The sequence below is a fragment of the Salmo salar genome, chromosome 14 (assembly GCF_965601325.2).
Source record: "Salmo salar chromosome 14, fSalSal1, whole genome shotgun sequence".
Taxonomy (NCBI): Eukaryota; Metazoa; Chordata; class Actinopteri; order Salmoniformes; family Salmonidae; genus Salmo; species Salmo salar.
In genome coordinates, this window is record NC_138304.1 from 77,305,681 (window position 1) to 77,594,038 (window position 288,358).

Consider the following 288,358-nt stretch of genomic DNA (forward strand, 5'->3'; position numbering starts at 1 on the left):
TCTGGGAGTTCCTCAGAGACTGGGGACAGGTCTGGCACACACACATCACACACACACACACACACACACACACACGAACAGTTTATCTAGGATGTTTGGGAATGATTTGCATATCCTTGACCAGTGACTGTATACTCTAAAACACACAGGCTTACCATCTGCCTCTTTTGCTTGTCCCGGACATAAACATCCTCAGAAGCCCAGATGGGATATTGCTTGAAGTCCTTTTTTTGCAGCCAGAGCATGGGGGTCTCCTTGTGTGCAGACCCGGATCCAGCCGTAAAGACATCTCTTGTTGTATTTTTACAAGGGCAATTCATTTCATGGAGACGCCCTCCCCGAGGAACTAGTTGTAGTTTTTGAAAATAGCTAAACAATATAAAAGATGACATCATAGGGGGTTTTCTCATGATGTTTTCTTCTTATCTTATTGAATACAGAACATCTTTGTTTTTTCAGTTATACAATTTTAGATTCAGATTTATAGGTTACATTGAAACACTGTCATGGTGCGAAGAAATTATGAATATGATGTCAAAAAGTGGTAAAATGTCCCTTTAGCCGGTCAATTTTAACAGCCTACAGAGGTAAATCCTAACTTCCACTGAGGTCGAATTTTCACTTTGTCATGCACTGATGTCATGTAAATCTAGGATTCTATCAACAGAACGATAGAATCCATACACACAATAATTACAATATTTTACTAGCACTTCAATGTTAAAAAATATATATTTTCAGATAAAACCATACAGAAAAATGTTGGGCTACAAACGTATTTTGAAAGTATCAGAAAACATCAGTTTACCTTGATAATTTCACCTCTTTTTTGGGACATTATGATCAAATCAAACAGTAATAATTATTATACATTATTACATGCCATTATTAATTTGTAAGTATTAATGCAAGTACAGTTTAACAAGTATTGTAATCAATCATTTTTACACTAAGTACACTGCAGGGTTAGGGTTACTGCTGTACAGTGCAATTAGTGTAAGAATGAATATACTTAATTACACAGTAATATGTGCACTGTAATTAACAAATTTTCATTCATAATTATGTGGTCAAATGCCTCAAATAGGCATCAAATACAACAATTGGAACAAGAAAAAAATATTATTGAGTTTGAGTTTTATTTGTGAGTTTTTATCCTTGTTGTGAATGTCCCCCACAATGTGTAATCTTAAAGGCTAAATACCATCCATTGACTAACTAAACAAGTCAGATATATTGCTATTTGTTGGTGCAGAATACATACCTGACGCTATGATCAGAGATTTGTCCATACAGAAGCACATAGAGCAATGCACACACGGCGACCATGAGTGCCAAGGTGAGAACTCCCCGGAATTGGGCTCTCATGTTCAAGATAGAGATTGAGAAAGGATCTGCCTAGGTATAGTTTAGACAGAGACTATAAACATCTTCTTAAGAAGTGTATGGTCATGGTGGGATGTGCTGACTTGTTTTTTTATACCTCTCTCCTGCCCCTTTTGGGCACGTGCCTGGTTGCACAGTTGTGCCAGCCAACACAGAAATAAATAAAGGTTCTTAAATGGTTCTTCCTCGGTGCTTAAGGTCCATGGAGAACTCTTGCCCGACAAAGAACCTTTGAATTAAAGGACAAGTTCCCTTTTTTAATGAACATAATTCTATTTTTAAGGTAAATGCCATGTTAAAGAAGTGTACAGACACTTTTTTTACAATTTCACCTTGATTTGAGAAACTTATCCACCAGCGATAGACTTTTTCATGCTCGTTCTACAGTTGCAGAGGCACAGATAAAACATGAACAAAGGCTCCAAAAACACCCAAATACGTCATTTTCAGTATAGCGATGAAGGTCTATAGATGTTGTAAACATGAAAGTGTGTCATTCAGAACCTTTATCTGGAGCATTATATTCCCTTTTTTAAGGCCAACTCTATTTTTTCATCTGTAAATTTCCTCAACCGTACAATTTTTTTAAAGCGATGGTGATGCTCTTGAAACTACAATTTTTCGCAAACCTCTCAATAGGAACACACTCATAAGGTATGATATGAATCATCCTAAATCTCTAAAATGCACCTACACCTTCTGCACTTGAATGCACTTCCCTTCTCAACACACTAACACAATAAATGCAATTGTATATTTCAAAGGAGAGAAAAAACACCCCAATCTGTGTGGCGCTCTATGCCATGAAATATTCGTCCAGTAACATACCTCTTGTGATCTACGTAGTTTGATTTTCAGAACGTGCTGGTGGACTTCTGGACACTTTCGTGAAAAAGTGTTGAATCAAGTCCAACTACGCTGACGATTTTAATTGCCTGATACAGAATTCTGTTGCCGGATATAATTTTGTGCTCAGCTGGTCATACTTAGCATAGTGGCTAATTGTGCCAGGTCTGCCGGGTCTAAGCAAAAGTACAGCCCCATGTTGTGTACATACAGTGGCAAGAAAAAGTATGTGAACCCTTTGGAAATACCTGGATTTCTACATAAATTGGTTATAAAATTTGATCTGATCTTCATCTAGCTCACAACAATAGACAAACACACAAACATGTTTATGTTCTCATGTGGTGGGGCGGCAGGTAGCCTAGTGGTTAGAGCGTTGGTCTTGTAACTGAAAGATTGCAAAATCAAATCCCTGAGGTGACAAATTAAAAATCTGTTGTTCTACCCCTGAACAAGGCAGTTAAACCACTGTTCCTAGGCTGTCATGGAAAATAAGAATTTGTTCTTAACTGACTTGCCTAGTTAAATAAAGGTAAAAAACCAAGTTTTTATTGAACACACAGTGTAAACATTCACAGTACAGGGTGGAAAAAGTAAGTAACCCTTGGATTTAATAACTGGCTGACCCTCCTTTGGCAGCAATAACCTCAACCAAATCTTTTCTGTAGTTGCAGATCAGACCTGCACAACGGTCAGGAGGAATTTTGGTCCATTCCTCTTTACAAAACTATTTCAGTTCAGCAATATTATTGGGATGTCTGGTGTGTACTGCTCTCTTGAGGTCATGCCACAGCATCTCAATCAGGTTGAGGTCAGGACTGACTGGGCCACTCCAGAAGGCATATTTTCTTCTGTTGCAGCCATTCTGTTGTTGATTTACTTCTGTGTTTTGGGTCGTTGTCCTGTTGCATCAACCAACTTCTGTTGAGCTTCAACTGGTGTCTTGATAAACTTGGGAATTCATTTTTCCGTCGATGATTGCAAGCTGTCCAGGCCCTGAGGCAGCAAAGCAGCTCCAAACCATGATGCTCCCTCCACCATACTTTACAGTTGGGATGAGGTTTAGATGTTGGTGTGCTGTGCCTTTTTTTCTCCACAGATAGTGTTGTGTGTTCATTCCAAACAACTCAACTGTAGTTTCATCTGTCCACAGAATATTTTGCCAGTAGCGCTGTGGAACATCCAGGAGCACTTTTGCAAACTTCAGACATGCAACAATGTTTTTTTTGGACAGCAGTGGCTTCTTCTGTGGTGTCCTCCCATGAACACCATTCTTGTTTAGTGTTTTAAGTATATTAGACTCGTCAACAGATGTTAGCATGTTCCAGAGATTTCTGCAAGTCTTTAGCTGACACTCTAGGATTCTTCTTAACCTCATTGAGCATTCTGCACTGTGCTCTTGCAGTAATCTTTGCAGGACGGCCACTCCCAGCAACAGTGCTGAACTTTCTCCATTTATAGACAATTGGTCTTACCGTGGACTGATGAACATCAAGGCTTTTAGAGATACTTTGTAACCCTTTCCAGCTTTATGCAAGTCAACAATTCTTAATCTTATGAGATCTCTTTTGTTTGAGGCATGGTTCACATCAGGCAATGATTCTTGTGAATAGCAAACTCAAATTGTGTGAGTGTTTTTTATAGACCAAGGCAGCTCTAACCAACATCTCCAATCTTGTCTTATTGACTGGACTCCAGGTTAGCTGACTCCTGACTACAATTAGCTTTTGGAGAAGTCATTAGGCTAGGGGTTCACATAGTTATTCCAACCTACACTGTGAATCTTTAAATGATGCATTCAATATAGACAAGAAAAATGTAATAATTTGTAATTTGTATATTTAAGCACACTGTGTTTGTCAATTGTTGTGATCAGATCAAATGTGATGACCAATTTATGCAGAAATCCAGGTATTTCCAAAGGTTCACATACTTTTTCTTGCCACTATAGTCTACATTGGATAGACATAATGTGTGCTCAAATTAAGAATAGCTGAACACAAAACAGATAAAGGCTTTCAGGATGGACAGCTGTGATGCAGTCAAGCCAAAAGGTTTGAATGAACAGCTCTCTTTCTCTTCTTTTTTGTAAATACGTTTTTCTTTAAGTTTATTTCTCTTTCTTTTGTTATTATTGATGTGGAATGTGTGTAGGAATCTATAATACTTTTCATCACACTCAATTCGTGCAAATCTGTACAAAAAGTATGTCAGCAGATTTTGTGTGTTTTGCATTTTTCTGTGGCTTAATTAGTGTGAAAACACACACATTTGTGTGCGACTTAATTCACAGGAAAATACATTTTTTTGGGGGGGGCAAACTTCGGAACAATCTTTTGAAAGTTATTGGAGCAATGAATTTTGTGCAATGGTGTTCTACACTGCCTTTTTTTGTGTCCCACATACATGCATACATACATGCATGCATACAGTCGTGGCCAAAAGTTTTGAGAATGACACAAATATGAATTTCTACAAAGTTTGCCACTTCAGTGTCTTTAGATATTTTTGTCAGATGTTACTATGGAATACTGAAGTATAATTACAAGCATTACATAAATGTCAATGGCTTTTATTGACAATTACATGAAGTTGATGCAAAGAGTCAATATTTGCATTGTTGACCCTTCTTTTCAAGACCTCTGCAATCCGCCCTGGCATGCTATGCTGTCAATTAACTTCTGGGCCACATCCTGACTGACGGCAGCCCATTCTTGCATAATCAATGCTTGGAGTTTGTCAGAATTTGTGGGTTTTTGTTTGTCCACCTGCCTCTTGAGGATTGACCACAAGTTCTCAATGGGATTCAGATCTGGGGATTTTCCTGGCCATAGACCCAAAATATCAATGTTTTGTTCCCCGAGCCACTTAGTTATCACTTTTGCCTTCTGACAAGGTGCTCCATTATGCTGGAAAAGGCATTGTTCGTCACCAAACTGTTCCTGGATGGTTGGGAGAAGTTGCTCTCGGAGGTTGTGTTGGTACCATTCTTTATTCATGGCTGTGTTCTTAGGCAAAATTGTGAGTGAGCCCAGTCCCTTGGCTGAGAAGCAACCCCACACAAGAATGGTCTCAGGATGCTTTACTGTTGGCATAACACAGGACTGATGGTAGCTCTCACCTTGTCTTCTCCGGACAAGCTTTTTTCCAGATGCCCCAAACAATAGAAAAGGGGATTCATCAGAAAAAATGACTTTACCCCAGTCCTCAGCAGTCCAATCCCTGTACCTTTTGTAGAATATCAGTCTGTCCCTGATGTTTATCCTGGAGAGAAGTGGCTATTTGCTGCCCTTCTTGACACCAGGCCATCCTCAAAGTCTTCACCTCACTGTGCGTGCAGATGCACTCACACCTGCCTGCTGCCATTCCTGAGCAAGCTCTGTACTGGTGGTGCCCCGATCCCACAACTGAATCAACTTTAGGAGATGGTCCTGGCGCTTGCGGGACTTTCTTGGGCGCCCTGAAGCCTTCTTCTCATCAATTGAACCGCTCTCCTTGGTGTTCTTGATGATCCGATAAATGGTTGATTTAGGTGCAATCTTACTGGTGGCAATGTCCTTGCCTGTGAAGCCCTTTTTGTGCAAAGCAATGAGGGCACGTGTTTCCTTGCAGGTAACCATTGTTGACAGAGGAAGAACAATGATTCCAAGCACCACCATCCTTTTGAAGCTTCCAGTCTGTTATTCGAACTCAATCAGCATGACAGAGTGATCTCCAGCCTTGTCCTCGTCAACACTCACGCCTGTGTTAACGAGAGAATCACTGACATGATGTCAGCTGGTCCTTTTGTGGCAGGGCTGAAATGCAGTGGAAATGTTTTTGGGGGATTCAGTTCATTTGCATGGCAAAGAGGGACTTCGCAATTAATTGCAATTCATCTGATCACTCTTCATAACATTCTGGAGTATATGCAAATTGCCATCATACAAACTGAGGCAGCAGACTTTGTGAAAATTAATACTTGTGTCATTCTCAAAACTTTTGGCCATGACATTTTTTACATTTTACATTTTAGTCATTTAGCAGACGCTCTTATCCAGAGCGACTTACAGTAGTGAATGCATACATTTCATAAAACATTTTCTCCGTACGACTGTACATAAAAATAAAGAATTTACATTTACTTTGAATTAAATGTCATTACATCCCAGACATGCTTAGTTTATCCTCAGCCATTTCTTTTCGCAGTTGCTCCATGTGATTTTGTGAAGGTTCTAAAGTTTTGTGCAACTTCCTTGGCCATCTACACCAAAAAATAAAATAGAGTTTTTGACCTAATTGTCACATAACAGCTAACCATTCATTATTGAAAATATAACTATCAAATTTGCATGCTGCATGGTGTGAGTTATTTCCCCTCCTTTCCACTTTATGTCCACCCAGTTGTCTTTTCCATGGCAGGATCTTCTCATTTTGAAGTATTTTCTTTTTTATGTAAACATAATGAAATTCTGATTAGTTATAGGCAAATGAATACACAGGCCAAAACTGTATGTTGTTTTCCTTATCACTATAATCTAGTAGAGGTCATTTCCTTTATGCCCCAATCTACACACAGCCTAAATAATAGGCACTGAACCATTTACAAGAGAATAATAAAAGTAGCATGTAGGACAGACATAAGACATTCCCACATACAGTATATACATACATAGAGGCATTTTTCAGCTATGATTTTACCACTCAGAATCCAGAATGGATATGACAATGGGGCCAGCACAGGACGTGATACACTCTTACAACAATCTACTTTTTGATCTTCTTGACTTCTTATCTGGTAAACTGCTACTTTGTGTCAAGAAAAGAAAAGGGGCTGGTTAAGATTAAAAACTATTGCCCTGTGTCCCCATTCATAGGGGCATGAGAGACTAGTCAGTGGTACAATTGAGTTGGCACTTTATTGGCCCAAACACCCACAGAACCACAAGGTTAAGGTTAATCATGGACAGTAATTAGTAATGTATTTTTTTTGTTGCATTGACGCATTGTGTCTTTTAACTGTCCAAGATTAGGATCCAAAGTGTTGGAGAATATTTTCTCCCATAAATACAGTTGAAGTAGGAAGTTTACATACACTTAGGTTGGAGTCATTAAAACTCATGTTTCAACCACTCCACAAATTTCTTGTTAACAAACTATAGTTTTGGCAAGTCGGTAAGGACATCTATTTTGTGCATGACACAAGTCATTTTTCCAACAACTGTTTACAGACAGATTATTTCACTTATAATTCACTGTATCACAATTCCAATGGGTCAGAGGTTTACATACACTAAGTTGACTGTGCCTTTAAACAGCTTGGGAAATTCCAGAAAATGATGTCATGGCTTTAGAAGCTTCTGATAGGCTAATTGACATAATTTGAGTCAATTGGAGGTGTACATGTGGATGTATTTCAAAGCCTACCTTCAAACTCAGTGCCTCTTTGCTTGACATCAGGGGAAAATCAAAAGAAATCAGCCAAGACCTCAGAAAACAAATTGCAGACCTCCACAAGTCTGGTTCATTCTTGGGAGAATTTTCCTTACGCCTGAAGGTACCACGTTCATCTGTACAAACAATAGTACGCAAGTATAAACACCATGGGACCACGCAGCCGTCATACCTCTCAGGAAGGAAATGCGGTCTGTCTCCTAGAGATGAACGTACTTTGGTGCGAAAAGTGCAAATCAATCCCAGAACAACAGCAAAGGACCTTGTGAAGATGCTGCAGGAAACAGGTACAAATGTATCTATATCCACAGTAAAACGAGTCCTATATCGACATAACCTGAAAGGCCGCACAGCAAGGAAGAAGCCACTGCTCCAAAACCGCCATAAAAAATCCAGACTACGGTTTGCAACTGCACATGGGGACAAAGATCGTACTTTTTGGAGAAATGTCCTCTGGTCTGATGAAACAAAAATGGAACTGTTTAGCCATAATGACCATGGTTATGTTTGGAGGAAAAAGGGGGAGGCTTGCAAGCCGAAGAACACCATACCAACCGTGAAGCATGGGGGTGGCAGCATCATGTTGTGGGTGCTGCTTTGCTGCAGGAGGGACTGGTGCACTTCACAAAACAGATGGCATCCTGAGGAAGGAAAATTGTGGATATATTGAAGCAACATCTCAAGACATCAGTCAAGAAGTTAAAACTTGGGTCTTGGGTCAAATGGGTCTTCCAAATGGACAATGACCTCAAGCATGCTTCCAAAGTTGTGGCAAAATGGCTTAAGAACAAAGTCAATGTATTGGTGTGGCCATCACAAAGCCCTGACCTCAATCCTATAGAAAATGTGTGGGCAGAACTGCAAAAGTGTGTGCGAGCAAGGAGGCCTACAAACCTGATTCAGTTACACCAGCTCTGTCAGGAGGAATGGGCCAAAATTCACCAACTTATTGTGGGAAGCTTGTGGAAGGCTACCTGAAACGTTTGACCCAAGTTAAACAATTTAAAAGCAATGCTACCAAATACTAATTGAGTGTATGTAAACTTCTGACCCACTGGGAATGTGATGAAAGAAATAAAAGCCGAAATAAATCATTCTCTCTACTATTATTCTGACATTTCACATTCTTAAAATAAAGTGGTGATCCTAACTGACCTAAGACAGGGAATTTTTACTAGGATTAAATGTCAGGAATTGTGAAAAACTGAGTTTAAATGTATTTGGCTATGGTGTATGTGAACTTCCGTCTTCAACCGTACAAAGGAGGATGTCTGTCGTCATATCTCTGGCACTTTAATCAGACTGCCAGACTGTAAAAACTTTATGATGGGGCCCGTTCCCATTGACTAAGCACCACGGAGAACAATCAGGAGAGAATACATACAGGTCAAGAGTGCCAATTGAAAGTCAAGGGGCGTGTCTGTGTCTTTTGGATTAGACTCTCTTTACAGAGAACCCCTGTGGTTCAAGTCAAGAGCTACCCTTCCCCTTCCAGTCTGCTCTGCGCATGTCTGAAAGTGACAGAGCCAGCAGCCAAGAGAGGTTTTCATTATTATACTTACGAATTTAAAATGCTAATATGCATTAGATCCAGTACAATGGAATAACTATAGTCAACTGACTATATAAGGGTAGTCAGTGGACATTCTGAACCTTCTTTGAGTCCAGTAGGTGACATGACCAAGGAGCTATTGAAATTAGAAAGTTTACAAATTTAATGTAAAAACGTGTGAGATTAAAATGGACAATCTAAAGGGAGTGCAATATAGAAGGGTAGTCAGTGGACATTCTTCCCCCTCCAAAGATAGACAGTGCAACACAGAAGGCCTAAACAAAGAGAATCATGCCTTTCAAACCTAGCTAATTATCAACTTGGCAGCAGATAGTTGACTATACTTGGCCGATTGACTAGACTGGAGGATGGGGATGGAAGACCATGGTGCTTGCCTACGGAGCTGTGAGGGGAACGGCACCTCCGTACCTTCAGGCTCTGATCAGGCCCTAGACCCAAACAAGGGCACTGCGTTCATCCACCTCTGGCCTGCTCGCCTCCCTACCTCTGAGGAAGCACAGTTCCCGCTCAGCCCAGTCAAAACTGTTCGCTGCTCTGGCACCCCAATGGTGGAACAAGCTCCCTCACGACGCCAGGACAGCGGAGTCAATCACCACCTTCCGGAGACACCTGACACCCCACCTCTTTAAGGAATACCTAGGATAGGATAAAGTAATCCTTCTAACCCCCCCCCCCCCCCTTAAAAGATTTAGATGCACTATTGTAAAGTGGTTGTTCCACTGGATATCATAAGGTGAATCCACCAATTTGGATGAGGATGGGGGCTGGTTGGTGAGGGATTAGGCCTTGGAGGATAAGACCCTTCAGACTTTTATGACTCTTGGAACTCTTCAAAGCGGAAGCTACGCACAACCTTTGATAAACAAACACTTCCTTAGATAGATAAATGTCTGTTCTTTTTGTAACGATGGATCTGTTGAAACAAAAGCTCACGCCTTGCTTTTCTGTGGGTTATACAACGACATTAGGGATTATCTGTTTCAGCAACTGTCCCGCCTTAATGAAAATGTTAACGTTCTAGATTCAAATAATAATTGGTGTGAAATCTTAGCAGATAGCAATAATGTAAATGCCTGTGCCAAAACCTGCCACCTTATCATTCAGCGGAGACGTTTTTTTTTTTATAAGTGCCTAAATGTCATTTTATCTACTGTACTTTATTTTTGATTATGCATACATGTGTACAGATGACGTAATGTATAATAACTTATATAGATTATGCAATGTATTATAGATTACTCGTATAATAACACTAGGGTCTGTCCTGCAGCCAGTCAGAGCCATATGGGGAGCATCATCTAGTTACAATTCTCTGCCTAAACTACTGAAATATCACGCCATATCTTTTTCTGCTTGTTATCCATTCCTAGTACACCACCATACATTCCTCCATGATTGCTGTGTACTGTAAATTGTGCATTTCTCTCTGGCAAAGTAATCGTTCTCAAGCTGATGAAGTGAAAGATGTTGCTTGTACTCCGAGTGATGTGAGAGCTGCAGGTCTTAACTGTGCGTGAGCATTTGTCCAAATCGGATCTCTGTTTTGGAGAAAACCAGCCTATTCTTATAAAGTTTAAGAAACATTTCAATTTGTTTAGCAGCTTTTTGACTCATAACTTGAATCGTGCCATTCCGGACATTTTAACGGCAGAATGAAGCAGCTTTTCACAATGAATGGAAACACTCAGGAAGTGGATACTTTATTACCCAGCGTCCCCATCACGTGTGTATATGGAAACGATATTTGATTATTTGCCACAATTCCACCAAAAACATCAGCATAGGGATCATCTACCTAGTGTTCTTGAGTGGATGGCCGAGTGGCCAGAACATAATTACAACTAATTTGTAGACTGCAAACTGGACAAGTAGCCCAAATATATATATTTGACTAAAACATAATACTTTCAAAACCTTGCTTACATATATCGCTCTATAATATGTGGGAATACTTTGGAACAGATTTACAAAATGAAAATCACTTGGAGCGGATTTGCTGGTGTTTTTACAGTATTTTATGCCCATCAATCTGTTGTTTGTTATAAACATTCAGGAGGATGTACTTTTCTATAAAGAGCTGTAACGCAAATCTGCTGCTGGGTTCTCAACGGTCACCTACGGGTGGTCGTTGACCAACTCCATTATTCAAATAATGAATTGATATAAAATAAAGATGATTGTTTGAAGAACTGACTGTCTCTCTCACTTCGTTAGAATTTCCACGACACATGGTCAAATTGCTGCAAGGAAACCACTACTAAAGGACACCAAAGAAGAGACCTGCTTGGGCTAAGAAACACAAGCAATGGACATTAGATCGGTGGAAATCTATTCTTTGGTCTGATGAGTCCGAATTTCAGATTTTTGGTTCCAACCGCCGTGTCTTTGTGAGACGCAGAGTAGGTGAATGGATGATCTCCACATGTGTGGTTCCCACTGTGAAGCATGGAGGAGGAGGTGTGATGGTGTGGGGGTGCTTTGCTGGTGACACTGTCAGTGATTTATTTAGAATTCAAGGCACACTTAACAAGCATGGCTACCACAGCATTCTGCAGCGATACTCCATCCCATCTGGTTTGGGCTTAGTGAGACTATCATTTGTTTTTCAACAGGACATTGACCTAGCACACCTCCAGTCTGTGTAAGGGCTATTTGATCAAGAAGGAGTGATGGAGTGCTGCATCAGATGACCTGGGCTCCACAATCACCCGACCTCAACCCAGTTGAGATGGTTTGGGATGAGTTGGACCGTAGAGTGAAGGAAAAGCTGCCAACAAGTGCTCAGCATATGTGGGAACAACTTCAAGACTGTTGGAAAAGCATTCCAGGTGCATTCCTCTTGAAGCTGGTTGAGAGAATGCCAAGAGTGTGCAAAGCTGTCATCAAGGCAAAGGGTGGCTACTTTCAAGAATCTCAAATATAAAATATGTTTTGATTTAACACTTTTTGGCTTACTGTAACGCTGGGACATCGTGGGTGTGGAGTCAGGCGCAGGAAACAGAAGCGTTTAGTACAGTGCTTTTTATTACGCACTACCAAAAGAGTATTCGCCCAACACAACAGGGCGTATCAAAATACAAAGTCCCAAAAAACACGATCCACTACACAACACACAGTGTAAATGAATGAAACAAGCCCGCACACAGAACAGGTGGGGAGACGGGCTTAAATAGCTCAAATAATGGCATAACCAACAGAAAAGGAAAAAGGGATCAGTGGCAGCTAGTTGGCCGGTGACGACGACCGCCGAGCGCCACCCGAACAGGGAGAGGAGTCACCCTCGGCAGGAGTCGTGACACTTACAACATGATTCCCTATGTGTTCTTTCATAGTTTTGATGTCTTCACTATTATTCTACAATGTAGAACATAGTAACAATAAAGAAAAACCTTTGAATGAGTAGATGTGTTCAAACTTTTGACTGGTACTGTATATAATTTTTCAAGTCCTCGTTGAAAAGTACTTATGATCTCAGAATAAAATGATGTATCATGCATGGAATTTCAGACTTTGGACACTACATGTAATACGTTGGACACTACATGCAATACGTTGGACACTACATGCAATACGTTGGACACTACATGCAATACGTTGGACACTACATGCAATACGTTGGACACTACATGTAATATGTTGGACACTACATGCAATACGTTGGACAATACATGCAATACGTTGGACACTACATGCAATACGTTGGACACTACATGTAATATGTTGGACACTACATGCAATACGTTGGACACTACATGCAATACGTTGGACACTACATGCAATACGTTGGACACTACATGTAAAACGTTGGACACTGCATGCAATACGTTGGACACTACATGCAATACGTTGGACACTACATGCAATACGTCGGACACTACATGCAATACGTCGGACACTACATGCAATACGTTGTATTGTAGATTTGGAGTTTTATTCATAAACTTTGTCTACCAAATTTGACCAGTAGCCATTGAGCCATTGAGTTGCTGAAAATAATTTCTTGCTATTTGCTGAGCCCACTTCTGTGTTTGTGTGCTGCTTCAGAGCTGTTACTGTCTGTCTTGTTTGGCACACAACGTTTTCATCTCAGTGTATTTTGTTCTGTGAAAGTATAAAAGTTGAGACAGTAATGACATCCCTATTTATTGAGCACGCTGTCTTGCTGCCTTCCTCTAGAGATGTACTGGTGTGTATCCCACCCATGACATTAGAGGGCCGCAGTGTGGCCGTGTGATGAACTGCACTACAGTCCTGATTGATTCCGAGAATCCTGTCTGTTTGCATTCTTATTTTTTATATGATTTACAGTAATGTTCATCATTTGCTAATGTTTTTATTTCCATTGTATTGTCATTTAGTTATAAACAGTAATTGTGGATTACCAATAATAGACTACTGTTCTTACTTACTATCTTATATGAAAGTATGTGGACACCTCTTCAAATAAGTGGATTCAGCTATTTCAGCCACACCGTTGCTGACAGGAGTATAAAATAGAGCGCACAGCCATGCAATCTCCAAAGACAAACATTGGCAGTAGAATGGCCTTACTGAAGAGCTCACTGACTTTCAACGTGGCACCGTCATAGAATGCCACCTATCCAACAAGTCAGTTCATCAAATTTCTGCCCTGCTGGAGCTTCCCCGGTCAACTGTAAATGCTGCTATTGTGAAGTGGAAAATGTCTAGGAGGAGCAGCTGCTCAGCCGCAAAGTGGTAGGCCACGCATGCTAATAGAACGGGACCGCCAAGTGCTGACAATTGTCTGTCCTCGGTTGCAAAACTCACTACCGAATTCCATACTGCCTCTGGAAGCAACATCAGCACAAGAACTGTTCATTGGGAGATTCATGAAATGGGTTTTCATGGCCGAGCAGCCACACAGATAACCATGCTCTATGCCGAATGTCGGCTAGAGTGGTGTAAAGCTCGCCGCCATTGGACTCTGGAGCAGTGAAAACGCTTTCTCTGGGGAGATGAATCACACTTCACAATCTGGCAGTCCGACGGACAAATCTATGTTGGTGTCTGCCAGGAGAACGCAACCTGCCCAAATGCATAGTACCAACTGTAAAGTTTGGTGGAGGAAGAATAATGGTCTGGGGCTGTTTTTCATGGTTTGGGCTAGGCTCCTTTGTTCCAGTGAAGGGAAATTTTAACACTGCAGCATACGTGACATTCTAGACTATTCCGTGCTTCCAACTTTGTGGCAACAGTTTGGGGAAGGCCCTTTCCTCTTTCAGCATGACAATGCCCTGTGCACAAAGCGAGATCCATACAGAAATGGTTTGTCGACATCGATGTGGAAGAACTTGACTGGCCTGCACAGAGCCCTGATCTCAACCCCATCAAAGACCTTTGGGATGAATTGAAACGCTGACTATGAGCCACGCTTAATCGCTCAACATCAGTGCCCGACCTCACTAATGCTCTTGTGGCTGAATGGAAGCAAGCCCCGCAGCAATGTTCCAACATCTGGTGGAAAGCCTTCCCAGAAGAGTGGAGGCTGTTATTGCAGCAAGGGGTGGGACCAACTTCATATTAACGCCCACGATTTTGGAATGAGATGTTCAACGAACAGCTGTCAACATACTTTTGGTCAAATCAAATCAAATCAAATCTAATTGTATTTGTCACATACACATGGTTAGCAGATGTTAATGCGAGTGTAGCGAAATGCTTGTGCTTCTAGTTCCGACCATGCAGTAATATCTAACAAGTAAAGGAATGAATAAGAATATGTACATAAAAATATATGAATGAGTGATGGCCGAACGGCATAGGCAAGATGCAGTAGATGCTATAGAGTACAGTATATACATATGAGATGAGTAATGTAGGGGATGTAAACATTATATAAAGTGGCATTGTTTAAAGTGGCTAGATATGTATTTATTACATCAATTTTTTTCATTATTAAAGTGGCTAGAGATGAGTCAGTATGTTGGCAGCATCCACTCAATGTTAGTGATGGCTGTTTAACAGTCTGATGGCCTTGAGATAGAAGCTGTTTTTCAGTCTCTCGGTCCCTGCTTTGATGCACCTGTACTGACCTCGCCTTCTGGATGATAGCGGGGTGAACAGGTAGTGGCTTGGGTGGTTGTTGTCCTTGATGATCTTTTTGGCCTTCCTGTGACATCGGGTGGTGTAGGTGTCCTGGAGGGCAGGTAGTTTGCCCCTGGTGATGCGTTGTGCAGACCTCACTACCCTCTGGAGAGCCTTACGGTTGTTGCCATACCAGGCGGTGATACAGCCCGACAGGATGCTCTCGATTGTGCATTTGTAAACGTTTGTGAGTGTTTTTGGTGACAAGCCGAATTTCTTCAGCCTCCTGAGGTTGAAGAGGTCCTGCTGCGCCTTCTTCACCACGCTGTCTGTGTGGGTGCACCATTTCAGTTTGTCCGTGATGTGTACGCCGAGGAACTTAAAACTTTCCACCTTCTCCACTACTGTCCCGTCGATGTGGATGGGGGGGTGCTCCCTCTGCTGTTTCCTGAAGTCCACGATCATCTCCTTTGTTTTGTTGACATTGAGTGTGAGGTTATTTTCCTGACACCACACTCCGAGGGCCCTCACCTCCTCCCTGTAGGCCGTCTCGTCATTGTTATTAATCAAGCCTACCACTGTAGTGTCGTCTGCAAACTTGATGATTGAGTTGGAGGCGTGCATGGCCACGCAGTCATGGGTGAACAGGGAGTATAGGAGAGGGCTAAGAATGCACCCTTGTGGGGCCCCAGTGTTGAGGATCAGCGGGGTGGAGATGTTGTTACCTACCCTCACAGCCCGTCAGGAAGTCCAGGACCCAGTTGCACAGGGCGGGGTCGAGACCCAGGGTCTCGAACTTAATGACGAGTTTGGAGGGTACTATGGTGTTAAATGCTGAGCTGTAGTCGATGAACAGCATTCTTACATAGGTATTCCTCTTGTCCAGATGGGTTAGGGCAGTGTGCAGTGTGATTGCGATTACGTCGTCTGTGGACCTATTGGGGCGGTAAGCAAATTGGAGTGGGTCTAGGGTGTCAGGTAGGGAGGAGATGATATGGTCCTTGACTAGTCTCTCAAAGCACTTCATGATGACGGAAGTGAGTGCTACGGGGCGATAGTCATTTAGCTCAGTTACCTTTGCTTTCTTGGGAACAGGAACAATGGTGGCCCTCTTGAAGCATGTGGGAACAGCAGACTGGGATAAGGATTGATTGAATATGTCCGTAAACACACCAGCCAGCTGGTCTGCGCATGCTACCTTTAAAGCATGTATGTCATGCATTGGGGTGCACGGTCGTTAAGTGATGTAAAAATCAATTCTAAAACTCACAGACAACCAATGCAGAGGATTTAATACTGGTGTATTGTGTGCTCTCCATCTGGTCTTGGTCAGTGCCCGTGCTGCTGCATTCTGTATGTTTTGCAGTTGACCAATGGCTTTCTTTGTTAGTGGGGTTAAAATCCTTTAAAGTTGTGTATTGGCTGCATAGCCGTGCTTTCTGCCAAGGGGTAACATATATAAACTGAAAAGAACCGGACCCAATATTGAACTTTGTGAAACACCACACGTGGTATCTATTTTCTCTGAGTTACAAAAATCTCTTGACCAGTTTAATAGGTCCTAAACCAGTTAAGAACTGGACTGGAGAAGTTTGTCCAGAAGGACATCATGGTCAACAGTATCAAATGCTGCACTCAAATCTAAGACAAGGACAGAGAGCTTTTTGACATCTGTGTTGATCCTAAGATATGCCACTTTAACAAAGGCATCTCTGTGCTATGGTGGGCACAAAATCCAGATTAGAATTTCAAAAAAATACAATTGGCACTTAAAGATTATTTAGCTGTTTGAAAACCAATTTCTCCAGAATCGAGAAGGCAGGTAGAAGACTTAAGTTGTGATATTATTATTAAGTATTATTTTTATCCAACCAGTTTGTAGTAACAAGCTTGATGTCGTCATTGCGTGCTAGGAATATGGGACCAAATAGTAAACGTTTGACTACTTTCATAGACTATAAGTGAATTTGTCCAAATACTGACTTCTTCAAATGGAGGGACTAGATACATAAAGTGGAGGAGAACCCGGGGCGTAAGTAACACTTATTTACTCAGAGATTGATAGAGCTAAAGCCGCCATATTTTATTATAAACAACTTATACATGTCCTCTACCATTAGCAACTGTAATTTCATTTCTAGGTTAAAGGACTTCAAATGAAATAGACCGAGAACAGAACTACTGCAACGTTACTTTTGTACCTGTTTTGGGCCAAAGTAACACAGGCTTGGGTTGGAAGTCTGGCGAGAAGTGCACAGTATCTGTTACTTCTGTGCCCTACCAATGTTACTTCCGCCCCACCCCTCTCTCCTGTACCTTCTCCTTGGTTAGCATCCAAGAGTAGCTATCAATATATTTTAAACCTATGCTGTAATTTAGTCACTAGATGGATTAAGAAAATAACATATGTTTAGAACCTTAAAAAAATGAGCACAACTTTTTTTTTAAAGAAAATAACATGTTAAGAACCTTAAAAAAATGAGCACAACTTTTTTTTTAACTTTCCCTCACTCAAAACAACTTTTGTTGATAACTTGTTGAAATGTTGCAGCGAGCAGATTTTTTGCAGGGAGGTCGTCTTTCGCAGTAGACACTTGCGTGTGTCATTAAATCATTCCAGTGTCTGTATTATTTGAGAAAATGGCCGTGTTACTTCTGAATGCGTTACTTTTTGTCATAGATGGTATACAGCTACAGACAGAATTTACTTTTCATAGTAGGAGAGGAGAACTTACGCAGCGGGTTAGGATACTTAATGTAGCAGGTTAGGATAATTAGGTTAAGGTTAAAACAATGGTTAGGTTTAGGGTTAGTTAAAATGCTCAAATGTATGCCTCACTTCCGTCTGTAGCTGTATACCATGTAGCCGCAATCCGGTTCTTCCCTGCTTTTATTTCTTAACGGGAAAACCGATATGTATGAAAATACCCTCAGATAAAAGGTGACATTTTGTGCTGTCGCCTCATATGAAACATTTGATCTCAAATCCAAAGTGCTGGAGCATAGCGCCAAATTTAAACATTTAGCTTCACTGTCCAAATAAATACGGAGGGAAGTGTAGTGATTTCTTTATTGAGAGAATGGGTTGGTAGTGTATGACCTGTGATGTAGTAAAATGGGTTATTATTGAAACTATAATTCCTAAATTAAGAAATGAAGCAGATTTCAATAATCAGACACAAAACAAACATGCTAAGGGATGTATGATTGGAAACTAATTTCTGTCAAAATTAATAGACAACAAATTACAATAGAGACCACAGGACCAGTTTACAAGTTTTAATGATGTTCTAGATTACTACTGTCTGTCTTTGCATGTCAACAACATTGGTCTTGGCACAAATGCAAATGACTTAAACAGAAGGTTTGTCTGGTTCCAATTCTTGGTGAACTGGTTTTGGCTTCTTGTAAGCCTATGGAGCTGTTGATTCGGTCCAAGATGGTCAGGTTGTTGAAAAAGAGATGCTTTATTGGCCGAGTGCCTTGGTCTGGTCCATCACTTTGCGGAAGAGGTCTTCCATCTGAGCCTGGACGTTGTCGACCAGAGGCTTGAGCTGAGCCTGCATGTTCTCAGCCAGGGGCTTCAGCTGGGCCTGCATGTTATCGGCCAGTGGTGCCAGCTTGGCCTGGATCTGCTGCAGCTGGGCCTTCCCATCCTCTAAGAAGGTCCTGTTCGGAAAGGAGTGGGTGATTAGTGGTCTGAACACAATAGGTAGTGCCAAAAATATTATTGAAAAATAGGATCAAAACACATTGCTTATTAATGCTTTTGCAGGCCATTGGCCTTTTTTCATCAAATTTTTGGGTATATAATTTTTGATCCTACATCCATTATTTTGCATTGTTTTTGGCTGCTCCATTCATTGTTTCTTTATTGTAAATTATAAGGCAATAGAATGAGGATGACTTGTGTTTTTTCTTCAAATTTTTATTTAGGACTTGGTTGGAAGGGCTGGTTCTTCAAAAGTGTATCAAATAATGTAATAGTTTTAAAAAAAAGTGTATCAAATATTTTTAATAGTTAAAAAAATGTCACTCACTCTGACTGGATCTTCTGCACCAGTTCCTGAGTGGTGGAGGTCAGCTGAGCTGACAGATCCTGGAAGTACTGTGCCAGTTTCTCAACCTCGGGGGACTGTGCTGCTTGGCTTCCTAGGGGTAGCCAGAGGGTAACGTCATTAACAGAGGCCCACATTGTACACAAACCATTTATGCCCATATAGCATACAACAACACATACAAGACCTTCTACACATACAGCCGTTAAAAATAAATCCACCAACTCTGGAATATAACATTTTCATATCAAGCATATCTCTCACTATTATTATATTATATATTGCACATATGTGAAATGCAGTTATAGAACCACATACAGAATGAAATATTTGTGAAAAATACATGTAATTTTAGCAGCGATTGTGTATTTAATTCCGAATGCTGCCACAGGGGAGAAACTGACGAACAGAGTGCACCTTTCAGATATGAAGAACTTTCTCTTACCATGTGCCAGAGCAAGCACGACAACCAGGGCGGCAAGAGAGAACTTCATGGCTGCTGAGTAGGGCACCTAAGGAGAGAAGAGAGTGGTAGAATTCGCTTGTCCCCATTGGTCTGTGGAGGTGTGGTTTGATCACTGGATGGCAGTGGTGTAAATTAACTAAGTAAAATTACTTTGAAGTACTACTTAAGTCATTTTTTGCTGTATCTGTACTTTACTTTACTATTTATATTTTTGCCTACTTTTGCTTTTACTCCACTACATTCCTAAAGAAAATAGGTATTTTTTAATCCCATACATTTTTCTTGACACACCAAAGTACTTGCTACATTTTGAATGCTCAGGCAGGACAGCAATATGGACCAATTCACGGACCTATCAATTTAACGCGTTGTCATCACTAGTGCCTCTGATCAGGCGGGCTCACTAAAGATGTGCTGCGTTTGTAAATTATGTCTGAGTGTGGGAGTGTGCCCCTGGCTATCCTTAAATTAAAAAAACAATAACATTGTGCAGTCTGGTTTGATTAATATAAGGAATTTTATGTAGGCCTGTAAGCATTTACTTTTTACTTTTACTCAAATATGACAAAATAATATTTTTCCACCACTATACTTAAGTACATTTAAAGCCCGATACTTCTAAACTTTTACTCAAGGTTCTTCTTCTACTGGGTGGCTTTCACTTTTAATTTACTCATTTTCTATTAAGGTTTCTTTCCTTTTACTCAAGTATGACAATTGAGTACTTTTTCCACCACTGCCGGATGGTAGGATGGCCATCTCTAAAGCATTTAGTAGTTTCAAGGTTTTTCTCTTGGGATAACAAATAAGTGCACTTGGTGGCAGGTTTGAGATCAGTTCAATTTAACTCAGTTAATTCAAGAAGATTTCAAATCAGGAAGATTTCAAATCATAATAAATGGTCTGAATGGTAATGTAATGTCCATTACCCCGACTCCCTAGGAAATTGCATGTTCTGCCTGTCTGAGCAAATTTGGAATTGAATTAGACATGGACTCTGTTATGATTTTCATCTTCATTTGCCTTTCTGAATTCCCTGAGAAGAATCATCTTGATTCACATCGACAGTTTACCTCTTGGAAAAACAGCAATGAAACATCTATCAAGCACTCTAAAGATCACTCTCAAACTACTGCTTATAGCAATACTGTTTAAATGTGCAGCTTACAATGTGGTTGGGAAGGAATGTCCCTCTATAATTGAATGCCCATTTTTACAGATACCTGACTCACTACAAAACAACATATTGCACGAAAAACTAAGTTTTTACTGCATCAAGCATAAGAGTTCCTTGGCAGAGAAAGAAAGGGGACCACTCACCTGAGTTGCAGGACAGTTTAAATCGGATGGTATCTTTCGTTGGGCCTCCCAAACGTCTTATAGTCCTTCAGAAATGATACGGCCCACCTCAGACGCAGACCCATTGGCAGCGTAGGTTGAAGTACAGGACTATCATTGGATGTTTGTGCTAGCATGTGACTGCAGGCTGACCCTTGCTGCTCAGCTTGCCACCAAGGCAATCCACTCTAAAGTCCAAGAGTTCCCCTCCTGCGTAGGAGTGCTGATTGCTCAAACGCAGTAGGTGTCTTATCAAAGCATCTGATTAAAGAAAACATACACAGGACATTTCATCACAAGAAACAACAAAACAGAGAGAATGACAACCAAGCTGTTAAAACACAACAAGAATTGCAAAAGTACAGAAACATGGCAGCCACAGTACTGTCCAGGGGTCAGCCTGAAGATGACTCAGTTCAGCTGTTTCTGACTTTCTGTGTGAATCACATGTTAACTGTTTATGTTTGCTGTTCTATTTCGTGTGTGTATTTGTTTAAAACAGGTCATCTATGAATACACAGATTAATTTTCTAAATGTTCCCATGTTGAATAAATCAAAGTTAATCGATCAATATTACTTAGTTCCAAACCATGGAATATATTAGTCAATTTCCATGACATAAGAAATAAAACAAAGTGTATTGAAATGGTGTGCAGCATGAGATGAGATATAGAAAGTTTGTTACCTTCTATCGAATATGAAGGATGACATTTGGGGATGACTGGAGAAAATGTACCCACAATACAGACTTTGCAGGGTAAAATATGACCTATGACCTAACTGCAACATTACTGAATAAAAGGCCCAGAAACTTATGTTCTGTACGGATATACAATATATACTTATACATAATATTGTGTACTCAATATTTGTCTCGTTTTACACTGGGTGAGGATTGTCATAATTGGGTACAAATATTGAGTGTGACACCATCAGGAATTTAAACTGAAACTACATGTAGTTTTTTTTACAATATACATATGTATAACTATACATTTTATATTAGTATACATTGATTATAACAAACATTAGGAACACCTTTCTAATATTGAGTTTCACCTGGATTCACCTGGTCAGCCAATGCCATGGAAAGAGCAGGTGTTCTTAATGTTTGTTATTCATAAATATTGCAGATTGAAAGATTAGGTCAGGATTCTCTAGTTATCAAGGGAGGAATTTCTCCACAAACATTTCTAAGTAACATTTGTAGGGAAATAACTTTTGCAGTGCTATGTTCATTCATATACATTCCATGCACAACATCATCAGAGGCTATCACTGGGAGAAGATTAACATGACAAAGCAACCAGTTAGCTGAGCAATTTACACACAAACACTCCCTGCATCCCTCATCGAAAGGCAGATGAAATCAATGTCTCAAAAGATTAGCTGCGTTTGCATGTAACCTGGGCCCAAATGTGTCCAGCGTCTTACAGTAAGAGTGCTGATTTACCTTGGGTTAATCACAGACGGTGTTAATTCGTACAATGCCCTCAAGCCCATGTCCTTCCCTTTCAGAAAAATGTGTGGAAGCTATGCCTAAAAAACATTTTTTGGGGGGGGATTTCACCTTTGTTTAACCAGGTAGGCCAGTTGAGAACAAGTTCTCATTTACAACTGCGACCTGGCCAAGATAAAGCAAAGCAATGCGACACAAACAACAACACAGAGTTACACATGGAATAAACAAACATACAGTCAGTAACACAATTGAAAAGTCTATATACAGTGTGTGCAAACGAGGTAACATAAGGGAGGTAAGGCAATAAATAGCCCACAGTGGCAAAATAATGACAATTTAGCAATTAAACACTGGAGTGATAGATGTGCAGAAGATGAATGTGAAAGTAGAGATACTGGGGTGAAAAGGAGGAGAGAAAAAAAATAACAGTATGGGGATGAGGTAGTTGGATGGGCTATTTACAGATGGGCTATGTACAGGTGCAGTGATCTGTGAGCTGCTCTGACAGCTGATGCTTAAAGTTAATGCAGTACCCCACAGGATGTTTTTGTGCAGGTCAAGGGCAGTCAGGTCTGGAATGAACCAAGGGCTATATCTGTTCCTGGTTCTACATTTTTTTAATGGGACATGCTTATTTAAGGTGAGGAAAGCACTTTTAAATAATAACCAGGCATCCTCTACTGACGGAATGAGGTCAAAATCCTTCCAGGATACCCGGGCCAGGTCGATTAGAAAGGCCTGCTGTGTTTTAGGTAGTGTTTGACAGTGAGGAGGGGTGGTCGTTTGACCGTTGACCCATTACAGATGCAGGCAATGAGGCAGTGATCGCTGAGATCCTGGTTGAAGACAGCAGAGGTGTATTTGGAAGGCAGGTTGGTTAGGATGATATCTATGAGGGTGCCAGTGTTTACGGATTTGGGGTTGTACCTGGTAGGTTCATTGATAATTTGTGTGAGATTGAGGGCATCTAGTTTAGATTGTAGGACGGCCGGGGTGTTAAGCATGTCCCAGTTTAGGTCACCTAACAGTACGAGCTCTGACGATAGATGGGCACAATCAATTCACATATGGTGTCCAGGGCACAGCTGGGGGCAGAAGGTGGTCTATAGCAAGCGGCAACAGTGAGAGACTTGTTTCTGGAAAGGTGCATTTTTAAAAGTAGAAGCTCATTGTTTGGGCACAGACCTGGATAGTATGATAGAACTCTGCAGGCTATTTCTGCAGTAGATTGCAACTCCGCCCCCTTTGGCAGTTTTATCTTGTCGGAAAATGTTATAGTTAGGGATGGAAATTTCAGGGGTTTTGGTGGCCTTCCTAAGCCAGGATTCAAACACGGCTAGGACATCTTTGTTGGCAGAGTGCGTTAAAGCAGTGAATAAAACAAACTTAGGGAGGAGGCTTCTAATGTTAACATGCATGAAACGAAGGCTTTTACGGTTAAAGAAGTCAACAAATGAGAGCGTCTGGGGAATGGGAGTGGAGCTAGGCACTGCAGGGCCTAGATTAACATCTACATCACCAGAGGAACAGAGGAGGACTAGGATAAGGGTACGGCTAAAGGCTATAAGAACTGGTCGTCTAGTACGTTTGGAACAGAGAATAAAAGGAGCAGGTTTCTGGGCACAGAAGAATAGATTCAAGGCATAATGTACAGACAAGGGTATGGTAGGATGTGAATACAGTGGAGTAAAACCTAGGCATTGAGTGACGATGAGAGAGGTATTGTCTTTAGAGACACAATTTAAACCAGGTGAGGTCACCGCATGTGTGGCAGGTGGAACAAAAGGGTTAGCTAAGGCATATTGAGCAGGCTCTACAGTGAAATAAGACAATAATCACTAACCAAAACAGCAATGGACAAGGCATATTGACATTAGGGAGAGGCATGCGTAGCCGAGTGTTCATGAGTAGCTAGGCGGGCTGGAGACACAGCGATTCAGACAGCTAGCGGACCGGGGCTAGCTGGCTAGCAGAAGGGCCTTAGGGGGACATCGCAATGGAAGAGTCAGTTGTAGCCCTTCGGGCAGTTACGTTGGCAGACCAGTCGTGATGGATCAGCAGGAGCACGTGTAGTAAAAGGGTCCAGGCGAATTGGCAAAATAGGTATTGTAGCCAAAGAAAATTGGCTGATGGACCTCTTCAGCTAACAGTCCGATATGCTCTAGACAGCTAGCGGGCCGCAGCTAGCAGGCTAGCAGATGGGCATTCAGCCGACGTCGTGACGGAGGAGCCTGTTGAAAACCCCCTCGGGCGGATTACGTCGGTAGACCTGTCGTGAAGGATCGGCGGGGCTCCGTGTCGGCAGTAAAAGGGGTCCAGGCCAATTGGCAAAATAGGTATTGTAGCCCAAGGCCGGGAGATGGGCCTAGCATAGACTAGCTCCAGGCTAATTGGTGCTTGCTTCGGGACAGCGATGTTAGCCAGGAGTAGCCAGTTGGATAGCAGCTAGCTAAATGCGATGATCCAGGTGAAAAGGTTCAGTGCTTGCGGTAGAAATCCAGAGATGTGGGGAAAAAAAGAGTCCAGTATGCTCTGGGTTGAATCGCGCTGTGCAGACTGGCAAGAGTTGTCCGGGCTTAAGGTTAGCTGATGACCACTAGCTGACTACTAGCTAGTAGTTAGTTAGCTGGCTAGCTTCTGTTGGGGGTTCCCGTTCTAAAGTAAAGAAAATAGCAGATCCATACCACATTGGGTGAGGCGGGTTGCAGGAGATTATGTTGGAGTTGAGGTTTAAAAAATATATATTTTTTAAATATATGAAATATATGCAAAGAAAAAATATATATACACAGGACACGACAAGCCGAAGACAAAGACACCGGACTGCTACGCCATCTTGGATTTATAGTGTTCACTATTGTGGCATTGTACTGCATAGGACATTCAATCTCCTCTGTCATTTGGTGATGCAATTCCAGCATGACAAACAGAAACAGAAAAAAAAAAAATATATATATATATTCAGTGAAATCAGTGGTGGTTGACAGTGTAGTAAAAGCTTGAAATCTTGGGATCTGTTGTGATACTATGTCAACAGATTTTGGGTGCTGTGGTAGCTTAAAGTTACTGTCTGGGATTTGAAAAAAAACTGTCTGCCCACCACTTTCTGAGGGATGGGGCAGGAGAAATGTAACCACTCTCAGATTCATAGACGGAGCTATGGGTGTAAGGACTGACTATCCATGAGATCAAAATCATATTTTAAGGCCAGGATTCAAATCATATTGCCGTGCCCTGGACAGCCGACAATGTGGCTTTATGTATCAGGTGCGCGGATCTAACGCTGATTGAATTGAATCCTACTCTTAAACATGCTTTGAAGCTATAGTGTTTGTTTACAATTATATTGTTTACAAACAATATAAACAAGCTCATAGTTGGGGTTCTGATGGGGCAGCAGTTGAGCTATGCTCTTGAGTTAGCTTCTTTAAGAATCAAAGGCTATATTTCATGAATTTATAGTAACAAAATGTAAATTGTTTACAGAGCTCAAAAGGTTTTTGAAAGGGCAATGTTGAATAAATCTAAAAAAATATTATGTTACTGTATGTGGAACCCATCCTGACAATGCTATGAAAGCTCTCTTTGGACAAGCTAAGTGTATCATCACCGGAAGAGGGTTACATCATGTAACCTCATTACCTCACTTGATCTGAGCAGGATTCTTGTTATGCCAAAGTGTTTGGTTAAAGGTCAGCCTTCTTCATAACCTAATAGATTACAGAGACAGGTAACTACCAAAATAAAGGAAACACCAACATGAAGTGTCTTAATAAACTTCTACTGCAGTGGGCTAAATCAGGGTCATGCAGAGTGTTTCTTGGGAGTCTTGAACTAATCTACTTTGAAACAAAAGTATACATCTCACACACATGGTTATGGGCTTAAAAAGAGAAGACAGCTATACCATGTCAGATATATTGAAATGTATTACATTTTGAGTTTGCATCCCAATATTACACTTTATATACATCACAGAAGACTGAAATATAAATAAATACATGTTTGACATAGAAACACCAGATTTGTATGTTTCTTTAAATAATGTTTATTAATTATGAAATTATGAAAATATGAATAATATTCCACCAATGAAGCCACAAGAGGGCAATTTGATCATTTGACTGCAGGAAAGGGCTGTAGGGAGTTGGGCCACCACGAGCCAGAAAAGATTCAAGGCACCTTAGCATATATTCTACAAGTATCTGGAACTGTATTGTAGGGATGCAACACTATTCTTCCAAGAGAAATTCCATAATTTGGTGTTTTGTTGATGGTGGTGGAAAATGCTGTCTCAGGCATCGCTCCAGACTCTCACGTGTTCAATTGGGTTTAGATCTGGTGACTGAGACGGCCATGGCCATATGACCATATGGTTTACATAATTTTCATTCTCATCAAACCATTCAGTGACAACTTGTGCCCTGTGGATGGAGGCATTGTCATTCAATGGGGGCATAGAAAAGACAAAATAATAGCCAAAATAATGGCCAGCATTTTTATACATGACCCTAAGAATGAATGGATGTTAATTGCTTAATTAACTCAGGAACCACACTTGTGTGGAAGCACCTGCTTTCAATATACTTTGTATCCCTCATTTACTCAAGTGTTTCCATCATTTTGGCAGCTACCTGTATATCTCCAACATGGAGCTGATATGGGCTGATATTTTAGATACCTAATGTATGTTCTGAACGTGTTTTAAATAGACATGCTTCTGAAATTGTAAAGAATCTTAAGGGAAGTTAAAGGCACAATCTGAGATTTTTCTTGCTCCTCCAATTAATGATATACAGTGCATTCGGAAAGTATTCAGACCCCTTGACTTTTTGAACATTTGTTGAGTTACAGCCTTGTTCAAAAATTGATTAAATTAATTGTTTTCTTCACAAAGCGAAAACAGGTTTTTATATATATATTTTGCACATATATTCTGACCCTTTGCATGTGAGACTCAAATTTGAGCTCAGGTACATCCTGTTTCCATTGATCATCCTTGAGATGTTTCTACAACTTGGAGTCCACTTGTGGTAAATTCAATTGATTGAACATGATTTGGAAAGGCACGCACATGTCTATAGAAGGTCCCACAGTTGACAGTGCATGTCAGAGCAAAAACCAAGCCATGAGGTCAAAGGAATTGTCCGTAGACCTCCGAGACAGGATTGTGTCAAGGCACAGATCTGGGGAAGGGTACCAAAACATTTCTGCAGCATTGTAGGTCCCCAAGAACACAGTGGCCTCCATCATTCTTAAATGGAAGAAGTTTGGAACCACCAAGACTCTTCCTAGAGCTGGCCGCCTGGCCAAACTGAGTAATCGGGGTAGAAGGGCCTTAGTCAGGGAGGTGACCAAGGACCCGATGGTCCCTCTGACAGAGCTCTCGAGTTCCTCTGTGGAGATGGGAAAACCTTCCAGAAGGACAACCATCTCTGCTGCACTCCACTAATCAGGCCTTTATGGTAGATTGGCCAGACGGAAGCCACTCCTCAGTAAAAAGGCACATGACAGCCCGCTTGGAGTTTGCCAAAAGGCACCTGAAACCAAGATTGAACTCTTTGGCCTGAATATCAAGCATTACTTCTGGAGGAAACCTGGCACCATCCCTACGGTGAAGCATGGTGGTGGTAGCATCATGCTGTGGGGATGTTTTTCAGCGGTAGGGACTGGGAGACTAGTCAGGATCGAGGGAAAGATGAACAGAGCAAAGTACAGAGAGATCCTTGATGAAAACCTGCTCCAGAGCACTCAGGACCTCAGACTGGGGGCGAAGGTTCACCTTCCAACAGGACAACGTCCCTAAGCATGCAGCCAAGACAACCCAGGAGTGGCTTTGGGACAAGTCTCTGAATGTCCTTGAATGGCCCAGCCAGAGCCCGGACTTGAACCCGATCGAACATCTCTAGAGATGCCGGAAAATAGCTGTGCAGCAACGCTTCCAATCCAAACTGACAGAGCTTTAGAGGATCTGCAGAAAATAATGGGAGAAACTCCCCAAATATACAGTGCCTTCGTAAAGTATTCAGACCCCCAGATCCCGCTTGTAGAGTCATACCTAAGAAGATTCAAGGCTGTAATTGCTGCCAAATGTGATTCAACAAAGCACTGAGTAAAGGGTCTGAATACCTTCAGTATGTAAATGTGAAGAAAAACAACTATTCAACCCATTTTAGAATAAGGCTATAATGTAACAAAATGTGGAAAAAGTCAAGGGGTCTGAATACTTTCCGAATGCACTGTATACCCACTGATTACAACCATCTTTCCCCCTCTGTAACGGCTGTCATAGAGAGGGGACCAAAGCGCAGCGTATTGATTGCCCATGATGAATATTTATTTTAACTCAGAACACTAAAGAAAAAATAACAACGAGAAAACGAAAGTGCACAGTTCTGTCAGGTACAGAAAACTAAACAGAAGACAACTACCCACAAACACAGGTGGAAAAAACCCCTACTTAAGTATGATCTCCAATTAGAGACAACGAGGACCAGCTGCCTCTAATTGGAGATCATCCCAAAAAACAACAACATAGAAATAGAAAACTAGAACTTAAACATAGAAATACAAAACATAGAAAAACACAAAACACCCCCTTTCACGCCCTGACCTACTCTACCATAGAAAATAACATCTTACTATGGTCAGGACGTGACACCCTCATAAAAAAAATTACGTACATTTTGGGTTATGTAATTTTTTTTGGCCAGTTAAGTTGACTGAGAACACATTCTTATTTACTCAACAACCTGGTGAATAGTTACAGGGAGGAGGAGGAGGTTTGAATAAGCCATTTGGAAGCTGGGGATGATTAGGTGGCTGAATTGTTTGAAAATAACGTTGATGTTAACAAAAATGTCGAGCTTCAAAGTATGTTAAAGATACAATCTAGGGTTGGAACATAACTTTTAAGACTTTTTACATTCATGACATTGATTCTTGAAGAATATAGCTTATAAATACATAATGAGCTTAATACAACTGTCTTACCCCACCAAAACCCCAAATATAAGTTGGTTTTAGTCAATTATAAAAATAAAAGATTAAGATGGGCAAAAGAACACAGACACTGGACAAAGGAACTCTGCCTAGAAGGCCAGCATCCCGGAGTCGCCTCTTCACCGTTGACGTTGAGACTGGTGTTTTGCGGGTACTATTTAATGTAGCTGCCAGTTGAGGACTTGTGAGGCGCCGGTTTCTCAAACTAGACACTCTAATGTACTCAGTTGTGCACCGGGGCCTCCCACTCCTCTTTCTATTCTGGTTAGAGCCAGTTTGTGCTGTTCTGTGAAGGGAGTAGTACACTACGTTGAACAAGATCTTCAGTTTTTTGGCAATTTCTCGCATGGAATAGCCTTCATTTCTCAGAACAAGAGTAGACTGACGAGTTTCAGAAAAAAGTTCTTTGTTTCTGGCCATTTTGAGCCTATAATCGAACCCACAAATGCTGATGCTCCAGATACTCAACTAGTCCAAAGAAGGACAGTTTTATTGCTTCTTTAATCAGGACAACAGTTTTCAGCTGCGCTAACATAATTGCAAAAGGGTTTTCTAATGACCAATTAGCCTTTTAAAATTATAAACTTGGATTAGCTAACACAACGTGCCATTTGAACACAGGAGTGATGGTTGCTGATAATAGGCCTCCATACGACTATGTAGATATTCCATAAAAAAATCAGCCGTTACGAGCTACAATAGTCATTTACAACATTAACAATGTCTACACTGTATTTCTAATCAATTTGATGTTATTTTAATGGACAGAAAATGTGCTTTTCTTTCAAAAACAAGGACATTTCTAAATGACCCCAAACTTTTGAACTGTATTGTATATACTGTATATACTGTATACACTACCGGTCAAAAGTTTTAGAACACCTACTCATTCAAGGGTTTTTCTAAATTTTCACTATTTTCTACATTGTAGAATAATAGTGAAGACATCAAAACTATGAAATAAAACATATGGAATCATGTAGTAACCAAAAAACTGTTAACCTGTTAGGGCAAGGGTGCAGTATTGACACGGCCGGATAAAAAACGTACTCGATTTAATCTGGTTACTACTCCTGCCCAGTAACTAGAATATGCATATAATTATTGGCTTTGGATAGAAAACACCCTCAAGTTTCTAAAACTCTTTGAATGGTGTCTGTGAGTATAACAGAACTCAAATGGCAGGCCAAAACCTGAGAAGATTCCATGCAGGAAGTGGCCTGTCTGAGAAGTTGTGTTTCATCTTGGCTCTTTTTATTGAAGACTGAGGATCTTTGCTCTAACGTGACACTTCCTACGGCTCCCATAGGCTCTCAGAGCCCGGGAAAAAGCTGAACGATATCGAGGCAGCCTCTAGCTGAAACACATTATCGCTTTTGGCATGTGGCCGATCAGAGTACTATGGGCTTAGGCGCGTGCCCGAGTCGACCGAATGCTTTATTTTCTTTCGTCTGTTTACCTAAACGCAGATTCCCGGTCGGAATATTATCGCTTTTTTATGAGAAAAATGGCATAAAAATTGATTTTAAACAGCGGTTGACATGCTTCGAAGTACGGTAATGGAATATTTAGATTTTTTTTGTCACGAATTGCGCCATGCTCGTCACCCTTATTTACCCTTTCGGATAGTGTCTTGAACGCACGAACAAAACGCCGCTGTTTGGATATAACTATGGATTATTTTGAACCAAACCAACATTTGTTATTGAAGTAGAAGTCCTGGGAGTGCATTCTAACGAAGACAGCAAAGGTAATAACATTTTTCTTATAGTAAATCTGACTTTGGTGAGTGATACATTTGCTGGGTGTCTAAATAGCTAGCCCTGTGATGCTGGGCTATCTACTGAGAATATTGCAAAATGTGCTTTCACCGAAAAGCTATTTTAAAATCAGACATATCGAGTGCATAGAGGAGTTCTGTATCTATAATTCTTAAAATAATTGTTATGTTTTTTGTGAACGTTTATCGTGAGTAATTTAGTAAATTCACCGGCAGTGTTCGGTGGCAATGCTAGTCACATGCTAGTCACATGCTAATGTAAAAAGCTGGTTTTTGATATAAATATGAACTTGATTGAACAAAACATGCATGTATTGTATAACATAATGTCCTAGGGTTGTCATCTGATGAAGATCATCAAAGGTTAGTGCTGCATTTAGCTGTGGTTTGGGTTTATGTGACATTATATGCTAGCTTGAAAAATGGGTGTCTGATTATTTCTGGCTGGGTACTCTGCTGACATAATCTAATGTTTTGCTTTCGTTGTAAAGCCTTTTTGAAATCGGACAGTGTGGTTAGATTAACGAGAGTCTTGTCTTTAAAATGGTGTAAAATAGTAATATGTTTGAAAAATTTAAGTTTTTGCATTTTTGAGGTTTTTGAATAACGCGCCACGGGATTACACTGGCTGTTACGTAGTTGGGACGATTTGGTGCCACCTACCCTAGAGAGGTTAAACAAATAAAAATATATTTTATATTTAAAATTCTTCAAAAAGCCACCCTTTGCCTTGATGACAGCTTTGCACACTCTTGGCATTCTCTCAGCCAGCCTCATGAGGTAGTCAACTGGAATGCGGCAGGTGGCCTAGTGGTGGCAGGTAGCCACTTTGATTTTTTAATTCCACTAGGCCAGTGACACAAAATCTCAATGTAATGCATTTTATATTCAAGTTGTAACACAACAAAATGTGGAAAAAGTCAAAGGGTGTGAATACTTTCTGAATGCACTGTATTTCATAACATTCAAAAATGTATGTACCTGTCCCATATTGCCTCTCTTTGTACTGGCCAAGTGTATCCTAACCAGAAGAGAGTCACATCATGTAACATCATTACCTCATTTGATCTGAGCAAGATTCTTGCTATGCCAAAGTGTTTGGTCAAAGGTCAGCCTTCTTCCTAATCTACTAGGTTGTAGATATACAGTGCCTTACAAAAGTATTCAGACCCCTTCGATTTCTTCACTAAGAGTGATTTCAGCTGTGAGCCTTGGGTAAGTCAATACGAGTGATTACAGCTGTGAGTCTTGGGTAAGTCAATAAGAGTGATTACAGCTGTGAGTCTTGGGTAAGTCTCTAAGAGTGATTACAGCTGTGAGTCTCTGTAAGTCTCTAAGAGTGATTACAGCTGTGAGTCTTGGGTAAGTCAATAAGAGTGATTACAGCTGTGAGTCTTGGGTAAGTCTCTAAGAGTGATTACAGCTGTGAGTCTCTGTAAGTCTAAGAGTGATTACAGCTGTGAGTCTGTAAGTCTCTAAGAGTGATTACAGCTGTGAGTCTTGGGTAAGTCAATAAGAGTGATTACAGCTGTGAGTCTTGGGTAAGTCAATAAGAGTGATTACAGCTGTGAGTCTTGGGTAAGTCAATAAGAGCTTTGCACACGTGGATTGTGCAATATTTGCCTACTATTCTTTTCAAAATTCTTCAAGCTCTGTCAAGATGTTGGAGATCGTGGCTAGACAGCAATTTTCAAGTCTTGCCATAGTATTTCAAGTAGATTTAAGTCAACTGTAACTTGGCCACTCAGGAACATTCAATGTCTTCTTGGTAAGCAACTTCAGTGTAGATTTGGCCTTGTGTTGTAGGTTATTGTCCTGCTGAAAGGTGAATTCCTCTCCCAGTCTCTGGTGTAAAACAGACTGAAGCAGGTTTTGCTCTAGGATTCAGCCTGTGCTTAGCCCTATCCTGTTTCTTTTTATCCTGAAAAACTCCCCAGTATCAATCATACCTATGATGCAGCCACCACCATGCTTGAAAATAAGGAAGCAGTTACTCAGTTATGTGTTGTGTTGGATTTGCCCCAACATAGGGCTTTGCATTTAAGCCAAAAAGTGTATTCCTTTGCACTATTACTTTTGTGCCTTGTTGCATACAAGATGCATGTATATTTGTGTCCTTATTTTCTCTCTGTAATTTAGGTCATTATTGTGGAGTCACTACAATGTTGCTGATCCATCCTCAGTTCTCTCCCATCACAGCCATTGAACTCTGCAGCTGTTAAAATGACCAATGGCCTCATCGTAACAGCCATGAGCAGTTTCATTCCTGTCCTGTAGCTTAGTTCAGAAAGAGGACTATATCTTTCAGGTGTCTGGGTGGTTTAATACATAATACACATTATAATTATTAACTAGACCATTCAACGTCTGATTCAACGTCTGATGTGTTATTGTTACCCATCTACCAATCCCTACACTTTTTCATGAGGCTTTCGAAAAGTTCTGTGGTCTTTGTAGTAGAATCTGTGCTTGAAATTCAGTGCTTGACTGAGGGATCTTACAGATGTTGTATGTATGGGGGACAGAGGAAGGGTTAGTCATTAAAAAATCATGTCAACCCCTATTACAGAGTTAGTCCATGTAACTCTTTATGTGATTTGTTAAGCCAAGTTTGACTCCTGAACTAATTTAGGCTTGCCTAAACAAAGGGGCTGAATACTTATGCAATACTTAACTAATACTTAGTTATTACAATTTTTATTAATCGTAAAAATAAAATAAAATGTTCTTCCACTTTAACATTACAGAGTATTTTCTGCAGATTGTTGGCAAAAAAATGACAATTAAATCCATTTTAATCCCACTTTGTAACACAACAAAATGTGAAGAAATCCAAGGGGTCTGAATACTTTTGCAAGGCACTGTATATATTTCTCAATAATCAATGACTATATATCATAACATCAAAAAATAGATGTACCAATCACAGATTTCCCCTTTAAAGATATTTCACTTTCAGTGTATTTTTCGTTCCCATTTATTATTTTTCAGTATACTATATACTATGGTTAAGCAATAAGGCCCAAGGGGGTGAGTTATATGGCCAATATATTTATTTAAATGTATCCTCTTATGTTTGTGTATTGTATTGAATTGTATATTGTATTGTATGGTATTGTATGTTCGAGTGGGCTATGAATACAGGAATATTAGCCCTGATGGATTAATGAATATATTAACAAAATAAACCATAATTTGCTACAAACATTGAATCTTGAGTTTGAGCTGATACACAACACAGAGTATACTGTAAACCCATTCACCAGGTCAATGCAACCCCAGTGTCTTATCACATCAGGTGAGGAGAGTAGCGCCAATCGATATAGGGAGCAATGCATCCTGGGAAATACATTTTTCGAATAGGCTATATGGTAACACTTTACTGTAGCCGCCCTTATGTATGCATTCAACCATACAAGCCTTTATAACAAAAGACATTATAACATCCGTCATAGGAAGTCATACAAATTTAGAACAACGCCATAAGACATTATAAACGCAGTTATAAATGCATTTATAATGGGCATTAGAGATGACAGGCAAATTTGTTGTCATGTGCTCTTATGTCAACACAGGCTACACAATAATGTAATGTGATGTAACAGTTCTAATTTAACATGCTCCTTAGGAGGCTATAATGCCATTCATAAAGCTTTGTGTCACATATCTCAAGGCACACTATAGTGAATGTCATGATGGGAGTCAACTGTGTCATGTGATCTTACTGAGTATACATTGCAGGCTTAAGTAAAGTGACACCAGTTTGGTGTGACATAACAGCCACAAGCACAGATTCAAATGACCTTGAAAAGTCCCTGACTGAGAGCATGTGGCAGGGGGTCGGGCTTTGGTTGGCATCTGCTAGCAGCAGCATAGGAGGAACATTTGGGGGGAACAGTGCCCTCTACTGGTGCAATGCAGGACTGCCTGACAGCAGACTGGCCTCAGAGCCATACTATACGTATTTCTGGGCACCTCCAAGATATAAGGGAAAGGGGGATACCTAGTCAGTTGTTTTTTAATTTAACTAGGCAAGTCAGTTAAGAACAAATTCTTATTTACAATGACAGCCTACCAGGGAACAGTGTGTTAACTGCCTTGTTCAGGGGCAGAACAACAGATTTTTACCTTGTCAGCTCAGGGATTTGATCCAGCAACCGTTTGGTTACTGGCCCAATACACTAACCACTAGGCTACCTGCCGCCCCAGTTGTACAACTGAATGCTTTCAACTGAAATGTGTCTTCCACATTTAACCCAACCCCTCTGAATCAGAGAGATGTGGGGGGCTGCCTTAATCAGCATCCACATCTTTGATGCCTGGGGAACAGTGGGTTAACTGCCTCGCTCAGGTGCAGAATGACAGATTTTTACCTTGTCAGCTCGGGGATTCAATCCAGGAACCTTTCGGTTACTGGCCCAACGCGCTAACCACTAGGCTCTAACCACTAGGCTCTAACCACTAGGCTCTAACCACTAGGCTCTAACCACTAGGCTCTAACCACTAGGCTCTAACCACTAGGCTCTAACCACTAGGCTCTAACCACTAGGCTCTAACCACTAGGCTCTAACCACTAGGCTCTAACCACTAGGCTCTAACCACTAGGCTACCATGATGCCAACTAATGGTCCAGTTAATTTAGACAGAAACGAAAGTAGGGATGTTGGTCGGAGAAGATGGGTGGGCGTAACCCGCAACCATCTAGCAGTTCAAAAGTTGCACGTTCGAGTCATGTCGGGGACAACGGTAGCATTTTACCTAACCCTTCCACTAACCCTTATTCTAAACTTAAGATGTATAATACATACGTCCTCCAATATCTATGATATGGTACATCATCCAATTCGTATATTGTACAAATGCTATTCCATTCACAATGTAACCTAAAGCAATGTATATCATACTATGTTGAGTCCCACAGATTTACGTACAGAATAAAACGAATTGCCCTGAGACCACGTTGCTGACAGAACTTGAAAAACTGAGTCAGGGACTCCTTGTTCACTTTTCTCACTTTTAACTCACTTCAATTCACTTCTGTCCTCGATTGGTTGTGGGACAGCATATGGGGCAGGTGCTGCTGTTGGCAGGTGAGAGTCATTGTAAGGTCAGGTGAATAGGTGGGTAGTATCTCGTGACAGAGAATTAAATAATTAAAACATAGAATTAAAATTCTGGATTCTAGCAGGGCCAGATGAACCTATTGGGCCATATTAAATAATTATGTTCTCCAAGTGCTAAAATTTCAACTACTTGGAAGAAAAATGGTTGTTCCCTTTCGGCTTTAAATTACAGATTGGTAGCCTACAGACTGGAAAATGTGACGGTCCCTGAAGAAACTGTGTGCTTGCTTTAGTTGTTAGTCACCTTAGATCTATAGTCTAGTTAGATGCCTAGTTGGTATAATTGTTTTAGATCTACAATCTAGTTGGTCTAGGTCTATACAGATGTAGGATCTTAATTTAAGCCAGTTTGCTACAGTAGGAAAATAATTCTGCAGGAACAGGAAATGTGAATTATTATGTGGATTATAATTAATGGAAAAAAATGTAAGTGACAATATGTCACTTTTTGGGCGACCTGATGAAATTCACATAGAAATGTGAGTTATAGAGCTATCGTTCTACTTGAAAACAAGGCTAAGAAATTGTAGATATGTTCTATGTGTGCTTTTTCTATACTTCCTGTTCTTAAACATTGTTTTTTGCTTCTTTTACTTTCGGTTTTGTACACCAGCTTGAAACAGCTGAAACAACAATATTTTTGGTTACGGAAAATATATTTCACCGCAGTTTGGATGGTACAATGATTATCTACACTATTCTGGCTCATTTTGTAACATAAACTGAAACTAGGCAAACAATTAGAATTTTAGCAACCAGGAAATTGCGGAGTGATTTTAAGGAGTTTATCAATTTTTTGGTAGAGCAAATCCAGTTTGACATTTCAAAGTGGAAATTAGAGACTTTAAAAGCCTTTTTAAAACTCAAATACACTACAAGTTTGCATTTCCTGCTTTGTATGAACATTTTCAGCAACAAATGATCGAACTAAGATACTACATCTGTAGTCTAGTTAGTAATTGGTCCGTCTAGCTTTAGCTGGTCTGGATCTTTATTTAGGGAGTGGTTAGTTGGTGTAGATCTAAATCCACACTATGAAGTTAGATGTTGTGTTGGTTTAGGGTCTGTGTTTTAGTTAGATGTTGTGTTGGTTTAGGGTCTGTGTTTTAGTTAGATGTCCAGCTGATCTAGACCAGCGATAGTGAAGTTAGATGACTAGTTAGAAAGATGGATGGATGATGGGGTGAATGGATGGAGATGGATGGATGGATGAGTGGGTGGGTGGGTGGGTGTGTGGTTGGGGGTATGGGTGGGTGGATGGATGGATGGATGGAGGGCTAGATAGTGTGCGTTGCTTAAATTGTTAAAAAGTAGTATAATTTAAAGGTATCTATCATTGTGTTGTCAAGGTAATTTACCAAATATCTTTACCCAAAAAACTTTTGAATAATTACTTCAGTTGCTACTATTTTTCCAAAGTATTACAATGTAAATTACACTACCCTAATAATCTCTTGTAGAGCGTGGATCTTCAACAGAATTCCTTCACAGTTTTGGAGGCTACATTGTTTCCTAATATTTCCCCCTCCTGCATTGCTGGTTCAAGAAAATGGCCTATTCACAGCTCCCCTTTTCCACGTCTCTGATTTCTCCGCCCCTAACCCAAGATTGACAGCCAAGCAGCCTAATCCTCACAAAGACTAACGGGATTGGCAGAATACATTTTTCTCCGTGAGGAAAACACATTTTTTTATTTATCACTATCTTTTTAGTTTCGTTTTTTGTCATCTTCCATTACATTATCAGCGAGGAAACCAGTATTTTCATCACGAATTTCCTCTATTGGTATAACCCCTACTGTTGACGTTTACGCTTCAACAATGGAATCTATCCGCCCTCAGCGACTTCAACCAGGGATAAGATTTGGAGCTGGATCGACTGGGACCCTACGCTCCTCTCTCCGGCCCGGGGTTACAGTTCCAACCGCACCTCTGCTGCCTCCCCCGGCCTCCCTATGTGCTTCCTCCGGGCCACCCCCGCCGCTTCAACTCCACAGTCTTCACGGCACTATTGGGAGTGCGGGGCTCGGAACAGGGGTGGCTGGATTCGGTCTATGTAATCCAGGGAACCCGGCGGTCTTGAAGGAGGCGGTGGAGGCTGTTGTTCGGAGCTTTGCAAAGCATACGCAGGGCTATGGCAGAGGTAACCTGGAACAAATTAGTCGCAGAATTTTGGTCCTCCGACTTTCCCTGGTCGTGGTTCAAATGTAACTCACTGTGATTAAACTAACACATGGGATTAAATAGTGTAGTAGTGCATGTGCAACATACAGATTGGGTCACCAAAACTGCCCATCCAGTTGATAACATTAGGCTACATGAACATACCGAGTTTATGATAGCCGATATTTTGTAATATCTAGCCTAATGACTACAAGATGCAGTTCAATACAGGATACTGTTGCGTGCTCATTTTACATAGCACTTGGGCACTCCATTCGAAATTTGGCACTTCAAGTCACCTCCAATGTTTTAGAGTACATTTTACATTTTAGTCATTTAGCAGACGCTCATATCCAGAGCGACTTACAGTGGTGAATGCATACATTTCATACATTTTTTCCCCCCCGTACTTTTTCCCGTAGAGTAGACCTAGCTTATATGTTATACTATCACCCAAAAACCCAATAATTTAAATGTGGGTAGGCCTATTCAATTTTCATTTACAGAAGTATGATGATGTTATGTACTCCTTAATCATTTTGAGTCTATGTGGACTTTTGGGTAGGCCATCATTGTAAGTAAATAAGAATTTGTTCTTAACTGTCTTGCCTGGTTAAATATAAAGGCCTTGAAAGTCAACGCAATTTGGACAGCTTCAGTCAGTTCAGTGTGTCAGTGGGTTGTTCCTTGTTGTTTACATAGCCAAAGACATCCTGTTTATATTATATCTCCAAATATGTGCAAAAGCAGTGTTCCAAGTTTTAATCCTCACTCATACACAATATCCCACTGTGTCACTGTTATTCTTTCTTAAATCCAAACCTGGACCATATTTAAAGGTAGACTCAGCAATTATAACTTGAGCTATTGAGATGAGCGAGATGCAAGACTCACACACAGTATCTGTGCAAGTGCACATGTTCGCTTCACGCTGTTACAGCGTGGTAGCCACGGGACCGAAACAGCAGAGAAGTTGAGCCTCGCGCTTCAATGCTCTTAGTTGTTGCGGAAATTGACCCACTATGCCGTTTACTTTCTGCATCTACGTCATATCGCTGAGTCCACCTTTATGACTCCATGCAGTCTAATGTTAAACTGTGCCATTTTATGTCTCATCCAGTGAACGTGGTGGAAGCCTTGCAAGAGTTCTGGCAGATGAAGCAGTCAAGAGGGGCAGACCTCAGGAATGGGGCTCTGGTAGTGTATGAGATGGTCCCATCAAACAACCCACCCTATGTTTGCTACGTCAGTCTCCCAGGAGGAAGCTGCTTTGGGAGTTTCCAGGTGAGCTAACCTGTGACCGTAGGCTGTCTCAATAAAGTTGTGGGCACTAAAACGCTCCTCAGGTGGAAGGCCCCCTGTATAGGATCTCTGAGTTAGTGAAAGTGCTTGAGAAGTGTACTTATTATTACTACTACAGTATAATGGTTTAAAATTGTGTTGGTGTAGCTGCATGAATGAAATTCCCCTTTGTGGCCATAACCTTAGGGATTTATCCATCTCTACAATCAATTCTGCCAATCTGACCTGATTTTCCTGAGTACATTGGCCCTGGATTTTCAGATCAAATGTCAATCACTGGGAGCCTCTTCTGAACTGTCTTGAGAAATGTCAAGGGAAAGCAAGCGACTAATTAGGCCTGGGTCATGTTTATGGGGGCACCCCGTAGCAAAACGTTGTGCAATTGAAAACAATGTTTATGCAGTGTCTTTGTTTACCAACTGCTGACTGTGCACCCATATTCTGTTGGAATCATATAACACTCAGCAGAAATGTTTATCCAAAGAGACTTAGCGTACAGTGAGTTCATACATTTCTAGTAGTGAGTTTCTTATTGGAGAAGTACAGGTAGTCCCTCCCAGTTTCAGTCCATTTTCTTCTGTTTGTTGCCTAATGAACATGACCCAGATGTTTCTGGAACTTTCTCCTCACACTGTTCTGTTGTTTATTTGAATACTTCAAGAATGTGTTAAAGAGATTCTCCAGTACTTTTGTATACTTTTTAGCCAGTAGTTAAAGGTAGCGCTCATGAGTCAAAAGTGGTCCCCTAAAATTGTGTGCTGTGTCACATATATGCAGATATGTGCACAAGGTCATTGCTTTCGCTCTGCTGTGTGTGCATGATGTGCCACTTGCTAGCTGTCACTCAAATGACGAGGGGCTGAAGTAGAGGTCGACCGATTAATCAGAATGGCCGATTAATTAGGGACGATTTCAAGTTTTCATAACAATCGGTAATCGGCATTTTTGGACACCGATTATGGTCGATTACATTGCACTCCACGAGGAGACTGCGTGGCAGGCTGACTACCTGTTACGCTAGTGCAGCAAGGAGCCAAGGTAAGTTGCTAGCTAGCATTAAACTTATCTTATAAAAAACAATCAATCTTAACAAATCACTAGTTAACTACACATGGTTGATGATATTACTAGTTTATCCAGCTTGTCCTGCGTTGCATATAATCAATGCGGTGCCTGTTAATTTATCATCGAATCACAGATGATTTAACAAGCGCATTCGCAAAAAAAAAAAAGCACTGTCGTTGCACCAATGTGTACCTAACCATAAACATCAATGTCTTTCTTAAAATCAATACACAAGTATATATTTTTAAACCTGCATATTTAGTTAATATTGCCTGCTAACATCTTTTAACTAGGGAAATTGTGTCACTTCTCTTGCGTTCTGTGCAAGCAGAGTCAGGGTATATGCAGCAGTTTGGGCTGCCTAGCTCGTTGCAAACTGTGTGAAGACCATTTCTTCCTAACAAAGACTGTAATTAATTTGCCAGAATTGTACATAATTATGACATAACATTGAAGGTTGTGCAATATAGCAGCAATATTTAGACTTAGGGATGCCACCCGTTAGATAAAATACGGACCGGTTCCGTATTTCACTGAAATAATAAATTTTTTGTTTTCGAAATTATAGTTTCCGGATTTGACCATATTAATGACCTAAGGCTCGTATTTCTGTGTGTTATTATATTATAATTAAGTCTACGATTTGATAGAGCAGTCTGACTGAGCGGTGGTAGGCAGCAGCAGGCTCGTAAGCATTCATTCAAACAGCACTTTCCTGCATTTGCCAGCAGCTCTTCGCTGTGCTTCAAGCACAGCGCTGTTTATGACTTCAAGTCTATCAACTCCCGAGATTAGGCTGGCAATACTATAGTGCCTATAAGAACATCCAATAGTCAAAGGTATATGAAATACAAAAAGTATAGAGAGAAATAGTCCTATAATTCCTATAATAACTACAAGACTCATGTTAAAAGGAACCACAAGCTTTAATATGTTGTCCTGTTCTGAGCGAGGAACTTAAACGTTAGCTTTTTTACATGGCAAATATTGCACTTTTACTTTCTTCTCCAACACTTTGTTTTTGCATTATTTAAACCAAATTGAACATGTTTCATTATTTATTTGAGACTACATTTATTTTATTGATGTATTATATTAAGTTAAAATAAAAGTGTTCATTCAGTATTGTTGTCATTGTCATTATTACAAATATTTATATAAAAATCGGCCGATTAATTGGTATCGGCTTTTTTTGGTCCTCCAATAATCAGTATCGGTATAGGCGTTGAAAAATCATAATCGGTCGACCTCTAGGCTGAAGCTCATTGGTTGAACTCGAATTGTTAGTGGGCTGGCCCACGTGGGGGAAAATGGTGCAGCACAGCTCCCAGAAAAACTGTCGCTTTCATGGCAGAAAAATAGATAAATCGGGGTTTAGAACCCAGTGTACCAATGAGTGTATGCTCGCTCGTAACACGTCAAACCAATTAAATGCCTTGCTTGGGTGGAGCTCCAGTAGTGATCACTAGATTAGTGTCGTAGGTGCAACAGTGGTTGAGGATGGTGGGAAAATCGCAGCTTAAAACCCAATTTTGTGTATAGAGCACACTTCTGGCAAAACCGAATTCAGTTTTTCCCCTAATTTGTCTTCCATTTTCTGCAATGTTCCATATGCTAGTTTGCAACAACTCTCCGCAAAAAGTTTCCTTCCCGGTCTGAAAACCGTTACAAACATAACACGTAGCGCCAACGGGCATGTGAGGGGAGGATTCTTGAAATGTAACATGCAATCAAAATCTTGCCACAGGGAGCCAGCAGACCATTCAAACTGTTTTTGCAATACAAAATTTACCAGACATCCAAGGGAGGCATGACAACGACGTGATTTTGGAGGTATGGCAACGTGAGACTATATCCAGCCCAAAGCGGGAGGTTTAAAAAACCGCCAAAATTCCAGAGGATGTCTTTAAACAAATGTCTTGATAAAGCTGTCTTAAGTATCTAATCAAGTGAAAAGGCATAGTAGCACGTTTTACATAGTTTATAACTTGACCAGAACAGTTGAAGTGTGTGTATATGTTGTTATATACACTGAGTGTACAAAACATTAGGAACACACACATTAGGAGTCCTTATATTGAGTTGCACCCCTTTTTGCCCTCAGAACAACCTCAAATCATCGGGGCATGGACTCTACAAGGTGTCAAGCATTCTACAGGGATGCTGGCCCATGTTGACTCCAATGCTTACCACAGTTGTGTCAAGTTGGCTGGATGTCCTTTGGGTGATGGGCCATTCTTGATACGCACGGGAAACTGTTGAGTGTAAAAAACCCAGCACTGTTGCCGTTCTTGACACACTCAAACCGGTGTGCTGGCACCTACTACCATACCCCGTTCAAAGGCACTTAAATATTTTGTCTTGCCCATTCACCCTCTGAATGGCACACATACACAATCCATGTCTCAATTTTCTCAAGGCTTAAAAATGATTCTTTATCCTGTCTCCTCCCCTTCATCTAAACTGATGGAAGTGGATTTAACAAGTGAAATCAATAAGGGATCATAAGTTTTACCTGGATTCACCTGGTCAGTCTATGTCATGGTAAGAGCAGGTGTTCATAATGTTTTGTACACTCAATGTATATCAAAGTTGTATTATTATTGGTTAAGGTGGCTTGTACACATTCACAGCTAAAAGCTGAATTGTAATATACAGACCAAAAAGTTTAAGTTGTAGAATAAAGAAATGGAAAGCGATAGAACTCTAGCTTCAGCCTGCTCTTGTGAAAATTGTGTAGTTTTGTATAGTATGCTATGGTGGCAGAATTGAGTTTTCCACAACAATGGGTACTGGGAATCCCAAATTAAAGCAGTTGTCTCTTGTCAGCAATACAAGAGATTACAAACCAAGATTAAATTCAATAGCTAGCCATTGGCAAATCTCAAATAATAGTCTGTGGATCTGAACCACTGCTGAGGTGAAATACACCACCACGTCAATAACTCCAGTCTGTTGGGTCCATCAAAAACATGTTTGCAAGGTGTAGGAGTAGGACCTTACTTGTATTCAGGCTTAGCATAAAAAATTCTAAATTCAACTGAATTAAGGATGTAGAAAAACACAGTTGGCTGTTGATCTCATCCATGAGTGTATACATAATTACATACAGTACGAGCCGTATTCCTATCTTTGTTAAATAATCCACCAGTATTATTGAAATGGTAAGGACTGCTTTAATGTACATTCTTTTTTTCAAATGTTATTTTCAATTCTAAATCATACTAGAACTTGAGCATTGAGCCTACCAGAATATTCTATGGGAGGATTAAATGTTTTGCCATTTCTTCCTCTCCTCAAATTGGCTGGCTACAATGCATACTGTGGTTGGAAACTCATATGGTGGCTCATCTGGTTGTAATTAGAGCCAAATATTGAGTTTAGAAGGAGCCGTGACACCCCTCCCCACATTCTCCCCCTCATCCCATTTGCACAGGGCCTCCCTTGACTCTATCCTTCCCAAATCTTTCTTTCTTTCTTTCTTTGAAATAATAGCAATGAAGTGGAAGCATTGATATTACTTAGACATCATTCTGAAACATACATGAAACAAGATTAACATACATTTCAAATGCTTAATCTTTCAAAAAAGATTATTAAATATATATGACTTCCAGAAGACCCATACAGTAACTTGACTTACCCATGTTATGGTATTGCATTTATCACAGGGTCATAACGTTACAATTCATGCCAAAGGCTACATATATTTTGGGGGCACTTGGAAACATTCAGAAAAGTACTAAATATGTTTTATGCTTTACTTTCGGCAGTTTTGTCCAACCAAGGCTGAGGCAAGACGTAGTGCTGCCAAGATCGCGCTGATGAACTCGGTTTTCAATGAACATCCTTCCCGCCGCATCACAGATGACTTCATTGAGAAGAGTGTATGTGAGGCGCTGGCCTCCTTTAATGTGAGTGCCATTGAATGTATTTTTCAATGTACATTAACAGAAGCAGTGCGCACTGGTCTTTAATATAATCCATACTGTAGCTCCTATTAAAAGGTCATGTCCTTATGAGGGTAAGATCTTAATCTGATTGGGCTCTTAAGGAGAAAAAGACTGGATGATTGGACTCTACTTGTATTTTACAGGGAAACAGAGAAGAGGCAGACAACCCCAGCACAGGAATCGGGGCATTTCGCTTCATGCTGGAGTCCAACAAAGGAAAGTCAATGTTGGAGTTTCAGGTAAATAGGATGGAGTAACACAAAGTTTGGTTACTTGTGATGATACAGTGGATGATACGGCAATGAAATGTAAGAAAAGGAAAAGGTTGGACTGTACATGAGGCTAGTTTAGGAATGTTGGTGGCACTATGGTACATTGGTCAGGATGTAGGAAATTAGGAGATCAGTAGCGGTGAGTGGGTAAAATCACTGTGGAAGCCAAGCCATGAAAAAAAAGCCATATTACAACCTATGTGTTGTGATAATTAGGCTGTTTGCTCTATAACCTGTTAGTTCATACGCCTTGACACCGTGATATATAGACCTAAGGCCAAGACAATAAGAAGACTAATAGAGAATAAATTCAACCACCTCTTTGTTTCATTACAAAACCAGAGAGCAACATCTATCTGGTGGAGTCCACAAAGCATATTGCATGTAACAAACAGTTACAAGACCTACAGCATGGTCAAGCAAGTTAATGTTTCTGACATTTCCAGACTACTAAACAACTATTGATTTAGAACACCGGAGACTTACCATAAGTCGCTGCATCCACTATTCCAGCTCCATTTCAACTTCAACATCATCAAATCACCTATGCTTAGCCTAACAGTGACAACTAAAATATACCAAAATCGATTTAGTCCTATCAACATAAGCTAAATATCATGTGGCTGTCCATGGTACTGATTTCTGTGTGCGTAAGTAGAAAAAACATGTTGACTCACCCTACTTGTAGAGAAACGCCAATGCCATCCTCCTTTCTTTCATTTTGATGAAATGGTCTATGAATCTGTCATACAGTACACGCTTTTAGTTTTTGTTGTCCTAGGCTACCTGGCTAAAATGCTTGCTCACGAGTCTAACTTCCTTTCATGGACAACGATGAGCTAGCTAGTTAACATTAACCTACTACATTTAGCTACATATTGAGCTTCCATCCTCTCAGGCCAGGGACACAATGTATGAATTTATGGTTGGATCAGAATCACTGTTATAATCATTGGCCAGTACGGTGAATTAAGCAAAACCACATCTCCAAATCCCTATCACCATCCATGGCTAATTTAGGAACATTTTTGCTAGCTAGCTAGCCACCGGAGGACAACAACACAACGAGATGCAACAATTCAAGTTTTTTTCTGTCAATGACATTTGGCTTTTGATGCAAACTGTCTTCCCTTGAGACTTTTTTTTGGTGCGCCAGGACCATTCACAGTTGAGCTCATTCAGTTTAGCTCAACTCTGATTGGCTATTATTGTATACTTTTTTATTAAGAGAGGCCAATTGCTTGCTGGCTTCCCTTGCATTCAATGTTACTGGAGGCAACAATATCATACTATTTTTGACCAGACGGCATCAGATAGATGGGTTACTCATACAGAGACAGAGGGGTGCTGTTTTGCTCACTCGAATGCTTTCTCCAGTGAGATACTTTCAGCCTCTCAAATCAAATCAAATTGTATTGGTCACATACACATGGTTAGCAGATGTTATAGAAGGAAAATTCCAAAACACAGAGAGACGAAAGATACATTTTATGTTATTTAAAAAAATATTTTTCTTGGTACTTTTTGGGGGGAAACCTTCCCTTGGCATCCGTGAATACACGCCACTGGAGGAGAATGAGATGAGGAATCCAAATACTGGGTATTCTTTGCCCACACAGATACACAGAACACATGGGATTGGTTGGAGAATATGAAATGATATTATGGTTTCTACAGATTTATAAGAGAGGGAGATGCATACATGTTAACATAGACATGGCTAATGGTGCCAAAACTACTGCTAATTACACAAAGCAGATAGATAACTATATTGTAATTTAGCTTTGTAATTCCAGTTCTTTAAAACATATAAACTTTTACTGATCAGCCCTAAACTATAGCTTAATTTCTGATAAAGAAAATCAGGAGTTATCTCTTGAGTGTTTATTAAAGTTGGCTGGTTTCATCACCTCTGCTTTTTGACTTACCACTCTGGTTTCCCAGGTTAAATGAAAAACATAGTATGCAGTTGAACCTGATAAATGCAACGGTTTGAGACTCATTACAGCGTGAACTAAAGCAGAGCATGCCAGTATCGAGAGCAATTGAAATAATGTACATGTACATCAATTAAGTTGGGACTTGACACACTTAAACAGAGTTTTGACTTATTCAAAGTGCACTTATCAGGAATGTCAAGGACTAGAGATGTCTGTAGATGTCAAAGACTAGATAATGAGACCCACTACATGAAGGAGTGTGAGGACCATCATGCGTGCAGAAGAGAATTGGAGCAAAACCATCTATTGGACTGTGGTTCCAGGAATTTCCTAAGAGCATGTTGGTCTGGCAAACAAATCTGGACAGAATTGCTGGCCTCCAGTCTTTCATTGTTTGTCATCCAAATCCACTCAATCTAATGCATGGATTGGTCTTTTCCAAACCACAGCTTATGATTTAGGGCTCTATACATGCAAACAAATGATTGCTACTTATTGACCTTCTCCCTCTTTTTTAAATGTAACCTTTATTTAACTAGGCAAGTCAGTTAAGAACAAATTCTTATTTACAATGATGGCCTCCTAGGGAACAGTCAGTTAACTGCCTTGTTCAGGGGGCAGAACAACAGAGTTTTACCTTGTCAGCTCAGGGATTTGATCCAGCAACCTTTCGGTTTACTAGCCCAACACTCTAACCACTAGGCTACCTGCCGCCCAAGCTACCTCTTAGCTCCCATTACCAGCCTTAAATCATTCAATCTTGTGACTTTGTCATTAAAAACTCACTGCCTTGTGAGAATAATCAAACTTGAAATTGTGCTTAGTGCCAAACAGTGCTTTCCATGTGGCGCAGCCACACACAACAATGCTGCTTGTCTACGCTGAACTGTTTTTTTCTTTCAGGAATTGATGACAGTCTTTCAGCTTCTGCACTGGAATGGAAGCCTGAAGGCCATGAGAGAGAGACAATGCTCCCGTCAAGTAAGATCTAATTTGGATAAGAGTACTGATTATTGGTATCACTTTATCTCATAGGCTTGTTTCATTTGTTATTTGTTATTTGTCCTGGTATTAAATAAGATCTGATTTGGTCTCAATCAGTATTTTTTGGATGTATTTCAAACAATTGGTTTATTTTGTGTAAAAGCAATGACTGTTATGTGTAAAAAGTAAGTATGTACAGTTGAAGTCGGAAGTTTACATACACTTAGGTTGGAGTCATTAAAACTCGTTTTTCAACCACTCCACAAATTTCTTATTAACAAACTATAGTTTTAGCAAGTCGGTTAGGACATCTACTTTGTGCATGGCACAAGTCATTTTTCCAACAATTGTTTACAGACAGATTATTTCACTTATAATTCACTGTATCACAATTCCAGTGGGTCAGAAGTTTACATACACTAAGTTGACTGCGCCTTTAAACAACTTGGACATTTCCAGAAAATTATGTCATGGCTTTAAAAGCTTCTGTTAGGCTAATTGACATCATTTGAGTCAATTGGAGGTGTACCTGTGGATGTATTTCAAGGCCTACCTTCAAACTCAGTGCCTCTTTGCTTGACATAATGGGAAAATCAAAAGAAATCAGCCAAGACCTCAGAAAAAAAATTGTAGACCTCCACAAGTCTGGTTCATCCTTGGGAGCAATTTCCAAACGCCTGAAGGTACCACGTTCATCTGTACAAACAATAGTACGCAAGTGTAAACAGCATGGGAACACGCAGCCGTCATACCGCTCAGGAAGGAGACGCGTTCTGTCTCCTAGAGATGAACGTACTTTGGTGCGAAAAGTGCAAATCAATCCCAGAACAACAGCAAAGGACCTTGTGAAGATGCTGGAGGAAACAGGTACAAAAGTATCTATATCCACAGTAAAACAAGTCCTATAGCGACATAACCTGAAAGGCCGCTCAGCAAGGAAGAAGCTACTGCTCCAAAGCCGTCATAAAAAAGCCAGACTACGGTTTGCAACTGCACATGGGGATAAAGATCGTACTTTTTGGAGAAATGTCCTCTGGTCTGATGAAACAAAAATAGAACTGTTTGGCCATAATGACCAACGTTATGTTTGGAGGAAAAAGGGGGAGGCTTGCAAGTCGAAGAACACCATCCCAACCGTGAAGCACGGGGGTGGCAGCATCATGTTGTGGGGGTGTTTTGTTGCAGGAGGGACTGGTGCACTTCACAAAATAGATGGCATGGAAAATTATGTGCATATATTGAAGCAACATCTCAAGACATCAGTCAGGAAGTTAAAGCTTGGTCGCAAATGGGTCTTCCAAATGGACAATGGCCACAAGCATACTTCCAAAGTTGTGGCAAAATGGCTTAAGGACAAGGTTTTGGAGTGGCCATCACAAAGCCCTGACCTCAACCCTATAGAAAATTTGTGGGCAGAACTGAAAAAGCGTGTGCGAGCAAGGAGGCCTACAAACCTGACTCAGTTACTCCAGCTCTGTCAGGAGGAATGGGCCAAAATTCACCCAACTTATTGTGGGAAGCTTGTGGAAGGCTACCCAAAATGTTTGACACAAGTTAAACTATTTAAAGGCAATGCTACCAAATACTTTTTGAGTGTATGTAAACTTATGACCCACTGGGAATGTGATGAAAGAAATAAAAGCTGAAATAAATCATTCTCTCTATTATTATTCTGACATTTCACATTCTAAAAATAAAGTGGTGATCCTAACTGACCTAAGACAGGGAATTTTTACTTGGATAAAATGTCAGGAATTGTGAAAAACTGAGTTTAAATGTATTTGGCTAAGGTGTATGTAAACTTCCGACATCAGCTGTGTGTGAGCAAATTTGAATATGTTTCCATTTCTGGCACTTCAGAGAAAAATATTTGGACACATCTGGGTCCCGTGTGGCTCAGTTGATAGAGCATGGCACTTGCAACGGCAGAGTTGTGGGTTTGATTCCCACGGGGGGACGAGTTTGAAAAAGTATGAAAAATGTACACACTCACTACTGTAAGTGTCTCTTGATAAGAGCTTCTGCTAAATGTATATGGGTATACTACAAAGCAGGATCAATGAATTCACCAGATAACTTGCCTAAATATTCTGAAAAAACTTTTATTGTTTAGAAAGATTAACTTGAAATGAGTATGGTGTAATTGACTCAACAAACAAAAACATATACTTAAGTTTGTCTTTCTTAATGAATCAGAGAATCTATAGTTAATTCTGTTTATCAAAACTGTCTGGCTAACTCATTGATCCTGCTTTTGTAGTATACCCCTCTGGTGTAAAGGAAGGGAAATATAGCTACATCATAACTAAACTCTGTTTAGTTTCAGCAACAGAATAACTGATCAAATTAAAGAGTTATTTGAGAAAAACATTTGCCGGACAGTTTCCATTAAATCCAGCAAGTTTGGAAAATAAAACATATCCCTCATCCTTACAGACTGCCAGTGATAGTACTTAATTATAATTCAAATGGTACAGCCAATACCACATCTCAGTTCAACTTAAGTACAGAATGGGGCTGAAACTCACTGGAGATAATTGGCTGAGTTACACTCTGGCTTGATTTAAGTTCCTTCAGCATGACATTCCATCCTATCTAAACCACATTGTGTGGGCTGAATGAATACCTATGAAGTGACTCCGTTCCAGGCAGAGTCGGGTGACCTAAATGTTTTTGTTCAGTCCTCATTATCTCATGCATCTTACATACATAAACGACTTTTAAGGCGTCAATTATGACTCTTGATCAGAGTTTGATTCAAGTTTGAAAAAATGTTTTACCAGAGTTTAAAGCATTTTTCTTTGACTTCATCTGATCTCGAACATTAACATTTTCAGGCTCTATGCACACACCTTTAAGATTTCATCCCCCACCCTTCATGTTTGCTCATCTAAAAATTGGAGCTTTCTGACATAGTTTTTGCAGTATGGGGGTCAATTTAGGCAACTTCCAATTCATGAAATGATTATAAATTCACCTGAATAATCAAATTGTGGCTCAAACCTGCCTTTTGCCAATCTACACCATTCAGATCACAAGTCAAAGAGGAGGAAGAGCAACCAGCAACACCACGATTGGGATAGATCCAACTCAGTTGTATTGTATTTTCTAGGGTTACGGAGTGCTTTTGCCCTGTGTGTCTCTTGACTGATTTAAGTATTCTATTTGGTCTGGCCTTATGCCTTTCATCTCAATGGTTAAGGAGAGGGGCTGAGCCACTGGAGTAATTAGCTCACCCAGACGTCTCACATTCCTCATTTGAAATTTTGTTATTGCTGGCCACGCAGCTCACGCATTTGTGGTTCCAGGTCGTCGTTTCAAATCCAGGCATTTCAGGATCATTAAACATAATCTGGAACTCAATCAAACCTGCACTGCTAGGATACCAGTACAGTTGAAAAATATAATGATTTAATGGAGCATTTGTGTTTCCTACCCAGCTAGCCTGAATTTTCTAATGATCATGGCCATGGCGTCAATAAGGTCCATTCCAGCCTAACAACTATTTTATTTTGCTTTCCCCTAACAGGAAGTGCTGGCTCACTACTCCCATAGGGCGCTGGATGATGACATGCGCACCCAAATGGCTGCTGATTGGGTGAACCGAGAGCAAGGCGTGGCTGGCACCATCGCCCAGGAGGTGGCGGCAACAGATCGAGAACTTGAGGAGGCCAGGCTGGCCGGCCGGGAGCTTCGCTTTCACAAGGAAAAGAAGGACATCCTGATGCTGGCTGTTGGCCAACTGGATGCAGCCAACACTGCCACCCTGCCTTCAACCTGCTAGGTATACGCTGGATTCCAACCCCATAACTTGATTCACTTCCATCTGCCCACGTTGACTTCCCCCTCGCGGTTCTCAAAAAGTCTACATAGGTGTGGGAAACATAATAGTAACTCTGCATAGCTTCCACCATATGGCTTTTACCTATTCAGTCCGATCAGATCTGCGAGTTGGGAGTCAAGGGCAGATGGAAGGAAGTTGGTTGTCAGTTTGGAATCTGGCCTTAGAGATGGAATGAGGAAAAGTGGCCAATAACCATTGATTGTATAGAGACTAGCAAGGCAGCCATTTAGGAGCTTTCAATTATAAAACAGTGAGTGTTCTTAGATCTTTCCGCAGTTTTTTCTAGCCCAGTACTAATACGCCTGATTCAGCTTATGAAGGTCTTGACAATAAGTTGATTAGTTGAATCAGATATGTTAGTGCTAGTTTAGAACGAAATCTTTAGGACCAGGATCGAATAATAAGAAGTCATTGAGGTCCTTTTGTGCTGCCATGTTATTGGGTTTGTGAAATTCACATGGAATAATGAACTGTTATCATTCCTTTCATTCCCTTTCTATACTGGTAGACAACGCTACCACATGGGTAAAGTTAAAGCCCATCACTTGCCTTTAATGATCGTACAGGACATAATCACAAGGATATTGTCACAGAATGATCTTTCTCACCAAAATAGACCAATGTCTGTTGCATAAGCATGATCTATCACTTCATTGAGGACTATGAAAGTTATTTGAACATTTATGTATAGCTCTTACATTACAGATGTTATATACAGAGGTAGGATCTTAATTTGATCACTCTTTTGTTGCTGAGAATTTTCCTGCACCACAGGAAATGCAGATGAACTTTTGTAATTGACATAAATTTACTGAAAACCCACACTAACACACGGTTATATAGTATTTCATTTTTCATGTAGCCTACTTTTGGCCAGATAAAAGCCTAACCACCGCTCAAGCAACATTATGGACTAAACGTTCAAATCCTGTTGCTGCAGGATTATTTTGCTGTACCACATAGGTCAAATTAAGATCCTACATCTGTAGAGTCTATCATTAATGATAGCCAGCCTTATTTGCGAAGAAAGAACCACTCCTCCGACTCAAACTGATGTCACTTGTAAAATAACTAATTGCCTAGCTTTGCTTGCTAGAATGGGTTGTTTACACGAATGTCAGTTATCCAACAGTTTTTTTCTGGCCTTGCAGCTTAATGACTAAACTTTCAGTGTTATCATTCTAAGTCAGGATCATTTACTGTCACTAAGCCATTTTAAACTCTATTATTAGGCTAAAACGTACACAAGTAATTTAGCCGATACTGAGATCCGGATTGACAACTGCATTGGTGCTAACTACTGTTTAAATCTGAGTAATGTGTGCAACACAAAAACATAGCAAACACAGTGCACAAATGTAAGAGTTTGTAGTAATATATGGGATTGCAGTTTCCCCCTAACCACAAGTTACTCTCAAGATAAAACATTTAGAACAATTCAAAGGACAAAAAAAAAACATTATCAATGTAGAATCTCCATCATAAATGCTCCATGGAATGTGTTTTTAGTCCAGGACTAGGCTTAATCTTTTAGCCATTATGAAATAACAGTGGATCCTTTGTAAATTCTTTTGAATTTATGTTGTTTGGGGGAATTTCACAAAGGCTTTACCATACCGGTACGAAATGTTGTCTAGTCATGCGAACTGTTACTCAGAAATTCTCTTGAAATAGACCCATTTTAGAAAACACATTTATTCAGGGGTCAGAACACACAGAGAATACACACATGTTCACATTGAATACCAGTAAATGCCTATTTCATATCACAATGGCAATATCACACTGACAGCTACAGTAAAAAATGAATGCGAATAAAATGCACCAAACATCACGCTAATGTTGTATCATAGTCCCAATGTCCTCTTGGGTTTAACATTGTATCCTACTTTTTACATGTCTCTTGATGGAATTGTCTATGGTATTTGTTTTAAGAAAATAAGCAGAGAAAAAGATTTAGCTAACTTGCCCTAACTTTCCTGAATGTAATCATATCCCAATAGCAACAGCAGCGCAAAATAAGTTGACGAGATGCCCATTGGATAGCATTTACATTGCTTCTTCTTTCATTGACAGTATCGGTTAGTGTTTTTAGTTTTCCTACCAAGCCAGGGTAAGGCATTTCCCGTGGTTCTTAATTTCTATAGACCTGGCACCTGTTACTACAAACAAAAGCCATATCAATTGAAGTGCAATCCATTGTATGCTTGTCCTAATTAAATTAAGAAATGTACCTTTTGTTAAAACATACACAGCCAGGTCCATAATTATTGGCACCCTTAAAAAAAGATGAGCAAAAAAGACTGTATCAAATAAATAATACAAATACTAAGCTATATTTCATGGTTAAAAAAAAGGGGAAATTTGATTATTTTATACTAATATAATTGCTCAGAGCAGGAACTTTCGTTTAACCAGTAATAAAAAATAAAAAAATAAAAAAGATAGGGGTAAAACTCCAGCACCCTCCCCTTGCAAGGATAATGACACAGAGCCTCTATCTAAAATGTTTTATAAGATTGGAGAACACATTGGGAGGAAGCTTAGACCATTCCTCCATACAGAATCTTTCCAGATCCTTGATATCCTTCGTCTGCGCTTATGGACTGCCCTCTTCAATTCAAACCACAGGTTTTTAATGGGGTTCAAGTCCGGAGACTGAGATGACCTTTGCAAAATGTAGATTTTGTGGTCAATTAACCATTTCTTTGTGGATGTTGATGTGTGCTTGGGGTTATTGTCTTGCTGGAAGATCCATTTGCAACCAAGTGTCATCCTTCACTTGCGCCCAAGTGTTTTTGGCTAAAACGTCCTGGTACTTTGTAAAGTTGATGATGCCGTTGACCTTAAGGTCCCCAGGACCAGTGGAAGCAAAATAGCCCCATAACATAAAAAATGCACCACCATATTTTACCATAGATATGAGGTACTTTTCTGCTAATGCTTCTGTTTTTCAACGCCAAACCCACAACTGGTGTGCGTGGCCAAAGAGCTCTATTTTCATGTAATCTGACCTGTCCTGGGGCCCTTGTTAAGGTCAATGGCATCATGAACTTGTAATTTTTGCCAAAACCCTGGTTGCCTCTGCCAGGAGGAGGCTGACACTTGGCTGCAAGTAGATACCTGACTGTATTTGTCTTAGCTATTGGAAATCATATTTCATGAAGTGTCTGGTAGGTGTATTCTCCCATCATGCTTATTTGTGTGACTCATATATATTTTTTGTATTTTTCTTTTAAGTGTATGTAATGGTGTGTTACAGATGGTTTTTATGGCAGTTGTCTGCTCACCATTAATCACATACATTGTTAAAAAATGGAGTTTTTTAATGTTTGGGTCCCACTTTTATATAAAGTGTAGCTAAAACAACCAATCTTACATGGTAATTAATTATATTGGCAGGTATATTGTTCACATTGTTTCCAATTTCATTTTTTTTCCAAATCCAATACTTTTATAAATGTAATTTACCAGATTGTTAATGTGTACCTACACTGTAATTACACTAAACCTATCTGTGTAATTACCATGTAAATACATGTTTTAGCGACACTTAATATAACTTGGGACTAATGTTTGCGTGTTATTCCTTTTAACACAGGTTGCAATCTTTTTATAGACTGTTCAGTCATGTTATTACCCTGCCTTCTCGCTTATCAAGTTGTGCATGATTCATAAATCCATTTGTACAAAATGTGATCTATATAAACTTTGTTTTATACAGTCCTTATGTATTTTATATGACCAGTTTTAAATTGTTACTTTTTTACTCAATGTAGGTTTCTATTTAGATTTGTATACATAAAATGCAATAAAGCAGCCAAAAACAACCCTCACTGATTCCAATGTCATCCGTTATGAAAGAATTAAAAGAAAAGCGTAATTTGCTGGAGCACACTTCCTCATGAGAAATCAGTTCTCCTAAAAACCCAGAATCTCTGATTGTCTGTTTTTCCACTAAAACAGACTCCGAAGTGCCTTTCTACTATCTTACTTCAAGTCACAGAGTCCTTTTCTTCCTCTTCCCTGATGACCTGCATTAACAGAGCTACGGTGAGGATGTGGGGGAGGAGGGATCATTGAAGCCCACAGACACAGTGGGGGTGCTATTACTGCGGAGCCGTGGCTCAGGCACTGTGCCTCCCAGCTGACGGATAGAGTTGCACATAGGACAGGGGTAGTCCGAGAGGCCCTCGATGTCCTTGAAAGCCTGGTTAATGATGCGACCCCTGCACTGGTCACAGTAGAAGTGTCCGCAGACCAGGCGCTGCAGCCGAGCCTCGTAGGAGATGCAGCTCTGGCAGTGCGGTGGGTCGAGGTCCAGGGAAAGACTACACGTCTGAGGGCTGCTCTCCTTGGCAACATGTACCACTGTCGCCTCTGCTGGCGAGCTGTTTCAGGGGGAAGAAGGAAACCAATGTTCATTACCTCTTAAGACCTAGCTACCATTCATTTCAGCCTTATAATATACAGTATACACTCCCGTACGTATTTATTTGGACAGTGAAGGTAAAAGTTTTAATTTGGCTCTATACTCCAGCATTTTGGATTTGCGATCAAATGTTTCGTATGAGGTGACAGTACAGAATGTCATCTTTTATTTTAGGGTATTTATCAATTTAACCGTTTAGAAATTAAATCACTTTATGTATCTAGTCCCCACATTTGAAGGTGTCATAAGTATTTGGACAAATTCCCTGTATTAATGTTTCCAAAAGTTTTGTATTTAGTCCCATATTCTTAGCATGCAATGACTACATCAAGCTTGTGACTGGACAAATGTGGATGTATTTTGTTTTGGTTGTGTTTTGGATTATGTTGTGCCCAATAGAAATGAATGTTAAATGATGTATTGTTTCATTTTGGGGTCACTATTTTGTAAATAAGAATATAATATTTACATTTACATTACATTTACATTTAAGTCATTTAGCAGACGCTCTTATCCAGAGCGACTTACAAAGTGGTGCATTCACCTTATGATATCCAGTGGAACAACCACTTTACAATAGTGCATCTAAATATTTTAAGGGGGGGGGGGGTTAGAAGGATTACTTTATCCTATCCTAGGTATTCCTTAAAGAGGTGGGGTTTCAGGTGTCTCCGGAAGGTGGTGATTGACTCCGCTGTCCTGGCGTCGTGAGGGAGCTTGTTCCACCATTGGGGTGCCAGACCAGCGAACAGTTTTGACTGGGCTGAGCGGGAACTGTGCTTCCTCAGAGGTAGGGGGGCCAGCAGGCCAGTGGTGGATGAACGCAGTGCCCTTTTTTGGGTGTAGGGCCTGATCAGAGCCTGAAGGTATGGAGGTGCCGTTCCCTTCACAGCTCCGTAGGCAATCACCATGGTCTTGTAGCGGATGCGAGCTTCAACTGGAAGCCAGTGGAGAGAGCGGAGGAGCGGGGTGACGTGAGAGAATTTGGGAAGGTTGAACACCAGACGGGCTGCGGCGTTCTGGATGAGTTGTAGGGGTTTAATGGCACAGGCAGGGAGCCCAGCCAACAGCGAGTTGCAGTAATCCAGACGGGAGATGACAAGTGCCTGGATTAGGACCTGCGCCGCTTCCTGTGTGAGGCAGGGTCGTACTCTGCGAATGTTGTAGAGCAACATATAATATGTTTCTGAACACTTCTACATTTATGTGGATGCTACCATGATTACGGATAATCATGAATGAATCGTGAATAATGATGAGAGAGAAAGTTACAGGCACTAAGATCATATCTCCAAGACATGCTAACCTCTCACCATTACCAATAACAGGGGAGGTAAAACAGATATGTATGAAAGTACCCTAAAATGAAAGGTGACATTCTATACTGTCGCCTCATATTAAATATATGATCTCAAATCCAAAATGCTGGAGTATAGAGCCTAATTAAAAGTTTTAGCTTCACTGTCCAAATGAATATGCTATAGCTTTTAAACTGAACATGTAAATGTGACAACTTGACAACTCTAGTTCAACAAAGTGTCTGAGTGTGTGAGAAAAAGCATATGGTTAGGTCACCTCCATTCTACAGGCCTCCATTTTGTGCCAGGGAGATTACATTCAGTGTATTTTCGGTTGTGTATCAGCTATAACTCAATGCTTGTTCAAGGATTTTAGTCAGTTAAAGTGTTGGTAACCTAAACTAAAGTTAACTATCAGAAATAGAAGAGTTCATATTCCATGTACTTTGGTCTATAACTCTATTTGTCTGTGGATTATATAGCCTAAATTACGCAAATTGGCAACCACTCACCTTTGAGCAGTAGATTTTGCACGTCGGGAACAATCAAAGCCCATGGCAGCAAGGAGTCCACGCATAAAGTCCATCTGAGACTTTTCATGATACCTCTGGCAAGACAAAGATATCAATTATTTGTTCTGTTTGTTGTCCATTTTCTCACTAAACCAAGGAGCCTGTAGCCACAGGAGCCTGTATCCCATGTACCTATTACTCAAGTTGTTAGTGATTCCTGTAACATTGACTTGAAACAACTATTTAAAAAGTCAGTTAAGTGAACAAACTTGTTCTGAAACCGGCACAGCCAGGTATGTGGCCACTTTATCTTATCCAAGAAGTCACGCTCAAGTGAGATGTAAACTCGAGGAGCCTGTTTTGCAGGTGTTTCCATTAAGATAAAGTCACTGTTAGACAGACAATGACAATTACACAGAAGTGCATAGCCTGAACCCGAAAGTCACACATCATAAGAGATACCATTATAATACATTGTCAAAACAGGCAGAGACAAAGGTATAGGCCTATGAAAATGTTACAATGTATTTGTAATTATGTTCCAGCCCCCCGACCATCTGCTCAAGAAAAAAATTGGCCAGCAGCTGAATCTAGTTGATGATCCCTGCTCAACCCACAATTCAAACAATAACAAAGCAGATCCCCCACTCCCCTATCCCCCGCCTCTGTTTTCGTAAAAAGTTGAGGGATGGGCCTGAAGAAAGGACTGACCATCCATGATATCAATATTATAGTTTTAACCATGTTTTGAGGCAATACAGTGTTTGTTTACATTTACATTGTTTGCAGGCATTGGAGTAAAACAAGCTTATATTTTAGGTTCTGATGTGGTACGACTAAGCTCATGAGGCATTCATTCATACGTTTTATTCTTCAAGAATCAATGGGTATCCAAAAATGGATGTACTAACTGTAGTTTGACCCTATAAAGAATGCACGATTCAGCACGATATTGGCAAAAAATTTAGAAAATAGTGAAATGTGATATTAGCAGAGTGTAGTTTTTATAATATGTGTGTGGTTGGGCAGCTGCATCTTGAATGAGAGCTCACCGGTACAGACAGCCCACCACTAGAGTGCGACTTGATCTAATTGCGTTCTTTGGTTTTGCCGGATATGTTTCCTGCCCATCAGATTAGCAACTTCCGCATAACGCTGCCCTCACGCCGGATTTAACATGGCGGCGGGACCGATTTCGGAGCGTAACCAAGGTAGATATGTCTTTATATTGTACTATGAACTTCATCAAATGTATCCATACGAGTAGTTTCCATTACATCTGAACCCATGGCCTGAAAATTATAGCTATAAATCTAGCTGAATGAAGACGTAGCTAGCCATATGCCTTGTCTGTGTGACTCAATTCCATTGCCAAACAAAGCTCGTTTACAAACCAACGTTTGCCATATGTATTGTAACAAGCTAGATAGCTAACTATGTATTTTTATGTCCTGCCAGACTCGTCCGATTTGTCTCTAATGAATCTGCCGGGCTATGAATGGGTAGCTAGCTAGTTCAAGGCAGGGCCAAATACCTAAATGGCACTGGCTCAAAGAGGGTAACTAGCTAGCTGGACATGTTCCTAGCCTTGGTTGACTTCGCGCGTTGGGCGCACACAATTTTTACATTCAGCAACATTTAAGTAATTCCGCAGATGTTCTTATCCAGAGCGATTTTTTTTTTAAATATATATTTTTGTCACACACCGGATAGGTGCAGTGAAACCGGAGACCTTTCGGTTACTGCCCCCAACGCTCTTAACCGTTAGGCTGCACCCTACTTACGGTCCCTGTCTTTGGCAAAACTGCGCTCGTTTTGCAGGGTTTGTGCTCTTGAACCAAAGACGTGATGTAACTGCAGCGAATGCGTGGAAACTAGATTTAATAGTTTCTTGTACACTGCTCGGTAATGTAAGTAATAGGAACCGATTGTGGGTATAGGATATAGTTTCCATTATAGGATAAGTGTTGCTAAAAACAGGTAACGGTAGTCATTTCCGCACGGCTTGAGAATATCTTGTATGGCATGGGACCATAACAAGGTTTTATGTTTGGTTTTATACCCATCCACTTAATGTTTTGCTGTCTCTGTCACTATAGATGCCACTGTGTATGTGGGTGGTCTGGATGAGAAAGTGGCAGAGCCACTGCTGTGGGAGCTCTTCCTACAGGCTGGGCCTGTGGTCAACACACACATGCCCAAAGACAGAGTCACAGGACAACACCAAGGTAAGTAACACACACACTCATAAACAACGCATTGGTAACAAAACGGACACATACCATCAGTAAGACCAATCAGATATGCCACACTTTGTTGTCTAACCCCAGGGTTTCTTTCAAATGGTGAGGTGGCGCACTCATGTTTGAAAATAAGAACTGTGTAAAACTAGCCTATGCAAAGAAGACAGATCATTGTAGATTAGGTCTATGCTATTAAAGCAAACCCATCACTTGTTGATGTCATGTCATTTTTGGAGACTCCTTTAGAAACAAATAGCCTGTAAAAAAAAAAAAAATGCTGATCAGGAATATAACCGTTAAAGTCTTATTGAATGTTATTCTTTCCTCTGTCCCCACCCCTTCGTAAGGCTATGGCTTTGTTGAGTTCCTCAGTGAAGAGGATGCGGACTACGCCATCAAGATTATGAACATGATTAAACTATACGGCAAGCCCATCCGTGTCAACAAGGCCTCAGCGCACAACAAGAACCTGGATGTTGGCGCCAACATCTTCATCGGTAACCTGGACCCGGAGATTGACGAGAAACTCCTCTACGACACGTTCAGCGCCTTTGGGGTCATACTCCAGACGCCCAAGATCATGCGCGACCCGGACACTGGCAACTCCAAGGGCTACGCCTTCATCAACTATGCCAGTTTCGATGCCTCTGACGCGGCCATTGAGGCCATGAATGGCCAGTACCTGTGCAACCGACCAATTACGGTGTCATATGCCTTCAAGAAGGACTCCAAGGGCGAGCGGCACGGCTCGGCCGCTGAACGCCTCCTAGCTGCTCAGAACCCGCTTTCGCAGGCTGACCGGCCGCATCAGCTGTTCGCAGATGCACCGCCTCCCCCCTCTGCCTCGACGCCTGTCCTCACCACCCTGGGACCCGGGATGCCCATGCCTGGTAAGTGTGTGTGTGCGCGCACGCAAGTGTGTGCACCAGGGTTAAAGAGTTTTATTTCAGCTTCATCAATCAAATCAAATGTATTTATAAAGCCCTTCTTACATCAGCTGATGTCACAAAGTGATGTACAGAAACCCAGCCTAAAATCCCAAACAGCAAGTAATGCAGGCGTAGAAGCACGGTGGCTTGGAAAAACTCCCTAGAAAGGCCGGGACCTAGGAACAGACCGAGAAAGGAACCAGGCTATGAGGGCTGTGCCAGGTGGAGATTAGACAGAACATGGCCAAGATGTTCAAATTTTCATAAATTACCTGCAGGGTCAAATAATAATAATCACAATGGTTGTAAAGGGTGCAGCAGGTCAGCACCTCAGGAGTAAATGTCAGTTGGCTTTTCAGGGCTGATCATTCAGAGTATCTCTACCGCTCCTGCTGTCTAGAGAGTTGAAAACAGCAGGTTTGGGACATGGTAGCATGTTCGGTGAACAGGTCAGGGTTCCATAGCCGCAGGCAGAACAGTTGAAACTGGAGCAGCAGCGAGAGGGAGAGCAAGCGAACATACTTAAATTCATACGGGACACTGGATAAGACAGGAGAAATACTCCAGATATAACAGGCTGACCCTAGACCCCCAACACAAACTATTGCAGCATAAATACTGGAGGCTGAGACTTTGCCAAAGCACAGCCCCCACACCACTAGAGGGATAACTTCAACCACCAACTTACTATCCTGAGACAAGGCCGTGTATTGCCCACATAGATCTCCCCCAAGTATAGCCCACATAGATCTCCCCGCGGCATGAACCCGGGGGGGGGCAACCCGGACAGGAAGATCACGTCAGTAATTCAACCCACTCAAGTGATGCACCCCTCCTAGGAACGGCATGGAAGAGCACCAGTAAGCCAGTGACTTAGCCCCTGTAATAGGGTTAGAGGCAGAGAATCCCAGTGGAGAGAGGGGAACCAGCAAGGCAGAGACAGCAAGGGCGGTTCGTTGCTCCAGTGCCTTTCCGTTCACCTTCACACTCCTGGGCCAGACTACACTCAATCATAGGACCTACTGAAGAGCTGAGTCTTCAATTAAGACTTAAAGGTCAAGACCGAGTCTGCGTCTCTCACATGGACAGGCAGACCATTCCATAAAAATGAAGCTCTATTAGAAAGCCCTGCCTCCCGCTGTTTGCTTAGAAATTCTCGGGACAGTAAGTAGGCCTGCGTTTTGTGACCGTAGCGTACCTGTAGGTATGTACGGCAGGACCAATTCAGAAAAGATATGTAGGAGCAAGCCCATGTAATGCTTTGTAGGTTGCAGTAAAACCTTGAAATCAGCCCTAGCCTTAACAGGAAGCCAGTGTAGAGAGGCTAGAACTGGAGTAATATGATAACATTTTTTGGTTCTAGTCAAGAATCTAGCATCCGTGTTTGGCACTATCTGAAGTTTATTTAGTGCTTTATCTAGGTGCCGGAAAGTAGAGCATTGCAGTCGTCTAACCTAGAAGTGACAAAAGCATGGATTCATTTTTTGGCATAATTTTTGGACAGAAAGTTCCTGATTTCAGCAATGTTACGTAGATGGAAAAAAGCTGTCCTTGAAACAGTCTTGATACGTTCGTCAAAAGAGAGATCAGGGTCCAGAGTAACGCAGATGTCCTTCAGTTTTATTTGTGACGACTGTACAACCATCAAGATTAATTGTCAGATTCAACAGAAGATCTCTTTGTTTCTTGGGACCTAGAACTAGCATTTCTGTTTTGTCTGAGTTTAAAAGTAGAACATTTGCCGCCATCCACTTATGTCTGAAACACATGCAATTTTGGAGCTTCACCATGTTTCATCGAAATGTGTGTCATCCGCATAGCAGTGAAAGTTAACATTATGTTTCCGAATGACATAACTAAGAGGTAAAATATATTGTGAAAACAATAGTGGTCGTAAAACGGAGCCTTGAGGAACAATGGAATTTAGTTGATTTGTCAGAGGACAAACCATCCACAGAGACGAACTGATATCTTTCCGACAGATAAGATCTAAACCAGGTCAGAACTTGTCCGGGTAGACCAATTTGGGTTTCCAATCTCTCCAAAAGAATGTGGTGATCGATGGTATCAAAAGCAGCACTAAGGTCAAGGAGCACGAGGACAGATGCAGAGCCTCGGTCTGACGCCATTAAAAGGTCATTTACCACCTTCACACGTGCAGTCTCAGTGCTATGATGGGGTCGAAAACCAGACTGAAGCGTTTCGTATACATTGTCTTCAGGAAGGCAGAGAGTTGCGCAACAGCTTTTTCTAACATTTTTGAGAGGAATGGGAGATTTGATATAGGCCAATTTAGTTTTTTAAATATTTTCTGGGTCAAGGTTTGGCTTTTTCAAGAGGGGCTTTATTACTGCCACTTTTAGTGAGTTTGGTACACATCCGGTGGATAGAGAGCCATTTATTATGTTCAACATAGGAGGGCCGAGCACAGGAAGCAGCTCTTTCAGTTGTTGGAATAGGGTCCAGTTTCCAACTTCCTAAATCCTTCAGGTATGTTGTGGGGGTACTTAAATAGTAATCATATTGCCTTGTATAGCTTAGTCATAGACTGTGCTCCGTAGAATTGTAAGAGTAAGAATGACAAAAACGTGATTTTCCTCACAATATGAAAATTTGATGTTGGCTTCACAATACCTTGACTATAACTTGTTCAGTAACACCAACACAACATTAAAACATCTACATCAAGATAATTTCAATTCAACTTTACAAAATGTGCAATTTCTCACTCTCTGATCTTATTTTCCAGGCATGCCCCCTCCTGGTGCCTTCCCTCCTGTGCCACCCCCTGGATCCATGCCCCCCGGCATGCCCATGCCCCCAGCCCCAGGGACACCAGGACCCCAGGGAGGGGGCTCAGGCCCCCCACCTGGCCCGCCACCCTTCCACCAGGGCATGCACCCGGGTAAGTCACTCACCCCGACCATATAATTGCATTGAGTACAACAGTCAGGAAAAGCTTGCCCAGATTGTTAAATGTTGGAGTTTAAATTGTAGTGTGTGAAATTTTAAGGTACTGCTATTTCTGGTAAGGATAGAGAACATGTGTGTGATGAGGTGCATTAATACACTACATGGACAAAAGTATGTGGACACCTGCTCGTCAAACATCTCATTCCAAAATGATGGGTGATTATGCCTGGCTCGCAGACAGTGTTCTAATTCATCCCAAAGGTGTTTGATAGGGTTGAGGTCAGGGCTCTGTGCAGGCCAGTCAAGTTCTTCCACACCGATCTCATCAAGCAATTTCTGTATGGGCCTCGCTTTGTGCATGGTGGCATTGTCATGTTGAAACAGGAAAGGGCCTTCCCCAAACTGTTGCCACAAAGTTGGAAGCGCAGAATCGTCTAGAATGTCATTGTATGCTGTAGCGTTAAGATTTCCCTTTCCTGGAACTAAGGGGCCTAGCCTGAACCATGAAAAACAGCCACAGACCATTAATCTTCCTCCACCAAACTTTACAGTTGGCACTATGCATTCATGCAGGTAGCGTTCTCCTGGCATCCGCCAAACCCAGATTAGACCATCAGACTGCCAGATGGTGAAGGGTGATTCATCACTCCAGAGAACGCGTTTCTACTGCTCTAGAGTCCAATGGCGGCGAGCTTTACACCTCTCCACCCAAGGCTTGGCTTTGCCATGGTCATCTTAGGCTTTTGTGCGTCTGCTCGGCCACGGAAACCCATTTCATGAAGCTCCCGACAAACAGTTATTGTGCTGACGTTGCTTCCAGAGGCAGTTTGGAACTCGATAGTGGGTAGACAATTTTTACACGCTTCGGTGGTCCTGTTCTGTAAGCTTGACTGGCCTACCACTTCGCAGCTGAGCCATTGTTGCTCCTAGACATTTCCACTTCACAATAACAGCACTTACAGTTGACCAGGGCAGCTCTAGCATGTCAGAAATTTGACCAACTGGCTTGTTGGAAAGGTGGCATCCTATGATCTTGCCACATTGAAAGTCACTGACCTCTTCAGTACGGGCCATTCTACTGCCAATGTTTCTTTGGAGATTGCATGGCTCTGTGCTCGATTTTATAGACCTGTCAGCAACGGGTGTGGGTGAAATAGCCGTATTCTCTCATTTGAAGAGTTGCCCATATACCTTTGGCCATGTAGTGTATATGCAATTTAGCAGGCTCTTTTATCCAAAGTGACTTAGTCATGCGTGCATGCATTTTATGTATGGGTGGTCCCGGGAATCGAACTCACTATTCTGCCGTTGCAAGCGCCATGCTCTACCAACTAAGCTACCGAGGACCACCAATTATATTGTTCATGTCCAACAGGAATGCCCCAGATGTCTATGCACCCTCATGGCCATCCCCCAGGTATGGTGCCTCCACCGGGCCCCCCAGGATCCAACCAGCACCGGGCGCCTCCACCCCCCGGCATGCCCCCTCATCCACACATGGGCATGCCACCGAGAGGGCCCTATGGGCATCCCATGGGTAAGTGCTGTGCCTTCACAAGGCCAGGGGTCAATTCAACTCAATACAGTTCAGTAGTTGAAATCTCTGTTGGATAATTAATTGCCTGTTAGTTGACGCCTGATTCATGAAACCAAAAGTGGTAAATTGTTTTGCATCACAATTTTTCTTAGTTTAATGCTACAGTCTGCAATTGGTACGTCCATTTTGGACTTTAAAAAAATGTATTGTAAACAAACATTTTTATATATTTGTCTAAAGGGACACAAAGACATTTATACATTTTATGGATATCCAAGAGGTTTGTTTCCTGATATCCTTGTTGAAATGTGCTGCTGTATGTGATGATATATAATTGTGTGAATCCCTTCTCTCTCCCCCCACCCACACAGGTCACCCCATGCATCCAGGCATGAGAGGACCCCCTCCCCCCATGCCCCCACCAGGCTACGGTGGGGGTCCCCCTCGTCCGCCTCCGTTTGGCTTCCAGAGGGGGCCACCAATGCCACCGAGGCCCCCCGGCGGCCCACCTCGAGGCCCCATGAGAGGACCAATGCCCCCGTAGACTATGGAGGACCACAGCAAGGCGCATGACCATGCTTTCATCTAGCTTTTTTTTTTAAACATTTCTATTCCAGAGTACAATTTGGAGACATGGTGTAGCTCCATTAAAAGAAACGTTTTCTTCACTGTACAGATCCCGAACAAAGGTTCGGAATAAAGGTTTTTAATACAACAAATTGGGTCTTTCAATTGATGTCAAGTAATTTCAGTTTTCGTAGATGAGATTTAATTCAGAACATGCATCATGTCAATTAACTTGTGCTTTCCTAGTACAAACATAAGACACAGCATGTAGTTGGTCTCCTGAACAGGTTAGAAACTCCAAATGCGATCAAAAGGCCAGTTGTTTGAGACCATTGGTAGCCAGGAGAGAAGGTGAGGCAAGATGAATGAGAAGGTTATGTTTTGACCAGACAAAGCACAAGTCATTTGACAGGTTCCAGACCAAATAGAAAATAAAACTTCTTCGCCTATATAAACCTTAAGTCTTTTTTTATAAACCCACAAATACAATGTTGCTATAGGCAGTGCTTTGAGTAGATTACAAATATTTATGTTTGTTTCTAGTTTGGAAGCATATATATCTGTGCTGCGTCCATGTTGAATGTGGTTCTCACTCAAGTCTGTTGCCATGGTTATTGCAGATACCACTTGTCTGATGTTGTGGGTTATGGAGGAGGATGTATAGGGCTGCATAATCCTACTCTGATATTTTAAGCTATTTTTTATCATTTAAATGTACAATATTGATTCTTGAAGATTAAAGTTGGTTGATACCACCAAGCCCCAGTTGAAAACGGGGACTGAAATCGGCTGAGAATTTGTCTTTAGAATCATCAGAATTGGACACAAAGTTAATTGTGGCTGGACCCAACCTAGCTTGACCATGGAGACAGGATATTAAGTGTGTCAGTCCAAACCTAGAACAAGAAAACAAGGTTGAGGTAAAATGTTTTCTGGTCGTGAGAATCTTCCAGGGGTTACTTCCGCTTCCAGGGTATCTTGGTTTTTTAGCTGTGTGCTCATTTCATGCCACAAGTGATTTTCATAGCAGGTTAGGAGAGCATTTTCTTTTGCTAACCCTAACTATTTTCCTAACCTTAACCTCAGTCTCCTAACCTGCTGCATTAATTCTCCTAACCTGCTACAAAAAAGAACATTCCAGAGGTAGCTTATCAAAGTGGCGTGAAAAGTGTTTCTCTGTTTTTTTAGGTGGATAATGTTCCCTTACATTATGAATGAGACTTATTGTACTCATCCTGACCTATGATATTTACATTTGAATAATTAAGCAGTTCTTATGAGGTTTAACACGTGCAAACGAAGAGGCTTAAAACCCTATATTAGATTGGTAAATTAAACCCCCCTTAAAAATATGTTAGCTATTTTCATAGCGGTAGAATACCTGATATTTTCTGCCTAACTGAGCTGGGCGGGCAAGTCGTGGGTATTAAATAATTGAAGCTTAATTATTAAGCTTACTAGTTTCCTCAGCATCTTGTCTATGATGTCATTATGTGGAATGGACCAGTGGTTGGCATAGAAACAGGAGCAGGTGTGTGGGGGGGGGAGATTTATGGGGGTGGCACTTTGATATTCAGCTCAGGGAGACATGTCCAGTTACATGGAAAACATTATTTCAGCCTGTTGATTAGGGATAACTATGAGTCATGTTTCAACGATATATATATATTTACAGCTCATATCGAAGCTGTTCTATGCGAACATTGAATTGGAGCAGAGTAATACAAATATTGTTAACTTAAGTGTAGGCTATCACTGAAAGGGAGGCAATTCCTAGTATAGGCTATACATGTTTGCATGCGTGGTAAAGATCATTTTAATTTAGAGTATGTAGACCTAATACAGCTAAAGCCTAGCATACATTAGTCGATTTGAAACAAACATACCATCATGTTATGAATATAAATAGGCTACACGTCATGGTTGCTTGCTTTCACATGTAGGCTACACATGATTTGAATTGTGTTGGGTGTGTGGGATGATGAGAGGGTGTGGTAGGCAACATCTAAACAAAATGGATGTTAATACTTTCAAATTGTTTGAAATACTGGTTAAGATAAATGATTCACCTGAGAACCACTATAGCACCAATAAGATAGACCGTGGCAAGGTGCGTGAATGGTCTATTTATGCCGAGGACCAGAAATGTTCGATGGGGGGGGGAGGGGATCCACGATGCTACGTTTGGTACCCACTGAGGTGGTGCTTCTTGGTTCTCGCTTCACGCTTCCTCTTCAGTCAGTTGGGTTACGGGGAGTCTATCCACGTTTGAGCAGCAGCAGCATCAAACGTCCTGTCATCCCGTGGACACAATTCAAGCTGGGGATATAGTGAAAGCCAAATTCATATTTACGGTGAGATGATGCTGTTACCTTTACTAAAATGAAACTCAGCAAATTAGTTATAATTAGCCTACATAAGCCTAACGTTACCCCGTTGTTATCTGGATGTGCGTACATCCCGAAAGATCTTGCGCACGGGCCACGATTTAGGGTGTGAAAATCATCTTGTGTTTTATTGAAATGTAGCCTATCTATTTATGCGTCGATGCAGACTTAAATTGTGGATATTTATTATTGCCTATTTAACATGACAGTATGCTGTCTAACATTATATCCACATCATCCCGCAGCCCTGCGTAAAAATGCAGTCACGACAATGCCATATCTCTTCAAATAATGAGATTGGAACTGCGTTCGGTTTTAAAGAATTAATTTGACCGAAAATAATATGTTGAATATTGAATTTAGATCAACAATTGAGCTAATTGCTTAAAGTCAGTTGTAAAAGACGCGCTGCTTTTGTTGTACTGCGTTAAATATTGAATTATTGGTTACCCCAAAATAAATGATATTACTAGCATACTATCTTAATTTTCGCAGTCGTATTGCCTTGTGTTTTGACAAATGTGTTATAATTTTGCAATTGTCCTTCACGAAGGCGACTCATCGTGATTGTGTTGGTGGGGGGATGGTAAGGGGGATTCCATGTCGACTGAATGCCAACCGTCCGTAATGCAAGTTATTGGCAGACCATTTCTGACATAATAAACGTACATGTGTGACCTTGCAAAGATCTCAGATGGACCATCATACTGAGGTCGAAGTAAAGCCGCGCTACTTTTGGCCAGCCAAGACATGTGCATGCTTTGCTTCCATCTATGACGACCTTGTCTCAGATGGCGCCATTTGTTGCTAATGTTCAACGGGTTTACTATTTCCCTTATCAAATACATATTTCCTTGACCATTAAAATAATCATGCCTGCACAACATAATTAGCATATATAGTGCCTGTAGATTTAGATTTTTTGGCATGCAGAGGCGTCATGCCCAGTGGCACATGTCCCCACAAGTTTGTGAAAATATTACATTTTTTCTTAACATTTTTACTCTGTAATACTACAAGCCACAGCAATTTTATGAAGTTGGCTTTAGCTAGCCCAGATAGGTTCCCAATCTCTCATAACTAGATACCAAGAAGCCATTGCAGGCTATATATCAAGTTAGAGTAGCTAGCTTGTCTATCTATCTTAGCTGGTATGCCTGGTGGCAAGGTTGGTAGACTTTAGAAAAGCAAGAAGTAACTAAATAAGACTCACATTCCTTTCAATCTTTTACCCAGGCTACCCAATGAACTTGTCAAGGGGACGTTGGACTGTTGGGACTGACAGTCACAGGGCCTCTGGTTCAGGTCGTGGTCGGACTACCCCCTTGAATTTGTCACCTTCATGTGAGAAGTGGGATGGCACCCCAGTGCAGCCATTAGCAGTGTTCTATGGTGTGAGGGAATCGCTAGGGTAAAGTACTGGGACGCCAGTACTTTCATCCTCACTCTTGCTGCTTTTGGCAGGCACCTCTTAGGCTAATGGGTCACCAAGTGGCTCTTTAATCATTTTGTCTGCCACCCTGTTGTAAGGAAGGAATTCCCTGAAGAAGGCTCTCCCTCTCACTCTCTCTCTCTCCTCTCTCTCTCCTCTCTCTCTCAAGTTCTATCGCCCCTTTTCTCAATGTATCTCTTCCCTTCTGTCTGTGCATTGTCTCATGTCCTGTCTCACTTCCTTTGCTTTCTTCCTCCCTCTCACTATCACTCTCTAGATGTTTCTCTCCCCTCCCATCTGCTCACAGTCTCGAACCTCAATCTCTTTCTCAGAACACAGTCTTGATGCAAAAAGTTAATCCTCTCACTCCTGTACTATTGTTTTCCCTTCGTATAATCCCAACACATGACATGAGAGGATTAATAATCCTCATTAGCCATTTGAAGCAATCACCGCTTTAAACACCCCAAAATGGCATTATAGGTAAAGAAGAGCATTAGAGTTTATCTCCAGTCCTTGTCAAATATGAAGTGGACAGCTGTTTCAACAAAATACATATAGTTACTGGGTTTCAGCCTTGTACAATGGGCTTTCGGTACTTTGTTGTCAAGGAAAATGTGTCCACGTCCATAGATTGAGATAATAATGAATTGTAAAAAGCAGAAAGATAAAATAAGGACATACAGCCCATCCCCCTAGGCAGCCAGTTCGAAACATTGCATTTGAAGCTCAGTTACAATTTGACCCACCCATTTGATTCTGTAAAAAATTTAGATTCTTGTATCAACACATCTATTCATCATTGTCTTACAAAATCCAATGCTATACTAATAAATGCTATATTTATTTGTTTCACATTTAGAGAAAGAGACCATTGCACGTTTACCGCAGTGATAGGCAGACATACTGTAGATAAAAGGCTCCCAAATAATATTGTTATCGGTGATGTTGATTGTATCAAAATATTCCCACCTTCTCGAATGGTGGCCACCATTTTAAATTTGACTTTGGGAACAGGAAACTGTCTCTCAGCGTATATACGGTGCATTCACAATGTATTCAGACCCCTTGACTTTTTCCACATTTTGTTACGTTACAGCCATATTCTAAAATGGATTCAATAGTTTTTTTCCCTCATCAATCTACACACAATACCCCATAATGACCAAAAAAAAACACGTTTTTAGAAATGTTTGCAAATGTATTAAAAATACACAACTGAAATATTACATTTACATAAGTATTCAGACTCTGTATTCAGACCCTTTACTCAGTACTTTGTTGAAGCACCTTTGGCAGCGATTACTGCCTTGAGTCTTCTTGGGTATGACACTACAAGCTTGGCACACCTGTATTTAGGGAGTTTCTCCCATTCTTCTCTGCAGATCCTCAAGCTCTGTCAGGTTGGATGGGGAGCATTGCTGCAAAGCTATTTTCAGTTCTCTCCAGAGATGTTCGTTTGGGTTCAAGTCCGAGCCCTGGCTGGGCCACTCAAGGACATTCAGAGACTTGTCCCAAAGCCACTTCTGTGTTGTCTTGGGGATGTTGTCCTGTTGGAAGGTGAACCTTCGCCCCAGTCTGAGGTCCTGATCACAATTGGCTCAGCGTCGTCCAGGGTTGGCTGGTGTAGGCCGTCATTGTAATTAACAATTTGTTCTTAACTGATTTTCCTAGTTAAATAAAGGTTAAATACAAAATCTGTGCCTCAGCACAATCATGTCTCTGAGCTCTACAGACAATTCCTTAGACCTCAAGGCTTGGGTTTTGCTCTGACATGCACTGTCAACTGTGGGACCTTATATAGACAGGTGTGTGCCTTTCCAAATCATGTCCGATCAATTGAATTTACCACAGTTGGACTCCAATCAAGTTGTAGAAACATCTCAAGGATGATCAATGGAAACAGGATGCGCCTGAGCTCAATTTCGAGTCTCATAGTAAAGGGTCTGAATACTTATGTAAATAAGGTATTCATGTTTTTTAATTTGAATACATTTGCAAACATTTATAAAAAAACTATTTTCGCTTTGTCATTATGGAGAATTGTGTGTAGATTGTTGATATATATATACACACTACTATTCAAAAGTTTGGGTTCACTTAGAAATGTTCTTGTTTTTGAAAGAAAAGCACTTTTTCCCCCATTAAAATAACATAAAATTGATCAGAAATACAGTGTAGACATTGTTAATGTTGTAAATGACTACTGTAGCTGGAAACGACGCCAGGACAGCGGAGTCAATCACCGCCTTCCGGAGACACCTGAAACCCCACCTCTTTAAGGAATACCTAGGATAGGATAAAGTAATCATTCTAACCCCCCCCCCCCCCCCCTTAAAAGATTTAGATGCACTATTGTAAAGTGGTTGTTCCACTGGATATCATAAGGTGAATCCACCAATTTGTAAGTCGCTCTGGATAAGAGCGTCTGCTAAATGACTTAAATGTAAATGTAATGTAATGAAACGGGCAATTTTTTATGGAATATATCCATAGGCGTACAGAGGCCCATTATCAGCAACCATCACTCCTGTGTTCCATTGGCACGTTGTGTTAAAAGTCCAAGTTTATCATTTTAAAAGGCTAATTGATCATTAGAAAACCCTTTTGAAATTGTTAGCACAGCTGAAAACAGTGAACAGGTGACTCCGGAATGCTGGCCTTCAAGGCAGAGTTGCAAAGAAAAAGCAATATCTCAGACTGGCCAATAAAAATAAAAGATTAAGATGGGCAAAATAACACAGACACTGGACAGAGGAACTCTGCCTAGAAGGCCAGCATCCTGTAGACACCTCTTCACTAAGTGTTATCCACATTTTACAGGCTTTTTACTTCCAGTATGGTCAATTCTGCATCTTAACATGTGAGAGAGGCCATTTTCAAATAAAGCAGTATAAGTCAAAAGCAACATTATTTGTGCATTGCACTAATACACACTTGGATTCATACTCTTACTTTATATTATTTCAAATGTCCTTTCCATATGTTTGAAAAAATATGCTTTTGACTTATCCATGTCCACTAGGAATTGCTGCTACCTTTCTCAGTATGTCGCTGCTATAGTTTCCCTGGTGTTGAGTTGTTATCAGATGAACACCAGACACAATATGTCAACAGGAGAACAGCAAGCCATTCCTAATCAGTTCAGAGAGTGTAAATTGAGATAAGACGCTGCTTGGCAACTGCTTAGAAATACTCTCCCCCTAGCAACAGTAACAGGCTTACTCATTTATTGAGCATTATAGAGATGGAATGGTACTTAAAGGGGCAATCTGGGATTCGCAAAACAACAAATTGCTACCCCGCCACTTGTTTTGATAAAGAGCTGAAGGATGGAGCTATGGATGTAAGGACTCCATTACATCACAATTATGGTTTCAAACATGTTTTAAACGATACAGTATTTGTTTACAATTATATACTGACCCCAACTCTGATTCTGAAGTATGGTCCATGTGACTGACAATGTGTTTGCGCTTTCCCTCTGTAGAGGAGCTGTCCATCACAGAACGGGCCCTGTGATCCAATTCAGCTCAACTCTCCGCCACCCTGTTGAGGGTAAACTGGAACGCTACCTGACATAAACACTCCCCAGAGATTCCTGAGTTCACAACCTACTTTTCAGGTGATAAACCCCTGCCTTTGAGATTCCTCAACACTTCAATAATGGAGGACGGCTATCAGAACAAGACAGCCTTTATAAAGGGCGCCAAAGACATTGCCAAGGAGGTCAAGCGCCAGGCGGCCAAGAAAGTGGGCCGCGGTGTGGACAAGATGACCGACGAGTACAGCAAACGCTCATACGCCCGCTTTGAGGAAGACGACGACGATGACTACCCTGTAGTGCCTGGGGGACAGGACGGTGGTTACTACCGGGGCGACAGCCAGGCAGCCAATGACGATGAAGGTGGCCACAGCGACTCCACAGAAGGTCATGACGAAGACGACGAGATCTACGAGGGCGAGTACCAGGGAATTCCCCGTGCTGACTCGAGCAAGGCTGCTGACGGCCTAGCAGGGGGAGATGGGCAGCAGTTCAGGGACATGGCACAGTTTGAGGGGGAGCGGCGGAAGGACCAAGAAGAGCTAGCCCAGCAGTACGAGACCATCCTGCAGGAGTGTGGCCATGGGAAGTTCCAGTGGACCCTCTATTTTGTGCTGGGGCTGGCGCTCATGGCAGACGGTGTGGAGATCTTCGTGGTGGGCTTTGTGCTCCCCAGCGCCGAGAAGGATATGTGTCTGTCAGAGGAAAGCAAGGGCATGTTGGGTAAGTGTGACCCTTAAACTGTGTATTTTTAACTGATTTGATTGATTTACGTGCTAGGTAAGTGAACCCTTATATTTTTTGGGAGCGTGTTGAAGACTGTATTTCTCTGATCGAGTGTCAAATGTGGGGGGGTTTATCGGTCCCAATGCAAATTCAATTAAACCCTGTCGTTCTGCGGTAATGCATGCTCTGCAGCTTGCTTTGATCTTGTCTCAGGCACGTCTGTCTGTCTCCTGACACGTTCCTTCCTCTTCCGCTGACACAGAGAGTTCATTCTCACATAAAGGGGAAAACCATCTATAAATAGCCCCCTCCATGCCACACCTACCCCCTTTCACTGCCCTTGAGCTTTGTGTGTGTGTGTGTGTGTGTGGTGTGTGTGTGTGTGTGTGTGTGTGTGTGTGTGTGTGTGTGTGTGTGTGTGTGTGTGTGTGTGTGTGTGTGTGTGTGTGTGTGTGTGTGTGTGTGTGTGTGTGACGGTGTCTGCCCACTCACACACCTAACCGCAGGTTCACACAATGCAATTGGCAGCAAGCACAAATGCAAGTCTTTTTAGGGGGGTACATTGCAAGACAGTCATTTATGTGAGTTTTGATAACCAAGTCTCAAGATGTGAGGGATTTACCGTAGAACTTTGAACCCAAACCGATAAGATTAGCATTCTTGCATCGTTATTTTGTTGAAATATAATTTAATTTCTGAGAAATTAAGCTAATTGATTGCACCCAAATTGGCCATTTCAATATATAGGATTCATATAATATAAACGTTTGACTGTTTATTTTGATTCCTCATGTCTAACTCATTGTTAGAAAAAAGTTAGGTACTATATTTATGCAATATTATATGAATCCTATACATTTCAATGGAAATTTGGGTGCCATCAATTAGCATAACTTCAAAGAGGTCAAATGATATTTCAACAAAATAATGTTGCAGGAATGCTAATCTTATCTGTTTCTAACAACAGAAACGATTACAGAACAATCTGAGATGGGTGGGTGTCGAAATCCTCTTGTGCTTTTTGAGGTGGAACGACCCACGTGTTGTGCCGAAGGATAGCAAATAAAGCAGCCGTATGCACAGGTCTGATTGAAACATGAATATCTCTCATTGTCTCTCTCCGTCCTCTGCAGGTCTGATTGTTTATCTGGGAATGATGGTCGGAGCATTCGTGTGGGGTGGGCTCGCTGACCGGATCGGCCGACGGCAGTCCCTTCTTATCTGTCTCTCCATCAACAGCGTCTTCTCCTTCTTCTCCTCATTTGTTCAGGGCTACAGCACCTTTCTCTTATGCCGACTACTTTCTGGTGTTGGGTAAGATTCTGAAAACTGATGGATGGTGAATGAGTGACACACAGATGCAGGTGGGCTTAATGGGCTTAAGGGCTTTTTAGTATAGTTGCAGTGCCTTTAGAAAGTATTCACACCCCTTGACTTTTTCCACATTTTGCTGTGTTACAGCCTGAATTTAAAATGTATTAAATTGAAATGTTGTGTCATTGGCCTACACAATAGCCAATAATGTCAAAGTGGAATTCTGCTTTTTTATTTTTATTTTTTACAAATGAATAAAAAATTAAAAGCTGAAATGTCTTGAAATGTAAATGTATTCAACCCCTTTGTTATTGCAAGCCTAAATAAGTTCACGAGTAAACATTTTCTTAATAAGTCACATAATAAGTTGCATGGACTCACTCTGTTTGCAATAATAGTGTTTAACATGATTTTTGAATATTGAATTTCTAACACAGATTCAACCACAAAGACCAGAGAGGTTTTCCAATGCCTCGCAAAGAAGGGCACCTATTGGTAGATGGGTAAACAAAATGAGCATACGTTGAGCATGGTGTAGTTATTTATTACACTTTGGATGGTGTATCAATACACCTAGTCACAAAGATACAGCCGTCCTTCCTAACTTAGTTTCCAAAGAGTTAGAAAACCAATCAGGAATTTCACCATGAGACCAATCAATGGTGACTTTAAAACAGTTACAGAGTGTAATGGCAGTGACAGGAGAAAACTGAGGATGGATCAACAACATTGTAGCTACTCCACAATACTAACCTAAATGAAAGAGTGAAAATAAGGAAGCCTGAATAGAATTTTTATTTTTTTTCAAAACATGCATAAGGCGTTCAAGTAAAACTGAAATAAATGTGGCAAAGAAATGAACTTTCTGTCCTGAATACAAAGCGTTATGTTTGGGGCAAATCCAACACAACACATCACTAAGTACCGCTCATATTTTCAAGCATTGTGGTGGCTGCATCATGTTATTGGAATGCTTGTTTTTTAGGATAAAAAGAAACAGAATAGAGCTAAGCACAGGCAAAATCCTAGAGGAAAACCTGCTTCAGTCTGCTTTCCTACAGACACTGTGAGACAAATTCACCATTCAGCAGGACAATAACCTATAACACAAGACCAAATATACAGTGGAGATGCTTACCAAGATGACATTGAATATTCCTGAGTGGCCTAGTTACAATTTAGTTTTGAATATCTATGGCAGTACTTGAAAATGGCTTTCTAGCAGTGATCAACAACCAACTTCACAGAGCATGAAGAATTTTAAAATTAGTAATGTGCAAATATTTTACAATCCAGGTTTGCAAAGCTCTTAGAGACTTACCCAGAAAGACTCTGAGCTGTAATCGCTGCCAAAGGTGATTCTGACATGTATTGACTCAGGGGTGTGAATACTTATGTAAATTAGATATTTTGTATTTAATTTTCCCCAAATTTGCAAAAATGTCTAAAAACATGTTTTCACTTTGTCATTGTGTGTTGATGGTTGAGAAAAAAAATATATTTGAATTCAGGCTGTAACACAACAAAATGTGGAATAATTCAAGGGGTATGAATATATTCTGAAGGCACTGTTTATAATTAGGAGAGTTAGATTTTCTTGGCTTTAATGCTAAGAATGACCTTTCATCCAAATAGCACCATCTCGGAAGCTATGTAGCACTCCTACCACCAAATATTCTCTTCAAGTTTGATTTCAGTTAACCTCCAGTGGTTTGTTTCTCTATGCTAATCCTTGCAGGATCGGTGGTTCCATCCCCATTGTGTTCTCCTACTACTCAGAGTTTCTGGCCCAGGAGAAACGTGGGGAGCACCTCAGTTGGCTCTGCATGTTCTGGATGATTGGTGGCATCTATGCCTCAGCTATGGCATGGGCCATCATCCCACACTATGGTGAGTAGCCTATGGCAGGAATTCAATCATCACGGATATAGCCCCAAAAGTGCTCAAAGTGCCTTACCACAAAGTTGTATCTAGTGATTACGCAGGGATACAGTTTGTGCTTCGTCTTATTTCTCTCTCTCTGCTCCTCTCCTCCCAGGCTGGAGTTTCCAAATGGGGTCAGCGTACCAGTTCCACAGCTGGCGTGTGTTCGTTCTGGTGTGTGCATTTCCCTCTGTTGCGGCTATTGCTTCTCTCACCACCATGCCAGAAAGCCCTCGCTTCTTCTTAGAGGTAAGCAAGGGTCGTCCATATAAAAGCAGTTTACCCAAGTCCAATTCTAACCTCAATAATTTGATGCCTTATATATAATTACCTGAGTTGGCTATTGAACAGCAGTAAATATTGCAGATCATACCTTTAACCTCCCTGGGCTAGGTGGGACGTTTGCATCCCACCCTAGTCAACAGCCAGTGGAATCGCGTGGCGCGAAATACAAATACCTAAAAAAATGCTATAACTTCAGTTTCTCAAACATATGACTATTTTACACTAATTTGACACCCACCAAGTTTGGGGCTCACTAAACTCAGAATTACTATTAGAAAAATTGGATTACCTTTACTGTTCTTCGTCAGAATGCACTCCCAGGACTTCTACTTCAACAACAAATGTTGTTTTGGTTCCAAATAATCCATAGTTGTATTCAAATAGCTCCGTTTTGTTTGTGCGTTCAGGTCACTATCCGAAGGGTGACGCGCGAGCGCATTTTGTGACAAAAAAAATGCAAAATATTCCATTACCGTACTTAGAAGCATGTCAAACGCTGTTTAAAATCAATTTTTATGCTATTTTTCTCGTAAAATAGAGATAATATTCCAACAGGGCAACGTTGTATTCATTCAAAGGCTGAAAGAAAAAAATGGAGTAGTCTCGTGAACGCGCATCTCAGTCTCACTGTCCCCAGGCTGACCACTCACAAACAGAGCTGCTGTTCTTTGCCCAGAGACAGCAGACACCCCATTCCACTTTCTGGTGGCTTTAGAGAGCCAATGGAAGCCTTAGAAAATGTCACGTTACAGCACAGATGCTGTATTTTCGATAGAGATGCAACAGAAGGACAACAAATTGTCAGACAGGGCACTTCCTGTATGGAATCTTCTCAGGTTTTGGCCTGCCATATGAGTTCTATTATACTCACAGACACCATTCAAACAGTTTTAGAAACTTTCGAGTGTTTTCTATCCAAATCTACTAATTATATGCATATTCTCGTTTCTGGGCAAGAGTAGTAACCAGTTTAAATCAGGTACGTTTTTTATCCGGCCGTGCAAATACTGCCCCCTAGCCCAGACAGGTTAAAGGCACAATCTGGGATATTGTTAATTTAGTATTTTCAATTCTTCAGATTTACAGTGCATTCAGGAAGTATTTAGACCCCTTTTCTTTATTTAGACTGTTTCCACATTTTGTTACGTTACAGATTTATTCTAAAATGGATTAAATAAAAATGTTCCTCATCAATCTACACACAATACCCCATAATGACAAAGCAAAAACAGGTTTATAGAAATTTTTGCAAATGTATTAAAATTTTAAAACAGAAATACCTTATTTACATAAGTATTCAGACCCTTTTCTATGACAGTCGAAATTGAGATCAGGTGCATCCTGTTTGCATTGATCATCCTTGAGATGTTTCTACAACTTGATAGGAATCCACCTGTGGTAAATTCAATTGATTGGACATGATTTGGAAAGGGGCACACACCTGTCTATATAAGATCCCACAGTTGGCAGAGCATGTCAAAGCAAACACCAAGCTCTGAGGTTGAAGGAATTGTTCGTAGAGCTCCGAGACAGGATTGTGTCGAGGCACACATACAATAGTCCATAATGTCAAAGTGTAATTATGTTTTTAGAATTTTTTACAAATTAATAAAAAATGAAAAGCTGAAATGTCTTGAGTCAATAAGTATTCAACCCCTTTGTTGTTGCAAGCCTAAATAAGTTCAGAAGTAAATATTTTTTTAACAAGTCACATAATAAGTTGCATGGAATCAGTCTGTGTACAATAATAGTTAAGCATGATTTTTCAATGACTACTTCATCTCTGTACCCCACACATACAATTATCTGTAAGGTCCCTCAGTCGAGCAGCAAATTTCAAACACAGATTCAACAACAAATACCAGGGAGGTTTTCCAATGTCTTGCAAAGAAGGGCACCTATTGGTAGATGGGGGGGGGGGGGGAAGCATACGTTTAATATCTCTTTGAGCATGGTAAAGTTATTAATTACACTTTGGATGGTGTATCAATACACCCTGTCACTACAAAGATACAGGTGTCCTTCCTAACTTAGTTGCCAAATACTTAGAAAACCGCTCAGGAATTTCACCATGAGACCAATCAATGGTGACTTTAAAACAGTTACAGAGTTTAATGGCTGTGATAGGAGAAAACTGAGGATGGATCAACAACATTGTAGCTACTCCACAATACTAACCTAAATGAAAGAGTGAAAATAAGGAAGCCTGAATAGATATTTTTTACTTCTTCAAAACGTTAAAGTATAACTACAATAAATGTGGCAAAGAAATGAACTTTCTGTCCTGAATACAAAGCGTTATGTTTGGGGAAAATCCAACACAACACATCACTAAGTACCGCTCATATTTTCAAGCATTGTGGTGGCTGCATCATGTTATTGGAATGCTTGTTTTTTAGGATAAAAAGAAACAGAATAGAGCTAAGCACAGGCAAAATCCTAGAGGAAAACCTGCTTCAGTCTGCTTTCCTACAGACACTGTGAGACAAATTCACCTTTCAGCAGGATAATAACCTAAAACACAAGGCCAAATATACAGTGGAGATGCTTACCAAGATGACATTGAATATTCCTGAGTGGCCAATTTACAATTTCGGCTAGAAAATCAATGGCAGTACTTGAGATTGAATTAACAGAGGAGCTCCAGAGTTTCTCTGCGGAAATGGGAGAACCTTCCAGAAGGACAACCATCTCTGCAGCACTCCACTAATCAGGCCTTTATGGTAGAGTGGCCAGAAGGAAGCCACTTCTCAGTAAAAGACACGACAGCTCTCTTGGAGTTTGCCAAAAGGCACCTAAAGGACTCTCAGACCATGAGAAACAAGATTCTCTGGTCTGAGGAAGCCAATATTGAACTCTTTGGCCTGAATGCTCTAGAGTGCTCAGGACCTCAGACTGGGGCAAAGGTTCACCTTCCAACAGGACAATGACCCTAAGCACACAGCCAAGACAACGCAGGAGTGGCTTCGGGACAAGTGTCTGAATGTCCTTGAGTGGCCCAGCTAGAGCCCGGACTTGAGCCCAATCGAACATCTCTGGAGAGACCTGAAAATAGCTGTGCAGTGATGCTCCCCATCCAACCTGACAGAGCTTGAAAGGATCTGCAGAGAAAAATGGGAGAAACTCCCCAAATACAGGTGTGCAAAGCTTGTAGCATCATACCCAAGAAGACTCAAGGCTGTAATCGCTGCCAAAGGTACTTCAACAAAGTACTGAGTAAAGGGTCTGAATACTTACGTAAATTTGAATTATTGTACATTTGTTTTGCAAACATTTCTGTAAACCTGTTTTTGCTTAGTCATTATGGGGTATTATTTGTAGATTGATGAGGGGGAAAATGATGGAATCCATTTTAGAATAAGGCTGTAACGTAACAAAATGTGAAAAAGTCAAGCGGTCTGAATACTTTCTGAATGCACTGTACACATTGATTCTTGAGCTTAACACGACTTACTCTAGTAGCGTAACCCAAAATATAAGGTTTTATTGCAAATTAATGGAAGTTATATTAAGGCACATTACAGTACACCCTTAGATACTTCACACAGATATGATGTTTCACAATACTCGTAATGTGTTTCAACTGTAAGTGTTTTTGATGAAATATGCAATCATTTCCCAACAGAACGGCAAACACGACGAAGGCTGGATGATTCTGAAACAAGTTCACGACACCAACATGAGAGCAAAGGGACACCCAGAGAAGGTGTTTTCTGTGAGTATTTCTGAGACAAATATGTAAAGTCTTTTAATTAAAACGTTATTCTGCAAAAAGGGTTTATGAAGTTGTATTGGCCTGTCTAGAGGTCGACCGATTAATCAGAATGGCCGATTAATTAGGGCCGATTTCAAGTTTTCATAACACTCGGTAATCGGTATTTTTGGCCGCCGATTATTTATTATTATTATTATTATTTATTTTTTTACACCTTTGTTTAACTAGGCAAGTCAGATTAAGAACACATTCTTATTTTCAATGACGGCCTAGGAACGGGGGTTAACTGCCTTGTTCAGGGGGGATTCGGGGATTCGTTTTTGCAACCTTCTGGTTACTAGTCCAACGCTCTAACCACCTGCCTTACATTGCACTCCACGAGGAGCCTGCATGGCAGGCTGACTACCTGTTACGCGAGGGCACCAAGAAGCCAAGGTAAGTTGCTAGCTAGCATTAAACTTATCTTATAAAAAAACGATCAATCTTAACATAATCACTAGTTAACTACAAATGGTTGATGATATTACTAGTTTATCTAACGTGTCCTGCGTTGCATATAATCGATGCGGTGCCTGTTAATTTCTCATCGAATCACAGCCTACTTCGACAAACGGGTGATGATTTAACAAGCGCATTTGCGAAAAAAGCACTGTCGTTGCACCAATGTACCTAACCATAAACATCAATGCCTTTCTTTAAAATCAATACACAAGTATATATTTTTTAATCTGCATATTTAGTTAATATTGCCTGCTAACATGAAATTGTATCACTGCTCTTGCGTTCATTGCCTGGCTCGTTGTGAACTAATTTGCCAGAATTCTACGTAATTATGACATATCATTGAAGGTTGTGCAATGTAACAGGAATATTTAGACTTAGGGATGCCACCCGTTAGATAAAATACGGACCGGTTCTGTATTTCACTGAAAGAAAAAAACGTTTTGTTTTCGAGATGATAGTTTCCGGATTCGACCATATTAATGACCTAAGGCTCGTATTTCTGTGTGTTTATTATATTATAATTAAGTCTATGATTTGATAGAGCAGTCTGACTGAGCGGTGGTAGGCACCAGCAGGCTCGTAAGCATTCATTCAAACAGCACTTCCGTGCGTTTTGCCAGCAGCTTTCGCAATGCATTGCGCTGTTTATGACTTCAAGCCTGTCAACTCCCAAGATGAGGCTGGTGTAACCAATGTGAAATGGCTAGCTAGTTAGCGGGTGTGCGCTAATAGCGTTTCAAACGTCACTCGCTCTGAGACTTGGAGTGGTTGTTCCCCTTGCTCTGCATGGGTAACGCTGCTTTGAGGGTGGCTGTTGTCGATGTGTTCCTGGTTTGAGCCCAGGTAGGAGCGAGGAGAGGGACGGAAGCTATACTGTTACACTGGCAATACTAAAGTGCCTATAAGAACATCCAATAGTCAAAGGTATATGAAATACAAATCGTATAAAGAGAAATAGTTCTATAATAACTACAACCTAAAACTTCTTACCTGGGAATATTGAAGACTCATGTTAAAAGGAACCACCAGCTTTCATATGTTCCCATGTTCTGAGCAAGGCACTTAAACGTTAGCTTTCTTAAATGGCACATATTGCACTTTTACTTTCTTCTCCAACACTTTGTTTTTGCATTATTTAAACCAAATTGAACATGTTTCATTATTTATTTGAGGCTAAATTGATTTTATTGATGTATTATATTAAGTTAAAATAAGTGTTCATTCAGTATTGTTGTAATTGTCATGATTACAAATAAATAAAAAAATTGGCAGATTAATCGGTATCGTCTTTTTTTGGCCCTCCAATAATCGGTATCGGCGTGGGAAAATCATAATCGGTCGACCTCTAGTCCTGTCCTAGCTGTTTGTTTTTGTGTAACCTCGTCCGCAGGCTGGAAGTGTCTGATGAGACTATTATTTGTTTAATGCATATGCTAGACCTACTATTTTTGGTTCGTTTTTTTACCACCCCAAATGAGAAGTTCCCTCACAGGAAAATTGAGTTGTTCTGATCTAATCTAATGTATACATGTACTGCATACAGATGAGTTGAAAATGGAAGGTCTTATTTTCCCAGGTCACTACCATTAAGACTGTAAAGCAGATGGATGAGCTGGTGGACATGGGAGGAGACATATCAACTTTGCGACGCTATAAATTGAAGCTGACCAGCCTATTCCACCAGGTAAGCGTCATGTTTAAGATCCTATACAGGTATGAGAATATGATGGTTTTATGTGTATATATATTATATTTCATACAGTATATGTTCATTTACTGTATGAGACTGCATAGATTATGTACGCCACTTAGCACACGTTTTATCCGAAACGACCAAAGCCCAATTTCTGCTAAGTGGGTTTTATAGTGTGTTTTTGTGTTTTTAAACCGAGTCAGCTGTAAAACCTAGGTGCATATCTTAGTAATTTTCTGTGGGTTGCTATAGGTGCGGAGTAACTTCTTGGCCATCTTCAATCCAGAATACAGAAGGACCACCTTCATGATGATGGCTGTCTGGTTTACCATGTCGTTCAGGTAGCAGAACCAGGGCCATGACCTTAGTTGTTATCAGTGGCCTGTGCACAAACTGGTTCTTTTCTGATCAATCAGAAAGCTCAAGAAATGTTTTATCATATCAAATCTAAAAAGGTTTATACAAAATTGTGTCTCCTGCCATCTTAACAGACTGGCCATTGAGGTTCATACTTAACTCAACTGATGTCAACATAGTGAAAAATGAAGAAACATAGTCATGTTTATTTGGTTAAACTACTTTTGTATTTTACTTCTCCCCCAGCTACTATGGGCTGACAGTGTGGTTCCCTGACATGATCAAGTACATCCAGAAGCAGGAATATGCCTCGCGCACCAAGTTCTTCACCAAGGAGCGAGTGGAGCATGTCACTTTTAACTTTACCTTGGAGAACCAGGTGCACCGCCAAGGACAGTACTTCAACGACAAGTCAGTCCTCATGATATTACACAGAACTTTGTGAATTTGCAAAATGCCATTCTGTATCTAATCAGGAATGGTTAACTGTGCTGGCCTTAATTTCACAACTATGCAATGGACACTAATTGGTAGACGACTCTAATACAGCTGGGCCATTAAATGTAAGGTCTTTCTTACTTTACCATTGTCTGCAAGGTTCATCAACCTTAAGATGAAGTCCATGGTGTTTGAGGACTCAGTGTTTGAGGAGTGCTACTTCGAGGACATCACCTCTAGCAGAAGCTTCTTCAGAAACTGCACCTTTATCGCAACTCTCTTTTACAATACAGGTAAAGTCTCTCCCAAAACAAGAAGCATAAAACGATACAGAGTAGAGCTTAGAATATTTAGGAGCCCAGTCCATGCCTAGCATTGACCTGGGCAGTATCCTACCCATGGCCCATTCTTGACACCTCTCTTGCTTTCAATTCCCTTGTCAGACTTGTTCCAGAACAGAATCATCAACAGCAAACTGGTAAACAGCACCTTCCTACACAACAAGGAAGGCTGTCTGCTGGACTTCACTGATGACAACAACGCCTACATGATCTACTTTGTCAGTTTCCTGGGCACATTGGCTGTGTTACCCGGCAACATTGTGTCAGCCCTGCTGATGGACAAAATTGGACGTCTGAGGATGTTGGGTATGTCACGCCTTCATGAATGTGTTATTAATGCTTTATACAACATTCAAAGAAAAGGTTCTTCTTGTGAGATTATACATCTGGTGATACATGAACCATGCAGGCTTTACTATACCACAGTATTTCATGATTAGCCTACTACAGAAAGAGCCCTTATCTTAGATTTTTTTTCTCTCTCTTTCTCTTCGCCCTCAATCTCTTTTCCTACACAGCGGGATCAAGTGTCATATCTTGTGTCAGCTGTTTCTTCTTGTCATTCGGCAGTACCGAGTCGGGAATGATCGCCCTCTTATGTCTCTTTGGCGGCATCAGCATAGCTTCCTGGAATGCCCTGGATGTGTTGACTGTGGAACTGTACCCCTCAGATAAAAGGCAAGCGCACCTACCTCACATTTTTTAAAGTGTTACAGCTCCTTCTTGCACAGTGTATAAAGGGGTATTTTATGCAGTTGGATTTACTGAAAACATATTTAAGTTTTCATGTTAAGTTTTGAGAAGTTACTCTGCCAATTTCCATTATCTTCTCTTTTTTAGGACCACTGCATTTGGCTTCTTAAATGCCCTTTGCAAGCTGGCTGCTGTCCTCGGCATAAGCATCTTTCAGTCCTTCGTAGGCATCACCAAGGCTGTGCCCATCTTGTTCGCTGCGGGCGCACTCGCAGCCGGCAGTTTCCTGGCTCTAAAGCTGCCTGAAACACGGGGCCAGGTGCTGCAGTAGCACAATTCACCACCAGAAGGCAGAAGAGTGTAGCTGCGGTGGCCACATTGCAACCAGGACCCGACCAACCATACAATCTCAGCCCATTAAACACCAAAAAACTGACTATCGTCAACAGTATCACAACAGTCCCAGATTACTGAGAATAAATGAGGATAGCATCATACTTAAAATGCTGATGTAACCCATTTAGCCAGCACAGACTAGCTGACATCTTCACCACAGCATAAAATAGCACATTGGGTTTTCTTCTAAGAGATCCTACAGATTAGACGGAATGAAATCCTGCCAACACAGATACAAGTTTATAAACCACTGCCAAAGGATGCAAAGATACTGCTTGATAGCTACAATGCTGAATGGGGATAAATTGATCACAGATACTTCCCAACAAAAGAGATCAAACATCTATACACCATCAATTCATTCTAGCATCCATAGCTGACCATCATGCCATTCAAATAAGGTTACAGATGCCCTCCAATAGATTTCCACCTGAAAATAGCTTTCACTGTAACTTAGCTTCCTACTGAAAAGGCGGAGCTCAAATTAATACTTGAATATTAAATAGATGTTTTTCAGCTTTGGCTGATTATAATAGTGGTGAATCATACTTCAAAGCTTCTTGTCCTTTGTAATCTGAATGGACTTGATGAGTGAAAGCCGTATGATAGAAGCCCATTTGTTGATCAGGCTATTGCTTGCATCTTATATCCTCTGTCCTTTAGGATCTGGGAGGAAGAAAGGACAGGATCATTGTCATTTAAATCTCTTATTGGCTTCCTCTGAAAGAGAATATTACAAACAATATGTCCCTTACCAGGTGACATGCACCAAGCTCCCTGCTTCAAAATAATGAGATATATTATTTGTCCAAACGTGGCATTGATACTAGTTATGTTATCATATAGAAAACAGACTGTACATGTGTGTTGAAGGTATATTGTAAGAATTGAAATAACGACATGACCAATAACTGGTAAATATTTTAGCTTATTTATTGATGGCAATTTGAAGGGATCGTTTTTTGTTTTATATTCGTATTTATTATGGATCCCCATGCACACTAAACAATTACTGTATTTGTTTTTCTGCATCAGATTTACTTCAAGCAGTGAAATACTGCATATGTCTAAATCATTTTATGTTGTGTGTGAGATGGAGGGAGATGGAGAAAGAGTTACATCATGTGTATCCTTCTGTATGGTTCTTGTAATTGGTTATATGAGACCTCTGGGACACTCATTCATGTACATTGATCTACATTGATAAAGTGCATCATTGGGACCCTGTAAAGTTATTGGAATGCCAGACAAAGACGAGTGAATACGATAACAACCTATTTAACACATCAGTGGAGATATCCTTTCATTTTGAAAATCTACAATATTGTTACTTTGAAATAACGAATACGTCAATGAGTCCAGGATTACAACTCATGCTTCCTGCGTATCACACAGTGGTCTTATGCTCTCTTTGCATCAGCATTCAATTTAGCAGAGGCCAACATGCCCTGCCCTCTGCTGTCTATTAAGGCATATAGAACATTATACCTAGGAGGACCGAAGTCAGCCCGTTCAGTCGCCAAGCAATGCAGTATTAATGAAGCACAAATGAATCCATGTACACTGTTACGAAGCACATTATCCTTCAGTCATACGGCTCATGTGAATATAGCAACTAGTCACTCACAGATTCATTTGAAGGGCTCAATTAAATGCAAACTGTTTTTTTTCCCCCACCGTAGTATAAAACACTATTTTTCCCTGTGATAAGAAATGTAAAATGTATTGCCCCCCCAAAAAATAAAAAAAAAGAATAAAATTCCCTTCAGAGGGAGGGCATGTACGTTGGCAAGGCAGGCTTGGTTGAATCTGGCCCTTTGTTGATTATTATGTGCTTACTTGTCACCATGTCCACGCCATCCCTTTTAATCTTTGTGTCACAAGTGTGGTGACAATCAGTGAGAGAGCTGATCTCTCCATTGCTCAGCTGTAGTGTGAGTGTGATATCTGACTGCAGGGAGATTGGGCTTGTTAAATGTGTGGCCTGTGGGATTTCTCTGTTGCTGTGTGCTTGGTACAAGAGCAGTGTCTTCCAGTGGTACTGGAATTATTTCTTCAAATCGGATCTCTTTAGTGTTGCGTATGTCTGTATGTGACATCTATTGTTATTTGTGTGTGCACATAACTGACAAACTTGTTCTAGACCTAGTGTGTTTGAGTGAGTTTGCGAAAGATAAGTGTAAAACAATGTGTGTAGATTGAATTTGTGATCTCTCTTGTGCTCTCTATGTGTGAGTGCGTGCATGTGTGTGTGCGTGCATGTGTGAGTGAGTGCGTGCATGTGTGAGTGTGAGTGCCAAATATTTTTCTACTTCTGTTGTTCTGGTGTTTTCATCCCTAAGAACGAGCACAGGTCAATAGGGGCCATTATAACATATCTATGAACTAAAAGACTAATGCAATAGATATCTAGATCAATGTGATGTTCTTTATAGTGTCAGCCTTGGGCGCTCTTTTGCTGATTGGGTCTCCGCCAAACAAATGTTTTCCTCTGAAAAGCGATATTTTGTCTCTGTGATTGCCTGACAGGTTGCGTGGTAATCATGAGAAAAGCACATGACATTTGTACAAAGCAAATTCAAATGACATGTGTTACCAATTGCAGAGTGGTTTTGGGGAGTGTCAAAATCCCAGCCATTATCCCGTTCAGATGCGTGTAGTTTCCAGCATAAGAATCTGGACTCTAGTTTTAGACCCATCAACCTTTAAACTTTTCTCTGTTCATATCTCTCTAAGATCAAAGGTCCCTGTGGCAGGCTTGTCAAAGTAGCCTTCACAGTAAGCAGGATGTTAAGCGTGCTTGTAGTGTATGATCTCTCTGGCTGTTCGTATTCCTGGTCTGTTTGTCCAAAGCAGGAGCTGCTTTTGTATTGCTGTCGTATGGTGACACTTTGGGTCTTTATGTACAGTATCAGTTCCACGACCGCTTTTGGTCAGAGTGGGATGACTTGGTGCAAGTTTAGTCTGTGTTTTTTAAAGTATGCTGTTGTTGGTAAGTCTGGTGATCCTGTTAAATGGTTGTACTTCTCTCTGCTTTCAGTGGAGGTTAAAGTTCAAGGAGAAAAGAAATCAAAGCAATAAAAGGGATATCTTTCACCCTTTCCTAGTGAACAGGCACAAGCATAGATGGGTTTCCAAAAGTAAGTATTTCAAAATGGCCGCCATGTTTTCATCAAAAGAGCGCCCTCAGTAAATTAAAGCTCATGTCCACTTAGATGAAACTGCCGTTTTTTTAATGTGACTTAAAAATCAACGTGTAATCATTGTACTGTGTGTAGAAACTGTAGATGTTTGTACGTATGAGTATAAAATATGTGGACAAAAAAAGATCAAGGAAAACACTTTGACAATACTGTCAACATGACAGAACACTATTGTATGTTGTCTTTGTTTTGTAAATGACATTTAAGAAAAAACGTGAATAAATTCTTCAGTAATCACTCCCATGGGATGTTGAGAATATTTTACAGTGATGCTGACCAGGTGCTGTGTGTATTTTATGTGAGAATTGTTACTTATGATGGGATTCAAATTTGTGGGCCATTTGTCTATCCAGTTCTATGAAGAAAATAATAAACTACTATGGACGTAAAAACAAAGTCCTTTCCCTGTTTGTGATAAGGATATTGTGTGTGTGTGTGTGTGTGTGTGTGTGTGTGTCACCGTAGGAATCAACAATGCTGAATGCTGCTCTAAAATTTGTAACAAACACAAGGCCTCTTACACATCACTGTTCCTTCTATCAGTTAGCAGGATGGCCATCCTTAACTGTAAGGCCACAGACTCACTGTTATATGTTTGTCTAGAAGGCCATTTTAGGTTCCGCTGCCAAAATATTGACGCACTTAACGTACCCAACAGAGTCATGGAAATGACCGTCTAAGGTCAATGAACTGTATTTTATATATTGTTCCCAACACAGTGCTTGTAGCTGTGCTGCCCCATTATCTTGGAACACTTTGCAGAAGGGTTTACAACTCGATCATTTTATTCTGATTGATGATTTTAAATCCCAGATTGGAGGGATGTGCTGACCACAGATTGTACATGTTTTTAAACCTGCTCTCTTATGCACTTTGCACTGTTTTAACTTCCATTCATTGTTATTTTTAGGTTGTGTTGTGTCTCATATGTAACTAACTATAAGTGTGCTGCTTGCTTGGGCTCATATGAAAATGAGATCTCAATGTGACTTTTCTGCATAAATAAATGATTATTCGTAATATTATATTTAACACATTCTTGTCATCATGAAATGTTTACATTGCGTAATTTTGAATTTACTCGGACACATTCTCTGCAGCAATAATCACTCACATTTTGAAAACTACTGTGCAACATGCTGAGACAAGGATTACATTCATAGAATTCAGCATAATAGTGAACCTACGATTACAGAATTATTCAACAGAAAAACAAATGTCTCTCTTGTATGCATTGGTAAAAAGCTGTTGATAGTGGTGCAGGATGTTGTAATAGTTGTATAGACTGAGCCAGGCTTTGAGCTATTCTGAGTCATGAGGACTGAGGCCAGTGTTGACGTTATGATGATAGAGGGATATTAGCTGCGCGTTATGAGGGAGGAGAGAAGAAGAGAGGCTGATTATTGGCCGGATGTTCAGCCTTATTGTGACTATGACAACACACATCATATCAGAGGTTCTCTTACTCCTCATCTCTCTCTGTGGCACACACACAAACACACACACACACACACACTATTTGCCTCTCTTCCTCTCCCTGTTCTGAGTGCAGCTCCCCCTCACATGGGCTCCCGAGTGGAGCTGCGGTCTAAGGCACTGCATCTTAGTGCAAGAGGCATCACTACAGTCCCTGGTTTGAATCCAGACTGTATCACATCCATCCGTGATTGGGAGTCCCATAGGGCGGCGCACAATGGCCCTGCGCTGGCCGGGGTAGGCTGTCATTGTAAAGAACAATTTGTTTTTAACTGACTTGCCTAGTTAAATAAAAGTCAAATAATAAAAAAATAAAAAAATATATATATATATGACTGTGGCTAAAGGTTCAATCCCAGCTCCTAGCTGTGTGATTGGTACATTCCCAGCTCCTAGCCGTGTGATTGGTACATTCCCAGCTCCTAGCCGTGTGATTGGTACATTCCCAGCTCCTAGCCATGTGATTGGTACATTCCCTGCTCCTAGCCGTGTGATTGGTACATTCCCAGCTCCTAGCCATGTGATTGGTACATTCCCAGCCCCTAGCCGTTTGATTGGTCCAGCTCCTAGCCGTGCTGAAGCCTCTCTGTCTCCACAGCCAGACCAGTCAGCCTGCAGGCAGCAGCTCTATACTTTCAGACAGCCAGTGTGTGTCGGGGAGAACATTGCTGCTGTGTTTCTGTGTGAGAGAGATTGCGTGTGTGTAATATTATATGTGCGTGTTTGCGTGTGTGAGTGTATGTGTGAGTTAGTGGTTAAAGCAGCCTCTTAGGATGAGAGGCAGAGAGAGACAGACGGTGTTGTGATTGAGAGTTGGCAACATCGCCTCACCCAGTCCTCATCCTGCCCTCCTCTCCTCTCTCTTTCCTCTGGCTCTGATCTACAACACCGCTGGGATGTCTTCTTCTCCAGGATCCATGGACGGCAGCCAGAGGAATAGCTGTAGGTACCCACCATGGATATACATCCAGTATATATGTGTATAATACAGGGCTCTAGTTCTATTTCTATGGTACCAATGCCAGCTTGTCTTGGTTTATTTATTTGTTTAGTTTTTTGTTTGTGTCGTGATGTCTACACGCTAAGGTTTCGGGGACTAGCAGATGTTGATCCATGCTTGATTATTAGATATTTTTGATATTTATGAGTATGTTTCTTCTCCTTCCTGGTATACTTTTTTTTATCTGGCTTTCTTTTCCAGTTTTCATGGTCACAGTTGTCACAAAAATGTATTTTTTGGGTGGCGGTAGATTAATCTCTAAACAGGTTGGATTTAGTTTAAAACATGTATGGAATTAATATCAACATTATTTGATGTCAAACGTTTGGAGTGAAGAGGATAAGATGCAAGCCTACAACCACAACTGAACACATACAGTAATAATCCGACAGATACGTGTATTATTAATGAATAACACAAAGTCTGGGTGTGAAATTATTGGTGCTGTAGCCTCCAGTCATTGATGGGCGATGTCACTCATTGTGACAGCTCAGTGTTGGCGCACACACACACACGCACACACACACACACAGGAGATGACAGAAGCAGAAATGCTCACAGGGATGTAAACAAATTTGTGCACAATATTTGAGAGAAATAAGCTTTTTGTGCGTATGGAACATTTCTTTGATCTTTAATTTCAGCTCATGAAACATGGGACCAACACTTTACATGTTGCGGTTATATTTTTGTTCAGAATATAATCAAACATATTCTCTGCAGCAGTAATCATTACAATTTTGAAAACTATTGTGCAACACGCTGGGACAATAATGACATTCATAGAATGAAATACAACATAAAATGCGAAGTATGTCCTGAGACTTTCATGTCCCATGGTCTATTAACAAATCCACTCATTTTGAGTGCAGAAGAAGAATGGATGGTTTCCGTGGGATGGTTTGACCGTGTTTAGGAAAGAGATGGGACAGAGTTAAGAAAGGACAGGACAACAGGATAGAACAGGACAGAGTTAGGACAGGACAGGACAGAGATAGGACAGGAGAAAGATAGGACAGGACTGAGTTAGGACAGAACAGAGATAGGACAGGAGAAAGATAGGACAGGACAGAGTTAGGACAGAAGAAAGATAGGACAGGACAGAGTTAGGACAGAAGAAAGATAGGACAGGACAGAGATAGGACAGGAGAAAGATAGGACAGGACGGAGTTAGGACAGAACAGAGATAGGACAGGAGAAGATAGGACAGGACAGAGTTAGGACAGAACAGAGATAGGACAGGACAGAGTTAGGACAGAACAGAGATAGGACAGGAGAAAGATAGGACAGGACAGAGTTAGGACAGAACATAGCACAAAACAGAACAGGAACAGTTAGTGCTGGTTGTCCATCGGCCTTGAGAACGCTGCAAGAAGGAGGAGGAGGAAGACATCCATCTTGCACAATCTGTTAATTGTCCATAAATGTGTTTAAAATATGAGTTATTTAAGCAATAAGGCCCGAGGAGGTGTGATATATGGCCAATATACCGCTGCTAAGGGCTGTTCTTATGCATGACGCAACGTGGAGTGCTAGAACACAGTCCTTAGCCGTGGTATGCTGGCCATATATCACAAACCCCCTGAGGTGCCTTATTGCTATTATAAACTGGTTACCAATGTAATTACAGCAGTAAAAATAAATGTTTTGTCATACCCATGGTATACATGGGGCGACAGGTAGCCTAGTGGTTAGAGCATTGGACCAGTACCCGAAAGGTTGCAAGATCAAATCCCTGAGCTGACAAGGTAAAAATCTGTGGTTCTGCCCCTGAACAAGGCAGTTAACTGCAATGTGGATTTGAAAATAAGAATTTGTTCTTAACTAACTTGCCTAGTTAAATAAAGATAAAAAATGTGGTCTGATGTATTCAGGGCTCAAACCACCCAGTTTATAATATGATTTATACAACAGGTGGGTCTAATCCTGAATGCTGATTGGTTAAAAGAGCATTCCAGCTGGTGTCTATTCCACAAGTTGCCACTGGATAAATCTATGATGTTAAAATGGCTATTTACTCTGTTCCATCTGACTGCGCAATCCATTGTCTCATCAGCCCAGGCAGGGAAGTTATAAACTTGATCTCCACTATAAAAAGCATCTAGACATTGTCTCACATTTCTTTTAGACAAAAATTTCCTTTCAACAGTGTAGATTTGTATAAACCTTGCTGTCTGTCTCTCTGGCATTTGCAACATTGTTTCAATATTCAAATTCGATCTCCAGCTGTCCCATAGTAATGAACGTGTTGGGAGTCGGGACGAGACAGACAGGCAGGCAGGCAGGCAGGCAGAATGAACATTAGTTTGTTTAATGGCAGTGAATGTTTAATGCTCTATCAGAGTGTTGTTAATTTGGCTCTGCCAGCTCTCTCTTTAGGATGTTGAGTGAACCTGACAGCAGTAGAGGGACTCAGTTTGCCCCCAGGTTCCCACTCCTACGCTCTCCTTGTCTGCACAAACCAAAGTAAAATGCAGATAGCCTAGACACTGTGTTCCAATGAGTATTGTAGTGGAAACTCCTCTGTGAATCAGTATAGCTTCTGTACGTACGCTGGATGCAAATGAAGCTATTCAACAAAGCAAACAAAGACAGAGTAGTGTTGTCATTCTGGCGCCCCCCTCATAGTCATTTATCGGTTCACTTTGTCATGAGCAGCTCACCATCAGTTCCCTTTGTAATGAGGCGCTCAATAAGTGAATTAAATTAATCCTGGGTGACAGACGAGCACAGATGAGGTTGCTGCTATCCCTAACCCTAACCCTAGCTTCATATCCACATGCTGGTTACCCTAACCCTAACCCTAGTCTCAACCACAACCCTAACCCTAGGTTCATGTCAACATCCCAGTTCAACCCTAAGCCTTGCCTCAACCACAACCCTAACCCGAACACTAGGTTCATGTCCACATCGAATCCCCGAGCTGACAAGGTAAACATCTGTCATTCTGCCCCTGAGCAAGGCAGTTAACCCACTGTTTCCCACAACCGTACCCTAGCTTCATGTCCACATCCTGGTTCTATATTAACCATATCCTCAACCACAACCGTACCTAGCTTCATGTCCACATCCTGGTTCAACATTAACCCTATCCTCAACCACAACCGTACCTAGCTTCATGTCCACATCCTGGTTCTATATTAACCATATCCTCAACCACAACCGTACCTAGCTTCATGTCCACATCCTGGTTCAACATTAACCCTATCCTCAACCACAACCGTACCTAGCTTCATGTCCACATCCTGGTTCTATATTAACCATATCCTCAACCACAACCGTACCTAGCTTCATGTCCACATCCTGGTTCAACATTAACCCTATACTCAACTACAACCGTACCTAGCTTCATGTCCACATCCTGGTTCAACATTAACCCTATCCTCAACTACATCCAAGATGGCGTAGTAGTAGGACATGTGTGTTTGTCCTTGTCTTATCCAGTGTAAATAGCCAGTCTTCTTCATATATCTTAATCTCATTTCTATCTACGAACTAAACACACTTTCCTGCAACCCGCCTCACCCAATGTGGTACAGATCTGCTATTTTTATTCCTTATAACTGGAACTTCCATCAGGAGCTAGCCAGCTAACTAGCTACTAGTCATTGTTAGCTACGGCTAGCAGTCTTCACCTTTTTCTCGGTCACCAGCCAGCCAGCCAGCCTTAGCTCGGACAACACCTGTCTGCTCAGCGCGATATCAACCCAGAGCATATCGGGCTGCTTCTCTCTACCAATCACCGGAATCCTGCTGCTCTGGATCATTGCACCGGATCATCGCAGCTAGCTAGCTGCAAACGAGTGGCTACTGTTAGCTAACGCCTCCGTCCCGAAGCAAGCACCAGATAGCCTTGAGCTAGCCTCAAGCTAGGCCTATATACCAGCTAATTCTAGGGCTATTCTAGGGCCTCCTTTGCCAATTGCCCTGGACCCTCTATTGTCCAGATGGAGCCTCGCCGATCCATCACAACTGGACTGCCGACGTGATGCCCGATGTGGTCTCAATAGGCCATTCTGTTACGATGTCGCCGAAGAACCATCTACAAAAAATGTAGAAAGCAAAGGCTAGCTTTTTCAAACAGAAATTTGCATCCTGTAGCACAAACTCCAAAAAGTTATGGGACACTGTAAAGTCCATGGAGAATAAGAACACCTCCTCCTGCTGCCCACTGCACTGAGGCTAGGAAACACTGTCACCACCAATAAATCTATGATAATTGAGATTTTCAATAAGCATTTTCTACGGCTGGCCATGCTTTCCACCTGGCTACCCCTACCCCGGTCAACAGCTCTGCAACCACCACAGCAACTTACCCAAGCCAACCCCATTTCTCCTTCACCCAAATCCAGATAGCTGATGTTCTGAAAGAGCTGCAAAATCTGGACCCCTACAAATCAGCTGGGCTAGACAATCTGGACCCTCTCTTTCTAAAATGATCCGCCGCAATTGTTGCAACCCCCCTAACACCTGTTCAACCTCTCTTTTGTATCGTCTGAGATCCCTAAAGATTGGAAAGCTGCTGCGATCATCCCCCTCTTCAAAGGGGGAGACACTCTAGACCCAAACTGTTACAGACCTATATCTATCCTACCCTGCCTTTCTAAAGTCTTCGAAAGTCAAGTTAACCTCTCTAGGGTAGGGGGCAGTATTTTCACATCCGGATAAAAAACGGACCCGATTTAATCTGGTTATTACTCCTGCCCAGAAACTAGAATATGCATATAATTGTTTGATTTGGATAGAAAACACCCTAAAGTTTCTAAAACTGTTTGAATGGTGTCTGTGAGTATAACAGAACTCATATGGCAGGCCAAAACCTGAGAAGATTCTGTACAGGAAGTGCCCTCTCTGACCATTTCTTGGCCTTCTGTAGCCTCTTTATCGAAAACAGAGGATCTCTGCTGTAACGTGACATTTTCTAAGGCTCCCATAGGCTCTCAGAAGGCGCCAGAACGGGGAATGATGACTCTGCAGTCCCTGGCTGAAAAACAGTAGCGCATTTGGATAGTGGTCGATCTGAGAACAATGACACGGGTGCGCACGTGCACGTGAAGAGTCCATTTTCTTCTTTCAGTGTTTGAACGAAAACAACGTCTCCCGGTCGGAATATTATCGCTATTTTACGAGAAAAATCGCATAAAAATTGATTTTAAACAGCGTTTGACATGCTTCGAAGTATGGAAATTTAACATTTTGAATTTTTTTGTCACGACATGCGTCCGCGCGTCACCGTTCGGATAGGGACTTGAACGCACGGACAAAACAGAGGATATTTGAACATAACTATGGATTATTTTGAACCAAAACAACATTTGTGGATGAAGTAGAAGTCCTGGGAGTGCATTCTGATGAAGAACAGCAAAGGTAATCCAATTTTTCTTATAGTAATTCTGAGTTTAGTGAACGCCAAACTTGGTGGGTGTCAAATTAGCTAGCCCGTGATGGCGAGCTATCTACTCAGAATATTGCAAAAAGTGCTTTTGCCGATAAGCTATTTTAAAATCTGACACCGCAATTGCATAAAGGAAATCTGTATCTATAATTCTTAAAATAATTGTTATGTTTTTTGTGAACGTTTATCGTGAGTAATTTAGTAAATTCACCGGAAGTTTTCGGTATGTTTGCTAGTTCTGAACGTCACATGCTAATGTAAAAAGCTGTTTTTTGATATAAATATGAACTTGATTGAACAAAACATGCATGTTTTGTATAACATAATGTCCTAGGAGTGTCATCTGATGAAGATCATCAAAGGTTAGTGCTGCATTTTGCTGTGGTTTTGGTTTTTACATTTACATTTAAGTCATTTAGCAGACGCTCTTATCCAGAGCGACTTACAAATTATTTTGTGTCATTATATGCTAGCTTGAAAAATGGGTGTGCGATTATTTCTGGCTGGGTACTCTCCTGACATAATCTAATGTGTTGCTTTCGTTGTAAAGCCTTTTTGAAATCGGACAATGTGGTTAGATTAACGAGAGTCTTGTCTTTAAAATGGTGTAAAATAGTCATATGTTTGAGAAATTGAAGTAATAGCATTTTTAAGATTTTTGAATATCGCGCCACTCGATTCCACTGGCTGTTGACTAGGTGGGACGATTTCGTCCCACATACCCGAGAGAGGTTAACAAACAGATCACTGACCATTTAGAATTCCACCGTACCTTCTCCGCTATGCAATCTGGTTTCCGAGCAGGTCATGGGTGCACCTCAGCAATGCTCAAGGTCCTAAACGATATCATAATTGCCATCGATAAAAGACAATACTGTGCAACCGTCTTCATCAACTTGGCCAGGGCTTTCGACTCTGTCAATCACAGCATTCTTATCGGTAGACTCAACAGCCTTGGTTTCTCAAATGACTGCCTCGCCTGGTTCACCAACTACTTCTCAGATAGAGGTCAGTGTGTCAAAACAGAGGTTCTGTTGTCCAGACCTCTGGCAGTCTCTGGGGGTGCCACAGCGTTCATTTCTCGGGCCGACTCTTTTCTCTGTATACATCAATGATGTCACTCTTGCTGCTGGTGATTCTCTGATCCACCTCTACGCAGACGACACGGTTCTGTATACTTCTGGCCCTTCTTTGGACACTGTGTTAATGTTGAGGACAGACGTTCCGCTAGCGGAACGCCTCGCCAAATATCCAATGGTAGAGCGTGGCGCGAAATACAAAAACCTTAAAAATGCTATAACTTCAATTTCTCAAACATATGACTATTTTACACCATTTGAAAGATAAGATCCACACCATTTGAAAGATCCGACCACATTGTCCGATTTCAAAAAGGCTTTACAGCGAAAGAAAAACATTAGATTATGTCAGGAGAGTACCCAGCCAAAAATAATCACACAGCCATTTTCAAAGCAAGCATATATGTCACAAAAAACAAAACCACAGCTAAATGCAGCACTAACCTTTGATGATTTTCATCAGATGACACTCCTAGGACATTATGTTATACAATGCATGCATGTTTTGTTCAATCAAGTTCATATTTATATCAAAAACCAGCTTTTCACATTAGCATGTGATGTTCAGAACTAGCATACCCACCGAAAACTTCAGGTGAATTTACTAAATTACTCATCATAAACTTTGACAAAATACATAACAATTATTTTAAGAATTATTGATACAGAACTCCTTTATGCAATCGCTATGTCAGATTTTAAAATAGCTTTTCGGCGAAAGCACATTTTGCAATATTCTGAGTACATAGCTCAGCCATCACAGGCTAGCTATTCAGACACCCGCCAACTTCGGGGCTCACTAAACTCAGAATTACTATTACAGAAATTGGATTACCTTTGCTGTTCTTCGTCAGAATGCACTCCCAGGACTTCTACTTCAACAACAAATGTTGTTTTGGTTCCAAATAATCCATGGTTATATCCAAATACCTCCGTTTTGTTCGTGCATTCAGGTCACTGCGAGCGCATTTCGTGGCAAAGAAATTCAAAATGTTCCATTACCGTACTTAGAAGCATGTCAAACGCTGTTTAAAATCAATTTTTATGCTATTTTTCTAGTAAAATAGCGATAATATTCCAACCGGACAACGTTGTATTCATTCAAAGAGGGAAAGAAAACAATGGCGAGGTCTCGTGAACGCGCATCTCCAGTCTCTCTGTCCCCAGGCAGACCACTGACAAACTCTGCTGCTGTCATCTGCCCAGAGACAGGAGACACGTAAATCCGCTTTCTGAAGGCTTTAGAGAGCCAATGGAAGCCTTAGAAAGTGTCACGTAACAGCACAGATGCTGTAATTTCGATAGAGATGCAACAGAAGGACTACAAATTGTCAGACAGGCCACTTCCTGCATGGAATCTTCTCAGGTTTTTGCCTGCCATATGAGTTCTGTTATACTCACAGACACCATTCAAACAGTTTTAGAAACTTTAGAGTGTTTTCTATCCACATCTACTAATTATATGCATATTCTAGTTTCTGGGAAAGAGTAGTAACCAGATTAAATCGGGTACGTTTTTTATCCGGCCGTGAAAATACTGCCCCCTATCCACAACAGGTTTTAACTAACCTCCAGACGCTCTTCAATGCCATACAACACTCCTTCCATGGCCTCTAACTGCTCTTAAATGCAAGGAAAACTAAATGCATGCTCTTCAACCGATCGCTGCCCGCACCCGCCCGCCCATCTAGCATCACTACTCTGGATGGTTCTGACTTAGAATATGTGGACAACTACAAATACCTCAGTGTCTGGTTAGATTGTAAACTCTCCTTCCAGACTCACATTAAGCATCTCCAATCCAAAATTAAATCTAGAATCAGCTTCCTATTTCGCAAAAAAGCATCCTTCATTCATGCTGCTAAACATACCCTCGTAAAATGGACTATCCTACTGATCCTTGACTTCGGCAATGTAATTTACAAAATAGCCTCCAACACTCTACTCAGCAAATTGGATGTAGTCCATCACAGTGCCATCCGTTTGGTCACCAAAGCCCCATATACTACCCACCACTGTGACCTGTATGCTCTCGTTTGCTGGCCCTCACTTCATGTTCGTCGCCAAACCCACTGGCTCCAGGTTGTCTTTAAGTCTTTGCTAGGTAAAGCCCCGCCTTATCTCAATTCACTGGTCACCATAGCAGCACCCGCCCATAGCACATGCTCCAGCAGGTATATTTCACTGGTCGTCCCCAAAGCCAACTCCTCCTTTGGCCGCCTTTCCTTCCAGTTCTCTGCTGACAATGACTGGAACAAATTGCAAAAATCACTGAAGCTGGAGTCTTATATCTCCCTCATTAACTTTAAGCACCAGATGTCAGAGCAGCTTACTGATCATTGCACCTGTACACAGCCCATCTGTAAATAGCCCACCCAACTATCTCATCCCCATATTGTTTTTAGTTTTTTTTTGCTCCTTTGCATCCCAGTATCTCTACTTGCACATTCATCTTCTGCACATCTATCACTCCAGTGTTAATGCTAAATTGTAATTATTTTGCCACTATGGCCTATTTATTGCCTTACCTCCCTAATCTTGCTACATTTGCACACACTGAATATAGACTTTTCTATTGTGTTATTGACTGTACGTTTGTTTATCCCATGCGTAACTGTGTTGTTTGTGTTGCACTGCTTTGATTTATCTTGGCCAGGTCGCAGTTGTAAATGAGAACTTGTTCTCCTTTATTGCTAACTCTCCGCTATTAACAGTGTGTCACGTCCTGACCAGTAAAAGGGGTTGTTTGTTGTTGTAGTTTGGTCAGGGCTTGGCAGGGGGTGTTTGTTTTGTGTATTTCGGGGGTTTTGGTGTATGTTCTATATTTTCTATTTCTATGTGTTTATCTGGTTTTTCTATTTCTATGTTGGGGTTTTGGAACGACCTCCAATTAGAGACAGCTGGTTGTCATTGCCTCTAATTGGAGGCCATATTTAAGTGGGTTAGTTTTCTCTTGTGTTTGTGGGTGGTTGTTTCCTGTTTAGTCTGTGCAGCTTACGGGACTGTTTTTGTCGTTTGTTTTGTGTAAGTGTTTTGTTTTGTTTTTCCTTCAAATAAAGAAGATGTTCAATATACCCGCTGCAGTTTGGTCCACTCCTTGCGACGAACATTACAGAACCACCCACCAAGAAAGGACCAAGCAGCGGAGGAAGGAGCAACAGAGGAGCTATTTGGAGTCGTGGACATGGGAGGAGATATTAGATGGTAAAGGACCATGGCACCAGGCTGGACCATGGCAACAAGCGTCCGAAGGAGGAGCTGGAGGCAGCTTAGGCAGACACACGGAGGTATGAGGCATTATATCCTCCATTTCAGGAGGAGAGGAGGCAGCCCCCCCCAAAAATGGGGGGGGGGGGGGCACACGGGTAGTTTGGCTGGGCCAGGGGTGAGCCCTAAGCCAACTCCCTGTGCTTATTATGGGGAGCCAGTCCAGGAATCACGCGAGGAGCTTGACGCGAGATTCCGGAGAGAGGTACTGGCGGAAAGGGCACGAAGGGGCACCTGTCTTTATTATGGGGAGCGACGGATCAAGCAAGCGCCATGTTATGCAGAGATACGCACGGTATCGCCAGTGTGCAGCTACAGTCCAGTGCGCTTGGTGAAAGCTCCTCACAGGTGTTATGCTAGAGCCAGTATCGAGCCAGGACCGGTGATGCAAGTTGCAAGCATCAGACCGCCGGTGAGGTTTCATGGCCCAGTGTATCCAGTTCCTGCTCCTCGCACTAGCCCTGTGGTGCGTGTTGCTGTTCTGGCGCCTCCAAAGCCAGCCCCACATATCAGGCCTTTAGTGCTCCTGCCCAGTCCAGTACGTCCTGTTCCTGCTCCTCGCACTAGCCCTGAGGTGCGTGTCCATAGTCTGGTGCCTCCAAAGCCAGCCCCACGCACCAGGCCTTTAGTGTGCCTGCCCAGTCCTGTACATCTTGTTCCTGCTCCTCACACTAGCCCTGAGATGCGTGTTAAGAGTCTTCCGCCTCCAAAGCCAGCCCCACGCATCAGGCCTACAGTGCGCAGTCCCCGTCCAGAGCTTCCGGCGACAGTGCCCCGTCCAGAGCTTCCCGCGACATCCCACAGTCCGGAACCGACAGAGACGTCCCACAGTCCGGAACCGACAGAGACGGCCCACAGTCCGGAACCGACAGAGACGGCCCACAGTCCGGAACCGTCAGAGACGGCCCACAGTCCGGAGCCTGCAGAGACGGCCCACAGTCCAAAGCCTGCAGAGACGGCCCACAGTCCAAAGCCTGCAGAGACGGCCCACAGTCCGGAGCCTGCAGAGACGGCCCACAGTCCGGAGCCTGCAGAGACGGCCCACAGTCCGGAGCCTGCAGAGACGGCCCACAGTCCGTAGCCTGCAAGAGACGGCCCACAGTCCGGAGCCTGCAGAGACGGCCCACAGTCCGGAGCCTGCAGAGACGCTCCTCAGCCCTGAGCCTGCAGAGACGCTCCTCAGCCCTGAGCCTGCAGAGACGCTCCTCAGCCCTGAGCCTGCAGAGACGCTCCTCAGCCCTGAGCCTGCAGAGACGCTCCTCAGCGCTGAGTCTCCAGAGACGCTCCTCAGCCCTGAGTCTCCAGAGACGCTCCTCAGCCCGAGGTCTCCAGAGACGCACCTCAGCCCGAGGTCTCCAGCGACGCACCTCAGCCCAAGGTCTCCAGCGACGCACCTCTGCCCGAGGTCTCCAGCAGTGGTCTACAGCCATGAGCCTTCAACGGGGGTGGGCAGGTTAGAAGGGGGACTGAGGCCGGAGCCTGAGCCACCTCCGTAGTTGGAGGATTAGGGAGGGGGGGGTGTAGCACGGGAGCCGTCAGTGATGGTGTTATATTTTGTGGGTTTTTTTGTGTTTCGGTGCATCCAGGGTCTGCACCTTTGGGGGGGGGGGGGGGGGGGGGGGTACTGTCACGTCCTGACCAGTAAAAGGGGTTGTTTGTTATTGTAGTTTGGTCAGGGCGTGGCAGGGGTGTTTGTTTTGTGTGTTTCGGGGTTTTTAGTGTATGTTCTATATTTTCTATTTCTATGTGTTTATCTGGTTTTCTATTTCTATATTGGGGTTTTGGAACGACCTCCAATTAGAGGGAGCTGGTTGTCGTTGCCTCTAATTGGAGGCCATATTTAAGTGGGTTAGTTTTCTCTTGTGTTTGTGGGTGGTTGTTTCCTGTTTAGACTGTGCACCTTACGGGACTGTTTTCGTCATTTGTTTTGTGTAAGTGTTTTGTTTTTCCTTCAAATAAAGAAGATGTTCAATATACCCGCTGCAGTTTGGTCTACTCCTTACGACGAACGTTACACAGTGTAAGTTATTTTCATGTTGGCCACTGCTTTGTTGGAAATCTGAACACTTCAGAGAAAGATGCCTGCAATCTAAAAATAACATTGCATAAATACACTTTATTTAACCTTTATTTAACCAGGAAGGGCTCATTGAGATTTGAAATATCTTTTTCAAGAGCATCCTGGCCAATATAGGCAGCACCAAGTCATTACACAATTACAGACAGACAACATGAAAAACTACAGGTAATCTAGTAAAAAACATATAATTCACTAGAGTATAACAAAATCATAAAACATCAAATTGAAAACATTGACAGGTTAGGGAATCAACCTCAAACTCCTTTATCAATGATTTAAAAACACCAATCAGGACAAGATCTTTCAGTTTGAAAGTGTTTTGTAAGACGTTCCAAGCTGATGGCGCAGAGTACATAAAAGCCCTTTTACCAAATTCAGTTCAGACATTTGGAACAGTTAGCAGGATAAAGTCCTGCGAACGAAGAGAGTACCCACCACATTTCTGAACAATACAAATGCCCAAATAAAATGGTAGTAAACCCAAAATGGCTTTGTAAATAAAAGTATACCAATGTCTGAGGCTATGATTGACTAGATAAGGCCAGCCAACCCTGGTATATAAAATGCAGTGGTGTGTAAGGGTTTTGCATTTTAAAATAAATCTCAATGCTCCATGGTAAAGGGTGTCAATTGATCTCAAACACTGAGCGGAAGCATTCATACGTAAAATATCCCCATAGTCTAATATAGGCATAAATGTAGCTGATACTAGCCTCCTGGCTTCAAAAGAAAACATGCCATATTCCTAAACTTCAATTTTTTTGTAAGTTGTTGAATATGCAATTTAAAAGAGAGGCCGTCATCAATTAACATTCCTAGATATTTATATGAGGTTACAACCTCAATCTCATTGCCCTGACAGGTAGTAATAGGTGAAAGGTTCAGAGGTCTATTTCTTGTTTTAGAAAACACCATTAGTTTAGTTTTGTCAGTATTGAGGATAAGCTTCAATTGACACAAGGTATGTTGAACAGTATAAAAAGCGGTTTGCAAGTTCTGGAAAGCTTGTGAGTGACGAGTCACAACAATAAATAACAGTATCATCAGCATTCATTTTCATTTTCATTTTTAGTCATTTAGCAGACGCTCTTATCCAGAGCGACTTACAGTAGTGAATGCATACATTTCATACATTTTTTTTCTGTGCTGGCCCCCCGTGTGCTGGCCCCCCGTGGGAATCAAACCCACAACCCTGGTGTTGCAAACACCATGCTCTACCAACTGAGCTACAGGGAAGGCTATAAAAGTGAAGTTGCGCATTTTTGCACATTTTTGTTATTTATTTAAATAGTGAATAAGAGGGGAACAAGTACAGAACCCTGGGGCAAACCATTACAGACAAACTATTTAACAGACACGAGCCCATCAAATTGAATGCATTGAGTTCTATCAGACAGATCATTAGCAAACTATGCAACTGCATGCTCTGAAAGACCTATGCTCAACAATCTCTGCCTCAGTATAGCATGATCAACTGTATCAAAAGAAAGTGAGACACAGTGATGTTTTTTTGTCAAGAGCTTCAGTGATATCATTTAAAACCTTCATGGCTGCTGTAATTGTGCTCTGCTTGTAAGTGTAAGTGGTTCAGCTATAAAATCAGCTGCCAGTTTTAGAAAGCAGGGCTCAAGATGATCAGGACCTGCAGGCTTTCTCTGATCTAAGGATTTCAGGGCTTTATGTACCTCCTGCACTGAGAATGGCAAAAAGCAAAACGTTTGATCAGCTCTCACTGGTTCATCCACACAGGGTTGTACAGAGACAGAGGATACTGAATCAAACAGCATACCAGATGATACAAAGCACTCATTGAAACAATTCAGCATTTCAGTTTTGTCATAAACAGCAAGTCCTTCAATACACATGACGGAAATTCATTAACATTACTGTTACCAGACATAAACTTAATAGCCTTCCAAAACTTTCTAGGGTCATTCAGGTTTTCAGTGGTAACAGACATAAAATATTCGGACTTGACCTTCCTGAGAAGAAAATAACACTTGTTTCGTAGTTGCCTAAAAAGAAGCCAATCGGCATCAGAACATGAGTTCCTTGCTTTAGCTCAGGCTAGATTACGTTTGCAGATTACACTGCTACAACTGTCAAGAATGTGTCACGTCCTGACCATAGTACAAAAAAAAAAAAACAATTATAATAATATGCATGAAATGAAATGTATGTATTCAATACTGTAAGTCGCTCTGGATAAGAGCGTCTGCCAAATGACTAAAATGTAAATGTAAATGTACATTTTCTATAGTAGAGTAGGTCAGGGCATGACAGGGGGTGTTTTGTGTTTTTCTATGTTTTCTATTTCTATGTTTTAGTTCTAGTTTTTCTATTTCTATGTTGGGGTTGTTTGGGTTGATCTCCAATTGGAGGCAGCTGGTCCTCGTTACCTCTGATTGGAGATCATATTTAAGTAGGGGTTTTTCTTCCTGGGTTTTTGTGGGTTATTATCTTTTGAGTAGTGTTTGTTTCTCTCTGCGTCACGGTTTGTGGTTTTTGTAAATTCAGTTATTTATGTTTTCCAAAGTTTCAAGGATTTAATAAAATGTGGAACTACAACCACGCTGCACTTTGGTCCGATCCTTTCGACAGCCGTGACAGAATAACCCACCATAAAAGGACCAAGCAGCGTGGAAAAGAATGGACCTGGGAGGAAGTTCTGGACGGCAAGGGATCCTGGACATGGGAGGAGATCCAGGCTGGATGGGATCGCCTTCCATGGGAACAGGTGGAGACAGCGAGTGCAGAGCGGCGACGAGAGGAGGCACGATACCAACGGCGAGGCAAGTGCGAGAGGCAGCCCCCAAATTCTTTTGGGAGGGGCACACGGGGAGATTGGCAGAGTCAGGTTGGAGACCTGTGCCAACTCCCCGTGCTTACTGTGGGGGGCGAGTGACCGAGCAAGCACCATGTTATGCTGAGATACGCACTGTGTCGCCAGTGCGCAACTACAGCCCGGTGCGCTCGGTGAAAACTCCTCACAGGTTCCGTACTAGAGTTGATATTCAGCCAGGAAGATGTATGCCTGCTCAGCGTTCCTGGTCTCCGGTGCGTCTTCTCGGCCCAGGTTATCCTGCGCCAGCTCTACGCACGGTAACCCCAGTTCGCCAACACAAACCTGTGCGACCTGTCACAACGCCTCGCGCTTGTTGGGCTACGGAGGTTATCTAGCCAGGACGGGTTGTGCCAGCCATAAGTTCCAGATCTCCAGTGCGCCTCCACAACCTCCAATGATGATCCATGGCCCGAAGCCTGTAGGGATAATCCATGGCCCGGAGCCTGTAGAGATGACCCATGGCACGAAGCCTCCAGTGATGATCCATGGCACGGAACCTGTAATAATGATCCATGGCACGGAGCCTGCAGTGAAGATCCATGACACGGAGGCTGCAGTGACGGTCCACAGTCCGGAACCTCCTGAGACGGCCTACAGTCCGGAACCTCCTGAGACGGCCTGCAGTCCGAACCTCCTGAGACGGCCTGCAGCCCGGAACCTCCTGAGACGGCCTGCAGCCCGGAACCTCCTGAGACGGCCTGCAGCCCGGAACCTCCAGCGGCGGCCTGCAGCCCAGAACCTCCAGCAATGATTTACAGTCCGGTTTCTCCAACGATGATCCACGGTCCGGTGGTACTAGAGCGGAGGGATCAGCGGGTGGAGCGGGGATTACGCCCCGAACCGGAGCCGCCTCCTCTGCTGGAGGTTATGTGGACTGCATTTCAGTCGCCATAGACAATTATCACCCTCCCTACCCTCCCTTTTGTTTTTGTTTATGTTTTGTTTGGGTAGCATTTGGAGTCTGCACCTTTGGGGGGGGGGGGGGTACTGTCACGTCCTGACCATAGTAAGAGGTTATTTTCTATGGTAGAGTAGGTCAGGGGGTGTTTTGTGTTTTTCTATGTTTTCTATCTCTATGTTCTAGTTTTTCTATTTCTATGTTGGGGTTGTTTGGGTTGATCTCCAATTGGAGGCAGCTGGTCCTCGTTACCTCTGATTGCGTCACGGTTTGTTGTTTTTGTAAATTCAGTTATTTATTTTTTGCAAAGTTTCATGGATTTAATAAAATGTGGAACTACAACCACGCTGCACTTTGGTCCGATCCTTTCGACAGCCATGACAGAATGTGACGTTTGTCAGGCCTGTAGTTTTTTTCTTTGAGTGGAAATCTGCATTTTATATGTATGAGGATGCCTTGGATCATGCTGAATAATTATATATTTTTAATCTAATAATAGACAATCATTTGAGCTGATGCGTTTCAGAAGAATAAAGGAGGGAAACTGTCAGCATTGTCCTGTATTGTAAATTATGTTTATTGCTCTGTTATGGGATGTGCTTGCATTAGCCTTCTTTCCACTAGTGATCTAGACGAGGCAGCTCGACTGTGTAGTCGCAACATTCTAAATGCAGCGCTGCAATCAGATAATGATGTCCAGTTAAATAGGGGCCCAACCAAAACCCTCTCACAGAATGTTAATAGACTTTTACTGCTTCACCGGTGCACCTTGGTCATCCATTCTTATTACAACCCATTAAGAGTTATTATGCAGTAATAGTAGTACATACACATCTCTTTATTGGTTAGGGTGGAATATGTTTGGAGGTAAATACAGATTTTTCCATCAGTCAACATACAAATATCTTATTTGACAGTATATACGGTGACTAACATGATTCGATTATCTTGGCATAGTACATATGACTCATTTCATATTTATAACATGCGTGCAGTTTTATTATGTCAAGATGAGTGGAGACACAATCTACAAGGGCAGAATATCTTTATTTCTCAGGGTTAATTCAGAGCCAACCAACCACAGTAATGAATCACAGTGGAGTCCCTTAGGAAACTCCCTACCTTTAATTAATCCTCAAACATAACAGGACCCACACATGTATGCACTTTATAAAGACACACGCACAAACACACATAAAAAAAATCATAGACACTCAAAAACTGTACGCACGCACGCACACACACACACTTCTGAAAAGAGTGGAAGGAACACAACAGACTCGGCAGCACACATACAACGAGAAAGAGTGGAAAGGCAAGAGAGTGATGGAGAAAAAGAGGGGTAGCTAAAGAAAGAAAGGGGGAGAGACTGGGGATAGCTGCTGATAATGGGGACGTCAACTGCACCCTCTCTCATTCTCCCTCTTTCGTTTCTTATATAACGGTCTTTCCCTGTCTGGGAGAAACAGTCAGCTGAAGTGACACTGTGTCATCTAAACCTCCACGCTCTGTCATCGTCCAGACAGACAGAGATGGTCAGTTGCTGCTCTGTCATCGTCCAGACAGACAGAGATGGTCAGTTGTTGCTCTGTCATCGTCCAGACAGACAGAGATGGTCAGTTTCTGCTCTGTCATCGTCCAGACAGACAGAGATGGTCAGTTGCTGCTCTGTCATCGTCCAGACAGACAGAGATGGTCAGTTGCTGCTCTGTCATCGTCCAGACAGACAGAGATGGTCAGTTGCTGCTCTGTCATCGCCCAGACAGACAGAGATGGTCAGTTGCTGCTCTGTCATCGCCCAGACAGACAGAGATGGTCAGTTGCTGCTCTGTCATCGTCCAGACAGACAGAGATGGTCAGTTGTTGCTCTGTCATCGCCCAGACAGACAGAGATGGTCAGTTTCTGCTCTGTCATCGTCCAGACATACAGAGATGGTCAGTTGCTGCTCTGTCTTCGCCCAGACAGACAGAGATGGTCAGTTGCTGCTCTGTCATCGCCCAGACAGACAGAGATGGTCAGTTGTTGCTCTGTCATCGTCCAGACAGACAGAGATGGTCAGTTGCTGCTCTGTCATCGCCCAGACAGACAGAGATTGTCAGTTGCTGCTCTGTCATCGCCCAGACAGACAGAGATGGTCAGTTGCTGCTCTGTCTTCGCCCAGACAGACAGAGATGGTCAGTTGCTGCTCTGTCATCGCCCAGACAGACAGAGATGGTCAGTTGTTGCTCTGTCATCGTCCAGACATACAGAGATGGTCAGTTGCTGCTCTGTCATCGCCCAGACAGACAGATATGGTCAGTTGTTGCTCTGTCATCGCCCAGACAGACAGAGATGGTCAGTTGCTGCTCTGTCATCGCCCAGACAGACAGATATGGTCAGTTGTTGCTCTGTCATCGCCCAGACAGACAGAGATGGTCAGTTGCTACCCAAAGGCCCAAGCTCTAGGGCAACTGACATCAAATTAGTGTATATGGGATGCTGTACACACACATGTAATCCCCGCTAGTAACCATTCATTGTAATTTGAGTTTAAGTGCAGTCAAAACGTGATTTCCTTTGTTTTATATATATTTCCACGTTATGAGGTTGGAGTAATACTGTGAAATTGTGAAATTTATTTTAGTGTAAGAGCTGTTTGAAAAGACCGCCTAAAATGTCATCCTGTTTTGGTGGGATGGAGTTCTGGCCTGCCTGGTGACTAGACCAATAAGAAAGAGAGTTCCTAACCTTTCTGCCAATAACAGCTAGTTTTCAGTTTTTCTCTTCCCACTCAGACCAGTCCCAGAAAGTCCTAGCAAAATTCTTCCTTTAGAAACTGCTTGTTGCTAAGAAGCTATTTTTGTTTCTTTTTGACCATTTTAATTTAAAACAAATACAGTAAGATACTTAATTTTTACTCAGAAATGATTTACTATTGAAATAAAAACGCCTGCAATGGACCTTTAAATGAAAAATTTAAATATCTCGGCCCTGTGTAGCAGAGAAGGTGCCACCCCAGGTGAAGGAGGCGGAGCCTGCCCAGGAGAAGCCAAAGGAGATGGAGCCTGGCCAGTTTAAGCTAAAGGAGGCAGAGCTTGCCCAGATGAAGATGAAGGAGAGGCAGAAGTTCTTTGAAGAGGCATTCCAGCAAGACATAGATCAGTACCTGTCCACCGGCTACCTGCAGATCAGTGAGAGGAGAGGTGAGAGCCCCACATTGACCCTAACACCTTGTCATCTTCAATGGAGAAGTATGGTCCCAGTGACAGATGGGTTGTGTGTGTGTACTGGCGCATTTCCAATGAGGATTTACCCCAGTGTTTTACACAAAAGGCTCAGACATTATTCTTTAAAAGAAAAATGTATCTAAGCGAGCCGGCACCCGTGTCTTACTGGGCCATGGCTCCAGCGGACCTGCGGACCTGCACCTTCTCACAAAGCAACATATTTCAATGATGCAAAGGTTGTTTATTCTACGTACCAGAAGTCTTTAGTATCACACTCCTGATGGAAACACAATGACAGCTCACATTAGCATAAAACACTGGCAACCCACTGGTGTGGGGGTAAGCCTCATTGGAAAAGCACCCTTTGTGTGTGTATGTGTGCATGGGTGCGTGCATGTGTGTGTGGGGCTGGGTAATAACAGTTCAAATCAAATCAAACTTTATTTGTCACAATACAACAGGTGCCGAATACAACAGTGAAATGCTTACTTACAAGCCCTTAACCAACAGTGCAGTTCAAGAAAGAGTTAAGAAAATATTTACCAAATACATTAAAGTAAAAATTATTAAAAAGTAACACAATAAAATAACAATAACGAAGCTATATACTGGGGCTACCGGTACCGAGTCAATGTGCGAGGGTACAGGTTAGTCAAGGTAATTTGTACATGTGTCAAAAGGTGGGTGTAGCTGGTGCATGAAGTCAGGCGCAGGAGAGCAGAATGAGTGAGCAACGTACTTTACTAAAAATAAAGGCACAAGGTAACAATACACTTGACCAACAAATAAACGGTAATCAATTACGCACGGGTGAAAACAGCACCCGTCGAAAACCAGCCATAACGTACCGAATGAACATAGAAACCATCAAGCACAAAAACATGGGGGAAACAGAGGGTTAAATACATGAACATGTAATTGGGGAATGAAACCAGGTGTGTAGAAAACAAAGACAAAACATGGAAAATGAAAGGTGGATCGGCGATGGCTAGAGGACCGGTGACGTCAACCGCCAAACGCCGCCCGAACAAGGAGAGGGACTGACTTCGGTGGAAGTCGTGACAACATGTACAGTAGGTAGGGCTGAAGTGACTATACATAGATAATAAACAGTGAGTAGCAGCAGTGTAATAATAAATGGAAGGGGGTGTCAATGTAAATAGTCTGGGTGGCCATTTGATTAATTGTTCAGCAGTTTTATGGCTTGGGGGTAGAAGCTGTTAAGGAGCCTTTTGGACCTAGACTTGACGCTCCAGTACCACTTGGCGGAAGCAGAGAGAACAGTATATGACTTGGGTGACAATTTGACAGTTCCCTCTCTCTCTTTACTCTGCACACCCTGCTGCCCTGCCCTGCCCTGCTCTCCTCGTATCCTTGAGGTACGCCGTCTCAGCTGTCAATCATACCTCATAGTGCACTGTGTGTTTGTGACGCATGCAACACGTGATCTTAACACCGGTATTACAACAGATACTGTTCCTGCAAGGTGATGAATCCAGGACATGTATAGAACCAGGATAGAACCCTACAGACACCAGCCTGGAATCATTTCAGACAGGATAGAATCCTATACTCCAGCCTGGAATCAATTTAGACAGGATAGGACCCTGCCAACTAGCTAGCTAGCTAGCATGCAAGATTTTGTTGTGGATTCCAAAATTACCCAGTTTTAGCCAAGAGCAGTTCGATGGTTTTGCCAAGGTTATTTCTTCCTTAGTGTGTTTGAGAGTTTTAAAACATAAAAAGGCTCTTCCTGGACTCAGCCCCTTGCCGTTGCATTCTTGGTTTTGTATGCGTTGGTGACTAACATCTGTGTCTTGCTGCTCAGGGCCAACAGGAAGCTTTTCGTCCATGGAGGTGAACGTGGACATGCTGGAGCAGATGGACCTGTCCGACCATGAGAGTCTTGACGTCTTCCTCCTCTCTGGGGGAGACGACAACAACGCTGCCTCCCCCATGCTAGGTATGACACACAGACCCAGACACACACTCAAACAGACATGCACAGTCGGACCATCAAATAATTCGGATATACATTACTCTTACACAATTCTTACACTCTCACACCTGAAACCCCACCTCTTTAAGGAATACCTAGGATAGGATAAAGTAATCCTTCTAATCCCCCCCCCCCCCTAAAGATTTAGATGCACTATTGTAAAGTGGTTGTTCCACTGGATATCATAAGGTGAATCCACCAATTTGTAAGTCGCTCTGGATAAGAGCGTCTGCTAAATGACTTAAATGTAATGTAAATGTAACAATTTCCACCTGGGCGAGGATATTGTAAATTAAATCAAAACCTATTGGATGACAACTTGTTTATAACTAGGACAGAATGATTTTAAAGATAATTTTTCCGACATAATATAGGTACAGCAGATACCCTTATTGTATGGGACACTTTTAAATGTGCCTTTAGGGGCCATGCAATCCAAATCAAATCAAATGTTATTGGTCACATACACATGGTTAGCAGATGATGCGAGTGTAGCGAAATGCTTGTGCTTCTAGTTCCAACAGTGCAGTAATATCTAACAAGTAATTTAATAATTCCACAACTACCTTATACACACAAATGTAAAGGGATGGAATAATAATATGTACATATAAATATATATATAAAATACAGTATATACATATGAGATGACTAATGTAAGATATATAAACATTATTAAAGTGGCATTAAAGTGACTAGTGATCCATTTATTAAAGTGGCCAATGATTTGAGTCTGTATATAGGCAGCAGCCTCAGTGTTAGGGATGCTTTTTAACAGTCTGATGGTCTTGAGATAGAAGCAGTTTTTCAGTCTCTCGGTCCGAGCTTTGATGCACCTGTACTGACCTCGCCTTCTGGGTGGTAGAGGGGTGAACAGGCAGTGGCTCGGGTGGTTCTTGATATTTTTGGCCTTCCTGTGACATTGGGTGCTGTAGGTGTCCTGGAGGGCAGGTAGTTTGCCCCTGGTGATGCGTTGTGCAGACAACACCACGCTCTGGTGCCTTGCAGTTGATGGCGGTGTAGTTGCCATTCCAGGTGGTAATACAGCCCGACAGGATGCTATCAATTGTGCATCTGTAAAAGTTTGTGAGGATTTTAGGTGACAAGCCAAATTTCGTCAGCCTCCTGAGGTTGAAGAGGCACCATGGTGGATCATTTCAGTTTGTCCGTGATGTGTACGCAGAGGAAGTTAAACCTTTCCACCTTCTCCACTGCTGTCCCGTCGATGTGGATAGGGGGGTGCTCCTTCTGCTGTTTCCTGAAGTCCACGATCATCTCCTTTGTTTTGTTGACGTTGAGTGAAAGGTTGTTTTCCTGACACCACACTCTGAGTGCCCTCACCTCCTCCCAGAAGGCTGTCTCGTCATTGTTGGTAATCAAGCTTTGTGTCGTCTGCAAACTTGATAATTGAGTTGGAGGCGTGCATGGCCATGCAGTCATGGGTGAACAGGGAGTACAGGAGGGGGCTGAGCACGCACCCTTGTGGGGCCCCAGTGTTGAGGATCAGCGAAGTGGAGATGTTGTTTCCTACCTTCACCACCTGGGGGCGGCCTTTCAGAAAGTCCAGGACCCAATTGCACAGGGCGAGTTTGAGACCCAGAGCCTTAATTTTAATGATGAGCTTGGAGGGTACTATGGTGTTGAATGCTGAGCTGTAGTCAATGAACAGCATTCTTACATACGTAGGTATTCCTCTTGTCCAGATGGGATATGGCAGTGTGCAGTGTGATGGTGATTGCATCGTCTGTGGACCTGTTGGGATAGTATGCAAAAGTGGGTCTAGCATGGCAGGTAAGGTGGAGGTGATATGATCCTTGACTAGTCTCTCAAAACACTTTATGATGACAGAAGTGAGTGCTACGGGGCGATAGTCATTTAGTAGTTCAGTTATCTTTGCCTTATTTGGTACAGGAACAATGGTGGCCATCTTAAAGCATGTGGGGACAGCAGACTGGGATACTCATCTTTTAAATTTAGGTCAAAATAATTCATATTTTCCCCCCAACACTGTCCTAGCAGAGAGGCCACCACCCCCCACCTAGAAGCAAGACACTTAAACACTTTGAGGACAGCAGCTCACAGGCCACATAAGGGCCAGAGTAGGATCTAAGACACTGAACGGACCAAAACTCTGAGCGGAATATATGCTATGCACTGGATGCATGGAGGAAGAGATGCATAATTTATGTTTCCTGTATTTTCATCCTTTTCTGTAAGGAAATAACTCCATGTTGAACATTGTGTGGTTACAGTATTATTCCCCCATAATCTTGATTTGGTAATAAATATTTCACCCTGAAATTAGTCACCCATGATTCACCAAACAATATTTTGAAAGAGGAAGCAAATTCTTTAAGCATATGTTTTCATTTCAGTCTTCTCCATCTCCACTAACCAAAGATAATTGTAAGGATTAAAAAAAAATTATAATGTAAAATGAAAAGCTGTACAGAAAGATTAATGTGAATGGCAAATTACAGAAGAGGAACTTCTTGATGCAATTAAAGCCTTTAAGTCCAGGAAAACTCCAGGGCTGGATGGCATACCAGTTGAGGTATACCAAACCTTTTTAGATGTACTCAGAGGACAGTTATTAGCATGTTCTAACCACTCCTATAAAAATGGTAGATTATCAGATACTCATTATTACTGAAACAGGACCCAAGTGATAAATATAAAAATTCAGTCCATTAAAAAAATTGAAAGCTCCTTACACATCAGTGTTGTGATACACATTTTTTTTCAAAATGCATAGCACATAGAATTAAAAAGGTAATGTCAGATATTATTCATCCTAATCAGACAGGGTTTTTACATGGACGATATATTGGAGATAATACCATATAAGACAAGTACTGGAAACAATAAAACACTATGAAAAATCTGGGAAACCAGGCCTGCTATTCATAGCTGACTTTGAAAAGGATTTTAATAAAGTACGACTGGAATTGATATATAAATGCCTGGAATATATACATTTTGGAGAATCTTGTTTACAATAGGTTAAAGTTATTTATTGTAACCCTAGGTGTGAAATAGTAAATAATGGCTACTTCTCAGAAAGTATTAAACTGTCAAGAGGAGTAAAACAAGGTTGTCCACTATCGGAATATCTATTTATTATGGTCATCGAAATGTTAGTTATTAAAATCAGATCCAACAATATTATCAAGGGACTACAAATCCAGGGCTTAAAAACAAAGGTGTCATTGTACACTGATGATTCATGTTTTCTTTTAAATCCACAATTTGGATCCCTCCACAGCCTCATATAAGATCTAGATTACAACCAACGTGTGCTATATTACATATTGTATAACTAAAAAAGACAACTTTTACATTACCGTGTAGTTTATCAATACAATGGTCTGACTTGGAAGTGGACATACTCAGTATTCATATCCCGAAAGAAAGAATGGATCTTACTACAATATATTTTGTATTGAAAGTTAGCAAAAATAGATAAGATCGTGCTACCATGGAAAGGAAAATACCTGTCTATTTGTGGAAAAATCACCCTGATTAACTCTTTAGTCATATCCCAGTTTACCTATTTGCTTAAGGCCTAGCCTACACCTAGCAACTTGTTTTTTTTAATTATATGAGCAAAAAATATTCAATTTTATTTGGAACGGCAAGCCAGACAAAATTAAACGGGCCTATTTATATAATGGATATGAATTTGGAGGACAGAAATTATTAAAAATGAAAGCATTAGACTTCTCACTAAAGGCTTCAGTCATACAAAAGTTACACTTAAATCCAACTGGTTCTCTAGCAGATTAGTAAAAATTGCCTTATTTAAGAATAGCCTTTTTCCCTTTTTTCAGATTACAACCTCTCACTTTTGGTTATTTGAAAATGAAACAATCTCCAAAATATCACTATAAAGTTGGTTCCAATGTCGGTTTAATCCACCGGAGAAGACAGAACAAATATTACAACAAATATTAAAGTTAAACTCAAATATAGTAATTGATACAAAAACAATTTTTGCAGGATTCTTTATAAAAAAACGGTATAATCTTTGTAAGTGATTTAATAAATAGGATATGTCACACATGCAGCTAACAAAAATATATGGAAATGTATTACAACCAACTAATTGCCTCATTACTGCAAAAATGGAAGAGGCAACTGGAAGGGGGAGAAAGTAAGGAATTTGTCTGTCGGCCCTGCATTAAAGACCAAAATTGGTTAAAAAAAACTGTGATAAATAAAAAAGTATACCAGTTTCATTTGAGGACCAACAAATGGACAGCTGTGCCATATAGATAGCAAAATCTTTGGGAAGAGATTTTCGATGTACCGATTCCATGGCACATGGTTTATGAACTGATACACAAAATGATACTGGATTTAAAACTGAGAGATTTTGAATTTAAATTATTATACAAAATTCTTGCAACCAATAGAATGTTATATATATGGGGGATACAACCATCCCAGCTCTGCAGATTTGGCAGGGAAGAGACAGTTGAAAAATATAAGGCAAATATAAATCAAAACTGGATGGTCTTCAGAGAAAGATGGGAGGGGTTGAGGGCAACTGAAGGGTGGGACTAAAAACAAACAAAAGAAAGCTATTGTAAAATATAGTGTCTGTAAAATGTACATAGTATGTATAAGCTGGAAGTAGAAGCCTAAGTGTTGTTCTCCATTAGTTTATTCCAATTAGGGGAAGGGTGGTAATGTTAGGGGAAAATAATAAAGGAAAATATAATTTAAAAATATATATTTTATATACACTACCGGCAAAAAGTTTTAGAACACCTACTCATTCAAGGGGTTGTCTTTATTCTTACTATGTTCTACATTGTAGAATAATAGTGAAGACATCAAAACTATGAAATAACACATATGGAATCATGTAGTAACCAAAACAGTGTTAAACAAATTAAAATATGTTTTAGATTTTAGATTCTTCAAAGTAGCCACCCTTTCTTTGATGACAGCTTTGACCACTCTTGGCATTCTCTCAACCAGCTTCACCTGGAATGCTTTTCCAACAGTCTTGAAGGAGTTCCCACATATGCTGAGCACTTGTTGGCTGCTTTTCCTTCACTCCGCGGTCCGACTCATCCCACACCATCTCAATTTGGTTGAGGTCGGGGGATTGTGGAGGCCAGGTCATCTGATGCAGCACTCCATCACTCTCCTTCTTGGTAAAATAGCCCTTACACAGCCTGGAGTTGTGTTTTGGGTCATTGTCCTGTTGAAAAACAAATGATAGTCCCACTAAACCCAAACCAGATGGGATGGCATATCGCTGCAGAATGCTGTGGTAGCCATGCTGGTTAAGTGTGCCTTGAATTCTAAATAAATCACAGACAATGTCACCAGCAAACCACCATCATACTTCCTACTCCTCCATGCTTCACGGTGGGAACCACATATGCTGAGATAATCCGTTCACCTACTCTGTGTCTCACAAAGACACGGTGGTTGGAACCAAAAATCTCAAATTTGGACTCATCAGAGCAAAGGACAGATTTCCACCGGTCTAATGTCCATTGCTCGTGTTTCTTGGTCCAAGCAAGTCTCTTCTTATTATTGGTGTCCTTTAGTAGCTGTTTCTTTGCAGCAATTTGACCATGAAGGCCTGATTCACACTGTCTCCTCTGAACAGTTTATGTTGAGATGTGTCTATTACTTGAACTAATTTATTTGGGTGCAGTTAATTGCCGATTTTTGAGGCTAGTAACTCTAATAAACTCATCCTCTGCAGCAGAGGTAACTCTGGGTCTTCCTTTCCTGTGGCGGTCCTCATGAGAGCCAGTTTCATCATAGCGCTTGATGGTTTTTGCGACTGCACTTGAAGAAACTTTCAAAGTTCTTCAAATTCTCCGGATTGACTGACCTTTATGTCTTAAAGTAATGATGGACTGCCATTTTTCTTTGCTTATTTTAACTGTTCTTGCCATAATATGGACTTGGTCTTTTACCAAATAAGTCTGTCTTCTGTGTACCAACCCTACCTTGTCACAACACAACTGATTAGCTTGAAAGCATTAAGAATTAAAGAAATTCCACAAATTAACTTTTAACAGGGCACAACTGTTAATTGAAATGCATTCCAGGTGACTACCTCAAATCAAATCAATTTTTATTTGTCACGTGCGCCGAATGAAATGCTGACTTACAGGCTCTAACCAATAGTGCAAAAATGGTATTAGGTGAACAATAGGTAAGTAAAGAAATAAAAACAACAGTAAAAAGACAGTGAAAAACAGTAGCGAGGCTATATACAGACACCGGTTAGTCAGGCTGATTGAGGTAGTATGTACATGTAGATATGGTTAAAGTGACTATGCATATATGATGAACAGAGAGTAGCAGTAGCGTAAAGAGGGGTTGGCGGGTGGTGGGACACAACGCAGATGGCCCAGTTAGCCAATGTGCGGGAGCACTGGTTGGTTGGGCCAATTGAGGTAGTATGTACATGAATGTATAGTTAAAGTGACTGTGCATATATGATGAACAGAGAGTAGCAGCAGCGTAAAAGAGGGTTTGGGTGCGTGGGGGGGGGGGGGGGGGGGGGGGGGCACACAATGCAAATAGTCTAGGTAGCCACCTGTTCAGGGGTCTTATGGCTTGGGGGTAAAAACTGTTGAGAAGACTTTTTGTCCTAGACTTGGCACTCCGGTACCGCTTGCCAAGCGGTAGTAGAGAGAACAGTCTATGATTGGGGTGGCTGGGGTCTTTCACAATTTTTAGGGCCTTCCTCTGACACCGCCTGGTGTAGAGGTCCTGGATGGCAGGCAGCTTAGCCCCAGTGATGTACTGGGCCATACGCACTACCCTCTGTAGTGCCCTGAGGTCGGAGGCTCATGAAGCTGGTTTGAGCGAATGCCAAGCGTGAACAAAGCTGTCATCAAGGCAAAGGGTGGCTACTTTGAAGAATCTCAAATATAAAATATATTTTGATTTGTTTAACACTTTTTTGTTTACATGATTCCATGTGTTATTTCATAGTTTCGATGTCTTCACTACTATTCTACAATGTAGAAAATAGTAAAAATAAAGAAAAACCCTTGAATGAGTAAGTGTCCAAACTTTTGACTGGTACTGTATAATGGGGATTGGAAATGATGCAGACAATTACATTGATGGAAGCCACAACCAATCTGAAATATTAAAGCTGACCCCCCCAAAACATTTTTTTTTTTTACATGTTTTATAACAGACATGCACAGTAAACAGCAACTTCATACTTTGATTTACTGGCACTGCATAAAACGTCTCTCCTCCGTACGTCTCTCAGGTCCAGACGTTGACTCGTTAACCACAGAGATCACCCTGCAGGTTCCCACCCAGGCTGAGCTAGGAAACAAGCTGTCCTCCCTCTCCTCCACATGCACTGACAGCCAGGACACTGAGGCTGGGGACGATGACGAAGAGGATGAAGGGGGCAGGGAGAACAGCAGCCACCGTCCTGTTGGGGTGCAGAGGTCCCGCCCAACACTGTCCTAGCAGAGAGGCCACCACCCCCCACCCAGAAGCAAGACACTTAAACACTTTGAGGACAGCAGCTCACATGCCACATAAGGGCCAGAGTAGGAGCGAAGACAGAGAAAAGACCGAAACCCTGAGAGGATGGGAGCTAAGATAGTAAACAGACCGAAACTCTGAGCGGAATATATCCTATGCACTGGATGCATGGAGGAAGAGATGCGTAATTTATGTTTACTGTATTTTCATCCTTTTTGTAAAGAAATAACTCCATGTTGAACATTGTGGTTACAGTATTATTCCCCCATAATCTTGACTTGGTAATAAATATTTCACCACCCTGTACTACCATTTCTCATACTGATACCTTAATGTTATTTCAGAATGAAATGAAACTGGAATAGAATGACCCCGTTTCAGTTTCCCTCCATGAGTCTGTTTATTTATAACCCCCCAGCAGTGTTGGTGTTCTTGACACAATCCGGTGAGCCTGGCACCTACTACAATACCTCGTTCAAAAGCACTGAAATGTTTTGTCTTGCCTATTCAACCTCAACGGCACACATACACAATTCATGTCTCAAAGCTTCAAAATCCTTCTTTAACCCGTCTCCTCCCCTTCACCTACACTGATTGAAGTGGATTTAACAAGAGACATCAATAAGGGATGATAGCTTTCACCTGGTCAGTCTAATGGAAAGAATAGGTGTTCAGAATGACTTGTAAACTGTAACATGATTATATAGAATCATATCATACAGCAAAAGGCCTGCTAATGGAGTAATAGCTCACAGGTGTGGGTGAATAGCAGGTTATTGCAGAGTGAGAGGTGGACTAAGTAGCCTCTCGGTCTGGTGGGGTCTTACAGCGTTGGTTTTATACCTTTTTGTTATGGCATGCCTTTTAGATTTGACCTTTTTCTATATTATTTGTCACCATTTGAACTTCAATGACCTGGTTGGGCTGGCTTACCAGAGTCGGGACAGAACTCATCCTGGACTCTGGTAAGTATGCAAGGTACATTACAGACAACATCGGTCCGGTTACTCTTTAGTTTTATACTGAACGCACACATTTATATCAAGTTATGGACCAATTAGTCAGGCTTGGACCCCTAGACATGGAGAGTAGACTTATTTGTAGAACGGTTAGTGAGTTGCATGACATGACATGTTCAGAACAACAAAGACAGACATACACACAGGTTCAAAAGAAAAGACAGTGAATTGTCTGTACGTTTTTATTAAACCTTTAGTACAAACTGCAAAAGTAAAAAAAACTGGCAATATAACCAACATGAAATCTTTCCAAGTGGAAGGAAAGCTGGAGACGCATCGCTAATAAATTAACTTGCCAGACCGTGAGCAATAGTTTATACTGTAGAAAAAGAAAATGCAAAAAAAAAAAAAGAAAAAAAAAAGAATTCTGAATAAAATACATTGTAAGGCCATAAAAACTTGACAACCACTTTCTGTGGAAAACACCCAACTTGGTTTTCATTAAATACTCCTAAAACAGTTCAGTCTTCTGTAAAGGACAACAACCAACAAACTGGATAATAGGATCACCTTGTCAGCCACCACTGGCAAGCTCAGTGCAACATGAGCTACTACATTGTTGAATTTTCAGTAATGAAAATTTAAAACAATTTTTTTTGTGAACATATTTTCCCTTTTCTTTAAAAAAGTAAAGCTAAAAAATAAAAATAAAATAGGGGGCCATTGCTACTCCATATCTTTCTCACTGATGTAAGCAGCACTTAAATGTATACATGTAACCAGAGCAACCCTGTAAGCATCAAACTCACACACATGAAGAAACTGAAACATAAGGCTTTTTCTTCATCAAGCACTTCCTCCCTTGCTTCCACTAATACCTTTAGAGGCATCATTCCTTCCTTCACCCCAGAAAAGGCTCAAGTATTTAAAGACATTTACAGGATTATGTACAAAAGTTTGTTTTTGTGTTGGACTTTCTCCTAAAATCATACATAATTCATCTGAAAAAGGGAAAATGCAAAAGCAAAAAAAAAGAACATGGATTTCCATATTTCACATTTTACACCCTTTGACTAGTGGTTCTACGCGCACATCAGAACGCATACACAATAAAAATATAAAATAATAATAATGAATGTTTACTGGTACAGCTGAAACAATAGGACTGGAAGAATGGAATGTTAACATGATTGCACATCTAGAGGAGAGCCTATAACCCTAACCCTGTGGGAGAGGAGAGCCTAGAACCCTACCCCTGTGGGAGAGGAGAGCCTAGAACCCTACCCCTGTGGGAGAGGAGAGCCTAGAACCCTACCCCTGTGGGAGAGGAGAGCCTAGAACCCTACCCCTGTGGGAGAGGAGAGCCCAGAACCCTAACCCTGTGGGAGAGGAGAGCCTAGAACCCTACCCTAACCCTGTGGGAGAGGAGAGCCTAGAACCCTACCCTAACCCTGTGGGAGAGGAGAGCCTAGAACCCTAACCTAACCCGGTATGAGAGCAGAGCCTAGAACCCTACCCTAACCCGGTGTGAGAGGAGAGCCTAGAACCCTACCCTAACCCTGTGGGAGAGGAGAGCCTAGAACCCTAACTTAACCCTGTGGGAGAGGAGAGCCTAGAACCCTAACTTAACCCTGTGGGAGAGGAGAGCCTAGAACCCTAACCTAACCCTGTGGGACATGAAAACCTTGAACCTCATCCCTGTGGGAGAGGAGAGTAGAGGCTACCGCCCTGTGGGAGAGGAGGCTAGTAGTTAGCCAGCACCTCAACTTTCTTTTGTATTGTTATACAGTAATAATAACCAACAGCACCAAAAACTATGGATCTCCTTGCTGAGTATTAGGCACAGTTTTCACTCGCTAGCGAAGGAGGCCTCCCTTCTACTACGGGCACAGAGACCAACGGCACCCAGGTCTGTATTTCTGACGTACAGCCACGGCACCCAGGTCTGTATTTCTGACGTACAGCCACGGCACCCAGGTCTGTATTTCTGACATACAGCCACGGCACCGCTAGTTCCACAGCCACCAAGGAACAAAACGACAAAATAAACACAGAAGACTAAAATCAAAGCTAAAATCCAAAATAAAAACAAGCAAGCCAAAACACATCTGCCTTTCAAGTTTTACCTGGCGTGGGTTAGGGAGCAACAGACCCTGAACAACAGACCCTGAACAACAGACCCTGAACAACAGGAGCTGCTGCAGGTAAAAGAGGAGAATATAAACAACTCATCTTCAAAAACTAAAGACGAGAGCAAACTTTGGGTTCTACTTTCAATAATAATGAAAAAGGAGCACCTTCTCCGTTCGTCCCTTTGTTCACAGTTGAGTGACAGGTGGCGATGGGTGTGACTGCAGTGTGGGTAGGGAAGACCAATCTGACCCTCTCCTCAAAAAGTGTAGAAGGGGGCAGTGCAAGGGGCACAACATTTACCGGTGAACTTTTCAATTAATGCTAAGGACGACATCAACTAACCCCCCCCCCCAAAAAATGAACTGAAAAATAGTTTTTTCTGTGCTAGTGCAAAAAAATACAGTTTGCTTTCACAAGTTTGCCATACTAAAGGGGGGAGGGGGGGGGGGTAGTTTGTCATGGTAAGGGGCATAGGTAGAGGAGATTTGGGGCATTAAAAGCTGGAAATATTTTTTCTTTCTTTAAAAAGGACAACAGTGATTCGCCAAACTAAGATGGAGGGGCAGTGGGGGGTGTTAACTTCCTTATGAGACGGCTGCGGGAGACAGGTGGGAGGAGAGGCGGGACAGGGACACTTCCACGGTGGCTCTCTTCCGGGGACCGCGTTTGGGTGGTGGTTTAAAGGGGCTCGCACCATTACATTTCTCAGTCGTCTTCTCCAGGGCCTTGCCACACACCTGCTTCACCAAGCTGTTGATCTGCTCCTGCAGGGGGGTGAAGCATGGGGGGCACAGCCAGGGAAGGGAGGAATCAGAGAGAAAACATGTGTTATATGCATGTTACGTCACTCTACTGTTGAAGGTTCTGAGCAATTCTACTCAGATAAGAATGGGCCATCCCAGCAAACTAAAATCAGTTCTATGATTGTTCCCAGAACATTCATTAGGTTGCCCAAAAGTTCTAATAACACAAAACATTCCAAGGATATTTAATTTAAAACATAAAAAAAAATATGTATATTTTAATATTTTTGGGACGTTATCATCCTAATGTTAGATAAAACCCTAACTAGCTTAGGGCTCTATTCAATCCATATCGTGGAAGTTCAGCGTTAAAGCCCAATTTAAACTTAAAAGGCAATGTTCCCAAGGTGGTGGAGACTGCGTTCACGGTAAATGTTGCATGTGACAGCTCAATCGGAAAATGTACTTTACATGTCCATCGTGCAATCTGTAACGCTTCATCAATAGAGTGAATAGCGCAGTTAAATGGGAACGTTAGCTAATGTCCTGGGAATGTTCCCAGTTTTCTGGGAAGGCATCTTACCTCATCATAACGATACATCATCTTGAGGCCTCTGCAGGACTTGTGATTCTCCACGTATCTCAGAGCACACTCCAGACAGAAGACCACGTTCTCATTCTCCTGGACCACCTGGTGTAGACAACACAACACGTATTTTCATGGAGCGGTCAACTCCATTCATCCTCACCCAGCACCAGCGCTAGTTCAACTAATCATAGCACTAGTCTCCATAGCCCAGCCCTAGCACTATTCCCCGTGGCTCAGCTCTCACCATGGACAGGTAGCAGAGGTGTTGGCAGGTCTGGCAGCGTCTCTCTGAGGACTCTAGCGCCAGCCACTTCCTGGGTTTCTTGCGTCCGTCGCCGGGCATCAGGTTGTTGTCGTGTGTTCCGTAGCGGGCAGAAGACAGAAGCCCCGCCTCGTACAGTTCCTGCCGTTGTCTCATCTCTATGTTCCTATTGGAGCAGACAGAGCAACACAACTCAGTGGTTCCGAACACCACAACAGAACTCAACTCAGGGATTAAGCACAGTACAGAAAACAACAGTCAGTACTATTTCACTATCTTTCGGCCTTGATGTAGACACTAAGCCCATCCATTAAAGCATGGAGTGCATTTGGGGTCTTTGATCATACTGCCATGGCAGCTGACGCTAACAGCATCCATGTTTTGATGTGACCGGTTTCCATAGCTACTCACCTGAGGTCTTTGAGAAGAGCGGAGATTGTTGTCAGAAGGTGTCCGTTCTCGCGTTTGGATTCGGCCGTAGCGATCTGGTAGAGTAACTTCTCCATGGAGAAGGGTTTGGCTATGTGCCGGCATTTAAGGTCCTACAGATGGAAGGCAGAGAGACACTGGGTTAACACAGAACATTGACAGAATATTCTACAGCCTTTTGTACCAGCCAGATTAAACTACATTACAGATTACACTACACTAATCAACAGGAACAAAAATGTGCATAGACTGTACAGCGGGGCTCACCAACCCTGTCCTGGAGAGCTACAATACCCTCATGGAGGTTTCAGCTCCAACCCCAATGAACAAACCTGATTAATCTCATCAACCAGCTAATTATTAGAATCAGGTGTGCTAAATTAGGGTTGGAGCAAAAACCTAGAGGACAGAGAAGCTCTCCAGATACAGGGGTGGGCAGCCCTGTTCTAGAGATACTGTTGTAGACAATGAGCTATATCTCTAAATGGCCACAGGGAGGTAGCAGACACCAGCAGACAGCAGCTCCAGCTTCAGCCTTACCTTAGAAGCCTCGTATCCCAGGTTCATCCATTGGGGGGTGGCAAAGTGAACGGTTTCCGACACACTGTAGCCACAGCAGACCTTGGACACAAAGGTCCCAGGGAAGCAGACCACAAACTGACCACTCTGCTGGACGGTGCGGTGGACCTTGATACCCTCTCGACAAAGCACCTCCGGAGAGATCATGATGTTCTTCTCCAGCATCTCCAGCCCGGGGGTCCCGTTGGCCTGCAGCAGTGTGTGAACCACCTTGTCAAGCTTCACCTTCTCTTCAGCAGGAACAGAATACCTGGCAGGGCGAGAGGGGACCACTCAGGCTCATCCAACTGTGTGTGTGTGTGTGTAGTATGCTGGACATCAACTGCGCAGTGTAACCCCTCAGCTTTGAACAGTCAGAGGAAGGTCTGTGCTTATGCACTGCCTCAAGAGGTGCGAGAGAGAATGTTGACAAAGTGAATGACAGCCTGAGAGGCCACTTTCCTGTGGGGATCACAGCTTGTACGGATCATAGCCTGTAGGTAGAGTGGTCAGTCCGTCTGTGGTTTCATCTGTCAGGAGGATCTTGATTGAATTATAGAATGATCTCTTTTTCACAGACTCACTGGACAACTAAGTCCTCTGTGAATAGTGTAACAGACTTACGTTTGTTCTAGAGCATCCCAAACTAGCACTTCCTGTAACACTAGGACATGTAGACAGGCTGTCTGGCCCTTTCCTGTAACTCTAGAACATGTGGACAGGCTGTCTGGCCCTTTCCTGTAACTGTAGAACATGTGGACAGGCTGTCTGGCCCTTTCCTGTAACTGTAGAACATGTGGAAAGGCTGTCTGGCCCTTTCCTGTAACTCTAGGACATGTAGACAGGCTGTCTGGCCCTTTCCTGTAACTCTAGGACATGTAGACAGGCTGTCTGGCCCTTTCCTGTAACTCTAGGACAGTGTTTCCCAAACTAGGGGGTGCGAGGGGTCGGCTTTAAAAACTTACTCTTGAAAGTTAATCGTAGAATGCGCCAGGTGCACTTTCAAAATTGGGTAGTTCATCATCAGTTCCTCTTATGTTAGTCATTGCATACACTACATGACCAAAAGTATGGTGGATACCTGCTCGTTGAATATCTCATTCCAAAATCATGGGCATTAATATGGAGTTGGTCCCCACCTGCGCTGCTATAATGTCTTCCATTCTGGGATTTGCTTCCATTCAGCCACAAGAGCATTAGTGAGGTTGGGCACTGATGTTGGGTGATTAGGCCTGGCTTGCAGCCGGCGTTCCAATTCATCCCAAAGGTGTTCGATGGGGTTGATGTCAGGGCTCTATGCAAGCCAGTCAAGTTCTTCCACACCGATCTCAACAAACCATTTCTGAATGGACCTCGCTTTGTGCTCGGGGCATTGTCATGCTGAAACAAGAAAGGGCCTTCACCCAAACTGTTACCACAAAGTTAGAAGCGCAGAATTGTCTAAAATGTCATTGTATGCTGTAGTGTTAAGATTTCCCTTCACTGGAACGAAGGGGCCAAGCCCAAACCATGAAAAACAGCTCCATACCATTATTCCTCCTCCACCAAACTTTACAGTTGGCACTATGCATTTGGGGCAGGTAGCGTTCTCCTCGCATCCGCCAATCCAAGATTCTTCGTTGGACTCTCAGATGGTGGAGCATGATTCATCACTCCAGAGAACGTGTTTCCACTGCTCCAGAGTCAAATGGTGGCGAGCTTTACACCACTCCAGTAGACGTTTGGTATTGTGCATGGTGATCTTAGGCTTGTGTGTGGCTGCTTGGCCATGGAAACCCATTTTATGAAGCTCCCGACAAAACGTTCTTGTGTTGAGGTTGCTTCCAGAGGCAGTTTGGAGTGTTGCAACTGAGGACAGACAATTTTTACACGCTACACACTTCAGCACTCGGCGGCCCCGTTCGGTGAGCTTGTGTGGCCTACCACTTTGCGGCTGAGCCGTTGTTGCTCCTTTCCACTTCACAATAACAACACTTACAGTTGACTGAGGCAGCTCTAGCAGGGCAGAAATTTGACGAACTGACTTGTTGTAAAGGTGGCATCCAGGCTGTATCACAACCAGCCGTGATTGGGAGTCCCATAGGGCAGCGCGCAATTGGCCCAGGGTCGTCCGGGTTTGGCCAGTATAGGCCGCCATTGAAAATAAGAATTTGTTCTTAACTTACTTGCCTAGTTAAAATAAGGTTCAATAAATAAAATGACAGTGCTCCTTTGAAAGTCACTGAGCTCTTCAGTAAGGCCATTCTACTGCCAATGTTTGTCTATGGAGATTGCATGGTAGTGTGCTCGATTTTATACACCTGTCAGCAACGGGTGTGGCTGAAATAGCCAAATCCCCTAATTTGAAGCGGTGTCCACATACTTTTGTATATATTGTGTACCTTAGAGAGCTATTTATAAGTTAAGAAATGTCCAGATCAACTAGCCCATGTCAGCTAATGTTTTTTTGCTTAGATGTTGTAGCCCATAGATACTGTTGTAATTTTTTGGTCACTCAAATATCACAAGAATACTCATTAGACATGGCATTAGACATAGAATTGGAAGAAAATTAGCTTTAAAACTACAACATTTTCTTTGCACCCCATGACAAAATGTGTCAAATTGCAGGAAATATGCTTTAAACCTGAAATTCTCTCCACCACCAAGAGGGGTGTGAACAGTTTGTCTCATGAGCGGTTCTTGTGCCCTTAGAAATAGACGTGGCGTGTGCTGGACAAGGGGTCCCCGAGTGAAAATGTTTGGGAACCCCTGGCCTAATACATGCAGACACACCATGAAAAGATGAGGGGAACATTCATACTTCAAGAGAGCAGGCAGTCAATGTTGATGATTATGACTTGCCTTCATCTCAGGAACCTCCTAGCACATTGCTACTCACCTGTGTCACCACCAATGGGCAGGTAGCATACATGGGGAGGGAGGGGTTGGGCTGGTGGATGTCTACAGCCAATGCCCTTTCTCAACCCCTTCATTACCATTACATTCAAGTTGGGCTAATGCAAAGAGAATAAACATTGCCTTCATAACAGGTCAAATACACAACACACTAATGTCTGTGGCTTCGCTGCCACCCAGTCATTTCTGGGTGGCTTTAAAGAGAGCCACTTTGGCATAAATACATATTTCCAAAAGACTGGCGTGTGGCCAAGGAAGATGGAATTTGATCAGCTAATTACAAGCCTGATCCGAGATGGGTGTTAATTCCATGTCACCTTAGAAAAACCACATATCTTTGTAATGTCCTTGTACAGTACACATTACCTGTGAGGAGGAAGAGAGACAGAGGTGGTCATGTTGGGATACTTACCAAATGCAGTCAGCACCAGTGTGTAAGTAATCAATGTATGGAAGGCGGTTTTGGTCTCGAGACCAGCATGAGGTAGAAAAGACCATGCCAATGTTCAGCCAGGGAATGGTCACCCCTACGGAGAGACAGAGAAGTCCGTTTTAAAACAGCAGAGACCACAACAGGCCTCACAATGGGAAGATCACAATACTCCTCACGTCCTCTCTCCTCAGCTCTTTCTCAAAACCCATTGGAGGAAAAGGTCACAAGGGAGGGACCTCTGGCATTCTTATCCAATGGGTTTAGGGAAGGAGACGAGGTGTATGCAACTGAGATCTTCCCATTGTCTCCAGCAGAGAGAGGTGCCTCAGGGGTGAGGGTTTGTGTGAGAGAGGGGTTGAGGATCAGGGGTGAGGGTTAGAGTGAGGATGTGGGGTTAGGGTAGAAATCTCACCGGGCACGGCTCCAAGATGCCGCAGAATGGATCCAGAATTATTTGGGAGGACAGTGAGGTTCCATCCATGTCTGAAACGGAGAGTGAACAGTCACTGTCAGGGTCAGATGGAGGACACAAACAGTCACTGTCAGGGTCAGATGGAGGACACAAACAGTCACTGTCAGGGTCAGATGGAGGACACAAACAGTCACTGTCAGGGTCAGATGGAGGACACAAACAGTCACTGTCAGGGTCAGATGGAGGACACAGTCATTCCACAGTGGCCAGTCAAGAGATATTGTTGGTCCCACTTTAAATGACGAGCAGCTTATAAAAGCTTCATAAAGCCTTCATAAACACTACACAAATGTGTTACAAATGTATAACTGTAGGTCATGCTTCATAAAGGGTTCATAAATGTGGTATAACTATGTGACATAACCACCAATGTCAAATTCGACATAACCCACTATATGGCATAAGCACCTCTTAAAAATCATTAAATTGAGGCTTCACAAAGCATTTATAACCCTGTCATACTGTATCATATTTGACATAGTGGGTTATGTCACATTTGACATTGGTGATTATGTCAGTTATGCCAAATTTATGAACCCTTTATAAAAGCATGAGATATGGTTATAGATTAACACATTTATGTAGTGCGTATGAAGGCATTATGAAGCCAAACGTAATATAAAGTGGGACCATATTGGGTATTTCTATGTTTAGTGTGTGATGACATTGGGTCTTCTTACTTAGAAAATGGCTCTGACTTTCCCACGGGGAAGCCACTTCCGTGTGTGTTGGTGTCCACTTTCCCATAATGCACTGCCACATGGCAGTGCCTCTGCTCCACTATCCTCCAGTATTCTTGCTGTCAAGGAAGACAAAAAGGAGAAGTGAGCAGTGATCGATAAAATGTGCACACTAAAAAAAAAGAAGCTCAATTTACAGTGGTGACTAAGACATGCCATTCTTACCTCGACCTCAGCAGCACCGGGCTCTTTGTTAAAGCACATGGTCATGGTGTTCCTGGCTATCCTAAAGAAGTTGGTGAGAGATACAGATTTCCCCTGCAACACAAGATGAGCCACATAGTACAACTAGCATCAAACAGAGTCAGGTACCCTGTAAAAGCAAATGCCATCCTGTAGATCAGCCTTTAAGAGAAACATACAGCCACACACACCAGGGCTTAATTATGCATTGAAAAATGAAATACTGAATGACCTGAGTGTACTGTATGCAAGTCTCCATGTCTGTGTCGAACGTTTCTGAGCATGACTAGCTAATATGAACCTTCCCTGGGATGCCTCCTCAGATTGGAGGGGCCTTGATGGCGTCTATAAAATCTGCCTGTTCTGTCTCTGGGTTACTGTAATTGTACTGATCTCACACCGTATGGGTCTGCTTGTGTTGGGGAGAGGAAACAATTTAAATGGAATCCAGACCAGAACGGTGTTTGAGATGTCATGATCACAGACACACAGCGGGCTAAGGTTAGAAACTATATTACATCACACTCAGGGTACCTTACCTCCTCTAACCTGTACCTCCGCACATTTACTCAGTACCGGGCCCCCTGTATATAGCCTCGTTACTGTAATTCTACTGTGTATTTTTTTACTTTATTTAAAAACTATTTATTGAACTGCATTGTTGGTATGAAATGCATTGTAAGTATGCATTTCACGGTAAGGTCTACACCTGTTGTATTCAGCGCATGTGACAAATGTGATATGATTTGAGAAGAGCAGCAGGGGGAGCGTCTGGGTCATGAAGCTGTCGCGCACGCGCGTGCGTGTGCGTGCGTGTATACAGTTGAAATCGGAAGTTAACATACACCTTAGCCAAATACATTTCAACTCAGTTTTTCACAATTCCTGACATTAAATCCGAAATTCCCTGTCTGTTTTAGGTCAGTTAGGATTCACCACTTAATTTTAAGAATGTGAAATGTCAGAATAATAGTAGAGAGAATTATTTATTTCAGCTTTTATTTCTTTCATCACATTCCCAGTGGGTCAGAAGTTTACATACACTCAATTAGTATTTGATAGCATCGCCTTTCAATTGTTTAACTTGGGTCAAACGTTTTGGGTAGCCTTCCACAAGCTTCCCACAATAAGTTGGGTGAGTTTTGGCCCATTCCTCCTGACAGAGCTGGTGTAACTGAGTCAGGTTTGTAGGCCTCCTTGCTCGCACACACTTTTTCAGTTCTGCCCACTGTCACGTCATGACCATAGTAAGTGGTTATTTTCTATGGTAGATTAGGTCAGGGCGTGACAGGGGGTGTTTGTCTATGTTTTGTATTTCTATGTTCAGTTTCTAGTTTTGTATTTCTATGTTGGTTTTGTTTGGTGTGATCTCCAATTGGAGGCAGCTGGTCGTCGTTGTCTCTAATTGGAGGTCATATTTAAGTTGTTTGTCCCACCTGTTTTGGTGGGTGATTATATTTTGAGTAGTGTGTTGTGTCTCTGCGTCACGGTTTGTTGTTTTTGTTAGTTCAAGTATTTAGTGTATTGCATTACGTTTCACGAATAAAAAAAGATGTGGAACTACAAACACGCTGCATTTTGGTCCGCTCCTTCAAACATCCGTGACACCCACAAATTACCAAAAGGGTTGAGGTCAGGGATTTGTGATGGCAACTCCAATATCTTGACTTTGTTGTCCTTAAGCCATTTTGCCACAACTTTGGAAGTATGCTTGGGGTCATTGTCCATTTGGAAGACCCATTTGCGACCAAGCTTTAACTTCCTGACCGATGTTTTGAGCTGTTGCTTCAATATATCTACATAATTTTCCATCCTCATGAGCCATCTATTTTATGAAGTGCACCAGTCCCTCCTGCAGAAAAGCAACCCCCACAATATGATCCTGCTACCCCCGTGCTTCACGGTTGGGACGGTGTTCTTCGCCTTGCAAGCATCCCCCTTTTTTCTCCAAACATAACAATGGTCATTATGGCCAAACAGTTCTATTTTTGTTTCATGAGATCAGAGGACATTTCTCCAAAAAGTACGATCTTTTTCCCCATGTCCAGTTGCAAACCGTAGTCTGTCTTTTTTATGGCGGTTTTGGAGCAGTGGCTTCTTCCTTGTTGAGCGGCCTTTGAGGTTATGTCGATATAGGACTCGTTTTACTGTGGATATAGATACTTTTGTACCCGTTTCCTCCAGCATCTTCACAAGGGCCTTTGCTGTTGTTCTGGGATTGATTTGCACTTTTCGCACCAAAGTACGTTCATCTCTAGGAGACAGAACGCGTCTCCTTCCTGAGCGGAATGACGGCTGCTTGGTCCCATGGTGTTTATACTTGCGTACTATTGTTTGTACAGATGAACGTGGTACCTTCAGGCATTTGGAAAATGCTCCCAAGGATGAACCAGACCTGTGGAGGCCTACAATTTTTTTCTGAGGTCTTGGCTGAATTCTTTTGATTTTACCATGATGTCAAGCAAAGAGGCACGGAGTTTGAAGGTAGGCATCGAAATGCATCCACAGGTACACCTCCAATTGACACAAATTATGTCAATTAGCCTACAGTCAACTTAGTGTATGTAAACTTCCGACCCACTAGAATTGTGATGCAGTGAATTATAAGTGAAATAATCTGTCTGTAAACAATTGTTGGAAAAATTACTTCTGTCATGCACAAAGTAGATGTCCTAACCGACTTGCCAAAGCTATAGTTTGTTAACCAAAAATGTGTGGAGTGGTTGAAAAACAAGTTTTAATGACTCCAGCCTAAGTGTATGTAAACATCCAACTTCAACTGTATGTGTGTGTAGGCCAATGTGTGGGCAGGGTTAACACAGAGAGGGGCAGGGCAGGGTTAACACAGAGAGGGGCAGGGCAGGGCAGGGCAAACACAGAGAGTGGCAGGGCAGGGCAAACACAGAGGGGCAGGGCAGGGTTAACACAGAGAGGGGCAGGGCAGGGTTAACACAAAGAGGGGCAGGGCAGGACAGGACAGGGCAGGACAGGGCAGGGCAGGACAGGGCTTGGCAGGGCAGGGTGATTTGGAGTAGAGAAGCAGAGGCCTGCTGTCTGTGGCTCCTCTTCAACCAGCTCAGCACTGACCTACATTCCTTCAGCTAGAACAACAGAATAGAGCAGGCAGGACTGGAACTAGATAACGTGTTTCATTCCCCCTGTAGCATGAACAGGGCGTGAGAGGAATGAACAAAAACGCAGTTTTAAAAAGGATGTGCATTGTTGTTTGCCGGGCCTCACCTTGTAAATACACTTGTGCTGGTCACTGAGAACGCCTTTCTCCATATCCGCCTCCTCTTCCTCCTGCTGTGTCTTGTCCCCATTATTCTTTTCCTGAGCAAACAGCCTCCGGCGTCCCACCTTCAGCTGCTGACTGTCCAGCTCCTTCAGCCGGCTGCACAGCTGACCGTTGCTGCGCTGCACCAGACTGCCGGCCAGCCCGTTCTTAGGCTCGTATCGCGGCAGGGCCAGGCTCCTCTCTGTGTGGCCCTCCAGGGGCCCCCTGAGGCGTTCCAAGCCCTCCTTCTCCTGCAGCACCTCCCTCTCCAGGCGTCGGTGCTCCTCGGGGGACAGAGAGTCATACGACAGCAGGTACTGAAGGTAGGACTCCTGCAGCTTGGCTAGACGGTCCTGGGCTGACTTGGGGATCCGCAGCAGATCAGCCAGTTTACTCCACTTCTTCAGGTCCATCACCTGCTGCATGCCGCCCATGTCATTAATCAGCTGGAAGAACCGAGCCAGGTCCACCTCACAGCCACCTGGAGAAAGAGAGGGAGATGGGGTCAGATACAGGGTTAAGCCTAACCCAAACCCCACAGCCGCCTGGGGAGAGAGAGAAATGGGTGAGGGTCAATGGCCATGAGTTTAACACTTCTTCGGTAATGATAGCACAACATCGGCCGCATTCTTATACAGACTCAATTTATTTCAGTCAGATAAACAGCCTCTTTCAGAGCCCAGTCAGTGTAAAAACACATCAAGCTGCTGAGTGAGAAATCTAAGGTGTCAGGCAACCTGCTAGGTTGTGGTTTTCCTGCCTCACAGACATACATCTGAATATTGTTATTGACATCTACAGTAAAAATACCAGATACCGTTGGTGGAATGCAACAAACATTTTATTGGATTGTCAATACCTTTGAGACCCAATGTTTGCTAAAGAGGTTTGTTTTGCGACATTCGTTCAGCCTATATGAGTGTGTTTGACTGTCAGACTAACCAACGACCAGGGGGATCGGGTTAGGGGTGTGTGTGGCTGGTAAAGTAGAGACAGTCTATGAGTTACTCACCGATGAGCGGGGGGTCTTCCATGGTGATGCCCTGAGATTTAAGGTGCTTCTTGATGCAGGCTAGCCTCTGTACGTTGGGGCCCCAGCGACGGCCCAGCTTGTGGATGCGCTGCACCTGGGTCACAAAGCGCATCTCATCGTTCAGTTTGCACTCTGGGCGCCAGTCAGCCGGGGGAACCACACGACAAAGTCCGCAGGGCTCCGCCCCCTCCCGCACAGAGTCCAGGTACACCAGGGGGTCCTGGAACTCCCGCTGGGTGGGACAGAACACTGGCGCCTCACCCAACGCCGCCCAGCTCACCCTGCTCCTCTCCGCCCTCTCTCTCTCCCTCTCCTTCTCCCTTTCCCACTCCCTGTCAGGCCGGGGCTCTGCTGGTTTGTGAGGGATATGTCCAGGAGTGTGTCCAGAAGTGTGGCAAGGAGATTCTGAGGTAGTTGAACGGTTGTGGTTAGGGTTAGAGGCAACCTGCGCCCGCTGCTGTGCTTGTCTGATGAACATCAGCTTGCCGGCTGACGCCCGCTTGGGCCGCTGACGCTCTGGCTCTGGATTGGCTGGTGATGTAGCGGGAGGAGTTGGGGGAGGGGGTGGGGCTAGCAGGGTCGGGGGAGGGGTGGTTTCCATGACGATGTGTCCATTGGGGACCACGGTCTTGTCCTGACAGGCTTTCTTACTGCGTGTCTCCAGAGGGCTGGTCTGGTGCTGGGTCTTACCGTCCAGAGGGCTGGTCTGGTGTTGTTTTGTCTTCTTAAGGTTGGGGCTATTCTCCAGGATGACCAGCTGACCCTGGGAGTCAGCCACCGCCCCGATGGCCGATACCGCCACCTCCAGCCTCCGCTTGGAGTTCCTCAGCCCCTCACGCCCCTGCCTGCCCACCTCCTGCTTGGCACAGAGGCCACCGTTGAGGCGCACTCCGCCCCCGTTAGCCACCTTGTACACCCCATTGGATAATAGCACCTGTTTGCGTGTTTTTGCTTTGCTATTCTGGGCTTTTCCTGAGTTGGAGAGGGGGATTCGCTGGTGGCGGTGGTGATTGTTGCTATTGGCTCTATGGGAAGCAGCAGTGCTGTGTTTGCGGTGGTTCAGTTTGGTTTTCTTGACCAGTTCTCGTTTTGCTTTGGTGTATGTGACTTGGCCCTTCACAGTTTTGGACGGCAGTCTGAAGTCTTTAGTTTTTTGGGCACCGGCCGTGTGCACGCCTGTCTGGGACACCCGTGTGACGCCGTTCACTTTAAAGACCTGAGAGCGAGAGAGAGAACGAGAGAGAGAGAGAGAGAAAGAGCGGGAGATCAGAAACATTTGTTCATAAACATTCTGTGCAATGGTTCTGTGTTCTAACACTCTCCCTCTTGCTCGGGAGCTGTGGCTTTGCATTGAAGGAAAAACTAGTAGCAAATATTTTAAAAACTGCTGCTATTCAATGAAGCCTATACACGGGTTGTTGTACTTTTAAATCTGCTATTATAGAGAAACACTCTTCTCACAGGGCAAAAAACTAAACAATGTTAGCTTCAACAACAGCTGGAAAAAGCCATCCCGGCCCTAATAGGAGTGAGGCTTTAATTTTAGAGCCAACTGCTGTATGTAGAGAGCACTACATAAAAAAGGTTACTACGTGAAACTCTATCCCAGCACATGAAGCCAGTTTTATTTGGTATAGTTTCCTTAAGCTCTTTAATTCGCCTTTAATGCCTCAAATAAAAGTTTTTTTTCCTGCAGATCTGAGAACCCCTGCTGAACATGTGAGCTCTGAAATGTAGGTAGCTTAAGTTACATCAGGGGCCTCACTGGCTAAACGCAGCTGGGGGAATAAAGCCATCCAGACCCACCAGCGGAAGAAGCAGAGTTGTCTCCCTCTCTCTGTTCCCTCTGCTGCAGCTGTATTGTACTCCTATCAGGTGCAGCCAACACAAAGAGAGGCTATTAAAAGATAAGGGGAGTGAAATGTGACCCCCTTCATAAATCCTGCTCCCCTCAATAGTGGAAAAATACAGAGAATGACAGCGAGAGAGAGCGCGAGAGGAGGAGCGAGCGCGAGAGAGAGCGAACCCCGTCGCCCCAGCAGGCCAGAGTGATGGATGGCAGAGTGGCTAAACGCAGCGTGACGTCTGCCAGGGTCTCAAAGCAGCACGATGCCAAAGATTCAACAAACACAGATTCTCAACTCTAGAGGGATAGGCCTATAAACAAAGACAACGTCAGATTCTCAAGACTTCTGGCTGCAGAATTTAAACACCTTTCTTAAGAGTCAAATTCATCCATTTTGCCTTCACAACCAAAATAATAGAAACAGAGAGCCAGTGGGCCAACTGTGACCAAACAGATATGCTGACAAAGGCACAGCGGTCTGGGTGGTGATTGTCTACTTCAGTTTCACCACTAGAGGGCTCACTGGCTCTACTCTGCTGCCCACTCTCAAGTGATGGTGTGCATGTTAGCAGCGGCCTTTGCACTGTAATAGTCTGGTCTGAGACAGAGAGGAGCGAGAGAGAGAAGACGGGCTACATCCCAGCCATGTGGAGAAGGTGAAGGCCCCTGTAGAAAGCGCCGAAAGACTGGTGAGGAAAAAAAAAAAGAAATCATTACAGGAAACAGACAGAGTAAGCGAGGGAGCAAGAGAGAACAGAACCACAGCCAACTCTCTGAAGTGGATTTTGGTTGCATGTGAGTGGAAAGAGAGGAGGGGGGGTGGCGGGGGATGGCCCAGGATGACATCATGTGTTGCTATAGTCCACCTGCAGGATGGCAGGAAGATTAACATGGAACATCTGCAGCTCAGCGGCCCATAGGAAGAGAACGGACCTACAGCAAATCAGCTGCTCATAGGAACAGACTGGATCCACTGCAGCTCAGCAGCACATAGGAAGAGATCTAGAGCTCAGCAACCAATAGGAAGAGACTGGATCAGGAAGAGTAACCGTAACTCTTCCAGCGCATAGAGACAGACACACTTATCAAAAAAATAAATAAATAAATGTAGCACTCAAAAGTACATAAAAACAAGCACATCAATGTGATAGCTAAGTACATAAAAACAAGCACATCAATGTGATAGCTGAAAAGATGGTCTTCGAGGTCTGTCTACATGAATAGTCTTCAGCATAATGACTTTTAAACCGAGATAAAGGTCAAAAGGAGACAGGAGCTCAAGTTCGGATTTCACAGAATATCATTAGTCTGGCTTGCGCTAACTAAATGCTGTATAACAGGGCCATTGGGTTCTTGTATGATAATCATTTGAACTATGGCCGATTCCCTTCCACAGACTAGGGATCATGACCGCGTTGCTATTGGCAAGGGGATATCGGCCTGCTGCTGCACTCTCACTGCTAATATCAGAAGACTAAAAATGTGAATGCCTCAAAATGATTGGAGCTCTGTTGCCAAGGACGGTGAATCTGCCAGTACAACACATGAACACACACACACACACAGAGACAGACAGAAAGCAGAGAGAGGGCAGAGGGCTAGAACAAAGGCCAATCACTTCAGCGTAGTTTGTCTTGGCTCTCCCCTGCTCATTGAGATTCATTGTTCCTTAATTAGTCAGTTGGCGGCACTTAAAACTGACAGGCCCGACATCAACACGAGACAGCGTGGCCCGGCTCCGGTGTACCGGCCGTCTGGGGGAGCCGAGCTGCCGGTCATGACGCTGCTCTCTCTGACGAGAGGCAAAGCCCCCAGTGCTCCCCTCTGATTAGCTCATGTAACTGTCAGAACCACAATGTGTATTTTAAACTGGGCCAAAGGTACTCTCCCTCCTCCTCCTCCCCTCCTCCACCTTAGCAGAGCTCCTTCTTGGACAGGAAGGCAGCTTTCACAGCCCAGCTCCAGTAGTAAATATAGTAGCAGACTGCGTCTGTGTAATGACTGTGTTTCAAAGGCAGGAGAGGAAAGGAGCTCAGGGATTTCACACTGAGCATGCTGCTGTTACGTTACTATATTAATAATATGTCATCGTTGTCACACATTACTGCTCGTCTAATGATAATGTCTGCTCTCGCCTGGTGGTTACTGAAGCATGCTGGTCAGCCATCTTTATGACCATTATAGAGTTACATATTAGCCAAATCAACCAAGAATACTGTTCAAGTATAGACTGCAGTACCTGCTTGCGGGGCTCCTCTGCAGCCCTCCTGTGAGGCAGTCCATTGGTAGTGTGGCCTCTGGGTAAGGTGTGGCCCCTGGTTGTGGCCTCTGGCTGGCTGAGGGCCTGCTCCCTCCGGGCCTCGGCCCTCTCACTGCGCTCCCTCACCTGCACCCACTCCTTCCCTCTGGGCTTGGGGCTGTCCCGGGGCGACTTGCTGTGTCCATTCAACACTGAACCAACAGGAGAGAAAAGATGATCTTAGATCAGTTTAGAAGGATGCTGCTGTGTTACAGCCTGAATTTAAAATGGATTAAACATATTTTTTTCTTACCCATCTACACACAATACCCCAAATTATATAAAGAAATTTCATTTACATAAGTATTCACACCCCCGAGTCAATACTCTGTAGAAGCACCTTTGGCAGCGAATACAACTGAGTTTTTCTGGGTAAGTCTCTAAGAGCTTTCCACACTTGGATTGTGCAACATTTGACCATTATTCTTTTCAACATTCTTCAAGCTCTGTCAAATTGGTTGTTGATCGTTGCTAACCATTTTCAGGTCTTGCCATAGATTTTCAAGCAGATTTAAGTCAAAACAATAACTCAGCCACTCAGGAACATTCAAGGTCTTCTTGATAAGCAATTAGTGTAGATTTGGCCTTGTGTTTTAGGTTTTGTCCTGCTGAAAGGGGAATTCATCTCCCAGTGTCTGGTGGATCGCAGACAACCAGGTTTTCGCCTGTGCTTAGCTCCATTCCGTTTCATTTTTGTCATGATAAACTCCCTAGTCCTTAACGATTACAAGGCTTACCCATAAAATGATGCAGCCACCACTATGCTTGAAAATAGAGAGTGGTACCACATAATGTCTTAAATGATCTGCCACAAACATAACGCGTTGTATTCAGGACAAAAGGTAATTTTGCCATATTTTTTGCAGTAATTTAGTGCCTTGATGCAAACAGGATGCATGTTTTAGAATATTTGTATTCAATACAAGCTTCCTTCTTTTCACTCTGTCAATCAGGTTAGTATTGTGGAGTAACTACAATGTTGTTGATCCATCCTCAGCGTTCTCCTATCACAGCCATTAAACTCTGCAACTGTTTTAAACGCATCATTGGCCTCATGGTGAAATCCCTGACTGGTTTCCCTCCTCTCCGGCAACTGAGGTAGGAAGAACCGATGTATCTTTGTAATGACTGGGTGTATTGATTCACCATCCAAAGTGTGATTAATAACTTCACAATGTGAGACATTGGAAAAAGAATCGGTTTGAAATGCATTGCTTGACTGAGGGACTTTACAGATAATTGTATATGTGGGATACAGAGATGATGTAACTAGCCTTGCACGAGCCTTGGCTTGTGCGAGCTGGAACAGCTCATAGCAGCAGGAGCTCCTGTTTCTGTAGCGTGAGGCAGCTTGATGTATACTGATCATAAATGTAAAACGCAACAATTTCAAAGATTATGCTGAGTTACAGTTCATATAAGGAAATCGGTCAATTGACGAATTCATTAGGTCCTACTCTATGGATTTCACATAACTGGGCAGGGGTGCAGCCGTGGGTGGGGGGGCTGGGAAGGCTTTGGCCTACCCACTAGGGAGCCAGGCCCAGCCAATCAGAATGAGTTTTTACCCACAAAAGGGCTTTATTACAGACATAAATACACCCCCCATTGTGTTGTGACAAAACTGCACATTTTAGAGTGGCCTTTTACTGTCCCCAACACAAGGTGCATCTGTGTAATGATCGTGTTGTTTAATCAGCTTCTTGATATGTCACACCTGTCAGGTGGATGGATTATCTTGGCAAGTTATAAAAAGCTCACTAGCAGGGATGTTAACATTTGTGCACAACATTTGAGAAAAATAAGCTTTTTGTGCATATGAAACATTTATGGGATCTTTAATTTCAGCTCATGAAACATGGGACCAATATTTTACATGTTACATTTATATTTTTGTTCAGTATACAAGTACACCCCCTGGCCAGGATGTTAGTCAATCGCAGGGCCTTATCCCCAATCAATCTCCTTAATGCAGAGTGTCAAGCAGAAACGCATCAGGTCCCATTTTTACAGTCTTTGGTATGACTCGGCCAAGGATCAAACTCCCAATCTTCCAATCTCGGAGCGGACATTCTAAATAACAAGGCCGCTGAGTTTGTAGAGAGATGAGGTAGTTATTGCACACAGAGTGAGTCGATGCAACTTATGTCACTTGTTAATAAGCACATTTTTACTCCTGAACTTATTTAAGCTTGCCATAACAAAGGGGTTGAATACTTATTGACTGAAGACATTTCAGCTTTTCATTTGTAAAAATTTAGAAAAATGTAATTCCACTTTTTATTTTACCAGGTAAGTTGACTGAGAACACATTCTCATTTACATCAACGACCTGGGGAATAGTTTCAGGGGAGAGGAGGGGGATGAATGAGCCTATTGTAAGCTGGGGATGATTAGATGGCCGTGATGGTATGAGGGCCAGATTGGGAATTTAGCCAGGACACCGGGGTTAACACCCCTACTCTTACGATAAGTGCAATGGGATCTTTAATGATCTCAGAGAGTCAGGACACCCGTTTAACATCCCATCCGAAAGACGGCACCCTACACAGGGCAGTGTCCCCAATCACTGCCCTGGGGCATTGGGATATTTAAAATAAAAAAAATTGACCAGAGGAAAGAATGCCTCCTACTGGCCCTCCAACACCACTTTGACATTATGGTGTATTGTGTATAGTCCAGTGACCCCAAAAAAATCTCAATTGAATCCATTTTAAGTTCAGGCTGGAACACAAAAGTCAAGGGGTGTGAGTTGTTTCTGAAAGCACTGTATATTAAAACCGCAACAAGAATGTATAATGTCAATGAAATATTTTCTCCAGTCTTGTACAGTCACTTGTGGGGAACATTATGTTGGTCAAGCACCAGACTACAGCCCTGCTAACCTCAGACTAGCGCAGAGACACTGATATTAACTTTCTGAACCATTCAATTAACACATATTCAATAGTTCTCTCTTTATATTTTATGAGGTTCACTTTATTTTTTCAGTGCTTTAATATCAACCGACACTGGCGTTTATAAAATGACATGGTCCCCGCCGCCACTCCATCTGCCAAAGTCCCTTGCTGAAAGGCTGGCGTTTTGAAAAGCTACCAGAAAACTCAACTCAATAAAAGGTGTTTAATCTAGAAATGTAAACATGGCTGGGGTTAGTGAGATGCAGGGTAATGAAAGCAGAGCTCTGTGGTTTCTCGCTCTCTCTCTGTGCATTGCAGCTAGTATAAACTACTGGGAGTCCTGCCCACGCTGCATTTTAAAGTGTCACATCTGACACATGGCCTTATAGTGTACTGTACTGGCCAGGTCTAATACTGTACTGGAAGACAGGCTTCTACGGTACTTACGGTCCAGGCCTAAGACTGTACTGGGAGACAGGCTTCTACAGTACTTACGGTCCAGGCCTAAGACTGTACTGGGAGACAGGCTTCTACAGTACTTACGGTCCAGGCCTAAGACTGTACTGAGAGCGAGTGTGCTGCCATAGGGCAGGCTAATTTGGTAAATATTGCTTTGGCCACGCTACTATGTTAAAGTGCTCACTTTCTAAACCCCTGTCTGCAAGTCTAGAGGGAGAACTAAAACACTGGCCTTGTTTCCATGGGGATTGCCTGGCCTGGAGGATCTGTTGTCACAGGGAGGATGATTACAGCATCTGGGACACAGCACTGTGTGTTTTTCTATGATAGCCACTGAAAGTTGACGAGCAACACCAAGCATATGCCACTGATAACGTGTAGATAGTTATTGTGTGGCTTTGCCTGCTTGTAGCTTTCACCACCACTGGCATATTGTTCCGTTTTAACATGACGCGTTTCATTAAGACAAGCTCCCCTCAGAATCACACACACTTTCCCTCGGGAGATTTTCCGACTTTCCTGTTAAGCTGTCCATCTCTCCGCGTCTGCGCAGTGTGTGCGTGTAAGAGGCGGGGCTGTGGGGGTGTGTGCTCCTTGTTTTCCGTCCCCGTTCCCCTCCTCCCTGGCTAGCTGTGAGCTGAATGCATAAACACCTTGTTACCTCTGTTCACTCCTAGTGTTAATTGGAGTGGAAAGATGGAATGGTCCCTCAGAGAGGGAGAGAGAGTGTGGAGACTAACTCAGCCATGCTCGGCTGCAGACAGCTCTAAACATGTGGGTCTCTTGTACGTATTAGGTCCATTCCACCCGTTCCACTTCGGCCCTCAACCGTGATTGGTGAGTGTTAAATATCTGTGTTGTGATTGGTCAGGGCAGTTCAGGGGTTAGGTTGGTGAAAAGGAGAGAGAGGACAGTTTCCTACTGTTGGGGTTAGGTAGGTAAGAGGACGTTGTCGTACCGTGGCCGTTGACGGCGTGTTTCCCTGGGGGTTTGCCCTTCCTGGGCGTGGACTGACAGGAAGTAGACGCCACACTGATGTCTGGCTTCACATCCTCGTTTTCCTCTTCATCATCATCCAGCTCATCTTCATCCTGAGAGCTCCCGAAGTACGCCATGTTACTGGGCAACGCTGACGAACCTGGGGGGAGGACAGAGAGAGAGAAGAGGACAGACAGACAGACAGAGAGAGAGAGTGTTAAAACCAATGAGAACCTACCAGTACTGTAAAAGCAGAGCATCCCAGAAAATGTCATAAAAGCAAAAAAACCGGGTCATTTTAAATCTCATGGTGTCTAAAACTAACTAACTCCGATGCTTCCCACAGTTGTGTCAAATTGGCATTCTTGATACACACAGGAAACTGTTGAGTGAAAATCAAACGGTGCGCCTGGCACCTACTGCTATACCCCGTTCAAAGGCACTTCAATCGCTCAATGGTACACATCCACAATCCATGTCTCAAATGTCTCAAAGCTTAAAAATCCTTCTTTAACTCCTCCCCTTCATCTACACTGATTGAAGTGGATTTAACAAGTGACATCAATAAGGAATCATAGCTTTGACCTGGTCAGTCTATGTCATGGAGAGATCTTAATGTTTTGTATACTCAATGTATATCTCTATTATGCGTGGGAATAGTTTGGAACAGATTTCCTAAATTAAAATCACTTGGAGCTGATTTGCTGGTGTTTTAGTCTTTCATGTCTAACAAAAAAAACGTTGCTCAGAAAACGTATAAATAAAAATTAAAAAAAATCACCCGTGGGCCGAATTTAGCCCATGGGCTACCAGTTCTGGAACCCTGCCCTAAAGTAAATAGAGCAAGCTGTTCCGTGGCCAGTTGACGGAGGTCACCATCCATTGTGTTAGGATGGAACCACTGGGCAGGACTGGAGTCTGGTCTCTTGTGGCCATTAGAGACAGCAGAGGGAAAAGAAAGCGATGGTTTGTCTGCATCACCTCATTCCCCATTGCTATCATGACTAGTGTAATGACGTGGTTTATCGGTTTAAAGCGTTGTAATGGTCTCAAATGAGCTTTGACTAGGCCTAATGTTGTGAATCATTCCATTCCATTTTCATCTCATGTATCACAGGTTTATGTTGTAGTGTATTATTAACGTATAAATGCTCATTCCTAATGACAGAGTGGGAAAGACATCATGATGTATTATTAACATTTACTGTCTAGATCATAAGTACTTTAAAAAGAAACACATAAACGTAACCAACCTTCATTTGGCCAGGAGGAGTAACCTGAAATGAGATATGGTGAAGCTAGAATTAGTCAGACATCAAACCAAAACGTCATTATCAAATTAAAATGTACGCCAATCTATACAATCAATATATAACCTGGTTGTAGTGTAGTGCAGCAACGTGAGATTTAAGCTAAGCATCATTAACCAGCGACTCGTTTTGAATTAAGCATCCTGCTGTATGGCAGACAACGGGGGAGCCAATGGGATTAGGGTTACTAGACAACAGGGGAGCCAATGGGATTAGGGTTACTAGACAACAGGGGAGCCAATGGGGTTAGGGTTACTTTGAATGCAGTAATGAATTACAGTGATATCGGAGCCTTCTGAATCACATGCACATCAGAATACAGTTAGTAGGCCTACACAACATAGTCAGTACCCACAATACAGCTTCGTCACAACTGGACTAAAACGGCAGCGTGGCCAAACGTGATACTTTAATGATACTTTGACTAGCTCTGTATGTAGACAGAGCAGAGACGCCAGTCCATTGTTATTAGGGTTAGGGGTCATTCAATAAGGTTTAGGAGTAGAGCACAATGTGTAACGTGAGAAGAAGCCCCGTCTGGACTAAGTTTGAGGTGCTGGGTTCAGTCTAGCTAAGACCTGTAGAGGACTGGGCTAGCTGGGTTCTGTATAAGCACTTTGTGACATCTGCTGATGTAAAAGGGGCTTTATAAATACATTTGATTGACTGACTGTATGGGAGTGTGGTACATAGCACATCTGTACCAGTTCTCCAGCTCTTTAAAAAAAAGTCCTTTCTCCCAGTGACAGAGGTCAGGGTGACTTAGAGAGTCAACAAATTCTCAATCAGCTCCAAATGACCTGCTTCATTAACAACATGGCTGCAATTACTGCCTTCTCTGGGGTCACAGGGTCAATAGCTAGCAGACCCAGGGGGCACAGGGTGAGGTCTCTTGTCCGATGGGTGGACGAGGGATCTTTTTGTGGGGAAGTGAGAGAGAAATAGGGGAGGATGAGACTGGACAATGTCACCCTATAACCTTTCCCATTGGCCCAAAATAAGATGTTGCTCCCATTTTATGTTCAGTAGCCCCCAGAGAGTCCAATGGAGGAAGCCTGTGGGCTGGCTCCTCTGGTCACTGGCGTCTGGTCTACGGCTAGGTTATATCTTCAGTGGCTGGTTCTCAGACAGAGGGGAGAAGGGTGGTGCTGGGCTTAACAGCCTCTCTGGCGCAGAGACTCCGTCTGTCAGCTCCCAGAGACAGAGAAATATAACCCAGGCCTCCCTCCTCCCTGCTCCAGGCCTGTTCCCCTCCCTCCTCCCTATCCTCAATTATGGGCCTTTCATGTGCCTCAGAACCACAGGCAAATTATAATGAAGGCTGAAACAGTCTATTATGATTGGAATTTTAACTAGACAGGCGTAATTACAACCAAAATGGTTGACTTAAAATAAAAAACAATGAGGAGTTTAAACGACCAATCAAGGCCTTTAACTGAAGAAGAAAAAAAAAGAACACATTTATAATCATCTGATTAACATCCATGTTACCGAAAAAGAGCACTTCTCATGGTCCTCACTTATAGGCTACAGACTCTCAGGAATCTCTAAAGCTGGTCGGAAAAGCAGTTCCCCGTTTTGTATAAAAAAAATCTGACCCCAGAGAGTCAGGAGTATGAGATTTCTCTTCTCAAGCTGTTCCAACGGAAGCAGAGGGCCAGGCCAATTCCCCGTCATAGACAGAGACAGCGTGTGGAGAGACCATGTCAGACACTCTGCCCTCTCTCGTACCCCTCATACTTCACCATGTGCCTCATCAGGAACAAGATAGGTGGAGAGGAGGGGAGGGAATGAAAGAGCGCCGACTGGGGCTTTTTCAATAACATTGTTTTATAGGCCGATGCAGCGGAGTGAATCCGAGAGGATCGGGGATTATATCTCCTCCAATTTACATTCCTGAATGTCTGCAAATCCATTAACCCACGCTGCCCTCGGCTCTAGTCAGCTCTGGGAGTTGCTGGCTAAATTTAATCAGCCTTCCCTTCATAGCGCAACCACGGCCGCAGCAGCAGCCTCAAACCTAGACCCATTCAATGTTCAGCGAGCCATGGCATACACGCATATAGAAGTACCTGTTATGTAACACTGAATGAGAATATTAGTGGGGGTTATTCATCTACTACTTTATCTGGCATTATCCCACCCGTGTGTGTGTGTGTGTGTGTGTGTACACAGAGGGAGGCTCAGCTGCGATGAGAATTATTATTTTTTAAATCAGGGATAGCGTCACTGCCACTACCGACAATGACCCTCTCTACCCAAGGCTACAGGCTACAAACAAGGCCCAGAGACAGGCTGGCTGGACAGCCTCCAAATGGCTTTCCCCACGGATATAAACAGCCGTAATAAAAAGGGATTTGAGAAGCTATGTAGCACATAAATACTACAGTGTGATTCGCTCCATTTTGTGTCTGTCGCATGTTACTCCACATTGCATCAGAGCAGCCAGACGTTTCCCAAGAGGGATTAAAAATATATGGTTCCTGTTTAAAAACCAGAAAACAAGAACAGCTCATCATGATGCTGAGTCCCAGAGGAATAAGCAGTGGTGATTACAAGCTGCTGCTGTAGAGAACAAAAAATAGGAAAACTGTGAAACTTGTGAAATCACGGTGGAAATGCCCTGCTTTCATAACCAGCGCTTTATCGTCAGAAGCTGTCAGACAGTGGGCTTGCAGGAATACAGTTAAAGTCGGAAGTTTACATACACTTAGGTTGGAGTCATTAAAACTTGGTTTTCAACCACTCCACAAATTTCTTGTTAGCAAAGTATAGTTTTGGCAAGTCGGTTAGGACATCTACTGTGTGCATGACAAAAGTCATTTTTCCAACAATTGTTTACAGACAGATTATTTCATTTATAATTCACTGTATCACAACTCTAGTGGGTCGGAAGTTTACATACACTAAGTTGACTGCCTTTAAACAGCTTGGAAAATTTCAGAAAATTATGACATGGCTTTAGAAGCTTCTGATAGGCTAATTGACATCATTTGAGTCAATTGGAGGTGTACCTGTGACTGTATTTCAAGGACTAACTTCAAACTCAGTGCCTCTTTGCTTGACATTATGGGAAAATCAAAAGAAAAATCAGCCAAGACCTCAGAATTTATTTTGTAGACCTCCACAAGTCTGGTTCATCCTTGGGAGTAATTTCCAAACACCTTAACTTCTTTGGGATAGGGGGCAGTATTTTCACGCCCGGATGAAAACCGTTCCCAAAGTAAACTGCCTGTTTCTCAGGCCCAGAAGCTAGGATATGCATATAATTTGTAGATTTAGATAGAAAACACACTAAAGTTTCTAAAACTATTAAAATGATGTCTGTGAGTATACAGAACTGATATGGCAGCGAAACCCGGAGGACAAACCATCCCAAAATAAATATTTTTCAGTTTACCACTGTTTTCAATGGCTTGAACTTTAATTATAAGCCCAAGTCCTCCCAAATTGCAGTTCCTAGGGCGTCCACTAGATGTCAGTCTTTATTTTGACATATTGCATGTGTATTTTCAAGAATGTTAAATATTTACAATTCTGTAGTTTGAATTGGGCGCCCTGCACTTTCACTGGATATTGGTCAGGTGGGACGGTAGCGTCCCATCTAGCCTAGAGACGTTAAGGTACCACGTTAATCTGTACAAACAATAGTACGCAAGTATAAACCCCATGGGACCACACGGCCGTCATACCGCTCAGGAAGGAGACGCGTTCTGTCTCCTAGAGATTAACGTACTTTGGTGCAAAATGTGCAAATCAATCCCAGACCAACAGCAAAGGACCTTGTGAATATGCTGGAGGAAACAGGTACAAAAGTATCCATATCCACAGTAAAACGAGTCCTATATCGACATAACCTCAAAGGCCGCTTAGGAAGGAAGAAGCCACTGCTCCAAAACCGCCATAGAAAAGCCAAACTACGGTTTGCAACTGCACACGGGGACAAAGATCATACTTTTGGAGAAATGTCCTCTGGTCTGATGAAACAAAAATAGAATTGTTTGGCCATAATGACCATCGTTATGTTTGGAGAAAAAAGGGGGATGCTTGCAAGCCGAAAAACACCATCCCAACCGTGAAGCACGGGGGTGGCAGCATCATGTTGTTGGGGTGCTTTGCTGCAGGAGGGATTGGTGCACTTCACAAAATAGATGGCATCGTGAGGATGGAAAATGATGTGGATATATTGAAGTAACATCTCAAGACATCAGTCAAGAAGTTAACGCATGGTCGCAAATGGGTCTTCCAAATGGACAATGACCCCAAGCATACCTCCAAGGTTGTGGCAAAATGGCTTAAGGACAACAAAGTCAAGGTATTGGAGTGGCCATCACAAAGCCCTGACCTCAATCCCATAGAGGCCTACAAACCTGACTCGGTTACACCAGCTCTGTCAGGAGGAATGGGCCAAAATTCACCCAACTTATTGTGGGAAGCTTGTGGAAGGCTACCCGAAACATTTTACCCAAGTTAATCAATTGAAAGGCAATGCTACCAATTATTAATTGAGTGTATGTAAACTTCTGACCCACTGGGAATGTGATGAAAGAAATAAAAGCTGAAATACATAAATCATTCTCTCTATTATTCTGACATTTCACATTCTTAAAATAAAGTGGTGATCCTAACTGACCTAAGACAGGGAATTTTACTATGATTAAATGTCAGGAATTGTGAAAAACTGAGTTTAAATGTATTGGCTGAGGTGTATGTAAACTTCCGACTTTAACTGTATGTGGTATGTTTGTCAGATAAGATAAACATTTGAGAGGATTTGAGCAGTTTAAACAGAATGACCGATTGACCTCTAATTTCTACCAGGAACGCCATTATTCTTCTAGCTCTGGAACAGACCAGACTGTGCCGACTGCTTGCCTACCCCTCCCTGTCCGCTCTATGGGGCAAATGGAAATAAATGTATACTACACTGTAAGTGTTGGAAGCCAAACACAGCTGCCTGTTCTTGGGGCACCACTGACTGTTACACACCTAGCTAGCCTGCGCCACCAAAGTGGAATCAGACATACAAAGCCCTTTGAATTAAATCAAAGGCCAAAAGCACTTTGAAAGATAAAACATTGAAACGCTGCTTCCTTATGGTCTATATCCATCTGTCCCCAGGACACAGACCGCACACGTGCGCATGCATGCACACTCACACATATGCACACCTCTGCGCTGCCCTGACAATCTTGCACGTCACCTCGATGTATTGGCCTCTTCCACATGGGCCATTACAGTGAAGGAAGAGAGAGCAAAACCCTGTGTATGAAAATACCATTAAGGCAGCATGAGCTCTGCAGAGGACTCAGTCTGCATCTCGGCCGGGTAACGGGGTTATAAATAAGGCTGCCACAGAGACAGGGGGTGCGGCGGTCAATCAGTCAACAGTGAAGATAAACAACAGGAAACTGGTCAGGAGTTAACATAGCATCCAAAACATGAACAGGAGTTGTCCAAACCCTGAACAGAAGACGTTTACTGGGACATTATGAGAACCAATCTGTTCCACTGAGAATAAGGCAGCCAACCCTGTCGGTTTTACTGATCTCTAATTACGGTGCTCTGAACAGCGCTCTGTTACATTAAAGTGGCATTGGCTTTTAAAACACAAGCCGCCGCATTCTCCTCTGGGCCTCTCAACTCCCAGCTGATTGCAGTTCTTTTTAACCTACTTTATGTAGCCAGCAGAGGTTAATGCCAATACCAAATTCATCTAAAATCGAGGCATTAGTCTTCCTAAAGGGCCATTTCTGTTTGTGATGGAGTCATGGAGGGTTCTGCTGGGTGGGAGGAGACACTGTTCAGAGTTAAACACACTCTGGGACTGAGGACGGCAGTAAAAGCCAAAGCTGTTTGGAAAAAAACATCCCCCCCCAAACATCTAATTGTATTTGTCACATGTGCCGAATACAACAGGTGTAAACCTGGGACATTCCCGTGAAATACAAGCCCTTAACCAACAATGCAGTTCAATAAATAGAGTTATGAAAATATTTACTAAATAAACTAAAGTCAAAATTAAAATAAAAAAATAACAAAACAATAATGAGGCTATATACAGTCGTGGCCAAAAGTTTTGAGAATGACAAAAATATTAATTTTCCCAAAGTCTGCTGCCTCAGTTTATATGATGGCAATTTGCATATAGTCCAGAATGTTATGAAGAGTGATCAGATGAATTGCAATTAATTGCAAAGTCCCTCTTTACCATGCAAATGAACTGAATCCCCAAAAAACATTTCCACAGAATTTCAGCCCTGCCAGAAATGGACCAGCTGACATCATGTCAGTGATTCTCTCGTTAACCCAGGTGTGAGTGTTGACGAGGACAAGGCTGGAGATCACTCTGTCATGCTGATTGAGTTCGAATAACAGACTGGAAGCTTCAAAAAGGATGGTGGTGCTTGGAATCATTGTTCTTCCTCTGTCAACCATGGTTACTTGCAAAGAAACACATGCCGTCATCATTGCTTTGCACAAAAAGGGCATCACAGGCAAGGATATTGCTGCCAGTAAGATTGCACCTAAATCAACCATTTATTGGATCATCAACTTCAAGGAGAGCAGTTCAATTGTTGTGAAGAATGCTTCAGGGCGCCCAAGAAAGTCCAGCAAGCGCCAGGACCGTCTCCTAAAGTTGATTCAGCTGCGGGATCAGGGCACCACCAGTACAGAGCTTGCTCAGGAATGGCAGCAGGCAGGTGTGAGTGCATCTGCACGCACAGAGAGGCGAAGTCTTTTGGAGGATGGCCTGGTGTCAAGAAGGGCAGCAAAGAAGCCACTTCTCTCCAGGAAAAACATCAGGGACAGACTGATATTCTGCAAAAGGTACAGGGATTGGACTGCTGAGGACTGGGGTAAAGTCATTTTCTCTGATGAATCCCCTTTCCGATTGTTTGGGGCATCCGGAAAAAAGCTTGTCTGGAGAAGACAAGGTGAGAGCTACCATCAGTCCTGTGTTATGCCAACAGTAAAGCATCCTGAAACCATTCATGTGTGGGGATGATTCTCAGCCAAGGGAGTGGGCTCACTCACAATTTTGCCTAGGAACACAGCCATGAATAAAGAGTGGTACCAACATATCCTCCGAGAGCAACTTCTCCCAACCATACAGGAACAGTTTGGTGACGAACAATGCCTTTTCCAGCATGATGGAGCACCTTGCCATAAGGCAAAAGTGATCGGGGAACAAAAAACATTGATATTTTGGGTCCATGGCCAGGAAACTCCCCAGACCTTAATCCCATTGAGAACTTGTGGTCAATCCTCAAGAGGTGGGTGGACAAACAAAAACCCACAAATTCTGACAAACTCCAAGCATTGATTATGCAAGAATGGGCTGCCATCAGTCAGGATGTGGCCCAGAAGTTAATTGACAGCATGCCAGGGCGGATTTCAGAGGTCTTGAAAAAGAAGGGTCAACACTGCAAATATTAACTGCATCAACTTCATGTAATTGTCAATAAAAGCCTTTGACAGTTATGAAATGCTTGTAATTATACTTCAGTATTCCATAGTAACATCTGACAAAAATATCTAAAGACACTGAAGCAGCAAACTTTGTGGGAATTAATATTTGTGTCATTCTCAAAACTTTTGGCCACGACTGTACAGGGGGTACCGGTACCAAGTCAATGTGCGGGGGTACAGGTTAGTCCAGGTACATATAGGTAGGTGTAAAGTGACTATGCATAGATAATAAACAGCGGTGATGTAAATAGTCCAGGTGTCCATTTGATGAATTGTTCAGCAGTCTTATAGCTTGGGGGTAGAAGCTGTTAAGGAGCCTTTTGGTCCTTTGTTCCTGATGTGAGGTTATACTCCACTCTGCTTCTCGATTTCTCTTTTGAGGTTTCAATTTACAATTGAGATAAAGAGTAAAAGGAAAACTGGCCATGACAGTGGAACTTCTTGAGTCCTGTATAACACGTTATAACACTACAGAAACCAGGTGGGATTTCAGCTGAACCCTGAGCCTGTAATGCTGCCCTTATTTCCCTAGCTGGGCCGTGTTTGTGTTGGTGGGCGGCAGATAGCATCCCGGGCCTCTCAGTGCCCTCAGGTGCAGGAGCAGGATTAGCTGGCCCTACCAGGATGTCTGTGTAGGTGTGTGCAGAGGGGGGCACTTAAAGTTGAGACTGAATAATGAACATTGTTATCTGCACACACTGTTGAAATGTTACCTGTAGACATGGTCAATGTGTAACCTGTGAGGACAGAATGGGTTTGGTGTTTGCCTTGTCAGGGCGTTTGCCTTGTCAGATAGTTTTAAAACAGGGTCAATGAACCTGGACCTTGGACTGAACTATTCCTGCCGCACAGCTAGGCCTGGATCTAGGTCAAAGGTAGGCTGGGGAGGGAGGCCTGGGCCTCTCGAGATGTGTGGCTGCATGACTGAAGCCCTGTCTGACTGCTGTACTGAAGCCCTAGTCCTGACTAATGTTAGAGAAGCAGAGCCCTGACATCGGGCCCTGGCGTTGGCCTGGTGACAAGATGCAGTGAGGTGGGAGGATGAAGGGTTGAGTGTGTGTAGGGGTGGATGAACGGGTGTGCGGCTGAAAGGGTGAGATGTTAGGCGCGGACTACAGGGTTACTGTACCTCTCAGGCAGAGGAAGGTGAGGAAGTCCTCAGTCTTGGGTTTCCGTCTGGAGATGTCTCTGATGTGAGCGGAGGGGGCGGGCAGGGCGGTGTCAGACACCTTGACCGGCGTGGTGCCGGGAGAGTTGGGCTGAGACTGGGCAAACTTCCTCTGCGCTTGCAGTCTGGGCCTGGGAAGACAGGTGAAAACAGGATTATTCCCATACATTCTTACACAGACCCACTACCCTGTGTTGTGTATGCATATCATTTAGTTTGGAAGCCCAGGCTTAGCTCAATGGCCTTTAAATCATGGCCCCAGGCTCTGACAGAGTTGCCCTGGATGGATCTAAACAGAGGTATACTACAAAGTAGGAACAAGGAGTTAGCCAGCCAACTCGAATATTCTGAAATATCTTTAAAAAAAAATAAAAGGTATGCCTGAAATGGGCACAGTCTAATTGACAACCAAAAACGAAAATCCACGTATTTCTTTTTTTTTGTTTAATCAAAGTCAGCTGGCTAACGCATTGATCCAGCTTTGCAGTATACCCCTCTGTTCAGCAGTTTAACTCATCTCTGGTCTCAGTTGTTGGTTTGACTCATTTCATCAGTCTGGTCCTTGAACATAATTTAATTATCTTTAATATCAACACTGCAGTGTCCAGGGAGGCTAAAACAATGATAATGCTCTTTCAGAATAACTCCCAGCAGCACCAGCCAGCAGCCGTCCACCTCATAACAACAGACTTCTGATTTATAATTAAGTTCTCCATTAAAGCCAAGACCTCTGCAGCAGCTGACAACTGATAACAAGCACAAAGGAGGCGTCAAATTGCCAACAGACGTTCATGGCCAGATCTCTCTTTTTCTCGGTCTATCCATCTCCCTCTCTGAGATGCACAGGGCCTTTCAGATCTCTTTTTCTGCCCGGTCTCCGTCTCTTCTTTCTTCTGATTCCACAGGGGGAGCAGGCTGACAGGATGGAATACTAATAGCAGGTTGTCTGGTGGACCTGGTCAGACCTCTTCATCTCTTATCTCACACACGCAGCCATTTCATTTCACAATCATTTCATCATCTCTTTGTCTCAGGGATGTTTGATGCCAGATACACGCCTGTCTTACAATAAACAGAAAAAGACAACGACACGGTCATACTGCCTCCCCGTATACCGCCACGCTGTTTGAAATAATCTCCCATTCAATCGGATGCTTGTTAGGAGATTTTCAGCCCTGCTAGTCGGGTTGACAGGCACAGACAGCATCACTAATCAATTGAGACCACAGCCGCTTGCTCCAGTCAGATTGTGACTACCCGGGTGATTGTCTCATCGCGCTACATGTAGGGGAATGCTTCATGATATCTTACAGTGATTTCTTCATGTATTAAAATGTTTAAATATGGCAAATCATGCCCTGAAAACACCCAAAATGCATTTTGTTTCCATCAAGCCCCCGGAACCTACAGCGTTCCAATTGCACTTGAATCACAAAGCAATACACAGCCTATAACCCCAACCAAATACTAAATTACTCCCTCACTAACTGTAAGCAGCAGCTGTCAGAGCAGCTCATGGATCACTGCACCTGTGCATAGCCCATCTGTAAGTAGCCCATCCAACTACCTCATCCCCATACTGTTATTCATTTTGCTCCTTTGCACCCCAGTATCTCTACTTGCACACTCATCTTCTGCACATCTATCACTCCAGAGTTTAATTGCTATATTGTAATTATTTTGTCACTATGGCCTATTTATTGCCTTACCTCCCTTATCCTACCTCATTTGCACACACAGTATATAGACTTTTTCTATTGTGTTATTGACTGTACGTTTGTTTATTGCATGTGTAACTCTGTTGTTGTTTGTGTCGCACTGCTTTGCTTTATCTTGGCCAGGTCGCAGTTGTAAATGAGAACTTGTTCTCAACTAGCCTACCTGGTTAAATAAAAAAGGTGATATAAAAAAATAAAAAATACCTTGAACAAGAAGCTGTGACGAGATTGCATCGACACACACACACACGGTTCAGTGACGGAATAATCTGGCCGGTTCCTGAGAGAAGCCATTGTTCAAGAAGGATTCTGTATTTGATGAGCAGGTGCATCCGTATGATAACCAATCTGTTGTCATGCTTTAGATCAGCCAGTGAAGAGGGAAAAAAAAGGTTCAGTTTCTGCTCCCCCTGGAAGGACCACTGGCTGCCGCAGGTCACACCTGAACAGGACTTTGGTGATAGGTGTCAGACGGCTGGTTTCGCCAGCCCATCATTATGTTGTGGATGGAACTCTCCGTTTCATGCATTAGTTAATGCATGATGCATTAGTTACAGTGGCTCCCTGACACTACAGCTCATTTAAGGGAGAACCAACACTACGTCTCCCAGAGTGCAGTTCCAACACTACAACTTACTTCGGGTAGAACCATCACAACAACTCCCTTAGAACATGGATGAGGGGTATTTAATGACTGCCTCCCAGACAGCAACAGGATAAAAACATGTTTTTCAATAAGCCCCTTCAGAAATAGCATCCTTCTCCTTTCATGGGAATAGAACCAGAGATAAATAAGAGCCATTTAACTGGACAGGGTTGTAAAAGGTAGGGTCAGTTAGTTTTACTGGTCCAACTTACGTTTCTATGAGAACTGCAATAGTTAAAGATGGGCCATGCCTCTAACATCCTGTCTAGACAGACCTGAGCCCCAATGAGCACTGTGGCTGAACCACAAGACTAACCTTTCCCCAGGAGGCACCAAGTACCCACAATGCCCCAAGTGTCATGGCACAAAGTACCCACAATGCCAGATGGACACAAACAGCAGACAAAGTCTCTCGAACCCAGAGCCTCTCTGCAGAAAGGTCTCGCTGATGCACAAACTTCTTGACACTGTCACTTAAGAGCTGCTTATTGAGGTGCTTTCGTATTTACCCGGTATTCCTTCTATAGGTGTCTAAAGGCACGCCATGTTCTGAAGTTCAGCAAGGCTGTTCATTACCACCACGCACCACTTAATCCTGACTCAGACTAGCTGCCTTGGCAATGCGCCTAAAGGAGGGAGAACGCGGAGAGACAGCAGAGCACCTGCAGTGGAGGCGCATGCATACAGAGGGGGAGGAAGGATTACTGCAAGATGTCCCCTTCATCCAAGCCTCATCTTCCTCATCTTCCTCTTCCTCCCACTCCTCGCTCTTCAAAGCTGCCGTTCCTCTGATGTTACATGTGTCTCTACTCTGTATCATTGATTAGCTGTCAGACAGAGGGTTCCCCAGAGCCGGTCACGCCAACACTGCCTGGGTTCCCCAGAGCCGGTCACGGCAACACTGCCTGGGTTCCCGTGGCTAAATGAGGTTCTAAACCGCTCCAGATGGTCCTAATAAACTCTAGCAGCTGGAGAGGAGACAAGACGGTACTGTCAGACACTGCAGCGCTCAGCAGCTGGAGAGGAGACTGTACCGTCAGACACTGCAGCGCTCAGCAGCTGGAGAGGAGACTGTACTGTCAGACACTGCAGCGCTCAGCAGCTGGAGAGGAGACTGTACTGTCAGACACTGCAGCGCTCAGCAGCTGGAGAGGAGACTGTACTGTCAGACACTGCAGCGCTCAGCAGCTGGAGAGGAGACTGTACTGTCAGACACACATGCAGGAGAGACCGAGAGAGAGATAGGGAAAACCTAGTCAGTTGCACAACTGAATGCACTCAACCGTAATGTGTCTCCCGCATTTAACCCAACCCCTCAATCAGAGAGAGGTGCAGGGGGCTGCCTTAAAAACCGACATCCCGGGGAGGAGTTGTTGTTCGGGGGTTAACTGCCTTGATCAAGGGCAGAACAGCATATTCGAACCAGCGACGTTTTGCTTACTGGCCCAATGCTCTTAACCACTAGGCTCCCTGCCGCCCCAGAAAGACAGAGTAAAGCCAAGGCAGGTCAGCAATATTCAGTTAAGCTGCAGTAAAATGGTTCCTGCGCCCTTGTTTAAAAGTATTGATTGACATCACACTAACACAGTCATGAGAGGAGTATGTAGCTGATTAACCCCACGGGCTTTAGTATCCAGGTGAAACTACAGCCACAAGCTTTGTGGCTAACATCTCTCCTCACAGCAGCACCATTCCACTGGAACATCAGCACCACGATCATGGCTGTCAATACAAACATTAAGCCTGGAGGACCCAAATGACTGGGATTCTAAAGCAGGGTTAGTGTAAACCACACTCAGGGATAGAGCCACTCAGGGATAGAGCCACCACGGCTAATGTGTTTATTGCTTTTCTGTCTGAGTGTTGAGCACCTGGAGGAGAGATGGCCTTGGATGCAGCTGACTGACCTGGTGACCCCCGGGTCTTGAAGTCTAAATCTCTTGAATTTCATCTAAGGGTCCATTAAATTATTCTAAGGTGCAATGGTTGTAACTACAGCATTGTGTGGAATGTGCCGATGCTGAATAACCTTGATAGTCCTGCTTGATGCAGGTCCATGCTGCCTGGTGGTGTTTAGTCTATTCACAAGTTCGGATTTAGACTCCTGTTAGGCTTTGACACTGACGCTCCATATTAAAACACGAGCGCTCTATTCAGACAACTCTATTGAGATGTGTGCTGCTTTCAGCTTTCTGGACACAATGGCTCTGGTAGTCATAGACAGGCTAAATACTGCGAGAATATCAACGAGTTTGAGACCTCAGCATTGAACTGCATCTAAGGGAATATAAAAGATACCCAGGGATTTAAAGAGATGGATGTGGGAGTTAAAACGTAATCTCCACAATAGATCAACCTACATTGGCCTAAATAAACATGATATGGCTACAGGGCACATATGTCTAGTATTATGAATGTACTGTATAAACAAATTCCTTTAGAAAACACTGATAAATTGACCGATATTTTAAACAAGATGAAAGCACACCAGTGGTGAACACATTTCTCTTATGATGTGAAACAGGGAGTGTTGGCGAACATTCCAATGCAAGTCATCACAGACTAACAAATGTATTGGCCCAGGGTTGTGTGATGTGTACACACGGTTGTGTGATGTGTACACAAGGCTTAAATGACTCCTACACGATGATCTTCACACCTAATCCACTTTGCACATCATTTCCTTAAAAGCAACCGAAGCCTACGTGCTGCATAATGCATAACTGTGGGTAGAGGAGAGGCTCAAACCTGTCCTGTGTGCACTATTGCACTTTAGTATACTACCACGTACTGTGTCCACTATTGTTCATTAGTATACTACCATTTTACTGTGTCCACTATTGTTCATTAGTATACTACCACGTACTGTGTCCACTATTGTTCATTAGTATACTACCATTTTACTGTGTCCACTATTGTTCATTAGTATACTACCATTTTACTGTGTCCACTATTGTTCATTGGTATACTACCATTTTACTGTGTCCACTATTGTTCATTGGTATACTACCATTTTACTGTGTCCACTATTGTTCATTAGTATACTACCACGTTTTACTGTGTCCACTATTGTTCATTAGTATACTACCACGTTACTGTGTCCACCACTGTTCATTAGTATACTACCAGTGTACGTGGGACTATTCTCTATGCTTAGAGCAGTGAGGTGATGAACTGTCTATTAAGTCGTAGCTGGACAACGTCACCTTATCTCCTCAGCTCAGTGGGTCGACCGCTTTACCGGACTGACCCTAGCCTCTGACCTCTAACCCCTGAGCTTGGCGGCCATCTTAAATCAAGCTAAGCCAGGTCAATATTCAGGCTCAGAGAAAGGCTGTGTTGCGGTTATCACCAATGACATCACTTTAAAATCAGGACCAGGTCAGAAGACACCCATGACATTATCCATGACATCACATGTGCTCTGATTGGTTCTGGAACATGGGCAATGCCACCCAGTCCAAATCTGATCATGATAGAACAAACATCTTCTCTTCAGCACTGCTGTATAGTTTGTTGCGATGGTGCAGTTTTATTCCTTTGATACGCCTACTATCTTCAGTGAATACATGCAGCTTGCAGAGAATAGAGAAACTGGAACAAATAATGTGCATGGCAAAGCCTTGCTCCATCTCAGATCTCCCCTACTGTGTTCACTAGGGGGTGGCAGGGTATACAATATCACAATGTGCGATAACACACTCCTCTGCAGACAGTATTATGATCGAGTTTATTCAGACCACTCTGTGAGAGTATGTAGTTGATTATTAATATCCCTGCCATCTTTATAGAGGCTTGGTAAAGCGGTTTAGAGAGCAGGAGAAAGAGCGAGAGAGGAGTTAAGAGGAATTATAAAATGAGTCTCAGTGACAAGAGGTTGTTGACTTGGAAACCAAACGTGAATAATAACTTAAATGGGAGAGAGAAAGACAAAAAACACTGGAACACACATGCACTGTGAGTAACAACAGTAAGAGCAGTAACAGTGCAGGGTAACTGAAGATGGTTCAGCCAATCCTCTGTGACTTAGTGTGATATGTTTTTTTGTGCCTGGCCCTCTTATGCTACAGTAGCTAGCTACACAGGGTTAGATATCCTGCCTGCCAGATCCATTGGAAATACTGACAGTTTAAACTGCCCTGAGTCATTACAACACTATAGTAGGCAGGACACAGCCCGTGATTCGTCAAGAGATGTTCTATATAGCTAAACACTTCACATGTAAATAGTACTATCGATGAGTTGTAAATCCACAACAGTACTACTATGGGTTGCTTTTAAAATGGTGGGATTCCTTAGAGGGAGTGCAACATATAATCATTCACATACAGCACCACTGATTATACACTGAACAAAAATATAAGAGCAACGTGTAAAGTGTTGGACCCCTGTTTCATGAGGTGAAATAAAAGACCACTCAATAAAAGCTCTGACGAAGGCCGTGAGGCCGATACGTAAGCTTATTAAATATCAGTGATACTATCAAGAGCAGTGTGCGGTTTCCTTTTTCCTTCATCATGAGGTGAAATAAAAGACCACAAAAATGTTGCACACATACAAAAAATATTTCTTTCAGACTGTGCACAAATGTGTTTACATCCCTCTTAGTGAGCATTTCTCCTTTGCCAAGATAATCCATCCACCTGACAGGTGTGGCATATCAATAAGCTAATTATTAAACAGCATGATCACTACACAGGTGCACCTTGCGCTGGGGACAATAAAAGGCCACTAAAATGTGCAGTTATCACAACACAATGCCACAGATGTCAAGTTGAGGGAGCATGCAATTGGCATGCTTACTGCAGGAATGTCCACCAGAGCTGTTGCAAGAGAATTTTGTTAATTTCTCTACCATAAGCCACAATGTCGTTTTAGAGAATTTAGCAGTACCTCGAACCGGCCTAACAACCGCAGATCACGCGTCTCAACGCCAGCCCAGGACCTCCACATCCAGCTTCTTCACGTGCTGGATCGTCAGACCAATGACCCCGACAGCTGATGTCTACACAAACTGTTAGAATCCTTCTCAGGGAAGCGCATCTGCATGCTCGTCATCCTCACCAGGGTCTTGACCTGACTGCAGTTTGGCGTTGTAAATGCTCGCCTTCAATGGCCACTGGCATGCTGGCGAAGTGTGCTCTTCACAGATAAATCCGAGTTTCTGTATACTGAGACATGTCACCCATTGAGCATGTTTGGGATGCTCTGGATTGACGTGTACAACAGTGTTCCAGATCCCGCCAATATCCAACAACTTCGCACAAGCATTGAAGAGGAATGGGACAACATTCCACAATCAACAGCCTGATCAAGAAGTGTCGCGCTGCATGAGGCAAATGGTGATCACACCAGATACTGACTGTTTCTGATCCACACTCCTATTTTTTTTTTTAAAGGAATCCATGACCAACAGATGCAGATCTGTATTCCAGTTCATGTAAAATCCATAGACCTAGTGCATTCATTTCAATTGACTGATTGATTTCCTTATATGAACTGTAATGCAGTAAATTCTTTGAAATTGTTGCGTTTATATTTAGTTAAGTGTATATCACTGATATACAGTGCCTTCAGAAGGCATTCACACCCTTTGACTTTTTCACATTTTGTTGAGTTAAAGCCTGAATTCAAAATGGATACAATTGAGATTGTCACTGGCCTACACACACACCCACACCCACACCCACAATACCCCATAATGTCAAAGTGAAATTATGGTTTTAGACATTTTTACAAATGAATACAAAATTGAAAAAGCTAAAATGTCTTGAGTCAATAAGTATTCAAACCCTTTGTTATGGCAACCCTAAATAAATTCAGGCGTAAGTATTTTGCTTAACAAGTCACATAAAATAGTGTTTTACATGATTTTAATGACTACCTCATCTCTGTACCCCACACATACAATTAATTGTCTGTAAGGTCCCTCAGTCGAGCAGTGAATTTCAAACACAGACATTGAATTTCTCTTTGAGCATGGTAAAGTTATTGACTACAATTTTGATGGTGTATCAACACACCCAGTCACTACAAAGATGTAGGCGTCCTTCCTAACTCAGTTGCCGGAGAGGAAGGAAACCACTCAGGGATTTCACCACAAGGCCAATGGTGGCTTTAAAACAGTTTGAGTTTAATGGCTGTGATAGGAGAAAACTGAGGATGGATGCTGATGCTCCAGATACTCAACTAGTCTAAAGAAGGCCAGTTGTATTGCTTCTTTAAAAATCAGCACAACTGTTTTCAGCTGCGCTAACATAATTTCAAAAAAGGTTTTCTAATCATCAATTAGCCTTTTAAAATTCTACACTTGGATAAGCTAACACAGCGTGTCATTGAAACACAGGAGTGATGGTTGCTGATAATGGGCCTCTGTACGCCTATGTAGATATTCCATCAAATAAAAATCTGCCGTTTCCAGCTACACTAGTCATTTACAACATTAAAACTTCTTCAGGCTCGGTAGGTCCCCCATGGGACGGTTGAGCTAACGTAGGCGCGATTAGCATGCAGTTGTAAGTAACAACATTTCCCAAGACATAGACATATCTGATATTGGCAGAACGCTTAAATTCTTGTTAATCTAACTGCACGGTCCAATTTACTGTAGCGATTACAGTGAAATAATACCATGCTATTGTTTGAAGAGAGTGCACAGTTTTAAACTTGAAAAGTTATTAATAAACAAAATTGGGCACATTTGGGCAGTCTTGATACAACATTTTGAAAATAAATGCAATGGTTCATTGGATCAGTCTAAAGCTTTGCTCATACTGCTGCCATCTAGTGGCCAATCTAAATTGCACCTGGGCTGGAATAATACATTATGGCCTTTCTCTTGCATTTTAAAGATGGTACAACATTTTTTCTTTTTAAGTTGGTTCTCTCTTTGTATTATGTTTCACCAGAGCTAATGTGTTATATTCTCCTGCATTTCACATTTCCACAAACTTCAAAGTGTTTCCTTTCAAACGATATCAAGAATATGCATATCCTTGCTTCAGGGCCTGAGCTACAGGCAGTTAGATTTGGGAATGTCATTTTAGGCGAAAATTTGAAAAAAGGCACAGATCCTTATTAATGTCTACACTATTTCTGATCAATGGTATTTTAAAATGGACTTTCAAAAATGTATTTAAAAAAAAAATGACATTTCTAAGTGACCTCAAACATTTTAGTGTACGTAAATGAGATATCCTTTTCATTTTCGATAAACGTGCTCAAATTTCTAAAAACATGTTTTCACTTTGTCATTGCGGGTATTGTGTGTAGATGGGTGAGAAGACCGAAAAGAAGCGCATTATTAACTTAGCATTCATTAAAACAAACAAGCAGCTCAATGAGCTCTACTTGGCTTCTGCTACTGAGGAGAACTGGCCTCAATAAAATCACCATAAGATGTGGAGCTTTCCAACTATGGTCACCATGGCTAAACCCTGTGTTTCCTACTTCAGCCTGGGTAGTGTGGCTGGGAACTGGAGAGAAGGGGACGAGGAAGAGGGAAGCACATCTTCAGTACTTGGCAGGGAGGGGAGGTCCCGGTGCCTGATCTCCCATCTCGGTGTCCTGCGAAGATAAACATCACCCAGATCCCAAAAGCCTCCCTGGGACCCACCTCCGCTCAGACACACAGGGACCCTCCCCCTTCCCCCCCAGGACACTGCAGCCAAAACCATGCACCTGCGCCTCCCTCCTCCCTCTTGTTATTGCATTGCCAGGTGTGAAAGGTCCTGGCAGCTCCTCAGTCAGCCAACATGTTATAGACTGGCGTGGGCTGCAGATGCCAGGGCCAAGAAGTCGTCCTCCACACACAATACACACCAAAAGGCCTGAGCCATTGCCAAGCGCTCTGTGAGCCGGCTGCTCATTAAGAGAGGGAGAGCCTGCTTTTATTTCCTGCATGAGAACTAATGAAAAGCACCCTAGTGAACACAGGCCTGTTGTTGACACTACGCCCGTCTACTTCTCTCCTCCATCTGTCCATCTTGCTCTTCTTTTCAGGTTTGCCAGGCCTCAATGACCAGGTCTGCTGGACTATTCAATAACAGGTACAGCAAGATACCGCATGTGCGCACGCACACACACACACACACACACACACACACACACACACACACACACACACACACACACACACACACACACACACAGGTGAAAATAGGACAGGTATCTGCTCTTCCTGGGGACCAGTCTCCTGTATCTGCTCTTCCTGGGGACCAGTCTCCTGTATCTGCTCTTCCTGGGGACCAGTCTCCTGTATCTGCTCTTCCTGGGGACCAGTCTCCTGTATCTGCTCTTCCTGGGGACCAGTCTCCTGTATCTGCTCTTCCTGGGGACCAGTCTCCTGTATCTGCTCTTCCTGGGGACCAGTCTCCTGTATCTGCTCTTCCTGGGGACCAGTCTCCTGTATCTGCCCTTCCTGGGGACCAGTCTCCTGTATCTGCCCTTCCTGGGGACCAGTCTCCTGTATCTGCCCTTCCTGGGGACCAGTCTCCTGTATCTGCCCTTCCTGGGGACCAGTCTCCTGTATCTGCCCTTCCTGGGGACCAGTCTCCTGTATCTGCCCTTCCTGGGGACCAGTCTCCTGTATCTGCCCTTCCTGGGGACCAGTCTCCTGTATCTGCCCTTCCTGGGGACCAGTCTCCTGTATCTGCCCTTCCTGGGGACCAGTCTCCTGTATCTGCCCTTCCTGGGGACCAGTCTCCTGTATCTGCATCTTATTAACTGAACAAACACTACCCAGGTGACAGTCAGCCAAGAGGTACAGAGCACCACGTCAGAGGGGAACCCTACAAGGAACGACCAGGCCAACATGTTCAATCTGGGCACAATATTTCACTCATATACTATATAGACGGTTTTCAGAGTCTTCACCCTAACTTTATCCAATCTCCACACACACCAAGGAGACAGTCCTCTCTCTCTTTATACTAGATCTAAAGAACCCATTAGAGTTCAATCACTTGAATCTCAAAGGGAGAATAAAAGGTATAAGAAGCACATGTACCAATTTTCAATTTCCAAATAACTGTCTTATTCTACTTCCCATGAGAATGAGCCTGAGGGGAGAAACGGAGTGAGAGAAGCTCTTGTGAAGCGGCGTTCTCCCAAGGCCATTACAGATTACAAAATCACTAGTACAAATTACATGGCAACAAGCTAATTGTTGTATTTGAATGCATTAACTTTCCTAAATTATTAATTGGAAATGCTCAACACATCTCTTAACTCCCTAATTAAAAACATTCCGCCTTTTAAGAATGAACGCTGGTTAAAGAGTTCCCATTCTTCAGAATCAAACTCGTCTTTACCCTTCACTGTCATGTCCCATTACTGAGAAGAGAATACAGCAGGAATGAAGTGAATTAATAAAAGACGGCAGAGGCTTTCATCCATTTACCAGCACAATTATTCATTTTTGCTTTGATAATTCTCGCTCCCACACACACACACACACAACCCCATCATGACAAAACACAGAGCACTGAATTAACAAATGCTGACATCACCTGGTTGAAAACACCTGACACCTTGGCTGTACTGCAGGCCATGGTTGAAAACACCTGACACCTTGGCTGTACTGCAGGCCATGAAAAAAGCACTATAGAGATCCCCCTGATGATCACTACCTTCACTCGGTCTTGGTCAAAGCTGCTGCTGAGCAGAGAGCGCGCAGAGAGAACGATCTCTCCAGAGTATAGGTTAACACCACTCACCTCTTCTTGGCAGGACCATCCTCAGAGTACTCGCTGCTGCCATCGGTGCTCTGGAACTGCAACCCGTCAGCCTTGTGGCCCTTCTGCCCCAAGCCGTTGAGCTGGCCGCGGGCATGGGAACCTACAGAGACAAGAGGACAGGGGTTAGAGACCATGTCGTGTACTGCTAGGACAGGTTGAATGGAGAGAAACACGGTGAACAAAGTAAGAGGGCTGATGTGTGTTTGGAGCGCGTGGGCTGAACAAAGTGAACAAGTCAGGACTCCGGAGAAAGGAGCAGAGCTCAAAAAGACATTCAAGTCAAATGAATGAGCACATAATTGAGGAGTAGCCAAGGCAGAAAAACTAAGTGAAACCCTCTTGATCAAATGAAACAGAATTCACTGCAATGACACAAACAAGACAGTATTAATGATGGCAAATAAGAAAACAGATTAATTATAATCCACAAAATCTTTGTAGGTAGTACAAAGTGTCTACTACCTGGTACTGGAATTTGTAGTTGACACATTACCCTCCTATCAGATTCCTTAGGACTGACGCCTTAAATCATGTGCCAACCCCAAACCACAACCCTAACCCCTAACAGCAGGTGTCAAAGGAAAATAAATTAGAATGGTAATAATGACATAGTAGCGAATGGTTGAGTTGAGCTCTGGCTTCCTCTGAAAACTTGTTTGGCGCTCATGCAGCTGGTAGTTAAAGTCTGTACAGAGTGCAGGTCAATACCTGACAGCAGGAGGCCAGTCATAGACCCTGTCATGGCTGTAAACTGCTCCTAACATGATCTGGTAGTAGGAGTCAGACCATAGAGGTGCTCAGGGAAATGACTGGTTTAGGTTTGGTGTGGTGTGTGTGTATACAGTTGAAGTCGTAAGTTTATGTAAACAAGTTTTAATGACTCCAACCTAAGTGTTTCAACCACTCCACAAATGTCTTGTTAGAACAAACTGTAGTTTTGGCAAGTCGGTTAGGACATCTACCTTGTGCATGACAAGTAATTTTTACAACAATCGTTTACACAGATTATTTCACTTATCACACTGTATCACAATTCCAGTGGGTCAGAAGTTTACATACACTAAGTTGACTGTGCCTTTAAACAGCTTGGAAAATTCCAGAAAATTATGTCATGGCTTTAGAAGCTTCTGATAGGCTACTTGATATCATTTGAGTCAATTGGAGGTATACCTGTGGATGTATTCAAGACCTACCTTCAAACTCAGGGCCTCTTTTTGACATCATGGGAAAATCAAAAGAAATCAGGCAAGACCTCAGAAGAAGAAATTGTAGACCTCCACATGTCTGGTTCATCTTTGGGAGCAATTTCCAAACGCCTGAAGGTACCACATTCATCTGTACAAACAATAGTACACAAGTATAAAAACCATGGGACCACGCAGCCGTCATACCGCTCAGGAAGGAGAGGCATTCTGTCTCCTAGAGATGAACGCACTTCGGTGCAAAAAGTGCAAATCAATCCCAGAACAACAGCAAAGGACCTTGTGAAGATGCTGGAGGAAACAGGTGCAAAAGTATCTATATCCACAGTAAACTAGTCCTATATCGACCTAACCTGAAAGGCCGCTCAGCAAGGAAGAAGCCACTGCTCCAAAACCGTCATAAAAAAGCCAGACTACGGTTTGCCACTGCACATATGGACAAAGATCGTACTTTTTGGAGAAATGTCCTCTGGTCTGATGAAACAAAAATAGAACTGTTTGGCCATAATGACCATTGTTATGTTTGGAGGAAAAAGGTGGGGGGGCTTGCAAGCCGAAGAACACCATCCCAACCGTGAAGCACGGGGGTGGCAGCATCATGTTGTGGGGGTGCTTTGCTGCAGGAGGGACTTCACAAAATAGATGCCATCATGCGGATGGAAAATTAGGTGGATATATTGAAGCAACATCTCAAGGCATCAGTCAGGAAGTAAAAGCTTGGTCGCAAACAGGTCTTCCAAATGGACAATGACCCCAAGCATACTTCCAAAGTTGTGGCAAAATGCCTTAAGGACAACAAAATCAAGGTATTGGAGTGGCCATCACAAAGCCCTGACCTCAATCCCTATAGAAAATGTGCAGGCAGAACTGAAAAAGCATGTGCAAGCAAGGAGGCCTAAAACCTGGCTCAGTTACACCAGCTCTGTCTGGAGGAATGGGCCAAAATTCATCCAATTTATTATTAAGCTTGTGGAAGGCTACCCGAAATGTTTGACCCAAGTTAAACAATTTAAAGGCAATGCTACCAAATACTAATTGAGTGTATGTAAACTTCTGACCCATTGGGAATGTGGTGAAAGAAATAAAAGCTGAAAAAAAAAAAAAAATCTCTACTATTATTCTGAGTTTTCACATTCTTAAAATAAAGTGGTGATCCTAACTGACCTAAGACAGGGAATTTTTACTAGGATTAAAATGTCAGGAATTGTGAAAAACTGAGTTTAAATTTATTTGGCTAAGGTGTATGTAAACTTCCGACTTCAACTGTGTATATATATATAAAATATATTCAGGGTTAGTAGGGTGTTCAGCTGGCAGAGAGACACTTTAGGCCCCAAGTCTTTATATGCTCTCATGATTCACTGATTTAGGCCTCCTTGGAGGCACAAAGGGCCACACATGATAACAATGACGAGAGCAGTTACACTCAAGACAGTGAAGTTTGTCACGCCGTTGACCTGCAGGTTGTTTGGTGGAACACCTCCCTGAAATGTACCTTTTTAAATCATCCTTTCGAAATAATCTAAATTAGAGCTTTGGCTTTGAATGACTTTAAAGAACACTTTCCAGATATAATGAAGCTGATAAAAAAAGACACCAATAACTCAAAGAAAGCATTCTCCAGATTCATCTACACTAATCTGCGCATCGCTAATCAGTGGTAGTATGTCACTGGGATAATACTCATACTGAACATAAACAGCCTGGCAAGGGGCCATCTTGCCTCTTCTCTCCTCGGAGTTGTTTTACACATGTCGGTCTCACATCAGTGCCATTGTGAGGGGCCGGGCAGTGAGGAAGATGGAGATAGGGATGCAGACTGGCAGTCATGGAGGGAGCCACACTGGGCTGGGGCCTAAACTCTTTCCCCTGGTCCCAGTGAGGCCTAGCTGGGAAGGAGGATGTCGGCTGATCCGTAAGGGTCTAATCAGATTTATGCGTGCTTAACTAAGCCCATCGCCTTGCTATGTTCCTCCTGCTCTCTGGAGAGAGTGAGCGAGATGGAAGGAAGGAGAGATGGAGAGGTGAGGGGGTGCGTACCGTAGCGAGCCACAGAGTGTAGCCCATTAGTGGGAGGTGGAGTAATGCAGACAGGAAGCCCAGAGGCAGATATAAAATATTAACAGCCAGGAGAGTGGCATTACTTCAGATTAATCACCTTTACAAACAGAGTGATTACGACTGAATAATGCGGTTTCTAATGGAGCAAGCTTAGGGTCTGCTAGCTCACTCACTGTGTGCTGTGGCTGTCATAACTGTGGCTAGTAACAATATTATTTTTTTCTCTCAAAGCTTTTATGACACAGTATGATTGGGACCATAGTGTGTATATAAAAATAAACAATGTGTTTGACGTTTGGGATTTTACCCCATTTGAATTCATTTCCAACCACTTCTGACAATAGAATGGGATACTGAAAGGGGAATGCTAGGAGACAGCACTACAATAGGACAACAAACGTTTTTTTTTGTTTAAATGGCTGTCCCAACCACAATTTAACCCTGGACCGAAGGAGACAGAGATCCTATTTAGTAACTGTAATGTCTGCGAGTACTAAGAGTCAAATTAAAAGCTCTACCCAATAATACGTCTATGTGGCCTAGTCTGGTCTAGCAGTCTAAGCTACAGTCACCTCTGGCACACATCTAGTGTTGGCATAGGTTCGACTTTGGCCTACTGCTTTTTGACACCACCTCCATCCTTCCCACTGTCATCCTCAGAAAATATCATAAATATATTGAAAAAATAACAAGTTCATAACAAGTCCAGTGGATGTGGCATGTGAGAATAACATGCTGCAGATTGGCAGTCTGTTACACTCTCTCTCAGAGAAGGCCAACCTTATGAACAAGGCACTGTGCCCTCTGCCACTATGTTCTAGCCAAAACTGCCACAGTTCCATCCCGAGGTCTCAGTGGTCAGTGCTAAGGGACAGACAGGACAAAGCCGGTGCCAGTGGTGTTATGGGGAAGACAGTCACTACCATTCACCAGCTCCAACGCAGACAGTAGTTCCATCAATGGAACTGAGCTACGCCCTCTGAGAACCACGGGGGGAGCGATATGGAGAGGGAGATTGAGGGCAGGGGAGCCGGAAGAAAGCTTCCTGAGCAGCAGTAACCAGAGGCCTATTGATGTAATGATGCCTTCCATCTAGGAAGGAATAACAGGGAGAAGGAGAGAGAGCGAGCGAGAGAGAGAGAAAGGAATGGGACGCAGAAGGGCATCACGTAATTAGTTCAATAATGCAGAGAGAGAAAGAGGAAAAGAGATGGACGCCTGCCAACAGTGAGAGGTAAAGTGGTCTGGGAGATGGTATGATTGCGAGATAGACAGGGGGCCGGGGGTCTGACACGCTTAGGGCCTTGCAGGGTTGGTCCCTTCCCTCTGCTGTTGGATCCATGGGTGTCTGCAGGCAGCTGGCTCCAGACAGCCAGCCAGACACACCCCCTCTAAGAGACCAACAACACTGTAGAAGGAGGAGGGGGTGAGAACACTACCATCACAGTAGTGGATGTTTGACTGATTCTCCAAAATAGAGGACAGTTTCAGCCGGTACAGTGCAGTCTGTGTGCGACAGAGCCTGTAACCTAGATCTAAACTGAAGCTTCCCCTTGCCTGCATAGCACAGTGTGAACCTCCAGAGGCCTTTCGCTCCCCCTCAGTCTCTGGACTGTCAGTGACAGCGGAGAATAGGTTCAGAGGCCTGTGTGAAGTTTAATCTACTAGTTGGTTGTGGTTATGAAGCAGAGAGGAGACAGAGCAGAGTGGATTGAAGCACAGCGAAGGTGTCAAACAAAGCAGCATCAGCTAGCACAAACCAGACTTTATCCTGGGTGTACACACACACACTGAGCTCCATGGACTTTATATTGCACCTGCTTAGAAAAACCCCTGCAGCATCGTCTCTGTTTCATTGTGTTTACCAAAGCACCTTCACTCTGAAATAACTCCATATTAAACATGTCACTATCCAGAACATTTTCAGCTAGTCCCCTGTAAACGATTTGATTAGTGTAATGTTAGCTAGTCCCCTGTAAACGATTTGATTAGTGTAATGTTAGCTAGCTAGCTACATAGTCGTCTTTGCTGTCTTTGTATCAAGGATAAAGGTGTAGCTAAAGGTGTAGCTTTGAGAAACTAACTTTGAGAAAATAACAAGGTTAGCTAGCCAGCTGTATTCGTTCGCAGCGACGCGTCAACACCACAACACCACAGCCACTGCTAGCTAGCCAACTTTACCAACTAGCAGTACTGTAGAAACTAAACACATTACAACGGAACAATTTGATTAGTGTAATGTTAGCTAGCTACATAGTTGTCTCTGTATCAAAGATAAAGGCAAACGCAGCCACTGCTAGCTAGCCAACTCTGCCAGCTAGCAGTACTGTATCATTTTTAGTCAATAAGATTTTTGCAACGTAAGCTTAACTTTCTGAACTTTCGAGTTGTGTAGTCCACTTGTGTAGCTAGCAGGACTGACTTTGTGTTAGCTAGCCAACGTTTAATTACTTCTGCGTTATGAAAGGAACTAGACACGGACACGAATGATCCATTGCTAGTTTGTTGTAACCAAGTATTGGTGCTAACCGTGTGTTATTGGATGCTAGTTAGCTACGGCGTCATAGGATACAGTGCACTGGGTGGGTTTCACGGAAGAATACTTTACCAAGTTATCAAGCTGAATAAACTAAGTTTGAGCCTATTCCTGGAAACATTGAACCACTGTAGTTTACATCAATTATAATTTCTAAAGTGGAAGTTGGAAAAGTTATATTTGAGTGTTTCAGTGAATGGTTAGTGAGGGAGGCCCTGCTCTCTCGCTTCCCCAGTTGTTTAGTTAATTTTCATTCCAATCTCCTTTGCATTAGCGTAGCCTCTCCTGTAGCCTGTCAACTATGTGTCTGTCTATTCCTGTTCTCTCCTCTCTGCACAGGCCACACAAACGCTTCACACCGCATGGCCGCTGCCACTCTAACCTGGTGGTCCCAGCGCGCACGACCCACGTGGAGTTCCAGGTCTCCGGCAGCCTCTGGAACTGTCGGTCTGCGGCCAACAAGGCAGTGTTCATCTCAGCCTATGCTACCCTCCAGTCCCTCGACTTCTTGGCGCTGACAGAAACATGGATTACCACAGAAAACACTGCTACTCCTACTGCTCTCTCCTCGTCTGACCACGTGTTCTCACATACCCCGAGAGCATCTGCATCTGGTGGTGGCACTGGAATCCTCATCTCTCCCAAGTGGACATTCTCTCTTTCTCCCCTGACCCATCTGTCTATCTCCTCCTTTGAATTCCATGCTGTCACAGTCACTAGCCCATTCAAGCTTAACATCATTTATCGCCCTCCAGGTTCCCTTGGAGAGTTCATCAATGAGCTTGACGCCTTGATAAGTTCCTTTCCTGAGGATGGCTCACCCCTCACAATTCTGGGTGACTTTAACCTCCCTACGTCTACCTTTGACTCATTTCTCTCTGCCTCCTTTTCACTCCTCTCCTCTTTTGACCTCACCCTCTCACCGTCCCCCCCTACTCACAAGGCAGGCAATACGCTTGACCTCGTCTTTACTAGATGCTGTTCTTCTACTAATCTCACTGCAACTCCCCTCCAAGTCTCCGACCACTACCTTGTATCCTTTTCCCTCTCGCTCTCCTCCAACACTACACACTCTGCCCCTACTCAGATGGTATTGCGCCGTCGCAACCGTCGCTCTCTCCCTCTCCTGCTACTCTCTCCTCTTCCATCCTATCATCTCTTCCCTCTGCTCAATCCTTCTCCAACCAATCTCCTGATTCTGCCTCCTCAACCCTCCTCTCTGCATCCTTTGACTCTCTATGTCCCCTATCCTCCCGGCCGGTTCGGTCCTCCCCTCCTGCTCTGTGGCTTGACGACTCATTGCGAGCTCACAGAACAGGGCTCCGGGCAGCCGAGCGGACATGGAGGAAAACTAGTCTCCCTGCGGACCTGGCATCTTTTCACTCCCTCCTCTCTACATTTTCTTCCTCCGTTTCTGCTGCTAAAGCCACTTTCTACCACTCTAAATTCCAAGCATCTGCCTCTAACCCTAGGAAGCTCCTTCCCCCCCTCTCTGCAGATGACTTCGTCAACCATTTTGAAAAGAAGGTTGACGACATCTGATCCTCGTTTGTTAACCTGTTAGGGCTAGGGGGCAGTATTTGCACGGCTGGATAAAAAAAATTACCCGATTTAATCTGGTTACTAATCCTACCCAGTAACTAGAATATGCATATACTTATTATATATGGATAGAAAACACCCTAAAGTTTCTAAAACTGTTTGAATGGTGTCTGTGAGTATAACAGAACTCATTTGGCAGGCAAAACCCTGAGACATTTTCTGACAGGAAGTGGATACCTGATGTGTTGTATTACCTTTAAACCTATGCCATTGAAAAACACAGGGGCTGAGGAATATTTTGGCACTTCCTATTGCTTCCACTAGATGTCACCAGCCTTTACAAAGTGTTTTGAGTCTTCTGGAGGGAGATCTGACCGAACAAGAGCCATGGAACGATGATGGCCCATTAGACACCTGGCGCGCGAGTTCATGTTGGGTACCCTCGTTCCAATACGTTATAAAAGAGAATGCATTCGTCCACCTTGAATATTATTCATGTTCTGGTTAAAAAAGGCCCTAATGATTTATGCTATACAACGTTTGACATGTTTGAACGAACTGAAATATATTTTTTCCCCTCGTTCATGAAGTGAAGTCCGGCGGGCTTAGATCATGTGCTAACAAGACGGAGATTTTTGGACATAAATGATGAGCTTTTTTGAACAAAACTACATTCGTTATGGACCTGTGATACCTGGAAGTGACATCTGATGAAGAGAATCAAAGGTAATGGATTATTTACATAGTATTTTCGATTTTAGATCTCCCCAACATGACGGCTTGTCTGTATCGCAACGCGTATTTTTTTGGGCGCAGTGCTCAGATTATTGTGTGATTTCCCAGTAAGGTTATTTTTAAATCTGGCAAGTTGATTGCGTTCAAGAGATGTAAATCTATAATTCTTTAAATGACATAATATTTTACCAATGTTTTCTAATTTTAATTATTTAATTTGTGTTGCTGACTTGACTGCCGGTTATTGGAGGGAAACGATTTCCTCAACATCAATGCCATAGTAAAACGCTGTTTTTGGATATAAATATGAACTTGATAGAACTAAAAATGCATGCATTGTCTAACATAATGTCCTAGGAGTGTCATCTGATGGAGATTGTAAAAGGTTAGTGCATCATTTTAGCTGGTTTTATGGTTTTGGTGACCCTGTCTTTGAATTGACAAAACATTACACACAACTCTTGTAAATGTACTGTCCTAACATACTCTAAATTTATGCTTTCGCCGTAAAACCTTTTTGAAATCGTAAAACGTGGTTAGATTAAGGAGATGTTTATCTTTCAAAGGGTGTAAAATAGTTGTATGTTTGAAAAATTTGAATTTTGACATTTATTTGGATTCAAATTTGCCGCTCTTGAAATGCACCTGCTGTTGATGGAGTGCACCACGGGTGGGACGCTTGCGTCCCACCTAGCCCATAGAGGTTAAGTCAAACGACACCGCTGGTCCTGCTCACATTGCCCTACCCTATGCTTTGACCTCTTTCTCCCCTCTCTCTCCAGATGAAATCTTGCGATTTGTGACGGCCGGCCGCCCAACAACCTGCCCGCTTGACCCTATCCCCTCTCTTCTCCAGACCATTTCCGGAGACCTTCTCCCTTACCTCACCCCGCTCATCAACTCATCCTTGACCGCTGGCTACATCCCTTCCGTCTTCAAGAGAGCGAGAGTTGCACCCCTTCTCAAAAAACCTACACTCGATCCCTCCGAAGTCAACAACTACAGACCAGTATCCCTTCTTTCTTTTCTCTCCAAAACTCTTGAGCGTGCCGTCCTTGGCCAGCTCTCTTGCCATCTCTCTCAGAATGACCTTCTTGATCCAAATCAGTCAGGTTTCAAGACTGGTCATTCAACTGAGACTGCTCTTCTCTGTGTCACGGAGGCTCTCCGCACTGCTAAAGCTAACTCTCTCTCCTCTCATCCTTCTAGACCCATCTGCTGCCTTTGATACTGTGAACCATCAGATCATCCTCTCCACCCTCTCCGAGTTGGGCATCTCCGGCGCGGCTCACTCTTGGATTGTGTCCTACCTGACAGGTCGCTCCTACCAGGTGGCGTGGCGAGAATCTGCCTCCGCACCACGTGCTCTCACCACTGGTGTCCCCCAGGGCTCAGTTCTAGGCCCTCTCCTATTCTTGCTATACACCAAGTCACTTGGCTCTGTCATATCCTCACATGGTCTCTCCTATCATTGCTACGCAGACGACACACAATTAATCTTCTCCTTTCCCCCATTCTGATAACCAGGTGGCGAATCGCATCTCTGCATGTCTGGCAGACATATCAGTGTGGATGACGGATCACCACCTCAAGCTGAACCTCGGCAAGATGGAGCTGCTCTTCCTCCTGGGGAAGGACTGCCCGTTCCATGATCTCGCCATCACGGTTGACAACTCCATTGTGTCCTCCTCCCAGAGTGCTATGAGCCTTGGCGTGATCCTGGACAACACCCTGTCATTCTCCACTAACATCAAGGCGGTGACCCGATCCTGTAGGTTCATGCTCTACAACATTCGCAGAGTACGACCCTGCCTTACACAGTAAGCGGCGCAGGTCCTAATCCAGGCACTTGTCATCTCCCGTCTGGATTACTGCAACTCGCTGTTGGCGGGGCTCCCTACCTGTGCCATTAAACCCCTACAACCCATCCAGAACGCCGCAGGCGTTCAACCAGAACGCCGCAGGTGTTCAACCTTCCCAAGTTCTCTCACGTCACCCCGCTCCTCCGCACACTCCACTGGCTTCCAGTTGAAGCTCGCATCTGCTACAAGACCATGGTGCTTGCCTACGGAGCTGTCAATCACCACCTTCCAGAGACACCTGAAACCCCACCTCTTTAAGGAATACCTGGGATAGGATAAAGTAATCCTTCTAACCCTCCCCCCCAAAAAAGATAGATGTACTATTATAAAGTGGTTGTTCCACTGGATATCATAAGGTAAATGCACCAATTTGTAAGTCGCTCTGGATAAGAGCGTCTGCTAAATGACGTAAATGTAAATGTAAACAACTAAACACAGTAGCCCATCACAGGTCTATGAGCATCCAGACAAAAGGCTGACTGGGTCAGTGGTGGAGAGAAGAGTCCCTGGAGAAACTCACCATTTGTGTATTTGGTTCCATCTCCAAGCTGCCTTTTCTGAGCAGTCTTGAACTCCTTCAGGGAGAGATAGAGCACCTTCCTCACATCCCTCTCCTCTGACCAGGGGATCCCATCTATGTCATCCTAAAAACAAAAGGACAACTGGTTAGCAATAGGATGTTACCATAACACAGCATAGCAGATGACAACACATTAGCATAACACGTACATTAGCATAAGATCAAAAAGCATTACAAGTAGCACCAAATGCACCATGTTTCTCACAACATAACCATGACCCACAGAAGACAGAAAGGTGATTCCTTGCGAAACTAGAACAAAACCATGATATTTTGGGTCCTTCAGAAGAAGCATGACATATTTCCTACTTACAGTTGAAGTCGGAAGTTCACATAAGCAAGTTTTAATGACTCCAACCTAAGTGTTTCAACCACTCCACAAATTTCTCGTTAACAAACTGTAGTTTTGGCAAGTCGGTTTAGGACATCTACTGTGTGCATGACACGTAATTTTTCCAGCTATTGTTTACAGACAGATTATTTCACTGTATCACAATTCCAGTGGGTCAGAAGTTTACATACACTAAGTTGACTGTGCCATCACACAGCTTGGAAAATTCCAGAAAATTATGTCATGGCTTTAAAAGCTTCTGTTAGGCTAATTGACATCATTTGAGTCAATTGGAGGTGTACCTGTGGATGTATTTCAAGGCCTACCTTCAAACTCAGTGCCTCTTTGCTTGACATCATGGGAAAATCAAAAGAAATCAGACCATCAGAATTTTTTTTTTAGACCTCCACATGTCTGGTTCATCCTTGGGAGCAATTTCCAAACGCCTGAAGGTACCACGTTCATCTGTACAACAGTATAAACACCATGGGACCACGCAGCTGTCATACCGCTCAGGAAGGAGACTCGTTCTGTCTCCTAGAGATGAACGTACTTTGGGGAGAAAAATGCAAATCAATCCCAGAACAGAAGCAAAAGAACTTGTGAAGATGCTGGAGGAAACGGGTACAAAAGTATCTATATCCACAGTAAAACAAGTCCTATATCGACATAACCTCAAAGGCCACTCAGCAATGAAGAAGCCACTGATCCAAAACAGCCATAAAAAAGCCAGACTACGGTTTGCAACTGCACATGGGGACAAAGATCGTATGTAAAGATTGTAGGTGTATGTAAACTTCAACTGTATATTTGTTCATATATACACACACTGAACAAAAACAGAAAAACGCAAGATGTAAAGTGTTGGTCACATGTTCATGAGCTGAAATAAAAGATCCCAGAAATGTTCCATACGCGCAAAAAGTGTATTTCTCTAAAATGTTGTGCACAAATTTGTTTACATCCCTGTTAGTGAGCATTTCTCCTTTGCCAAGATAATCCATCCACCTGATATGCCACACCTATCAAGAAGCTAATTAAACAGCATGATCATTACACAGTGCTGGGGACAATAGAATGCCACTCTAAAATGTGCAGTTTTGTTGCAACACAATGCCACAGATGTCTCAAGTTGAGGGAGCGTGCCATTGGCATGCTGACTGCAGGAATGTCCAACAGAGCCGTTGCCAGATTTGGATGTTAATTTCTCAACCATAAGCCGCCTCCAACGTCATTTTAGAGAATTTGGCAGTACATCCAACTGGCCTCACAACCGCAGGCCACGTGTAACCACACCAGCGCAGGACAACCACATCCGGCTTCTTCACCTGCGAGATTGCTTGAGGTGGAGGGGGGTGCGGAGGAGGATTTGTGTCTGTAATAAAGCCCTTGTGGGGAATTTTTATTTCTGACTGGCTGCACCTGGCTCCCAAGTGGATGGGCCTATGGCCTCCCAAGCCCACCAATGGCTACGCCCCTGCCCTGTCATGTGAAATCCATAGATTAGGGCTTCATGAATTTATTTCAATTGACTGATTTCCTTCTATGAACTGTAACTCAGTAAAAGCCTAATCATTTATTAATAGGGAGAATATGGCTGTGTAGTATGACTGAGGTTCCAGTAGTTTCCTTTGGCTGACAGACAGAGGATGTTATTGAAATCAGGGTGACAGACATCTTAAACACACCACTTCCTTTTCCTACAGGACCATTTCATCTGACAATAAACCTTCCATCTCTGTACCATTTGTGGATGGACAGTCAATGAAGCAGCGATAGTTACAGCAGTACACTGCCAGGAAAGACCGAAGAATGGTACGGTGACATGGACTTCCATTACAGGACACTAACTTTCCAACATGCTTCATTATTAAGGTCTCCAGTGTCTGAGTACAGAAATAACCTGCTTCCTACACAGAGCAGATTTACTGTATAACACTTATAACCCTGCTTCCCCTCACAGTACAGCGCCGCATCCTACACAGTTGTACTAGGTTAATGTTTGATGTGTAACAACACTAATGAGGAAATTAGATTAAAACAAGAGTGAACAAACACGCTGGATCTCTACTGAAATAGCTGTAGGGCAATTCCATGGTAACGGAATTACTCTCAGATCTTTCACTTGAAAATGTATATCAAACAAAAAAAACATTGATTTCAAAGTTTAGCAAACCATAGAGCTCTATGAACAAGTTCCACTTTTACCAAAACACACAGGAAGAACTGTACAGATAAAGTTTGGTAACAGAATAAAATTGAGATTTTACTGTAATTATGTTACCAAACTTTGCATCTGCACAGTTTCCAGTAAAATTGAAATCAATGTTTTTTTTACTGTGTAAATTGTTCAAATTAATCATTGTCCATAGAGTTGTGTATTGTTTACTTTGAAATCAAATGTTTTTTTGTTAGGCATACATTTTAAAGTCACTGTGGAATTGCCCTGTAGTGATCATCAGTAGTGGGCTTCACTGAGATATTGCATGATAATCAAAGTGTTGGTGGAGGTTAGACTGTCAATAGACTGTCTCCACCTGATGAAACGGAGGGGTGACAGCCATGTTTCCCTGCCGACACACACACACACACACTCGACTGTCTTTCGCTGATGCTGTGCACCACCACTCCTCATTACACTTAGCTTCGACTGCAATATCTCAGCCTGCGTGTTTGTCAGTCGAAGCTAAGTGTAATGAGGAGTGGTGGTGCACAGCATCAGCGAAAGACAGTCGAGTGTGTGTGTGTGTGTGTGTGTCGGTAGAGAAACATGGCTGTCACCCCTCCGTTTCATCAGGTGGAGACAGTCTATTGACAGTCTAACCTCCACCAACACTTTGATTATCATGCAATATCTCACAACACCTCTGGCTTTGCACTCAGAGCTGACCAAGAATTTGCATGAATTATTATAAAAATATTTTTTTCCCTCTCTTCCTCTTGGAGGCTGGCAGACTGCCAGAGTGATTTCCTCATCTCCGTACATGTAGTGACGCAGCGTTGTAAACTGCGGAGTGCTGGACCATCATTAGCCGAGAGCCCTGAAGAGACGCAACAAATGTTTCAAATGTATTTTTACAACGTCAAATGTCAACAGAAAAAGAACTGCGAAAGCAGTCAAAAAGGTTCACAACCCTTTACGGAAACAACTCAGCACTGTTACATCTTTTAAAATGGGACTTTATTCTGCGGATCGCGGGTCTTAACAGACATGCAGCCCTGCCCATCTGCTAAGTAAGGGCTAAACCCCTTACACTCATAACTAGGTCTCAGCTCCTCTCTAAACCCTCAGACCTACTGAGTCATACATCACAACATGTTCATCCGACCAAAAACGGTATGGAAATCCAACATTACTATTGTGCCTTTGCTGTAAGTAAAGCCGGTTCTGTCAAATGGCACAACCGACAGTTTGACTGACGTGGGTAGGCAGAGAGACGCATGAGTGGGTAGTTAGGCAGGCAGGCAGGCAGGCAGTCAGTCGAGGGGGCTGACTGACTGACAGAGGGATGCTAGGCCTCTTCAGAGAGGGAGAGTCGGGATGCTGGCAGAGCAGGGCCGGGGCTCAGATGAGAGCTGTGGTGCTGGCACCACCACAGAGACAACACGCAGCACTGAGCTGACACCCCCTGCCCACTGACACCCAACTCCCGCAGGGAACCCACAGCCTGCTAATGAGCGCTGGGGCCTCTGTGTCTACTGGAGCAGCCCGACTGGAACACAGCACGCTCTGCGACACACACACACACACATTTTAGGGGCCCCAAAGGGACTCAGAACACACTGCCTTTCATGCCACAGTGCTCCACCTTGGCAAACACAGCGAACAGAAAGACACACGGAGGATCCTCTAAACGACATCAAGAGCTTCTACTCCTTTAACATTCCCACTGAGACGAGCCAGGATGGGAAAGGTGGGTAGTCCCATACAGAGACTAAAGGTGGGTAGTCCCAAACAGACGTCTGTCACAGCAGACGGAGCCACTCTACATCAGACGACACGCTGGCTCCCTCATCACACTGTAAACACGCGCCAGTAGAGACTGTTAATAGACGCCAAAAAGAAACTCCATATCAACTTGTGAACCCTTTAGCATCTGGAACCTCCCCAATAGGCTTCAGGAAGAAACGCAGTCTACACCTGACTGTTCGGAGGCTGCTGTTTACACTAGAAGCACTGTGGTATGGTTATTTATACAGGGTTAGTACCAGGGTCTAAATCAGGGACATTTGCAGCTGTCTTAAAAGGGGAAATTTCACATTCATCATTTCCAGCACCACCCCAACATGTGAAAATGGTGTGTTTCCAATGTCATCATCGGTGTGCATTGTGTGATTTTGACCAATTGCTTGTCATCATTGGAAAACACGTCTCTACCATTTTTACTACAAAACACATCATTTTCACATACAGGGGCTTCAGAAAGTATTCATTCCCCTTGACTTATACCACATTTCATTGTGTTAGACTGAATTCAAAATTGATTAAATATATTTTCTCAATCACACAATACCACATGAAAGTGAAAACATGTTTTTAGAAATGTTTGCTAATTTAAATATTTAGTTTAAAAAGAGTATTCACACCCCTAAGTCAATCATTTGTAGGAGCACCTTTGGCAGCAATTAATTACAGCTGTGAGTCTTTCTGGGTAAGTCTAAGAGCTTTCCACACCTGGATTGTACTTAGTGTTTTAAGCCCTGTTAAATTGGTTGTGGATCATTGCTAGACAACCATTTTCAGGTCTTGCCATAGATTTTCAAGTAGATTTAAATCAAAACTAACTCGGCCACTCAGGAACATGCAGTATTTTTGTTAAGCAACTCCAACGTAGGTTTGGCCTCGAGTTATGTTATTGTCCTTCTGAAAGGTGAATTCATCACCAGTGTCTGGTGGAAAGCAGACTGAACCAGGTTGTCCTCTAGGATTTTCACAGTGCTTGGCTCCATTCTGTTTCTTTTTTTATCCTGAAAAACTCCAGTCCATTTTTTGCAGTGTTACTTTAGTGCCTCGTTGCATGTTTTGGAAGATCTTTTTTTTTTTTTTTTTTACAGGCTTCCTAACGGGATGAAGGTCGAGGTTCCTGTGGATCTTATAGAGCAACATGCGTAGTAACGGGATGAAGGTCGAGGTTCCTGTGGATCTTATAGAGCAACATGCGTAGTAACGGGATGAAGGTCGAGGTTCCTGTGGATCTTATAGAGCAGCTGGTGAGATGTCCCATGTTATCACGTCACTGCGTTGTAAACCCCTAACACTTCCCCTCTAAAGCCACCTGATCCATTAAGACCAGGACTAATATAATAACCTGCACAAAGACAACAACCGTTTCATCTGCCAACTAACATTGCATGATGAATGGAATAAAGCTTGAATCTAGTTGTAGAAATAAAGATCAAGAGCTTGGGACTAAGGTTTTATCTGCAAAAAGATGATTCTGAGATAATTGGCTTCAAGTCTTCTCTTGAATTGCGGGATTTAGTGTACTATATAGGTAGAGAACATTGAACAGAACAAGGATATGTCAATAACTCAATTTTGACAAAAATGCAGATAGGAAGAACCATTGTCCCAATCTCTTGAGATGTCTGTAGTACGACACATGACAAAATAAAAATGGTCTTGTGAGAAGTACAATAATAGAAACAAGGTCACTGCAATGAGGAATGAAAGACGACTTGTTCTTCTAACCTACTGTGTACTGTAAGAGGATTGGCTGAGCTGTTTGGTGCCGAGAGAAAGAGGAATTAAGTCCATCTAACCAAGCAGGAAGTTCACACACCCCTTCATTTCACAGTGAAGAAAAAAAACAACACACACACACACACACACACAGGAGAGGGGTTGTCCCACTTTCAAAACAAAAAGAACACGCGTGCATTGGTTCACATAGCAGACTAATAATAGCCTGCTGATGATGGTCTGGATCTCATCAACCAGAGAATGTGGGCCAGGAGCCAACTGAGATCAGGCTGAAATGTGTTATATACAGTACTAACACCCCCCCAGGCACCACATGTGTCCCAGATGCATAGCTCAGTCAGTGCTGGTGTATTTGTAACAGGAGGTGTTTTCACACAGACTTACGCAGCACAATAACTCTTTCACAGCCCCCCCCCCCCAAAACTTTTACTTAGCTTACAGATACGTGACACACTGCAAATTAATTGGAGAGGTTGCAAAGCCAACAGGATTTCACCAAGTCACCTGTCACAAAGGAGTGTTCTGGAATACAGCATAATTCAATTCCAGAGTGGAGGGCTGAGTCGGTCACTCAGTCCGCTCTTAGTAGGAGAAGTGCTGAGCAGACCAGGACGAGCGCAGAGAGAGAACCTAGGGTTAACTGGTGTGTGAGGAACTTAATGTCGTCACCTCCTTACACCTGTACCCCAGCGCATTGGAATGCTCGCAATGTATCCATAGGGTCTCCCTTGAACACCCTCACGCTGGGATTGACCACATTCCTGTTCCCAGTCTCAGACCCACAGCACTTCCATCTGCACCAACAGCATTCTGAAACATTATCCCGTTTCGGGGACTTTGGAAATGTTAGGGGCTGCCGACGCCAAGGGGGGAAAGAGGGGTGTTGCCTCACGTCTCCTCGCTGTATCCCTGTGTGTCCTGCCCCCCCGTACCCAGCCGACCGTAAACACCCTGAGAGAAAACACTGTTGATCTGAGACACACTGCCAGACTCCATAGAATGTATTTAACCGAAGGAGGGATGTAGAGAGTAGTTTCTCTTCCTCTTCACTCTCTCATGCCACACTCACTCATGCCAGAGCTAAAGCCAGCTGAGCATGTCTAAGTGACAGACTGCCACTGCCATTCAGCCCTGTCGAGCACAAAATGCTATCAGACTCAAACTGGAGCAGAAAGATAATGTATGATTTAAAAGGAGCAGGGAAAGGTGGGCAGTGATTATTTTGACAGACAAATGCCAGAGGGAATTCCATAGGAGCTACAGGGAGGTTCCAGAGCCCAAGTTTGACCAATAAAGAGGCTTTGTCAACCAGGCTGACCACCCTTGACCAGTGGTGACTGGTCAGTCCAGTCTTCAGACAACTGAAGGAGAAACAGAGTCCACCTGGTCAGAATAACAGCGTGCGTGTGCGTACACTGGAACCTCAGTGGATGCCGGCAGATTCAGGAAGTGACCCGGGGGAAAGGGGGGGATGGACAGGAAGTCCAAAGCCTCATTACTCCACTAGACTCTGATTGAGGTGAAATTGTCTGAATCCCACTGGCAGAGATAGTGTTTTCATCCTAATAGAGCCCAGCTAATAGAGCCCAGCTAATAGAGCCCAGCTAATAGAGCCCAGCTAATAGAGCCCAGCTAATAGAGCCCAGCTAATAGAGCCCAGCTAGACGGACCTCCCACTACCCACCTTTCCAAATTAAAACATTGTCTGTCTATCAAGAAGTGGCAGTTAACAATACATTAACAGGAACACATGTTGGTCAGCTGACATTAACATAGTGTGGACAGTAGCGGGGATGGGACAGGGTTTAGTGTGGACTGAGAGGTCGGATAGGACAATGACCACTAATTCAGCCTCAACTAAAGTGGATCAGCAGATAAGGAGGAACTGATGCTAGTGCCCTCTCTCATCCCCCATATCTCCCCCATCCTGCTCTCTCTCTCTCCCACATCCATCTCCATATCTCCCCCCATCCCGCTCTCTCCCACATCCATCTCCATATCTCCCCCATCCCGCTCTCTCTCCCTATCCATCTCCATATCTCCCCCATCCCGCTCTCTCTCCCCATCCATCTCCATATCTCCCCCATCCCGCTCTCTCTCTCCCACATCCATCTCCATATCTCCCCCATCCCGCTCTCTCTCCCCCATCCATCTCCATATCTCCCCCCCATCCCGCTCTCTCCTCTCTCTCTCCCCATCCCGCTCTCTCTCCCCCATCCATCTCCATATCTCCCCCCATCCCGCTCTCTCTCTCTCCCCCATCCATCTCCATATCGCCCCCCCATCCCGCTCTCTCTCCCCCATCCATCTCCGTATCTCCCCCCATCCCGCTCTCTCTCTCCCTCATCCATCTCCATATCTCCCCCCATCCCACTCTCTCCCCCATCCATTTCAGGAAACCTGTCACTAGCTGTGACTGGTCTCTCCTCAGCTAGCAGCAGGGTCTGACTCACAGTGGAGAACATGGTGAATCAAAACATCCAATCAGGATGAATACATCCGAGGGAATTACAATATTGTATTTTCTCCTGTGTTTAGGAGAGAAACATACCACACACTCACACACACGTACAGTAGTATTCCACCCACATACTGTCCCATAGTCAAACAGGATCCTGAACAGTTTCTCCCCTAAGCCATAAGACTGATAAATAGTTAGTCCGAGTAGCCATTTTAACTATCTGCATTAGCCCTTCTTGCACTAACTCTGGACTCTTCACATGCATAATTAACAGCAGTGTATCTTGTTGCCTAGTCAATTTACTCCTACCTGTATGTACATATCTACCTTGTACCCCTGCACATAGACTTGGTACTGGTACCCTGTGTATATAGCCAAGTTACCGTTACTCGTTGTGTATTTATCCCTACCTGTATGTACATATCTACCTCGTACCCCTGCACATAGACTTGGTACTGGTACCCTGTGTATATAGCCAAGTTACCGTTACTCGCTGTGTATTTATTCCTGGTTATTATTATTCTATTATCTCCATTGCTGAGAATTATTTAACTGTTTGTCTACACCTGTTGTTTACGATGCATGTGACGAACAAAACGTGATTAGTCATAGGACTAGCACACTGCATCTCGGGTTTCCCCCCTTTGAGAACCCATTGGATGTGTGAACAGTGAATGTCTCATCTGGTTTACAGAACACACACAGACAGCAAAAGGCTGTATTCAAAGCCTGCAGTGCTACACACACACACACCCTCTGACCCATATTTTCAATAATCTGACAGGATTAAAAGAATGTTTGTGTATTTAGAAAGAGGATGTATTGTGAGTAAGAAAAAAAACAGCATTGTACCTCAGACCTGAAACAATCCTTGAACACCAAATCAATAGGATGTTCATTACAGAGTAGTTTATGCAGAGCCAAACCCTAAGAGATCAGGCTGAGCTTCCTGGGGACAGCACTGTGTGTGTAGGCCTCTCCATGGCCATCGTCACTGGGTCTCACTCCGAGTCACCACAACCCTTACAATCTGGAGAGTCGACTCATCAAACATAGCACGCACACACATGTCAGCATTGTGCTAGAGCTGGAAACCAGCAGCGCACAGTGAAAGCTAGCCTGCCAACCAACCAGTCCCCACACCTGCGTTGGTCTGTTGCGAAGCAGGCAACACCGTTTCAGGGAAACATGTCAATTCAGCAGCATGTCACTACTGTTATCCACTCAGACCACCACAGAATATGATCTCTCACACCCTTCAACTCAGAAGATAATTATATTACAACAAGAGCAGACAGCTGTAGGTACACACACACACACAGAAATTGAATACAAATGAGAGGAGGCGGCAAACTGCAGGTCAGGAGAGAGAACTGTCACTGAGCAGGAGAAAGAGCTTTTAGAGGCCATTTAAAGACTCTCACTTCCTGCTCCACTCTGCTTCAGTGCCAGTCTGACTAAACCTGGGAGAGAGCCAGACAATGAGTATATGCACAGTAATAATTCGATAAACTGATTATGGCAGTAGGCAGATTATGCAATAGTCATGTAAACACCTTACTCTGCTCATCTTAAAAATCGGCGTTCCAGTGTTGTATTTGATCTGTTCTTGTGCCAGCACCAGCCGAGCGAGCCTCCCTCTTTAGCGAGAGTGAAGGGAGTTCGGAACAACCGAATGTATGAGTCTTCGAAGTACAAACCTTAAATGTCCGGACTCAGAATCAGATAAGCTTCCCAATTCAGACGCTGTGGTAGAACGTTCATTTTGATTGCCGATTTTCTGCATTTATTAGAGTTAGTGCATCCAATGAATCTGATTATCCACAATAAATAAAAAAATCCCCTTATTGTGCATGTAACCATAGCTGCTGAAGCATGTGACTCCACCACCCACTCCCTCCGACTCTTTGTCTCCTGGGGTGAATCAATCTTCCTGTTCTCTTATTGAAATGAATGAGCACTGAGGCTCCCTCCCACGTCCACCTGCCTGTCCCGGGATTATTATTCAGCCCTGTCCCCTGAGACCTAGCTCGACACGGTCCCACCTTGTTTACACCATGTGACTCACTAAGACTGGCTTCCACTGCACCACATGTTATGTTGAGTACATGTAGTCATAGTTTAAATGACTCCAATGGTAGTGTATGAACACTGAGGAGGAAAGGAGCATGGTAGGAACAGAAGAGAGGAGAGAGCGAGCGGGGTGAACAATGCAGGACCTGTGTGTTAGCCCTGGGAGCTTTCGCGCCTCCTCTCACAGCTGGTAGAAATACTTTCCAAGCTGTTGGCAGCAGCAGTAGGGCTGGAGCCTGGACGTGTTGCAGCGAGTGGCGAGTAGTAGAGTGTAACGGGGGTGTCAGGACACAGGGCAGCACAGAGCAGCGGGGGGGGTAAATGATGCAGTGTTCTGGGATGCCCTCCTCAACCCTGCCACTCACTGGCCCTGTGGTACACTACTGGGCCTGAGCGCTGATCGAGCGCATGTGTTGAAGGAGGATGAACAGCTGTTTTCAGATGACTGTGCTTCGGGTTTAAGTAGAGTTTAAGCAGAGAGAGTCAGTGGTGAGGGTCAGGTTGAGCCAGACGTCGGGAAATCTAATTAGAGTCCATTTGTTATTGGATAAAAACGCTGCCCCACCATAGAAACCGCAGTGCATGTTGTAGCGTGTGTGTGAGGTCAAGCCAGTTTCCCTCGAGCCCGACTACCAAGCACCGCTCAGCTCTTTCTTCATAATATCCATCAGAGCAACACATTCAGGCTCCCATCCACAGCACATGGGCCTGGTGTCTTTGATAAACCTTGGCAGTGAGTTGATAGTTCAGAGGCCATTATTATTTTATTACTACCAGCCAGTGTGTGATGCAGGGTGAAGCAGGGTGGGGGTAGACGGTAGGGGTCCTGGTAGACTGCGTCATCTGTTTCTCTTTGGTTGACCTGTGAGTTTCAACCTACACACCTCACCCCAGACATTTTAGTGATGTAAATAAATTCTCACCTGCTCCTGCCTTGAACTCACTTACTCACTCTGCATCCTGTGTCCTCCTCCCCCAGGTCACAGAGGCTCAGTGAGCCAGCCAGATCCTGTGGAGTTCCTCAGCCCTGTAAAACCACAGATGTGTGCTGCATCCGCCTCACACACAATCTCTCAGCAAAGGCCTCCATTCTCCTCTAGCTCCATATGGACTTGCATTAATTGCGAGCGACAGGGGTCAGATGGAACATATGTCGACCCTGACACACTTCACTTCCTAGAGGGATTCTGCTGCAGAACAGAGACCACGTTGGGCATGGAAACTGACTGCTGAGGGACCGACCAACAAAATGGCTACTCTTTCCAAACTAACACAGAGAGCCTGTGTACTGTGAGCTTTTTTTCCATTTTGAGGCTTCAGAACAACAGTGTATTCAGGCTAACAGCATGACAGAAATAAGCCAATACATCATGGTCCAGTCAGCCAGGCTCAGTCAGCCAGCACCAATCAGCCAGCACCAATCTGTCAAAACAGTCAGCCAGTATCAGTCAGACAGCACCAGCTTGTCAAAAGCAGATTCACAGAAGAGTGATGACCATCTCAGTTTACCACGAGGTTAGCAGTAGTATGGCTATAACCAGTAGCTTATCTTAGCTGATCAAAAGCATACCATTACGGTTAGAAGAATGAACACGGCCTTCTCCCGTCCTCTCAGCTTTACAGAGAAGTCAAAAGAAACAGATCTGGCAGCAACCACTAGGACCTCACACTTTGCTATGCTTTTTTCCCCACATGGCTGGGAGAGAAAAGTTCACACACACACACACACACACCTACACACGCGAGGGACATACAGTGGCTGTTTGTGTCTGTGGGCCTTTAATTATCATTGCAGTCCACTGTGCTCTGTTTATTCAATCTGACACACTGACCCAATTTAAAACAGAAAGGGAAATTAAATCTACACTTCCCTGTTCACCAGCATCCATTAACTTGTCATTGTTAGTGGCCGTTTACAAGACAGTACAAAACTAACGCCCAGCGCTGGCGGGCAGAAGGAAATTACACCGCATTGCGAAGGCAACAAAATGAAATAAATGATTTAGTGAAATGTTTAATAACATAAATCACGCGTAACAGCAGCCAGCCAGGCTTAAAAGCGGAGCGGGCTGGGCTGCTGGAGGGTAGAACACACTGGAGCCTGCAGGAGGAACGGTCTGGACAGAGGGGGACACTTCAAAATGTCGAAGCTCTGTACGAAGCTCTGTGGGAGCAGGAGAGACCTAACACATCTGTGGGAGCAGACAGGAGGGAGGGATAACCGAACAGAGACAGGATCATGTCCAGGGGGCTGCACCAGAGGGGTCAAGGGTTAGAGGTCAGGGGTCAGGCAGGCAGCCGGCCTCTGGGGTTAAAGGTGACTCGCAGCAGACACCTCTAAGTTGCTCTGCTCAAAGAGCCTGTCAATCAATATTGATTATTTACCATCCCGAGTCTCCCCCACCCTAACCCTCATAGCCCCAGGGTCTCTGCTAGATAGAAGCCCCTTTACATGACAAAGTGGTACTGGAGAGAAAGGCAGAGGGAGGGGAAAGAGGACAAAAAAATAAAAAATATATATGAAAGAAACTCTTCAACACCAGGGTGGCTGAAATCCCCATAGCACCAGGTCCATCGTCGGTACCCTGCTTTTAAACCGAAGGATCAGAGGGACAGGGCGGCTCGTCGCCTACAACGTCAATCTGTTCCTGGTAAAGATTCCGTTGGAGTTTAGATTCCCAGAGGGAGAACGCCCTCATTAAACCATCTGTCAGGTGAAACCGATCCCACAACCAGCTGAATCCGTCCTGACAAAGGAGGAGGAAAGGAGAGGGGGAGGGGGACAGGTATTGTGTCTCATATTCTGGGTCTTTTCATCCCTGGTTGTCTTTCCCCTCCAGGGTGAAACTAGAGAAGGTGTTAAATGTTCCCCTGACAGCGTCTGACCTGGATATCAGCAGACAGAGGACAGGGTGCTAGCTCCATCAAATAGACAATTCTCTGTTTAGGGCTCAAAGGGAATTCAATTCATCCAAACTGGTCAACTAGAAGACAAGAGCCAGTCAATACATATAGGCTAGGTCTAGAAGGAATTAAACCTGGCTTTCATGAGAAAATAGACCAAATGTATGACATTGATGTTTTCCTCTGCAGGAAAGAAAGTTCTGTTTCAGTGGCAATTTTTACTTCCTGAAAGAACTGACAGACCTTCCCTTAGGTCCATGATGACAGAGCTTCCCAACGGCCCAATCAGAGCCCTCCTCAGGGAGAAGTAGTAACCAATCCCACCTAACACCTTCAGACATGTCAGCCCCCCCCATCAATCACTGACAGCATCTAAATAAACAAATCATACCTCCCATCAATCACTGTCTATTTAAAGACACCCACAGTCAGGCAGTTTGAAATCGCTGCCAGGTTGTGTACATGCGACGTGTGCCTGTGTGTCGGAGTGTGTGTGAAATGCTATATTTTAACGAGAGAATATAGCTCAAGGAAGTCCATGGGATTTGCAGAGGAACACCCTAGATTGGAATATGATTTACAATGCTAATACACTGGATCCACTGGTGACAGCATGTTGTTTTACGACCTGGAATGTGGAGGCTGGTTTTGTGGCTGAGACAGTCGGTCCCTTCCTGCTCTGTTTAATGACCATGGCATGTGTGGCACTAGGAGCAGACAGACTGTCAGCTCTGACAGTCACTGGGACATAATGTTATCACATTAGCAGCAGGCCTGGATCCTAAGAAACTCATTTCTGATGTCTGGATATTGGAAGCAAACACCAGTTTGGTCATTCCACAGTCAGAGGTCAAACCAGGTCACATAACCATTACCCGCTGATCCGGATAAGCATCTGTAGTCCTACTAGGAACCTTACCGGCTACACCGGTGCCGTTACCGGACAGGTACCCAACACCTCACTGTGCACGTCATGACATGTCTGTGACTCGGTCACTGCCCAGCCTGATCCTACGTGGATAACACTCATCCCAACCGGCTAAATTTCTATCGTGTTCATCCCCAGAGCTTAAGGACAGTGATAGTTCTGCCTTTCGGAGGAGAGGAGCAGCACGGTCTCTCACTGACCCTGACGGAGTCATAACTTAATGTTTGTGGGGTTTTTTTACAACCTTGTAGGAATCCACTGCGCCAGTCACCAGGAATCACAGAGAAACACACAAGAGATATGCAGTGGCTTCACATTCCCCTGAACTCTATCCCCACACAATAAATATGGCAGTGAATACAATTCAGCCACACAAAAGCGTCAGGCAGACCTGAGGATGTATCCCTCTGGCAACAGCACACAAAGGCCTACTCACTGTAGCAGGAGAGGGTCTACCGTTAACTGACTACAAAGTCAGACAGTGCCGATTTGTCTTCTGTAAGACGCTAATAAGGAGAGTATTGGCTCAGGACATTAGTCTTTTCCCGTCTGTCTACAGAGACCCATAGGAGGAGAGAGAGACCAGCGGATTGGGTTATATTAAACCCTACTAGGCATTTAAAACAGTCCTGGCGTTTTAATGTACGTTCGTGACTCTTATACATGTTATGTGATTTATAGGGCCTCAAAATGTTTCGTTTAAATTTAACACATTTTTCTGTTAGCGAACCTCATAATAACTCCCCTGTATTAGCTCACAGAGGGCCTTTTGGGTTTGATGTCGGTTTTACAGTTTCTGTGTATCGGAAAAAGAGAGAGCAGAATAAAAAGATGCTCTAAAGATGTCAGCAATATGGAATGGAATCAAGTCTTGTGTTCAATTTCCTAGTGAACGGCAGTGGGGTTTTGCGCTGGTAAATGGTCACGTTCCATTAGTGGGAGGTTTGAAGCTGAAGGCCCCTGCTGCTGCTGGAAAAGAACACTTGTTTATTAGGAAAAAAAATGGATCAGAAAAAAAGGCTTTTCCCCCTATTGCAGCCAAAACAGTACAGGACAAGAATGTCTAATGACACAACTGGTGCCAGAGCATTAAAATGCTCAGACTTGACACAAATAAAATGAGGTCTAATATATATCACAAAAGTGATCTCAAAGGAGCAGCTACTGTTAAAATATAGGTGTGGAACACTCAATAGCATATCAATAAAGTATACTAGATGTTCATGGTTACGGTCCAACCATTTAGCAAAGTAAAGCTGTGTGATAGCAGCCTAATTAGCAATGTAGTGACACAATAGGCTGCATTGATGGTGGCTTGTTCAGACCCAAGCCAGGCTCATTTTAAATAACAAGTGCTTACTCAATTACTCTCCCAGCTACACATAGAACCACTAAATCAAGCTTCCAGAGAGCAGCCATATTTCTCCAAGCTGCCTGCCTTACAGAGGACTGAGCAGAGCGTCCTGGCCTCTTTCTCCCCCCCCTCCTCCCCCCCGTAGTGCCCCTGGGGCATGGGGGACGCTGGACTCCCAGATTTCCTGTCCACAATTAAGCGAGCCAATAATGTGGCTGGCGCCTGGCGGGCAGGGCACGAGGCTTCCCCGGCCCGGTCTAGAGGTTTAGGGAGGGAGGGCTTCTGCTGATGCTGCGAGGAGTGGAGAGGCGGGTGAGGGAGGAGGGGCGCAGCGAGGAGGGAAGGTAGAATAACAGCCATCCATTCAGTGTCTGAAGGAGACCAGCTCTAATGATTTTTACAAAGAGAAAGAAAACACTCAGAAACACATCTAATACTCAGCGAAAACGGTGTGTTGGGTACAGTAGGAGAGGATGGTCTTGATGTTGTGCAAATATTTAGCACAGTGAGCTGGTTTCTTTAAATGACAAAGTGACTCTGGCAGCGCAGGCCTCAATGCACCATAACAGTGCTCCAGTCTCCGTTTCAGCTCATTTAGGCCGAGACACTTTTCATAGAAAAATCACAATACTACACCCCCTACGCACAAGAGAAGAATCAACGCATGGAAAGTGGACAGAGAGAGCGCGCGCGAGAGGGGAAGAAAGAGAGAGCGCAAGAGAGAGGCGCCGTGTGAGAGCATTCTCAGACTCCGAGTGCAGGGAAAGGGGGATGAGAGATGAGAGGGAGAGTGCAGCGAGTACATTTCACTGGGTGAAGTCATCTTTTTCCTATGGGTGTCATTCGAGCCATATCTCAGGCAATTATGCGGTCTTTAATGCCATTTTATCCCCAGAGCCAACGCACATCTAGATAATACTGTCTAAATATACCCAGTCTGGGTGAGAGGGGTCTTCCTGAAATAAAACACACTTATCCCATTAATCTGAAAATATTCAGAGCTCAATTTACACATGACATTCACGTCTGTAGATAGATATTTTAGTATGCGTGAACCAGGCAGTTAAAGCCAGGCAGTCCCAGACACAGCCTTAACCAGGCAGACAATTAAACAGCAGGTATAGATTTAGCCAGACAGCATGTTAACCAGGCAGTTAAAGCCAGGCATCTGCATTGCTTGCTGTTTGGGGTTTTAGGCTGGGTTTCTGTATAGCACTTAGACATTGGCTGATGTAAAAAGAGCTTTATAAATACATTTGATTGAGTGAGTCCCAGAAAGAGCCTTAGCCAGGCCGACCATTAACGGCAGGCATAGATTTATCCAGGCAGCATGCTCAGCAGGTAGAGAGACCAGACAGCGTGATAACCAAGCAGACAGATACAGCTTTAACCAGACATCCTTCAGGCAGAGCCTCAACTAGGCTGAGCGTTAAGCGGCAGGTAAAGTGGGCGTTCCGCTTCATTAAGTCTCTGGTGAGTCTCTGAGCCGGAGCAGATTCACCCAATTTAGGCAGGAAATGACAGGATGTCAACTAGCTGTGGAGAGAGGGAGGGAAGAGGTGGGAGAAGAGGGGGATGCTGCCAGAGAGTGAGACTGGTGATGGCCGTCAGAAAGCCTCAAGCAGCAGCAGAGAAAAGTGAATTCACCTGCTCCGTCAGGACAGGACACAGTCTAATTACATTACTACTGTTAGACACAGCCATATTAGAAATCAAGGCTGCTTCTTAGAGGATAAAGATCAGCTGGTTCAGCAGGGAGATGGGAGGGATAAGGTGGGACAAGGTGGAGCAGGGTAGTGCGAGTTGCCTTATCAGGACAAGGCCACAGGAGAGCAGGGTCCAGGGAGGGTCGATAGTGCATTAAGGAGAGAGAGAGATGGAGAGGAGGAGACACAGGGCTGAAGAGTCAGCCAGGAGGTCTGCAGCGTGTGCAAGGGCCTCTGCACTAATCAAAAGAGGCTTAAAATAGCAACAGTAGGAGGAGAGGAGGCGGCCAGGCTAACAGCCTCGGTCTGTAATCACGTCCCTAAAACTTACACCAGAGGCAGGACTCTATATATAGCAGCAACACACTGGACAGACAGGAATGGCAATATAACATAGTAAATTATTAGTCTGAAATCCCAAAAGGCCTGAAATATCATGAAACAATACAGACATTACGTTTGTATTCCAAGTGTGAAAAATATAGGATTGAGAATGGAATGGTGTTCGGAGTCAAATCAAAAGGGGACCGGATCAGACCCGCAGGTTCCCTAAAGCCCAGAGGGGTGAAATTATATCATCTGTTATTGATTATTCCACAGTCATCCATGAGCCCAGGGAAAACACCCAGCACAGCCCTGGCTCCGCAGCCCGCAGACCCGCAGCCCCGGCTGCTGCCCGCAGACCCACAGCCCGCAGACCCGCAGCCCCGGCTGCTGCCCGCAGACCCACAGCCCGCAGACCCGCAGCCCCGGCTGCTGCCCGCAGACCCACAGCCCGCAGACCCGCAGCCCCGGCTGCTGCCCGCAGACCCGCAGCCCGCAGCCCCGGCTGCTGCCCGCAGACCCGCAGCCCCGGCTGCTGCCCGCAGACCCGCAGCCCCGGCTGCTGCCCGCAGACCCGCAGCCCCGGCTGCTGCCCGCAGACCCGCAGCCCCGGCTGCTGCCCGCAGACCCGCAGCCCTGGCTGAGAAGCAGGCACTTAGGAAGGCAGTGTGCCAGAAAGACATCCTTACAGCTACTCCTATTTGGGCAGAAATTAAGAAACAGATGTTTGGTCTAAACCCCCACGGAAACTGGAACTGCTAACAGTCATCTTCTCAGAGGGATGTTTTTGCATGGGGGGGGGGGGGGGGGGAGAGGGGTTAAATACTTACACGAATTTGTACAAACACATCACATCCTTTTTCTCATGGGGAGGATAGAAATACATTCTAGATGGTGTCTGTCTGCTGAGGCTGCCTGCCATCAGACATCACCACATCCCAACAGACAGCACTCTGATGTGGCTCCAGCCTCTCAGAAAGAAAAAAAAAACTATAATCCCAACATCCACTGGGCTAAACATCCTACAAGACAAGATGGGCTTTTAATGTGGACTCACAGTAAGATCAACAAGCCTCTAATTAAAAAGACAACTCTTTCTGCTACGTCCTCCCCTACTCTGATTATACTTTCCAATTACAGAGAGAGATGGAGAGACAGCGCGAGATGGAGAGAGCGGTGGGAGGGAAACATGAGGGGGGCGTGCTGTCAGTGTCTGACTGACAGGCAGTCCTGCTGGGCTGGTATAACAGGACGCACACAGGGTTGGCTGGCGCGCTGCGCTGGAGTGCATATATGACTCAGGCACCAGACCCCAAGATGAACAGACTGAGCGAACAGAAAGAGCGAGCAAGCGAGAGCGAGCGTGACACACACGATCTTGATGTGCAGCCACCAAAAATGTGGATACTGAGCACTGCGAGATCCTCACCTCCTACTCAAATACATAGACAGACAGATACACACCCACAAGCACATTTCTATGACGAAAGCTTGAACAGAGGACAGGAAGCAGGACCACTTTGGAACAGCAGCTCGGGCAGTGAGTAACTGGGGCATCAACGACCATGGACAAGTATGCTAAGAGCCTAACAACCCTCCACTACCCCATCACTGCTCCACTACTGTATTACATATTAATGACCAAGTCAACCTGGAAGGTCTAGTAGGGACAGCCACTGGAGCGAACAAACATCCAGATGCATCCACATCCAGCTAAAAACCACAGCAGCATCTGCTAGTTAACCTTTGAAATATTTAATTCACCATCTCTGTGAGCCTCTTATGTGCCGAGCGCAGACCTAAGAGTACACTTGACTCGGTCCCGAGGCTCCATGCTGTAGCTTTAGCCTGGTCTCATAGCGCCGGACTAAATGGCAGCGCACATCCTGGATGGATGGGAAAGGGGGAGAGAGCGAGAGGCTCTCACAGTCATGCATGACTGTGAATGGCTTCACATCGGAGGTCCTGCCGAGCACAGCCCAGTGGAGCCTACTGCATTAGACGCAGCTCTGTTCTCTGTGCATGGCAACCAGTTCAGCTGCAGTAGCAGTGCACTCTCACCCCAACCCGACAGACCACAACACAGAAACCCAGAGCTGTGGGTGGAGAGCGGGTGGGAGGCTGAAGGAGCTGATGTCAAAGGTCCACATTCAACAAACTTCACCAGGCAGGCACAAAATGGAAGTTAAGTGTGAGAGATAGAGAGAGGGAGGAAAAGAGGAGGCTGTGCCCTTAGGAACTCTTTCAACCCACACACAGAAGTAGGACTATCCCCGAGGCCAGATGATGTACTAGACTTCCTGTCGCTACAGTAATATCAAATAGATAAGCATTCAAACACTGTTTATGACTGCTGTTGCAGATTTGATTGTTATGTTGGAAGCAACATAACACACTTTCCACAAGGGCCCATGTTCAGATGCAAGTTGGCCCTCCAGTAAAATCTATACAACACGATGCAGGAATGTAACAAACATCAATATGAACATTCCAGGGTTAACAAATAGTCTGTTAAATAATCTGTCCTAGCAGCCCTCTCCTCTCGGGTCACTCATAAATCCATAGAAGTGCATTTGTACTTCCGCTCTAGAGTAAGTTACATTCCACTGGGTCTTTGAGCGTCCAATTAAAAAAAATATATAATATCTGGACTCGGAGCCACCAGCCATGTGTTGCTTGGGCTTGGCTATACTTTGGAAGTTCATATTGGAATCCCCAACATTCTGTCTGTGCATTTTTCCACTTATGTCTCAACCACAGGCTTGTGCTACCACTGAGGCAGAGAGACCTTGTTCATCGCTTTTGTAGTTGACATATTTCTGTCTGCTGCTGAAACAGTTCAGTTGTATTATTAGAACGCGTCATCAGCTAAGCCCCCAGCCCCCCTTCCCACCCCCCCTTCCCGGGCCAAACTCTAGAACCCTTAATCTAGTCATCAGCCTGGTGCTGCCTGGGAGAGAGGACAGATCAAAGACTGGGCTACAGAGGCAGCCCTGAGCGAGACCATGGTGGGGTCAGAACCCACTACCACTGCAGTGCTGTGACTCCTCATTCAGACAAACAACGTTTATATTAAACAGCCCATTTATACAGTCTGGATGGGTGTTTATAGGTCTACAGTGACCTTGTCTGACAGACTAATGGAGGAGCCCCTCTGTGCCTTAATAATGCAAAACCCCATACCCAAACAAATGACTCAGTACAGCCTGTTTAATATGGTGGTGGGGGAACAAACCACCGGAGGTTCAGTCAGTTAGGTGTATCATGTGACCGAGTTAAAGCAACACTGACACACAGACCATTCAAGCCTTGCCAACGCTTTGTGTCAGATTACTCTGACCACTGTCTTATCAAGTTCCTCTTTCGTACCCGCTGAAGCCCCCGATGGCCCCCCTGCTGCTCATCCCACTTCAGCCCACCCAGGTCACATTGTTAGGGCCTCGATGCTTGGTTGACTGGATGCCTCCCGGCTCCGGAAACCACTGGAGGTCATTTGTCTTTGATGGTTAGTAACTTGTTCTCCCCTCCCTTGGCAAGTCGTCTCCTCTCAGAGTAATGTTGTTAGCCAGGGGGCGGTATGCCCCAGAGACAGGCAGGGTTCTTCAAACTGAAACCAAAGACACATGGAGAAACAACTACACCACAAAACCTGTTCTAATGTCCACCGAATCACAGGACAGAGAGCTGAAACACTGCAGACTGAAGAGGAGAAACTGTTTATCTCTGAAGATCTACCTCAACTACCTCGTACCCCTGCACCGGTACCCCTGGTATATACCCTCGTTATTCATTTTTTGTTCATTTGTATTTATTTATTTTAACCTGTTGGGGATAGGGGGCAGTATTTGCACGGCCGGATAAAAAACGTACCCGATTTAATCTGGTTACTACTCCTGCCCAGTAACTAGAATATGCATATAATTATTGGCTTTGGATAGAAAACAACCTAAAGTTTCTAAAACTGTTTGAATGGTGTCTGTGTATAACAGAACTCATATGGCAGGCAAAAACCTGAGAAGATTCCTTACAGGAAGTGGCCTGTCTGACCATTCCTTGAACTTCTTGACTCTGTTTATTGAAGACTGAGGATCTTTGCTGTAACGTGACACTTCCTACGGCTCCCATAGGCTCTCAGAAGGCGGGAAAAAGCTGAATGATGTAATTCCAGCCCCAGGCTGAAACACATTAGCGCTTTTGGCAAGTGCTCTATCAGAGGACAATGGGCTGAGGCGCGTGTACGAGTCGACCCCATGTTTTTATTTTCTATCGTCTTTGAACCTAAACACAGATTCCCGGTTGGAATATTATCGCTTTTTTACGAGAAAAATGGAATAAAAATTGCTTTTAAACAGCGGTTGACATGCTTCGAAGTACGGTAATGGAATATTTAGAATTTTTTTGTCACGAAATGCGTCATGCGCGTCACCCTTCTTTACCATTCGGTAGTGTCTTGAACGCACGAACAAAACAGAGGATATTTGAACATAACTATGGATTATTTTGAACCAAACCAACATTTGTTATTGAAGTAGAAGTCCTGGGAGTGCATTCTGACGAAGACAGCAAAGGTAATAACATTTTTCTTATAGTAAATCTGATTTTGGTGAGTGCTAAACTTGGTGGGTGTCTAAATAGCTAGCCCTGTGATGCCGGGCTATCTACTGAGAATATTGCAAAATGTGCTTTCACCGAAAAGCTATTTTAAAATTGGACATAGCGAGTGCATAGAGGAGTTCTGTATCTATAATTCTTAAAATAATTATGTTTTTTGTGAACGTTTATCGTGAGTAATTTAGTAAATTCACCGGAAGTTTGCGGGGGGTATGCTAGTTCTGAACGTCACATGCTAATGTAAAAAGCTGATTTTTGATATAAATATGAACTTGATTGAACAAAACATGCATGTATTGTATAACATAATGTCCTAGGATTGTCATCTGATGAAGATCATCAAAGGTTAGTGCTGCATTTAGCTGTGGTTTGGGTTTATGTGACATTATATGCTAGCTTGAAAAATGGGTGTCTGATTATTTCTGGCTGGGTACTCTGCTGACATAATCTAATGTTTTGCTTTCGTTGTAAAGCCTTTTTGAAATCGGACAGTGTGGTTAGATTAACGAGAGTCTTTAAAATGGTGTAAAATAGTCATATGTTTGAGAAATTGAAGTAATAGCATTTCTAAGGTATTTGAATAACGCGCCACGGGATTCAACTGGCTGTTGAGTAGGTGGGACGATTTCGTCCCGCCGACCCTAGAGAGGTTAAGTAAGCATTTCACAGTAAAGTCTACACCTGTTGTATTCGGCGTGTGTGACAAGTACATTTGATCTGAACATTTCACAGATTCTGACATCACCACAAGGCACCGATAACAGCAAGAGGAATGACTGAGAAAGAGTTTCCTTTGGTGACAACACTAGTTTCCTTCAGCTCAGTCTAATAACAGGGGAGAATCTCAGAAACATTTGTCAACAAAGCAGGGAGCTTCTGGTAGAGGATAAACTAAAAGTAAAAAAACAAGAAAAAAAACACTTCAGATATTGATGTCATCTTCCTAACAACCTCAGGTTAAAACCCACATAACGATTGGATGTGATACAGGGAGGGGAAGCTCTGAGGAAAGTACTGTGACTCAGCCATCCTGAATCATTCTTTCATGTCTTCATTATTCTACGGACAGAGGAGGTTCTCATGAACACATTTCTGCTGGGTGGGAAATACAGTCGCAAAACATTTGCTTGATTTCAGCATGTAGAGGCAGAGGAGGCTGAAGAGAATTAACAGTTCATTTTGACAGCACCATAAAAGAAAAACGGGATGTCGGTCCTCGCCTCACCCTGACGGCTCCTAATTGTACACTTCCTTATCAGGAAAGGAAACTTCCTCTGTCCCTCCCACCCCCATATCTTCTTCCTTTTTTAATCAGTCTTCACTTCCGCCTGGCTGTTCAGGCTGGCTGGGTGCCAGTGGGCTCAGAGAGGGGGGCACTACGCTGCCAGAGGAGATGTCTACTGGACTGCCAGTCTTGGAACTAAAATGGCACAGAAGTGGATAAATTTTACCTCCTACAGGCAGGAGGGACAGGTTGTGATAAGTGTATCCTGTTCTAATCAGGCCACTGTCACTCCCTTTTACTTGAACAATAAAATATCCAACTCATTTCAAATCACACTGCCTAGATTTAGAATATTCAATATCAATTATGTCAGTCTGTGTGCAGACTGTACCTACCTCCAGCTGATCCGAGCTACCTCAGCCTGCATTCACATTCCACTCATTCTCTGGGCCAGAAGAAGCTCTGTTTGAACTGTATGACAGAAGTGTGGAGGAATGAGGGAGAGCTCAAGAAAGCGAGAGCCTTGAATTGAGCTCGGTGGTGCTGTCCTATCAGAGGCTGCCAAACAGACAAGGCATCAGCCAAAAGAGAAACCATGAGGGGAGCTCAGTCTCAGATAGACCCAATTATACACAGACACTCCCTCACGCACACACACAGTCCCACAGGGGCCTCTGTCTGAATATTTAGAGGGTTCTCCCGGTTTAGATGAGAGCTGTGTTGTTGCAGGGAGGGCCTGTTCCCAGTAGACAGACAAGAGCCATAGGAAGTCAGAAGGTTTCTAACCCCACTGAACCACAGTTCCCTGTAGACTGACAGACAGACAGGTCTGAGCCCAGCTCCCAGCGTGTATAGGGCTGTCTCGTCTTGGAGTGGCTCTCACAGCAAACTGTTCAGGGGCTGGGTTGGGGGAGGACACTGGAGACAGGTTAACTACCACCGTCTACACACAGCGGAAACCAGAAAGTACAGAAGTCACTGGCCCAAACATCTGTTATTCAGAGAGCAGCCATTGACATCTCTCCCAGTCTTCCTCCCTCCACTGTCAGTGCCAGAGGATATTGCCAGTCAAAGTGTGACAGTCAGTCTACCATTAGTTTCTTGATCATCTGCTCAGTAGAAAACATGTGGGTCTTTCTCCTCTGGTACCTCCTACAGCCAGTCCACTGCAGCCCAGCCAAGCCAGTGGTGGGATTTTGATTTGAACCAGACTAACCAACTATGTATCCTCAATAGCCATGTTAACACACGAACAACATCACATGGTATTTCTATTTTCTCTGCGGTCATTCTTTTGCAAATTCACAGTCCTCGTATGGGCACTAAAACTTCCTTTTCTAGAAGCTACTTCGGAACACTTGGAAGATACTTTATTGGAGTAGGCAGTTCTGTGGGAAAACCGTTGACATCAGAGGATGTTCCCCTTGCGCTAGCCAGTTCACATCCACTCATCTCCAACTTAAAACGTGTAACTGTACCACCTTATCTCACATCGTAGTTAAAGTCAATTAAGTTATGAATAAAAGCTTCCATGTTATGATATAAAACTCTCCCCTCCCCCATCTTCCTTCGTTTCCCCTCATAAGAACACCAAGGCTATGGAACAACCAGAGAACAGAAAGCTTTTGTTTCCATACCAACACTTTCCCCCAGCTCCCACCCACACAGAAGTGTCTGCTCCCTGGGATCACAATCAACATGATGCAAGGCTTTGCTACAGACTCATAGTATTGTCTATTGTAATTGTTTCTAATGGCCACCAACAGACTAGGCAGAGGAAAACTGTGGCATCATCTTGCTTTAAAGATGAAGAGGTAATGAGACTAGACTATTTCTTGCAAATCAGTGACAAATGTTTTCCATTTCCCCTTCATCTGATAATCTTTCTCTCATAGCGAAACTCCTGACATCAGTCTTCCTGTCAGACGGCAGTGGGGATCCCCCTATCAGGTGGCAGATTTCTGAATGGACCCTGGTCCATGACCCACAATGCCATGGTAGTGATGTAACCATCTGAACAGGAAGAGCAGCCAGAAGGATCCTGTTTGGTCGCCACAGGAAACACGGTCCATCTCCCACAGCGCTGCTTTCTTCAGGCTAGGACCAATGGGAAGTTTCTCAACCACACTTCAGGTGAATTCTCCGGGTTCCACTAACAGACTAGGGTTGGTTGGTCACCCACTTACAGGAGGATCCCGCGTGTCACAGTGCCAGTCATCTGAAGACCACACCCCCCCCCCCCCTTCCGAGGAGAAGTCATCATTGAAACTGTTCTCTGGTTTAAGACTAGGCTGCAGTCTACCCCAGAGAGCACCAGTCACAGCTTACATATCAAATACATGGGAATTTCTGCCAATTCTCTTCGCACAAACATGCGTGCGAGTCAGTCTGAATACTGGTAAATGTGATGAGGTCTGAATGATGAAGGGATGAGAAAAGAAAAGCAGAGACATGAGGGATGGCTTAGTGACCAGGGTCTGTGGAACGCTCCAGTGAGAGAGGGGAGAAGAGAGCCCTTACTGACAGACTGGATGACCTCTGATCCTGGCATGGAGGAAACTAGCGCACACACACACACACACACACAATGCTCCCAGAGTGGACTACCTCCTGTTGCCATGCATGACTGACAGTTAAAAGACAACAGTGTTGGCCATTTGTAGACTTAAAACATACATCTGTGATTCCATACGGTTTGCGAGGCATGCTGGATGCTTCAAATAATCCTGATCCAACAGACAGAACAGCTGTGGTCTTAATCAATACTTTATTGACACAGTTCACTCTGAACTCTGCTTCCATTGTAGTTGGCAGCATTGATCTCAATTCATCTTTGTGTTCAAGATGTTCTGCGTCATAGTCAGGATGGTACAGAGTGTCCTGAGAGCAGTAGTACCATCTTGAGCTCTCGTTTCAGCTCTTATTAGCCATTTAAACACATGACAATACCCAGGGGAGGGAGACAGGGGAGAAGAGGAGGGAGACATCCCCCCCAGAGCCCCTCAACCCCCACAGTCTGGTTACACGGCTGCTCGCCTATCAAAAGCACTTTGTTCTGCCACGGAGACATCAGCCAATTACACAGCAGGGTGAGCAGGCAGCTTGGCAGGGATTGGCCAAGGCATGTGGGTGGCTCCACCCATTCTCCCCCATCCCCTAACAACAGCAGCAGCATGCTAGTCTCTCCCACTTCCTCCCTCTCCTCTGCAGACCAACTGCTCTCGAACACTCTCCCTCCAGTTCTGTCGCCCTGTTTTCCTGTCCGGTTTGGAGAAGCAGTCATCACCCTCCGCACCTCTCACCATTTCCCCCCCCTCAACCACTCAGGACGACACTGAACAGACCCCTCCAAGCCAAGGGTTTCAGCGGTCACACACACACACGCACACGCACACACGCCTCCTGGGCCTCTTGCCTAGCGGCTCAGAAGCAGTGGGAAGTCAGGCTGGTTGCTGGCGGAAGGAAACACTGAACAGAAACAGAGAGGCTGAGGCAGCATAGGCACATCGTTCTACGCAGGTCCGCTCTACGCAGCACAGAACAGAGTTGAACGAGGTCTCTGCTCTGACCTACTTTTCAATCATCACTACAGGAAGGGAACTGGGAGTAAAAGAGGCAGATGGTCACTTCCTCTATGACTGCTTAGGGATACACAGTTCCACAGAAGACCAGGTGAAATGTTTCGTCTGGTGAGGAGGGTAAGAGATGGGTAAGGGAGGTGGGGGGGGTTATGTCATTGTGGCTCTCTGCCTTGGGCTCTCCCTCCCCTCGTCGTATTCCCTCGTTCCTCCAGCGAGGGGAGCAGAGCAGAAACAAAGAAAGAGGCCCTTCCCTTCCGCACAGAGAGGTGTTAACAGCAGTCGGCCTCACACAACACAACTCAGCCATCTTAAACTCTGCTCTGCTCCATACGGCCTTGTGTGTGAGTGTGCATACATGCGTGCCTATACCCAGCGATCTGTCCAGGCTGTACCATGGATGGCACAGGTGGAGGCCCGGGTCTTTGGGAGTGCGAGCCGAATGTACCAGCTCAGACACACCGCCAGCATCTGTCTGAGCAGGAGCCGAGCCGTGAGACAGACCCTGGCCAGAATCATGCGGCAAGAGAGGAGAAAGGTTTGGGCGTGTGAGGAGGAGCAGTGGCCCTTTGATGAGATGGGGAAAAAAAGAGGCGCTGATTGACAGCTCATGCCCTCCTCTACGGTGAACAGGCAGTTTAATTACTATTGATTTATTTCAGAGTTGTAGAAGAAGTACAGATAAGATATGATTATTTTTTTTGTATTATGAATGCATTGAATAAAATTCTAATTTCACAATAAATAAAGTGTGGTGTGTATTCTTACGAGGATACTTGCCTTGTGTACCTGTCCTTAGAAAATCATCCATTTCTAATTCCAACATTCTTTCCCCTGTCTGTAGTGGCTTTATAGAGGAAACATCTTCAGCAGAACACAGCTGTGAATATCTCACATCCCTATTCAGACACTACTGCCTTTGTCCAAACAGCCTTGAGGAATAAAAGCCAGTTCAACATAGAAATACGTTGATACTGGGCTTGGCAATCCGCTTCAGTCCCATCCTCTATTGTAAATACATTAGCTCCATTAAATCACAGGACACAAGACCTTTAACATTGCACATTTATTGCCTTTCTCCATTGTTTGTCATAAAAATAAAAAAAATAAACACACAACATTAAATATGGCCATCTGTCAATCAGCCATTGTAAAGAGAAGCTGAATGATGAGTGAAGAGAATAAAGGTTCAGGTGCTTTCTAGATCCATGTTGTTACTCAGAGTAGAATCACTGCTGTAGAATGACTCGTCTCATATTACCATACAGTTGGGCTACACTATGCATGGCTGACCACACCGTTTACAAAACACCTGCAGACACCAGGTTAGAGGGACTGAAGGAACAGGTCCACACACACAAAAAGGAGGCATGTGGCGTCAGAGTCTCGTTCAGAACAGACAATTGCAGCATGGATGGAGGAGACAGGCAATGAAAAAGAGTAGGGGTTAGGAGAAAGAGAAACCACAGAGAGGGGGTTTCTAGAGTAGGAAAAAGGCAGCAGTAGTGCTACAGCTTACAAAATGACCCTTGCACATTCAGTTTAAAGTATTGGCGTTATTTTTCTCGGAGAGCAAACGGAAACCTTGTATTAAAGCTATTCATCAAATCCTTTGTGAGACAGAAAAAAAAAACACTTGGCCCTGAATACAAAAGTATAGCAGAGCGCGGTAGAGGTTTAGACGCCAAGACGTCCTACTGACTGATAGAAGGTGATAACCTCCATTTGGCTGTCAATCTGTGGGCTCACTGGGAACAGCCATGTGTTTGAGGAGGAGACAGCTGCTTTTGGAATCAATTCCTCTGACAGGTTATTCATACATCAATGCCCTCATTTAGGGAGAGAATATGCACACTGCAGAATCAGACACTGAGGGCTTCAGCTTTTCCATGAATTCATTTCACAGGACCGTGAAATAAAACAGTATGGTTTAGACTAGCTTTACTCTGGTGAGGAGGGAGAACATTAAACTAAACTAGCATGAAGGGCTACTGTATACATTTTGATGTTTATATACACTGAACAAAAATAAACAACATGTAAAGTGTTTGGTTCATGAGCCGAAATAAAAGATTCTGAAAAAAGCTTCTCAAATTGTGCACACATTTGTTTACATCCCTCATAGTGAGCATTTCTCCTTTGCCAAGATAATCCATCCACCTGACAGGTGTGGCATATCAAGAAGCTGATTAAACAACATGGTCATTACACAGGTGCACCTTGTGCTGGGGACAATAAAAGGCCACTCTAAAATGTGCCGTTTTCTCAGCACAATGCCACAGATGTCTCAAGTTGAGGGAGCGTACAATTGGCATGCTGACTGCAGGAATGTCCACCAGAGCCGTTGCCAGATAATTTAATGTTCATTTCTCTACCATAAGCCACCTCCAACACAATTTTAGAGAATTTGGCAGTACGTCCAACCGGCCTCACAACCACGTGTAACCACAGCAGCCCAGGACCTCCACATCCGGCTTCTTCGCCTGTGGGATTGTCTGAGACCAGCCACCCAGACAGCTGATGAAACTAAGGAGTTTTTCAGTCTGTAATAGGGTGTGGCATATGTGGGGGAAAACTCATTCGGATTGGCTGGGCCTAGCTCCCAAGTGGATGGGATTATGCCCTCCCTGGCCCACTCCTGGCTGCACCCCTGCAGAGTCATGTGAAATCCATAGATCATGTGAAATCCATAGATTACGGTTTAAAGAATTTATTTCAATTGACTGATTTCCTTATATGAACTGTACCTCAGTAAAATCATTGAAATTGTTGCATTTGTTATTTTTGTTCAGAATAATAGACATTTATAAAATGAAAGACAAGTAACCAGCCCCTATACATCATAAACTGAGTATAGTCAAACTCAAATATCCATTTCAGTGGCATGGACTGAAGAGACTCTCAGTTTCTCTGGAGTGAGTTGGACAGGGCAAGGTAGGTGGTTGTCCCATGCATGTGTGGGTGGTAGCATCACAGTCCTGTGGTTTTAGGACAGACAGAACAGGGCATAGCTCTGTAGTCACCTCTCACAACCAAGCAGAGCGATTGACAGCCAGGGAGAGCCATGCAGCACAGTGCTCCCAGAGCCATGCTCACACAGTCAATTAGCAGCGAGAAAAACGTGTCTCGGGGAGGCAGAGGGGAGGGGTACTCTTACCACAAAAACAGAGGAGCATTCTGCAGCTCCAATCATGCACAATCACTGCTCCATCATGGCGGTTGAGGAGCTGTGTTGACGCGAGTGTGAGGCGGCAGGCCCTGACTGAGCCGAGACGCTAAGCTGCTTTGTCCCATCTGTAAACGTCCAATCAGGGTCAGAGAGTTCACAGTATACAAACGCTGTGCTTAACCCCTAACCAACCTACCAGACATGTTTCAGGAACCAAAAGAACAGCAGCAGAAAACGTCATTTGTTTTTTCTCAGCACTACGGTTACTCAATATAGTCCAGCCATATGACCATCACATTTCAACCATGTTTACTTTAATTCACAAGTCTTTATTTTTAGACTCTCAAACAAAGTAGGCCTGAAAATGACCCATAATAAAAAGGACTAATATTCCTGATGGAGAGAAGTTATTTACAACAGGAGAAAAGAGCAAGTCAGCCAGCAGCAGCAGCAGCCATGGCTTCAACAGATTCATGCCCCATAAAACCAGTGGTGGATGGATTTCAGAGAGCAGTCGCCTGCCAGATGCTGAGAGATTAAATTATGTTACGTTGTAGTCGCACTACACTGCTCTAGTTGTTAGCTGGAGGAAAACAACTCAGGTCAGTGGGTATCAGGGCCAAGAAAAATTAAGTGGAGAGGTTTTCATGTGGTTTACTGGAGCTATAAGCTCCGCACTCCTGCAGCAGGCCCAGTGTACCGACAGGACACACTGTGGGTGACCGATACAAGCGGCTAGCGATTAGCCGGCCTGGACTTTACAGGCCAGTTTGACTGGGAGGGAGAAACTTCAACTCTGTTACTAAAGCACTCTTTCAACTGAGACAATGAGCAGCCTGGTAGGAAGACAGGGCAAGAGGACAGTGTGGCTGAACTGTAGAGTGACGCTCAAAAGAGATGGCAGCAGGAGAGAAGGCTGAGTGTAATGCTAACTGTCAGGTAGATAAGATTAGCCGTTACTCTGCTGGTAATGGTGGTGACCGCAGCAGAACACACACAGTTGACTGACCACTGAGGGGCCCCAGCCTGGCTCTGCACTGTGGTACTGCATATGGGCTCCCACACTCTCATGAACATAGAACAACAAGACTGAGGTGGATCTAATAGCAAAGCCACACACACACACTTTTTAAAAAAAATGGCCATTCCATGCCAGCATAGCATGGACCCATTTTGGTATCTCAGATTGTTATGGCAATTCTCACACTGTATAAACTTTTGATATGCTTTTTACATCTGTAATGCAAGCAATTTTTGGGAAAAACATGATGAAAGTGGCCATTCAGAGTGCAGGGCCATATGACTGTAGATTACAATGGGCCAGCCTGCTATCAACACAAAGCCAGGTGTTTAGTGGAGCTGTTCAGGATGTTCAGGGCTCACAACACTAAAGCCCCTCTCTGGCACAGAGCTGCAGAAAATGGGCAATTAAGAAGTGATTTTCACCTCACAGCTTGGCCCATTGCCTCACAAAGAACCCTGCGGCAGCCTGGGGACTGGAGGAGAGAAGAGGCCCAGGGAAGGGGTTACAGGGGTAGGATGGGGAGGTGTTACAGTGAGGCGGCATACTCTGGATCCATGCGCAGAACATGAGGATGTATGAGAAACGATGAGATACAGAGGGAAGGATCTCCAGCAGATTAGAGATTGTACAGAGAGGAGCAGCTGGTTTGACTCATACCTCTTTCCCATTCTCGCCTCCTTCCCGCTCTTCTCATTATCTCGCTCCTCTCCCGCTTGTTGGTAATTGAGCTCAAAAGGGATCCTGCTTGAGGTGAAATAAATGTACTTTGTCTCAGGCACACAGACAAACCTGGTTACCACGGTGTCACCCCTTACAGGATCCTCTGCCAATGTCACAGTAAACAGGAGAGCCAGTCACACACCACCTGTCCCATCAGGCCAAGTCAGTCACCCAAAGCCCCACACCAAACCATGGCTGCTGCCTCAGTCAGCAGGTCTGGCAGATTGTCCAGTGATAAAGGTACTCAGCCAACCTTGAAGGAGGAGAGTCTAACGGTGGTTCCACTCCACTATGTCTGAGCACTAAGCCAGTAAGACCATTCAATACTAAGCCAGAGGAAACTAAATGGCTGCCGCTCCTCCACTCCCTCTCCATTCAGGTAGTCAAGTAAATGTGGCAACAATGGCTGATAGGGGTAAATGCCACAGTTGATTTCAGTGGAACTCTTTTTTACAATAGCAGGTAATGGTTTTATGGTTTCATTCAAAATACAATAGTATGCTATTAAAGGGATAGGCCTGATACAGCTCGTTCTGTCAGACAATACCCTAGTTATTGCTGTGTGAAATGCTTGGAGCACAAGAGGAGTGTAAATGGCCACACATTTCACACCACAGTAAGTCATGCCTCTCAGCCGGTTATACAACCACCACTCAGTACATTCTGTGCAGGGATACTTTAATCTAACTTCAGCTCTCCACTATGTTCAGACACTCGAGTGTCAAGTCTGAAACAGACAGACGCTCCGTTCTGCCCCACTCCAGCAGTTGCTATAGTAACGGAGTGGTTAGGCCCCCTCTGATGGCACGGTGTATAAAAAAAAATATAAACTTCTGGTCACTATGGTTACCCTGTCTTTAGAGTGACTTCCAGATTCAGTTTACATTACATGGCAGAGTTGGTTTGGGTTGAACTTCAGGATGACCAACTGAACCATTACTAATCTCCCACTCTGCTCTCAGTCAGAGTATACTGTAGGCCTAGATGGACATCTATGGGCCCTAATGGCTGTAGTGTAAATCAGCTGTAAATGACTTATGTAAATGGGATTTAAGCCAGGCTTTGTTCTCTGCGTGTACAGTATATGAATCTGTCATGAGCTACATTTACTCCAAGAAGTGATTAAAAAAATCAGTTTCCAGACCCGGCTCAGTCATTAGCTACGACAGTGCCCAATTTAATTATTTCTATCCTCTTTAGTTTGCTCTGACTGTCACAGGTTGTGTTTTAGTGCTGCCTTTGGGCCCGTGATTTGATCCAGGGCCAGGGGGCAGGGCCAGCCTTTCAGCCTGGGCTTTGGCTCCCTTCCATGGGTGTACCAAACACTACAGTACCCTGCTGTGAGGCCTAGTGGAAACTTAGCAGCTAGAAGTGCCATTAAAATGCTGCCATTGTGCAGAGAGGAGATCAAAGACATTACTTTTGACAGACAGAAGAATTTTCAGAAATCTGATTATGTTAAATATTAATCTCACTGTTAGGTCATAATGAACATCTGTCAAAGTGCTTTATGAAACCACATGATATTTTGAGTCATCTTCATGTTTCCATGTTTCAGGCCACCAAAGCAACAGCAACGCTCTAATGCTATTTGTGAGGGACAGACCGTGTGGCTAACCAAACTCCTGGCCTCATGCATTTAGCTGACCCACAGGGACAAAGCACAGGGTGCCTGTTTATGGTGCGAGGGAGAGGCGAGGTATTCACAGTTTAGACTCCAGCTGCATGACATCTATCTGGGGAAGCTTCCAACGTTTCCTTTGGCAGTCTGAAGCGAGAACAACAAAATGGGGGAAGAGTGCAGCGAGAAGAAACCACCAAGGAGACGAATCTCCCACCAAACAGATGATGAATACATAAACACACTAAACTAATATAAGAGTGCTGAAAGCAGCGAGAGCCCACAGCGCCAACCCCTCAGCAGTTTAGAGGAGAATCTCCGGCTAAGCTGGAGAGAACCGCCGTAGCTCCTGCTCTCGTGCTGATCCCGCTGGAAATGGGGGTCGCTCAGCTATTTGTACCTGGCTGAGTAATGACAGAGTGAATAATATTTTTTTGTATTTTTTTTTAAAAGAGCCACTCAGTATTCTATTACAAGACAAGATGGAGCGGGAGACTAATGCGTTTCTCACGGCGATGGAGCACACAGAGCTGTAACTCTGAAACTCGTCTCCATTGACCTAAAAATAAAATCAACTGTTTCTTGTCTCCCCACCTTTGAGACCACCCCACCACCACACACTCTAGCCCGCTTTCACTTTGCACACAGCTCACACAAAGCCAATGCAGCCCGCCTAACTACTCCAGCAGTTTATAGTGAGCCAAGTACACAATGTAGCCACTTTCGGACAAGCTCATTACTGTAGCAAGCCGAGGGGAGCTGCCACCCAGAGTTAGGCCTGTCCTCTAAGGGGCTGATGCATGTTGAAAAGGCTGCATTAACATGCACTGAGAGGGAGGTCATCTTTCAGAAACAACCCAGGCTTGTTCAAAGGCCTCAAAATGGCTGCAATAAAAATGGAAATAGTAAATAGATATCTTCATCGTCACAGTAAATGTGACATCTGAGAAACGCTGACTACAATGTAACAACCTGTGGATAAGTCAGTGTGCCAATCGAACACAGAGCGGTGGCCAAAAGGTCCATATGAGCTCTCTGGCAGGAAACAAAGATATTATACAGCCATATATATGAAATATCAGCGTCATTATAAACATCACCATGATTGCATCGCTCATGATTCATAGAGAATAAATTGGAGGAAACCCAGAACTACATAAGAGTTTTGTTATGAGTGAACTGCGACTCAAAGTAAGATACTGTATGAGGAAATACGAGGCCTATAAACCAGGTATAACACTAAGGACTAACACAACTGTGTAGTCTGATTATCAACAGTCTAATGTAAACTATATTTAGACATTGAGTATAATGATTTATAAATCATGTTGAATAACGCCAAAAAAAATGATATCCTCCTCGTTTCCCATTGAGCAGCTTGTAACCATACAGGCGTTAAGAGTCTAATGCGGATCAATATAATCAAAGGCTCCATTCTATTGCTTTATCCCTGGAGGCTTACTGCTGCCTGATGAAGACAAGTCCGAGTGGTAGAGGGGGATCTGGGGATAATACCGGATTGACCGAGAACGTATATAACTGGCCTGCTGTCTGTGGTTGGACATTCTCCGCAGGGTAGCTAGAAAGTGGATGTTTCCAGGTTTCAAAGATACAGTACTTTCAACCTAACTTCCATTTCTCCCGAAGAACAGAAGTGGGGACTCCGCTCTGGTGTCTTTCTAGGCCTGCTATGTTAGGTTAGTGGTTGGATGGCAGGACGCGACAGCACCAACAGTTCCGTTAGGCTTTACAGTCAGTAGAGACTCACTAGATCTCTAAACGACCTCATCCATTCAGCTGGCGAGGTTAAGGTCTCTTGCTCATAATGGCCTCCATTCTAGTGACAGCCCAGTCACCCCTGTTCTGCCCTCCAGTCAAACCTATGGAGCCTCCCTACTACTGTCCAGCTTAGTGTCCAGTGTCCTCCCTCCTCAGAGCTTAAGCATGTTAAGGCCAAACCAAAAACATGTAAAATGTTGATTCAGCTTCTCAGGGATCTTGGACGGATGAGCTGTGGCTGCCACACACACACACTTTGTGTAGACAGCTTGTGTCCTCTCAGGGCTGTCCAGCTGTCCGGCCAAACCCACAGGAGTAGGACATAAATCATGGAGCAAAATGAAACGGTGCATTCAGTGAGAATGTGGTGTACGTGACACACACATATATATATATATTATATATATATATATAGATCCAGAATACACATGGTTTAAGTGAGATTATTTATATATCCTGAACAGTCTTTCAATACAGCACAATGTCCGACACATTGTCCTCTCAGAATATTGGCACATATGATAGCGTATACTTTAGACAGGATTACAGTCCATAGGGAAACATCCTCCTCCGCACAGACAGTCATTACCCAGAGCACAGCAGAGCACATTCCTTACACTGTGTTCACTCCCTCGCCCCCCCCTGGTACAGTCAGGCCCCCCCCACTCACCCACCCTGGTACAGTCAGGCACTACCCACCCTGGTACAGTCAGGCACTACCCACCCCTGGTACAGTCAGGCACTACCCACCCTGGTACAGTCAGGCACTACCCACCCTGGTACAGTCAGGCACTACCCACCCTGGTACAGTCAGGCACTACCCACCCTGGTACAGTCAGGCACTACCCACCCTGGTACAGTCAGGCACTACCCACCCTGGTACAGTCAGGCACTACCCACCCTGGTACAGTCAGGCACTACCCACCCTGGTACAGTCAGGCACTACCCACCCTGGTACAGTCAGGCACTACCCACCCTGGTACAGTCAGGCATAATCCTGGCTGGTAGTTTGCCCATAAACAGGTTGGTCTAACTAACAAAGGAGGAACTGTGGCGTGTGCAGAGATTGTCCCGAGATGATAACAGCTGATAAGAGAAAGATCACATTACATGACAGGGTAAGAGGGTCAGGGTGTGTGACGTAAAGCTGCCATAAATATTGGGACAGAGAGGAGAGAGAGAACGGAGAATAGGAAGCAATGGGCTGGCTGCTGCTGATCACCGGCGGCCCAAATTAAAACCGGCAGTTTGGGGAGCTCCCGTAACGACGTAGTAAAGTGGAACATTGTCTGTTGGCAGACAGCAAAACACTGAGGAGAAGAACCGAATCAAAATGCTGTGTCTACCAGCTCCCCGCCTTCCAAGAGATACGGCTCTCCACATACTGTGGTGCCGGTGGTTCCTCCGATATAAGAGAGGATATAACTACAGCTAATACTGGGAACGCTTGACAAGAAGGTGCGAGGGAGGGTAGTGGTATAGAGTAAGGATAAAGTATCTGAAACATTCCTGTTACAACCTCCCTACCTCACAGCATCTCACTGACCCAGTTACAGTGCCAGGGCTCCTCAGAGAGGAACTGTGAACTCATGTTCCACACATGAAGAAAATATGGATAAAATAAATAAATGACCATCTGCATTAAAACAGAAGGTTAAATTAAGCACATTCAGGCTCAGGTCCACAAACCCTTGTGGGTGAACACGAGGCCCACATTTAAATAGTAAAGCTGAAGGACTGGGGAGGGAGGGTGAGAGGGGATGGAACCTTTACAGGCCTCGTTCCCGGCTCTCGCTCTATTTTTGTTTCCTCTTTTTGTGTGCCACACACTGCAGTGGATTTTTCAACGTCGCCCTCATCAGTTGTGCGACTGATGAAACACTGACAGCTTCTTTACATTTGTAAAGACCCCTGCAGCAGCTGTGCTTATCCCAGCACAGAGCCCAGCTCTATCCCAGCACACAGAGGCCAGCCCAGCTCCACACACCCTGAGAACAGCCTAGTCAGGACAAATTGGCCCTGGCTGCACATCTCCTCTCAATGCTATGTTCAGTTAAACAACACCACAAACATAACTAACGCTGCTACCCAACTGACTTAAACACACCCCCACAAATTCACTGAATATACAAATGTAGAATTTCAGAATAGGAGAGAATGTGTTTGTGCCTCTAAATGTCTGTCAAATTACCAGGCAAAGTGATCAGCCACCATAGAAAGCAGTTATTTGAGAGGGGCCGTTTTAACTTTTGTGTCCTATCAAAGGAGCGGTAATTGCCTTGCCTTGTTTGCTTTTATTAAGTTTTTTTCCTGACTGATGAATTTTAATAACATGGATGGAGAATAACAACACACAGTGTTCCAGGGGACATGCTTAAGCCAAGCATGGATAATTGTCTAACGCTAATTAAGGGGAGGTTAAACCAGAGGGGCCAAGAGTTGTTGAGGGGGAGGGTGTTGCGTTTTGAGTGGGGGCCCAAGGAGAGGGGGGGGGGGGGCACCTCCAGGTTGTTTTGTTGTTCGCATGGTTTGGTCTGAGCAGATTTCTACCCCAGCTGCTGCACCTCAGCAGATGTGAAAGCCATGTTCTGTGCGGTCCAATTCCACACACAGCCACATGAGCATACATCTACAATTACACAAGAAATTAAGAATAAAATAATAAAAAATAGACAATTTTAGACTTCAGCTGTAATTTTTTTCCAAATCATCTCACCAGTCCCCCAACAATGTTGGAAATGTAATGCATTGATTACTTTAATAGCATTGCCATAAGAGGTGAGTATTTCGGGGATAAATAGTATCAAACTCATGGGGAAATGTACTGACTTAATCAAAAGTTTGAAAACTATATGCTTAACACTTCAAGAATTAAGTATTATTTCACCTCATAATATAAAAGTATAATGTTTCAACCACGTTATTAGAGTGGAACGATTGGGGAAGGCGACAATCGCCAGTTATGATGGACTTTGATTATTCTCAGTGCATCGTGGGCCACAAACAAAGTAGCCTAGTCAGCAGCGGGCCCACACGTGGCCAAAATGTTTTGAGATGAGTTAAATGGAAACAAAAAAGGTACATCTGAAATAAAAGGTATTATGCAATGGTTCATAATAACTTCACATTGTTTTTGACGCGAGGAAACTTCACACGAGAACACACACTGTAATGTGAGGGTTAAACTCAGCCATGCGACGTGCTGAGTGTCTCCGTTTGAGAGGACGTCATTGTTTAGCTTACGCCTGTTTTAAACCCCAATTTTAAATACTTTAAATGTTGTAGGTTACACCGAGGGTAAAAACCTTGAAATTACCAACGTTGGTATCGCCCCCTTCTGCCAAATTCGCCGGTATTAGGTAATCGCAGAAAGAAAATGGTCGCTTCTTTGCTTCCCCTTCACATGAACCTCTGCAATGCGACTGAAACACTACCTCCTTAAAATTACACCATAAACAAGCTAGCGCTTAATCAACTAACCGCTAACATTTCGTTTAGCTGCATCCATGGTCTCTCGTCTGCTTAAAAACTATTAACTGGAGATATCCCGAATAATTAAAAAACTATCCGAGAATCTAACATTCTTGCTCCGCAAGCTCAGGCTGCAATATATCCCATTCACAGAGGTCACACAGACGTGCTACGCGGAATTAAAATGATCAGACCCTTTATTGCATATGCATATATATATATATATATATATATATATATATATATATATATATATATATATATATATATATATATGTGTGTGTGTGTGTGTTAGTAAACAAACACAGACAAGCAACTCCTCCTGAGCGTTGCACTACGATTGTAAATTATTGGAAATTCTACGGAAATGTAAAAATTGCCTGACCCCCTTTCTGCGCTCTCCCCCTACGGAGAAAATGAAAGAGCTACAGTCCACTCGTCATGGTCGGACCGTGCTAGTCAGGTACTCTCAAGTCGCATCAACATAACTAAAGTGAATGTTGTTGTGATATCCAATAGCAAAACAAGGTGTTCTTTTTATAAATACCACAGTTTATATAGGGCTACTCAGAATGGGGTATAGAACCCGGAATCAGCCATGGGCGATATGGCTGTCTTCATGGCTCTGAAAGGGGCTATGGGAGAAAACAAAGACATTCTGAAAACAATTAGCCAGCTCCTGTGGAAAATTCGGACTTAATCAATAAACCTCACACAACAAGTCGTTTGTTATATTGTACAGAGATGATTCCAGAATGCGCATTGCCCTTCCGTGGATAGTTAATCAAATAAATCGTCTTGCCTTATGTTGAAGAAATTAAGCAACACAGACACTATAAATACAAATCGACAATTTAAATAAAGTCTAATTGATAACACATTCTACAACTTTACCATCTAAAAAGGAAATTCGGCCCCAATAGGCCACAGCTGTGTAATGGTAACCTTCACACTCCGTGATCGAAGTTTATGCATTTTCTTCAAAACAGGCGAAATGAACGTGCAAACTTGTAAAGGTTCAATTATTTTACACATTGGCCAATAATAGGCTAGTAGTTACTCACGTATTTCTTTTGGATGATATTCCTCTTAGGTCTTTCCTTGCTCATTCTGCAATCCAAAATGTTTGCTAAAGAGAGAATGGCCACATGAATTTCTTTCTTTGACTCTCGCTTCTCCCGGAGCACACCAAACAATTTAAATCCCCGGTCTGTGAGCTCTCTGGCTTTGTAGAATCCTCGCTCTGGGTTTCCCTTGACGATCTGGATTTCGTCGATAGATTCCAAATTAAAGGTCCACGACGAACGGAGACAAACAAAAAACAAACTCACTTCGGAATAACATATTCAAAACAATTCACAACAAATAACTTCCAATCGTAGAAAACCCCTTGACGTTCTCTCTCCCGGCTATCCTGAACGACATGGATATTCTAAAAGGTATCTGTTCTTTGAAAAGAGTCACATCTTGTTTGAGAAGAGGATTTAAATTGAACCAAATAAATAAAATAAAAAAGGTTTGATGTCCCGTTTTGGCTGGAACTATCAGGCGACGAGTGTTGACTACTCCAGCACCGCAGCTATTCTAAACGAGGCGAGTTTCTTTCTTCCCCTGGTTCAGCCTATCACATCCGTTACCATGGACAGCGGCAACTTTAAAAGGCCGTTTTTCAGGCACCGAGTAAAAATGATTTTACAAAACGCGAGATGAATAATATATCCCGGATAAAGTATCCTATCTTGTTTGAATGAATGGGATCCCCACGTGTAGGCTAGTTGGTTCTTCGCTAGTTACTTCGTTTCCTATTTCTCCTCAGTGGCTCGAGCGATCCTGTGAAAAGCTGACCTGGAGCCCATTCATATTTAGTGTGCAAATTAGCAACATTGTTTCAAGCCCTCAATCTATGCAATGCCAATGCTACAAAGTAATTGACAATGTATTTTTTATTTGATTTAACCTTTATTTAACTAGGCAAGTCAGTTAAGAACACATTCTTATTTACAATGAAGGCCTACCCCGGCCAAACCCGGATGATGCTGGACAATTGTGCGACCTATGGGTCTCCCAATCACGGTTGTGATACAGCCTGGAGTCAAACCAGGGTCTGTAGTGACACCTATAGCACTGAGATGCAGTGCCTTAGACCGCTGTCATGTTGTTTTTAGGCCACAGGCCTGCATTCACCTTCAGAATGGCATTGAAGCATTGAGGTAAGGAAAGCGGTCAAATAAACCTTCATCACAGCGACCATATTATTTTTGGTAAGCTTATAAAATGTGTATGTGAAAACTTAGGATTTCCAATTTTCCAAAATGACTTCCTAAAGTCCCTCGCGCTGAGCACATGCAGCTTGCAATAGCACATAACCTACAGGGGTGCGTTCAGTTTGATTTACACTAGCTTCAATAGCCACAAAGTCAGATTCACATCTACAAAGTCCAAATTGTCCCAAAAAAGTAGCTTTTTAGTAATAATTTAAGGTTAGGGTTAGGCATAAGGTTAGCAGTGTGGTTAGGTTTAAAATCACATTTTAAGAAGATAAATCGTAGAAATGGCCCGGGGTTTATGACTTTGATGCTAGTGATGACGTTCAGCAGTGGTGTGAAGTAATTAAGTAAAAATACTTTAAAGTACTACTTAAGTAGTTTTGGGGGGGGGGGATCTTTACTTTACTTTATTCATATTTTTGACAACTTTTACTTCACTACATTCCTAAATAAAATAATGTACTTTTTACTCCATACTAAAACCCTGAAACCCAAAAGTAGTCAGTACATTTTGAATGCTTAGCAGGACAGTAAAAATATCAAATTCACGCACTTATCAAGAGAACATCCCTGGTCATCTCTACTGCCTCTGATCTGGCAGACTCACTAAACACACATGCTTCTTTCGTAAATGATGTCTGAGTGTTGGAGTGTGCCCATGGCTATCTGTAAAAACAGGAAAATACTGCCGTCTGGTTTTCTTAATATAAGGAATTTGAAATGAAGTGACTTTCACTTTTACTTGAGTCATTTTCTATTAAGGTATCTTTACTTTTACTCAAGTATGACAATGTAGAACTTTTTCCACCACTGCCGTTCAGTTTGGTTCAATGTTTCTACATTGCGTGGCGCTTTGTACGTTTATGGACAACATGCTACTGAACAACACATTTCCCTAAAACAGTGTGCACCATTCTTTAACAGCTTTTAAGGTATGTTTCCTCCATTTTTTTACCTTTATTTAACTAGGCAAGTCAGTTAAGAACAAATTCTTATTTTCAGTGACGGCCTAGGAACAGTGGGTTAACTGCCTTGTTCAGGGGCAGAACGACAGATTTTTACCTTGTCAGCTCGGGGATTCGATCTTGCAACCTTCCGGTTACAAGTCCAATGCTCTAAACACTAGGCTACCTGCCTAGTGGGTGTAGCAAGGTGTGGCCTGATCAATATGGGTGTGACCATTAGAGATCTCAAACTGGTGCAGCACAACACCATACACAAACGCCCTCTGGGCCACCATAGTCCTCTTCTTCAACCTGTCGTTCAGTACCGTTTCCGTTTAAATAAACATTGAATGCGTTTCTGTTGTAGCCTACTAAACTAACTCCAGATGAGATCTGGGCTACAGTAGGAGGTTACAGTAATTGTCACCACATTGCTTAGAAATGTGACACATTCACTTAGCACCATCCATATGACTCAAAATGAGCTTTTCATGTTAACGTTGACTAGAAGATTAAGTAGATTAATCATAGCCTACTGATCATGAATCTAAGCATCCTTCCTTCACTTTAAGACACTGTAGGCATCTACCACCCCCACAACTAAGGGAAAATATAATCTCTTTCCTGAAAAACAGTTATTTAGCAGTGACCAGGGAACCAATTAACCAAAGGTTTTTGACTTGAAGTTCAGTAAACTTTCAAGTCCAAATAGTCATATTCCAATACCTTTTCATCTCGGTGAACAAGAAGAGAAATGGTTTGAAAAACCACCTCAATCCAGGAAAAGAAGGTGTCACTGTACTCCTAATTATCCTATTCAGCAAACTGAGAAGATTAAAATACTGCTAGTTTTTAATTAAACTGCCTTTTTCGTCCTCATGCTAGGTAGCTATTGGTAAAGCAGCCCATTTAGTTCCACAACACTTCTGGTAGCTACTCACCCCAATGCTAAGCGTTACATTTTCATGGAATCCAATGAGCTGCATTAACTAGCCTGTCATGCTAACGGAAATGCATGTTTTATTAAAGAAACAGCAGTATTTCAATCTTCTTGATTTACCTATTGGGATAATTAGGAGTACAGCGACACCTTCCATCCCTGGAAAGAGCTCGTTTTTCAAACCGGCAGCCACTCGTACCTCTCTGATTCAGACACATTTCAGTTGAATTCATTCAATTGTGCAACTGACTATGTATCCCCTTTCCCTTTTTTGTTCACATTTGGCATATGACTGTTTTCGACTGGAAGGTTACTGAACTTCAAGTCAGAAACAACTCTGCTGCCTTCTGTTACTCAGAACATCCCTACTGGCCCCTACACTGTCAGGGCTTTACGTTGAAGTCGTCAGAACTGTGTGTGCGTCCTGAGGGACTGATGAGCAGGATCTTGGTTGGTTGTGATGACTGTTTTCTGACTGGTTCCTCTTGCCATTCAGTGACCTATCAGGAGGAATGACAAACCTACATGATGATGCAGTGTGAGAAGGGAAGACTGTGTGGACCAGATGAGGCTGGTGAGGGGAGGACGGCTCATAATAATGAATGGAATGGTGTGAATGGAATGGTATCAAACATGGAAACTAGGTGTTTGATGTGTTTGAGACTATTCCATTTATTCTGTTCCAGCCATTACTATGAGCCCGTCCTCCCCATTTAAACTGCCACCAGCCACCACTGGTGTGGACCTGTGTGATGTGGGTAAGTACTATTACTGTTGCTTACAGCAGCCAAGTCTCTGAGATCATGTAAAAACGTAAGGTGAAGTCTCTTCTGCTGTTGGATTGGCTCTTTAATGTTCTTAAAGCAAAAAAAAACATCAGTCTATTTCCACTGGGGATGGATCAGGTGTACTTCCTGATGATAGTGAACCGAGGTGCTGAAATGAGCCCTACAGGGAACAGATGAACACCAGCGCATGAACATGTTGATTTCATTACCGTCCTGCATCAAGGATGGGATATCACTCCCCAGCATGTCTGATGTAGATTCAGCACCATGCTCACACTGATCAAAGAAATGAACTTGTCCATGAATGAATAAAGACTATGGATCAATATCTGGTAGATCAATAAGCCACAGTGAAAGCTGCAGATGACATGATATTAACATGATATTATGGGTCTGATTAAATGACATCAGCTTTCAGGCCCAGTTAAACACAGGATTCACATATACTGTAAGGTAGTAACACGTGTGATACTTTTCATTTATAAACCATTAGCAGATCATTTATAAGGTATGTCTTGATGATTGCCTGAATATTTATACATTTTTATGACTCATTTATGAAATATCCGTAAGATATTTATAAACTGTTACACTGAAACTTTACACTGTATAATAACGTTTGTTCGGGTATAGGGATAAATCAATTTTTAAATAATACATTTACTCATCAGTGATGTGGCATCCTGATGTAGAGACATATATAGTTCAGTTAATGTTTGGGACATGAGCTCTTTCTGTTTTTCCATGTCCTCCTGCACCCAGGGACTCTGTGGGGCTCTGTCCTGTTGAGTGACATTTAAGCCTAAATGAATCAATGAACCAGACTGTGCTGTGTGCTGTGCAGGGACTTGGAGTTAGCCCCCACACAGCAAGCAGGCTAGTGTTTCCACTACAATTGCTTATGCTCTATTCCTCCTCGACTAAAGAGGGCCTGGAAAATAGTAGAGGACCATGACCAGAGGGTTTCTTGGCTGCTTGGCCCCTATTCACTATTCCTGCTGGCCTCTATTGCAAACGCATGTTCTCCACTAATAGCTGTAGGTAAATTTGACTTGATCTAGGGGCCCATGCAGGCCATGACGCTGAGCAGACAGACATGTTTAAACCTCCTTTAACAGGCTGCTTGGTGTTAGGTCTGCTCTGAGGTGGGGAGGTGGGGTGGAGGTGGATTGAGGAGTCTGACTGTGTCCTGATGGGCCGTGGGGGTTCCGGTAGGGGGGGGGGGGGATTTGATTGGACCTCTCACTCTCCATGGTTTTAATTGGTGAGTGAGGCTGAACAGAGTAGACGGTGCTACTCAGACTGATGTCCCGTAACAGAGTAGAGGGAAGGAATGGGAGGTGCAGTGGTGGGAAAAGACTGTTCATTTGGCATGGCTAATAATGCATTGAAAAAAAGGGAAACCAAATGAATGTTGAAAGATCTTTTTATATACAGTACCAGTCAAACGTTTGGACACACCTACTCATTCAAGGGTTTTTCTTTATATTTAGTATTTTCTACATTGTAGAAATAATAGTGAAGACATCAAAGCTATGCAATAACACATATGGAATCATGTAGTAACCCAAAAAGTGTAAAACAAATCAAAATATATTTTATATTTGAGATTCTTCAAAGTAGCCACCCTTTGCCTTCATGACAGCTTTGCACACTGCATTCTCTCAACCAATTAACAGGTGTGCCTTGTTAAAAGTTAATTTGTGAAATTTCTTTCCTTCGTAATGCGTTTGAGCCAATCAGTTATGTTGTGACAAGGTAGGGGTGGTATACCAAAGATAGCCCTATTTGGTAAAAGATCAAGTCCATATTATGGCAAGAACAGCTCAAATAAGCAAAGAGAAATGATAGTCCATCATTACTTTAAGACATGAAGGTCAGTCAGTCGCAAAAACCATCAAGTGCTATGATGAAACTGGCTCTCATGAGGACCACCACAGGAAAGGAAGACCCAGAGTTACCTCTGTGTCACGACTTCCGCCGAAGTCGGTCCCTCTCCTTGTTCGGGCGGCATTCGGCAGTTGATGTCACCGGTCATCGAGCCATCGCCGATCCACTTTTCATTTTCCATTTGTTTTGTCTTTGTTTTCTACACACCTGGTTTCTATTCCCCAATTACATGTTCATTATTTAACCCTCTGTTTCCCAAATGTTAGTGTGCGTGTTTATTGATTGTTCATGTCGGTACTTGTCGGCTGGTTATGTTTGCCGGGTTATGTATTTACGCCCGTTATTTTTGAGTGACCAGTATTTCTCCGCACCTTGAGTATTGTCTGTATACTGGTGCTGTCATGGAATTAAATACCTTGTACACTTATTTCTGCTCTCCTGCATCTGATTCAGTGCACCAGTTACCCACCGCCTGACACTCTGCTGCAGAGGATAAGTTTGTTCAAGTTACCAACGTCAGAAATTCCAGCCCAAATAAATGCTTCACAGAGTTCAAGTAACAGACACATCTAAATATAAAATGTTCAGGGGAGACTGCGTGAATCAGGCCTTCATGGTTGAATTGCTGCAAAGAAACTACTACTAAAGGACACCAATAAGAAGAAGAGACTTGTTTGAGCCAAGAAACACGAGCAATGGACATTAGACTGGTGGGAATCTGTCCTTTGGTCTGATGAGTCCAAATTTGAGTCCAACCGCCATATCTTTGTGAGACGCAGAGTAGGTGAACGGATGATCTCCGCATGTGTGGTTCCCACAGTGAAGCATGGAGGAGGACGTGTGATGGTGTGGGGGTGCTTTGCCGGTGACACTGTCAGTGATTTATTAAGAATTCAAGGCACACTTAACCAGCATGGCTATCACAGCATTCTGCAGCGATACACCATCCCACCTGGTTTGGGCTTAGTGGGACTATCATTTGTTTTTCAACAGGACAATGACCCAACACACCTCCAGGCTGTATAAGGGCTATTTGACTAAGAAGGAGAGTGACGGAGTGCTGCATCAGTTGACCTGGCCTCCACAATCACCCGACCTCAACCTATTTGAGATGGTTTGGGATGAGTTGGACCGCAGAGTGTTTAACCCTTTTTTGGTTACTGGCAGCTTCATTAAATAGTACCCGCAAAATACCAGTCTCAACGTCAACAGTGAAGAGGCGACTCTGGGATGCTGGCCTTCTAGGCAGAGTTCTTCTGTCCAGTGTCTGTGTTCTTTTGCCCATCTTAATCTTTTCTTTTTATTGGCCAGTCTGAGATATGGCTTTTTCTTTTTGCAACTCCTCCTAGAAGGCCAGAATCCTGTAGTCGCCTCTTCACTGTTGACGTTGAGACTGGTGTTTTGCGGGTACTATTTAATGAAGCTGCCAGTTGAGGACTTATGAGGCGTCTGTTTCTACATTTTACATTGACATTTTAGTCATTTAGCAGACGCTCTTATCCAGAGCGACTTACAGTAGTGAATGCATACATTTCAATTCATATTATTATTATTATTTTTTTCTCCCCATTTCTCTAACTAGACAGGCTAATGTACCTGGCCTCTTGCTCAATTGTGTACCGGGGCCTCCCACTCCTCTTTCTATTCTGGTTAGAGACAATTTGAGCTGTTCTGTGAAGGGAGTAGTACACAGCGTTGTACGAGATCTTCAGTTTCTTGGCAATTTGTTGCATGGAATAGCCTTCATTTCTCAGAACAAGAATAGACTGACGAGTTTCAGAAGTAAGTTCTTTGTTTCTGGCCATTTTGAGCCTGTGATCGAACCCACAAATGCTGATGCTCCAGATACTCAACTAGTCTAAAGAAGGCCAGTTTTATTGCTTCTTTAATCAGAACAACAGTTTTCAGCTGTGCTAACATAATTGCAAAAGGGTTTTCTAATGATCAATTAGCCTTTTAAAATAAACTTGGATTAGCTAACACAACGTGCCATTGGAACACAGGAGTGATGGTTGCTGATAATGGGCCTCTGTACACCTATGTAGATATTCCATAAAAAATCAGCCGTTTCCAGCTACAATAGTCATTTACAACATTAACAATGTCTACACTGTATTTCTGATCAATTTGATGTCATTTTAATGGACAAAAATTTTTGCTTTACTTTCAAAAACAAGGACATTTCTAAGTGACCCCAAACTTTTGAACGGTATTACTCTTTTCATTGGTATTTTAACGTTGAATGTGGTATAAATAGCAAGGCTTCTTTTCCTCTTTTTATTATAGGAAGATGATTTCCTCATTACCACACCACGTTACGACTCCACTGCAACAACAGGCAGAAGAACAGCCCTGTTCTGCTCGGTGGGGGGAGGAGGTTGTAAAATAGAGGCTTGTACCATTTGGTATTTTCAAGCTGCTGTAAAATTCAAGTATTACGAGCATGTGAGGACGTTGAATATTACACAAAAGAGTGAGAAACGATGTTTTAAATGGTGTGGCGTGTCGAGGGTCGCGCTAGTATTAAATTACCCTGTTGAAATGGAAATCCTGTACCTACTCTCATTAAAGTGAGGTTAACCTCCCCTGACCCGCTCCTCTCTGCTGGGACCAGTCAGGATCCCAAACAACATTTATTTTACGGCCCTAGCCCCCCGCAGAGACACTGAGAGTCCCAGTCTACCACGCAGGATAATTGGACACCTTGAGTTACTAAATCCCTCCTGGAATTAAATGCATGCTAGGTAATTGCATCAGGTTGACTCAAATGCGAACATCAATGAGAAAGAGAGGAAAGCCAGGTTCAACGTAAGCAGCAACAACAACAATAACAACAGAATCCAAAGAATGTGGAACTGTTCAAGCCCTGATATGTCAGTTACCCTGATATGTCAGTTACCCTGATATGTCAGTTACCCTACTGCTCTACTGGTTGGTTAAACACATCCACAAGGGAGCTGCTGCTCAACGGTTGTGTATGTTGACAGTATTGGTTGTCACAGCCTCACCTGAGAACCCACAGCCTTACCTGTTCTCACCTAGGAACACTGTCTTCATTCTGTATCTATGGGACTCTGTCCGATGTGGAGCTGGTTGTGTCCAGCTGAGCCTGTTGCGTGGAGCCACCCCCCATGTGATCCAGTCTGATGTGGAGACTTTGTATCTTCTGTCTGTCACTGTCTCTCTGTGATCGCTCCATTCAACGGTACACTCTGGTTCTCATTGTCTTCCTGCCTCTCAGCAGTGGGAGTCCATTCACATCTCTTCCTCACATTCTGAGGTTTGATTGAAGTGGATTAGTCTCTAGCCATGATTCAGTGATGACCAGGGGAGGCCTGCCACCCTCAGTGTAGCCACGTAAAGAGTGGCTACAAAAGGTGTTCGGCTGACTGACTGGCTGACTCAGCTGGGTCAAGCTCCACTGCAGATGGGAGGTGGGTCTGAAAGGCCTCCACAGGGACCTGAATCTCCTGGGTCTCCGTGTGGCCCTGCGGGCCCTTTCATGCCCAGGACACCTGCACCATTCACAAAGACCATCCTCCCTCTGCTTTGTGATCACAGGGAGAGAGAGAGGGAAGAGAGAGAGAGGGAAGAAAGAGAGAGAGCAAGCAAGGAGAGAGAGCAAGCAAGGAGAGTGAGCAAGCAAGGAGAGTGAGCGAGCAAGGAGAAAGAGTGAGCGAGGAGAGAGAGAGAGGGAGGTAGGCCACTGCCACTGACCTCAGCCATGTGGAAACAAAGTAACACAAACGGACCATGGCCAGGAACAGCTGGGGAGCACAGCACAGAACGACACGACTGACTGGGTGGTCTGGGAGAGGGGGGAGCAGAGAGGGAAAGATGGAATAGCCTACCCGATCTCGATCGTGTTAAAGAATTTTGCTATTGCTCCTAAATGATTGCTCCTAAATGATCAACCTAAGTAATTGCGCGCCATTTTACATCAGTGTTGCACAAATACGTTCAGATTGTTCCAGGATTCCGAGCATCAATGAGCCTCTACTGTATAAAGTTTGAGCAGAATCGAGCCTTTTCACAGACATAGTGGAATATTCCCTGTGTTTAATATGGAGCTGGTCCTCTGCTTGGTTTGCATGATAACAAGAAAAGGTGATTGTAACAGAAGGTCCTGTTGATAAGCATTTTCCCTGGTTCCCCTGGGCTCTGGTCATTAAAGGGAAATGTAAGACATTTTCAACTTCATGTTCATCATCTCCAGCACCACCCCAACATCAACATATGTGAAAATTGTGCATGTCTATGTTTTGTAGTAAAAATATAGAGGAAGATAAGTGTTTCCAATGACATCATCAACCAATTAGTAGGCCATTATTAGGCAATGCCTACTCATAATTGGTTAAAATGACACAGATGATGTCATTGGAAACACTTATCTTCGTCTGTTTATTTTACTACAAAACATAGAAATGCACAATTTTCACATATGTTGATGTTGGGGGGGTGCCGGAGATGATGAATACGAAGTTGAATTAGTGACATTTCCCTTTAAGCTACACCTGTCGCTCTCCTGAGGGGATGAAGGGTTGTTCAGCCATGGAGGGTTGTGAATGACAGGAGGGTTGGAGGAGGGTTGTGAATGACAGGAGGGTTGGAGGAGGGTTGTGAATGACAGGAGGGTTGGAGGAGGGTTGTGAATGACAGGAGGTTTGGAGGAGGGTTGTGAATGACAGGAGGTTTGGAGGAGGGTTGTGAATGACAGGAGGGTTGGAGGAGGGTTGTGAATGACAGGAGGGTTGGAGGAGGGTTGTGAATGACAGGAGGGTTGGAGGAGGGTTGTGAATGACAGGAGGGTTGGAGGAGGGTTGTGAATGACAGGAGGGTTGGAGGAGGGTTGTGAATGACAGGAGGGTTGGAGGAGGGTTGTGAATGACAGGAGGGTTGGAGGAGGGTTGTGAATGACAGGAGGGTTGGAGGAGGGTTGTAAATGACAGGAGGGTTGGAGGAGGGTTGTGTTCCAGAGGCAACCGCTTGTTGGTCTAGCCCGGTTCCACAGCATCTGATTTTAAACTGAGAGGCTGTAATTGTACTTGAACTAACTGAAGAACTACATGCTGGTTGGGGAGCGAGGAGAGAGAGCGAGAGAAAAGAGAGTCGAGAGAGAGATAAAAGAGAGGAAGTTGTTTTTATGTGTTGATCTCGAGTCTATCTCGAATCCTCTCTAGCTCCTCTATATGAACTCCTGTTGTAATGGTGGTGGTGATAGCTCAGGTGTAGAACAATACGTTCCCCGATGTTACTCTGATAGCTGGCCTGTGTTCAACAAAATAGACTTTTTAGTGATCCTCATTTAATCGATCTAGTCTTTTACTTTTCTCAAACGCTTAGTTTCAGACCATTAACCTCCATCTGTTATGAAATACTTTTCATGTACCCAGAGTAATAATAACGACCTTGTCAGTGCAGTGGGATGGTAACTAGTAGTAATACATGTGTAATATTGTCAACCTCTGTAATAAGGGCTCCCTAGCACTTCCCTGGTCATAATCATCCTCTTCATGAGAATACAGCTCTGATAACCATCGGTTCTAAATGAAACCGTGAACCACTCAACTGAACTTTGAAGAGTAGTTATGTAGTCCTCTGTGTATCTATCATATTTTACTAGGATCATTTGCCTGTCAAATGTGACTCCAGCACAAGATGTTACTCTGTAGTCTCAGTACAGCAATACTACTGGTGGGCTCACAGCTCTCCCTGTGTAGTTTGAATGAATTCGAATCCCAAACCTGTTATCCCAGATCATACCACATTTATTAGGATTTATCTCAAATTACTGAAGAAGAAGAAAAGCACTGAATACAAATTCATGCCTTTTTTCAAGTTTTTTTTTCATGTTATTATAGTTGATTTATAACCATAAACACTTAAACGATCTCATTCACACAATAAATTATGAGATTGGGATTTTACGTTACAGTCATTTTGCAGACGCTCTTATCCAGAGTGACTTAAAGGAGCAATTAGGGTAGAGTGCCTTGCTCACGTAGTCAGAGCAGGGATTCGAACCAACAGCCTTTTGGTTACTAGCCCAACGGTCTTAACAGCTAGACTACCTGAAAGGTTAATAACAACACTTTATAAAAAGCCTTATTTCTCTCAAAAATAACGCATAAACATTCTTAATTAGAAAGTGTGCTTATGATGATATTAATTATCATTACTCTCAGCAGCCTGTCTGTTCAGCAACCCCTCTGACTTTGTTACCAGGTTCTTCAAAGGGTTCTCCTTTGGGGACAGCCGAAGAACCCTTTTAGGTTCTAGATAGCACCTTTTTTCTAAGAGTGTACATTCCACAGATGCGCTGCGCCGTATGCTAGTGCGGGTGAGGAGAGGTGGAGAGAGGAAGAGGAGGAGCGAATGAGAGGGACTGATCTGGACACAGAGCTGCAGTTTAGGCCACAGAGACAAGACAAGGAAAACCAAGACACGGGCCTTTTCTCATTTAGATTCGCTCAACTTCTGCGTCTTCTCTGCTCTGTCCTCTCACGCCGACTTTGGAAAAAGGACAAAGGTAATCGAGGAGAGGTGATGAGGAGAGGGAAAGTTGATGAGAATGCGGTTGTTTACAGGGTGGAATCCCAAAACAAAGGTAGCTAGTTGTGCAACATATTTTAAAGATAAAAGGATGAGTAGCGTATAGTTTTTAAACGTTTGCATGCTTTTCTCCTTTGAGAAAGCAATAGCTGATTCAAAGGGGATGTGGCAGATTTCAAAACAACACTTGTGCTTCTTCACCAAAAGGAGCCTATCGAGGAGGGAGGACCATCTTCCGTTTGCCTACTAACGAATTGACACACTCCTCGACCACCTGTCGGTTTCTGGGTCATGGAGGACGGAGGAGAGTGTACGGAGGAGAGTGTACAGAGGAGAGTGTACGGAGGAGAGTGTACGGAGAAGAGTGTACGGAGGAGAAAGGACAGAGGAGAGTGTACGGAGGAGAAAGGACGGAGGAGAGTGTACGGAGGAGAAAGGACGGAGGAGAGTGTACGGAGGAGAGTGTACAGAGGAGAAAGGACGGAGGAGAGTGTACGGAGGAGAGTGTACGGAGGAGAAAGGACAGAGGAGAGTGTACGGAGGAGAGTGTACGGAGGAGATAGGACGGAGGAGAGTGTACGGAGGAGAGTGTGAGGAGGAGAAAGGATGGAGGAGAGTGTACGGAGGAGAGTGTACAGAGGAGAGTGTACGGAGGAGAAAGGATGGAGGAGAGTGTACGGAGGAGAAAGGACGGAGGAGAGTGTACAGAGGAGAGTGTACGGAGGAGAGTGGATGGAGGAGAGTGTACGGAGGAGAAAGGATGGAAGAGAGTGTATGGAGGAGAAAGGACGGAGGAGAGTGTATGGAGGAGAGTGTATGGAGGAGAGTGTACGGAGGAAAAAGGACGGAGGAGAGTGTACGGAGGAGAAAGGACGGAGGAGAGTGTACGGAGGAGAGTGTACGGAGGAGAAAGGACGGAGGAGAGTGTACGGAGGAGAGTGTACGGAGGCGAAAGGACGGAGAGTGGACGGAGGAGAGTGTACCGAGGAGAAAGGACGGATGAGAGTGTAAGGAGGAGAAAGGACGGAGGAGAGTGTACAGAGGAGAAAGGATGGAGGAGAGTGTATGGAGGAGAAAGGATGGAGGAGAGTGTACGGAGGAGAGTGTACAGAGGTGAAAGGACGGAGGTGAAAGGACGGAGGAGTGTACGGAGGAGAAAGGACAGAAGATAGTGTAAGGAGGAGAAAGGACGGAGGAGAGTGTAAGGTGGAGAAAGGATGGAGGAGAGTGTACGGAGGAGAGTGTACGTAGGAGAAAGGACGGAGGAGAGTGTACGGAGGAGAAAGGACAGAGGATAGTGTAAGGAGGAGAAAGGATGGAGGAGAGTGTATGGAGGAGAAAGGATGGAGGAGAGTGTACGGAGGAGAGTGTACGTAGGAGAAAGGATGGAGGAGAGTGTACGTAGGAGAAAGGACGGAGGAGAGTGTACGGAGGTACTTTCTCACAATACAAACTTTATATGAACGAACGTGGGAACCCAACACCAAGGCAATGCACCCAGCTACCACGGCAACGCACAAGGCTGTAGCATCGCCACGATAACAGCCTTCTTGGTCCTCCTAACCAGAGCCAGGCTCTCTCTCTCTCTCTCTCTCTCTCTCTCTCTCTCTCTCCTCTCTCTCTCTCTCTCGCCCCACCCATGAGAAATGGAGGCCTCATGAATTGTTTACAGGTTTGCAGTGTGTGTTGTCCGGGGTGTTGGTTTCAGCAGGGGAGGCAAGGCAGAGGGGATGTGAGGAGAGAGGTGGGGAGGAGAAAGGTGGTGAGGATAAGGCAGGTGCGTCGAGAGAATGCTTGCAGGGAGAAGTGTCACGACGATGCTGAGCCCAGCATAAAAGGAGGTGAGAGAAAACGCTTATCTCAGAGCTCCTCTTAACAGCAGCAGACCAGGCAGGGTACAGCCCAGCTAACAGGCTAGCAGACTAGCAGGCTCACCATCTAGTGTTTTCTAATGAGGAGTTTGTAGAGTATCATTTATATCCTGTATATATATTCCTACTGAGTCATGAAATTGCACTCTCAGTATCACAGCACCTACCTCAGCCTGTTAGTCAGTTAGAAGGGAAGAAGGTTAGGAAGAAGGAAGGAAGGAAGGGAGGGTTAGGTAAATGAAGCCAGACATCTGTCTCCTGCTGATCAATATTCCTGTCAGGGAACAGGACTCTCCTCTTCTCTTCATAAAGCAGGCTGCTCACTCAGGCAGCAGTCACGGACACTTCATTGAAGCATCATCACTAATTTTACCAGCCTGATAAGCACCTACTCAGCACGGCGTGTCTGACAACCTCATGCTACATTTTAATAGACGGAGAGAGAGAAGGAGAGAGAGGGAGTGCGCGACAGCTAGAATAGAAAAGATATCTTATGCAATCTCATCTACTTAAATATAAATTACTTTTCTACCAGTACAGTTCGATTCCACTAATAGCCGTTCAATCCATTAACATATGATGTCAGCAAGTATAGGCCTTCTCTTGCTTCCGGTCTGTTTTCAGGCCCATAATTCACACAGCATATATCAGTGGGAGTGTTGCCCTCTGGATGACAGTTACCTCTCTCTCTCTCTGTGTGTGTGTGTGTGTGTGTGTGTGTGTGTGTGTGTGTGTGTGTGTGTGTGTGTGTGTGTGTGTGTGTGTGTGTGTGTGTGTGTGTGTGTGTGTGTGTGTGTGTGTGTGTGTGTGTGTGTGTGTGTGTGTGTGTGTGTGCATGCGTGCATGTGGTGTCTGTTTGTAACCTCACTGCTCCTGTCAATCATCTTCAGCACCACTCTCAGCCTTGCTGTAGGATGTAGGCGGGAGATGCTGTGTAGAGACCAGGCTAATGCTTCTAATGACTACAGAATACCTATTACCTCAGTATGTGGGCGGGACTGTACTGTATGGCTGGAAGCAATTTGTTGTGCTTATTCTGACAAATCAGAATGCTTTCTATTGTCACAGGGAAATCGTTAAATCTTTCCCATTCCAGGAGCAACATGCTTAAGTGTTCACTGTTGAGGTATTTAAGTTGTTACGACATCATTGGTCATTTACAACCATACCTCCTTGGTGATACCTTCAGGATGACAAGCCTTAATGTCTTAACCAAGTTGTTTGGGAATATATTTGGAATATTTGTGGTAGAAAGTTCTCCTAAGGGACCGAGTTGATCATGGTGGAAGTATTTAACCGATTTGTTCCTACCGTGGTTTATTTGAGAACCCAGCATCAGTCATCTATGAGCCGGAAAACCCATCAGTCGGACTCAGAGGTCATTGGTAAAAACACGATGTTATGGGAGATGTCTTTAACACATTCAGTACTGAACTGGCTCCGGCTTTTAGCAGCTGATCTGAATCAGCTCTAATAAAGCTATGGTTTAAGTGGGTCTGTAGGTGGGAAGACTGGTACAACCTCCCCTGCGGTACACCCTCTCTCCCAGTGGATGACTTCACGAGGGGGAGTGTGTGAGAAGGAGAACGAGACTGACTCCGCACTAAAATGAGTGAGCTCAGCAGAGACGCAGGGGAGTGCTTTGGGTGGGAGAATGTGATACAGAGAATTTTCCATGACATACATCTCCACCCGACAGGACAGGCTGTGAGTGTTGAGGCCGTAGTGATCGGGTGACAGGGCAGATGGTGAGGCAACGGCTCTTCCTGATTCTGGGGTTTCAAGTGCTGAGGACTGTCTGTTCACCAGGCACCCCCCTGACCTCCACCCAGTAGAGCTGCAGCCCAGAGATTAGCTCCAACACACTGGGGTGACTCCCCACTGACACTGGCTCCGTCCCTCTCCACTGCGACAACCAACCAGCACCCCCAGCAGCCTGGCTCTGCCATGAAGTCCATCACATGACTCAGCACCAACTGTCACAACACGTGGTCCTTCTCCCAGTACAACCCTCCTGTTGTCACAAACAGATACGGAAGTATCTGCCGTTTTGTTTCCCCTTGCCATAAGTAATCCTTTGTTTCACCTTCATCTGACTCTACAGTAAACTGTACTTTCTCACAATACAAACTTTATGTGAACGAACGTGGGAACCCAACACCAAGTCAATGCACCCGGCTACCACGGCAACGCGCAAGGCTGTAGCATCGCCACGATAACAGCCTTCTTGGTCCTCCTAACCAGAGCCAGGCTCTCTCTCTCTCCTCTCTCTCTCTCTCTCTCTCTCTCTCTCTCTCTCTCTCTCTGGAGCACATTAGACTGCAGGGCCATCCTGGAACCATTACTGATAACATTGATTAAGTCTCCTTGTTTGAAGTGAAGCACTTTCTCTGCGTTTCATATGTCTGTGTGAGCATTCCTCTCTTTCCCCCAGCCAAGTCTGTCATACTTAAAGTAATGGGGTAGAGGAACTTGTGAGGAATCATGAGCTCTTTGAAGCTGCAGGCACTCTATTCAAACCAGCCACTCATCAAATGTATGTCATCAACCCCAATTATAAAACATTTCCTCTCTCAAAAGTGGCGTTTTCCATTGTTGTAAGACGTGATGCTTTGACATGATAGCACAACATATTTTCCTGTCTCAGACATATTTCTGACACAGAATGTCGGTCTGAAATACCTTTCTTTTCCGGATGAATTGAACCAATGCCATGTGCAGCTCAGAGGTTGTCTGTGAGTTCAGTTCAACAGTTTAGTCCTGTGAAGGGGAGCAGACCATGCCAACTGAAAGCTACTCATCTAACCAACCTTGTGTATTTTTCAAGAACCTAATGTTTAATTTGCCAAGCAAAATCAATCATCGTCATGAGAAGTTATGAGCCAAAATAAGGATATCGGAACAAAGCAACAATTAACAATGAGTGAGGCTTGTGGTCATTGTCCTATTGTAAAGCTGTCGTTTCCTAAGAGAGACGGAGGACAGGTTATTTTAAGGGATCTAAATATGTCATCACCAATTTATTATATGCTTGAGTGTCAGAGATACGAAACTGTGCGGTTCTATTTAAATTCAAATGATGCCATTTGTAGCTTAAGGACAAATTGGAAGGAAGAGCCAGGTTCTTCAACCCCTTTCTATAGTCTGTCTCTCTACTGTAGAATATAGTCTGGCTCTCTACTGTAGAATATAGTCTGTCTCTCTACTGTAGAATATAGTCTGTCTCTCTACTGTAGAATATAGTCTGTCTCTCTACTGTAGAATATAGTCTGTCTCTCTACTGTATAATATAGTCTGTCTCTCTACTGTAGTATATAGTCTGTCTCTCTACTGTAGAATATAGTCTGTCTCTCTACTGTAGAATATAGTCTGTCTCTCTACTGTAGAATATAGTCTGTCTCTCTACTGTAGAATATAGTCTGTCTCTCTACTGTAGAATATAGTCTTTGTCTCTCTACTGTAGAATATAGTCTGTCTCTCTACTGTAGTATATAGTCTGTCTCTCTACTGTAGAATATAGTCTGACTCTCTACTGTAGTATATAGTCTGTCTCTCTACTGTAGAATATAGTCTGTCTCTCTACTGTAGTCTATAGTCTGTCTCTCTACCGTAGTCTATAGTCTGTCTCTCTACTGTAGAATATAGTCTGTCTCTCTACTGTAGTATATAGTCTGTCTCTCTACTGTAGAATATAGTCTGTCTCTCTACTGTAGATTATAGTCTGTCTCTCTACTGTAGTCTATAGTCTGTCTCTCTACTGTAGTCTATAGTCTGTCTCTCTACTGTAGTCTATAGTCTGTCTCTCTACTGTAGTCTATAGTCTGTCTCTCTACTGTAGTCTATAGTCTGTCTCTCTACTGTAGAATATAGTCTGTCTCTCTACTGTAGTATATAGTCTGTCTCTCTACTGTAGAATATAGTCTGTCTCTCTACTGAAGTCTATAGTCTGTCTCTCTACTGTAGAATACAGTCTGTCTCTCTACTGTAGAATATAGTCTGTCTCTCTACTGTAGAATATAGTCTGTGTATCTCTACTGTAGAATATAGTCTGTCTCTCTACTGTAGAATATAGTCTGTGTCTCACCAATGTAGTATATAGTCTGACTCTCTACTGTAGTCTATAGTCTGTCTCTCTACTGTAGTCTATAATCTGTCTCTCTACTGTAGTCTATAGTCTGTCTCTCTACTGTAGTCTATAGCCTGTCTCTCTACTGTCGAATAAAGTCTCTCTCTACTGTAGTATATAGTCTGTCTCTCTACTGTAGTCTATAGTCTGTCTCTCTACTGTAGAATATAGTCTGTCTCTCTACTGTAGAATATAGTCTGTCTCTCTACTGTAGAATATAGTCTGTCACTCTACTGTAGAATATAGTCTGTCTCTCTACTGTAGTCTATAGTCTGTCTCTCTACTGTAGTCTATAGTCTGTCTCTCTACTGTAGAATATAGTCTGTCTCTCTACAGTAGAATATAGTCTGTCTCTCTACTGTAGAATATAGTCTGTCTCTCTACTGTAGAATATAGTCTGTCTCTCTACTGTAGTCTATAGTCTGTCTCTCTACTGTAGTCTATAGTCTGTCTCTCTACTGTAGAATAGAGTCTGTCTCTCTACTGTAGTATATAGTCTGTCTCTCTACTGTAGTCTATAGCCTGTCTCTCTACTGTAGTCTATAGTCTGTCTCTCTACTGTAGAATATAGTCTGTCTCTCTACTGTAGAATATAGTCTCTCTCTCTACTGTAGAATATAGTCTGACTCTCTACTGTAGTATATAGTCTGTCTCTCTACTGTAGAATATAGTCTGTCTCTCTACTGTAGAATATAGTCTGTGTATCTCTACTGTAGAATATAGTCTGTCTCTCTACTGTAGAATATAGTCTGTCTCTCTACTGTAGTCTATAGTCTGTCTCTCCACTGTAGAATATAGTCTGTGTATCTCTACTGTAGAATATAGTCTGTCTCTCTACTGTAGAATATAGTCTGTCTCTCTACTGTAGAATATAGTCTGTCTCTCTACTGTAGAATATAGTCTGTCTCTCTACTGTAGAATATAGTCTGTCTCTCTACTGTAGAATATAGTCTATCTCTCTACTGTAGAATATAGTCTGTATCTCTACTGTAGAATATAGTCGGTCTCTCTACTGTAGTATATAGTCTGTCTCTCTACTGTAGAATATAGTCTGTCTCTCTACTGTAGTCTATAGTCTGTCTCTCTACTGTAGTATATAGTCTGACTCTCTACTGTAGTCTATAGTCTGTCTCTCTACTGTAATCTATAGCCTGTCTCTCTACTGTAGAATATAGTCTGTCTCTCTACTCTAGTATATAGTCTGTCTCTCTACTGTAGTCTATAGCTTGTCTCTCTACTGTAGAATATAGTCTGTCTCTCTACTGTAGAATATAGTCTGTCTCTCTACTGTAGAATATAGTCTGTCTCTCTACTGTAGTATATAGTCTGTCTCTCTACTGTAGAATAGAGGCTGTCTCTCTACTGTAGAATATAGTCTGACTCTCTACTGTAGAATATAGTCTGTCTCTCTACTGTAGAATATAGTCTGTCTCCCTTCTGTAGTCTATAGTCTGTCTCTCTACTGTAGTCTATAGTCTGTCTCTCTACTGTAGTCTATAGTCTGTCTCTCTACTGTAGCCTATAGTCTGTCTCTCTACTGTAGAATATAGTCTTTGTCTCTCTACTGTAGAATATAGTCTGTCTCTCTACTGTAGAATATAGTCTGTCTCTCTACTGTAGTCTACAGTCTGTCTCTCTACTGTAGAATATAGTCTGTCTCTCTACTGTAGTCTATAGTCTGTCTCTCTACTGTAGAATATAGTCTGTCTCTCTACTGTAGAATATAGTCTGTCTCTCTACTGTAGTATATTGTCTTTCTCTCTACTGTAGAATATAGTCTGTCTCTCTACTGTAGAATAGAGTCTGTCTCTCTACTGTAGAATATAGTCTGTCTCTCTACTGTAGTATATAGTCTGTCTCTCTACTGTAGAATATAGTCTTTGTCTCTCTACTGTAGAATATAGTCTGTCTCTCTACTGTAGTATATAGTCTTTGTCTCTCTACTGTAGAATATAGTCTGTCTCTCTACTGTAGTATATAGTCTGTCTCTCTAATGTAGAATATAGTCTGTCTCTCTACTGTAGAATATAGTCTGTCTCTCTACTGTAGTCTACAGTCTGTCTCTCAACTGTAGAATATAGTCTGTCTCTCTACTGTAGTCTATAGTCTGTCTCTCTACTGTAGAATATAGTCTGTCTCTACTGTATAATATAGTCTGTCTCTCTACTGTAGTATATAGTCTTTCTCTCTACTGTAGAATATAGTCTGTCTCTCTACTGTAGAATAGAGTCTGTCTCTCTACTGTAGAATATAGTCTGTGTCTCTACTGTAGAATATAGTCTGTGTCTCTACTGTAGAATATAGTCTGTGTCTCTACTGTAGAATATAGTCTGTCTCTCTACTGTAGAATATAGTCTGTGTCTCTACTGTAGAACATAGTCTGTCTCTCTACTGTAGAATATAGTCTGTCTCTCTACTGTAGAATATAGTCTGTCTCTACATCAGAATATAGTCTGTCTCTCTACTGTAGTATATAGTCTTTCTCTCTACTGTAGTATATAGTCTGTCTCTCTACTGTAGTATATAGTATTTCTCTCTACTGTAGAATATAGTCTGTCTCTCTACTGTAGTCTATAGTCTGTCTCTCTACTGTAGTCTATAGCCTGTCTCTCTACTGTAGAATATAGTCTGTCTCTCTACTGTAGAATACAGTCTGTCTCTCTACTTTAGTCTATAGTCTGTCTCTCTACTGTAGTCTATAGTCTGTCTCTCTACTGTAGTCTATAGTCTTTGTCTCTCTACTGTAGTCTATAGTCTGTCTCTCTACTGTAGTCTATAGTCTGTCCCTCTACTGTAGTCTATATTCTGTCTCTCTACTGTAGAATATAGTCTGTCTATCTACTGTAGTATATAGTCTTTGTCTCTCTACTGTAGTCTATAGTCTGTCTCTCTACTGTAGAATATAGTCTGTCTCTCTACTGTAGAATATAGTCTGTGTCTCTACTGCTAGAATATAGTCTGTGTCTCTACTGTAGAATATAGTCTGTGTCTCTACTGTAGAATATAGTCTGTCTCTCTACTGTAGAATATAGTCTGTGTCTCTACTGTAGAATATAGTCTGTGTCTCTACTGTAGAATATAGTCTGTCTCTCTACTGTAGAATATAGTCTGTGTCTCTACTGTAGAATATAGTCTGTCTCTCTACTGTAGAATATAGTCTGTCTCTCTACTGTAGAATATAGTCTGTCTCTACAGCAGAATATAGTCTGTCTCTCTACTGTAGTATATAGTCTTTCTCTCTACTGTAGTATATAGTCTGTCTCTCTACTGTAGTATATAGTCTTTCTCTCTACTGTAGAATATAGTCTCTCTCTCTACTGTAGTCTATAGTCTGTCTCTCTACTTTAGTCTATAGCCTGTCTCTCTACTGTAGTCTATAGTCTGTCTCTCTACTGTAGTCTATAGTCTTTGTCTCTCTACTGTAGTCTATAGTCTGTCTCTCTACTGTAGAATATAGTCTGTCTCTCTACTGTAGAATATAGTCTGTCTCTCTACTGTAGAATATAGTCTGTCTCTCCACTGTAGAATATAGTCTGTCTCTCTACTGTAGTCTATAGTCTGTCTCTCTACTGTAGAATATAGTCTGTCTCTCTACTGTAGTCTATAGTCTGACTCTCTACTGTAGTCTATAGTCTGTCTCTCTACTGTAGAATATAGTCTGTCTCTCTACTGTAGAATATAGTCTGTCTCTCTACTGTAGTCTATAGTCTGTCTCTCTACTGTAGAATATAGTCTGTCTCTCTACTGTAGAATATAGTCTGTCTCTCTACTGTAGAATATAGTCTGTCTCTCTACTGTAGAATATAGTCTGTCTCTCTACTGTAGTCTATAGTCTGTCTCTCTACTGTAGAATATAGTCTTTGTCTCTCTACTGTAGAATATAGTCTGTCTATCTACTGTAGTATATAGTCTTTGTCTCTCTACTGTAGAATATAGTCTGTCTCTCTACTGTAGTATATAGTCTGTCTCTCTACTGTAGAATATAGTCTGTCTCTCTACTGTAGTATATAGTCTGTCTCTCTACTGTAGAATATAGTCTTTGTCTCCCTACTTTAGACTATAGTCTGTCTCTCTGCTGTAGTCTATAATCTGTCTCTCTACTGTAGTCTATAGTCTGTCTCTCTACTGTAGTCTATAGTCTGTCTCTCTACTGTAGAATATAGTCTGTCTCTCTACTGTAGTCTATAGTCTGACTCTCTACTGTAGTCTATAGTCTGTCTCTCTACTGTAGAATATAGTCTGTCTCTCTACTGTAGAATATAGTCTGTCTCTCTACTGTAGTCTATAGTCTGTCTCTCTACTGTAGAATATAGTCTGTCTCTCTACTGTAGAATATAGTCTGTCTCTCTACTGTAGAATATAGTCTGTCTCTCTACTGTAGAATATAGTCTGTCTCTCTACTGTAGTCTATAGTCTGTCTCTCTACTGTAGAATATAGTCTTTGTCTCTCTACTGTAGAATATAGTCTGTCTATCTACTGTAGTATATAGTCTTTGTCTCTCTACTGTAGAATATAGTCTGTCTCTCTACTGTAGTATATAGTCTGTCTCTCTACTGTAGAATATAGTCTGTCTCTCTACTGTAGTATATAGTCTGTCTCTCTACTGTAGAATATAGTCTTTGTCTCCCTACTTTAGACTATAGTCTGTCTCTCTGCTGTAGTCTATAATCTGTCTCTCTACTGTAGTCTATAGTCTGTCTCTCTACTGTAGTATATAGTCTGTCTCTCTGCTGTAGTATATAGCCTGTCTCTCTACTGTAGAATATAGTCTGTCTCTCTACTGTAGAATATAGTCTGTCTCTCTACTGTAGAATATAGTCTGTCTCTCTACTGTAGTATATAGTCTGTCTCTCTACTGTAGAATATAGTCTGTCTCTCTACTGTAGTCTATAGTCTGTCTCTCTACTGTAGAATATAGTCTGTCTCTACTGTATAATATAGTCTGTCTTTCTACTGTAGTATATAGTCTTTCTCTCTACTGTAGAATATAGTCTGTCTCTCTATTGTAGAATAGAGTCTGTCTCTCTACTGTAGAATATAGTCTGTGTATCTCTAATGTAGAATATAGTCTGTCTCTCTACTGTATAATATAGTCTGTCTCTCTACTGTAGTCTATAGTCTGTCTCTCTACTGTATAATATAGTCTGTCTCTCTACTGTAGAATATAGTCTGTGTCTCTACTGTAGAATATAGTCTGTGTCTCTACTGTAGAATATAGTCTGTGTCTCTACTGTAGAATATAGTCTGTGTCTCTACTGTAGAATATAGTCTGTGTCTCTACTGTACAATATAGTCTGTCTCTCTACTGTAGAATATAGTCTGTGTCTCTACTGTAGAATATAGTCTGTCTCTCTACTGTAGAATATAGTCTGTCTCTCTACTGTAGAATATAGTCTGTCTCTCTACTGTAGAATATAGTCTGTATCTCTACTGTAGAATTTAGTCGGTCTCTCTACTGTAGTATATAGTCTGTCTCTCTACTGTAGAATATAGTCTGTATCTCTACTGTAGAATATAGTCTGTCTCTCTACTGTAGAATATAGTCTGTCTCTACAGCAGAATATAGTCTGTCTCTCTACTGTAGAATATAGTCTGTATCTCTACTGTAGAATATAGTCTGTCTCTCTACTGTAGAATATAGTCTGTCTCTACAGCAGAATATAGTCTGTCTCTCTACTGTAGAATATAGTCTGTGTCTCTACTGTAGAATATAGTCTGTCTCTCTACTGTAGAATATAGTCTGTGTCTCTACTGTAGAATATAGTCTGTCTCTCTACTGTAGAATATAGTCTGTCTCTCTACTGTAGAATATAGTCTGTCTCTACAGCAGAATATAGTCTGTCTCTCTACTGTAGTATATAGTCTTTCTCTCTACTGTAGTATATAGTCTGTCTCTCTACTGTAGTATATAGTCTTTCTCTCTACTGTAGAATATAGTCTCTCTCTCTACTGTAGTCTACAGTCTGTCTCTCTACTGTAGTCTATAGCCTGTCTCTCTACTGTAGAATATAGTCTGTCTCTCTACTGTAGAATACAGTCTGTCTCTCTACTTTAGTCTATAGTCTGTCTCTCTACTGTAGTCTATAGTCTGTCTCTCTACTGTAGTCTATAGTCTTTGTCTCTCTACTGTAGTCTATAGTCTGTCTCTCTACTGTAGAATATAGTCTGTCTCTCTACTGTAGAATATAGTCTGTCTCTCTACTGTAGAATATAGTCTGTCTCTCCACTGTAGAATATAGTCTGTCTCTCTACTGTAGTCTATAGTCTGTCTCTCTACTGTAGAATATAGTCTGTCTCTCTACTGTAGTCTATAGTCTGACTCTCTACTGTAGTCTATAGTCTGTCTCTCTACTGTAGAATATAGTCTGTCTCTCTACTGTAGAATATAGTCTGTCTCTCTACTGTAGTCTATAGTCTGTCTCTCTACTGTAGAATATAGTCTGTCTCTCTACTGTAGAATATAGTCTGTCTCTACTGTATAATATAGTCTGTCTCTCTACTGTAGTATATAGTCTTTCTCTCTACTGTAGAATATAGTCTGTCTCTCTACTGTAGAATAGAGTCTGTCTCTCTACTGTAGAATATAGTCTGTGTATCTCTAATGTAGAATATAGTCTGTCTCTCTACTGAATAATATAGTCTGTCTCTATACTGTAGTCTATAGTCTGTCTCTCTACTGTAGAATATAGTCTGTCTCTCTACTGTAGAATATAGTCTGTGTCTCTACTGTAGAATATAGTCTGTGTCTCTACTGTAGAATATAGTCTGTGTCTCTACTGTAGAATATAGTCTGTGTCTCTATTGTAGAATATAGTCTGTGTCTCTACTGTAGAATATAGTCTGTGTCTCTACTGTACAATATAGTCTGTCTCTCTACTGTAGAATATAGTCTGTGTCTCTACTGTAGAATATAGTCTGTCTCTCTACTGTAGAATATAGTCTGTCTCTCTACTGTAGAATATAGTCTGTATCTCTACTGTAGAATATAGTCGGTCTCTCTACTGTAGTATATAGTCTGTCTCTCTACTGTAGAATATAGTCTGTCTCTCTACTGTAGAATATAGTCTGTATCTCTACTGTAGAATATAGTCTGTCTCTATACTGTAGAATATAGTCTGTCTCTACAGCAGAATATAGTCTGTCTCTCTACTGTAGTATATAGTCTTTCTCTCTACTGTAGAATATAGTCTGTCTCTCTACTGTAGAATAGAGTCTGTCTCTACAGCAGAATATAGTCTGTCTCTCTACTGTAGTATATAGTCTTTCTCTCTACTGTAGTATATAGTCTGTCTCTCTACTGTAGTATAGAGTCTTTCTCTCTACTGTAGAATATAGTCTGTCTCTCTACTGTAGGATATAGTCTGTCTCTCTACTGTAGAATATAGTCTTTGTCTCTCTACTGTAGAATATAGTCTGTCTATCTACTGTAGTATATAGTCTTTGTCTCTCTACTGTAGAATATAGTCTGTCTCTCTACTGTAGTATATAGTCTGTCTCTCTACTGTAGAATATAGTCTGTCTCTCTACTGTAGTATATAGTCTGTCTCTCTACTGTAGAATATAGTCTTTGTCTCTCTACTTTAGACTATAGTCTGTCTCTCTGCTGTAGTCTATAATCTGTCTCTCTACTGTAGTCTATAGTCTGTCTCTCTACTGTAGTATATAGTCTGTCTCTCTACTGTAGTCTATAGCCTGTCTCTGTACTGTAGAATATAGTCCGTCTCTCTACTGTAGAATATAGTCTGTCTCTCTACTGTAGAATATAGTCTGTCTCTCTACTGTAGAATGTAGTCTGTCTCTCTACTGTAGTCTACAGTCTGTCTCTCAACTGTAGAATATAGTCTGTCTCTCTACTGTAGTCTATAGTCTGTCTCTCTACTGTAGAATATAGTCTGTCTCTACTGTATAATATAGTCTGTCTTTCTACTGTAGTATATAGTCTTTCTCTCTACTGTAGAATATAGTCTGTCTCTCTATTGTAGAATAGAGTCTGTCTCTCTACTGTAGAATATAGTCTGTGTATCTCTAATGTAGAATATAGTCTGTCTCTCTACTGTATAATATAGTCTGTCTCTCTACTGTAGTCTATAGTCTGTCTCTCTACTGTATAATATAGTCTGTCTCTCTACTGTAGAATATAGTCTGTGTCTCTACTGTAGAATATAGTCTGTGTCTCTACTGTAGAATATAGTCTGTGTCTCTACTGTAGAATATAGTCTGTGTCTCTACTGTAGAATATAGTCTGTGTCTCTACTGTACAATATAGTCTGTCTCTCTACTGTAGAATATAGTCTGTGTCTCTACTGTAGAATATAGTCTGTCTCTCTACTGTAGAATATAGTCTGTCTCTCTACTGTAGAATATAGTCTGTCTCTCTACTGTAGAATATAGTCTGTATCTCTACTGTAGAATTTAGTCGGTCTCTCTACTGTAGTATATAGTCTGTCTCTCTACTGTAGAATATAGTCTGTCTCTCTACTGTAGAATATAGTCTGTATCTCTACTGTAGAATATAGTCTGTCTCTCTACTGTAGAATATAGTCTGTCTCTACAGCAGAATATAGTCTGTCTCTCTACTGTAGAATATAGTCTGTATCTCTACTGTAGAATATAGTCTGTCTCTCTACTGTAGAATATAGTCTGTCTCTACAGCAGAATATAGTCTGTCTCTCTACTGTAGAATATAGTCTGTGTCTCTACTGTAGAATATAGTCTGTCTCTCTACTGTAGAATATAGTCTGTGTCTCTACTGTAGAATATAGTCTGTCTCTCTACTGTAGAATATAGTCTGTCTCTCTACTGTAGAATATAGTCTGTCTCTACAGCAGAATATAGTCTGTCTCTCTACTGTAGTATATAGTCTTTCTCTCTACTGTAGTATATAGTCTGTCTCTCTACTGTAGTATATAGTCTTTCTCTCTACTGTAGAATATAGTCTCTCTCTCTACTGTAGTCTATAGTCTGTCTCTCTACTGTAGTCTATAGCCTGTCTCTCTACTGTAGAATATAGTCTGTCTCTCTACTGTAGAATACAGTCTGTCTCTCTACTTTAGTCTATAGTCTGTCTCTCTACTGTAGTCTATAGTCTGTCTCTCTACTGTAGTCTATAGTCTTTGTCTCTCTACTGTAGTCTATAGTCTGTCTCTCTACTGTAGAATATAGTCTGTCTCTCTACTGTAGAATATAGTCTGTCTCTCTACTGTAGAATATAGTCTGTCTCTCCACTGTAGAATATAGTCTGTCTCTCTACTGTAGTCTATAGTCTGTCTCTCTACTGTAGAATATAGTCTGTCTCTCTACTGTAGTCTATAGTCTGACTCTCTACTGTAGTCTATAGTCTGTCTCTCTACTGTAGAATATAGTCTGTCTCTACTGTAGAATATCGTCTGTCTCTCTACTGTAGTCTATAGTCTGTCTCTCTACTGTAGAATATAGTCTGTCTCTCTACTGTAGAATATAGTCTGTCTCTCTACTGTAGAATATAGTCTGTCTCTCTACTGTAGAATATAGTCTGTCTCTCTACTGTAGTCTATAGTCTGTCTCTCTACTGTAGAATATAGTCTTTGTCTCTCTACTGTAGAATATAGTCTGTCTATCTACTGTAGTATATAGTCTTTGTCTCTCTACTGTAGAATATAGTCTGTCTCTCTACTGTAGTATATAGTCTGTCTCTCTACTGTAGAATATAGTCTGTCTCTCTACTGTAGTATATAGTCTGTCTCTCTACTGTAGAATATAGTCTTTGTCTCCCTACTTTAGACTATAGTCTGTCTCTCTGCTGTAGTCTATAATCTGTCTCTCTACTGTAGTCTATAGTCTGTCTCTCTACTGTAGTATATAGTCTGTCTCTCTACTGTAGTCTATAGCCTGTCTCTCTACTGTAGAATATAGTCTGTCTCTCTACTGTAGAATATAGTCTGTCTCTCTACTGTAGAATATAGTCTGTCTCTCTACTGTAGTATATAGTCTGTCTCTCTACTGTAGAATAGAGTCTGTCTCTCTACTGTAGAATATAGTCTGACTCTCTACTGTAGAATATAGTCTGTCTCTCTACTGTAAAATATAGTCTGTCTCCCTACTGTAGTCTATAGTCTGTCTCTCTACTGTAGTCTATAGTCTGTCTCTCTACTGTAGCCTATAGTCTGTCTCTCTACTGTAGAATATAATCTTTGTCTCTCTACTGTAGAATATAGTCTGTCTCTCTACTGTAGAATATAGTCTGTCTCTCTACTGTAGTCTACAGTCTGTCTCTCTACTGTAGAATATAGTCTGTCTCTCTACTGTAGTCTATAGTCTGTCTCTCTACTGTAGAATATAGTCTGTCTCTCTAATGTAGTCTATAGTCTGTCTCTCTACTGTAGAATATAGTCTGTCTCTCTACTGTAGAATATAGTCAGTCTCTCTACTGTAGAATATAGTCTGTCTCTCTACTGTAGAATATAGTCTGTCTCTCTACTGTAGTCTACAGTCTGTCTCTCAACTGTAGAATATAGTCTGTCTCTACTGTATAATATAGTCTGTCTCTCTACTGTAGTATATAGTCTTTCTCTCTACTGTAGAATATAGTCTGTCTCTCTATTGTAGTCTATAGCCTGTCTCTCTACTGTAGAATATAGTCTGTCTCTCTACTGTAGAATATAGTCTGTCTCTCTATTGTAGTCTATAGTCTGTCTCTCTACTGTAGTATATAGTCTGTCTCTCTACTGTAGTCTATAGCCTGTCTCTCTACTGTAGAATATAGTCTGTCTCTCCACTGTAGAATATAGTCTGTCTCTCTATTGTAGTCTATAGTCTGTCTCTCTACTGTAGAATATAGTCTGTCTCTGTAATGTAGTCTAAAGTATGTCTCTCTACTGTAGAATATAGTCTGTCTCTCTACTGTAGAATATAGTCAGTCTCTCTACTGTAGAATATAATCTGTCTCTCTACTGTAGAATATAGTCTGTCTCTCTACTGTAGTCTACAGTCTGTCTCTCAACTGTAGAATATAGTCTGTCTCTCTACTGTAGTCTATAGTCTGTCTCTCTACTGTAGAATATAGTCTGTCTCTACGGTATAATATAGTCTGTCTCTCTACTGTAGTATATAGTCTTTCTCTCTACTGTAGAATATAGTCTGTCTCTCTACTGTAGAATAGAGTCTGTCTCTCTACTGTAGTCTATAGCCTGTCTCTCTACTGTAGAATATAGTCTGTCTCTCTACTGTAGAATACAGTCTGTCTCTCTACTTTAGTCTATAGTCTGTCTCTCTACTGTAGTCTATAGTCTGTCTCTCTACTGTAGTCTATAGTCTTTGTCTCTCTACTGTAGTCTATAGTCTGTCTCTCTACTGTAGAATATAGTCTGTCTCTCTACTGTAGAATATAGTCTGTCTCTCTACTGTAGAATATAGTCTGTCTCTCCACTGTAGAATATAGTCTGTCTCTCTACTGTAGTCTATAGTCTGTCTCTCTACTGTAGAATATAGTCTGTCTCTCTACTGTAGTCTATAGTCTGACTCTCTACTGTAGTCTATAGTCTGTCTCTCTACTGTAGAATATAGTCTGTCTCTCTACTGTAGAATATAGTCTGTCTCTCTACTGTAGTCTATAGTCTGTCTCCCTACTGTAGAATATAGTCTGTCTCTCTACTGTAGAATATAGTCTGTCTCTACTGTATAATATAGTCTGTCTCTCTACTGTAGTATATAGTCTTTCTCTCTACTGTAGAATATAGTCTGTCTCTCTACTGTAGAATAGAGTCTGTCTCTCTACTGTAGAATATAGTCTGTCTCTCTACTGTAGTCTATAGTCTTTGTCTCTCTACTGTAGTCTATAGTCTGTATCTCTACTGTAGAATATAGTCTGTCTCTATACTGTAGAATATAGTCTGTCTCTACAGCAGAATATAGTCTGTCTCTCTACTGTAGTATATAGTCTTTCTCTCTACTGTAGAATATAGTCTGTCTCTCTACTGTAGAATAGAGTCTGTCTCTACAGCAGAATATAGTCTGTCTCTCTACTGTAGTATATAGTCTTTCTCTCTACTGTAGTATATAGTCTGTCTCTCTACTGTAGTATAGAGTCTTTCTCTCTACTGTAGAATATAGTCTGTCTCTCTACTGTAGGATATAGTCTGTCTCTCTACTGTAGAATATAGTCTTTGTCTCTCTACTGTAGAATATAGTCTGTCTATCTACTGTAGTATATAGTCTTTGTCTCTCTACTGTAGAATATAGTCTGTCTCTCTACTGTAGTATATAGTCTGTCTCTCTACTGTAGAATATAGTCTGTCTCTCTACTGTAGTATATAGTCTGTCTCTCTACTGTAGAATATAGTCTTTGTCTCTCTACTTTAGACTATAGTCTGTCTCTCTGCTGTAGTCTATAATCTGTCTCTCTACTGTAGTCTATATTCTGTCTCTCTACTGTAGTATATAGTCTGTCTCTCTACTGTAGTCTATAGCCTGTCTCTGTACTGTAGAATATAGTCCGTCTCTCTACTGTAGAATATAGTCTGTCTCTCTACTGTAGAATATAGTCTGTCTCTCTACTGTAGAATGTAGTCTGTCTCTCTACTGTAGTCTACAGTCTGTCTCTCAACTGTAGAATATAGTCTGTCTCTCTACTGTAGTCTATAGTCTGTCTCTCTACTGTAGAATATAGTCTGTCTCTACTGTATAATATAGTCTGTCTTTCTACTGTAGTATATAGTCTTTCTCTCTACTGTAGAATATAGTCTGTCTCTCTATTGTAGAATAGAGTCTGTCTCTCTACTGTAGAATATAGTCTGTGTATCTCTAATGTAGAATATAGTCTGTCTCTCTACTGTATAATATAGTCTGTCTCTCTACTGTAGTCTATAGTCTGTCTCTCTACTGTATAATATAGTCTGTCTCTCTACTGTAGAATATAGTCTGTGTCTCTACTGTAGAATATAGTCTGTGTCTCTACTGTAGAATATAGTCTGTGTCTCTACTGTAGAATATAGTCTGTGTCTCTACTGTAGAATATAGTCTGTGTCTCTACTGTACAATATAGTCTGTCTCTCTACTGTAGAATATAGTCTGTGTCTCTACTGTAGAATATAGTCTGTCTCTCTACTGTAGAATATAGTCTGTCTCTCTACTGTAGAATATAGTCTGTCTCTCTACTGTAGAATATAGTCTGTATCTCTACTGTAGAATTTAGTCGGTCTCTCTACTGTAGTATATAGTCTGTCTCTCTACTGTAGAATATAGTCTGTCTCTCTACTGTAGAATATAGTCTGTATCTCTACTGTAGAATATAGTCTGTCTCTCTACTGTAGAATATAGTCTGTCTCTACAGCAGAATATAGTCTGTCTCTCTACTGTAGAATATAGTCTGTATCTCTACTGTAGAATATAGTCTGTCTCTCTACTGTAGAATATAGTCTGTCTCTACAGCAGAATATAGTCTGTCTCTCTACTGTAGAATATAGTCTGTGTCTCTACTGTAGAATATAGTCTGTCTCTCTACTGTAGAATATAGTCTGTGTCTCTACTGTAGAATATAGTCTGTCTCTCTACTGTAGAATATAGTCTGTCTCTCTACTGTAGAATATAGTCTGTCTCTACAGCAGAATATAGTCTGTCTCTCTACTGTAGTATATAGTCTTTCTCTCTACTGTAGTATATAGTCTGTCTCTCTACTGTAGTATATAGTCTTTCTCTCTACTGTAGAATATAGTCTCTCTCTCTACTGTAGTCTATAGTCTGTCTCTCTACTGTAGTCTATAGCCTGTCTCTCTACTGTAGAATATAGTCTGTCTCTCTACTGTAGAATACAGTCTGTCTCTCTACTTTAGTCTATAGTCTGTCTCTCTACTGTAGTCTATAGTCTGTCTCTCTACTGTAGTCTATAGTCTTTGTCTCTCTACTGTAGTCTATAGTCTGTCTCTCTACTGTAGAATATAGTCTGTCTCTCTACTGTAGAATATAGTCTGTCTCTCTACTGTAGAATATAGTCTGTCTCTCCACTGTAGAATATAGTCTGTCTCTCTACTGTAGTCTATAGTCTGTCTCTCTACTGTAGAATATAGTCTGTCTCTCTACTGTAGTCTATAGTCTGACTCTCTACTGTAGTCTATAGTCTGTCTCTCTACTGTAGAATATAGTCTGTCTCTCTACTGTAGAATATAGTCTGTCTCTCTACTGTAGTCTATAGTCTGTCTCTCTACTGTAGAATATAGTCTGTCTCTCTACTGTAGAATATAGTCTGTCTCTCTACTGTAGAATATAGTCTGTCTCTCTACTGTAGAATATAGTCTGTCTCTCTACTGTAGTCTATAGTCTGTCTCTCTACTGTAGAATATAGTCTTTGTCTCTCTACTGTAGAATATAGTCTGTCTATCTACTGTAGTATATAGTCTTTGTCTCTCTACTGTAGAATATAGTCTGTCTCTCTACTGTAGTATATAGTCTGTCTCTCTACTGTAGAATATAGTCTGTCTCTCTACTGTAGTATATAGTCTGTCTCTCTACTGTAGAATATAGTCTTTGTCTCCCTACTTTAGACTATAGTCTGTCTCTCTGCTGTAGTCTATAATCTGTCTCTCTACTGTAGTCTATAGTCTGTCTCTCTACTGTAGTATATAGTCTGTCTCTCTACTGTAGTCAATAGTAGTCCTGTCTCTCTACTGTAGAATATAGTCTGTCTCTCTACTGTAGAATATAGTCTGTCTCTCTACTGTAGAAATATAGTCTGTCTCTCCTACTGTAGTACTATAGTCTGTCTCTCTACTGTAGTCTATAGTCTGTCTCTCTACTGTAGCCTATAGTCTGTCTCTCTACTGTAGAATATAATCTTTGTCTCTCTACTGTAGAATATAGTCTGTCTCTCTACTGTAGAATATAGTCTGTCTCTCTACTGTAGTCTACAGTCTGTCTCTCTACTGTAGAATATAGTCTGTCTCTCTACTGTAGTCTATAGTCTGTCTCTCTACTGTAGAATATAGTCTGTCTCTCTAATGTAGTCTATAGTCTGTCTCTCTACTGTAGAATATAGTCTGTCTCTCTACTGTAGAATATAGTCAGTCTCTCTACTGTAGAATATAGTCTGTCTCTCTACTGTAGAATATAGTCTGTCTCTCTACTGTAGTCTACAGTCTGTCTCTCAACTGTAGAATATAGTCTGTCTCTACTGTATAATATAGTCTGTCTCTCTACTGTAGTATATAGTCTTTCTCTCTACTGTAGAATATAGTCTGTCTCTCTATTGTAGTCTATAGCCTGTCTCTCTACTGTAGAATATAGTCTGTCTCTCTACTGTAGAATATAGTCTGTCTCTCTATTGTAGTCTATAGTCTGTCTCTCTACTGTAGTATATAGTCTGTCTCTCTACTGTAGTCTATAGCCTGTCTCTCTACTGTAGAATATAGTCTGTCTCTCCACTGTAGAATATAGTCTGTCTCTCTATTGTAGTCTATAGTCTGTCTCTCTACTGTAGAATATAGTCTGTCTCTGTAATGTAGTCTAAAGTATGTCTCTCTACTGTAGAATATAGTCTGTCTCTCTACTGTAGAATATAGTCAGTCTCTCTACTGTAGAATATAATCTGTCTCTCTACTGTAGAATATAGTCTGTCTCTCTACTGTAGTCTACAGTCTGTCTCTCAACTGTAGAATATAGTCTGTCTCTCTACTGTAGTCTATAGTCTGTCTCTCTACTGTAGAATATAGTCTGTCTCTACGGTATAATATAGTCTGTCTCTCTACTGTAGTATATAGTCTTTCTCTCTACTGTAGAATATAGTCTGTCTCTCTACTGTAGAATAGAGTCTGTCTCTCTACTGTAGAATATAGTCTGTGTATCTCTAATGTAGAATATAGTCTGTCTCTCTACTGTATAATATAGTCTGTCTCTCTACTGTAGTCTATAGTCTGTCTCTCTACTGTAGAATATAGTCTGTCTCTCTACTGTAGAATATAGTCTGTGTCTCTACTGTAGAATATAGTCTGTGTCTCTACTGTAGAATATAGTCTGTGTCTCTACTGTAGAATATAGTCTGTGTCTCTACTGTAGAATATAGTCTGTGTCTCTACTGTAGAATATAGTCTGTGTCTCTACTGTACAATATAGTCTGTCTCTCTACTGTAGAATATAGTCTGTGTCTCTACTGTAGAATATAGTCTGTCTCTCTACTGTAGAATATAGTCTGTCTCTCTACTGTAGAATATAGTCTGTATCTCTACTGTAGAATATAGTCGGTCTCTCTACTGTAGTATATAGTCTGTCTCTCTACTGTAGAATATAGTCTGTCTCTCTACTGTAGAATATAGTCTGTATCTCTACTGTAGAATATAGTCTGTCTCTATACTGTAGAATATAGTCTGTCTCTACAGCAGAATATAGTCTGTCTCTCTACTGTAGTATATAGTCTTTCTCTCTACTGTAGAATATAGTCTGTCTCTCTACTGTAGAATAGAGTCTGTCTCTACAGCAGAATATAGTCTGTCTCTCTACTGTAGTATATAGTCTTTCTCTCTACTGTAGTATATAGTCTGTCTCTCTACTGTAGTATAGAGTCTTTCTCTCTACTGTAGAATATAGTCTGTCTCTCTACTGAAGAATAGAGTCTGTCTCTCTACTGTAGAATATAGTCTGTCTCTCTACTGTAGGATATAGTCTGTCTCTCTACTGTAGAATATAGTCTTTGTCTCTCTACTGTAGAATATAGTCTGTCTATCTACTGTAGTATATAGTCTTTGTCTCTCTACTGTAGAATATAGTCTGTCTCTCTACTGTAGTATATAGTCTGTCTCTCTACTGTAGAATATAGTCTGTCTCTCTACTGTAGTATATAGTCTGTCTCTCTACTGTAGAATATAGTCTTTGTCTCTCTACTTTAGACTATAGTCTGTCTCTCTGCTGTAGTCTATAATCTGTCTCTCTACTGTAGTATATAGTCTGTCTCTCTACTGTAGAATATAGTCTGTCTCTCTACTGTAGAATATAGTCTGTCTCTACAGCAGAATATAGTCTGTCTCTCTACTGTAGTATATAGTCTTTCTCTCTACTGTAGTATATAGTCTGTCTCTCTACTGTAGTATATAGTCTTTCTCTCTACTGTAGAATATAGTCTGTCTCTCTACTGTAGTCTATAGTCTGTCTCTCTACTGTAGTCTATAGCCTGTCTCTCTACTGTAGAATATAGTCTGTCTCTCTACTGTAGAATACAGTCTGTCTCTCTACTTTAGTCTATAGTCTGTCTCTCTACTGTAGTCTATAGTCTGTCTCTCTACTGTAGTCTATAGTCTTTGTCTCTCTACTGTAGTCAATAGTCTGTCTCTCTACTGTAGTCTATAGTCTGTCCCTCTACTGTAGTCTATATTCTGTCTCTCTACTGTAGACTATAGTCTGTCTCTTCACTGTAGAATATAGTCTGTCTCTCTATTGTAGTCTATAGTCTGTCTCTCTACTGTAGTATATAGTCTGTCTCTCTACTGTAGAATATAGTCTGTCTCTCTACTGTAGAATATAGTCTGTCTCTCTACTGTAGAATATAGTCTGTCTCTCCACTGTAGAATATAGTCTGTCTCTCTACTGTAGTCTATAGTCTGTCTCTCTACTGTAGAATATAGTCTGTCTCTCTACTGTAGTCTATAGTCTGACTCTCTACTGTAGTCTATAGTCTGTCTCTCTACTGTAGAATATAGTCTGTTTCTCTACTGTAGAATATAGTCTGTCTCTCTACTGTAGTCTATAGTCTGTCTCTCTACTGTAGAATATAGTCTGTCTCTCTACTGTAGAATATAGTCTGTCTCTCTACTGTAGAATATAGTCTGTCTCTCTACTGTAGAATATAGTCTGTCTCTCTACTGTAGTCTATAGTCTGTCTCTCTACTGTAGAATATAGTCTTTGTCTCTCTACTGTAGAATATAGTCTGTCTATCTACTGTAGTATATAGTCTTTGTCTCTCTACTGTAGAATATAGTCTGTCTCTCTACTGTAGTATATAGTCTGTCTCTCTACTGTAGAATATAGTCTGTCTCTCTACTGTAGTATATAGTCTGTCTCTCTACTGTAGAATATAGTCTTTGTCTCTCTACTTTAGACTATAGTCTGTCTCTCTGCTGTAGTCTATAATCTGTCTCTCTACTGTAGTCTATAGTCTGTCTCTCTACTGTAGTATATAGTCTGTCTCTCTACTGTAGAATATTTTCTGTCTCTCTACTGTAGTATATAGTCTGTCTCTCTACTGTAGAATAGAGTCTGTCTCTCTACTGTAGAATATAGTCTGACTCTCTACTGTAGAATATAGTCTGTCTCTCTACTGTAAAATATAGTCTGTCTCCCTACTGTAGTCTATAGTCTGTCTCTCTACTGTAGTCTATAGTCTGTCTCTCTACTGTAGCCTATAGTCTGTCTCTCTACTGTAGAATATAATCTTTGTCTCTCTACTGTAGAATATAGTCTGTCTCTCTACTGTAGAATATAGTCTGTCTCTCTACTGTAGTCTACAGTCTGTCTCTCTACTGTAGAATATAGTCTGTCTCTCTACTGTAGTCTATAGTCTGTCTCTCTACTGTAGAATATAGTCTGTCTCTCTAATGTAGTCTATAGTCTGTCTCTCTACTGTAGAATATAGTCTGTCTCTCTACTGTAGAATATAGTCAGTCTCTCTACTGTAGAATATAGTCTGTCTCTCTACTGTAGAATATAGTCTGTCTCTCTACTGTAATCTACAGTCTGTCTCTCAACTGTAGAATATAGTCTGTCTCTACTGTATAATATAGTCTGTCTCTCTACTGTAGTATATAGTCTTTCTCTCTACTGTAGAATATAGTCTGTCTCTCTATTGTAGTCTATAGCCTGTCTCTCTACTGTAGAATATAGTCTGTCTCTCTACTGTAGAATATAGTCTGTCTCTCTATTGTAGTCTATAGTCTGTCTCTCTACTGTAGTATATAGTCTGTCTCTCTACTGTAGTCTATAGCCTGTCTCTCTACTGTAGAATATAGTCTGTCTCTCCACTGTAGAATATAGTCTGTCTCTCTATTGTAGTCTATAGTCTGTCTCTCTACTGTAGAATATAGTCTGTCTCTGTAATGTAGTCTAAAGTATGTCTCTCTACTGTAGAATATAGTCTGTCTCTCTACTGTAGAATATAGTCAGTCTCTCTACTGTAGAATATAATCTGTCTCTCTACTGTAGAATATAGTCTGTCTCTCTACTGTAGTCTACAGTCTGTCTCTCAACTGTAGAATATAGTCTGTCTCTCTACTGTAGTCTATAGTCTGTCTCTCTACTGTAGAATATAGTCTGTCTCTACTGTATAATATAGTCTGTCTCTCTACTGTAGTATATAGTCTTTCTCTCTACTGTAGAATATAGTCTGTCTCTCTACTGTAGAATAGAGTCTGTCTCTCTACTGTAGAATATAGTCTGTGTATCTCTAATGTAGAATATAGTCTGTCTCTCTACTGAATAATATAGTCTGTCTCTATACTGTAGTCTATAGTCTGTCTCTCTACTGTAGAATATAGTCTCTCTCTCTACTGTAGAATATAGTCTGTGTCTCTACTGTAGAATATAGTCTGTGTCTCTACTGTAGAATATAGTCTGTGTCTCTACTGTAGAATATAGTCTGTGTCTCTACTGTAGAATATAGTCTGTGTCTCTACTGTAGAATATAGTCTGTGTCTCTACTGTACAATATAGTCTGTCTCTCTACTGTAGAATATAGTCTGTGTCTCTACTGTAGAATATAGTCTGTCTCTCTACTGTAGAATATAGTCTGTCTCTCTACTGTAGAATATAGTCTGTATCTCTACTGTAGAATATAGTCGGTCTCTCTACTGTAGTATATAGTCTGTCTCTCTACTGTAGAATATAGTCTGTCTCTCTACTGTAGAATATAGTCTGTATCTCTACTGTAGAATATAGTCTGTCTCTATACTGTAGAATATAGTCTGTCTCTACAGCAGAATATAGTCTGTCTCTCTACTGTAGTATATAGTCTTTCTCTCTACTGTAGAATATAGTCTGTCTCTCTACTGTAGAATAGAGTCTGTCTCTACAGCAGAATATAGTCTGTCTCTCTACTGTAGTATATAGTCTTTCTCTCTACTGTAGTATATAGTCTGTCTCTCTACTGTAGTATAGAGTCTTTCTCTCTACTGTAGAATATAGTCTGTCTCTCTACTGAAGAATAGAGTCTGTCTCTCTACTGTAGAATATAGTCTGTCTCTCTACTGTAGGATATAGTCTGTCTCTCTACTGTAGAATATAGTCTTTGTCTCTCTACTGTAGAATATAGTCTGTCTATCTACTGTAGTATATAGTCTTTGTCTCTCTACTGTAGAATATAGTCTGTCTCTCTACTGTAGTATATAGTCTGTCTCTCTACTGTAGAATATAGTCTGTCTCTCTACTGTAGTATATAGTCTGTCTCTCTACTGTAGAATATAGTCTTTGTCTCTCTACTTTAGACTATAGTCTGTCTCTCTGCTGTAGTCTATAATCTGTCTCTCTACTGTAGTCTATAGTCTGTCTCTCTACTGTAGTATATAGTCTGTCTCTCTACTGTAGTCTATAGCCTGTCTCTCTACTGTAGAATATAGTCCGTCTCTCTACTGTAGAATATAGTCTGTCTCTCTACTGTAGAATATAGTCTGTCTCTCTACTGTAGAATACAGTCTGTCTCTCTACTTTGGTCTATAGTCTGTCTCTCTACTGTAGTCTATAGTCTTTCTCTCTATTGTAGTCTATAGTCTTTGTCTCTCTACTGTAGTCTATAGTCTGTCTCTCTACTGTAGTCTATAGTCTGTCCCTCTACTGTAGTCTATATTCTGTCTCTCTACTGTAGACTATAGTCTGTCTCTCCACTGTAGAATATAGTCTGTCTCTCTATTGTAGTCTATAGTCTGTCTCTCTACTGTAGAATATAGTCTGTCTCTCTAATGTAGTCTATAGTCTGTCTCTCTACTGTAGAATATAGTCTGTCTCTCTACTGTAGAATATAGTCAGTCTCTCTACTGTAGAATATAGTCTGTCTCTCTACTGTAGAATATAGTCTGTCTCTCTACTGTAGTCTACAGTCTGTCTCTCAACTGTAGAATATAGTCTGTCTCTCTACTGTAGTCTACAGTCTGTCTCTCAACTGTAGAATATAGTCTGTCTCTCTACTGTAGTCTATAGTCTGTCTCTCTACTGTAGAATATAGTCTGTCTCTACTGTATAATATAGTCTGTCTTTCTACTGTAGTATATAGTCTTTCTCTCTACTGTAGAATATAGTCTGTCTCTCTATTGTAGAATAGAGTCTGTCTCTCTACTGTAGAATATAGTCTGTGTATCTCTATTGTAGTCTATAGCCTGTCTCTCTACTGTAGAATATAGTCTGTCTCTCTACTGTAGAATATAGTCTGTCTCTCTATTGTAGTCTATAGTCTGTCTCTCTACTGTAGTATATAGTCTGTCTCTCTACTGTAGTCTATAGCCTGTCTCTCTACTGTAGAATATAGTCTGTCTCTCCACTGTAGAATATAGTCTGTCTCTCTATTGTAGTCTATAGTCTGTCTCTCTACTGTAGAATATAGTCTGTCTCTGTAATGTAGTCTATAGTCTGTCTCTCTACTGTAGAATATAGTCAGTCTCTCTACTGTAGAATATAATCTGTCTCTCTACTGTAGAATATAGTCTGTCTCTCTACTGTAGTCTACAGTCTGTCTCTCAACTGTAGAATATAGTCTGTCTCTCTACTGTAGTCTATAGTCTGTCTCTCTACTGTAGAATATAGTCTGTCTCTCTACTGTAGTATATAGTCTGTCTCTCTACTGTAGAATATAGTCTTTGTCTCTCTACTTTAGACTATAGTCTGTCTCTCTGCTGTAGTCTATAATCTGTCTCTCTACTGTAGTCTATAGTCTGTCTCTCTACTGTAGTATATAGTCTGTCTCTCTACTGTAGAATATTTTCTGTCTCTCTACTGTAGTATATAGTCTGTCTCTCTACTGTAGAATAGAGTCTGTCTCTCTACTGTAGAATATAGTCTGACTCTCTACTGTAGAATATAGTCTGTCTCTCTACTGTAAAATATAGTCTGTCTCCCTACTGTAGTCTATAGTCTGTCTCTCTACTGTAGTCTATAGTCTGTCTCTCTACTGTAGCCTATAGTCTGTCTCTCTACTGTAGAATATAATCTTTGTCTCTCTACTGTAGAATATAGTCTGTCTCTCTACTGTAGAATATAGTCTGTCTCTCTACTGTAGTCTACCGTCTGTCTCTCTACTGTAGAATATAGTCTGTCTCTCTACTGTAGTCTATAGTCTGTCTCTCTACTGTAGAATATAGTCTGTCTCTCTAATGTAGTCTATAGTCTGTCTCTCTACTGTAGAATATAGTCTGTCTCTCTACTGTAGAATATAGTCAGTCTCTCTACTGTAGAATATAGTCTGTCTCTCTACTGTAGAATATAGTCTGTCTCTCTACTGTAATCTACAGTCTGTCTCTCAACTGTAGAATATAGTCTGTCTCTACTGTATAATATAGTCTGTCTCTCTACTGTAGTATATAGTCTTTCTCTCTACTGTAGAATATAGTCTGTCTCTCTATTGTAGTCTATAGCCTGTCTCTCTACTGTAGAATATAGTCTGTCTCTCTACTGTAGAATATAGTCTGTCTCTCTATTGTAGTCTATAGTCTGTCTCTCTACTGTAGTATATAGTCTGTCTCTCTACTGTAGTCTATAGCCTGTCTCTCTACTGTAGAATATAGTCTGTCTCTCCACTGTAGAATATAGTCTGTCTCTCTATTGTAGTCTATAGTCTGTCTCTCTACTGTAGAATATAGTCTGTCTCTGTAATGTAGTCTAAAGTATGTCTCTCTACTGTAGAATATAGTCTGTCTCTCTACTGTAGAATATAGTCAGTCTCTCTACTGTAGAATATAATCTGTCTCTCTACTGTAGAATATAGTCTGTCTCTCTACTGTAGTCTACAGTCTGTCTCTCAACTGTAGAATATAGTCTGTCTCTCTACTGTAGTCTATAGTCTGTCTCTCTACTGTAGAATATAGTCTGTCTCTACTGTATAATATAGTCTGTCTCTCTACTGTAGTATATAGTCTTTCTCTCTACTGTAGAATATAGTCTGTCTCTCTACTGTAGAATAGAGTCTGTCTCTCTACTGTAGAATATAGTCTGTGTATCTCTAATGTAGAATATAGTTTGTCTCTCTACTGAATAATATAGTCTGTCTCTATACTGTAGTCTATAGTCTGTCTCTCTACTGTAGAATATAGTCTGTCTCTCTACTGTAGAATATAGTCTGTGTCTCTACTGTAGAATATAGTCTGTGTCTCTACTGTAGAATATAGTCTGTGTCTCTACTGTAGAATATAGTCTGTGTCTCTACTGTAGAATATAGTCTGTGTCTCTACTGTAGAATATAGTCTGTGTCTCTACTGTACAATATAGTCTGTCTCTCTACTGTAGAATATAGTCTGTGTCTCTACTGTAGAATATAGTCTGTCTCTCTACTGTAGAATATAGTCTGTCTCTCTACTGTAGAATATAGTCTGTATCTCTACTGTAGAATATAGTCGGTCTCTCTACTGTAGTATATAGTCTGTCTCTCTACTGTAGAATATAGTCTGTCTCTCTACTGTAGAATATAGTCTGTATCTCTACTGTAGAATATAGTCTGTCTCTATACTGTAGAATATAGTCTGTCTCTACAGCAGAATATAGTCTGTCTCTCTACTGTAGTATATAGTCTTTCTCTCTACTGTAGAATATAGTCTGTCTCTCTACTGTAGAATAGAGTCTGTCTCTACAGCAGAATATAGTCTGTCTCTCTACTGTAGTATATAGTCTTTCTCTCTACTGTAGTATATAGTCTGTCTCTCTACTGTAGTATAGAGTCTTTCTCTCTACTGTAGAATATAGTCTGTCTCTCTACTGAAGAATAGAGTCTGTCTCTCTACTGTAGAATATAGTCTGTCTCTCTACTGTAGGATATAGTCTGTCTCTCTACTGTAGAATATAGTCTTTGTCTCTCTACTGTAGAATATAGTCTGTCTATCTACTGTAGTATATAGTCTTTGTCTCTCTACTGTAGAATATAGTCTGTCTCTCTACTGTAGTATATAGTCTGTCTCTCTACTGTAGAATATAGTCTGTCTCTCTACTGTAGTATATAGTCTGTCTCTCTACTGTAGAATATAGTCTTTGTCTCTCTACTTTAGACTATAGTCTGTCTCTCTGCTGTAGTCTATAATCTGTCTCTCTACTGTAGTCTATAGTCTGTCTCTCTACTGTAGTATATAGTCTGTCTCTCTACTGTAGTCTATAGCCTGTCTCTCTACTGTAGAATATAGTCCGTCTCTCTACTGTAGAATATAGTCTGTCTCTCTACTGTAGAATATAGTCTGTCTCTCTACTGTAGAATACAGTCTGTCTCTCTACTTTGGTCTATAGTCTGTCTCTCTACTGTAGTCTATAGTCTTTCTCTCTACTGTAGTCTATAGTCTTTGTCTCTCTACTGTAGTCTATAGTCTGTCTCTCTACTGTAGTCTATAGTCTGTCCCTCTACTGTAGTCTATATTCTGTCTCTCTACTGTAGACTATAGTCTGTCTCTCCACTGTAGAATATAGTCTGTCTCTCTATTGTAGTCTATAGTCTGTCTCTCTACTGTAGAATATAGTCTGTCTCTCTAATGTAGTCTATAGTCTGTCTCTCTACTGTAGAATATAGTCTGTCTCTCTACTGTAGAATATAGTCAGTCTCTCTACTGTAGAATATAGTCTGTCTCTCTACTGTAGAATATAGTCTGTCTCTCTACTGTAGTCTACAGTCTGTCTCTCAACTGTAGAATATAGTCTGTCTCTCTACTGTAGTCTACAGTCTGTCTCTCAACTGTAGAATATAGTCTGTCTCTCTACTGTAGTCTATAGTCTGTCTCTCTACTGTAGAATATAGTCTGTCTCTACTGTATAATATAGTCTGTCTTTCTACTGTAGTATATAGTCTTTCTCTCTACTGTAGAATATAGTCTGTCTCTCTATTGTAGAATAGAGTCTGTCTCTCTACTGTAGAATATAGTCTGTGTATCTCTATTGTAGTCTATAGCCTGTCTCTCTACTGTAGAATATAGTCTGTCTCTCTACCGTAGAATATAGTCTGTCTCTCTATTGTAGTCTATAGTCTGTCTCTCTACTGTAGTATATAGTCTGTCTCTCTACTGTAGTCTATAGCCTGTCTCTCTACTGTAGAATATAGTCTGTCTCTCCACTGTAGAATATAGTCTGTCTCTCTATTGTAGTCTATAGTCTGTCTCTCTACTGTAGAATATAGTCTGTCTCTGTAATGTAGTCTATAGTATGTCTCTCTACTTTAGAATATAGTCTGTCTCTCTACTGTAGAATATAGTCAGTCTCTCTACTGTAGAATATAATCTGTCTCTCTACTGTAGAATATAGTCTGTCTCTCTACTGTAGTCTACAGTCTGTCTCTCAACTGTAGAATATAGTCTGTCTCTCTACTGTAGTCTATAGTCTGTCTCTCTACTGTAGAATATAGTCTGTCTCTACTGTATAATATAGTCTGTCTTTCTACTGTAGTATATAGTCTTTCTCTCTACTGTAGAATATAGTCTGTCTCTCTATTGTAGAATAGAGTCTGTCTCTCTACTGTAGAATATAGTCTGTGTATCTCTAATGTAGAATATAGTCTGTCTCTCTACTGTATAATATAGTCTGTCTCTCTACTGTAGTCTATAGTCTGTCTCTCTACTGTATAATATAGTCTGTCTCTCTACTGTAGAATATAGTCTGTGTCTCTACTGTAGAATATAGTCTGTGTCTCTACTGTAGATTATAGTCTGTGTCTCTACTGTAGAATATAGTCTGTGTCTCTACTGTAGAATATAGTCTGTGTCTCTACTGTACAATATAGTCTGTCTCTCTACTGTAGAATATAGTCTGTGTCTCTACTGTAGAATATAGTCTGTCTCTCTACTGTAGAATATAGTCTGTCTCTCTACTGTAGAATATAGTCTGTCTCTCTACTGTAGAATATAGTCTGTATCTCTACTGTAGAATTTAGTCGGTCTCTCTACTGTAGTATATAGTCTGTCTCTCTACTGTAGAATATAGTCTGTATCTCTACTGTAGAATATAGTCTGTCTCTCTACTGTAGAATATAGTCTGTCTCTACAGCAGAATATAGTCTGTCTCTCTACTGTAGTATATAGTCTTTCTCTCTACTGTAGAATATAGTCTGTCTCTCTACTGTAGAATAGAGTCTGTCTCTACAGCAGAATATAGTCTGTCTCTCTACTGTAGTATATAGTCTTTCTCTCTACTGTAGTATATAGTCTGTCTCTCTACTGTAGTATAGAGTCTTTCTCTCTACTGTAGAATATAGTCTGTCTCTCTACTGAAGAATAGAGTCTGTCTCTCTACTGTAGAATATAGTCTGTCTCTCTACTGTAGGATATAGTCTGTCTCTCTACTGTAGAATATAGTCTTTGTCTCTCTACTGTAGAATATAGTCTGTCTTTCTACTGTAGTATATAGTCTTTGTCTCTCTACTGTAGAATATAGTCTGTCTCTCTACTGTAGTATATAGTCTGTCTCTCTACTGTAGAATATAGTCTGTCTCTCTACTGTAGAATATAGTCTTTGTCTCTCTACTTTAGACTATAGTCTGTCTCTCTGCTGTAGTCTATAATCTGTCTCTCTACTGTAGTCTATAGTCTGTCTCTCTACTGTAGTATATAGTCTGTCTCTCTACTGTAGTCTATAGCCTGTCTCTCTACTGTAGAATATAGTCTGTCTCTCTACTGTAGAATATAGTCTGTCTCTCTACTGTAGAATATAGTCTGTCTCTCTACTGTAGTATATAGTCTTTCTCTCTACTGTAGTATATAGTCTGTCTCTCTACTGTAGTATATAGTCTTTCTCTCTACTGTAGAATATAGTCTGTGTCTCTACTGTAGTCTATAGTCTGTCTCTCTACTGTAGTCTATAGCCTGTCTCTCTACTGTAGAATATAGTCTGTCTCTCTACTGTAGAATACAGTCTGTCTCTCTACTTTGGTCTATAGTCTGTCTCTCTACTGTAGTCTATAGTCTGTCTCTCTACTGTAGTCTATAGTCTTTGTCTCTCTACTGTAGTCTATAGTCTGTCTCTCTACTGTAGTCTATAGTCTGTCCCTCTACTGTAGTCTATATTCTGTCTCTCTACTGTAGACTATAGTCTGTCTCTCCACTGTAGAATATAGTCTGTCTCTCTATTGTAGTCTATAGTCTGTCTCTCTACTGTAGAATATAGTCTGTCTCTCTACTGTAGACTATAGTCTGTCTCTCCACTGTAGTCTATAGTCTGTCCCTCTACTGTAGTCTATATTCTGTCTCTCTACTGTAGTATATAGTCTTTCTCTCTACTGTAGAATATAGTCTGTCTCTCTACTGTAGAATAGAGTCTGTCTCTACAGCAGAATATAGTCTGTCTCTCTACTGTAGTATATAGTCTTTCTCTCTACTGTAGTATATAGTCTGTCTCTCTACTGTAGTATAGAGTCTTTCTCTCTACTGTAGAATATAGTCTGTCTCTCTACTGAAGAATAGAGTCTGTCTCTCTACTGTAGAATATAGTCTGTCTCTCTACTGTAGGATATAGTCTGTCTCTCTACTGTAGAATATAGTCTTTGTCTCTCTACTGTAGAATATAGTCTGTCTTTCTACTGTAGTATATAGTCTTTGTCTCTCTACTGTAGAATATAGTCTGTCTCTCTACTGTAGTATATAGTCTGTCTCTCTACTGTAGAATATAGTCTGTCTCTCTACTGTAGAATATAGTCTTTGTCTCTCTACTTTAGACTATAGTCTGTCTCTCTGCTGTAGTCTATAATCTGTCTCTCTACTGTAGTCTATAGTCTGTCTCTCTACTGTAGTATATAGTCTGTCTCTCTACTGTAGTCTATAGCCTGTCTCTCTACTGTAGAATATAGTCTGTCTCTCTACTGTAGAATATAGTCTGTCTCTCTACTGTAGAATATAGTCTGTCTCTCTACTGTAGTATGTAGTCTTTCTCTCTACTGTAGTATATAGTCTGTCTCTCTACTGTAGTATATAGTCTTTCTCTCTACTGTAGAATATAGTCTGTCTCTCTACTGTAGTCTATAGTCTGTCTCTCTACTGTAGTCTATAGCCTGTCTCTCTACTGTAGAATATAGTCTGTCTCTCTACTGTAGAATACAGTCTGTCTCTCTACTTTGGTCTATAGTCTGTCTCTCTACTGTAGTCTATAGTCTGTCTCTCTACTGTAGTCTATAGTCTTTGTCTCTCTACTGTAGTCTATAGTCTGTCTCTCTACTGTAGTCTATAGTCTGTCCCTCTACTGTAGTCTATATTCTGTTTCTCTACTGTAGACTATAGTCTGTCTCTCCACTGTAGAATATAGTCTGTCTCTCTATTGTAGTCTATAGTCTGTCTCTCTACTGTAGAATATAGTCTGTCTCTCTAATGTAGTCTATAGTCTGTCTCTCTACTGTAGAATATAGTCTGTCTCTCTACTGTAGAATATAGTCAGTCTCTCTACTGTAGAATATAGTCTGTCTCTCTACTGTAGAATATAGTCTGTCTCTCTACTGTAGTCTACAGTCTGTCTCTCAACTGTAGAATAAAGTCTGTCTCTCTACTGTAGTCTATAGTCTCTCTCTCTACTGTAGAATATAGTCTGTCTCTACTGTTTAATATAGTCTGTCTCTCTACTGTAGTATATAGTCTTTCTCTCTACTGTAGAATATAGTCTGTCTCTCTACTGTAGAATAGAGTCTGTCTCTCTACTGTAGAATATAGTCTGTGTATCTCTACTGTAGAATATAGTCTGTCTCTCTACTGTATAATATAGTCTGTCTCTCTACTGTAGTCTATAGTCTGTCTCTCTACTGTAGAATATAGTCTGTCTCTCTACTGTAGAATATAGTCTTTGTCTCTACTGTAGAATATAGTCTGTGTCTCTACTGTAGAATATAGTCTGTGTCTCTACTGTAGAATATAGTCTGTGTCTCTACTGTAGAATATAGTCTGTGTCTCTACTGTAGAATATAGTCTGTGTCTCTACTGTACAATATAGTCTGTCTCTCTACTGTAGAATATAGTCTGTGTCTCTACTGTAGAATATAGTCTGTCTCTCTACTGTAGAATATAGTCTGTCTCTCTACTGTAGAATATAGTCTGTCTCTCTACTGTAGAATATAGTCTGTATCTCTACTGTAGAATATAGTCTGTCTCTCTACTGTAGAATATAGTCTGTCTCTACAGCAGAATATAGTCTGTCTCTCTACTGTAGTATATAGTCTTTCTCTCTACTGTAGAATATAGTCTGTCTCTCTACTGTAGAATAGAGTCTGTCTCTACAGCAGAATATAGTCTGTCTCTCTACTGTAGTATATAGTCTTTCTCTCTACTGTAGTATATAGTCTGTCTCTCTACTGTAGTATATAGTCTTTCTCTCTACTGTAGAATATAGTCTGTCTCTCTACTGTAGAATAGAGTCTGTCTCTCTACTGTAGAATATAGTCTGTCTCTCTACTGTAGTATATAGTCTGTCTCTCTACTGTAGAATATAGTCTTTGTCTCTCTACTGTAGAATATAGTCTGTCTATCTACTGTAGTATATAGTCTTTGTCTCTCTACTGTAGAATATAGTCTGTCTCTCTACTGTGGTATATAGTCTGTCTCTCCACTGTAGAATATAGTCTCTCTCTCTACTGTAGTATATAGTCTGTCTCTCTACTGTAGAATATAGTCTTTGTCTCTCTACTTTAGACTAAAGTCTGTCTCTCTGCTGTAGTCTATAATCTGTCTCTCTACTGTAGTCTATAGTCTGTCTCTCTACTGTAGTATATAGTCTGTCTCTCTACTGTAGTCTATAGCCTGTCTCTCTACTGTAGAATATAGTCTGTCTCTCTACTGTAGAATATAGTCTGTCTCTCTACTGTAGAATATAGTCTGTCTCTCTACTGTAGTATATAGTATGTCTCTCTACTGTAGAATAGAGTCTGTCTCTCTACTGTAGAATATAGTCTGACTCTCTACTGTAGTCTATAGTCTGTCTCTCTACTGTAGAATATAGTCTGTCTCTCTAATGTAGTCTATAGTCTGTCTCTCTACTGTAGAATATAGTCTGTCTCTCTACTGTAGAATATAGTCAGTCTCTCTACTGTAGAATATAGTCTGTCTCTCTACTGTAGAATATAGTCTGTCTCTCTACTGTAGTCTACAGTCTGTCTCTCAACTGTAGAATAAAGTCTGTCTCTCTACTGTAGTCTATAGTCTCTCTCTCTACTGTAGAATATAGTCTGTCTCTACTGTTTAATATAGTCTGTCTCTCTACTGTAGTATATAGTCTTTCTCTCTACTGTAGAATATAGTCTGTCTCTCTACTGTAGAATAGAGTCTGTCTCTCTACTGTAGAATATAGTCTGTGTATCTCTACTGTAGAATATAGTCTGTCTCTCTACTGTATAATATAGTCTGTCTCTCTACTGTAGTCTATAGTCTGTCTCTCTACTGTAGAATATAGTCTGTCTCTCTACTGTAGAATATAGTCTTTGTCTCTACTGTAGAATATAGTCTGTGTCTCTACTGTAGAATATAGTCTGTGTCTCTACTGTAGAATATAGTCTGTGTCTCTACTGTAGAATATAGTCTGTGTCTCTACTGTAGAATATAGTCTGTGTCTCTACTGTACAATATAGTCTGTCTCTCTACTGTAGAATATAGTCTGTGTCTCTACTGTAGAATATAGTCTGTCTCTCTACTGTAGAATATAGTCTGTCTCTCTACTGTAGAATATAGTCTGTCTCTCTACTGTAGAATATAGTCTGTATCTCTACTGTAGAATATAGTCTGTCTCTCTACTGTAGAATATAGTCTGTCTCTACAGCAGAATATAGTCTGTCTCTCTACTGTAGTATATAGTCTTTCTCTCTACTGTAGAATATAGTCTGTCTCTCTACTGTAGAATAGAGTCTGTCTCTACAGCAGAATATAGTCTGTCTCTCTACTGTAGTATATAGTCTTTCTCTCTACTGTAGTATATAGTCTGTCTCTCTACTGTAGTATATAGTCTTTCTCTCTACTGTAGAATATAGTCTGTCTCTCTACTGTAGAATAGAGTCTGTCTCTCTACTGTAGAATATAGTCTGTCTCTCTACTGTAGTATATAGTCTGTCTCTCTACTGTAGAATATAGTCTTTGTCTCTCTACTGTAGAATATAGTCTGTCTATCTACTGTAGTATATAGTCTTTGTCTCTCTACTGTAGAATATAGTCTGTCTCTCTACTGTGGTATATAGTCTGTCTCTCCACTGTAGAATATAGTCTCTCTCTCTACTGTAGTATATAGTCTGTCTCTCTACTGTAGAATATAGTCTTTGTCTCTCTACTTTAGACTAAAGTCTGTCTCTCTGCTGTAGTCTATAATCTGTCTCTCTACTGTAGTCTATAGTCTGTCTCTCTACTGTAGTATATAGTCTGTCTCTCTACTGTAGTCTATAGCCTGTCTCTCTACTGTAGAATATAGTCTGTCTCTCTACTGTAGAATATAGTCTGTCTCTCTACTGTAGAATATAGTCTGTCTCTCTACTGTAGTATATAGTATGTCTCTCTACTGTAGAATAGAGTCTGTCTCTCTACTGTAGAATATAGTCTGACTCTCTACTGTAGTCTATAGTCTGTCTCTCTACTGTAGAATATAGTCTGTCTCTCTAATGTAGTCTATAGTCTGTCTCTCTACTGTAGAATATAGTCTGTCTCTCTACTGTAGAATATAGTCAGTCTCTCTACTGTAGAATATAGTCTGTCTCTCTACTGTAGAATATAGTCTGTCTCTCTACTGTAGTCTACAGTCTGTCTCTCAACTGTAGAATATAGTCTGTCTCTCTACTGTAGTTTATAGTCTGTCTCTCTACTGTAGAATATAGTCTGTCTCTACTGTATAATATAGTCTGTCTCTCTACTGTAGTATATAGTCTTTCTCTCTACTGTAGAATATAGTCTGTCTCTCTACTGTAGAATAGAGTCTGTCTCTCTACTGTAGAATATAGTCTGTGTCTCTACTGTAGAATATAGTCTGTGTCTCTACTGTAGAATATAGTCTGTGTCTCTACTGTAGAATATAGTCTGTCTCTCTACTGTAGAATATAGTCTGTCTCTCTAGTGTAGAATATAGTCTGTCTCTACAGCAGAATATAGTCTGTCTCTCTACTGTAGTATATAGTCTTTCTCTCTACTGTAGTATATAGTCTGTCTCTCTACTGTAGTATATAGTCTTTCTCTCTACTGTAGAATATAGTCTGTCTCTCTACTGTAGTCTATAGTCTGTCTCTCTACTGTAGTCTATAGCCTGTCTCTCTACTGTAGAATATAGTCTGTCTCTCTACTGTAGAATACAGTCTGTCTCTCTACTTTAGTCTATAGTCTGTCTCTCTACTGTAGTCTATAGTCTGTCTCTCTACTGTAGTCTATAGTCTTTGTCTCTCTACTGTAGTCTATAGTCTGTCTCTCTACTGTAGTCTATAGTCTGTCCCTCTACTGTAGTCTATATTCTGTCTCTCTACTGTAGACTATAGTCTGTCTCTCCACTGTAGAATATAGTCTGTCTCTCTATTGTAGTCTATAGTCTGTCTCTCTACTGTAGTATATAGTCTGTCTCTCTACTGTAGAATATAGGCTGTCTCTCTACTGTAGAATATAGTCTGTCTCTCTACTGTAGAATATAGTCTGTCTCTCCACTGTAGAATATAGTCTGTCTCTCTACTGTAGTCTATAGTCTGTCTCTCTACTGTAGAATATAGTCTGTCTCTCTACTGTAGTCTATAGTCTGACTCTCTACTGTAGTCTATAGTCTGTCTCTCTACTGTAGAATATAGTCTGTCTCTCTACTGTAGAATATAGTCTGTCTCTCTACTGTAGTCTATAGTCTGTCTCTCTACTGTAGAATATAGTCTGTCTCTCTACTGTAGAATATAGTCTGTCTCTCTACTGTAGAATATAGTCTGTCTCTCTACTGTAGAATATAGTCTGTCTCTACTGTATAATATAGTCTGTCTCTCTAATGTAGTATATAGTCTTTCTCTCTACTGTAGAATATAGTCTGTCTCTCTACTGTAGAATAGAGTCTGTCTCTCTACTGTAGAATATAGTCTGTGTCTCTACTGTAGAATATAGTCTGTGTCTCTACTGTAGAATATAGTCTGTGTCTCTACTGTAGAATATAGTCTGTGTCTCTACTGTACAATATAGTCTGTCTCTCTACTGTAGAATATAGTCTGTGTCTCTACTGTAGAATATAGTCTGTCTCTCTACTGTAGAATATAGTCTGTCTCTCTACTGTAGAATATAGTCTGTCTCTACAGCAGAATATAGTCTGTCTCTCTACTGTAGTATATAGTCTTTCTCTCTACTGTAGTATATAGTCTGTCTCTCTACTGTAGTATATAGTCTTTCTCTCTACTGTAGAATATAGTCTGTCTCTCTACTGTAGTCTATAGTCTGTCTCTCTACTGTAGTCTATAGCCTGTCTCTCTACTGTAGAATATAGTCTGTCTCTCTACTGTAGAATACAGTCTGTCTCTCTACATTAGTCTATAGTCTGTCTCTCTACTGTAGTCTATAGTCTGTCTCTCTACTGTAGTCTATAGTCTTTGTCTCTCTACTGTAGTCTATAGTCTGTCTCTCTACTGTAGTCTATAGTCTGTCCCTCTACAGTAGTCTATATTCTGTCTCTCTACTGTAGACTATAGTCTGTCTCTCCACTGTAGAATATAGTCTGTCTCTCTATTGTAGTCTATAGTCTGTCTCTCTACTGTAGTATATAGTCTGTCTCTCTACTGTAGAATATAGTCTGTCTCTCTACTGTAGAATATAGTCTGTCTCTCTACTGTAGAATATAGTCTGTCTCTCTATTGTAGTCTATAGTCTGTCTCTCTACTGTAGAATATAGTCTGTCTCTGTAATGTAGTCTATAGTATGTCTCTCTACTGTAGAATATAGTCTGTCTCTCTACTGTAGAATATAGTCAGTCTCTCTACTGTAGAATATAATCTGTCTCTCTACTGTAGAATATAGTCTGTCTCTCTACTGTAGTCTACAGTCTGTCTCTCAACTGTAGAATATAGTCTGTCTCTCTACTGTAGTCTATAGTCTGTCTCTCTACTGTAGAATATAGTCTGTCTCTACTGTATAATATAGTCTGTCTCTCTACTGTAGTATATAGTCTTTCTCTCTACTGTAGAATATAGTCTGTCTCTCTATTGTAGAATAGAGTCTGTCTCTCTACTGTAGAATATAGTCTGTGTATCTCTAATGTAGAATATAGTCTGTCTCTCTACTGTATAATGTAGTCTGTCTCTCTACTGTAGTCTATAGTCTGTCTCTCTACTGTATAATATAGTCTGTCTCTCTACTGTAGAATATAGTCTGTGTCTCTACTGTAGAATATAGTCTGTGTCTCTACTGTAGAATATAGTCTGTGTCTCTACTGTAGAATATAGTCTGTGTCTCTACTGTAGAATATAGTCTGTGTCTCTACTGTAGAATATAGTCTGTGTCTCTACTGTACAATATAGTCTGTCTCTCTACTGTAGAATATAGTCTGTGTCTCTACTGTAGAATATAGTCTGTCTCTCTACTGTAGAATATAGTCTGTCTCTCTACTGTAGAATATAGTCTGTCTCTCTACTGTAGAATATAGTCTGTATCTCTACTGTAGAATTTAGTCGGTCTCTCTACTGTAGTATATAGTCTGTCTCTCTACTGTAGAATATAGTCTGTCTCTCTACTGTAGAATATAGTCTGTATCTCTACTGTAGAATATAGTCTGTCTCTCTACTGTAGAATATAGTCTGTCTCTACAGCAGAATATAGTCTGTCTCTCTACTGTAGTATATAGTCTTTCTCTCTACTGTAGAATATAGTCTGTCTCTCTACTTTAGAATAGACTCTGTCTCTACAGCAGAATATAGTCTGTCTCTCTACTGTAGTATATAGTCTTTCTCTCTACTGTAGTATATAGTCTGTCTCTCTACTGTAGTATAGAGTCTTTCTCTCTACTGTAGAATATAGTCTGTCTCTCTACTGAAGAATAGAGTCTGTCTCTCTACTGTAGAATATAGTCTGTCTCTCTACTGTAGGATATAGTCTTTCTCTCTACTGTAGAATATAGTCTTTGTCTCTCTACTGTAGAATATAGTCTGTCTTTCTACTGTAGTATATAGTCTTTGTCTCTCTACTGTAGAATATAGTCTGTCTCTCTACTGTAGTATATAGTCTGTCTCTCTACTGTAGAATATAGTCTGTCTCTCTACTGTAGTATATAGTCTGTCTCTCTACTGTAGAATATAGTCTTTGTCTCTCTACTTTAGACTATAGTCTGTCTCTCTGCTGTAGTCTATAATCTGTCTCTCTACTGTAGTCTATAGTCTGTCTCTCTACTGTAGTATATAGTCTGTCTCTCTACTGTAGTCTATAGCCTGTCTCTCTACTGTAGAATATAGTCTGTCTCTCTACTGTAGAATATAGTCTGTCTCTCTACTGTAGAATATAGTCTGTCTCTCTACTGTAGTATATAGTCTTTCTCTCTACTGTAGTATATAGTCTGTCTCTCTACTGTAGTATATAGTCTTTCTCTGTACTGTAGAATATAGTCTGTCTCTCTACTGTAGTCTATAGTCTGTCTCTCTACTGTAGTCTATAGCCTGTCTCTCTACTGTAGAATATAGTCTGTCTCTCTACTGTAGAATACAGTCTGTCTCTCTACTTTGGTCTATAGTCTGTCTCTCTACTGTAGTCTATAGTCTGTCTCTCTACTGTAGTCTATAGTCTTTGTCTCTCTACTGTAGTCTATAGTCTGTCTCTCTACTGTAGTCTATAGTCTGTCCCTCTACTGTAGTCTATATTCTGTCTCTCTACTGTAGACTATAGTCTGTCTCTCCACTGTAGAATATAGTCTGTCTCTCTATTGTAGTCTATAGTCTGTCTCTCTACTGTAGTATATAGTCTGTCTCTCTACTGTAGAATATAGGCTGTCTCTCTACTGTAGAATATAGTCTGTCTCTCTACTGTAGAATATAGTCTGTCTCTCCACTGTAGAATATAGTCTGTCTCTCTACTGTAGTCTATAGTCTGTCTCTCTACTGTAGAATATAGTCTGTCTCTCTACTGTAGTCTATAGTCTGACTCTCTACTGTAGTCTATAGTCTGTCTCTCTACTGTAGAATATAGTCTGTCTCTCTACTGTAGAATATAGTCTGTCTCTCTACTGTAGTCTATAGTCTGTCTCTCTACTGTAGAATATAGTCTGTCTCTCTACTGTAGAATATAGTCTGTCTCTCTACTGTAGAATATAGTCTGTCTCTCTACTGTAGAATATAGTCTGTCTCTACTGTATAATATAGTCTGTCTCTCTACTGTAGTATATAGTCTTTCTCTCTACTGTAGAATATAGTCTGTCTCTCTACTGTAGAATAGAGTCTGTCTCTCTACTGTAGAATATAGTCTGTGTCTCTACTGTAGAATATAGTCTGTGTCTCTACTGTAGAATATAGTCTGTGTCTCTACTGTAGAATATAGTCTGTGTCTCTACTGTACAATATAGTCTGTCTCTCTACTGTAGAATATAGTCTGTGTCTCTACTGTAGAATATAGTCTGTCTCTCTACTGTAGAATATAGTCTGTCTCTCCACTGTAGAATATAGTCTGTCTCTACAGCAGAATATAGTCTGTCTCTCTACTGTAGTATATAGTCTTTCTCTCTACTGTAGTATATAGTCTGTCTCTCTACTGTAGTATATAGTCTTTCTCTCTACTGTAGAATATAGTCTGTCTCTCTACTGTAGTCTATAGTCTGTCTCTCTACTGTAGTCTATAGCCTGTCTCTCTACTGTAGAATATAGTCTGTCTCTCTACTGTAGAATACAGTCTGTCTCTCTACATTAGTCTATAGTCTGTCTCTCTACTGTAGTCTATAGTCTGTCTCTCTACTGTAGTCTATAGTCTTTGTCTCTCTACTGTAGTCTATAGTCTGTCTCTCTACTGTAGTCTATATTCTGTCCCTCTACAGTAGTCTATATTCTGTCTCTCTACTGTAGACTATAGTCTGTCTCTCCACTGTAGAATATAGTCTGTCTCTCTATTGTAGTCTATAGTCTGTCTCTCTACTGTAGTATATAGTCTGTCTCTCTACTGTAGAATATAGTCTGTCTCTCTACTGTAGAATATAGTCTGTCTCTCTACTGTAGAATATAGTCTGTCTCTCTATTGTAGTCTATAGTATGTCTCTCTACTGTAGAATATAGTCTGTCTCTGTAATGTAGTCTATAGTATGTCTCTCTACTGTAGAATATAGTCTGTCTCTCTACTGTAGAATATAGTCAGTCTCTCTACTGTAGAATATAATCTGTCTCTCTACTGTAGAATATAGTCTGTCTCTCTACTGTAGTCTACAGTCTGTCTCTCAACTGTAGAATATAGTCTGTCTCTCTACTGTAGTCTATAGTCTGTCTCTCTACTGTAGAATATAGTCTGTCTCTACTGTATAATATAGTCTGTCTCTCTACTGTAGTATATAGTCTTTCTCTCTACTGTAGAATATAGTCTGTCTCTCTATTGTAGAATAGAGTCTGTCTCTCTACTGTAGAATATAGTCTGTGTATCTCTAATGTAGAATATAGTCTGTCTCTCTACTGTATAATGTAGTCTGTCTCTCTACTGTAGTCTATAGTCTGTCTCTCTACTGTATAATATAGTCTGTCTCTCTACTGTAGAATATAGTCTGTGTCTCTACTGTAGAATATAGTCTGTGTCTCTACTGTAGAATATAGTCTGTGTCTCTACTGTAGAATATAGTCTGTGTCTCTACTGTAGAATATAGTCTGTGTCTCTACTGTAGAATATAGTCTGTGTCTCTACTGTACAATATAGTCTGTCTCTCTACTGTAGAATATAGTCTGTGTCTCTACTGTAGAATATAGTCTGTCTCTCTACTGTAGAATATAGTCTGTCTCTCTACTGTAGAATATAGTCTGTCTCTCTACTGTAGAATATAGTCTGTATCTCTACTGTAGAATTTAGTCGGTCTCTCTACTGTAGTATATAGTCTGTCTCTCTACTGTAGAATATAGTCTGTCTCTCTACTGTAGAATATAGTCTGTATCTCTACTGTAGAATATAGTCTGTCTCTCTACTGTAGAATATAGTCTGTCTCTACAGCAGAATATAGTCTGTCTCTCTACTGTAGTATATAGTCTTTCTCTCTACTGTAGAATATAGTCTGTCTCTCTACTTTAGAATAGACTCTGTCTCTACAGCAGAATATAGTCTGTCTCTCTACTGTAGTATATAGTCTTTCTCTCTACTGTAGTATATAGTCTGTCTCTCTACTGTAGTATAGAGTCTTTCTCTCTACTGTAGAATATAGTCTGTCTCTCTACTGAAGAATAGAGTCTGTCTCTCTACTGTAGAATATAGTCTGTCTCTCTACTGTAGGATATAGTCTTTCTCTCTACTGTAGAATATAGTCTTTGTCTCTCTACTGTAGAATATAGTCTGTCTTTCTACTGTAGTATATAGTCTTTGTCTCTCTACTGTAGAATATAGTCTGTCTCTCTACTGTAGTATATAGTCTGTCTCTCTACTGTAGAATATAGTCTGTCTCTCTACTGTAGTATATAGTCTGTCTCTCTACTGTAGAATATAGTCTTTGTCTCTCTACTTTAGACTATAGTCTGTCTCTCTGCTGTAGTCTATAATCTGTCTCTCTACTGTAGTCTATAGTCTGTCTCTCTACTGTAGTATATAGTCTGTCTCTCTACTGTAGTCTATAGCCTGTCTCTCTACTGTAGAATATAGTCTGTCTCTCTACTGTAGAATATAGTCTGTCTCTCTACTGTAGAATATAGTCTGTCTCTCTACTGTAGTATATAGTCTTTCTCTCTACTGTAGTATATAGTCTGTCTCTCTACTGTAGTATATAGTCTTTCTCTGTACTGTAGAATATAGTCTGTCTCTCTACTGTAGTCTATAGTCTGTCTCTCTACTGTAGTCTATAGCCTGTCTCTCTACTGTAGAATATAGTCTGTCTCTCTACTGTAGAATACAGTCTGTCTCTCTACTTTGGTCTATAGTCTGTCTCTCTACTGTAGTCTATAGTCTGTCTCTCTACTGTAGTCTATAGTCTTTGTCTCTCTACTGTAGTCTATAGTCTGTCTCTCTACTGTAGTCTATAGTCTGTCCCTCTACTGTAGTCTATATTCTGTCTCTCTACTGTAGACTATAGTCTGTCTCTCCACTGTAGAATATAGTCTGTCTCTCTATTGTAGTCTATAGTCTGTCTCTCTACTGTAGAATATAGTCTGTCTCTCTAATGTAGTCTATAGTCTGTCTCTCTACTGTAGAATATAGTCTGTCTCTCTACTGTAGTATATAGTCTGTCTCTCTACTGTAGAATATAGTCTTTGTCTCTCTACTTTAGACTATAGTCTGTCTCTCTGCTGTAGTCTATAATCTGTCTCTCTACTGTAGTCTATAGTCTGTCTCTCTACTGTAGTATATAGTCTGTCTCTCTACTGTAGTCTATAGCCTGTCTCTCTACTGTAGAATATAGTCTGTCTCTCTACTGTAGAATATAGTCTGTCTCTCTACTGTAGAATATAGTCTGTCTCTCTACTGTAGTATATAGTCTTTCTCTCTACTGTAGTATATAGTCTGTCTCTCTACTGTAGTATATAGTCTTTCTCTGTACTGTAGAATATAGTCTGTCTCTCTACTGTAGTCTATAGTCTGTCTCTCTACTGTAGTCTATAGCCTGTCTCTCTACTGTAGAATATAGTCTGTCTCTCTACTGTAGAATACAGTCTGTCTCTCTACTTTGGTCTATAGTCTGTCTCTCTACTGTAGTCTATAGTCTGTCTCTCTACTGTAGTCTATAGTCTTTGTCTCTCTACTGTAGTCTATAGTCTGTCTCTCTACTGTAGTCTATAGTCTGTCCCTCTACTGTAGTCTATATTCTGTCTCTCTACTGTAGACTATAGTCTGTCTCTCCACTGTAGAATATAGTCTGTCTCTCTATTGTAGTCTATAGTCTGTCTCTCTACTGTAGAATATAGTCTGTCTCTCTAATGTAGTCTATAGTCTGTCTCTCTACTGTAGAATATAGTCTGTCTCTCTACTGTAGAATATAGTCAGTCTCTCTACTGTAGAATATAGTCTGTCTCTCTACTGTAGAATATAGTCTGTCTCTCTACTGAAGAATAGAGTCTGTCTCTCTACTGTAGAATATAGTCTGTCTCTCTACTGTAGGATATAGTCTGTCTCTCTACTGTAGAATATAGTCTTTGTCTCTCTACTGTAGAATATAGTCTGTCTTTCTACTGTAGTATATAGTCTTTGTCTCTCTACTGTAGAATATAGTCTGTCTCTCTACTGTAGTATATAGTCTGTCTCTCTACTGTAGAATATAGTCTGTCTCTCTACTGTAGAATATAGTCTTTGTCTCTCTACTTTAGACTATAGTCTGTCTCTCTGCTGTAGTCTATAATCTGTCTCTCTACTGTAGTCTATAGTCTGTCTCTCTACTGTAGTATATAGTCTGTCTCTCTACTGTAGTCTATAGCCTGTCTCTCTACTGTAGAATATAGTCTGTCTCTCTACTGTAGAATATAGTCTGTCTCTCTACTGTAGAATATAGTCTGTCTCTCTACTGTAGTATGTAGTCTTTCTCTCTACTGTAGTATATAGTCTGTCTCTCTACTGTAGTATATAGTCTTTCTCTCTACTGTAGAATATAGTCTGTCTCTCTACTGTAGTCTATAGTCTGTCTCTCTACTGTAGTCTATAGCCTGTCTCTCTACTGTAGAATATAGTCTGTCTCTCTACTGTAGAATACAGTCTGTCTCTCTACTTTGGTCTATAGTCTGTCTCTCTACTGTAGTCTATAGTCTGTCTCTCTACTGTAGTCTATAGTCTTTGTCTCTCTACTGTAGTCTATAGTCTGTCTCTCTACTGTAGTCTATAGTCTGTCCCTCTACTGTAGTCTATATTCTGTTTCTCTACTGTAGACTATAGTCTGTCTCTCCACTGTAGAATATAGTCTGTCTCTCTATTGTAGTCTATAGTCTGTCTCTCTACTGTAGAATATAGTCTGTCTCTCTAATGTAGTCTATAGTCTGTCTCTCTACTGTAGAATATAGTCTGTCTCTCTACTGTAGAATATAGTCAGTCTCTCTACTGTAGAATATAGTCTGTCTCTCTACTGTAGAATATAGTCTGTCTCTCTACTGTAGTCTACAGTCTGTCTCTCAACTGTAGAATAAAGTCTGTCTCTCTACTGTAGTCTATAGTCTCTCTCTCTACTGTAGAATATAGTCTGTCTCTACTGTTTAATATAGTCTGTCTCTCTACTGTAGTATATAGTCTTTCTCTCTACTGTAGAATATAGTCTGTCTCTCTACTGTAGAATAGAGTCTGTCTCTCTACTGTAGAATATAGTCTGTGTATCTCTACTGTAGAATATAGTCTGTCTCTCTACTGTATAATATAGTCTGTCTCTCTACTGTAGTCTATAGTCTGTCTCTCTACTGTAGAATATAGTCTGTCTCTCTACTGTAGAATATAGTCTTTGTCTCTACTGTAGAATATAGTCTGTGTCTCTACTGTAGAATATAGTCTGTGTCTCTACTGTAGAATATAGTCTGTGTCTCTACTGTAGAATATAGTCTGTGTCTCTACTGTAGAATATAGTCTGTGTCTCTACTGTACAATATAGTCTGTCTCTCTACTGTAGAATATAGTCTGTGTCTCTACTGTAGAATATAGTCTGTCTCTCTACTGTAGAATATAGTCTGTCTCTCTACTGTAGAATATAGTCTGTCTCTCTACTGTAGAATATAGTCTGTATCTCTACTGTAGAATATAGTCTGTCTCTCTACTGTAGAATATAGTCTGTCTCTACAGCAGAATATAGTCTGTCTCTCTACTGTAGTATATAGTCTTTCTCTCTACTGTAGAATATAGTCTGTCTCTCTACTGTAGAATAGAGTCTGTCTCTACAGCAGAATATAGTCTGTCTCTCTACTGTAGTATATAGTCTTTCTCTCTACTGTAGTATATAGTCTGTCTCTCTACTGTAGTATATAGTCTTTCTCTCTACTGTAGAATATAGTCTGTCTCTCTACTGTAGAATAGAGTCTGTCTCTCTACTGTAGAATATAGTCTGTCTCTCTACTGTAGTATATAGTCTGTCTCTCTACTGTAGAATATAGTCTGTCTATCTACTGTACTATATAGTCTTTGTCTCTCTACTGTAGAATATAGTCTGTCTCTCTACTGTGGTATATAGTCTGTCTCTCCACTGTAGAATATAGTCTGTCTCTCTACTGTAGTATATAGTCTGTCTCTCTACTGTAGAATATAGTCTTTGTCTCTCTACTTTAGACTAAAGTCTGTCTCTCTGCTGTAGTCTATAATCTGTCTCTCTACTGTAGTCTATAGTCTGTCTCTCTACTGTAGTATATAGTCTGTCTCTCTACTGTAGTCTATAGCCTGTCTCTCTACTGTAGAATATAGTCTGTCTCTCTACTGTAGAATATAGTCTGTCTCTCTACTGTAGAATATAGTCTGTCTCTCTACTGTAGTATATAGTATGTCTCTCTACTGTAGAATAGAGTCTGTCTCTCTACTGTAGAATATAGTCTGTCTCTCTACTGTAGAATATAGTCTGTCTCTCTACTGTAGAATATAGTCTGTCTCTCTACTGTAGTATGTAGTCTTTCTCTCTACTGTAGTATATAGTCTGTCTCTCTACTGTAGTATATAGTCTTTCTCTCTACTGTAGAATATAGTCTGTCTCTCTACTGTAGTCTATAGTCTGTCTCTCTACTGTAGTCTATAGCCTGTCTCTCTACTGTAGAATATAGTCTGTCTCTCTACTGTAGAATACAGTCTGTCTCTCTACTTTGGTCTATAGTCTGTCTCTCTACTGTAGTCTATAGTCTGTCTCTCTACTGTAGTCTATAGTCTTTGTCTCTCTACTGTAGTCTATAGTCTGTCTCTCTACTGTAGTCTATAGTCTGTCCCTCTACTGTAGTCTATATTCTGTTTCTCTACTGTAGACTATAGTCTGTCTCTCCACTGTAGAATATAGTCTGTCTCTCTATTGTAGTCTATAGTCTGTCTCTCTACTGTAGAATATAGTCTGTCTCTCTACTGTAGAATATAGTCTGTCTCTCTACTGTAGAATATAGTCTGTCTCTCTACTGTAGTATATAGTCTTTCTCTCTACTGTAATATATAGTCTGTCTCTCTACTGTAGTATATAGTCTTTCTCTGTACTGTAGAATATAGTCTGTCTCTCTACTGTAGTCTATAGTCTGTCTCTCTACTGTAGTCTATAGCCTGTCTCTCTACTGTAGAATATAGTCTGTCTCTCTACTGTAGAATACAGTCTGTCTCTCTACTTTGGTCTATAGTCTGTCTCTCTACTGTAGTCTATAGTCTGTCTCTCTACTGTAGTCTATAGTCTTTGTCTCTCTACTGTAGTCTATAGTCTGTCTCTCTACTGTAGTCTATAGTCTGTCCCTCTACTGTAGTCTATACTCTGTCTCTCTCATGTAGACTATAGTCTGTCTCTCCACTGTAGAATATAGTCTGTCTCTCTATTGTAGTCTATAGTCTGTCTCTCTACTGTAGAATATAGTCTGTCTCTCTAATGTAGTCTATAGTCTGTCTCTCTACTGTAGAATATAGTCTGTCTCTCTACTGTAGAATATAGTCTGTCTTTCTACTGTAGTATATAGTCTTTGTCTCTCTACTGTAGAATATAGTCTGTCTCTCTACTGTAGTATATAGTCTGTCTCTCTACTGTAGAATATAGTCTGTCTCTCTACTGTAGAATATAGTCTTTGTCTCTCTACTTTAGACTATAGTCTGTCTCTCTGCTGTAGTCTATAATCTGTCTCTCTACTGTAGTCTATAGTCTGTCTCTCTACTGTAGTATATAGTCTGTCTCTCTACTGTAGTCTATAGCCTGTCTCTCTACTGTAGAATATAGTCTGTCTCTCTACTGTAGAATATAGTCTGTCTCTCTACTGTAGAATATAGTCTGTCTCTCTACTGTAGTATGTAGTCTTTCTCTCTACTGTAGTATATAGTCTGTCTCTCTACTGTAGTATATAGTCTTTCTCTCTACTGTAGAATATAGTCTGTCTCTCTACTGTAGTCTATAGTCTGTCTCTCTACTGTAGTCTATAGCCTGTCTCTCTACTGTAGAATATAGTCTGTCTCTCTACTGTAGAATACAGTCTGTCTCTCTACTTTGGTCTATAGTCTGTCTCTCTACTGTAGTCTATAGTCTGTCTCTCTACTGTAGTCTATAGTCTTTGTCTCTCTACTGTAGTCTATAGTCTGTCTCTCTACTGTAGTCTATAGTCTGTCCCTCTACTGTAGTCTATATTCTGTTTCTCTACTGTAGACTATAGTCTGTCTCTCCACTGTAGAATATAGTCTGTCTCTCTATTGTAGTCTATAGTCTGTCTCTCTACTGTAGAATATAGTCTGTCTCTCTAATGTAGTCTATAGTCTGTCTCTCTACTGTAGAATATAGTCTGTCTCTCTACTGTAGAATATAGTCAGTCTCTCTACTGTAGAATATAGTCTGTCTCTCTACTGTAGAATATAGTCTGTCTCTCTACTGTAGTCTACAGTCTGTCTCTCAACTGTAGAATAAAGTCTGTCTCTCTACTGTAGTCTATAGTCTCTCTCTCTACTGTAGAATATAGTCTGTCTCTACTGTTTAATATAGTCTGTCTCTCTACTGTAGTATATAGTCTTTCTCTCTACTGCAGAATATAGTCTGTCTCTCTACTGTAGAATAGAGTCTGTCTCTCTACTGTAGAATATAGTCTGTGTATCTCTACTGTAGAATATAGTCTGTCTCTCTACTGTATAATATAGTCTGTCTCTCTACTGTAGTCTATAGTCTGTCTCTCTACTGTAGAATATAGTCTGTCTCTCTACTGTAGAATATAGTCTTTGTCTCTACTGTAGAATATAGTCTGTGTCTCTACTGTAGAATATAGTCTGTGTCTCTACTGTAGAATATAGTCTGTGTCTCTACTGTAGAATATAGTCTGTGTCTCTACTGTAGAATATAGTCTGTGTCTCTACTGTACAATATAGTCTGTCTCTCTACTGTAGAATATAGTCTGTGTCTCTACTGTAGAATATAGTCTGTCTCTCTACTGTAGAATATAGTCTGTCTCTCTACTGTAGAATATAGTCTGTCTCTCTACTGTAGAATATAGTCTGTATCTCTACTGTAGAATATAGTCTGTCTCTCTACTGTAGAATATAGTCTGTCTCTACAGCAGAATATAGTCTGTCTCTCTACTGTAGTATATAGTCTTTCTCTCTACTGTAGAATATAGTCTGTCTCTCTACTGTAGAATAGAGTCTGTCTCTACAGCAGAATATAGTCTGTCTCTCTACTGTAGTATATAGTCTTTCTCTCTACTGTAGTATATAGTCTGTCTCTCTACTGTAGTATATAGTCTTTCTCTCTACTGTAGAATATAGTCTGTCTCTCTACTGTAGAATAGAGTCTGTCTCTCTACTGTAGAATATAGTCTGTCTCTCTACTGTAGTATATAGTCTGTCTCTCTACTGTAGAATATAGTCTTTGTCTCTCTACTGTAGAATATAGTCTGTCTATCTACTGTAGTATATAGTCTTTGTCTCTCTACTGTAGAATATAGTCTGTCTCTCTACTGTGGTATATAGTCTGTCTCTCCACTGTAGAATATAGTCTGTCTCTCTACTGTAGTATATAGTCTGTCTCTCTACTGTAGAATATAGTCTTTGTCTCTCTACTTTAGACTAAAGTCTGTCTCTCTGCTGTAGTCTATAATCTGTCTCTCTACTGTAGTCTATAGTCTGTCTCTCTACTGTAGTATATAGTCTGTCTCTCTACTGTAGTCTATAGCCTGTCTCTCTACTGTAGAATATAGTCTGTCTCTCTACTGTAGAATATAGTCTGTCTCTCTACTGTAGAATATAGTCTGTCTCTCTACTGTAGTATATAGTATGTCTCTCTACTGTAGAATAGAGTCTGTCTCTCTACTGTAGAATATAGTCTGACTCTCTACTGTAGTCTATAGTCTGTCTCTCTACTGTAGAATATAGTCTGTCTCTCTAATGTAGTCTATAGTCTGTCTCTCTACTGTAGAATATAGTCTGTCTCTCTACTGTAGAATATAGTCAGTCTCTCTACTGTAGAATATAGTCTGTCTCTCTACTGTAGAATATAGTCTGTCTCTCTACTGTAGTCTACAGTCTGTCTCTCAACTGTAGAATATAGTCTGTCTCTCTACTGTAGTTTATAGTCTGTCTCTCTACTGTAGAATATAGTCTGTCTCTACTGTATAATATAGTCTGTCTCTCTACTGTAGTATATAGTCTTTCTCTCTACTGTAGAATATAGTCTGTCTCTCTACTGTAGAATAGAGTCTGTCTCTCTACTGTAGAATATAGTCTGTGTCTCTACTGTAGAATATAGTCTGTGTCTCTACTGTAGAATATAGTCTGTGTCTCTACTGTAGAATATAGTCTGTCTCTCTACTGTAGAATATAGTCTGTCTCTCTAGTGTAGAATATAGTCTGTCTCTACAGCAGAATATAGTCTGTCTCTCTACTGTAGTATATAGTCTTTCTCTCTACTGTAGTATATAGTCTGTCTCTCTACTGTAGTATATAGTCTTTCTCTCTACTGTAGAATATAGTCTGTCTCTCTACTGTAGTCTATAGTCTGTCTCTCTACTGTAGTCTATAGCCTGTCTCTCTACTGTAGAATATAGTCTGTCTCTCTACTGTAGAATACAGTCTGTCTCTCTACTTTAGTCTATAGTCTGTCTCTCTACTGTAGTCTATAGTCTGTCTCTCTACTGTAGTCTATAGTCTTTGTCTCTCTACTGTAGTCTATAGTCTGTCTCTCTACTGTAGTCTATAGTCTGTCCCTCTACTGTAGTCTATATTCTGTCTCTCTACTGTAGACTATAGTCTGTCTCTCCACTGTAGAATATAGTCTGTCTCTCTATTGTAGTCTATAGTCTGTCTCTCTACTGTAGTATATAGTCTGTCTCTCTACTGTAGAATATAGGCTGTCTCTCTACTGTAGAATATAGTCTGTCTCTCTACTGTAGAATATAGTCTGTCTCTCCACTGTAGAATATAGTCTGTCTCTCTACTGTAGTCTATAGTCTGTCTCTCTACTGTAGAATATAGTCTGTCTCTCTACTGTAGTCTATAGTCTGACTCTCTACTGTAGTCTATAGTCTGTCTCTCTACTGTAGAATATAGTCTGTCTCTCTACTGTAGAATATAGTCTGTCTCTCTACTGTAGTCTATAGTCTGTCTCTCTACTGTAGAATATAGTCTGTCTCTCTACTGTAGAATATAGTCTGTCTCTCTACTGTAGAATATAGTCTGTCTCTCTACTGTAGAATATAGTCTGTCTCTACTGTATAATATAGTCTGTCTCTCTACTGTAGTATATAGTCTTTCTCTCTACTGTAGAATATAGTCTGTCTCTCTACTGTAGAATAGAGTCTGTCTCTCTACTGTAGAATATAGTCTGTGTCTCTACTGTAGAATATAGTCTGTGTCTCTACTGTAGAATATAGTCTGTGTCTCTACTGTAGAATATAGTCTGTGTCTCTACTGTACAATATAGTCTGTCTCTCTACTGTAGAATATAGTCTGTGTCTCTACTGTAGAATATAGTCTGTCTCTCTACTGTAGAATATAGTCTGTCTCTCTACTGTAGAATATAGTCTGTCTCTACAGCAGAATATAGTCTGTCTCTCTACTGTAGTATATAGTCTTTCTCTCTACTGTAGTATATAGTCTGTCTCTCTACTGTAGTATATAGTCTTTCTCTCTACTGTAGAATATAGTCTGTCTCTCTACTGTAGTCTATAGTCTGTCTCTCTACTGTAGTCTATAGCCTGTCTCTCTACTGTAGAATATAGTCTGTCTCTCTACTGTAGAATACAGTCTGTCTCTCTACATTAGTCTATAGTCTGTCTCTCTACTGTAGTCTATAGTCTGTCTCTCTACTGTAGTCTATAGTCTTTGTCTCTCTACTGTAGTCTATAGTCTGTCTCTCTACTGTAGTCTATAGTCTGTCCCTCTACAGTAGTCTATATTCTGTCTCTCTACTGTAGACTATAGTCTGTCTCTCCACTGTAGAATATAGTCTGTCTCTCTATTGTAGTCTATAGTCTGTCTCTCTACTGTAGTATATAGTCTGTCTCTCTACTGTAGAATATAGTCTGTCTCTCTACTGTAGAATATAGTCTGTCTCTCTACTGTAGAATATAGTCTGTCTCTCTATTGTAGTCTATAGTCTGTCTCTCTACTGTAGAATATAGTCTGTCTCTGTAATGTAGTCTATAGTATGTCTCTCTACTGTAGAATATAGTCTGTCTCTCTACTGTAGAATATAGTCAGTCTCTCTACTGTAGAATATAATCTGTCTCTCTACTGTAGAATATAGTCTGTCTCTCTACTGTAGTCTACAGTCTGTCTCTCAACTGTAGAATATAGTCTGTCTCTCTACTGTAGTCTATAGTCTGTCTCTCTACTGTAGAATATAGTCTGTCTCTACTGTATAATATAGTCTGTCTCTCTACTGTAGTATATAGTCTTTCTCTCTACTGTAGAATATAGTCTGTCTCTCTATTGTAGAATAGAGTCTGTCTCTCTACTGTAGAATATAGTCTGTGTATCTCTAATGTAGAATATAGTCTGTCTCTCTACTGTATAATGTAGTCTGTCTCTCTACTGTAGTCTATAGTCTGTCTCTCTACTGTATAATATAGTCTGTCTCTCTACTGTAGAATATAGTCTGTGTCTCTACTGTAGAATATAGTCTGTGTCTCTACTGTAGAATATAGTCTGTGTCTCTACTGTAGAATATAGTCTGTGTCTCTACTGTAGAATATAGTCTGTGTCTCTACTGTAGAATATAGTCTGTGTCTCTACTGTACAATATAGTCTGTCTCTCTACTGTAGAATATAGTCTGTGTCTCTACTGTAGAATATAGTCTGTCTCTCTACTGTAGAATATAGTCTGTCTCTCTACTGTAGAATATAGTCTGTCTCTCTACTGTAGAATATAGTCTGTATCTCTACTGTAGAATTTAGTCGGTCTCTCTACTGTAGTATATAGTCTGTCTCTCTACTGTAGAATATAGTCTGTCTCTCTACTGTAGAATATAGTCTGTATCTCTACTGTAGAATATAGTCTGTCTCTCTACTGTAGAATATAGTCTGTCTCTACAGCAGAATATAGTCTGTCTCTCTACTGTAGTATATAGTCTTTCTCTCTACTGTAGAATATAGTCTGTCTCTCTACTGTAGAATAGACTCTGTCTCTACAGCAGAATATAGTCTGTCTCTCTACTGTAGTATATAGTCTTTCTCTCTACTGTAGTATATAGTCTGTCTCTCTACTGTAGTATAGAGTCTTTCTCTCTACTGTAGAATATAGTCTGTCTCTCTACTGAAGAATAGAGTCTGTCTCTCTACTGTAGAATATAGTCTGTCTCTCTACTGTAGGATATAGTCTTTCTCTCTACTGTAGAATATAGTCTTTGTCTCTCTACTGTAGAATATAGTCTGTCTTTCTACTGTAGTATATAGTCTTTGTCTCTCTACTGTAGAATATAGTCTGTCTCTCTACTGTAGTATATAGTCTGTCTCTCTACTGTAGAATATAGTCTGTCTCTCTACTGTAGTATATAGTCTGTCTCTCTACTGTAGAATATAGTCTTTGTCTCTCTACTTTAGACTATAGTCTGTCTCTCTGCTGTAGTCTATAATCTGTCTCTCTACTGTAGTCTATAGTCTGTCTCTCTACTGTAGTATATAGTCTGTCTCTCTACTGTAGTCTATAGCCTGTCTCTCTACTGTAGAATATAGTCTGTCTCTCTACTGTAGAATATAGTCTGTCTCTCTACTGTAGAATATAGTCTGTCTCTCTACTGTAGTATATAGTCTTTCTCTCTACTGTAGTATATAGTCTGTCTCTCTACTGTAGTATATAGTCTTTCTCTGTACTGTAGAATATAGTCTGTCTCTCTACTGTAGTCTATAGTCTGTCTCTCTACTGTAGTCTATAGCCTGTCTCTCTACTGTAGAATATAGTCTGTCTCTCTACTGTAGAATACAGTCTGTCTCTCTACTTTGGTCTATAGTCTGTCTCTCTACTGTAGTCTATAGTCTGTCTCTCTACTGTAGTCTATAGTCTTTGTCTCTCTACTGTAGTCTATAGTCTGTCTCTCTACTGTAGTCTATAGTCTGTCCCTCTACTGTAGTCTATATTCTGTCTCTCTACTGTAGACTATAGTCTGTCTCTCCACTGTAGAATATAGTCTGTCTCTCTATTGTAGTCTATAGTCTGTCTCTCTACTGTAGAATATAGTCTGTCTCTCTAATGTAGTCTATAGTCTGTCTCTCTACTGTAGAATATAGTCTGTCTCTCTACTGTAGAATATAGTCAGTCTCTCTACTGTAGAATATAGTCTGTCTCTCTACTGTAGAATATAGTCTGTCTCTCTACTGTAGTCTACAGTCTGTCTCTCAACTGTAGAATATAGTCCGTCTCTCTACTGTAGTCTATAGTCTCTCTCTCTACTGTAGAATATAGTCTGTCTCTACTGTATAATATAGTCTGTCTCTCTACTGTAGAATATAGTCTGTCTCTCTACTGTAGAATATAGTCTTTGTCTCTACTGTAGAATATAGTCTGTGTCTCTACTGTAGAATATAGTCTGTGTCTCTACTGTAGAATATAGTCTGTGTCTCTACTGTAGAATATAGTCTGTGTCTCTACTGTAGAATATAGTCTGTGTCTCTACTGTAGAATATAGTCTGTGTCTCTACTGTAGAATATAGTCTGTGTCTCTACTGTACAATATAGTCTGTCTCTCTACTGTAGAATATAGTCTGTGTCTCTACTGTAGAATATAGTCTGTCTCTCTACTGTAGAATATAGTCTGTCTCTCTACTGTAGAATATAGTCTGTCTCTCTACTGTAGAATATAGTCTGTATCTCTACTGTAGAATTTAGTCGGTCTCTCTACTGTAGTATATAGTCTGTCTCTCTACTGTAGAATATAGTCTGTCTCTCTACTGTAGAATATAGTCTGTATCTCTACTGTAGAATATAGTCTGTCTCTCTACTGTAGAATATAGTCTGTCTCTACAGCAGAATATAGTCTGTCTCTCTACTGTAGTATATAGTCTTTCTCTCTACTGTAGAATATAGTCTGTCTCTCTATTGTAGAATAGACTCTGTCTCTACAGCAGAATATAGTCTGTCTCTCTACTGTAGTATATAGTCTTTCTCTCTACTGTAGTATATAGTCTGTCTCTCTACTGTAGTATAGAGTCTTTCTCTCTACTGTAGAATATAGTCTGTCTCTCTACTGAAGAATAGAGTCTGTCTCTCTACTGTAGAATATAGTCTGTCTCTCTACTGTAGGATATAGTCTTTCTCTCTACTGTAGAATATAGTCTTTGTCTCTCTACTGTAGAATATAGTCTGTCTTTCTACTGTAGTATATAGTCTTTGTCTCTCTACTGTAGAATATAGTCTGTCTCTCTACTGTAGTATATAGTCTGTCTCTCTACTGTAGAATATAGTCTGTCTCTCTACTGTAGTATATAGTCTGTCTCTCTACTGTAGAATATAGTCTTTGTCTCTCTACTTTAGACTATAGTCTGTCTCTCTGCTGTAGTCTATAATCTGTCTCTCTACTGTAGTCTATAGTCTGTCTCTCTACTGTAGTATATAGTCTGTCTCTCTACTGTAGTCTATAGCCTGTCTCTCTACTGTAGAATATAGTCTGTCTCTCTACTGTAGAATATAGTCTGTCTCTCTACTGTAGAATATAGTCTGTCTCTCTACTGTAGTATATAGTCTTTCTCTCTACTGTAGTATATAGTCTGTCTCTCTACTGTAGTATATAGTCTTTCTCTGTACTGTAGAATATAGTCTGTCTCTCTACTGTAGTCTATAGTCTGTCTCTCTACTGTAGTCTATAGCCTGTCTCTCTACTGTAGAATATAGTCTGTCTCTCTACTGTAGAATACAGTCTGTCTCTCTACTTTGGTCTATAGTCTGTCTCTCTACTGTAGTCTATAGTCTGTCTCTCTACTGTAGTCTATAGTCTTTGTCTCTCTACTGTTGTCTATAGTCTGTCTCTCTACTGTAGTCTATAGTCTGTCCCTCTACTGTAGTCTATATTCTGTCTCTCTACTGTAGACTATAGTCTGTCTCTCCACTGTAGAATATAGTCTGTCTCTCTATTGTAGTCTATAGTCTGTCTCTCTACTGTAGAATATAGTCTGTCTCTCTAATGTAGTCTATAGTCTGTCTCTCTACTGTAGAATATAGTCTGTCTCTCTACTGTAGAATATAGTCAGTCTCTCTACTGTAGAATATAGTCTGTCTCTCTACTGTAGAATATAGTCTGTCTCTCTACTGTAGTCTACAGTCTGTCTCTCAACTGTAGAATATAGTCCGTCTCTCTACTGTAGTCTATAGTCTCTCTCTCTACTGTAGAATATAGTCTGTCTCTACTGTATAATATAGTCTGTCTCTCTACTGTAGAATATAGTCTGTCTCTCTACTGTAGAATATAGTCTTTGTCTCTACTGTAGAATATAGTCTGTGTCTCTACTGTAGAATATAGTCTGTGTCTCTACTGTAGAATATAGTCTGTGTCTCTACTGTAGAATATAGTCTGTGTCTCTACTGTAGAATATAGTCTGTGTCTCTACTGTAGAATATAGTCTGTGTCTCTACTGTAGAATATAGTCTGTGTCTCTACTGTACAATATAGTCTGTCTCTCTACTGTAGAATATAGTCTGTGTCTCTACTGTAGAATATAGTCTGTCTCTCTACTGTAGAATATAGTCTGTCTCTCTACTGTAGAATATAGTCTGTCTCTCTACTGTAGAATATAGTCTGTATCTCTACTGTAGAATTTAGTCGGTCTCTCTACTGTAGTATATAGTCTGTCTCTCTACTGTAGAATATAGTCTGTCTCTCTACTGTAGAATATAGTCTGTATCTCTACTGTAGAATATAGTCTGTCTCTCTACTGTAGAATATAGTCTGTCTCTACAGCAGAATATAGTCTGTCTCTCTACTGTAGTATATAGTCTTTCTCTCTACTGTAGAATATAGTCTGTCTCTCTATTGTAGAATAGACTCTGTCTCTACAGCAGAATATAGTCTGTCTCTCTACTGTAGTATATAGTCTTTCTCTCTACTGTAGTATATAGTCTGTCTCTCTACTGTAGTATAGAGTCTTTCTCTCTACTGTAGAATATAGTCTGTCTCTCTACTGAAGAATAGAGTCTGTCTCTCTACTGTAGAATATAGTCTGTCTCTCTACTGTAGGATATAGTCTTTCTCTCTACTGTAGAATATAGTCTTTGTCTCTCTACTGTAGAATATAGTCTGTCTTTCTACTGTAGTATATAGTCTTTGTCTCTCTACTGTAGAATATAGTCTGTCTCTCTACTGTAGTATATAGTCTGTCTCTCTACTGTAGAATATAGTCTGTCTCTCTACTGTAGTATATAGTCTGTCTCTCTACTGTAGAATATAGTCTTTGTCTCTCTACTTTAGACTATAGTCTGTCTCTCTGCTGTAGTCTATAATCTGTCTCTCTACTGTAGTCTATAGTCTGTCTCTCTACTGTAGTATATAGTCTGTCTCTCTACTGTAGTCTATAGCCTGTCTCTCTACTGTAGAATATAGTCTGTCTCTCTACTGTAGAATATAGTCTGTCTCTCTACTGTAGAATATAGTCTGTCTCTCTACTGTAGTATATAGTCTTTCTCTCTACTGTAGTATATAGTCTGTCTCTCTACTGTAGTATATAGTCTTTCTCTGTACTGTAGAATATAGTCTGTCTCTCTACTGTAGTCTATAGTCTGTCTCTCTACTGTAGTCTATAGCCTGTCTCTCTACTGTAGAATATAGTCTGTCTCTCTACTGTAGA

General features: G+C 42.1%; 8 protein-coding genes across 10 annotated transcripts in view; 4 read left to right on the forward strand and 4 right to left on the reverse strand.

Annotated features, from left to right (window-relative positions):
* The window catches only part of LOC106570212 (alpha-N-acetylgalactosaminide alpha-2,6-sialyltransferase 1), a 16,643-nt gene extending 15,207 nt beyond the window's left edge, over nt 1-1,436 (reverse strand). For both annotated transcript variants that reach the window (XM_045694745.2, XM_014142298.3), the window contains exons 1-3: nt 1,265-1,436; nt 156-369; nt 1-31 (exon numbers count right to left, since the gene is read on the reverse strand). The exon at nt 1-31 is cut by the window's left edge and continues 135 nt beyond it. In XM_045694745.2, the coding sequence (XP_045550701.2) occupies nt 1-31; nt 156-369; nt 1,265-1,368 (349 nt within the window). In that variant the 5' untranslated portion in view covers nt 1,369-1,436. The remainder of the gene's footprint in view (nt 32-155; nt 370-1,264) is intronic.
* A 17,112-nt stretch (nt 1,437-18,548) lies between these two features.
* LOC106570190 (type-4 ice-structuring protein) lies at nt 18,549-21,340 on the reverse strand. The gene is made up of 4 exons (XM_014142237.3): nt 21,128-21,340; nt 19,787-19,853; nt 19,324-19,435; nt 18,549-18,952 (listed from the first exon to the last, which is right to left on the reverse strand). Exons 2-4 carry the CDS (start codon nt 19,833-19,835, stop codon nt 18,751-18,753), a joined length of 363 nt encoding a protein of 120 aa, XP_013997712.2. The 5' UTR covers nt 19,836-19,853; nt 21,128-21,340; the 3' UTR covers nt 18,549-18,750.
* A 16,790-nt stretch (nt 21,341-38,130) lies between these two features.
* LOC106570188 (LIX1-like protein) lies at nt 38,131-55,865 on the forward strand. Its single transcript, XM_014142234.3, has 6 exons — nt 38,131-38,655; nt 39,796-39,959; nt 44,816-44,956; nt 45,139-45,234; nt 48,111-48,188; nt 51,721-55,865. Exons 1-6 carry the CDS (start codon nt 38,334-38,336, stop codon nt 51,973-51,975), a joined length of 1,056 nt encoding a protein of 351 aa, XP_013997709.1. The 5' UTR covers nt 38,131-38,333; the 3' UTR covers nt 51,976-55,865.
* On the reverse strand, nt 53,711-58,581 carry LOC106570189 (uncharacterized). Of its 2 annotated transcripts, none has more exons than XM_014142235.3 (2): nt 58,278-58,542; nt 53,711-56,426 (listed from the first exon to the last, which is right to left on the reverse strand). In XM_014142235.3, the coding sequence occupies exons 1-2, from the start codon at nt 58,349-58,351 to the stop codon at nt 56,084-56,086; spliced, it is 417 nt and encodes a 138-aa protein (XP_013997710.1). In that variant the 5' UTR covers nt 58,352-58,542; the 3' UTR covers nt 53,711-56,083. The 2 variants fall into 2 exon arrangements, with proteins under 2 accessions (XP_013997710.1, XP_082817326.1); XM_082961200.1 differs by lacking the exon at nt 53,711-56,426 and adding an exon at nt 56,441-57,619 and having other exon boundaries at nt 58,278-58,581.
* A 795-nt stretch (nt 58,582-59,376) lies between these two features.
* Nucleotides 59,377-66,618, forward strand: LOC106570187 (splicing factor 3B subunit 4). The gene is made up of 6 exons (XM_014142233.3): nt 59,377-59,488; nt 60,377-60,505; nt 60,868-61,410; nt 64,199-64,354; nt 65,738-65,899; nt 66,271-66,618. The coding sequence occupies exons 1-6, from the start codon at nt 59,455-59,457 to the stop codon at nt 66,441-66,443; spliced, it is 1,197 nt and encodes a 398-aa protein (XP_013997708.1). The 5' UTR covers nt 59,377-59,454; the 3' UTR covers nt 66,444-66,618.
* A 1,878-nt stretch (nt 66,619-68,496) lies between these two features.
* On the forward strand, nt 68,497-89,813 carry LOC106570185 (synaptic vesicle glycoprotein 2A). Its single transcript, XM_014142232.3, has 13 exons — nt 68,497-68,820; nt 73,776-74,552; nt 75,689-75,869; nt 77,608-77,759; nt 77,908-78,041; nt 81,703-81,792; nt 83,873-83,980; nt 84,242-84,330; nt 84,593-84,757; nt 84,944-85,077; nt 85,228-85,431; nt 85,644-85,803; nt 85,966-89,813. The coding sequence occupies exons 2-13, from the start codon at nt 73,952-73,954 to the stop codon at nt 86,147-86,149; spliced, it is 2,202 nt and encodes a 733-aa protein (XP_013997707.1). The 5' UTR covers nt 68,497-68,820; nt 73,776-73,951; the 3' UTR covers nt 86,150-89,813.
* A 1,679-nt stretch (nt 89,814-91,492) lies between these two features.
* On the forward strand, nt 91,493-120,460 carry LOC106570184 (dysbindin). The gene is made up of 4 exons (XM_014142230.2): nt 91,493-91,835; nt 110,437-110,640; nt 112,493-112,627; nt 119,928-120,460. The coding sequence occupies exons 1-4, from the start codon at nt 91,790-91,792 to the stop codon at nt 120,134-120,136; spliced, it is 594 nt and encodes a 197-aa protein (XP_013997705.1). The 5' UTR covers nt 91,493-91,789; the 3' UTR covers nt 120,137-120,460.
* An 860-nt stretch (nt 120,461-121,320) lies between these two features.
* Nucleotides 121,321-216,522, reverse strand: LOC106570183 (protein Jumonji). The gene is made up of 18 exons (XM_014142229.3): nt 215,963-216,522; nt 175,856-175,979; nt 165,377-165,497; nt 153,258-153,427; nt 144,599-144,622; nt 143,326-143,505; nt 138,949-139,160; nt 134,843-136,079; nt 133,794-134,311; nt 130,536-130,628; nt 130,311-130,429; nt 129,571-129,641; nt 129,138-129,252; nt 125,810-126,098; nt 125,252-125,382; nt 124,823-125,006; nt 124,573-124,680; nt 121,321-124,010 (listed from the first exon to the last, which is right to left on the reverse strand). The coding sequence occupies exons 1-18, from the start codon at nt 216,005-216,007 to the stop codon at nt 123,831-123,833; spliced, it is 3,921 nt and encodes a 1,306-aa protein (XP_013997704.1). The 5' UTR covers nt 216,008-216,522; the 3' UTR covers nt 121,321-123,830.
* Nucleotides 216,523-288,358: the final 71,836 nt, after the last annotated feature.

Excerpts from the sequence above, each read along its gene's own strand:
- LOC106570190 (XM_014142237.3), bottom strand. The coding sequence starts at position 19,835 with ATGAAGTTCTCTCTTGCCGCCCTGGTTGTCGTGCTTGCTCTGGCACAT. Across the intron at positions 19,436-19,786 it reads CGTGCTTGCTCTGGCACATG|GAAGCCAAGCAGCACAGTCC; the intron begins GTAAGAGAAAGT and ends GGCTACCCCTAG. Across the intron at positions 18,953-19,323 it reads GTGCAGAAGATCCAGTCAGA|GACCTTCTTAGAGGATGGGA; the intron begins GTGAGTGACATT and ends CTTTCCGAACAG.
- LOC106570188 (XM_014142234.3), top strand. The coding sequence starts at position 38,334 with ATGGAATCTATCCGCCCTCAGCGACTTCAACCAGGGATAAGATTTGGA. Across the intron at positions 45,235-48,110 it reads AGTCAATGTTGGAGTTTCAG|GAATTGATGACAGTCTTTCA; the intron begins GTAAATAGGATG and ends TTTTTCTTTCAG. Across the intron at positions 48,189-51,720 it reads AGAGACAATGCTCCCGTCAA|GAAGTGCTGGCTCACTACTC; the intron begins GTAAGATCTAAT and ends TTCCCCTAACAG.
- LOC106570189 (XM_082961200.1), bottom strand. The coding sequence starts at position 58,351 with ATGGACTTTATGCGTGGACTCCTTGCTGCCATGGGCTTTGATTGTTCC. Across the intron at positions 57,620-58,277 it reads GCAAAATCTACTGCTCAAAG|AGTACGACCCTGCCTCACAC; the intron begins GTGAGTGGTTGC and ends CAACATTCGCAG.
- LOC106570187 (XM_014142233.3), top strand. The coding sequence starts at position 59,455 with ATGGCGGCGGGACCGATTTCGGAGCGTAACCAAG. Across the intron at positions 59,489-60,376 it reads GATTTCGGAGCGTAACCAAG|ATGCCACTGTGTATGTGGGT; the intron begins GTAGATATGTCT and ends CTGTCACTATAG. Across the intron at positions 65,900-66,270 it reads GCCCTATGGGCATCCCATGG|GTCACCCCATGCATCCAGGC; the intron begins GTAAGTGCTGTG and ends CCACCCACACAG.
- LOC106570185 (XM_014142232.3), top strand. The coding sequence starts at position 73,952 with ATGGAGGACGGCTATCAGAACAAGACAGCCTTTATAAAGGGCGCCAAA. Across the intron at positions 77,760-77,907 it reads GGCCATCATCCCACACTATG|GCTGGAGTTTCCAAATGGGG; the intron begins GTGAGTAGCCTA and ends CTCTCCTCCCAG. Across the intron at positions 78,042-81,702 it reads GCCCTCGCTTCTTCTTAGAG|AACGGCAAACACGACGAAGG; the intron begins GTAAGCAAGGGT and ends ATTTCCCAACAG.
- LOC106570184 (XM_014142230.2), top strand. The coding sequence starts at position 91,790 with ATGTCTTCTTCTCCAGGATCCATGGACGGCAGCCAGAGGAATAGCT. Across the intron at positions 91,836-110,436 it reads CGGCAGCCAGAGGAATAGCT|CAGAGAAGGTGCCACCCCAG; the intron begins GTAGGTACCCAC and ends GGCCCTGTGTAG. Across the intron at positions 110,641-112,492 it reads GCAGATCAGTGAGAGGAGAG|GGCCAACAGGAAGCTTTTCG; the intron begins GTGAGAGCCCCA and ends CTTGCTGCTCAG.
- LOC106570183 (XM_014142229.3), bottom strand. The coding sequence starts at position 216,007 with ATGAGCAAGGAAAGACCTAAGAGGAATATCATCCAAAAGAAATAC. Across the intron at positions 136,080-138,948 it reads CAGAGGAGCCCCGCAAGCAG|GTCTTTAAAGTGAACGGCGT; the intron begins GTACTGCAGTCT and ends TCTCGCTCTCAG. Across the intron at positions 129,642-130,310 it reads AAGTCAGAGCCATTTTCTAA|ACATGGATGGAACCTCACTG; the intron begins GTAAGAAGACCC and ends TCTCCGTTTCAG.